Source organism: Delphinus delphis, chromosome 3, assembly GCF_949987515.2.
Source record: "Delphinus delphis chromosome 3, mDelDel1.2, whole genome shotgun sequence".
Classification (NCBI taxonomy): Eukaryota; Metazoa; Chordata; class Mammalia; order Artiodactyla; family Delphinidae; genus Delphinus; species Delphinus delphis.
The window spans coordinates 19,025,776-19,314,133 of NC_082685.1; the positions used below are offsets into that span (position 1 = coordinate 19,025,776).

Here is a 288,358-nt window from a genome sequence, read left to right on the forward strand (position 1 = left end):
TGACCATGTAGGAAACCTGATTACCCTGAGGCTGCCGTGCTGTGAGGCATCCTAAGCTAATCATACATACAGAACAACCATAGGTGCTCCAGTTGATAGTCTCCACTGAGCTCAACCTTATGGTTATCCCCCAGTGTGCTAGTCATACCAGTGAGTGTGAGATTACAGAAAATATATATTGGTCTCTGCCCCCAGTTCTTGGTACAGAGCTCCTGGTACCCTTATAATTTCCTAAGTGATTAAAACATTAGGAAACATCTCTTATTCCAATATTTGTTTTTGATCCCATCCCTGACACAGGACTCCTAAAACCCTTGTGAGTTTCTCTCTCTTTTTAAAAAAATATATTTACTTATTTATTTATTTTTGGCTGCGTTGGATCTTCGTTGCTGCACGTGGGCTTTCTCTAGTTGCAGCTAGCGGGGACTACTCTTTGTGACAGTGCGCGGGCTTCAGTAGTTGTGGCTTGCAGGCTCTAGAGTGCAGGCTCAGTAGTTGTAGCACACAGGCTTAGTTGCTCCGTGGCATGTGGGATCTTCTTAGATCAGGGCTCGAACCCATGTACCTGCATTGGCAGGCAGATTCTTAACCACCGCGCTACCAGGGAAGTCCCAACCCTTGTTAATTTCTAAGTGATAAAAGCACTATGATCATCTTTTGTTCTATTGAGGTAACTGTGAGTGAGCTCCTGGATGGGGCTTGTCACTAGCAAGACCAAGTTATGTTGAGAAGTTTGAAACTTTCAGCCCCAATTCCCCACCCCATTCTCCAGAGAAGGGAGAAGGGCTAGAAACAGCTTTAATAATTGATCATGCCTATGTGAGGAAGCCTTCATAAAATCCCAGGAGTAGGAGGTTTGGAGAGCTTCTAGGTTGGTGAATACATACACACTGGGAAGGTGATGCACCCCAACTCCATGGGGACAGAAACTCCTGCACTTTGGACCCTCTCAGACCTTGCCCTATGTATCTCTTCATCTGGCTGTTTATCTGTACAAAAGTCATACCCTTTAATAAACTGGTAAATGTAAGTAAGTGTTTACCTGAGTTCTGTGAGCTCTAGCAAATTAATTGAACCCAAGGAGGGGGTTGTTGGAACCTCTGATCTGTAACTGGTTGGTCAGAAGCAAAGGTGACAACCTGGTTTTATGACTGGCATCTGAAGTTGGGGGGACTGTCTTATGGGACTGGGCCCTTACCCTGTGGGACCTGACAGTAGCTATCTCCAGGTAGATAGTGTTAGAATTGAGTTAAATTTTAGAACACACAGCTGATGTCACAGAGAATTGCTTGTTGTGACCAGATGTGTCAGAAGTAAAATGCTCTGTGTGAGTTAATAAAGGAGACTCATAGGGAAGAAAGTCATAGTAAGGAAGAAAGGGGTTTTTCTCTACATAGGATGGGAAAATCTGGGTTTTTCCTTTACGGTGAGATTCTCTTGGACCAACCTATCTGTTAGTTAAATATCACCAAACAACCTCAGTTGATGTTACATGGAGCAGAAGAATCTGCAGCTAAACCCTCCTTAAATACATGACCAACAAAACTGTGAGATAAAATAAAATGATTGTGGAAGCCACTAAGTTTTGGGGTAATTTTTTATGCAGCAATAGCTAACTGGGACATATTTCAGTACTTGGCAGTGGGGTGCTATCTTAATAGAAACCTGAAACATGGGGCATTGGCATAGGGACTGGTTGGTGGGTGGGCACTTAAGGGGCCTTGAGGAGACTGTTGATGAACACCTGAAGGACAGTGAAGAGAATGCTATTTGGAGGCAGGAGAAAAGGAGACTGGGACCCTTGTTATGTAGTTTGGCAACACTGTCACCTGTGGTATTGCGGAAAATAGAAACTGTACTTACTGAACCTGTGAACTGGTTGGCGAGAATTCTGGGGAGATTTTAGAAAAGGCCAACTGCCCTTTTCTGACTGCCTGTAAGAAAATATGAGAAGAAATGAAGTAAAAAATTTGCAGTTCAACTTTGAAGCAGATCTTAGATAAAATAGTTAAAAGCCAGGACTACATAGGTTTGAAAAATAAAAATTTTCATCCCTAGTCTTTACCAGCAAAAGATTCTCAAAGTTAGGGCAAAGATCTGAAACACTAAGAAAGATTTAACAGTGTGCTCAGTAGGGTTCCTACAAATCCCTGCAAAACAAGTGGGCCTCTAAGAATTTTAAGGATGTATCTCCCAGACTCTTTCAACTAGATAAGCAGGCTTCCAAGAATCCTGAGGGCCTTGTCCCATAGCACCCTGATTCTCAGCCCAAGCTATGAAAAAGGCTTATTCCGGAAAGAAATGAAGATGTGGTTTTTATCCAATGGAGTGGCTTACAATTGGATACACAGTAAGTGTACAACATTTTAAAAGGAATTACAAGACAATAAAGATTCATTGAGGCCTTTTGGACCCCCAACTTTCTGTGAGTAGGAAGCAAGTGAAAACACAGGGTATTTTTTTTTTTTTTTAAAGAATGACTCAGAAGGCAAACCCAATGATTCTCATGGAGACTCATTCCCAGGGAGAAGAACCCAAGTCAGGGAATTGGCAACAAATTCCCAAGTGGAATTCAGAATTGTTATGGAGCAGGAACTGCTGTGCACCTTCCTTTTAAGAGAGTCTGTCTGGTCCAGTTTTGTTCACAATTTCTCTCCTTGGCCTGAGAGGAAAGACTCTCATTTAAAGTTCCACTGAAAGTGGATACAATGGGGCAGATTTCATATCCCAAAAGGAAGTGGGGTGCTGTTACCAAAAGAAGGATCAGGGATGCTAAGAGGTACCAAATTTCCATAATGATATAGAAATCTGTCCATGACATAAAGTTAAATGGAAAATAGCTAGTTTTAAAACAGCTTCTATGTTATGGTGCCATTTAATGTATGTGTGTGTCCCAAATGAAATGTCTGAAAATTGAAAAGAGCTAAATCTTCCATTGTTGGTAAAAATATGGGGAAGAATTTATTCTCATACATGGCTGGTTGAGAGAAATCTGGCAACATCAATTAAAATTTGAACGATACACTATTCAACCCAGCAATCTCACTCCTGGAAATTTATCTCACAGGAATAAAATCAGTGGTATGTAATTACTGTGTATAAGTATGGCTATTACAGCATTGATTTTTTGGGTGCAAAAAAATCCAAAAGCAAAATGAATACTCATCAATAAGAGAATGGCTGGAGAGGTAGAGTCAAGATGGCAGCCTGGGAAGATGCAGAGTTCGCATCTCCCACAACTAGGGTGCTTGTCAGATGCTGGTGTGTGACCTCAATCCCCAAGGAGATGGAAGGAACCCCCAAGTGAACTGCTGGGGGTTGGGCTGAAGTTCCTGCAGTGGGAGCTCTGAGTCCAAACCACTGGACTAACAGAGAACCTCAGACCCCAGTGAATATTCATAGGAGTGAGGTCTCCCGGAGGTCCTTATCTTGGCACCAAGACCCAGCTTTACCCAACAGCCTACAGGCTCCAGTTGGAAGCCTCAGGCCAAACAACCATTAAGACAGAAACACAATCCCAACCATCAAAAAAAAAGAAAAAGAAAATGAGATGGCCAAAAAATATGTCACAGATGAAGAAGCAAGGTAAAAATCTACAAAACCAAATAAATGAAGAGGAAATAGGCAATCTACCTGAAAAAGAATTCAGAGTAATGATAGTAAAGATGATCCAGAATCTTGGAAATAGAATGGAGGCATGGATTGAGAAAATACAAGAAATTTTTAACAAAGATCTAGAAGAACTAAAGAACAAACAAACAGAGATGAACAACACAATAACTGAAATGAAAAATACATTAGAAGGTGTCAAGCAGGATAACTGAGGCAGAAGGATGAATAAGTGAGCTGGAAGACAGAATGGTGGAAATAACTGCTGAGGAGCAGAATAAAGAAAAAAGAATGAAAAGAACTGAAGACAATCTCAGAGACCTCTGGGACAACACTAAATGCACCAGCATTTGAATTACAGGGTCCCAGAAGAAGAAGAGAAAAAGAAAGGGTCTGAGAAAATATTTGAAGGATTATAGTAGATAACTTCCCTAACATGGGAAAGGAAATAGTCACCAAGTCCAGGAAGTACAGAGAGTCCCATACAGAATAAACCCTAGGAGAAACACACCAAGACACATATTAATCAAATTAACAAAAATTAAATTCAAAGAAAAAAGGTTAAAATCAGCAAGGGAAAAACAAAAAATAACATATAAAGGAATCCCCATAAGGTTATCAGCTGATTTTTCAGCAGAAACTCTGCAGGCCAGAAGGGAGTGGCAGGATATACTTAAAGTGATGAAAGAGAAAAACCTACAACCAACATTATTCTACCCAGCAAGGATGTCATTCAGATTCAATGGAGAAATCAAAAGCTTTTCAGACAAGCAAAAGCTAAGAGAATTCAGCACCACCAAACCAACTCTACAACAAATGCTAAAGGTACTTCTCTAGGCAGGAAAAACAAGAAAAGAAAAAGACCCACAAAACAAACCCAGAACAATTAAGAAAATGGTAATAGGAACATACATACTGATAATCACTTTGAATGTAAATGGATTAAATGCTCCAACCAAAAGACACAGACTGGCTGAATAGATACAAAAACAAGACCTGTATATATGCTGTCTACAAGAGACCCACTTCAGACCTAATGACACATACAGACTGAAAGTGAAGGGATGGAAAAAGATATTCCATGCAAATAGAAATCAAAAGAAACCTGGAGTAGCAATACTTGTATCAGATAAAATAAACTTTAAAATAAAGAATGTTACAAGAGACAAGGAAGGACACTACATAATGATCAAAGGATCAATCCAAGAAGATAAAACAATTATAAATATCTATGCACCCAACATAGCAGCACCTCAGTACATAAGACAAATGTTAACAGCCATAAAAGAGGAAATCAACAATAACACAGTATTAGTAGGGGACTTTAACACCCCACTTACACCAATGGACAGATCAGCCAAACAGAAAATAAATAAGGAAACACAAGCTTTAAATTACACAATAGACCAAATAGATTTAATTGATATTTATAGAACATTCCACCCGAAAGTGGCACAATACACTTTCTTTTCAAGTGCACACAGAACAGTCTCCAGAATAGATCACATCTTGGGTCAAAAATCAAGGATTGGAAAATTTAAGAAGATTGAAATTGTATCAGGTATCTTTTCTGACCACAATGCTATGAGATTGGAAATCAATTACAGGAAAAAAACTGTAAAAAAACACAAATACATGGAGGCTAAACAGTGCACTAGTAAATAACCAAGAGATCACTGAAAAAATAAAAAAATATGCAGAAACAAACGCCAACAAAAACATGACAACCCAAAACCTTTGGGATGCAACAAAAGCACTTCTAAGAGGGAAGTTTATAGCAATTCAATCTCACCTCAAGAAACAAGAAAAATCTCAAATAAACAATCTAACCCTACACCTAAAGCAACTAGAGAAAGAAGAACAATGAAAACCCAAAGTCAGTAGAAGGAAAGAAGTCATAAAGAACATGGCAGAAATAAATGAAATAGTAATGAAGAAAACAACAGCAAAGATCAATGAAACTAAAAGCTGGTTCTTTGAGAAAATAAACAAAATTGATAAACCCTTAGCCAGACTCATCAAGAAAAAAGGGAGAGAACACAAACCAATAAAATTAGAAATGAAAAAGGAGAAATCACAACTGACACTGCAGAAATACAAAGGATCATAAGAGACTACTACAAACAACTCTATGCCAATAAAATGCACAACCATGAAGAAATGGACAAATTCTCGGAAAAGTACAATTTAAGACTGAACCAGGAAGAATTAGAAAATATAAACAGACCTCTCACAAGTAATGAAATTGAAACTGTAATTAAAAATCTTCCAACAAACAAAAGTCCAGGACCAGATGTCTTCACAGGTGAATTCTATCAAATATTTAGAGAAGAGCTAAAACTGATCTTTCTCAAACTCTTCCAAAATATTGCAGAGAGAGGAACACTCCCAAATTCATTCTACAAAGCCACCATCACCCTGATACCAAAACCAGAAAAAGATATCACACAGAAAGAAAATTATAGACCAATATCACTGATGAACATGGATGCAAAAATCCTCAACAAAATGCCAGCAAGCAGAATCCAACAACATATCAAAAGGATCATACACCATGATCAAGTGGGATTTATCCCAGGGTTGCAAGGAATCTTCAATATATGCAAATCACTCAATGTGATACACCATATTAACAAATTAAGAAATAAAAACCATATGAAAAAGCTTTTGACAAAATTCAACACCCATTTATGATAAAAAACTCTCCAGAAAATGGGCATAGAGGGAACCTACCTCCACGTAATAAAGGCCATATATGACAAATCCACAGCAAACATCATACTCAATGGTGAAAAACTGAAAGCATTTCCACTAAGATCAGGAACAAGACAAGGATGTCCACTCTCGCCAATCTTATTCAACATAGTTTTGGAAGTCCTAGCCAAGGCAATCAGAGAAGAAAAAGAAATAAAAGGAATGCAAATTGGAAAAGAAGAAGTAAAACTGTCACTCTTTGCAGATGACATGATACTGTACATAGAAAATCCTAAAAATGCCACCAAAAAACTACTAGAACTAATCAATGAATTTGGTAAGGTTGCAGGATACAAAGTTAATGCATAGAAATCTCTGGCATTCCTATACACTAACAATGAAAAATCAGAAAGAGAAATTAAGGAAACAATCCCATTTACCATTGCAACAAAAAGAATAAAATACCTATGAATAAATCTACCTAAGGAGGCAAAAGACCTGTATGCAGAAAACTATAAGACACTGATGAAAGAAATCAAAGATGACATAAACAGTTGGAGAAATATACCATGTTCTTGGATTGGAAGAATCAATACTGTGAAAATGACTATACTACCCAAAGCAATCTACAGATTCAGTGCAATCCCTATCAAACTACCAATGCCATTCTTCACAGAATTAAATTAAAAAAATTTAAAATTCTTATGGAAACACAAAAGACCTCGAAAAGCCAAAGCAATCTAGAGAGGGAAAAACTGAGCTGGAGGAATCAGGCTTCCTGACTTCAAACTATACTACAAAGCTACAGTAACCAAGACAGTATGGTACTGGCACAAAAACAGAAATATAGATCAATTGTACAGGATAGAAAGCCCAGAGGTAAACCGACGCATATATAGTCACCTAATTTATGACAAAGGAGGGAAGAACATACAATGGAGAAAAGACAACCTCTTCAATAAGTGGTGCTGGGAGAACTGGACAGCTACATGTTACAGAATGAAATTAGAACACTCCCTAAGACCATACACAAAAATAAACTCCAAATGGATTAAAGACATAAATGTAAGACCAGACACTATAAAACTCTTAGAAGAAAACATAGGAAAAACACTCTTTGACATAAACCACAGCAAGATCCACCTCCTAGAGTAACGAAAATAAAAAGAAAAATAAACAAATGGGACCAAATTAAGCTTCAAAGCTGTTGTACAGCAAAGGAAACCATAAACAAGACAAAAAGACAATGCTCAGAATGGGAGAAAATATTTTCAAATGAAACAACGGACAAAGGATTAATCTCCAAAATATACAAAGATCTCGTGGAGCTCAATATCATAAAAACAAACAACCCAATTAAAAAATGAGCAGAAGACCTAAATAGACATTTCACCAAAGAAGACATACAGATGGCCAAGAGACACATGAAAAGATGCTCAACAACACAAATCATTAGAGAAATGCAAATCAAAACTACATTGAGGTATCACCTCACACCAGTCCGAATGGCCATTATCAAAAAATCTAGAAACAATAAATGCTGGAAAGGGTGTGGTGAAAAGGGTACCCTCCTGCACTGTTGGTGGGAATGTAAACTGATACAATCACTATGGAGAACAGTATGGAAGTTCCTTTAAAAACTAAAAATAGAACTACCATATGACCCAGCAATCCCACTACTGGGCGTATACCCTGAGAAAACCATAATTCAAAAAGAGACGTACCACAATGTTCATTGCTGCATTATTTACAATAACCAGGACATGGAAGCAACCTAACTGTCCATTGACAGATGAATGGATAAAGAAGATGTGGCACATATATACAATGGAATATTACTCAGTCATAAAAAGAAATGAAATTGAATTATTTGTAGTGAGGTGGATGGACCTAGAGTCTGTCATACAGAGTGAAGTAAGTCAGAAAGAGAAAAACAAATACCGTATGCTAATGCATATATATGGAATCTAAAAAATAAAAATGGTACTGATGAACATAGTGGCAGGGAAGGAATAAAGACGTAGACATAGAGAATGGACTTGAGGTCACAGAGAGGGGAGGGGGAAGCTGGGGCAAAGTGAGAGTAACATCGACATATGTACACTACCAAATGTAAAATAGATAGCTAGTGGGAAGCAGCAGCATAGCACAGGGAGACCAGCTCGGTGCTTTGCAATGACCTAGAGGGTTGGGATAGGGAGGGTGGGAGGGAGGCTGAAGAGGGAGGGGATATGGAGATATATGTATGTATATGGCTGATTCACTTTGTTGTACAACAGAAAGTAACACAGCATTGTGAAGCAATTATACTCCAATAAAGATACATTAAAAAGAAAGAGAATGGCTGAATCAATAATGGTGCATCTATATAGAGGGATATTATAAAGCCGTTAAAAATAATGAATTAAAGCTTTTCTGTGGACTGGGAGGGATTTCCAGGAGTATTGGTGGTTGAGAAAAGCAAGATGCAGGAAAGCATCTGTAATAGAACCAATTTTAAAAATGACCCAAACCCCTTGTGATAAAAATTATATAAAATATGGAAGGGTGCATATTAGGCTACCTCTGGAGCATGGAGATTGGGTGGAGGGGGAAGGAGAAGGGGAAAGGCCAAGCAAAAAAGAAAGTTGAAAAATCACACTGGAAATGTAATCCTAATTACATGAATGCATACACATAAACCTATTTATGTGGAGGCAGATATGTAAAGACAAATTTTAACCATTTCTGGAAATATATTTATTAAAAGGTTAACAGTGGACTTCTGTTTATATTTACTTTTCCTTTATGTTTTTAAGTATTATTAAATTTAAATTAATAATAATAATATAGTAAGTTATTATTAATTTGATTAGGGAAAATTATTTGAATTTGGAGCATCTCAGGCCATGTGGGCTGCTGTAACAAAAATACCATAGACTGGGTAGCTTATAAATAACAAATTTATTTCTCACATTTCTTGGTCCTGGAAGTCCAAGATCAAGGTGCCAGCAGATTGAGTGTCTTGTGAGAGCCTGCTTCCTAGATATCTTTTTGCTGTAACCTCATACGGTGAAAGGGGCAAGAGAGCTTTCTTGAGCTACTTTTATAAGGGCAGTAATCCTATTCATGTGGGCTTCAACATGTGCACTTGGAGAGGCACAAACGTTCAATTTGTAGCATGGAGGAAAGAAAAGAAAAAAGGAAAGGAAGAAGGAAGGGAGGGAGGGAGGGAGGAAGGAAGGGAGGGAAGGAGGGATTCCCTCTGAGCCCAGGCTTCTCCTGGCAGAGAACACATCAGTGAGGGAGCACACAGCCCTGAGCCCAGTGGGTCTCACAGTGCAGGACCAACTTCTCCTTTACCTGCAGTGGTTACACAGATGCCCCAGGCTCTGGTTCCTGGAATCAAAGGAAACTGAGGGAGCAGATTTGCCTTCCTGTCCCCAGGAGCCAGGGTATGGGCATGCAGCCTCGTGGTGGCCCTCCTGGAGCCTGAGGTCAGCAGAGGCCCTTCATGGGACAGCAGTGCCGAGGAGTGCCCTGGGGCACGATGCCACTGTATGTCGCAGAGTTCAGAGGCATGGCTTTGAGGCCCCAGAGTGGATGGTTCCCCATCAATTCCTGTCTCAGCTCTCCTTGGCTCCTTGGTTCCTGCCCAAGCCTGCCTCTCCCACCTTCCTCTTGACCTTGTCAGCTGCCTGGTAGGCTTCCAATAAATCCCTTCTCTGCTGAGTCAAAAAGAGTTCGCTTCTGTTGTTTGCAGGCACCGCTGTTCATAATCAGCCCCGTGGAGAGATGGGGAGCTAGGCCTGTCAGTTCTGTGCATGGGGTCCCTGGGCCCACAGCCCCTCCCACTCTGCTTTCTCCCTTCTGAACTGTTACCCGGGCAAGGCTCACACAAATGTCACCTCCTTGGCAAAGCCTCCCCAACTCCTGCCCTGGCCAAGAGGTTTATGACATTTTCTTGCCAAAGGCCTCGAGTCAGCATCCCCAGGCAGGGCAGGCTGGGGTGTATTGGAGATGTGACCCCCAGCTGGGTCCTCAGGAGCTGACACTGAGGGAGTGAGCTTTGCTTTCCTGGTGATGGCAGGGGTACGGGGGTTGGGGGAGCCTGGGACTGTTAGTTTCAGGTCCCACACCAGCAAAGCTGTGGTAATTTTTTTCTCTGGGGCCCTAGAGTCAAATACACTCACCCAATGACCAAAAGCAAGGTCTGCAGACCACTGAAGCTGTTCCACACATTCTTCTTGCTCATGGAATTGGACCCCACTACTTGGGAGAGAGTCACTGTATTCCCTTCCTGGTGCTGTGATACAAATCACCACAAACTTGGTGGCTTAAAATCACACACTTCCATCCTCTCACAGTTCTAGAGGTCAGAAGTCCTAAATCAGTCTCACCGGGCTAAAGTGAAGGTGGCGAGAGGGCTGGTTCCTTCTGGAGGCTTCAGGGGAGAATCCATTTCCCAGACTTTTTCACTTTCTAGTGGTCACCTGTGTTCCTGGGCTTATGGCCCCTTCCTCCATCCTCAAAGCTCATCACTCCAATCTCTGCTTCCACCATCACATCACCTTCCTCTGCAGTCGAGTCTCCTTCTGTAAGTACACTTATAAGTATACTTGTGATTTCATTTAGGGCCCACTTGGATAATTCAGGATAATCTCCCATCTCAAGATCCTTAACTTAATCACATCTGCAGTCCCTTTTGCCATGCAAGGTAACAGTCACAGGTTCCCGGGATTAGGATTGGACATCTTTGGGAGCCATTATTCAGCCTCATGCAGTCACCCTGGCATGATTATGTTTACAGTGCATGTGCCTCCTTCTGGTCTTTTTCTCTTCAGAGGGGCCATTGTAAATACTTCCTCTTGAGTGTCTGCATGAGCAATGCTATGCTCTCACCACTTCTGCAAGCCCCAGTGAGCTTCCCAGTGGCCAGGGCAAAAGTTTCAATTCATTTTGTCATGCATGCCTGTCTTTCCATCTAGGGTTAGAGGCCACTGCTAAATGTCCTTGCCTGTCTCAGCACCTACACCATGCTTGGCATGGGATGGGCTTCCACAGCATCTGCTGGCCAGTCACAGAGGAAGAGGCTGTTCCCCTAGGCCCACACTGAGGCTACAGCCCACAACAAGTCCTCTGTCCTCTTGGAGGTCTGGATAGGAACCTCTGCCCTTCTCCCTGGTCCCTAACCAGAGTGCCCTCAATGCCTCCTTCACTGCTCAGCTGCTCCTCTGAGATTCGTAGGTGAGTTCCATTCTGGTGACAGAGGGGACATATGCCTTCCCTGGGAGCCAACCTGACTTATTCCCCCAGCTTGACCAATCCTGACTCCATCACTCAGAACCCACCTATGAGGAAGGGCCACCAGGCATACCTGACAGGTTCTGGAACCTTCTCTTTTGGGTGTAAAAAAGGAAAGAAAGAATAGTGTAATTTTCAAGTGAATGGGAAATTAAGCCCAGACCAGATGACAGAGGGCTGTGGATAGATTTCATTTGAATGGATGCCAGCCTCACAGCCTCCTCAGGGTCCTGAACACAACTGACTACAGCCCAGGCAAGCCACAGGAAGAGATGAGAAGGCCATTGGGATTGTACAGAATTGCTGTGGCCCAGAGCTGGCAGAGGTGCAGCAGCTTCTCAAGAGAAGCCTGAGACCCAGATTGGTATATACAATCTCCAGTTCTAAATGTTTGCTTCCAAGTAACTAAACTGCAGCCACCACGCAGGCCTGGCCCAAGGGGTCTGGACCAGAATGTGGGTCTCCAACTGTGCCTCTGCCTGATACCATGCTCTGTGGTGCCCAGGCCACTGTTTCCTCAACATGGGGATTGTGGACCACCTGTGTCAGCATCACCTGGGGACACAGGTTACCAGTGGGACTCCTGGGCCTGAGCCCCATGGGTAGTGCTTAGGACCCTGCATCTGCCACAGGTGCCACAGCAATAGTTCCTTTTAAACTTCTGGATTTGAGAACCCTGGCTAAAGTTCATCATGGAGCCCTGAGGAATCCAGACATCCAGAGCTGTTTAGCTCCAGTCAGTGTCATATTTGGGACTTATGTGACATAAGAGTTCCTTTAAAAAACAATCCCACCTGCTAAATAAAGTTTGCTATCAAGCTTTGCTGATGTGGGCAGTGGGAGCATGGAATCTAAGGCAGGCAGAGCAAGCTTGAGTTTTTGAAAACGAGTCCAGCCATGCCACTTGTCTGCTCACACCCTCCAGCGGCTCCCCATACATTCATAGTCCAGTCCTTGGCCAGCTCATGGCCTCAGGCCCTGGATGCCTCCACATCTCTGCTGTCATTCTCCACCATTGCGCTTGCCCCTTTGCTCAAATGTCACTTTCTCAGTAAGACTTCCTCTGATCTCCCTATATAATGTAGTCTTTCCCACCCCAAACTCTCTCCCTTCCAAACAATTTTTCTTCCTAGTCCACAGCTGCTTCCACATTCTAACATCACATTATAGGATGTTTTGTTCCCAGCTGTATCCTCAGAGAGCAGTGCCTAACACACAGTGGGTGCTAAATAACTATTTGTGGAACGAATGAATGAAGGACCACACCACAAGTTGTTTCCGCCTAAGGGCCTTGGCGTGGGCTGGTGCCTTTGTCGGGAAACTTCTTCCTCCTCAACACACAGTTGGCTCCTTCTTGTTACTCAGGTCCCATTAAGTGTCCTCACCTCAGAGAGGACTTCCCTGACTCTCTAATATCCTACCTCTCAGTCTTTATTTGTCATCCTGCTTTATTTAATTTTTCTTTAACTTGAGATATAATTAACATAATATAAAATTTCATGTAACATAAAACTCACCATTTAAAAGTATACAGTCAGTGCTTTTGAGTGTATTCGCAAGATTGTTCAACCACCATCAATGTCCAATTCCAATTCCAATAACACCCATTACTCCAAAAGGAAACCCTATGCTCATTAGCATTCTCTCCTCATCCCCCTCCCCCAACCCTGCAACCACTAATCTACTTTCTCTATGGATTTGCCTATTTTGGGCATTTCACATAAATGGAATCATACAATCTGTGGCCTTTCATGTTTGACTTTTTTCACTTAGGACATAATTTTCAAGGTTCACCCATGTTGTAGCATATATCAATACCTTAATCTTTTTTATGGCTGAATAATATTCCATTGCATAAAGTGACCACATTTTGTTCATCAGTTCATCAGTTGATGGACATTTGGGTTGTTTTCACTCTTTGGCTGTTATGAATAATGCTGCTATGAACATTCACGTACATGTTCTTGTGTGAATGTCTATTTTCATCTCTCTTGAAAATGAAAGTTCTTATCACTTTAGAGTTCTTATCACTTAGAGCTCTTATCACTTTCTGAAATTATTACTGGGCCTACTATTTATTGACTGTATCTACCAGGGCCAGGGTTAGGGTACAGTGAGTGAAGAAGCACTTATCTCAGGTACAAAATATAAGAAGCATGCCCCAAACCTCAGTCATCAGCATAAATACTATTTTTATGCAATATTTTAAAAAATCAAAGATAGGATCCGTCAAAGTGCTGGAGCCTGAGGCAAAAGGGAAAATCAAATCCTGTCTCCATTTAAAATGTTGATCTTTTGTTCCCCATGGATTTTTTGCCTTAGTTTTGATTTTTTAAAATATTGCATTAAAATATTATTAATCTTGATGGTTGAATTTTGGGGCACTATTTTACATTTTGCATGGAGGAAAGTGCCTCCTTTGCCTTAGTCCCCTCAGGGTGTGAGTACCATGGGTGCTCCATCTCTAACACACACAGAAGGCTCTCAGGAAGCTCATGTCTGGCTGAAGGAAAGGATTGTCTGTGAGCAGGGGGTATACAGTCAACTTTGAATTTAGGGCAAGCTCTCAAGCTGTGAGGCCACGGCTCCCCTGATGCGCTTCAGAACCCAAGGTGAGAGGGACTGAGGCCAGTCCCCAGGGAGGGCTGCTTGATGGAGAGGAGGGAATAGATCCCAGGGCATTGTGAAGAAGAAATGGACACAGATCTGTGAGCAACTGATGCGGGGAGGTTGGCAGAGGAATTTTACCATCCAGTTAGGCATCTGATATCTGGCATTGAAGGTGCAGGAGGCCCAGCATGGCTTTGGGGACAGGTTGGCTGGGACTGCCTGCTCTACAGATGCATGCCTGAGCCGGGTTGGGGGTGTCAGAAGAAGGGCGCCTCCCTGGTAGCCCCATGCAGCACTGGCACCAGCTTTGGTCTTTGTGAGACTCCAAGCAGACAACTCAACAGGGCTTCAACCCAGGTGCAGAATTTAACCAAAGGGGAGCCAAAAAACTCAGCAAACAAGATAAATATTTTAATGCAGTAGTAAAAAAATTAAATCAGGAAACTATTGTCTATATACTGGCCACCTGTTTTTGTTTTTTTAAATAAAGTTTTATTGGAAACTTGGCAAAAATTAGAGAATAAAAGCCCCTGGTGCTGGCCATAGCATCACAGAAGGGCACTCTCATGCCCTTCCTGGGGTGTCCTGGGTGTCCTGGGATGACAGTGGCTTTAGCAGGGCTCTCTTTGACCATTTCTTTCCCTCATGACTGAAAGGACTGGGTATTGACACAACCCTTTTGGAAAGTAATTGGTTGATACTTACTAAAATTTAAAACCCACTTCTCCTTTGGAGCTATCATTGCATTAAAAAAAAATCCATTTAAGGACTTCCCTAGTGGTGCAGTAGATAAGACTCCATGCTCCCAGTGTGGGGGGCCTGGGTTCAATCCCTGATCAGGCAACTAGATCTCACATGCATGCTGCAACTAAGAGTTCACATGCCACAACTAAGGAGCCTACTGCCACAACTAAGGATCCAGCGAGCTGCCACTAAGGAGCCCTTCAGCCGCAACTGAGGAGCCCGCCTGCCGCAACTAAGGAGCCCACGAGCCACAACTATGACCTGGCGCAACCAAGTAAGTAAATAAATATTTTTAAAAATCCATTTAAGTTTTTATATCAGGTCCCTGTATTAAGTACTCCCATTTAGCATGATTTTAATTTCTCTTGTCTGGAATCTGATTGATTTATCTTCTACATCCCTGAGCAATCATTTTAGGGAGAGAGGAGAATTATACCAAGGAGTGGGATCACTGGTTTATAGGAAATATGCACACAATTATTCAAAATACTGCTTAAGCATTTGCCAGCATGGCCAGCACACATAAACTCCCTCATCAGCAAATGAGAGGCCTCATCCCCTCACATTCTCATCAATATTTGATATTATCTACCTTCCTAACTTTTTATTTGGCTACGTTGGGTCTTCACTGTTGCTCACTGGCTTTCTCTAGTTGCGGCGAGTGGGGGCTACTCTTCGTTGAGGTGCATGGGCTTCTCATTGTGGTGGCTTCTCTTGTTGTGGAGCACGGGCTCTAGGCACGCGGGCTTCAGTAGTTGTGGCATGTGGACTCAGTAGCTGTGGCTCGTGCGTTTAGTTGCTCTGCAGCATGTGGGATCTTCCTGGACCAGGGCTCAAACTCGTGTCCCATGCATTGGCTGCTGGATTCTTAACCACTGTGCCACCGGGGAAGTCCCTACCTTCCTAAATTTTGAAGTTTGGGCATAAAAGTTGTATTTCATCTTGGTTTTAACTTGTTTTTTTCCTGATTCTTAGAGAGTTTTGTTTTTCTTTCTTTTTTGTATTTATTTTTCTTAATTGAAGTATAGTTGATTTACAATATTATATTAGTTTCAAGTGGAAAACATAGTGATATTTTTATAGATTATACTCCATTTAAAGTTATTATAAAAGAGTGGCTATATTCTTTGTGCTGTACATTACATCCTTGTATCTTATTTATTATATACATAGTAGTTTGTATCTCTTAGTCCCCTTCTCCTATCTTGATCCTCCCCTCACTCCTCTTCCCATTGGTAACCACTAGTTTGTTCTCTGTATCTGTGAGTCTGTTTCTGTTTTGTTATATTCATTCATTTTATTTTTTGATTCCATATAATAAGTGAAAACATACAGTACTTGTCTTCTCTGTCTGACTTATTTCACTAAGCATAATACCCTCCAGGTCCATCTATGTTGTTGCAAGTGGCAAATTTTCATTCCTTTTTATGGCTGAGTAGTATTCCTTGTATGTATATACCACATCTTCCTTGTATGTATATACCACATCTTCTTTATCTATTCATCTGTTGATGGACACTTAGGTTGCTTCCATACCTTGGCTACTGTGAATAATTCTGCAATATTGGAGTGCATTTATCTTTTTGAATTTGTGTTTTCATTTTCTTTGGATGTATACCCAAGAGTGGAATTGCTGGATCATATGGTAGCTCTATTTTTAGTTTTTTGAGGAACCTCCATACTGTCTTCCACAGTGGCTATACAAATTTACATTTCCACCAACTGTGTACTTGGGTTCCCTTTTCTCCACATCCTTGCCAACATTTATTATTTGTTGTCTTTTTGATGATAGCCATTCTGACAGGTATGAAGTAATATCTCATTGTGGTTTTGATTTGCATTTCTCTGATGATTAGCGATGTTGAGCATCTTTTCATGTGCCTGTTGGTCATGTGTATGTCTTCTTTGGAGAAATGTCTATTCAGATCTTCTGCCCATTTTGCAATCAGTTTGTTTGATATGATGTTGAGTTGTATGAACTCTTCATATATTTTGGATATTAACCCCTTATCAGACATACCATTTACAAATATTTTCTCCCATTCAGTAGGTTGTCTTTTTGTTTTGTTGATGGTTACCTATGCTGTACAAAAACTTTTAAGTTTAATTAGGTCCCCTTGTTGATTTTCCCAGAACCACTTATTGAAGAGATTCTTTTCCTTATTTTATATTTTTGTCTCCTTTGTCATAGATTAAATTTCTCTATTCTGTTCCATTGATCTATGTGTCTGCTTTGTGCCAGTAACATACTATTTTGATTACTGTAGCTTTGGAATATAGTCTGAAGTCAAGGAGCCTCATACCTCCAGCTTTATTCTTTTTTTCTCAAGATTGCTTTGGCTATTCTTTTTTTGTTTTTTCTTTTGTGGTTCCATACAAATTTTAGGCTTATTTGTTCTAGTTCTGTGAAAAAGGTCATGGGTATTTTCATAGGGATTGCATTAAATCTGTAGATTGCTTTGGGTAGTATGGACATTTTAACAATATTACTTCTTCCAATCCATGAACATGGGGTATCTTTCTGTTTATTTGAAACATCTTCAATTTCCTTCATCAATATATTATAGTTCTCAGAGTATAGATCTTTCACCTCCTTGGTTAAGTTTATTCCTAGGTATTTTATTCTTTTTGGTGTGGTTATAAATGGGATTGTTTTCTTGCTTTCTCTTTCTGATAGTTTGTTTTTAGTGTGTAGAAAAGCAATCGATTTCTGTATATAAATCTTGTATCTTGCAACGTTACTAAATTCATTTATTAGTTCTAATGGTTTTTTGGTGGAGACTTTAGAGTTTCCTGTATATAGTATCATGTCATCTGCAAATAGTGACAGTTTTACTACTTTCCTTCCAATTTGGATGCCTTTTATTTCTTTTACTTATTTGATTGCTGTGGCTAGGATTTCTAATATTATGTTAAATAGAAGTGGTGAAAGTGGGCATCATTTTTCTGTTCCTGAATTTAGAGGAAAAGCTTTCACTTTTCACTACTGAGTATGATGTTAGCTGTGGTTTTGTCATAAATAGCCTTTAATATGTTGAGATATGTTCCCTTTATACAAACTTTTTGAGAGTTTTTATCATAAATGGATATTGAATTTTGTCAAATGCTTTTTTTCTGCATCTATTGAGATGATCATGTGATTTTATCCTTTGTTTGTTAATGTGGTGTATCACATTGATTGACATGCAGATATTGAACCATCCTTGCATCCCTGGAATAAATCCCACTTGATCATGGTGTATGATCCTTTTTCTATATTGTTGAATTCAGTTTGCTGATATTTTGTTGAGGATCTTTGTATCTATATTCATCAGAGATATTGGCCTGTAATTTTATTTTATTTTTTTGTAGTGTCTGTCTGGTTTTGGTATCAGGGCAATGGTAGCCTTGTAGAATGAATTTGAGAGTGTTTCCTCCTCTTAAATTTTTTGGAATAGTTTGAGAAGGATTGGTATTAACTCTTCTTCATATGTTTGGGAGAATTCCCCTGTGAAGACATCTGGTCCTGGACTTTTGTTTGCTGGGAGTTTTTTGAATACTGATTTGATTTCTATACTAGTAATTGGTCTGTTCAGGTTATCTATTTCTTCCTGATTCAGTTTTGGAAATTTTGTATGTTTCTAGAAATTCTTCCATTTTTTCTAAGTTGCCAATTTGTTGGCATATAACTGTTCATAGTATACTTTTATGATTATATCTATGTATTATTGATTGTGATTTCTCCTCTTTTATTTCCTATTTTGTTTACTTGGCCCTCTGTCTTTTTTTCTTAATGAGCCAGGCTAAAGGCTTATCAATTTTATATTTTCCAAAAAATCAGCTTTTGGTTTCATTGATCTTTTCTACTGTTATTTTCTTGTTTCTATTTTATTTATTTCTGCTCTGATCTTTGTTATTTCCTTCCAGCTCTGGTCATCAGCATCCTACTCCCACACTGCCACCTCACAATCAGTCAGTCCCCAAGTTCTGTCAATCCACTTCCTTAGCACTGTCTGTTCCCATCACTTCTGCTCCATCCAATCATTCATCCACCCAGCAATGTTTCTCTCCTTCACTTCTTACCCTCTTTCTCAGTTCCTTGCTGACCTCCTTGTCCTCAGCTATACCTTTGTTTTCACCTAGCACACTGATCATAGGACCATATTTCTGGAAAAGAATGTGACCTTGTTAGGGACTGTGACCCTTGGATCTCAAGGACTTAAAGGGTAAAAGCCAAACACCTCTTTGTGCATTAGCCACCTACTTTGCTTTCCGTCCCCTACTCTTGTACCTGCCATTTAGTCACAAGACACTTCCCAGAGCTCAGCCTACTCTTTGAAAGATAGTCATGCTGGGTATAAGATTCTTGGTTGACACATATTTTTCTTTCAGCACTTTGAATGCATCATCTCACTGCCTACCTTTGATTCTGATGATGTTCTCTTGTACATGATGGGCTAGGGTTTTTTTGCTGCTTCAAAGATTTTCAAACGTTTTTCTCCTTCTCTTTCAGAATTTTTACTATGATATGTCTGTATGTGGATGTCTTTGAGTTTATCCTAGTTGGAGTTTGCTGAGCTTCTTAAATGTATAGATTAATAATTTTCATCAAATTTGACAAATTTTTAGCTATTATTTTTCAAACAATTTTTTCTGTTCCTTTCTCTCTTTCCTCTCCTTCTATTCTTCCCATTATGCATATGTTGGTGAGATTAATAGAATCTCACATTTCTTTGAAGCCCTGTTTACTTTGTTTTATTCTTTTTTTCTCTTTGATCTTCAAGTTGTATAATCTGAATCAATATATCTTCTAGTTTGCTATTTCTTTCTTCTGCCAGTTCAAATATACTCTTGAGCCCTTTTAGTAATTTTTTCACTTCAGTTACTATGCTTTCGACCCCAGATTTCCATTTTCTTCCTCTTTATAATTTTATATCTCTTTATTTGTATTCTCTGTTTGATGAGACATTGTCATCATATCAACCTTTATTTCTTTAAGCACAGTTTCCTTTAGTTCTTTGAACATATTTACAATGGCTGCTTTGAAGTTTTTGTCTGTTACATCTGACATCTTGGTCCTCTAATAGGTAGTTTGTGTTGTCTGCTTTATTTTTTCCTCATGCATGGGCAGATGTTCCTGTTTCTTTTCACATCTTGTAACTTTTTGTTGGAAACCGGAAATTTTAGAAAATATATGTTAACAAATTTGGATACTGGTCTTCATCCCCACCCCCCACCCCCAGCCTAGTTGTTGTTGTTTGCTTGTTTATTTGTTTGGTGACTTAGGTGGACTGTTCTAGTGAAGTAAATCTATTTTGCTGGCAGTGTGAAGCCTTTAATGTTGCTCTTCAGAGGGTGCAGCCTTGGGCATGTGCACAGTCACCCTGAGATGACAGTGCCTTTGGCAGGGTTCTTTTTGACTGTCTCTTTCCCTCATCTCTCTGTTATCTGTCTTTCTTTGTTGGTATCACACCCATCTGTTAAGCTCCACTAATTCTTGGATGATTTTTCTATTGCTTTTGACAATGTCCTGGGACATATACTGTTCCACAGTCTGGTCCAATTAAATGCAAGCCCCCTTTTCAGGGGTAGTTTTAAAGGTCAAATTTTGAGTTTTGTTCTGAACTCAGTTGGGTTCTTCATCACTGCCTTTTCCCATGGTTCTTTCTGGTAACCTAGCTGTTTTATGGTTTAGCTTATAGTTCTCATAAAGCTACTAGTCTCCTACTAATTGCTTAATTGCAATTAAGCTAATTGCTTATGGAAATTTCTATTGTTTTTGAGAGTGCCCTTAGGCTTGAAATTTGCTACATTATATTTCAAATAAAGTAATTTCCTCTGGGTAAAGCTTGGGAGTTCTCTGTTCTTATGGCCTCCCTCTCCCTGGGCAAAGTCTCTGAGCCACTGCTCCATCATGGGTAATGGGGACAGTGACCCACTTTCTCAGAGTGATATCTTTGCTTTATGGGCAGAGCACTGTGTGGGGGCTGTAGCATCTGGTCTCCTTGGCTTGCCTCTCCCAGCGTGGAAACTTCACCTTACAAGTGAGCTGGGGTGAGGGTAAACAGGGCTCCAATATTCTCTGACTAAAGCACCTGGGATAGAGTTTCCACTCTATGAATAGGAGCTGGTGGAGGAAGGGAGCCTCTGACCTCTCAGGTTTACTAACTCAGGGTTTAACCTTTACAACATGTAACTGGGGTGTGGGGATGAGAAATACTGGCAGTGTGTTCCTCTTGGGGAGATATGGTAGCCCTTGACTGGAATCTGGGGGGAGAAGGAGCCCTATGTTCTTGGCTGCACCTGCCTAGAGTGGAGCATCTATCATGCTGAGCTGAGAGTGAAGAGTGAGGAAGTGGGTTCAAACACCATAAACTTTCACTGTTCTTACTGAGTTTCAGTAGATTTTCTTAAATAAGTTTTTATTCATTTACTCTATGCTCTTTTAAGACAATTTATAGAAACTTAAAAAAAATCATTTTCACCACCTATGCTTGTTTTACTGGGGAGTGGGTCCCTGGAGCTCCTTACACGACCATTCTAGAAGTGGAACTCCTCCCACCTGCTCTTTGAGATTTCTGCTTCTGATGCTTGAAAGAGACTCTTCATCATCACTGCTCTGAGAAACTTTTCTGGCCCTGCCCTCCCCGTCCTCTGTCCCCAGGTGTTTCCTCTTCTGGTAGCCCCAAGTGTTTGGAATCATATTACTTTGGAAGGAGATAACCTTTTAGAGATAAACCTATCTTTTGCTGTCCCTGCACTTCCCCATTTCCCTGCTCATTATTCTGGGTACACAAGCCCTCTCAGGTTTGGGAGCCTCATTCTACCTCCCACAGTGATTTACTGTAATTTTTTGGGTATAATCCTTGAATGGAATTTTATAATTTGGCTTTAGAAATTATTATTTTTGCGGTACGCTGGCCTCTCACTGCTGTGGCCTCTCCCGTTGCGGAGCACAGGCTCTGGAAGCGCAGGCTCAGCGGCCATGGCTCACGGGCCCAGCTGCTCTGCGGCATGTGGGATCTTCCCGGACTGGGGCACGAACCCATGTCCCCTGCATCGGCAGGCAGACACTCAGCCACTGCGCCACCAGGGAAGCCCCTAGAAATTATTTTTAAAATTAATTTAAAAAATCAAAGTACTGCTTGAAAATAATCTATAGTGTTAAAGGGCTTATAACAAAGGTCAGCTATCCCTTTTCTCCCCTTCCCTTCCTTTTTCCATTCCCCAAGAGCACTCTGGGGTAATGGTTAGGATGGTCACACCTGCCAGCCATCCCTCAGAGCAGGCTTTTCCAGGAGTTCCTGCCCTACTTGCTCCAGTCTGCCCTATTTCCCCATGTCTTCCCTTGTTCTCTCCTTGCGTTGTAGCCTATGATTGCTGGTGCTCATCACCTTTCTTATTTCCTTATTTGGTGCACATATTTTGCAGCAGGAACATATCCTGATGTTATTAATTGTTGGCAAGGATTTGGGGGGCCCCCTGAATCTTGTTGGTGGGGATATAGACTGGCAAATATTCTGGAAAGCAATATTCTGTGAAATTAAGAATGTATAGATCCTGTCCAGTAATCCCACGTGCATAGAAATCTCCCACAGCTAGAAGCTGGAAGTCTTCACTCTTCAGATTCTCAAATACACGCTCTCTCTGTGTGTGAAATTTTAATCAATTTAATTCTTGGATAGGTAATACATCGCATAATTTAGAAGCAGAAAGTCTTTTTCTATCCACCCAGTCCACATTTCCCAAAGTTAACTATTATTAGATTTTTGTGTATTTTAAAACGTTTAAAAAATTTTAGAGACTTTGAATGTAATATAAGCAAATATAAATATATATTTCTTCCCATCCATTTTTACACAAATGCTAACATACTATACACGCTTTTTTATACCTGTATCATACAGTGGGTACCTTTTTATATCAGTAGGTAAAGAGCATCCTCATTACAGCTGCACAGTATTCTGTGGTAGGGCTGTGCAGTGATTGATTTAACAAGTTTCCTATTTATTGACACTTGGGCTGTTTCCAATCTTTTTCTGTCAAACAGTGCTGTGATGAATAGCTGTCTTCAGGCTTATTCATTTGGAGGTGTACAAGCATGATGGTAAGATAAATTGCAAGAGATGGAATAACTATGTCACAGCATACACATATTTGCAATTCTGGTGAAAACTGCCAAATTCACTTCCATAGGACTGTATCAATTACACTCCAAAGAGCAATGTGGGGGTGTCTGTTTCCCCATCTTTGCCCACACAATTTTGCAATTATTAGTCTGTCAATCTAAGAGGTGAAAACAGCATACCAATGTGGTCCTCTTTTGAGTGAGGTTGAACATTTCTGCCATCCCTGAGCATCTCTTCATACATTTGAGTCATTTGCATTTCTTCTTCTATGAAACTGTTTTTTATCTCCTGCCCATTTTTCTATTGGATAGTCAATCTTTCCATTTTCTTTTGAATCGTCTTCGGTCATACGTTTCCCCCACCCCAAATTTCCCCGGAACTCCTCCCTTTGAGGTTGCTGTTTACCTCTCTGCTGCCCAGTGTGAAGGTCAGCTCTTGGTTCTTGTCTTATTTGAATTTTCAGTAGCACGGGACACAGCTGACCATCCCTTCCTTCTTGAATCTCTCTTTATCAGCTTTTGTCTCTTCTTTGGTTTTCCTCTTAACTTCTAGAAACCCCTTCTCAATGTCCTTTGGTGGATCTGCTTTATTTCCCCAACCTCTAAACATTCGAATGCCCCAGGGCTCAGTTATCTTCTCTCTGTGCCCTGCTCTCTAGGTGTTTTATCTGTGCCCCTGGCTGTAAAGCAGCCTGCACAGGGAAGCCCCCAGATTTACATACCCAGGCCAGATCTGCCCTCAGAACCCGAGTCGTGTCATTCCAATTCATACCCGACACCTTCACTGGGTTGCCTAATGAACATCTCAAACTGAGCATGCTCCAAATCAAATTCCTGATTTTCCCCTTTCATCCTACTCCTCTCCCGGTTTCCCACAGCTCAGTAAATGGCAGTGCCATTCCTTTATTTGCTAAGGCCCCCAAACCTTGGAGTCAGTCTTGACCTTTCCCTTTCTCTCACATTCGACTCCATCAGCAAATACTCTGAAGGTTTTACCTTCAAAATATATCCCAAACCGGGTCACGTTTTGCTACCTCCACTGTTACACTCTGGCCCAGGTTACCTTCTTCTCTCGCCTGCGTCCTGTTAGCGCCTCCTAGCAGGTCTCCTTGCTAAGTGCCTGCGTGTGTGAGATCCAGTGATTAACTATAAAGACAGACCTAGACAGAGAGGTTGTATATATTAGTGTTAAGAGATCTTAATTTAAACCAAACTGTGCTCTACCCTGATGTATTTTATTTATGTTTTAATGCAAAAAGGCAAATAATTATTGAAGTAAATGAGATGTAACTGTCCACAAAAGCAGTAAGAGTAAGTAAATTGGCTGAAGAGATTTCTGCATTGCTATGCTGCACTAATATTATTGCTGACTTAGCTCCTCACTGTCAGCCCATCCAGTGTGCATGCAGAGGCCAGGAGAATGCACCAGTCTCCCACTTGGGCTCCAAGAAGGAGTTTAGGCATGCCTCTTCAGCAGGTGGGGGCTCTCTAGGTTCTGGGCTGGGCTGGGGAGCAAAATCCACCTGCTGTCACAGGAACAGGAATAATGTAACCATTAGTTACTTCCTTATTATGCAAATACTGTGCTAATCAAATTTTTTTCCTTAGGATAAATTACAAAAGTAGAATTATTGGGTTAAAAGGTATCAAAGAAATCTTTCTAAAATGGACCATGTTTTCTAAAAACTCTTATATTAGTCTGGGTTCTCCAGAGAAACCAATAGGAGAGATAGATAGATGGTAGGTAGATAGATAGATAGATAGATAGATAGATAGATAGATAGATATAGATGATGGGTAGATGATAGATAGATGATAAGGAATTGGCTCATGTAATTATGGAGGCTGAGAGTCCCAAGATCTGCCCTGTGCAATCTGGAGAGTCAGGACAGCCAATGGTGTAAATTCCAGGCCAAATGCAGAAGAACCGTGTCCCAGGTCAAAAATAGGCAGAGAGCGAGTGAATTCTCCGTTACTTCACCTTTTGTTCTTTTCAGGCCTCCAACTAATTTGGGTGAGGCCCCCTCACATTGGGGAGGACAATCTGATTTACTGAGTCCACTGATTCAAATGTTAATTTCATCCAGAAACACCCTCACAGACACGCCAGAATAATGTTTGACAAAATATCTGGGTACCCTGTGGCCCAGTCAGGTTGACACATAAAATTAACAATTACATCACCTCTTAAAACACTTTAGTGTCCCTCCTGCCGCAACCCAGAGCTCCAGGGTAAACTCCAAGCTCCTTGGTCTTCCCCAGGTGAGGGGGTTGTATTTCACCATATGGCCTCTGCAAGTCTTTCCTGCCATTGCTCTCTGCCCCCGACACACTGGATTCCTGTCTCCGCCGTCTCTCTGCTGATCTTTTCCCCAGCTTGCCCACTTGGTGGAGGTCTATTGGTGGGGGTTCTAGCTTATGCCTCAGGTTTGTTCATTCCCAGTTAATTTTCCTACTCTTCTGGTCTTGCCTGGAGGCCCAGCATTGGATATCTAAGGCAGTGTCAGGCTCTCTGCTCAGCCTGAGGGCAAGGGCCTGGTTGTGCTGAGAAGCATCTTGTGTGTGTATTTTAAGATCTCTCTGGATCTGTTCCCTGCCCCAGGGATCTAGGGCTCCCATCTGAGTCCTGAGAGTGAAAAATGGAGCCATTTTCACTGAAGACGCTGTGTACTGGGATGTGAACCTTACAGCGTGGATGCCGGTGGCAAAGGGTAGCATGATGGGGAGCGTGGGGTGAGGCCTGCTGTCTTCTGCTGCTGGGGAAGAGGCACAGCTGTTCCCAGCAGAGCCCACAGAGGGGTGTGTGCAATAGGGGAGTGGGGAGGTTGTCTTGAGCATAAATGAGACAGTAGATGCACCAGGGGGCACAAGGGGCTCAGCAACCCTCCAAAGAGGAAGGGGCAAGAGTGGAGGAAAGATGTGTGTCATTGTGTCTATGCTGGTAGGAAGACCCAGAGGCCATTTGGAGCTCCCCTTGGCTCCTCAGCACCCTGAGCAGCAGAGCCTTGCTGGACAATGGACCCTGGTAGGCCCAGGCTCTGTCCCTGCAAGCTGGGTGTCCTTGGGCAATGGCTTTGCCTGTCTGAGCCTCCGTTTTGTCACTTGGCAAGGGGGATGGTGATAGCACCTATCTCGTGGGATGTGTCAGGCTGTATATAAAGTGCCAGATCTGGGGCTTAGCACCCATGATGGAAGCATTTCAGTTTTGGGGTGAAATGGAGCTTCCAGCTGAGGCACACCCTGACTGTGGCTCCTGACTGAGTTATCTGGCTCCCTGCTCCCTTGACTCATGGATGGGGTGGTCAAGAGTTAGAGACTGTGGAGGGCACTGCTTGGGCGTGCTGTGGGTGGGGTGCCCCTTCCTTGAGAACCTCATATGAGCCCTGCAGCGTGGGGGATGAAGTGCCCTGAGGTCTGATACCTGCCTGCGGTATCTGAAGGACGAGGGGCCACACTGGTGGCTGTCTGTCTCTGAGTTGTTAGGGTCTGTGGTGTTCTGGGACAACTTTGGATACATGTTTGAGAATCATCCTGGGGTTGTCTGGGGTCCTGCCCTGGAGGGCTGTCAGGTGGATAGACAGGCCTCCACAGAAGCCTGGCTGAGTTCCCGGGATAAGTCACTGGTCACTGGCCACAATGGAGACACCCGCCCCAAGAAACTAGGGTGGGTAGGGAAGCAATGTAGGGGGCAGGGGCTTCAGAGGACCCACAGATTGCGCATATGAGATGAATTGATTCTGAACCCCAGCCAGCCCCAGGGGTCTCTGAGGCAAACCCCAGACAGGGACATCTTCCTGTCCTAACCCCCCTGTTCCTTCCCTGGAGGGCTCAGAGAAAAAGTGCTAGACAAAAAAAGAGAGACCATAGCCATGGCCCTTCCCTGGCCTCCTGTGCACAGTGGGGCTGGTGGTCGTCCCGGAGCCCTGAGGCCCAAGTGCCTGCTGTGCGGCTCAGCTGGGCGGCCTCAAACCTGCTGTGTGGCAGGGATCTGTGTCACCTGGCACCAAACTGGGCCTCACGGGCCTCACTCTTGGGCACCACCTGTGTGGCTGACACCTGCCCCCCAGGAATAGGCTCCAACTGCTGCATCCCCTGTGGGCCATCTGACCTGGCCATAGGGACTGAGGCCAGGACGGCAGGAGGACAAAAGGGCCTCTACAGGGAAGGGCCTGGAGTCCTGGATGTGACTAAGGAACCATCCAAATGGCTGTGAGCAGGGCACCATCCCTCTCTGCGCTCCGAGGCTGCACCTGGAGAAAGGGCACCAAGATCCCCACCTGCGGAGTTACTGAGAGAAGACCCTCCTCCTGGCCTGGGCACCTGGGGCTTGGTACCAAGTGGGTGCTCAGCGAGGCGGGGAGCAGGGCCCCTGGGATGAACCTAAGACACAAACACACTCAGCTTGAGTCCCCTTGGCCCTGTGATCTCTGTGGGGCTGGCCATGGGCTGCCTCCTTCCCTCCTTCCCTGGACCCTCTCCCAGCTGGGGATGAGCCCAGGCCTCACACCACCATCCTCACCTGACACCTATTCTGCACTGGGTCTCTGAGGGGCTTGCAGACTAGAGGGAGCAGATGTGGGTGAGGGGGCTGCATGTCAGGAACCTCTGCCCAGAAGGGGGGACTTACAGCTGAGGTTGCAGCTCCGACTAGATCAACATGCTCAGGAACAGCATGCCAGGCAGCGGGAAGAGCAATTGCAAGGCCACAGAACTAGGAAATAGGAAATAGCCTCAAGCCTGGGGGTGGGCCGCTATCAGCAGTGACATGCTTGACTTGCCTCCCACCTAACCTCCAGAGTTTCAGCTGCGGGCCCTGTACTGCTTCTCCAACATCCTTTCTTCATGCTCCCCACAGCCTGGAGGAGGCTGCCGCAATCTCCCAGTATGAGATGGAGAGGACTGCAAGGGGTATGGCTGAGCTGAGGAATTTGGAATCTGGCCTTGGAGAGAGAGCTGGGATCCTGGGCCTGGGTGAGGGATTGCATGAGGCAGGGGGGACAGTGGCCAGCTGCCCCCAGCCCCTTGACCTCACCTGCTGCTTCCTGAAGCTCAGCATTCTGGGGTTTCCTCATAGGTCCCTGAACTGAGTTGCTCAGGAGCAGGGAGCTGGAGCCAGGTGACCGGCAAGGTCAGGGCCCATGGGTAGACTGGGAGCCCCCTCCAGAGAGTCCTGACTCCCTGTGGCTGGGGAAGGATATAACCTCCTCCTTCCCGGGCAGGCATCCCAGAGCTCCATGGGCATCAGCCCTGGACCGGCCATCACATGTCTCCAAGGCCACTAACCCCTTCTGTGCCACTTGCCCCTGCTCCTGACAGGCAGCGCTCAGTGTGACCAGGATGCAGGGACAGTCCCTGCTGATGTTTGTAGGGGTTTTGTCTAATGTTGCCCCAGACACCAAGGGAGTGTGTTGGGTAGGGACGAGGGGATCAGGAGGTGCTTCTAGTCAGCTCCTGGAACCCCCCAGGACTCCTTGGGTTTGGCACCAGGGCCCCACCCACACCGCTGTGGGAGCTAGATATGGTGTGAGGCAGGGTGGGAGCCTGGGTTTGGCTGAAGCCCAGTTCCTGCTCTGCTACCCCCTCCACTACTCACCCTCTCTAGGGTCTCAGATGGAAAGGGGTGGGCTGCTCTGGTGCAGAGCAGATCCCATTCAACCCTAACGTGCAGCATTCCCATGCCTCTGTCAGGCTGCAGGGCCCTTCTGGGGCCTTGCTGAGGTCCTGGGTTCATCAGGCAGAATTCCTCGAGTTGGGGGAGGCACCTGGGGTGCTGGTTGCTCTGGCTTTGCCTGTCCCTCAGGTGGGACCCAAGGCCACACTGCCAGGACAGAGGTGTCAGGTCCTAGCTGAAGGGGGCCTAGACTCTGAGAGTCCTGACATGGTCAGGAGCTGGCCAGGATGCATCAGTGCACCTTCAACACATCACTCTGCCCTCGGGCCCTGACCAGGAATGGGGGTGTACATCACGCTCCCTGACTTCTTGGCTGGGTGACGTGGTCACTTGCCAGGTGGGGACTCAGCAGCTCCACAGCCCCTCCACTTCCTGGTCCAGAAACTTGGCTCAGTGTGTGAAGGGCTGGGTGAGAGCCCCAGGGGAGGAGCTTCATGGTGGGCTGAGGGTCCTCCCTGGATTCATCACTCCTTGCCCAAACAAGAGAGGTGTCTGGCCTCACACAAGGCTGTCAGTATCCATTCACCGGAGCTTACCTAGCATCTACTGCACACCAGCTCATTTTAGCAGGACATGGGGTTTATGGAGTGGAAATAGCCACCAAGTCCCCCTCCTGAGCTGTGGTCACAGCATTCCTGGGCCTGAGCTGGGAAACTGCCCTGCATCCTGGCAGAAGCCCACGGGTGAGAGACATGAAGTGGATGTGGATACGCAGGGTATACCAATGTGTTTATACCAACTCTAAAATTTACAATGTACTGTACACACTGTCAAGTCTGTGACTCAAATTTGTCCTGCTGACCAGCATTATAGTGGTCACCAGAAAGCTATCCCGATACCAGCAGGATGCAGAAAGGGGGTGCACGGGGCTGCAGAAACCAGCCCATCTCAAGGGGCAGGGTCAGGTCCATCAGTAGAATGGCAGAGGCCACTGGTGGGCTCTGGCCCTTCTCACGTCATGGTGATGTTTGCTGGAGATACAGAGGCTCCCAGGCCATCTGGAGATGGACCGGGTGTCTGTCTCCATGGCACGAGTCACCCACTGAGAGCAACACTGCAGTCACCCAACACCTTGGGTCATCGCCGAGGACAGACAGACTGACCAACAATGTGAGCATCACTGTCCTGAAGGTAGGGCCCCTGAGGCACGTGCCACCCCTGTGTTTGGAGGCTCTGGGCCCTTCCAGGGCTGAGGCTCCACAAAAGGTGGAGAAAGGTCTCCTGTGCTGTGTGGTCACTGTGATGGGCACCAGGCCACAGGGTCACGGTTTGCAAAGCAGCGAGGCACCAATGCCTCCTCCTCCCACTGGGCTGGCTGGGGCAGGGCGGCAGAAGGCTTCTGCTGGCTTCCTCTCCTCCTCCCCCCTCTCCTCCTCCTCCAGCTCAGTGCTTTTCACGTCTTCCCCAGAATAGAAGACCTGCAGATTTAAACACGCCGAGCGAGGGTGGTGAGAGCCTGCTGGCCCGGCCCGTGGCTATACTCCCGTCCAGCCCCCCACCCCACAGGGGCACGTGCAATCCTCTTGGCTCAGTCCTTGGAGCCCGCCACTGCGCATCATTTCCAACCTCCGCTCGGCTGTGTTAACAGGCCGAACAAGCAGGAGGTGGTGTGTGTCTCTCTGTCATAAGAGTATGGACTGGGGTTCCAGGCCCTGGGGCACACATCTCAACTGCCCACGGGGCAGCCTCCAGTCGTGGGGGATCGTGGTTCCAGCCTCTTCTCCCTACCCCAGCGCTTAAGTTCCTCCTCCACCTCTAAGACCCTGGTCTGACCTGCCCCCTCCCCACGGAGGGGCTCCCAGGAGGCTGACAACCGAGTGTAGATGAAGTCCCTCCACTCTGTCTTGGACCCAAGCGCCCCACCTGCTCCCTCCACCTGCCTCCCACACTTGTCTTGGCACAGAGACTCACCTTAGAGATTTCCACCTCTCTTTTTCTGTTTGGTTCTCTGGACTCTCGCTTTCATAAGAAGCCAAATAAAGACCTAGTCAGAAAATGAAGTGATATTATGCATTTATGAGCCATGACAATAACCTCTTCTACACCCAGAGTCTCACCTGCTTTTTGTTTTTAAATTAAATTGTTGTTGGGAGGTAACTGTAGATTCACAAGCAATTGTAAGAAATAATACAGGGAGATCCGTGTATCTTTTACCCAGTTTCCCCCAATGGTAACCACTTGCTAGACTATAGGACAGGATCATCACCAGGATTTTGGCGCCGACACAGTCAAGATATAGAACATTCCATCACCACAAGGATCCCTCATGCTACCCTTTTATAGCCACACACACTTCCCTCCCATCCCCACACCTCTCTTAACCCCTGGCCACTACTAATCTGTTCCCTGTGTCTATATTTTGTCATTTCAAGAATGTGATATAAATGGAATCACACAGTATGTAACCTTTTGGGATTGACTCTTTTCACACTGTAATTCTCTAGAGATTCATCCATGCTGTAGTGTGTATCAGTGTGGTTCATTCCATTTTGTTGCTGAATAGTATTCCATACAATACTTTGTTTAACCATTCACCCACTGAAGGACATCTGTATGGTTTCCAGTGTTTGGCTGTGACAAATTAAGCTTCTGTAAACATTGGTGTATGAGTTTTTGTGCAAACTTGTAAATTCATTTCTCTGGAATAAATATATGCCCAAGAGTGTAATTGCTGAGTCACATAGTAGTTGCATATTTAGTTTTATAAGAAACTCTTTGTCTGGTTCTACATCCTGAAGATTTTCTCTTGTTTTTTTTTTCTAAAAGTTTTATAGTTTTACATTTTACATTCAAGCCTGTGATCCATTTTGATTTAATTTTTGCATAAAGTGTGAGACTTAGGTTGAAGTTCATTTTTTGCCCTATGGATGTCCAAATGCACCTGCACCATTTGTTGCAAAGACTATCTTTCCTCCACTGAATTGCTTTTGCACCTTTGTCAAGAATCACTGTGGGTCTCTTTATGGGTCCTCTATTCTGTTACATTGATCTATGTGTCTGTCCTGCAAACACCACACTGTCTTGAATACTGTAGCTATTCAAGCTATATTGGCCTTAATATTGGGTAGAGTGATTCCTCCTGTTTCATTCTTCTTTTTCAAAATTGTTTCAGCTATTTTTGTCCCTTTGCATTTTCATATAAACTTTAGAATAATCTTGTCTGTATCTATAAAAAATCTTCCTGGAATTTTGATAAGAATTGCATTAAATCTGTCCTGAAATTTGGAAAGGAGAACTGATATCTTTGCTATGTTGGAGTCTTCCGATTTATGAATTCGTGTCTCTCCATTTATTTAGATCTTCTTTGATTTCTTTCATCAGCATTGTGTAGTTTTTAGCATACAAATTCTATACATGTTGTGTTAGATTTATACCTAAGCATTTCTTTTTTGATTGATTGTAAATGGTATTGTATATTTAATTTCAGTGAACTCATATTCATTGTGAGTACATGGAAATAAAATGATTTTTGCTTGTTTATTTTGTATTCTGTGATGCCTGCTGAACTCATTTTGTTCTAGGAGTTTTTATGGATCCCTTGGGATTTTTTACATCTTCTGCAAATAGGGGCAGTGTTAATTCCTTTCTGATATGTATGTCTTTTATTCCTTTTCTTGCCTTATTGCACTGACTAGGTCTTCCACCAATGTTGAATAGGAGTTGTGAGAGTAGACATCCTTGAGTTGTTACCAATCTTAGTGGGAAAGCATTCCATCTTTCACCATTAAATATGATGTTAGCTGAAGGGTTTTTGTAGATGCAATTTATCAAGTTGGTAAACTCCCTTCTATTCTTATTTTTCTGAGAGTTTTTACCATGCACGGGTGTTGAAATTTGTCAAATGCTTTTTCTCCACTGATTGACACAATCTAGTTTTTTTTTTGTTCTTTGACCTGTTAGTATGGTGGATTATATTGGCTGATTTTCAAATATTGAATAGCCTTGCATTTCTGGAATAAGGCCACTCGGTCATGATATATGATTATCTTTATATTTTGCTGAATTATACTTGCTAATATTTTCTTAGGGATTTTTTGCATCTATATTCATGAGGGATTAATCTGGGTAGAGTGTGTTATCTGTACTGTCTTTGTCCAGTTTTCATATCACGATAATACTAGCTTCATAAAATAAACTGGGACGTTCCCTCCTCTTCTTTTTTCTGAAGGAGATTGTGCAGAGTTGGTGTTACTTCATTAAGTATTTGGTAGAATTCTCTAGTGTAACTATCTGGGCTCAGACATTTCATTTTGGCATGTTTTTAAATGAAAATTTCAATTTCCCTATTAGCTATAGGGTTATTCAAATTATCTATTTTATGTTGAGTTGTGGCAGTTTGTGTTTTTTGAAGAATTGGTCCATTTCATCTAAATTGTTAAATTTACATGCATAGAGTTGTTCATAGTATTTTCTTACAAGTCTTTTGATGTTGGCAGAGTCTGTAGTGATACCCTATTTCATTCCCGATACTAGTAGTTTCTGTCTTCTCTCTCTTTTTCTTTGTCAAGAAGTTCTTTGCTAGAGGATGGAAATTTTATTGTGCTTTTCAAAGAACCAGCTCTTCAATTAACTTTTAAAAATTGTTCTGTTTTCTGTTTCATTGATTTCTGTTCTCTTGTGCTCTTATTTCCTTCCTTCTGCTGACTTTTGGTTTATTTTGCTCCTCTTTTTCTAGGTTCTGGGGGTGGGAACTTAGATGATTGATTTGAGGTGTTTCCTTTTTTTTCTAATGTATGCGTTACATGCTGTAAAATTCCCTCTCATCCCTGCTTTAGCTGCACCCTGCAAATTTTGATAGCATTTTCATTTAGTTCAATTTTAAAAAAAATTTCCTTGAGACTTCTTAACTCATGGATTATTTAGAATTGTGTTGTTTAGATTATAAGTGTTTGGACATTTTCCAGTTATCTTATGTTATTGATTTCTAGCTTGATTCCACTGTGATCACATGCTGTGAACACATGCTGTATGATTTCAATTACTTTAATTTTGTTGCACTTAGGATATGGTCTATCTTGGTATATGTTCGTGGGCAAATAAAAAAATGTGTATTCTGCTGTAGTTGTATGGAATGTTCTATAAATGTCTATTAGATCCTATTGTTTGATGGTATTGGTGAGTTCTGCTATGTCTTTGCTGATTTTCTGTCTAGTTGTTATATTAATTGTTAAGAGAGGGTGTTGAAATCTCCAAACTATAATTGTGGATCTATTTATTTCTCCTTTCAGTTCTATTGGGTTTTGCTTCATAAATATTGCAACTCTGTTGTTTGGTAGATACACATTTAGGATTGCTATATCTTCTTGGGAGACTGACAATTTTGTCATTACATAATGTCCCTCTCTGCCTCTGGAAATTTTCTTTCCTCTGAAGTATACTTTATCTGATATTATTATTGCCATTTCTGCTTTCTTTTGATTAATGTGTCCCCATCCTTTTACTTTTTAACCTGTCTACATCATTATATTTGAAATGAGTTTCATGTAGGCAGCATATAGTTGGGTCATATTTTTAATTTATTCTGCCAGCCTCTGTCTTTTACTTGTTGTATTTGGGCCACTTACATTCAATATAAGTATTGATATGTTAGAGCTTAAGTCTGCCTATTTATTTATTATTTTCTATTTGTTCTGTGTTTTGTTTTTCTTCTCTTTCTGTGGGTTACCTGAACAGTTTTTAGAATTCCATTTTGACTTATCTACAGTAAATTCCTAAAGGATATTTTCACTGGATATAGAATTATGGGTTGGCAGTTGTTTTCTTTCAGCACTTGAAAAATATGCCACTGCCTCTGGCTATGGTTTCTGATGGGGAACCTGATGTCATTTGAATTGTTTTTCTCCTATAGGTAAAGTATCATTTCTCTCTCAGTGCTTTCAAGATTTGTTTCTTTTTCTTTAGTTGCCAGAAGTTTGACTATGATGAGTCTTGGTATGGGTTTCTTTGGGTTTATCCTGTTTGGGATTCACTCAGTTCCTTGAATCTGTAGGTTTATGTCTTTTCCACATTTGGGAAATTTCCAGGCATTACTTCTTCAAGTACTCTTCAACCATACCCAATTTGTCCTCTCCTTCCCAGACTCTGATGACATGAATGTTAGATCTTTTGTTATAGTCCCACTGGTCCCTGGGGCTCTGGTACAGTCTATATTTTTCTCTGTTGTTCAGATTGTAAAATTTCTATTGTTTTGTCTTCCAGCTCACTGATTCTTTCCTCTGTCCTCTCCATTATGCTGTTGAACCCATCCGTTCAGTTTTTTATTTTAGTTATTGAACTTTTCAGTTCTAAAATTTCCATTTGGTTCTTCCTTATATCTCCTGTTTCTCTGCTGAGATTTTCTATATTTTCACTTGTTTCAGGGAGCCTGAGACTGACTGGATTGCCAGCATGCCCTGTCAGGGGAGGTCTGATGGAGCTGAGGGCAGGGCCAGGCTTTTGTCAGAGGCTTTTACCATCCCAGTTGGGGCCCAATACATCTTAAGTCCCTTCTCTTGAATTTCTCAGCTCTTTTGGGAGGTAGAGGGAAGGATAGGAAGAAGAGAAGATCAAAAGGGAAGGTGCTTCTCTCTAAGGGTATTCCAGAAGGGCCGGGATTTTATTTGCAAGTTCATAGCTGTCTGTCTGACTGGCACACAGCAGACTCTCTAGAAGTATTGTTGACTGAAGGAGTGAACGAAATGCCCCCACCCCACCTCTGCCCTTCCTGCCTCTAGACTCTCCCGACCTCTCTCCTAATGTGCCTTTGACACATTTTATTGCCCAAGTTCCACTGGGTAATGACAACAGTCATCATAATAACTAGTGTAGTAGGTTGAATAATGGGTCCCAGAGATATTTAGGTCCTAATCCCCTGAATATGCCCTTTTGGGACTTCGCAGATGTGATTTAATTAAGGATCTGGAGATGAGGAGATTATCTGGGTGGGCCCTAAATGCAATCACAGGTGTCCTTATAAGAGAGAAAGGGGGAGATGACTACAGAAGGCAATATGATGATGGAAGCAGAGGCTGGAGTAATGTACTTTGAAGATGGAAGAAGGGGCTACAAGCCAAGGAATTCAGGCAGCCATTAGAAGTCATAAAAGGCCAAGAAATGGATTCTCCCACCAGAGCCTCCAGAAATAACCAGCTCTGCCAACACCTCTATTTTAGCCCAGTGTAACTGATTTCAGACTTGCTAACTTCTGTAATCATAAGAGGCTAAATTTATGTTGTTCTGAGGCACTAAATTTGTGGTGATTTGCCACAGCACCAGTAGAAACTAATACAACTAGTATTGATTGAGTGCAGTCCTGTGGGCTTTGCTTGTGTCACGTCAATTAATTCTCACCATGGCCCTGGGAAGTAGTTTCTCTCATTACCTCATTACCTACCCTTTAGAGATGCAGTAGGTGAGGCTTAGAGAGGGTGAGAAAGCTGCCCAGGGTAACACAGCTTCTGGGGTGGGAGCAGCCAGGCTGGTTTATCCATCAGGCTGCTGAGCTTCTCATGTATGTGGAGTAGGGGAGACTCCAGATATGGATGAGACCCCCCAAAATTACTGGCTCCAAAATATAAAAAATAAAATGGCAAAATTGAAAGTATTAATGATTCAGAAGCAAGTCATTAAAAAGTCCTTCCTCCTAATTTTTTATTTTTGGCAGAAAATGTTTTCCTGGGCATGGGTGTGGGTCCCTGTGTAAAATGCCTGCCATGACAAGGAGCCAGGCCTCCTGTGTGCTGAGCAGGGTTCTCCCAGGGTGGTACCAGGGCATCCTGCATCCAGAGAGCAGCTAACCATGGGGCCACTCTGCTCCCCACAGGGTCCATCAACTCAGCCAGATGACTGTTTGCTTCTCCAGCACTTTCTCTTCTGGAGGAGGGAGCTCCAGGAGTATGCTCATTTAGCAAATTCATAAGCAAATCTGTTGTGTCTGACAAATGATCGGATGGAAATACTGACTATTTAAGGGGACAGACATCAACAGTGCTCTGGAGAAAGGATGCCTCGTTTCATGCTGGTGTGTATTACACATGAACACACACACATACACAGGTACACACTCACACACGCAAACATGCGCATGCACACACCAGGTGTGGAAAGACCCATGGTCAGCCTAGTACTTTGCCACCCCCACATGAGCCCTGGAAGGGCTATTTTTATCATCATGCCCACTTTCCTGATGAGGAAATTAGGGTCAGACATCGTTCAGATTTACAATGTCCAATGGCATCCAAACTGTGCCTGGGGGAAGCCTGGCCTTGGGGGCCCAACCTGCAGCTCCTCAGGCCCTGTCCTGTGCTCTGGGGGTAGCAACTATTCAGTTGGGGGATGCAGACTTCCCTGCTTCCTTGTAGACCTAGCACACATGGGCGTGGTACATCCCTGCTCAGAGCAGGGGCCCTGAATGGTGATGTGACCAAGAGACCACCCACGAGTTCTGTGGCTGGGGGTCAGGGAGGCCATGGGGCCACCTTACCATCCTCGCTGAAGATGGGAGCAGTGTGCAGGTAGTGGGTGATGCTGGGGTCTTGCTCGAAGGGACACTCCACTTGTTTCCATGTGATGAACTCTCCTACTTGCTTGGCCAGCTCCAGAAATTTCTGCCAGGGACACAGAGACACAAAACGATGCACCCTGCGTGCCTGGAGGTCACCTGTGACAGTGGGGCCGGCCCTGGCCCAGTGTCTCTCATCATCCCCAGTGACGCCTGCCTCTAGGGTGGGCAAGGTGGGACACGGGGCAGAAAAATGATGGAATCACCCATCAGGAAATCTGGACGTTTGTCACATTTCTTCATTCTCTCTGAAGAATTTGCTATGCCCAGCACCTAGGGTTCACCTGTCCCCCTTGTCATGGCGAGAGAGCAGCCTTGGGCTATGCCATCAGCAGGCAGTGCATTTAGCTAGAGGTGACTATTACTTTAGTTTCATTCTGTTTATCTTTGTGGTTATCTCAACTAATGGCAAGAGATATAGCCTTACTTACAGCAACTTTGTTTACATAGAGAATGAGGCGAATACATTTAAATAAATGTATTTAAGTAAAATTTAATTCATTTAAGTAGAATTTTAATTGAGTAAAATTTAAGTACATTTATTTAAGATTTTAAAAACTGCTAACTTAAAGCAGGATTTTAAATACAAAGCTGTGACTGGGTGAGAACCCCACTCTGTGGCATTCTTTGATCAGCCTTGGTGTCTGCCCCCAGTCCCCACTGCCCATGCCCCAGGATCTGGGGCCATATGAGTACCTGTCTTCTTGCCCCTCACTGCTCCCCCACCCATCATTCCGCCCAGGCCTTGATTCTGAGGACCAATTCAAGAAAGGCAAGAGACAGAGTGTGCGTTGGGACCAACTGGAGAGTGAGCTCCCAGGCCCCCTTGGCCCCTGCAGTCTCTCCCAAGCCCAGCCTCTTCCATGTCGCCTCCAGCCTGGACTGCCCCCTGGGATGCAGAGCCCAGGCATCCTGCTGGACTGGGCTTCCTCCAGCTATGCCGGACCCTACGGGTAACCAGACCTGTGGACAGCATGTGAAGGTCTGCTGGGGTGTCCATGTGAAGCCCCACAGCAGAGGCAGCTCCAGGCCAAAAGGCCCAGGCATTCATTGTGGGCCCTGTCAGCAGGAGACACGTGCAGAGCCTTTGGGGGGCCATGTGGCATGTCCACTCCTCCTAGCCACTCTGTGTGGTCATGGTGGCAGCCCTGTTTCACAGAAGGAGAGACTGAGACTTGGACAGAGCGAGGGGCTGGCCCAGGACTGGTGCCCCTTGGAGTTGGAGGCTGAGTGGGGCAAGCAGTAGGGTAGGGCTGGCCCTCTCACAGGAGAAAAGCCCCTTCTTTCCTGTGGATTGGGGGGTACCACTGCTCATGGCATGCTCTGTCAGACTCAGTGACCATCTGCTGTCACCATCCTGTGCCCTTGGGGCTCCTGGGTCCCATTCCTCCCCCTCCCCATGCCTAGCCCACCAGCCACTTCGAGATGTACATGCTGGGTAAGCTTGTATGTGGTGTCGAGACATGGAGTGGATCAGCCTGGTCTTGCTTCTAAAGAGCTTGGGGACTTGGGTGCTGTGACTGAGGGATAATAGCCCGCTATAGAAGGGGCCTCTCTCCTCCTGTGAGGTCAAGGGGAACTTCCTGGAAGAGGGAACATTTGAGCTGACAGTGATGAGTGTCTGCAGAGGGAGAGGAAGTCTTTCTCTCCTTCCCACTCTGCCTGACACTTCCTCCTGTTGCTAAGGGCTCCTACTTTGGAAGGCCTCTCCTGACCGTGAACTGTGCCCCTGTGCAGCTCCTGTCACAGCACCATGTCAATTGTCACTGTGGGTCTGCAGGGCTGTCTTTCTTGCCAGCCTGGGGCTCCTTAAGGACTGAAAATGATGCTACTTCACCTAGACATGAGGCCTGCGCAGAGTGGGGGTCAATGCCTTCATGAGCCTCAGTCTCTTCCTATGGAAGATGTGGGGAGACCCCAATAATCCCACTCTGATGTTGGCTGCAAACTGCTGCACTCTGCCTCGGAGTCCTCCTTTAATCCAACCATTCAGGGCCAGAAATCCTGCTCTGGGAGCTTTTATCAGCCTGCTTAACTAGGTGGCAGGCCCTCCAAGGCCCCTGGACCCTACCTCAAAGTTGATGTGTCCATTGGGGAGGCGGTTGGCACAGCCTTCGTTTAGGAAGTAGATGTCTTTGATGAGCAGGCTGAAGAAGGGGATGACGATCTGGAAGGGAGAGGGTGCAGGTCAGCCCTCAGTTGGCCTCCCCACAGTGGCTGCATAGGAGAGAGGCAGCCTTGCCAGCAGCCACCTGCCCCAGGGACCTCAGATACAACACCAGGATGCAGAATGTGGGAGAGACTTCCCACCTGGGCAAGGCTGGCCAGCCTCAGAGCTTCATGGGCCATAGGCTACGTAGTACGTACCATGGGGAGCAATGTGGAAACCACAAAGAAAGGAGGCACAAACTAGGGCCAGACCATTTCTTTCCAAGTCCCACCAGACCCCAGTGCAGTGCTGATTGAGCTCCTACTGTATACAATGCCATTCCCCTTCCTGTTGGGGCTGGGTGAAAGATGCATAGTTTCAGTGGCCTTTGAACATTTCTCCCATCGTCTGTTGGGAAAGGCCAATGGGAACTTCTCCCCACAGTCCAGGGGTCCACAGACTTAGGTCTCCTGACTCATGTGCCCCAGGAGGAATGGAGTGTGCCGAGCACACTTAAATATAAAATAAAAATTTTAGAAAAGAATAAATATACTGAAATAGAAAAATATTTTTTTTAAGTTTTGGTTTTATGAATCAAAAAATATGCTAATGGAATGTGAATTATCTGCTGTGAAATTCTGTGGCCTCTTTTAAAAATATACATTTAACAATTTGCCATTCTATGTCTTTCTTGATGCTAAAGATCTGATGCTGCTGCACTATGGTAAGGCTGAAAGCATCCCTACTCTGGTTCCTGAAGGGACAGGCTTATGTGCTCAGCCTGAGAAGGATGGGGTCTCTGTGTTTCACTGTCAGATGTCTTGTTTCTCCTCCTTGTTCCATACCTGCTAACCCCTAGAGAAAGGAGTCCAACTGGTGACAGCTCAGACTACTCTTGGGGAACCAGCTGGGTCTACCTTGTGTTGTGGGTTGAACTGTGTCCCTCAAAAAGTTACGTTCAAGGACTTCCCTGGTGGTGCAGTGGTTAAGAATCCGCCTGCCAATGCAGGGGACACAGGTTCGATCCCTGGTCCGGGAAGATCCCACATGACACGGAGCAACTAAGCCCTTGTGCCAAAACTACTGAGCCTATGCTCTAGAGTCTGCAAGCCACAACTGCTGAAGCCTACTGAAGCCAACTGCTACAACTACTGAAGCCCACGGGCCTAGAGCCCATGCTCCACCACAAGAGAAGCCCGCGCACCACAACGAAGAGTAGCCCCCACTTGCCACAACTAGAGGAAGCCCGTGCGCAGCAACGAAGACTCAATGCAGCCAAAAATAGAAAGAAAAAAAGTTATGTTCATGTCCTAAACCCCCCAGTGCCTATGAATGGGAACTTATTTGGAGATAGAGTCTTTGCTATGGATGGAATCAAATGGAGATGAGGTCACATGGATTAGGTGGGCTGGTATTTTTATAAAAAGAGGGAAATTTGGACACACACAGGGAAGGTAGTCATGTGACAACAGAGACATAGATGGGAATGATGCAGCCACTAGCCAAGGAGTGCCTATGGCCATCAGAAGCTGAAAGAGGCAAAGAAGAATCCTCCCCTAGAGCCTTTGGAGGGAGCATGGCCCTTCCAACCTTGATTTTGGCCTCTGGCCTCTAGAACTGTAAGAGAATACATTTCTGCTGTTCTAAGCTACCTAGTTTATGTGCTTTGTTATGTCAGCCCAGGAAACTAACACATCTGCTCTGCCCTTAGGCTCCAGAGCTGGGCACATGTGGCCAGGCCAGCTAGTGCCAGCTTCCAGCCCATCACCCTTAGGCCCAGGCACCAGGCCCTGACACTTCTGGCTCAGGGACTGCCTAGGTCATTCCCCAACCAAGCTGACAAGGGCTTTGATGTGAGGACCTGGGCACTGACCACTCGGCACAGCATAGAAGCATGGATGGCTCAGCTGGGCAGGGCAGATGGGGAAACCAAGGTCCATAGAGTGGTAGGGCCTGGCAAAAGGTCCAGCTAGTGATCACCAGGGCCAGGACCAGAGCCAGGTTTAGCAGGGTTTGTCCACAACTGAGGGGTTTCCTGGGATGCAGGACTTGTGATACTAAACCTGGGGCAGTCCTAGGCAAACTGGGATGAACTGGTCACCCTAGATTTATGTCACTTCCACAAACATTTGCTCATGTCTTCTCTATGCTAGGTGCCGGGACTTGGGGGACAGTGAGAGTGTGTCACACACATTCATTCCTGATCCCAGTATAGTGGGAGACAGTCAAGGGAACAACCTACAAAACAAGGAAGCCTCATCTTGGCTTCCCCCACGCTGGCTTTAGTCCCTTGCTGTGCTCTCAAAGAGTGTCTCCACTTACGCCCTTGTCACCGGGGCATTGGTGGTGGGCCTGAGTGCTTCACTGTGCTGAGGTATATACACATGAGATCATGTTTCATCCTCATCACTGTTCTGTGAAATAGGGCTTTTATGACCCCACGTCACAGATGAGGAAGCTGAGACTCTGACAGGTTAAGTAACTCATAGAAGCTCACACAACAGTAAGTAGTGGATGCAGGACTAGGACTCTGCTCCAGAGCCCCTGTCCTGTCTTCTTCCTCACTGTGCCAAGAGGGAGGGTGGTCTCTATCCATCTCCCACCACCCACACTGGTGCTGAGTCCCTGGTCCAGTTCTTGTGCATGATGGCTGAATTGAGTTGGAATGGGGAGACCCACTGAGACGGGCAAGGGTGGGGATTAAGGGCTGTGGGACTCTGGGGACAGAGACGGCTCCTCATGGGCCTGGTGCAGGTTTCCTGGTGGCAGGGCCATTGAAGTGGTCCTCTGGGTGGCAGCATTTCCCATGTGTGAGAATTTTTCACCACTTCTGTCTGTTCACATGACTGTAAACCTGGGCCATTGTTTTCTGGACCTGAGCATTTCCATCAGAACCCAGCTCAACCTGGAGGGCACCCAGAGAAGCCTGTGTGGAGGGTGCTTTGTCACAGAGACTAGGGGAGAGTGAGGGGCAGACAGGAGCCAGCCATAGGCAGGAAGAAAACACAAAGTGACCTCCTGGCCTCAAAGTTTCAGCTGGGGGCACTGGGAGACTGCGAGAGCATCTGCAAGCTTCTTTCCCTCCTTCCCTACTTCATTTCTTCCCTCTTTCCTTCCCTCTCACCCTCCCTCCCTTTTTTCTTCCTTCCAACCTCCAGCCTTCCATTCTTCTATCTTTCCTTCCTCCCTTCCTTGCACACTTCCATCCATCTATCTATCCTTCCTTCCATCCATTCTTCCATCCATCCATCCATCCGTCCATCCATCCTCCAACCTTCCATCCATTCATGAAGGAGCTTCTGTGGGTCTAGCCCATGGTCCATAACTCCCTGGAAGTTAGAGGAGAATGCAGTGAAACTAAGTGCACAGCTCTGTCAGTCTCCCACTTATAGCCCCAGACCTAAATGCACAGCGTCCCAGCACCCCAGAGCTAGAAGGGGTGCAGAGAGCGGGAGGACAAAGTCCCAGTCTGTTCACTCTGCTTTCAGGGTAGAAGGAAAAGAGTGTAGAGCACCAGTGCTGTGACTGACACCTCAGTCCAAAGGCTGCAGCCTCCTCTAGGCACCCCCACCCACAGTCCAACTCCTGGGCCAGAAACCAGTACCCCTGTGACTGCCACATGGTACCTGTGCCCCAAGGACGGAAGGTAGAAAAGACTGGGAGACTTGGAGTCTGATTCCTGGCTCTGTTGCCTACTTGCTGAGTGACTTGGCTAGTGAGGGCTCCTCTCTGAGAATCAGTCTTCTAATGCAGAAAGTGGCAATGCTGAAGTCTACCCCATGGAATAGTTGTCAGAATTAAACTGGGAGATGGTGGTCAAGTGGCCCTCATGCGGTGGGTGCTCAGTGAAGCGAGAGTACCCCTGCTGCCCTGGTTTTCCAGCTTCCTGGCTCCCGGGGGACAGGCTCACCTGCCCTGGGACTTGAGGACATGCCTTGCTGAGTGCTGCACCCCTGCACCAGGCTCCCCGGGACCCAGCATTGCTGAAGTGCTGACAGCCTGAACAGGAAGGGTCAGCTGGACAGGACACGGCCAACAGTGTGGCCTGGGTCTGCGCATAATCTGTGCTCTGCGGGGAGGAGGCTGGGAAGGCCTGGTGGGTTGCACGAGCATGCATATCTCAGCCTGCTCCCCAAACCCGACCACATATGCATCCAATACGATCACAGAGTCACTTCGAATTTCAAGAACAGCAACTGGTTCTATTATCCTGTGAGCTGGAAGCAACTTCCACAAACTATGGTGGGGCCCTGATTCCACCAATGTTCCTGCAAGAGACCAGACTGAAAAGGCACAGCAAGTCTTGCTGTTTTCTCCCCATGGAGATGAACGACTCTAATCATCAAGCTGGTGACAGGTTTTAAGCTGGCGGATCATGGCAATCCCAGGACCTGGGATGGTTTCTTGTATCAGAGGCCACTAGGAGAATTTGGAGGAGAAACAAAATTGATCAGGATGACCAAATGCCCTCCAAATGCAAATGTATAAGAACAAGATCTGTGAAAATGCAATTCTGTGGCAAGAAGCCACAGAATTTTGGTTTAGTCATTTCCAAAAACATAAATGTGATCTGAGGCCACATCAATGAAGGTATTGCCTTTAGGATAAGGAGGTGTAAGACCCTATGTACTTGGAACCACAATTTGATCTGAAACAGAGGGACCCTGACAAATGGAGCTGTTCAGAGAACAAAGGGACCCAAGAAGGGAGGGAACTGGAGACCACAGCATGGCAGGGCAGGCCTGGGGCTGCTGACTCAGGAGGAGAGAGGGAGGTGGGGCCTGGGGCTCAGAAGGACTGGTGGCTGGAAGAGGGAATGGCCTTACTCTGTGTGGTCCTCTGGAGAGGACAGCCCCAGGTGGCTGACACAACCCCACAAGGCAGCACTTGCTACCAGTTAGAGCTGCTGGGGGGTGGGTTGATCTGTTTGGGGAGGTGGTGAGTTCCCTATACTGGAAGCATGCGAGCAAGGTGACACGACTCTCTTATTATAGATGCTGCAGAAGGGCAGGGGATTGGACCAGATGACCTTCAAGTCACCACCCCACCTGGGCCTAGGTGGTCTGGAGCAGGGAGGGGCTCTGAGGGCTGGGCAAGCCTCTGACCTACCTTCTCTCGGCTGCTGTGGGCGGTCAGGGAGCGGTGGGCTGCCCCGCGCAGGGCTGTTCTATAGTTGCAGAAATTCCCTGTTGGGTCCATCTGGTGCTGGAAGGAGATAGGGAGGCATTTGGGCAACTGTGTCCTGGGGATGGCTGGTGGCACCCAGCAGCCCAGCAGCCTTGCTTACCTCGAGGATGAAAAACTTGGCTGTCTTCACTTTGGCCCAGGTCTTCTTCAGTCTTGAGACAGGGCTCATGTTCATGCCAGCTGAAAGAGGGAAGGCTGAGCTGGGGGCAGGGCCAGGCTGGGAGGACTGTTCTGAGCTGCACAGTCCCTCTGTGAGGCCCCCAGCTGGCCTAGCCCCTCAGGCTGCACCCTGACCAGGGCTGATGTTTGTGGAGCCTCAGCCTGCCAGATGGAGGGTGGGTGGGTGCTAATGGACACTGTGTACAGGTAGGCCTGGCTTCTGTATGTGCAGGGCCCCTGTCCCAGTCCCTGTCCCACACTGGCCCTATACTGTGACCAGGGGCCTGCTTTGGGCCCCTGCTTTCCCTGGTTCTGGGGACACACTGCCAAGCTCTCATCAAGCACCCTGAAAGCCCTGGGCTTGCCTCAAAAGGGGCACCTCCCCAGGACCTTTGAGGTGGGGTGGGGGGAACATGGGCCCAGCCTGCACCCACCCCCTGCTCAGGTGGCTTGCACCCCACCTGCCTGGGTGTGCCCACTCCACCCTCTCTGGGAGCACTTGCACTGGGGGCTCCAGGCCTGGCCGGCCCACTCACAGATGATGGCCATTAGGGAGTTGAAGTTGCCGATGTTGAAGCACTCACGGGCTACGTCGATGAAGAACTCAATCACCTGGGCCCTCTGTTTCTTCTTGGACGGCTGGGGACAGGGCATATGAGCCTCAGTGATGAGGTGTCCCCACCCTGCCCTGACCACACACCCTGCTTACCTGTCCTATCCCTCATTAATCTTCTTTAAGCCCATTTCACAGCTGAGATGCTTGATGCCAAAGCAATTTGTAGCCCAGGGACTGAGGCTCTCAGTGCACCCTGGGTGGAGCTAGCACAGAGCTCATTGCCATGGAGGGCCGGATGGGGGCTGGCGGGACTCCTGTTGCCACACAGGAGCCACCTGCAGCATGGGAGGTGCTGGGGGCCCCCACATGTCCTCCTGCCCTCTCAGGCCTAGCTCCAGCACCCCTACACCTAGAAGCAGAAAACATGACTCCCTCACCTCTCTTCCCAGCACCAAACTTCTCCACTTCACACGGGGTGCGGGGGCCCCACGGTGACCCCGAGGCTCTGTCCCCTAGCAGCCCCACCAATGCTTTCTGTCGACTGACTGTGATTTCAACCGCAGCTCGAGTCGAGTGCGTGAGACTTTGATCTCTCTGATGGGTCAGAACCAAACTGCGTCCTCTCCCAGGCTGAAGCGCTGCCTGACTCTGGGGTGGGCTCTGTCCAGGCTTCACTCAGGCAAACCCCCGTCTTAGCTGCCAGGCCAGTGATGCGGTGTCAGAAGCAGGCAAGGCCCAAGGAACCCTACAGTGTTCTTTCCACGTAGATTGCCCTCCTCCCATAATTGCAGAAGTGGTCCTTACTGCTGCCAAGAAGCTTGCTGTGGTGTCTGAGGAGCTGTGCATCCAAAACCCCTTCCGAGAGCTGCCCGCCTGAGGTCCTGCCCTTTCATGGGACAGCCCACACGGGGATGGTGATGGTGACCGAGCAAGGTGGGGGATCAGGGCCAACTACTAGGGTGGATGTGGGCACTCTGACAGGAAGCGCTGTCTCAGGCTGAGGTATCACAGATAAGCTTCTCCTTTCTCGGTCGCAGACCCCTCATAAACACCTTATGCCCCAAGCTCTGTCTCAGTGTCTGCTTCCAGAGAGCCCACCCTGGCACATATGCTGCCTCCAATCTTCCCCTGAGACGGGGGACCTTGGGCTTCACCTGACAGTGGGAGAATGGGCTTGGGAGAGGGTCCCACTGCCATAGGAAGGGAAGAGGGTGGGCAGGGTCTGGCTTGGCGGGGCTGAGACCTGGTGGCGAGCATGTCCAGCTCAGTGTTTCCTGGTCTTCCTGCTTTCCAGGAGAAGCCAGAGACCTGGACTTTAAAGTGCAATCTCCCACTTCTTAAAGGTTAGATTATTTCTACCTCTAAGTCCTGAGTGAGCCAAATGGAATTTGTCTGCAGGCCAGACCAGTCCGCCCCAGGAACAGGTGGAAGAAGCAGAGCCCGCCCCCCTCTCCCTCAGCAAGCATCTCTCTGACACCCTCTGTGACTGGCAGGTGGATCCACGCCAGGCAGGATCCACTGGCACGCCAGGATCCACCGCATCACTGACCTGGCAGCTAAGACGGGGGTTTGCCAGGCTCTACCCAGAGGGGAGATATCACTACAGGCAAGCTGGGTGACACCCGGTGTCCCAGAGCGTGCCCAGCCTGGCCCTGGGCTTGGAGACAGGCTCATGATGCTCTTCTGGTTCCCTCCCAAGAAGGCTCCTCTCAAGCCCTGGCCACCTTTGGCCATGCCAGGTCAGGCCCTGGCTTCCTACGCACCATGCAGATCTCAGTAGCCACAAGGTAGCACAATCTGTTGAACCATTTCACGTAAGCTTCCAGGTTGTTAGTCTTGTCACTGAAACAAGGCTAGGAAAGACACAAGGACCATGCTCAGGCTTTTTGTCAATAACTTTTTGAACACGAATAACTTTTTGAAGTCAGCCATGATCATTATAGACAATCTGGGAAATGTCGCAACCTCAAAACCATCCACAAATATCTCAAAACCATCCAAAAATACATGATTTGACATGTATCCTTCTAGTCTTTTTTTCTATACACTTAAAGACGTAACTTAATATGATATATATATATCATATACCCACACACATAATTAATCCTCATTATTCACAGATTTTGTGTTTGCGAATCTACTTCCTAAAATTTCATTTGTAACCCCCCCAAATAACACTCATGTCACTTCTTGGTCATTTGTGGACATGTGCAGAGTGGCAAAACATTTGAGTCACCCAATGCACCTGTGTGTTCCCAGCTGAGGTTGAGCTGATGCCCTGACTTCTGGTTTCAGCTCCCATACTGTAAACAAGTGTCCTTTTTGTAGTCTATTTAGTGTCTTTTTTTTTTGGCACTTTTGTGCTTTTTCTTGGTGATTTCACTGTTTAAAGTGGTCCCAAGCACAGCACTGCCATGCTGTCTTGTGTTCCTAAGCATATGAAGGTTGTGACGTGCCCTAAGGAAAAAAATATGTGTTAGATAAGCTTCATTCAGACGTGAGTCACAGTGCTGTTGGCCATGAGTTCAATGTTATTGAATCAACAACATATATTAAATAAGGTCTTATTAAACAGAAACACACATAAATCAAGGTTATATATTGACAGGTTGATGAAAATGTTGTGATGAAAGGCTTGCAAGGAACCTAACCCTATGTTTTCCCCGGGAGTAATGGCTCAGTATTTGCTAATTCAGTGTTCACAACGACTATAGGATATAAAGGTGAATAATGAGGACCAACCACATGTGTTTATGTATGTATGTGTGTATGTATGTTTCTATCTCTATCTCTATATTCTATATATATTCCCACATTTTTCTACATGAACCCTTTCATGTGCTATAAAATATTCTTTGGAAACATAATTTTAAAAATTGATGTAGACTATTCCACTGTATAAATGTACTACAATTCCAGAGAATCCAAAGGAAGTAAAGAAAGAAGGAAAAAAAGAAGCACAAGAGGTAAAGAAGACAAGGTACAACAGAAGACAGTAAAAACAAATCCATCTAGAGCAGTAATTACCCTGATATAGACCAGTCACTGTAATTTTAAAAATCCAGCCTTCTGCTATTTTCAAGAGGTACACCCCAAACCCAAGGATATAAGTAAAAAAATTGAAAAATACACGTGATAAATATTTATGTGATATTTATCATCACATAGCTATATTAGTATTAGACAAAATAGACTTTAAGGCAAAAAAGGACTCCAAGGCAAGAAGCATTAAGAGAGTTTAAAGGGTAACTGCATAAAGATAAAAGTTTTGATTTATTGAGAATATGTCATAAGTCTAAATTTGTCTGCACCTAATAGCATAGCTTCAAAATATGGAGGCAAAAATAATCCAGAAAGGTAAATTCCTTATAAGGAGGAAATTAAGAATACTTGTTCGTTAAAAGACACAATAATGAGAATGAAAAGCAAAGCAACCAACTAGGAGAAGAAAATTTGCAGTACATCTAACTGACAAGGGATAATTAACTAGTACACATTTTAAAAACTCACTCAAAACTCTTAAAAATCCTTAAGAAAAAGACAAATCACCAATAGAAAACCGAACAAAAATCAGGGACAGGCATTTCATAGATGAGAAAACAAGAATGTCCAAAACACATGAAAAGATGCTCCATTTAACAGTTTGACAAAAATTAAAAAGCCTGACAATTTCAAGCGTCAGTGAGGCTGTGGAGCAAGAATAACTCCCTGCTGGCAGTGTAAATGGATACAGCCTCACCTGGCATCATCTGGTAAGGTTAATCATATGCCCACCCTGTGACGGACACAGTGATTCCCTTCGTAGGTATATATTAGAGCAACATCTCAAAGTGTTGTTCATGGACTCCTGGGGGTCCCTGAGACCGTTTCAGGGGGTCCACAAGGGCAAACCTAATTTCATATTCATAGATTATTGCCTTTCACCATGTTGACATTTGTACCAATGCATAATAGAATGATGGGTAAAATTGCTGCCACCTTAGCCTGAATCGAGACAGAGTCACCAAATGACACCAGTGGCCATCGTGTTCTTCACTACCACACACTCACAGTAAAAGAAAAAAAGTGAGTGTGACTAAGAGTGTCCTTGAGGACAAAAAACTTTTCAGTTTTATTAAATCTCAACCCTTGAGTACATGTCTTTTTCATGTTCTATGTGACAAAATGGGAGTGCAGTTGTCCCTCGGTATCTTTGGGGTGGGAATGGTTCCACCTCCCCCCTCAGATACCAAAATCAGAGGATGCTCAAGTTCCATATGTAAAATGGTGTAGTATTTGCATAAACCTATGCACATCCTCCCGTGTACTTTAAATCATCTCTAGATTACTTATAATACCTAATACAATGTAAATACTATGTAAATAGTTGCTTGGGTGAGCAGTAAATTCAAGTATTGCTATTTAGAACTTTCTGGAGTTTTAATTTTTTCTAATATTTTTGATCTGAGGCTGGTGGAATCTGCAGCTGCAGAACCTACAGATACGAAGGGAGGACTGTAGACATAGGCACTTCTGCTGCACACAGAGTTTTGATGGTGGTCTTGCGGGAAAGCACTGGTGTGACTGACTTGTGAGCTGAACTTTACTCATGGAGCACTATTTTTACCTGAAAGAAGGACTGACCCATTGTGGTTACTCAGACTTCAGTATTTGGTTGATATTTCCTTGAAAATCAACAAAATGAGCCTGTAACTTCAAGGAAAACAACTGATAGTATTCGTTGCCAAGGATAAAATTCAAGTTTTCAAGAGAAAATTGGGAACTTATAAAACATGTATCTGCCTGTGGAGCGTGACAGCTTCCCAATACTTAAGAACTTTTTGGGTGATATCAGTAGTGAATATATATAATGAATATCATTTTAAAATATCATATAATGAAACATGCCAACATTCAGAAGGTCTGCTTGATTCAGTGAACCCATATTTTCCAAATGGACAATATATGTCACAAAATCCTGCATGGGCAAAAAGATCCATTCAAGATGCAAGATGGACCAATGAATTTTAAAGTGATAGAGTTTATTTTCAGATTCCAAATTGCAGCTGATGTTAAAAAATTACCCCTTGATGAGTTTTAGTGTACTATCAAAGAAGAATATTCACAATTATCTGAAAAGGCTGTAATATATGCCTCTCTTTTCCAACTACATATTTGTGTGAGGATGGATTTTCAACTCAAATAATGTTAGGTCAAGAGATTGAATGCAGAAGTAGATTAAGAGAATTCAACTGCCTTCTATTTTCAGTCATTAAAGAGATTTGTAAAAATACTGTAAAACAATATCACTCTTCTCATTAATTTTTTTTTATTTTGGAAAATAGAGTTATTGTTCATAAAACTTACATTAACATATAATGAGTTATGATTTTTGAATAAATAAATATTTTAAAAAGTTATTGGCTTTAATGGCTAATAGAATAAATACCGGTAGATATTATTAGTACATAATCAAAAGTTCTTTGGGGTCCTCCATAATTTTTAAGAGTGAAAAAGGCATCTTGAGACCAAAACATTTGAGAACTGGTGCCCTAGAAAAAATGTACCCACATACATTAGAAATGTGTAAGAATGTTCATAGAAGCAATATCTACAATAGCCAAGAGTCTGGAAGCAACACAAAAATGTTCATCTACAGTAGAGTGGGTAAAGAAATGTCACGTGCAATCTTGATGTATTTCACAATAAAAAATAATACTTGGAAAGGGCCAAACCCCCAAACAAAACAAAACAGAACAACAAACAACTCAATAAGAGTAGCAAAGTCTCCTTTCCACTCTTCTCCCAGCTCCATGCTGGGCTCCCCAGAGTAACCAGTATTCCTAGAGATTGTCCACACGCATGTGCAAGGGGATATGTATCATGCACCCTCCTATCTGTTGTTGTTACACAGATGGTCACATACTCTTTGCCACTGCTCTTCACTTTACTTTCTTTTCTCAACAATGGACCTTTGGTGATTATTCCATTCTTACAGTCACTCTTATTCTAATAGTTGCATAGCATTCTATGTATGGATGTATTATAATGTTTAATCAAGTCCCTGTGGATGGTAAGGTAGTTTGCTTCCAGCCTTTGGTCATAAAGCACAGAAAGATATCCCAAATATCTTTGTGCATACATCTTTGTGTACATGTGTGTGTATATCTGCAGGGTAAATTGTTAGGTGTGGAAAGTTGGGGTGCAGAGTGTATATTTCAAGTGTTGATGCTATTGCCATGCTGCTCTCCAAAGTGGCTGTGCCAATTTTACCCCTTACCAGCGTGTATGAGACGATCCCTTTCCCTGCACATACACACCCATGTTTAATCTTTGCTTATCCGAGAGGTGAAATGCAATTGCATATTCAGTTTTCTCTTCTTTTATTAGGTGCCAGGGCAGAAGACAGGATATTCCAGTTCTGGTTCGGATTTAACTCCTTGATAAGCACCAGGCTAACTGCTGGTTGGGCTCTGAGAGAGAGGGGCAGGCTCTGAAATTCCACCTTCAGAGGGAAGAGCATGCCCTTAACTTCCCTGGGCAGCTGGCACCAGCCCGCGTTACCCCGGGTGGCCGCTAGAGGGCATCAGCGCCCACCGCAAAGCACCGGGAGGGCACATGGGGTCTTGGAGCGGGCCCCGTGCGAACCTCTACCCTCTAACCCACCCAGGGCTCCTGCTCCTCGACCGCCACTCCGCCCTCGCTGGGTGGGTGACCCGGCCAGGCTCATCCCGCCCTCCCAGGCTTCCCCAGGACTCAGGGCTGCTGGGGTGTGATGGCCTTGGGCTAGGGGCATGGGTGGAGTGGGCACGACCGCTCCAAGCCCATCTGCCCTTGGTCCCTCCGAAGCTGGCTCAGCTGATGCTCCGGGGATCCCCCAGAGGGACCGGTGACTAGGGGTCACTGCTGGGACAGTCCGTCCAAGGGCCTTCTACCTTTGTGCTGGCCAGAGGGTCCTTGTTCACAAAAGCCTGGACAAATTCCTCAGGTCCAATGTGTTGTAGCCGTTCCTGCACCAGAGACAGAAAAGGAGTTGGGAAAATGGGAAATGTATGGGGAAGGGATGCTCCCTGGGGGCCTGGCATGGGCCCAGCTGCCCTTCTCACCGGGCCTCTACAGCCCTGTTCTGGGTTGTCACAGAGCTTAGCACCATCTTGAAGGGGGCAGCCCCTCCTTTCCCATGCTCAGGGGCTGCTGTATTTCATGGGGGCAGGGGTCAATGTCTCCATAGGGAGTGCTTGTAGGGTGTGATACCTAGGAAACCAGGCTCGGAATCGGGTAATTGAAATGACCTGCTCCCTCCAGGGTAGGCCTGATGGCTAAGAGCATGGGGTCTGGGTCAGAATTGAATCCTGGCTCTGTCCCTTCTGCTGTGTGACTTCTGGCAAGTCACTTAAACACTCTGGCTTTAGCTTCCTCAACTGTGAAAAGACAATAATAATAGCACCTATCTGGTAAGGTGGTGGGAAGATGAGATAGTGCACATAACTCTTGAATATAATGCCTGGAAACCAGTAAGGGTGCCATAAACGATGGAGGTTTAAAAGAAAAGAACCCTACTCCCCAGCTTCCCTTCTCTCTGGGGCAGGCCCCTTTGGCCTCTGCATCTACAAGGAGCCCAATATACTGGAGGTTAGGCCAGGGCATCCCTTTCACACACAGGAAGGCCTGTCTGCACTTCTCTGGAAAGCTGGGGTGGGTACAGTGTGACTGTGTGAGTCCTGGATGGGGAAAACCGAGGCCCGGGTGGGGAAGGCCTTGGATGTGGGAGGATCACACATCAGGTGGTGTCAGAGCCAGGATCTGAACCTAGTTCCTCTGTCCCAGGCCTGGACTCTCAGGCAGGCCAGAGGTCAAAGTTGGGCAGGGCTGGTACCTCCAGCCTTCCTGTTCCTCGCCCCAGGTGTGGTGAGAGACTGCTCCAGAGTCAGGGTCCTCTGGAGATGCCTGGGTGGCCCTGATGTGATGGGCTCAGGCCCTGGGTTAGGCTGAGACCAGGTGGGGTACAAGACGGGGAGTTGGGGGGTGGCCCACTATTTTCAGTGTTCCAGGCTCTGGGTCTGAGTGGAGGGCGGTGTGGGCCTGCTCACCAGCTCTATGTGGGTCAGCTGCTGAGCCAGTGTGTAGGGGTCACTGCAGATGCTGAGGAGCTCCCTGTGGATAGAGGCTGGAGGCTTGTTCCTGTAGGAGATGGGCTTGTCAGTGCCCAGCAGGCTTTCCGGCCCCTGGCCCAGAGCTGCCAGCTTCTGGTGCAGAGCCTGCAGGAGCTGATGCATCCTCTTTCGGTATGCCTGGAGGAGGGTAGAGAGAGGGTGCTCAGGCCTGGAAACCTGTCTCCGCATATCTAATAGCTGAGGCAGGCAGGCTCCCCAGCTGTCAGGGATGGGCTGCTCCTAGGTGTGCCTGCACCTCCCCGACCCTGAAATAGGACCCAATCCAGGGCAGGCTGGGTTTGGGGCCTACAGTCAAGGCTGGCTGGGGAGAAGGCTGCAGGATCACCAGCGGGAGCCAAGAAGAGCACACATTAGGGAGAGTGGCTGGGTGCAAGCCCCCCCAGCTGTCTGGGGAGAGGGGCAGCATGGGGTGGGGACTGCCAGGGGGTAGAGGGATAGAGGAGGGAGATGTGGAATGGACCCTGCTCTGGGTGCTAGTCTTTTGCTTGGCTTCAATGGGGGTCCCCTCCTGTCTCCCAGGCCTAGCTTAGAGAGGCTTTCCCTGACCAGCCTTGCTGTTCATCCTCTGCCCTTGGCACTCTGTCTCCAGCTCACCCTGTGTGACTTCCTTATGGGACCACTGCAAGAGACGATTGGGGTTGTTTACTCCCCTGCAGAATGACAGCTCGGCAGGGGCAGGGAAGTCTGCGTTAACCTCTCTGTGTCATAGCTCTGGGCATGCAGTGGACACTTGATAAGCATTTACTGTACCGACAGAGCCCCTCAACATGCAGCTCAGATGCTGGGCTTGGTGCAGGGACCACCCTCCCACCCCATGGGGAAACTGATTATTGCCCCTCAGAGACCCCTATTTCCAAGGAAGGTGCATCAGACTAGCTGGGTTTACTGAGCAAGTGCTCCACACATTCCCAAAGGTTTGGTCAGTAGCCCACAGAACAGGCTCCCGACTGGTCAGCAAATGGCTCCCCCAGAGGTGGATTCAACCCCCTTGAGCCAGGACCTGGCCTGGGAGTGGCAGTGGGCATCTGGGGCCTGGACTCCTGCCAACAACAAGGTGTCAGGAAGACAGGTTCCCAGCGGGGCCTGGTCCCAGAGGCCTCAGAAGAAGGTTGTGGCTAGTCAGTACTACCAGGTAATTTCAGATAGAAAAAGTGCACATTCTTCATGCACACAAACCCAGAGGCATTTTGCAGGTGGGGCGTAGGGTGTAGGGCTTGCCTGGGGGACCTCAGTGTTTCCTCAAGTCTCTGATGGGGCTCAAAGGAGCACTGAGGTCCAGCATTGTTGGTGCCCAGAGCTCTGGTGATGGAGGTGGCATCCCAGCCCCTTATGAAAGTGCTTCTCTGTGGAGTGGCCAGGGCAGCTGTGGTAGAGCCCTCAGGACACAGGAAACCCGAACCTAAGCCCAAACCCTAACACTAACCCTAACTCCCAGAGCCGTGGGGGGCAGACCCAGAAGGCACCCATGGGTTAGCTGGGCAGTGTGTGGGTAAACTGAGGTCCAAGTCTTCCCTTTGTTGCCAGTGGAAGGAACAATCCGTCTCAGCTTTGCTGTATCCAAAAGTGTGGTCAGCACCCATGCTGCCTCCCAGGTCTTCATTTGAGTGCCAGGAAGATGGTGAGTTAGGTCCAGTCAGAGCCAGCCCCGGTGACACAGTCACTGGTGATTCCCAACACCTCCACCAGCCCCCCACCTCTCTCTGCTACCCAGCCCAGAGGTGGCTACACTGGCTGTTGAGATCCCGCATTTCCCACTCAACCCTCCACCATCCCATCTGCCTCCTCTCCTGTCACCAGACTAACTCTCACTGGCACCAAGGACCTCCTGTCATGAAAGCCAGGGGCTGTTTCTCAGGCAGCATCTGCCTCAGCTCCCCAGTTTCTCCTGCATTGGGCTGTTTGTAGGCTTGTCTGTCTGCACTGTGATTGCATGCTGGGTTCCTCCTGCCTCTGTCTATTCCTCTCTTCACCATCCTCTGTACTTCATTCTTGGGTTTTCTGGTTCATGTGCAGAGTGTCGTTTAGTATTCGTGTGCAGACAACCTTCTCCTCTGATCTCCAGAGCCATGTGGGCAAGGGGCCACCTGGACCTGGTGCATGCAAGAAGTCATGCTCTCCTCCCCAGGCCTGCCTCTTCCACCTGCATCCCTGTCTGCTGAACGGAGCACTGGCATCAGGCACCTGGACGTGGAGCCATCCTCAAACCACCTTCTCCCTCAGGCCCTCCAGGCCATCACCAACCCTCTTGATTTTGTCTTCTTCCATTTCCATGCTTGTCATCCACCACAGTGTATGTGGTCCAGGCCATAGTCATTTCCCTGGTGGCTGCAGTGGCCTCCTCAGTGGGCCCCATGCATTCACGCCAGCCTCTCTCCATTCCACCCTGTAGCAAGAGTGTTCTGTTCAAAATGCACATTTGACCACTGCATGCTTCTTCCCTAAATTGCCTCCCTGCTTTTGCAAAGACAAAAAGCCTGACATGGCTTGGAGGCCCTGAGGTCAGCTCTGGGCATGCTCAATGGCCTCCATGTAGCCCTTGCTCCTCTTTTCTGTGCTCCAGACACAGACCACTCCCCAATCCCTTTGACCCCTTGTCCCTCCTGCCCCATGACCCAGGCAGGACCTGTACAGCCTTCTCCCTCCAAGCTCCATGCCCTTCCTTCAGAGCCCTTGTCCAAGCCTCTCACTGGAGTACCAGCTCCATGAAGGCAACACTGGGTCACTCTTTGCTGGTCCCCAGCATGAACAGGAGGGGCCCACACATATTTGCTGATTAGATAAAACTGGCCTTCACCTGCTTCTAGACAGTCAGCCTCTCCAAGGCAGACTTCAGAGCTCTACTGAAGTCAAGGATGCAGTGCATCTGTGGCTACAGTTTGATAGAACCAGGCACTGGCCCTATCTTTAAAAATATGCAGACAATTTAGCAGTACTTGTTTCTATTGAACCAATATTCACTCCAAACAATTGCCATTGCTTGCGTGCTAATTCATTTAAAAATTTTCCTTTAGTGTTAACCTCAAGCTTATGTGTTGATTTTTTCCTGAATCTTCTGTTCCCCCTCTGAATGTGGGGAAGGTATTTGACCTTCTCTTTGACCTCCTCTCATTCTCTCACTGATTTCTACACCTTGTGGACACCGTCTGGGAGATCTCAGTGAATCTGGGCAGGCCCAGGGACCTACCGCTGAGAATGCCAGTGTGTTCCTTGTCACTGTCAGGAGCCCACATTCGAGAGCCGGGGTGCACCCAGCATGGCTCAGCTCTCCCCCAGTGGCTCGCCTGTGAGCTGGGAGGATGGGGACTGGGCTGTTTTCTCTGTCATTCTCACAGAGCTGCCTGCTGCATGCACGGAGCCGAGTGTGAGTGTAGAGGTCGCCATCCAAGCGTGGCCTGGGTGGTGGCCATGGCTCTCCAGGTGCCTCCAAGTTCTCTTGGACTGAGCGTTTCGTGATTAGGATCCATTTCTATCCAGACGAGTACGGGCCCTTGTTTTCTGAAGTTCCTGAAAGCTCCCACCTGAGCCAGCCTGCGGCTGATGTCCAATGGGCTTAGCCCACCTGCACAGGCAGGAGTTCTGCACCCACTGCCAGCTCGTTCTCTGAGTCAGCTGTCCACCACCTTTGCCCTTGGCGGGAGGTAGTAGACAGCCATGTGAGTGGGAGAGCAAGGCCAGAGCGAGGAAGGCTGCCCGTACAGTCAGCCTCCTCTGGCCAGCCCAGTGGGTGTGGCCAAGGCACTGCTGTCCTCCTGTCCTGTCTCCCTCACCAGGGCTGTGACCCTCTATGCCTTCCTGTGATCCCCCAGTCTCTCTCAGCCTCGGCATTGGTCTTCCTGAGTTGTAACTGCTGAGCCCAACCTACCAGGATGGGAGCCGAGGGTGGACTGGAGCAGCACAGAACCCACAGTCATAGAGAATGGCCTTCCCAGAGACGCTCCAGCCCCTTGTTCCCGGTTACTGAGAGGTGGTGGGGAGCACAGTGAGGACATGAGGCTTCCAGGAAATGGCAGGGGGGCAGGAAGAAAGAGAAAGGTGTCACCTTTCACAGCCACTTTGATGGGGAAGCCCCACTCCTTCCTGGCCCTGTACCACCTCCTCCACGTTCCTGAGCAGCATTGTTCTCCTCACAGCCCTTTGAGGGAGGGCTTATCATCTTCCCTCTTACAGAAATTAATTTAAGGTCCAGAGAGGTTAAGTAACTTGCCCAAAGACACGCAGTTCTGAAAACACTGTGTTCATCTCATTGTATTATGCACAACACTTTATATCATCCTATCTTGATCCTATCTCTGTGTAAGAAATCTTTTACAAGATGATTCTGAAATGTTTTTGGAGCAAAAGATATAATGCCTATGATTTAAAAACATAATTTGGAGGGAGGGGAAGTGTGTGAGGGGATAGAAGAAACAAGTTTGGCAAAATGTTGATAATTGTTGAAGCTAGGCTATGAGCACACAGGAGTTCATGGTTACTATTATCTATGTTTGTATATGTTTGAAATGTTCCATAACAAAAGTTTCAAAAAAGTTAAAAATAATCCCCATGTGCCTGAACTTTGGAAAGAATTTGTTCCTCATCATAGCTCACATTTACCAAGTGCTGAAATACGAGCACACGTGACTTCAGGGCCTTTGCCGCAGACCTGTGTGGTGGGAGCAGTTATCGTCTCTGTTTGACTGATGAAGAAACTGAAGTTCAGAGAGGGGAAGCACCTTGCCCAAAGTCACATAGCTGTGGTTTCTGAGCTGGGATCTGAGCTCAGAAGGTCTGACCCTGACCTCATGTTCTGAGTCCTGTGGGCCCTGCCTCATCAGTTTGGTTCAGGGCTCACCAGCTCCTTTCCCAGCTGAGACTGTGCCTGTGCTGGGAGGGGAGCAGCCTGCAGTCCACCCACAGCATCCAGGGGAGGGAAACCAGCACCTACAGGACATCCCCTTGGAGCAGGTGCTTTCTGGGGAAGGGAAACTTAGGGATTACAAAGACACATGGGTCACCCCTGGCCTGAGCCTGGGTGGGTGGCATGGAGACTAGGGAATCCCAGGTCCAGTTCTCACCACTCAGCACACCTAATTGGATTCCGAGGGAAGGAATGAGAAATGCCCCGAATGAGTTATTTCTGCTTTGAAAATCCACACCTGGTGGATGACTGCTTTCTATAGCCCATTCATAGGTCTTGGCTGTATCTTATTTTCATCTACTGGGTAGTTAGAAAAGATTTCCCAGCACAGTCTTGACAGATTTTTTGAGGGCTCAGTGACGAGGCACTGCTTCTCAAGGAAACAAGCCCAGGACTTACACCCATCCCACACCACGGTGGCCAGAATGGCAGGGTCTGCCTCTGAAATTGCTCTGCCAATGGCAGAGGCAGGCCTGATAAGGGCAGATAATCCATCTTGTCAATGGCTTAGACCTCACCTGCTTGAAGGCCTACTGTGGCAGGGGAGAGAGATAAAGCAGAGGACTGGGCTCTCATCTCACTACATACCCTCTGCTCCATCCATCCATCCATCCATCCATCCATCCATCCATCCATCCATCCATCTACCGTCCCTGCAACCATCTATTTCCCACCCACCTCCCCTTTTATACATTCACCCACCCACAGATCCATCAATTCACTTATCTATCCTTCCTCCCTCCAGTCTAACATTTGCCCTCATCCATCCATTCATACATCCATCCACCATTCATCCATCCATCCATCACCATCAATCCACCATCCATCCATTCATACATACATCCACCGTCCATCCGCTCACCCACCCATCCATCCATCCACCATCCGTCCATCCATCCATCCATCCATCCATCCACCCACCCACCTTCCCATCCATGTTCTCACCCACCCACCCATACCCACACACACCCATCCACCTACCCATTCACTCACCCTCCCATCCATCTAGTCATCCATCTACCCACTCATCTAGCTATCATTTCTACCTTTCTCCTCCACTTCTTTCCATCAATCTCTCCACATCCACTTAGCCCATAAATCTCCCTGCCTACCCAACTTCCCAAACATCTTTCTTTCCCCCTCGACTCATCCATCAAAGTAGCCAACTATGTACCAAGCCGGTCAGTCAGCATCTCCCCTTCCTGCTTCATCCTCCTGATCCATCCAGTCATTGAGCCTTCCCTGAGTCTCCTTTCTGCTGCAACCTAAGCCAAGTGTTATAATCCCCAGATGGATCAGGGGATGCAAAGGAGGAGGAGGAGATGACCCTCATCTCACTGAGCTCTCATAACAACTAACTTGCTGGCTATGTGAAATGACCTCAGGGCAGGGCATCCCTTTCTGAGCCTCAGTTAGGCCTTGGACTTTACCGCTTCCTGGTGCCCAGCCTGCCTTGGCAGTTCTCCTTTGGCTCTGGCTGGCTCTGTGTTCAGACCCACTGTGGGGCATGTCACTAGCTGTCAGCTTGCCACATTCAGTCTCCTCCCAAGGCAAGCAACATGCACTCCCCCTCAGTGTTCTCACCCTAATCCTGGGAGGTAGGGAGTAGGGAGTTTTGTTCCTCTTTCACCTTTAAGTGCCTTCCCCAGAGTAATGCAGCTGGGAGAGCAGGGCAGGGTGTGGGGCGCAGAGGCACCAGATGCCCAATACACTGGCTGCCTCCCAAGCTACTGGGGAAGAGGGTTCTGCCAGGCCAGCCTAATGGGTCATTGACCTATGGCCCGACCACGCAGTCACAAGAGCCCTTCACTTGCCATCTGATGCCACTGATGAGAGCAGGACAGGAGAAAGGTCAAGAGACCAGGCCTGGAACCAGAGGCCTGCTCTCCCTGCCAGCTCTGCAGTGCCTGATTCTCTGATGGGGCAGAAAGGGGCTGATTTTAGAGGGGCTGCAGTGTGCTGGTGGGGAGATGAGGACCCTGAGGCCATCCCAGGAACAGGCTCAGATCTGGGGTGTGAGGGTGTAGACAAGGTGAAGAGAATCCCGCTTGGCTCGCCCACCTCGTCACAGGGGGCGATGCGGCCCACCACATCCTTCAGGTGACTGACGGTCGACTCCTCCTGGAAGTCCCGAGGGAACGTCTCTGTCCACTCGGCCAACAACTGGAGCAGTTTGGGGCCAAACTTCCGGACCTGGGCCTGCAAGGCAATCCGAGGGTCGTCTGCATTTGGTGAGGGTTGCTTGGGAGGTGGGGGTCACAGCAGCCTCTGTCTCAGCTACTCACTGCGCGTCTGGGCTGTCCGAGGGGCAGCAGCAATGGCCGAGGCGGGGTGGGCCTCGTGCCTACTTTGTGCCAGGAGACAGAGACGGGACATGGGGATGGGGGCTGACCACAGCAAAGCAGAGGGGGACAGACACACATTTGGAATGGGGGTCATCTCTTGTTTGTAACTGCCAGTCGTCCCATCTCCCTTTCTGTGGTGACAGCATCTGTTTTCCTGTGGGGTCTCCCTCTCCATCCTTCCCAGCTGATCCTGACCCAGGGCTCCAGGAGTGTGCCCAGATCAGTGCTGGCCAATCAGGGCATGGCACACCCCCATCATGCACTGTGATTGGCTCACAGAGGGGCATGTGGCCTAAGCTAAGCCAATGAGATCGGGACTTTTATTTATCAGGCTCCTCTTTCCACAGGATTGGGAAGGGTAGACCATGACCCTGGAGCCGCAGAGGCCATCAGACCATACAGAGAACCTGCCTGAGCCAGAGTGAGGCTGGCCAGAGGTAAACAAAGCAAGGGGTCTTAGGGAGAAAGACCACGTTTTAATGGTGCTTTAGTCCCTGGAGCCAGTGGTAGCTTGAGACTTTGCAGTTATATGAGCCAGTAAAGTCCCTTTGCCTTAGGCCCGTTGAAACTGGGTTTCTATCACTGGACAGCGGAACCCTACTGACACATGTATAAATAGACAGTTGTAGCCCATGGGATATGGCGAGGGACAGAGGAAAGGATATGGGGAACCGAGGGAAGGCTGAGCCAACAGTGGACCCGCAGAAGAAGAAAGGGTGGAACAGAGGGTGCCGGGGGCAGGGAGACCAACAGGCACGGCAGGGCCATCCCAGGCCACAGATGGGGATCTACTCATGGGGCTCTGGGGGCCCAGGTTTGGGCTGTGTGAGCTCAAGGCTCCCCTAGGGCATTGGAAAACAGCACTGGGGTTAAAGGTTCTGACTCTGTCCCTTCTGGCTCTGGGCTTCAGACAAGTCAGAAACCCCTGTGGGCTCCTTGTCAGGAGAACGGGAGCAATTGCTGCCTCTCCAAGAGGTTGATTCACAAGTGCATGTCAGGGGAGACCCAGTACACTCGGAGGCCCCCAGCCCTGCCCTGCCTCTCACCTTGTCCAGCACTGGCTTGTCCAGCTGCTGCTGCTCGATGCACAAGTGGCAGACCCGGGCCAGGAGCTCCTGGGGCTCGATGAAGAGGCGGGAGCTCAGCAGGAAGGTAAAGATGTAGGCTTTCTGGGGGGATACGGGAGAAAGGCAGCATGTGCTCACAAGGGCATGGAAGGACGTGCCTCCCAGCCTACTCCACCCCCAGGCCCAGCCAGCCCCAGCTCTGCTGTCTCCCCCATGCCTGGTGGAAGAGAGCCCAGTCTGCTACCCCTCCTCCCCACTGGGTGGATCACCCACCTCAGGGTAGTAGTCAGCTTTGGGCACCAGCTGCTCGATCAGCGTGTCCAGGGAGGCTGAGGATGGAGCTCCATCCAGGAGGGGCTGCCCGGCCTGCTCACCATCCGTGGGCTCAGGGTGGGGTGGGCCGAGGCTGCCTGGAGTGACCATGTCGGAGGTGCTCAGTGTCCGGGGCATGCCTACCTGCAATGGCAAGGGGCATTTGGACCTGCTGGTCCCCTGGGATCCTGGCTGGGCAGGCCCTGCCTCCCATAGGCTCTTCTGTGCCCACCTGAGCCCAGTGATCACCTCCTGGGAGGGCTGCCAGGGAGGGATCCCCCCACCCCATAGCCACTGCATCCCCAGGAATCATCTCTTTTCCATTATCATTCCTAGTCATTTAGGGACTGACTGTTTCCAGTATCCACTCCTACTCGCAGTGAAGGTTGTTTTTGACCAGGCTTAGACAATCAACGTATTTGCCCTGCTGCTGGCCACAAGAATGAGTCGGGGGTGGACCTGATCCAAACTAGAGGGCTCAGATGCAATCCTAGAACTTCTGTGGCACTTGAAAGCTCTTTCCCCTGGGTCCCTGAGCAGTGGAATGGCACGGTTGGAACCATCCTGTCCCTCAAGGAGCCAGGAAAGCGAGCACATTCCTGAGTTCCGTGGGTGAGGCCCTGGATCCTGCTGTGCCCGAAGCTGCTCTGTGGACTGCTCCATCACATGAGTCGGTTTGAGTTTCTCTCAGGTGCAGCCAAATGACGGTCCGGGCTCTTTGTGATTAGGACCCACTGACCTGTCCCGCTATTCCCCCCTTGCAGGAAGGCTCTCCCACCATCTTCAATCCTCCATCCCTCTGCACGTGGCTGAAGTGACTCCCCCTAGGTGGGACCTTCCCTGTTTCCCTGCAGCAACCCGTCAAGGCTGGGCCTGACTTCCGGTGGGCATCAGCAGATTCTCCCTGTTAGCACTGTGGAGTGCTTGGGGTGCTGCTGGTGCCTGGTATAGAGAAAGGTCTCCAGCCAGACCTCCTCCAGGTGGGGCCACAGCACACATATCTTCTGACCCAGCACTGAGTCAAGGTCCTGGCCTGCAGCAGGCACCCATCCACGAGTGTGCACTGGACAGTGCTTCCTCCCTCGGGCTCTGCACATATGCCTGTTGGCCAGTCTTCCTGAACGAAGCCTTTGGGGCACTTGTAGCAGCGAGTCCTGGCCAAGCCTGTGACTGTTTAACCATCTCCCATACGTTTAACCAGCTCCCATACGTAACCATCTCTCCATACATTCAAGCAGCCCCCGCAGCCTTAACTGTGGAGTCCTGCAGGCTCACCACAGGGACCTTACAGGGAGCAGCCTCCCCACTGCCCCTCTCACCTCACCCCTGCTGCCCCCATGGCAGACCCTGGCCCCAGCCTGTTTCTGACTTCTCCTGCCCGCTGGTGACCTGGCCCTGAAAGTAAAGACAGAGGGACTTGGAGAGTCCAAGCTGATGTTGGGGATCAGAAGCAGCCCTGCAGAGGGCTGTCCCTAGGGCGTGCAGCGACTGGGTTACGGTGCAGGGAGGGTGCGGGAACCAGTCTGAACAGCGGCCTGGACAGTCCCAGCCCTAGGGACAGCCACAGCTTTATTTCACCTTTCCAGCAAAGTTGTAAGTGTTCAATTTTCAGTTGATGAAACTAAAATTTCACAAAATTGTCTCCTGTCCATCCCAGTGGGAAAGCTGCTGCACATGAGGGCACACGGGGGCTGCCCTGCAGGGAATGGTGGTTAACTCTGGGGTGAGCGCTGCCTCTGCCGCACACCCAGAGCCCAGAACCAGAGCCCAGTTCCACTAGACAGAAAGCTCTTGAGGCCAGGAAGGTCCGCTCTCTCCTGCCAGACACCTGGCACCTCCTCCCTGTAGCCTGTCCCAGATCCCAGTTTTCTCAAAGATGAGCCAGTAGCGGAGGTGGAGGCGATTCTGGAAACCTCTCTGTAGCTCAGGGTGGTCCATCAGACAATGTGAGAGGGTCTGCAGAGGGGCCTTTCTGGGGAAGCCAGGATGCCACAACTTCAAGAGGTGAGCTGGGAAGCATCCAGAGCACCTCAGGTCTGGCCTGGTACTGGGGGCCGGGTGTGGGGGGCCGGACACACGAGGAAGCGGGGAGGGCTTGGACCCAGCTCTGTTCCGAAGCAGCAAGTTTCCACTGGAGGTCAGGGGTTGCGTGGAGCTGGGGGCCAGAACCATTATGACTCACAGGGATGCCCAGAGAGCAGATGGGTGGCTGATGTTGCCCTCCCACCTCCAAGCACCCATCCTGTTGCCAGCTGGGCTCTGGCCCGATTATCAGTGAATGGATGGGCTTGGCCCCCTGCTGCAGTCTCTGGTGTCTCCTGCAGTTGCTGATTCATGCGTGCATTCATGCGTGCATGCATGGAGTGGCTGCAGACGGACAGGACCTCTCAGAGCTGGCAAGGGGTTGGGGAGGCAGACATAAGCAAGCCAAGGCATGCAGAGAGACTGTACCACTGAGGCTCTGAAGGGTGTGCCCAGGCAAGGGGAGAGGGGATGATGACTTCCTGCATCTGGGTATTCCTTTGAGATAGGGTGGGTGCGGTCAGAGCCACAGTAGTGCCCTGACATTCCTCTCACCCCTCCCCGAAGGTGCGCTGGCACAGACGTCATCCTCCTCCCTTGAGCAGGGGCTCCAGCCTACTGGGAACACAGACGGGCTGCGGAAGTGGCCCCCATTCACCCTATCCCATAGTAACTGCTTTTATTAATTTCTTACCTATTTTTCTGTCCTTCTGTATACAAGGACAAGAAAATATAAATATATATATTCCCCCCTTTCTTTATTACACAAAAAGTAGTGTATTGCACACACTCTCCTGTGCTCTTTTCACTAACAGTACATTTTGAAAATCTTCCCATGGCAGGACAGAGCACGTTCATGCTTTTTATTTTTTAACTGTCCCACAGTAATCCATTGTTTGGATGTCCAACGGTAATTTTTTTTTAACATCTTTATTGGAGTATAATTGCTTTACAATGGTGTGTTAGTTTCTGCTTTATAACAAAGTGAATAAGCTATACATATCCATATATCCCCATATCTCCTTCCTCTTGCATCTCCCTCCCACCCTCCCTATCCCACCCCTCTAGGTGGTAACAAAGCATGGAGCTGATCTCCCTGTGCTATGCGGCTGCTTCCCACTAGCTATCGGGGTAATTTTTAAAAGCCAACTCAACTGTCCATCAACAGATGAATGGATAACAAAATGTGATGGATACACACGACGGGCTATTATTCAGCCTTAAAAAGGAAGGACATTCTGACATGTGCTACCACGTGGGTGAAACTTGAGGACTCTAATGCTGAGTGAAATAAGCCAGACACAAAAGGACCAATCTGTATGATTCCTCTTACATGCAGCTCCTGGAGTAGTCAAGTTCATAGAGACAGACAGTAGAAGGTGGCTCCCAGGGCAGGAGGTGCATGGGGAGTTACTTTTATTCACAGAGAGCTTCAGTGCTGCAAGATAAAAAGAATTCTGGAGATGGATGCTGGTGGTGGTTGCACAACAATGTGAATGTATTTAATGCAATTGAACTGCACACTTAAAAATGGTTAAGATCGTAAATTTCATGTTATGTGTATTTTACCACAATTTTAAAAGAAGCCAGTGATGCTGGGAAAATTGTTTATTGTCACAATTTCCCTTGAGAATCCTTGGAATCACCAGTAGTTCCCCAATGTGTGCTTCTAAGCACACAGCCTGCATGGTGTACATGAGCAGCAGCTGGGAGTACAGGGCCGGCACAGAGGTCCCGAGCGGGCTGGCGGGCTACTCCGTCTGTGCCCCATCTAAAGAGCTGTTTCAAGTTATCTCTCTTTGCTTTGCCTCGGGGCCTGGGACTCTCTCTCTCTCTCTCTCTCTCTCTCTCTCTCTCTCTCTGTGTGTGTGTGTGTGTGTGTGTGTGTGTGTGTAGACAAGTGCATGGTATGACTCCAGTAGGTGTCTGCTTTATACCCACTAAATGAACAAGACAACAAAACAACCAGTGCTGTCTGGCATGTTGGAACAGCCCTTTAAACACTGCTGGGCAGGGCTCTACACTGTCACAGCCCCTTTGAATTGGACAAGATTTGACTCGATGTGCAAAGAGCCTTATGTTTGAGAGTGTTCTTTCACCTTAATCAAATCCTTGGAAATTTATCCCAAGAAAATAATCTAAAGAGGAAAAGTTTTGGAAAGGAGTTTGGTTTGGTGTTAATTATAAGCAGTGAACAAAATGCAGAACGCCACAGATGATGAACAGAAGGAGAACATACCCATTAGTGGAGTTTCTGTTGCCGTTGAAATGACAGTTATGAGGACTCAGTGATAACATAGAAATGGTTATGATGTAACGAAGTGAAAATGGGAGGAGAGGAAACTGCACATATGACACGATACAAGCAATATTATTCCAATGAATAAAATTACAATGGAACACTGAAAAAATGCTTCATTGATGTGCATGCCCCCTTTGCCCCGATGTATGCTATTGTCTTGGTGCTATCCATTCAAGCTGAATGAAGGTCGAGCTCAGTCATCAAACATAGCTGAGAAGACGAAAGGCCCCCAGAACACCTGAACACATCCCAGGGCTATGGCGGGTGGTGGGATCGCGGGCATGCTCAGCCCGTGACCCCCTGAGGGGACGCAACCAACAGTGGCCCAGCCATGGTTTGAATGCAAAGTCCACTTTCTGATGTGTCCAGGTGAGGGCCCCTTTACCCCAGGACTAACCACACACCACACCTTCGAACACGCTGCACCTGCTTGCCTGGCATGCCTCCTGACCCCTGTGACCCCTGGGCCTCCCCAATCCCCCAGACTTCACACTGGCCTTGGTCTCCTGGCATTGTGTTCTCTCCAGGAGGAGGCTGGCTCGCCCACTGCTGCACTCTAGGGCCCGGCTCCCTGACACACACGCACAGTGGGTGCTCGGTCAAGATACGTGGCATTCAAGTGACTCAGTGGTGCAGGTGAGAGGCAGTGAAGCCTGAAATTGAACAGTGCAAAAAGGGATGATGAGGTGTGGCCAACACACCAGGCATTCAAGTATTGGAGTCTGTGGGAGGGAAGCTGGGGAGAAGCCTGCAGTCCTGACCTGGGAAGGCCAATCTTCCCTGCCTGACGCCCCATCTCATCCCTTAGGCCTCCCATCTTACCGATGAGGAAACTGAGGCTCAGAGTGGGAAAGGCAGGTACCCAGCTCTCATGCTGAGTACATGGAAGAGCTGGGACTTGAGCACAGGTGAGTCTGAACTCCAGGCCCTCTTCCTGACCATCAGCCCACCTGGGCACTGATGCTGGTATCCCCAGGCCACAGTGTCAGAGGGACTCGGTCAGACACTTGAGGTGTGACTAGCAGTGCCCAAAACACGAGGAGAGAAAAAGCCCATGCTGGTTGGCCCGGGGTCACAGTGGCCCCTACGGGGACAGGCCATCCCTTCCAGGTATTAACTTTGGCCTGTGGGCCCAGGTGCACAGAAGACCTCCTCTTCCAGGTGCCACATCTCCTTCCCAGCCCAGACCTGAGCTCCAAATCCACCCCTCTTGGCACCTCCATTGGCTGGGTCTGCTTTCTTGGCCTCCATCTCCTTTCCTTCTGGCTACAAACACAGGAGTTTTGCTTTGGGGAGTAACCACACCCTCTGATGAATACTGACAGTCCTGGTGGGACTACCAGGGAGGCCCACCCTCACTTGGCCAAGGGGCGGGAACCAGCCCAGCCTGGGCCAATCAGACGCACTGCCCTGGAAAATGCACTTGGTTGTTGTGGGGGGACCTGACCTAAGCAGGCCTGACCTGCTGCAGGCCAGGCCTGGGAGGGGCAGGGGTGGCTTCTGAGTCACAGTTTCCCCCCAACCTAGGCTTGTGCTCCTGCCTCAGTTTCTCTGCCCATGTCTCCTATTCCCCTGCTTAGTCCCTGCCCCTCAGGCGTATATATGGATCCCCGTGTTTAAGTCTCCAGGCCCCGCATGTGGAGGTGCTGGGACTCCCATGACAGTTATGAGGGGTAGGCAGCGAGCCTGCATTGCATGGATCTGATCTGCAGGAAGACTGGCAGATGCAGGGAGAGGACCCCCAGCAAGCCACCCTGCAGGTGAGGCTGGTAGAGAGTGGCCAGAGCTGTGGGCACGAGAAAACACAGCTCCGCTGGGCTCCCTGAGGGCTGACCACGTGCTCAGACCTTCCAGGTTTAAGAGAGCCCAGAATTCCTGACATTTTGTATTTTGATTTTAATTAAATTTGTTTTTTTAAAAAAGCCACAGCGGGGACCACACTGTATGACGAAAGCACATTTAGAAACGACATCTCTGGCTCCTGGGTGGCCAGTCTACAACCCTCATTCTGCTGGCCCAGCATAAAAAAGCTGCCAAAAATGGAAATCCAAAGACCCTATGGAAGGAATGTGTGTGGCTGGTCAGTGCAACATGTCTTGGGGACTGGAGAGGAGATGTTCTCTCCAGCCTTCTTTCCTGGGTGGGCACCGGGCCAGGCTTGACCGAGGGGACAGAGGGAAAGACACTCCTAGAAAACGGCCCTGAAAAGTGCCTTTGTGCACAGAGAACAGGGAAAAGAATCCCTCCTCTTTAGTTTATGAAGAGGAACCGGTAAGATTAAGTGCACAAAGCACTCAGCACAATACCTGCCATGGAGAGGAAAGGACCACCAAGGCCAGTCCTCCCCACGGGTGCTCACCACCTGCAAGGGCTTAGAACACAACATGAGCAGCAATTCCAACTGCTAATGGAGCTCTGTGCCAAAATTCTGAACAGCACTCCTGTGCTTCACCAGGGTTTCCAAGCTGGCTGTGGCCTGATGGCCCTCTACCCTGCTCCTCCAGGCTTGTAGCTGGAGCTTCTGAAACCAGCTATCAATAGCTGCTGGGGGTTATCCCTGCCAACTGACTCTTGAAGGATGTAGTTGGCCACAACTTCAAATCAGAGCCACTTCTGCCTTTGCCTCCCTATGTAGCATACGTTTACACATTTACATATTTGCATCCCATCATTTCTTCCCCCTCCCCCATTATATCTTTCTCAAAAATTGTTGTAATATCTGCTTAACATAAAATTTATCATATTAACCATTTTTAAGTGTACACTTCAGTGGCATTAACCATTTAGTTGCTCAATCATCACCACTATCCATCTCCAGAAATTTTCCATCTTCTCCAAATAAAACTCCATGCCCAGTAAGCAATAACTCCCCATTCTCCCCTCCCTTCAGCCCCTGGTCATCACCATTCTATTTTCTTCTTTAAGAATTTGACAATTCTAGGTACCTGTATAAGTGGAATCATATAGTATTTGTCCTTTTGGAAGGCAGCTATGTTCACCACTATACCACCAACATGCACAGCAGTATTTGTCCTTTTGGGACTGGCTTATTTCACTTAGTAGAAAGTCTTCAAGGTTCATTCCTGTTGTAGTATGTGTCAGAATTTCCTTTCTTTTCTTTTTTTTTTTTTTTTTTTTTTTTTGCGGTACGTGGGCCTCTCACTGTTGTGGCCTCTCCCGTTGTGGAGCACAGGCTCTGGACACGCAGGCCCAGCGGCCATGGCTCACGGGCCCAGCTGCTCCGCGGCATGTGGGATCTTCTCGGACTGGGGCACGAACCCGTGTCCCCTGCATCGTTAGGCGGACTCTCAACCACTGTGCCGCTAGGGAAGCCCCAGAATTTCCTTTCTTTTTAAGGCTGGATATTTATACTGTATTTCACTGTATATGTATACTACATTTTCTTTATCCATTCATCCATCAGTGGACATTTGGGTTGCTTCCACCTTTGTCACACTGCTTTCCACAGCAGTTGTCCATTTTACATTCCTACCAGCAATGTAAAAGGGTTCCAATTTCTCCACATCCATGCTAATACTGATTTTCTTTATTTTTTTTTTGCGGTACATGGGCCTCTCACTGTTGTGGCCTCTCCCGTGTGGAGCACAGGCTCCGGATGCGCAGGCTCAGCGGCCATGGCTCACGGGCCTAGCCGCGACCGGGGTATGAACCCATGTCCCCTGCATCGGCAGGCAGACTCCCAACCACTGTGCCACCAGGGAAGCCCCGATTTTCTTTATTTTTGATGGTAGCCACCATTAGGGTATGAAGTGGTATCTCATTGTGGTTTTGATTTGTATTTCCCTAATGATCAGTGATGTTGAGCATCTTTTCATGTGCTTATTGGCCATTCATATACATCTTCTTTGGAGAAATGTCTACTCAAGTCCTTGGCCCATTTTTGTATTGAGCTGTTTTTATTGTTGTTGAGTTTTAGGAGTTCTTTATGTATTTCAGATATTAATCCCTCTTAGCTTTGTGATTTGTAAATATTTTCTTCTATTATATGGGTTGCCTTTTTACTCTGATGATAGTGTCTTTTGATGCACCAAAGTTTTTCATTTGGGTAAAGTCCAATTTGTCTATTTTTTTCTTTTGTTGCCTGTGCCTTTGGTGTCATATGTAAGAAATCATTGACAAATGCAATGTCATAAAGTTTTTTTCCAATGTTTTCTTCTAAGAGTTTTATAGTTTCAGCCCTTATGTTTAGGGCTTTGATCCATTTTGCATTAATTTTTGTATATGGTGTTAGGAAAGGGTCCAACTTCATGATTTGACCTGTGGATATCCAGTTTTCCCAGCACCATTTGGGAAAGAATTTTTCTTTCCCCACTGAATGGTCTTGGCACGCTTGTCAAAAATAATTTGATTCTATACACTGGCATTTATTTGTGGGCTTTCTAGTCTATTCCATTGGTCTATATGTTTGTCTTTATGGCAATACCACACTGTTTTGATTACTGTAGCTCTGTATTAAATTTGAAATCAGCACGTGCAACGCAAATCCTACAACTTTGTTTTTCCATTTCAAGATTGTTTTGGCTATTCAGGGTCCCTTGAGATTCCATATAAAGTTTAGATGGAGTTTTCTACCTTGGCCAAAAACCCAATTGTAATTTTGATAGAGATTGCATTAAATCTGTAGATTGCTTTGGATAGTGTTAACATCTTAACAATATTAAGTCTTCCAATCCATGACACAGGTTGTCTCCACTTATTGGTGTCTTCTCTCATTTCTTTCAGTAATGTTTTGTAGTTTTCAGGGTATAAGTGTTTTGCCTCCTGGGTTAAATTGATTCCTAAGTGTAAGTTTCTAAGTTTATTCTTTTGATGCTATTATAAATGGAGTTGTTTTCTTAATTTCCATTTTGGATTGTTCATTGTTAGTATACAGATACACAACTAATTTTTTTTTTTTTTTTTTTTTTTTTTTTTTTTTTTTTTTTTTTGCAGTATGCGGGCCTCTTACTACTGCAGCCTCTCCTGCTTTGGAGCACGGGCTCCGGACGTGCAGGCTCAGCGGCCATGGCTCACGGGCCCAGCTGCTCTGCGGCATGCGGGATCCTCCCGGACTGGGGCATGAAACTGTGTCCCCTGCATTGGCAGGCAGACTCCCAACCACTGAGCCACCAGGGAAGCCCCACAACTAATTTTTTTGGTGTTGATTTTGTAGCCTGCTACTTTGCTGAATTTGTTAATTAGTACTAACAGTTTTGTTTTGTTTTTTGTATGTAATCTTTAGGGTTTTCTATATATTAGGTCATTTGTTTGCAAACAGCTAATTTTACTTCTTTTCTAATTTGGTTGCATTTTATTTCTTTTTCTTGCTCTGGCTAGAGCTTTTTTCACTATGTTGAATAGAAGTGGCAAAACAGGCATCCTTGTCTTGTCCCTGATTTTAGAGGGAAAGCTTTCAGTCTTTCACCAGTGAGTATAATATTAGCTGTGGGTTTTTCATGTACAGCTTTTATTATGTTGAGGTAGTTTCCTTCTAGCTCTAGTTTGTTGAGAGTTTTTATCATTAAAGGGTACTGAATTTTTTCAAATTCTTTTTCTGCATCAATTGAAATGATCAGACGATTTTTTCCTTCTTTTTTTAATGTGATGTGTTACATTAATTGATTTTCATAGGTTGAGTCATCTTTGAATTCTAAGAATAAATCCCACTTGGTCCTTCTAATATGCTGCTGAATTCAGTTTTCTAGTATTTTGTAGAGGAACTTTGCATCGATGTTCATGAGGAGTATTGGTCTATAGTTTTCTTTTCTTGCAGTGTCTTTGTCTGGCTTTCATATCAGGGCAATACTGGCCTCATAGAATGAGTTAGGAAGTGTTCTCTCTTTACTTTTTGAGAAAAGTTTGAGAAGGATTGGTGTTAATTCTTCTTTAAATGTTTGGTAGAAATTCACCAGTGAAGCCATCAGCTCCAGGGCTTTTCTTTGTCAGGAGGATTTTAATTACTGATTCAATCTCCTTACTAGTTATAGGTCTAGATTTTCTATTTCTTTGTGATTCAATCTTGGTAGGTTTTGTGTTTCTAGGAATTGTACATTTCATCGAGGTTATCTAATTTGTTCTCATACAATTGTTCATAGTATTTTCTTATAATCCTTCTGTAGAATTGGAAGTAATGTTCCCACTTTCATTTCTAACTTTAGTAATTGAGTAATTCTCTTTTTTATTGTCAATCTAGTTAAAAGTTTGTCGATTCTGTTAATCTTTTTGAAGAACTAACTTTAGGTTTCATTGATTTTCTGTAATTTTTTTCTATTCTATATCTTATTTACCTCTTCTCTAATCTTCATCAGTTCCTCCATTCTGCTAGATTTGGGTTTAGGTTGCTCTTCTTTTTCTAGTTCCTTGTTGATTTGAGATCTTTCTTCTTTTGTTTTTTAAAATAAATTATTTATTTATTTATTTATTTTTGCCTGTGTTGGGTCTTCATTGCTGCGTGCAGGCTTTCTCTAGTTGTGGCTGGCGGGGGGGCTACTCTTCATTGCAGTGCACAGGCTTCTCCTTGCAGTGGCTTCTCTTATTGCAGAGCATGGGATCCAGGCATGCGGGCTTCCGTAGTTGTGGCACATGGGCTCAGTAGTTGTGGCTCGTGGGCTCTAGAGTGCAGGCTCAGCAGTTGTGGCACATGGGCTTAGTTGCTCTGCAGCATGTGGGATCTTCCCAGACCAGGGTTCGAACCCATGTCCCCTTCATTGGCAGGCAGATTCTTAACCACTGTGCCACCAAGGAAGCCCTCTTTCTTCTTCTTTTTTTTTTTTTTTTTTTTTTTTGTGGTACGCGGGCCTCTCACTGTTGTGGCCTCTCCCGTCGCAGAGCACAGGCTCCAGACGCGCAGGCTCAGCGGCCATGGCTCACGGGCCCAGCCGCTCTGCGGCATGTGGGATCCTCCCGGACCGGGGCACGAACCCGTGTCCCCTGCATCGGCAGGCGGACTCTCAACCACTGCACCACCAGGGAAGCCCTCTTTCTTCTTTTTTAATGTCAGTGTTTATAGCTATAAACTTCTCTCTTAACATTGTTTTCACTGCAACCCATAAGTTTTAGTATGTTGTGTTTCCATTTTCATTTGTCTCTAAGGATTTTCTAATTTCCTTTATGATTTTTTTCTTTGAACCATTGGTTAAGAGTGCATTGTTTAGTTTCCACAGATTTGTGAATTTTCTAGTTTTCTTTTTATTGTTGACCTCTAACTCATCCTTATTGTGGTTGGAGAAGATACTTTGTAAGATAGATATCTTTTTTTAATATATTGAGACTTGATTGTGGCCCATTATATGGTCTATCTTGGAAAATGTCCCCTGTGCACTTGAGAAGAATGTGTAATCTATTGTTGTTGCATAGAGTGTTTTGTATATGTCTCGTAGATCTAGTTGGCTCATTGTGTTTTTCAAATCCTATATTTCTTTACTTATTTTTTGTCTGATTGTTTTATCCATTATTGAGAGTGGGGTATTAAAGTCTCCAACTGTTATTGTAGAACTATCTGTCTCTCTAATTCTTGTAATTTTTTTCTTCATATATTTTGATGGTCTGTTTTAAAGTTATGTAAATGTTTATAATTGCTATATCTTGCTGTAATGAACCTTTTATTAATATATGATGTCCTTCCTTATCTCTTGTAACCTTTTTAAATTTAAAGTTTATTTTCTGCTATTAGCATAGCCACCCCACTCTCTTTTGGTTAGTGGAATATCTTTTCCCATCCTTTCACTTTTAACATATTTATGTCTTTGAATCTAAAATGAGTCTCTTGTAGACAGCACGTAGTTCGATCATTTTTTAAAATCCATTCTGCCAATCTCTTTTTGACTGGAGAGTTTAATCCATTTAGATTTAAAATAATAACTGTTAAGGGGAATTTACTTCTGCTATTTTGCTATATTTTCTATATGCCTTATAGCTTTTTGTCCCTCATTTCCTGTATTACTGTCTTCTTTTGTATTTAGTTAATTTTTTATTGTGAAACATTTAAATTATTTTCCAATTTCCTTTTGTGTATATTCCATAGCTATTTTCTTTGTGGTTACCATGGGGATTACATTTATCATCCTAAAGTTATAACACTCTAGTTTGAATTTATGCTAGCTTAACTTTAATAGCATACAAAAACTCTGTCCCTATACCATTCTGTCCCTACACTGTTTCAGTTATTGAGGTCACAAAACCACGTCTTTATGCAGTTAGTGTCATAGGGTAATAATTATTTTTGTAAAAAAACCCATTAGTCTCTTAAATCATGTAGAAAACAAAAAGTGGAGTTACAAACCAAAGTTACAATAATACTAACTTTTATACTTGCCCATGTATATATCTTTACTAGAGATCTTTATTTCTTCATATGGCTTTGAGTTACTGATTAGTGTCTTTTTGTTTCAACTTGAAGGACTCCATTGAGTATTTCTTGTTCTGGTATAATGAAACCATTCAGCTTTTGTTTATCTTGGAATATCTTAATTTCTCCCTCATTTTTGAAGGATAGTTTTGCTGTATATTGAATTCTTGGTTGGCAATGTTTTTACTGTCAGAACTTTGACTATATCAACCCATTGCCTTCTGGCCTCAAAGGTTTCTGATGAGAAAAATGCCAATAATCTTATTGAGGTTCTCTTGTATGTGACAATTTGCTTCTCTCTTGCTGCTTTCCATATTCTTTTTGTCTTTTTCTTTCGATATTTGATTACAATGTGTTTCATCATGGTTCTCTTTGAGTTTATTTTACGTGGAATTTGTTGAGATTCTTGAATGTTTATATTCATGTTTTTCATCAAATTTGGGAAGTTTTCAACCATCATTTCTTCAAACAATCTCTCTGCTCCTTTCTCTCTCTCCTCTCCTTCTGGGAGTCTCACAACATGTATGTTTGTTTTCTTATTAGTGTCCCACAGGCTCCTTAGGCTCTGTTCACTTTTCCTCAGCATTTTTTCTTTATGTTCTTAAGACTCAATAATTTCAATCATCCTAGCTTTAAGTTCACTGATTCTTTCTTCTGTGTGCTCAAATCTGCTTTGGAATATATCTAGTGAATTTTCATTTCAGGTATTGTACTTTTCTGCTCCGAAATTCCTTTTTTGTTTTTTTATGTTTTCCATCTCTTTATTGATATTTTTATTTTGTTCATAGTTTTCTCAACTGGTCACCTCATCTTTGTCTAATAAGTCCATCATCTGGTCTTCCTCAGGGATGGTTTATGCTGATATTTTTCTCCTTTCAATGGTCCATACATTCCTGTTTCTTTGTATGCCTTATGATATTTTGTTGTTGTTGAACATTGGACGTTTGACTCTTATAAAGTAGTAACTAAAATCTGGAAATAAGATTTCCTCAGGATTAAAAAAAAAATTTCTTCAGGGTGCCTTTGTGCTGGGATCAGCCTAACATGTAAAATTAAGATCTTTTTGGGTCTTTTACGAGCCTGCACCTTTCCATAGGCATGTTCAGTAACTTTAGAAATTCTTCCCTATATGTGGTTTTTTTTTTTTTTTTTTGCGGTACGCGGGCCTCTCACTGTTGTGGCCTCTCCCATTGCGGAGCACAGGCTCCAGACGCGCAGGCTCAGCGGCCATGGCTCACGGGCCCAGCCGCTCCGCGGCATGTGGGATCTTCCCAGACCAAGGCTCGAAGCCACATCCCCTGCATCAGCAGGCGGATTCTCAACCACTGCGCCACCAGGGGAGCCCTATATGGTTATTTTTGAAAGTCCTAATCCTTAAATGTTTGGCTCTCAAGAGGGGAAAAAGAGAAAAAAGAAGGGAGGGGGAACCAGGCTCTGGCCCTTTAAATCCCCTAAAGCCTATTCAGCCAGCAGGAATTGCAACTATGGTGGCCTGCTTCTGTATCTGTGCCTCCATAATCAGAAGCAATAGGTATAAGAACCCAGATCCCTGATATTTAGAGAACAAGGGCATTATTGCCCACCTTGGCTGCCATAAACTGTGTGCAAGCTGCTCCAGGAATATGTGCATGGCTGCCTGCCCTGAGGCTGAAGGGTGGAGGATGCTGCTACCATGCTCAGATCTGAAACTGACCAAAATTAACTGAGATTTACTGCTTAAGCCTTCCTCTGGGAGCTGCAGGCCTTTAAATAGACTCTAGAGTGCTGAAATAATTACATTAGACAGATTCTGCCAGTTCAACTGTCATCTAGGTGGAGATGGAATCCTGGTACTTCCTATGCCACTATCTTCCCTGATGTCCCCCCATTATATCTTTAACTGGGTATTGCTATTGGGTTTTTGTTTGTTTAGTTTCTTGTTTTATAAATTTATTTATTTTATTTATTTATTATTTTTGGCTGTGTTGGGTCTTTGTTGATGCACACAGGCTTTCTCTAGTTGTGGCGAGTGGGGGATACTCTTTGTTGTGGTGCTACTCTTCTCATTGTGGTGGCTTCTCTTGTTGTGGAGCACGGGCTCTAGGCATGAGAGCTTCAGTAGTAGTGGCACGCGGGCTCAGTATTTGTGGCTCGCAGGCTCTAGAGCACAGGCTCAGTAGTTGTGGTGCACGGGCTTAGTTGCTCTGCGACATGTGGAATCTTCCTGGGCCAGGGCTCAAACTCGTGTGCCCTGCATTGGCAGGTGGATACTTAACCACTGTGCCACCAGGTAAGTCCCTGCTATGGGGTTTTGTATATGGATTTTTTCATCTCATTAGTTCTAATAGTCTTGGGTTTTCCAGAAACCAATCATGTCTACAATTAATAGTAATTTCATTTTTCCCTTTCTTGTGGTTAAACCTCACTCCCTTTTCTTGTCATAGTGTATTGGACAAAACTCCTGCAAAAACAATACTAGTGGGAATAAACATCTTAAATTGTTCCATCTCTCGATCAGGGACAGGTATGCTCTGGGACAGAGATGAGAGCCCTTCAACGATGATGCTCCTAGTCCCCTTGCAGCTTTTTGGGAGGGTTTGGGGCCACACACAGTTCCTGAATCTGTGTGTGCCCTGGAAGCCCCAGGCATCCTCCTTCCCCTGCCATGAGAAAGAGCTCCCTGTCTAGATGGCCTCTTCAGAGACCATGTTTCAGTTTTACTTCTATCTGCGCAGGGCTGCCTGTCTAGATGGCCTCTTCAGAGACCATGTTTCAGTTTTACGTCTATCTGTGCAGGGCTGCCTGTCTAGATGGCCTCTTCAGAGACCATGTTTCAGTTTTACTTCTATCTGTGCAGGGCCACCAGAAGCTCTGAGAAGAGGCCTAAATTCCAAGCTTTTCTCACAGGGTCCAGGCAAGACCTGCTCCCCAGGTAGGGCATCTGGAGCCTCAGCTGGCCCAAGGCATGATTGAGAGAGTTGAATGGGCATCTTTGGTTGGGACTGCTTCTGCAGGAATAGGGACAGTCTCTGTGCCCTTAGGGGAAGAGGAGCTAAACTTGGGGCTGTTTCCAAGGGTCCTGGATGAAGTACTTGCCCCATCTGACCCAGACAGGCTCTGACCCCCAGGGGTTTCATTTCAAGAAGAAAGAGATTCTGTGTCATGTTTCATGTGTCTTTTGTTCTCACATGTCACTTAATCCTTAAAACGACCATATGGGAATGATTGCCCACTTCATAGATGAGCAAACCTGGGTCCTACATGGTAAAGTGGAGTGGATAAGGTTACTAGCTGGTGACTTTTACCCAGATCCCAGACTCCAGACCCAGCTCCTATCCTTGGCCCTGGGAAGGAAACTGGTAAATGCTGAACGGAAGACAGACATGGCCCAGAGATTCAGCAGGGGATCTGGGCTCAGGGGCTGAGAGCTTGAGGAGGGCAGCCTGATTACTGGGAATCCCAACATGGCCCAGCCTCCAGGAGGCAGGAAGCCCCCTGATCAGCCCCTAATGGACTCAGCTGAAGAAGAGGTTTCAGCCCATGGCCAAGCCCTTCCCCCACCCTCACTGGAGCCTCAGAGGAGGAAAGGGTCCAAGGGTAGGGGCATGAACCATGCCATCTCATGCTTGGCTGCTCTGAGCAGTGGCAGCATTTGTTCAGAGCCCCAAAAACCTCTGTGGTCCTCCTCCCCTCCCTCCCTAACAAAGCCTGGAGCTGAGACACTCATCTCATTACAGTTTGGGTCCAATGAAGGGCTCCTCCTTGTTTCCTACTGTCTGAAGGGATACTGTGGGGGTGCTAGGGTCTCCCTCAGACCTGAGCGCAGAGGTGGCACATGCGCAGCCTGGCCTTGCCTTTGGGAGGCCATCCAACAGACTTGGCTGTGAAGGGAGGACTGGCATGTGTTATTTTTGTGCTCCATATGGCCCTCAGCTCCTGCTGACAGAGCCTGCTGCTTCCAAATCTTGGGAAGCTCGGGTTTCTGAGATCCTAGGGCCCAGCTTGCAGGCAATCTGTTGAGTGCAGGTTGACAGCACCAAGACCCACCACAGGTCAGTAAGTAATACAGAGCTCTTCAAAGGGAAAATTGGTCTCTCTCTCGCTCCATAATCCATCCAGTCAGTCCCTTACTCTTGGTCCACATCCTTGATTGTTTCCTGAGGACACACTTTTAGAAGGAGCAAGACTGGGCTGAAAGACACCAGTCCTTACAAGCGAATCAAACTATACTGCCCAGTTGCTCCCCCAAACCACAGTGAAGGGGTTTTGTTTTACCCTTCCAACTGCCATGCTTCCTTACTTCCAGGAACCACTTCTCCCCACTGGCTGGAATCCTGCTTAGGTGGGCTTGGGGCGGGTGGTAAACTGGGTCCTGGCAAATGAAAATGAAGCAGCCTCTCCTCTCACCCCTGAGTGAGGGACCCAGGTTATCCAATCAGAGTAAATATGGGGCCTTGCTTGGCGACCACCACAGAGAGACGTTCCCTTGATACTTTTTCCTCTCTTCACTTAAAAGAAAACTAAACACAAAAGATTCTATGAACACACCTATAATTTAAATAAGAATTATTTTTATTATTATTAAAACAATATGAATGAACATATGTGAACTGCTACCCAGGCTAAGAAAAAGAGAATTACCAGTACCTTAAAATCCCTTACGTACTTTCCCTGATGAATCCACTCCTTACTCCCTAACCTCTAGGCAATAACCATTCTGACTTTTGTGCTAATTGTTCCCTTGCTTTTCTTTATAGGTCTACCTGTGTATCTATCCCAAGAAACATACTTCTTAGTCTTAAAATTGAAGGGCAAGCACACACCAGCCATGCAAGGAGCGGGCAGCACTGTCCCTGCTGGGCAGAGGCTCCAGGAGGAGGTGAGTGGAGCAGTCTTTGTCTGACTTCCGCTTCTCTGGGAGGTGACAAGGCCCTTTCTGGGGAACTCATGAGCAAGGTCACGAGTGAGTCTTGGGAAACACTGGGCTCTCCACAGTTGGGTGCCTGGCAAGACTGGGGTGTAGACCAGGCACTGGACATGCAGCAGAAGTCTGGTCAGTGAAAGTGGGCTGCTCTGTCCTTTCTATATTTGAGCCCACTGTGGTCTACCTCCCACTCTCAGGGGAAAGCTGGAAACTTCTGTGAGTGATATGCATGTCTTCAGCAGAGCTTGAGGGGAGAGACCCTCATTAGCACATGGTCAAGACAAGCCAAGTACTGATGAGAAGCTGGCCCAAGTTGTCCTGGGTGTTCTGTCCTTGGGTTAAGAAGACGGCCTGATGGAAGGGGGTCTTAATGATGACAGTTTGTTTCTTGGGTTGCCCTGATGCAGTGTGGCTCAGTTGCCCTCCACATGTGGTGCAGAGCTGCTATCCTGGAATCATTTTCACCATCCTCCAAAGGATGATTCCCTTGTCATTTCTTTTGTGTGGGGTCTCCTTCTTTCTGCAGCTCATGTCTTCTTCTTTTCTGGTTTATTCTTTCATTTCAATGGAGCTCATCCTCCAGTATCTTCTTGAGAAGAGTGCTTAGGGAACAAATTTGAATTGTAGGACACCCAACTGGTGCTGGGGGTGTCGTGAGTGTGAGAGTAAAGGAGAAACACACACCAGATCTCAGATCACATCATGCAGACCTCCTTTGGAGGCCCCTAGACATTGCATCACCAGGGCTATTTTCTCATAGTCTTTGATACCTACTGAAATTCTCATGTCTGTTTGTTTGCTTATTTCTCCTCTGTTTCCCCACAAGATCAGGAGCCCTGGAACATGGTCTCTCACGTCCACTGAAGCATCCCCAGTGCCTGGACTGTGCTTAGGCACATGGTAGTTACCCCAAAACATATTTAAACGAAGAAATGAGTGAGCAGATAGATGGCTATTAGAGTCTGGTCCTATCTGGCCACTGACCTGTTGTATAGCCTGGGACAGAACGCTTCCCTTCTCTGGGCCTCATTTCCTCACTGAACTAAGGGGACTGGGGTGGGAAGGTACCTGACCTTGTCTAGCTCTGGTCTGCACAGGGGCAAGAGCACTGTCCAAAGTCAACAGCTTCCTGCTCACAGGTCCTGCCTTCTTTCTGAAAATCAGGATGATTTTTGCATGCCTCTAGACACCGGATCACTCCATCTTTCAGGGCCACAGAGGTCCCACACAGAGGCTGGAAATTCATCCCTGAGTCTTAAAGTGCCGGGCAAGAATCCAGCTGGACCAGGAGATGGAGAAACTGAGGACTGGAGAGGGGACACTCGCACTACAGGTCAAAGCTCTGGCTGCCAGCCTGGAGGATTCCCAGTCCTGGGTGGTGGATGGAGGGACCACAGTCCACATGCCACCATGCAGAGCAGACCCCGGTGGGTGTCTCAGATTCTCAGAGCCGAAAACAGAACTGTCCTCTGGACTTAGATCTCCTCTGTGTCACCCTGAGCAACTCAAAGCCAAACAGCATTTCATTAGTGACATTTGATGATCAGCTCCCCTTATCTCATTAAGGAACTTTTTACAGGCATGCACTGTCATAAATAGATTTATGATTTTACTAATATTTTGGTGTGTTAAACTATTCTGGTTCCTTTGCCTTTCCATATACATTTTAGAATGACCTTGTCTGTATCTACAAAAACCCCTGCTGGGATTTTGACTGGAACTGTAGCAAATCTGTAGATTAATTTGGGGAGAACTGGTAACTTTACTATGTTGATTGTTCCAGTCCATGAGCACAGTATGTATTTTTTGTGTGTGTGTGTGGTACGCAGGCCTCTCACTGTTGTGGCCTCTCCTGTTGCAGAGCACAGGCTCCGGACACGCAGGCTCAGCGGCCATGGTTCGTGGGCCCAGCCGCTCCATGGCACGTGGGATCTTCCGGGACCGGGGCACGAACCCGTGTCCCCTGCATTGGCAGGCAGACTCTCAACCACTGCACCACCAGGGAAGCCCCACAGTATGTTTTTAATGTCATTGATTTCTACATTTATCTTTATTATTTCCTTCCTTCTTCTGTCTGCTTTGAGTCTATCTTGCTCTTCTTTTTCTGGTGTCTTAAGGTGAAAGTTTTAATTATTATTTAAGACTTTTTTCCCTTCTAATGTGAGAATTTAATGCTATCAATTTCTTTTTACAGTACTGTTTGAGGCATATCCCACAAATTTTGATATGCTGTATTTTCATTCTCATTCAGTTAAAAATATTTTCTAATTTCCCTTGAGACTGCCCCTCTTACCTACGAATTATTTAGAAATGTGTTGTTTTATTTCTAAGTGTTTGGAGATTATTCTGTTCTTCTATATTTAATTTCCAATCTAATTCCTTTATGGTCAGAAGACATATTTTGTATTTTTTTTTATTTTTATTTTTAAAAATTTTTTTTCATATTTTGTATTAATGCAATGTTTTTATATTTGTTAAGGTGTGTTTTATAATCTGACATAGTCTATCTTGGTGAATACTCCATGTGCATTTGAAAAAAATGTGTATTCTGCTGTTGTTGGGTCAAGTGTTGTATAAATGTCAATTAGATCCAGTTGGTTGATGGCGTTGTTTGGTTCTGTATCCTTGCTGATTTCTGTCTACTAGTTCTCATGATTAGTGAGAGAGAAGTGTTGAAGTCCCTAACTATATTTGTGGATTTGTCTATTTTGCCTTTCAGTTCTGTCAGTTTTGCTTCATGTATTTTGATGCTCTGCTTTTAGAAGCATGCACATTTAGGACTGTTATGTACACTTTGCAAATGACCCTCATCATCATGTAACATCCCTCTTTGGTGATTTTCTGGAGTTCATTCTGTTATTAATATTGCTACTCTAGGTTTCTTTTGATTAGTATTTTCATGGTATATCCTTTCCCATTCTTTTTCTTTGAACCTATCTATGTCATTATACAGTTGACCCTGGAACAATGCAGGGGTTAGCAGTGCTGACCCTCCATGCACTCAAAAATCCACATTTAACTTTACAGTCAGCACTCTGTATCTGCAGTTCTGCGTCTGCAGTTCTGTAGTAGATTTTGCATAATTCTTAAGGGCTCAAGGATTTGAGGGGTGGTAAATGAGCACTGGCTTTATTGTAAAGTTAGCGTTAGCCCCTAATGAGAGATTTCTCCTACTCTTTGAAGCTTTGAAGCTAGGCACTGACTTGTCCTCTCCAGCTATTAAAGTCCTAGATGGCACCTTCTTCCAATATAAAGCTATATTAAAAATCTGTTGCTTAGTGTAGCCACCTTTATTCATTATCTTAGCTAGATCTCCTGGATAGCTTGCTGGAGCTTCTTCTTCAGCACTTGCTGCTTTACCTTGCACTTTTATGTTAAGGAGATGGTGTCTTTCCTTAAACCTCATAAACCAACCTCTGCTAGCTTCAAACTTTTCTTCTGCAGCTTCCTCACCTCTCTCAGCCTTCACATAATTGAAGAGAGTTAGGGCCTTTCTCTGGATTAGGCTTTGGCTTAAGGGAATGTTGTGGCTGGTTTGATCTTCTCTCCAGAACACAAAAACTTTCTCCATATTAGCAATAATGCTGTTTCACTTTTGTATCATTCGTGTGTTCACTGGAGTAGCACTTTTCATTTCCTTCAGGAACCTTCCCTTTGCATTCACTACTTGCCTGTTTGGCACAAGAGATCTAGCTTTCGGCCTATCTTGGCTTTTGACATACCTTTCTCACTAAGCGTAATCATTTCTAGCTTTTGATTTAAAGTGAGAGGCATGTGATTCTTCCTTTTATTGAACACTTAGAGGACCTTGTAAGGTTGTAATTGGCCTAATTTCAATACTGTTGTGTTTCAGGGAATAGGGAGGCTGGAGGAGAGGGAGAGAGACAGGGGAATGGCCTGTTGGTGGAGCAGTCGGAACACACATGTATTGATTAAATTTGTTGTCTTTATGGGTGCTGTTCGTGGTGCCTCAAAACAATTACGGTAGTAACGTCAAAGATCATTGATCACAGACCACCCTAACAATTATAGTAATAATGAAATAGTTTGGAATATTGTGAGAATTAACAAAATATACTGCAGAGACACAAAGTGAGCAAATGCTGTTGGAAAAATTGCTTGACACAGAGTTGCCACAAGCCTTCAATTCATAAAAAATGCAGTAACTACAAAGTGCAATAAAATGAGGTATGCTTGTAGGTACTTTTCATAGTCTATTTAGAATCAATATTTTTTACCACTTCAAGTGAAATATAGAAAACTTAGCCACAACTAGGGTGCTTTACCCTCTCTCCTCTATATTGTAAGCATCTTATATGTTACATCTACATACACTGAAAACAACATCTGACAATGTTATCATCTTTGTTTTCAACCACCAAACATATTTTAAAAATTCAAAGGGAGACTAGTCTGTTGTATTTATACAGGTATTTATCATTTCTGTTACTATTCCTTCATTCCTGATGTTATAAGTGCCCTTCTGGTATCATTTCCCTTCTACCAGAGCAACTTCCTTTAGCAATGCAAAAGAGCAGGTCTGTTGGCAATAAATTCTTAGTTTCCTTTCAGCTGAGTGTTTCTTATAACATCTTCATTCCTGAAGGATCTTTTCAATGGATCTAGAATTGTGGGTTGACAGTCCTTTTCTTTCAGCACGTTAAAAAATGTTGTTCCAATTATTTGACCTCTATGGTTTCTAATGAGAAGTCCACAGTCATTTGACTCACTCTTCCCTTCTAAGTAAAGCATCATTTCTCTTGGCTGCTTTTAAGATTTTTTTCTTTGTGTTTAGTTTTCAGTGGTTTGATTATGATGTGTCTGGGCATGAATTTCTTTGTGTTTTATTTTGTTTGGGATTCACCTTGTTTTGGGTTTCTTGAATATGTGGATTTATATCTTTGATTAAATTGAGACGTTTTCAGCCATTATTTCTTCAAATACTTTTTCTGCATTACACTTTTTCTCCCGCCCTTTTGGGACTCCAGTGACATAATTGTTAGACGTTTTGCTATTATTCCATAGATGCCTGAAGCTCTGTTAATTTTTCTTTCAATTTCTCTCTGTTGTTCAGACTGGATAATTTCTATTGAACTACCTTCAGTATCACTGATCATTCTCTCTCATTTCCATTCTGTTACTGAGCGCTTCCAGTGAGTTTCTAGATTTGGGTTATTGCATTTTTCAGTTCTAAGATTTCCATTTGGTTCTTTACATCTCTTATTTCTTTGCTGACATTTTCTATCTTTCCATTTGTTTCAAGAGTGTTTGCCCTTACTTGTTGGAGCATTTTTATAATAGCTGCTTTAAAGTCTTTGTCAGATAATTTGAATTTGCTAAGATTCATCTTAGCATTGGCATCTATTCATTGTCTTTTCCCATGTGAGTTGAGATTTTCCTAGTTCTTCACATCTCAAGTAATTTTGGATGGTGTTCTAGACATTTTGAATACTATGTTTACAAATTCTTGTTCTTTAAAAAATCCCATGGAGAATATTTATGTTTCTGTTTTAGCAGGCAATTGATCCAGTTGGGCTTGTTCCAAAAGTTGGGCTTGTTCTGATGGGGTTGTGATTTTAATGTTAGTTTTATTTTCAAAGCCATTGAGTTGATGTTCAAATCTGTATGTCATGCAGTGGCTAATCTGAGATGTGGGCAATAGTCTTATTTTGTACTTTAGTTATCAAAGCCTATGATGTGCTCTTTAGGGTCAGATCCCCACATGGGCGGCTTGGGTATGAGCCCAGGAGTTCATAAACAACTTTATGAGGTTGCTTTTCTGACCTCCTCCCTTTCTACAATCTATGGTATTTTCCAGTCTCCTGGGGCTCCCTTTTTTTGGTCTTCAAGGCAGAAAGCTAGGGCTTTACTTACCCCCGTTCTGCTATGCACTTCCTATGACTATGCCTGCATCCATGGCTAAGTGGTAGGAGGACAGAGAGAGATAGAAAAGTGGCAAGTTCACCCTGTCTTCAGTGGGGCAACAGCTCCTCTGCTCAGAGAGAAAGGTTTCCCTTCCTCAGAGTTTTAGGTTCTTGCGGGGTCCAAGAAATGGTCTTGTGGGATTGCTTGTGAGCTAGAGTATAAAAGAGCACAGGAAAGATTTTTTAAATGGATTTTCCTGCTCTCTCAGAAATAAGAGGCCTCTCACTTGCTCCTTGAGCCAGAACCAGTGGGTGTCTCCTGAAGCTCTCTGTGCCAGTGTTGATGTCCCTTTTAGGTTTCAGGCTGCCCTGAGTTCAGGCTAGCGAACACCAGTGGAGGAAAAATAGTAAACTCACTTCCAGTTAGGTGGTACTTCAAATTCTGATTTTCTTCCCCAATCTTCCTGCTATTATTCAGTTTTCAAAGTCCTCTAGCTGCTCCATGTGTACTGTTAGATTTTAAGCTTCAGTGGGAGAGATAGGATGGAGTATGCTTATACTATCCTAGAACCCGAAAGCTGGTGCTTATATTACATTTTGTAGTTTCATTCTTTTTAAAAATCAATAATGTTTGTTTTCATTACATTAATTTTATGGTCACTTTCAATTGATACTGGTGATTTAGATAGGAATGTAAAATTTCACTACAGAATACTTTCATTTTAATAAATGAGTTGATTTTATAAAAAATAGTAAGCAAGACTACACCAGTATCTGCCTGCCTGCTGTGCCCCAAACATGCATCCATACTCCCACCACTGAGTCAGGTTTTCAACTGTTTCCTCCATTTTAGAGGACCCGTCTTCTGTTCCTCTTGAAGGTCCAGCTGCAGTGTTCCCTCCTGGAAGAAGCCTTCAAAAATGCAGTAGAGGGCTTCCCTGGTGGCGCAGTGGTTGAGAGTCCGCCTGCCAATGCAGGAGACACAGGTTCATGCCCCGGTCCGGGAAGATCCCACATGCCGTGGAGCGGCTAGGCCCGTGAGCCATGGCCGCTGAGCCTGTGTGTCCGGAGCCTGTGCTCCGCAACAGGAGAGGTCACAACAGTGAGAGGCCTGCGTACCACAAAAAAAAAAAAAAAAAAAAAATGCAGTAGATAGGGGGCTGGGGCCAAATGCATTTGGAGGCGGCCACTAGAGGAACAGAGTAAAGAAAGGGTCCTCTGAGCAGCTGGCGTTATAGAGACAGACTTGGGAAGGGCTGGTAGGCTGCGACAGGGGGAGCGGGTGGCAGGTGGGCATAAGCTGCAAGGGTGTGTGTGGACTCCTCCCTGAGCCTGAGTTTCCCCCCATGAACAATGGGGATGGTAAGCCCACATAAGCATGGAAAGGTTGTGAGCAACTGCGCCCAGGACAGCACTGGAACTTGGTCAGAACCATCCCCGGCTACATCCCATGACATGGCTGGGCCCTCCTCTAAAGTCCTTCTCATGGCCCATGAGGTCCCCCCGACTGGGCTCCAAGCCCACCACTCCAACCTCGTCCTAAATTCTCTCCTTGCACACACTGCACTCATTCTTGCCTCGGGGCTCTGTGCTTGCTGTTCCCCACTGGGAACACCCTTCCTCCCGGATGCCTCCCTCTCATCCCCCATCAGAGCCTTCCCTGACTGCAGGTCCACATGGCATTCACTGCCCAGTCATTCTCCACCCTGGACATCATTTCATATTCCTGTGGCATGAAGCTATCGTGTGTCTTATTTGTCTCCTGTTCTCCCCATGGGACCGTGAGCTCCTTGGGGGCACAGCTTTGTTAGTCCTATTCATGGCTGCACCCCCAACATCTGGACCAGGGCTCAGCCAGCACTTGCTGAATGAATGAATGAATGAATGAACAAACGAACAACCGTCACTAGGCGGTGACTGGATGCAACACCAGACAGAGGAGGGCAGAGAAAGTGCTTAGTGGTGCCTGGCCAGGGGCTGAGGCTGACAGTGGTGACCATGCTGCTTCATGGAGCTGGCCAGCCAGGCGACAGCTGCCAGGGAGGAGTGTGGCTTGTTTTGTGAGGGGAAAACAAGTGTCTTATTTATCACAGACAATGAATATCAGACTGTGTGAAAAACACATTTGTCACTGAGATGTGTGAATCAAGGACCCAGGAATGAAAGCGCTAACTGTTCCTCAGCTGAGATTCTTTTAGATACTGCTACCCACCAGCGGAGAGGCACAGCCCTGCCTGCCCTGCCCAGGCCCAGCCACCTCGTCCCCTTGGAGGCCACCACTCCAGTCAGGCTCACCACCCTCCTGTGACTGACCAGAGTCAGCTGTCCCCAGGTTTCTCTCCTGTCGAACCTCCTGATGGCTCCTGTGGCCCCAGCCCTCAGCTGAGCCCCTCTCTGTGCTGCAGCCAAAGGGGCTGCACCGGCAGCTAGGTCATGTCCCTCTCTTGCTCCCCACATCATCAGAGCTGAGTCCTGAACATGGTGGTAGCTGTGGGAGCTGCCCCGAGGCTGGGCCCCCTGCTCTTGGCTCCCTGCCTCACCTCAGGCTATGATGTGTGTGTCTCCCTCCAGTGGGTGGGGTCAGGATCACCCCTCTGTGGCCCCTGTCCAGCGAGAGGCTGGACATAAGCACTGGCTCTCATAAGCACTGTAGAGCCACTCCAAATTGGGGCCCTTGAGTCCCAGAGAGTTGGCGACAGCCCGGGTCAGAAGGCCATGGTCCTGGTTCCAGGTGCAGGGGCCACACCTTGAGACACAGGCCATGGCCCCCATCCTAGGCATCCTGGGACCCTCCTCCAGCCCAGGAGTGGGATCCTCACCTCTTTAACCTCCTTGGGGAGGGAGTACCCAGTGGGCTACAGGGAAGGAAAACCATTCTCAGCTCAGGTTTTGTGGCTTCTGAGTTGCAAGAGCCTGGGACTTTCAGCTTCCACAGCTGAGCTCCGAAGGCGGCCTCAGGTGAATATAGAAGGTGTGAGCCATCTAGGAGGTCATGGGCCCTGGGGCCTGCTCACCTGGAGGTGGCAGGGCAGGGGGAGCCTCATGTTCAGACACTGAAGACTGGAAGAAAGGGGACATCAACAAGGACCACGGTCCCCACCCTGCATGGCCCTGGAACCCAACATAACCCTGGAGATGACAACACCCCAGCAAACCCAGAGCCAGCATTCTGGGCTGAGGGATTTGTCTTTGTTAACGCTGAAAACATTTGGAATGTCTAGTCCACTGTGCTCGGCACCCACTGCCTTGACTCCCCGCTGTGGGTCAGCCCCGGCTGCCTGCGCACCTGCAGGGACGCTGCCCATATCTCCTTGGAGTTTGAGGCAAAAATAGCTAATTGCATCTCCAAGTGTCTGCATGAGTCACCCGCACCTCCTGACAAACACCTCTCAGGTGTTTTCAAGGATGGGAAATGGTTGGCAAAAATAAAACCTTTGTTTTTTATCCCTGTGGCTTCTGGGATTCGTTTCAGAGTGTCTGGGGAGGTAAGCCTGGGAGGCCTGGGGACGTGCCCTGTGGGCTACGCGCTGGTGGGGGGGGTCTTCCTCACCGTCTGGCACTGGGACAGTCCCTTCCCCTGTATGAGCCTCAGTTTCCACATCTATAAAGTGCGCTGATAATAGCCACCCTGAGGTGGGTCTACTGGGGTCAGGAGCAGAGTCAGTGCTCTATCGGTGTGGTCCTGCCCACTCTCTGACAAGGGGCACTCAGGATCCTATCATTCTCAGATGGCCGGGAGGCCATCCCAGCCTGCTCCCCTGCCTCCTTCAGGTGGGAACTGCCCCTGGCCCAGGCTGCCCGGCCTTCCACTGCCACTTGTGTTATCCTGGCCTCTCTCAGACCTCAGGATCTGGCCAAGTGCACCTTATGCCATCCTGGTCAGGCCCCAGGAAACACGAGGTGGCTAAGGAAGTGGGGGCATGGAGGTGCAGGGATCCCCAGCAGTCAGGACGGTCTGGGGTGTGCACAACTCCCAGATGCTGCTGCCCAATGGCTCCTCTCAGACCCTCCCGTCAAGCCCAGCCAGGGCCTTCCTGCCCCAGCCTGAAAAGAACTGGGCCCACCTCCTCCTTTCTCTAGAATCCCTGCTAGGCCCCACTGTGGAGCTGGAGCCCACCTGGATCTCCTCCCCACAAGTGTGCCCTCTCACCCTATAGCCCTCCCACCTGCCCACCAACATTCCATTCCCACCTCTCTGGCCCCTTCCTGCCTCCAGGCCTTTGCACTTGCTATACCCTCTTCTTGGATGGCAGAGGCTGAAGTTCAACCCGCTGTCCTTTCCTCCAGGGAACCTGACTCAATCCCCTCTGCTGGTGGCCAGAGCTCCCTTTCTGGGCTCCCATGCCCTTCGCACAGTCCTCTGGGCACATATGTCCCTGGGCAGGGCTTGCGTTCCCTGTCTGGCTCTCTCACCTACTTGTTCATGGCCAGGGAGGGTGCAGTTCACCTCTCTGTCCCCGGTACTGGTCTTGGCGGGCACCGGCCAAGTGCAAGCTCAATGGTCACTCCAGGTAAGTCACCTGAGGTTGACAAGCAGAGGCCCAGGTGTCCTGCCCTTTTAAACGGTGAATTTGCTGATCTTATTTACACAAGGGCTTTCATAAGAATCAGCATTTCTGCCTTCGCTCAAGAGCTCAGAAGAGCCAGCCACATCAGGCCTGTGTTCCCGCCTGGCACCTGTCCCTCTACCCGGGGATGCCACCACCTCACTGTCCCCATCAGCCGCCTGTCCCTGCTCTGCCTGGCCTGATTAAATCCTCTGTGGTCGCCTGGGATTTGGGCACCTCAGGGGATCCTGGGGCAGGGGTCCTGCTGTCCTGGGGCACACTGGAGACCAGACCCTCACACTGACTCTACTTGTGGAAGCCACATGGACATCACTCCCTGGGGCTGTTTCCCTCTAGTTAGAGATGTCTGTTAAGGGTCTGGAAAATCTTAATGAACAGAGAAATCATTTCATTTCTCCCTGAATTTGGAAATCTTCAGGAAGGAGTTAAAACCTGTGGGATGGGGCTTCCCTGGTGGCGCAGTGGTTGAGAGTCCGCCTGCCGATGCAGGGGACACGGGTTCGTGCTCCAGTCCAGGAAGATCCCACATGCCACGGAGTGGCTGGGCCCGTGAGCCATGGCCGCTAAGCCTGCGCGTCCGGAGCCTGTGCTCCACAATGGGAGAGGCCACAACAGTGAGAGGCCCGCTTACCACAAAAAAAAAAAAAAAAAAAAAAAAAAAACCTGTGGGATGGTCCCAGAGAGTTGGGCAGCTGAATGACTAGGAGGGCGCTGCGGACTTCCCACCTCTTCTCCTCCCCCCACAGATGGTAGGAACTGGAGAAGTAGGGCCTGAGTGACACCCAGCAGGGCCACTTATCTGAAAATAACTCCGAGAAGCAAGAAGCTGCTTTTAAATACTTCTCATTCTTGCTATAAGAAGAGGCTCTCACAGCTGAACTTTAACAAATTCGTCATTGTCTTTTCTGGGAAGACAAGGGAAGATGAAGTCATTAGTGTTATAATAAAACAAAGAAACATACTGTTTTTCTCTGGCTTCTCTCAGGAATGTCGAGTAGACAGAGAAAAGGCCCTTGTCAGAGAGGCTGGGAGGATGTATGTGTGTGTCTGAACCCCGTAGCTGGTGGCTCCATTTGGCATTCTGAGTCACTCCCTATCCTGGGCTGTAGCCTCTGGACCACTGGGGCCCTTGTCCACGGCCAACAGCATGCAGCATGTGCACAAACACAATTGTGAATCTGGTTCCCTCCAGGCTTGCTGAAAAGCAGTTTGACTGTCACCTGCAGGGGACACAGAAGGGGTTCTGTGGTTGTCACAGAAGGGGAAACTGAGGCTCAGAGAAAGGGCCTGACCTGTGCTAGGTCACCCAGCTGGATTGAGGGGGGACCAAGATGGCCCCCACCCCTTCCAGGGATTCAAATTGATATTGGGCTTTTATTGACTTCTGAAATGGGTCTGGGGTAGCCCACAGCCGGGACTGATTCTGACTTGGGAGGGTCTCCACACAGAGACCCCAGGCAGCTCATGTGGGGAAAGGCCCAGGCTGGATGGTGGGCTACTCGGATCACAGGCACTAGAGGCTGCCCCAGTGCACATGGTCAACCCCAGGGGCCCAGGCAGATCAGTGCCTCCCCAGCCACTGTCCTAAAAGACAGTAAAGGAGGTAATGGTGTTAGAACTTGAGTCCTGTGTAAGAGGCCACTTGTCCATGGCCACCTTTGCAGAAGGCAGTGAGCCTCTGCCTCTGAGGCTGAGACCTCCCACACTGGGGGTAGGGCCATCTTGGTCAGATGTGGGCACTGGACATCTGTCCCTGCCCTCAGCATCTGGGGGAGGCTGGAAGTCACTGGAGTTGCTCCTGGAAAATGCAGATGCCTGGGCCTCGCCCCAGCTTGTGGACATCCTGGGTGGTTCCAATGCTCAACCAGCCAGATCCTTCACCTAGAGGAGTCCCAGATGTGGGGACCCACAGACCACCACCCATCTGGGAGCCCTCAGGCAAGTCCCATCCCCCTAAGAGCTTCCTAATAAAGTGGATACAGTGCACCGCCTCACTTGTGGACAGGAGGATACAGGTGTGAACCAGCCGCCATGCGCCAAACTCACAGCCCAAAGACGGTTAACACACACATCCTTGAAAATAAACACATGAGTATTAAGAAAGCCCAACAATGCCCTGGCAGAAAGGGGACAGCCAGTTTTCCCTCCGACAGATTCACCAGTCCTTCTACTAGTAGCAGTAGTGATGGTGGAAGCAGTAAGAGGGATCACAGCGACAGCAGGAGCCCAGACTCACTGCTCAGCCACTGGGTGGATTCCTCATCGTCTCTGTCCCCCACCACGCCGTTGCTCTCATCCTCCCTGTTTCACATGAGGTGACCCTGGTTGAGTGACTTGCCGCTGCAGTGTGGGGAGCTGGGGGAGCCAGGCCATGGCACGGCATGTGACCAAGAACACAGCTCACCCCACTTCCTCCATTCTGGGCCCTGGGCCACATGTGTCAGTGCATGGAATCCCCAAGAGGGAGTGCTGGAGAAGTGAGGACACCCACCAGAAGGAGAAGTTTTCACAGGGCTAGGGACACCGATATGCCAGGTACCAGCAGGGTGATAAGGGTGGGGCCCCCCTATGCACACCTGCCCTGTGCAGCCCCCTGGGTCCCTCCAAGAGCCTGGCTCGGGCTCAGGACCTTCAGAACATGAAACCGCTCATTTCAGCGTTCGTTGAATGACAGGATCGATTTCATGATATTTCCGGGTCTGACTACTCTCTGCACAGCTATTCACTTAATCATGTTCTTTATCAATTCACATTTTAAAATTAGCATCATTCTTACCAATAATATCTATGAACTCACAGGTCTAATGTGCTGGCTGTGTGCTTTTTAAAATGCATTAAAATAAACATGTCAACACATAACAGTGACTGAATAGTGAACAAGTGTTGTAGTCAATCCTCAGCCCAGCCTGAAGAGGCAGCATTGCTGGTCCCTGAGGACAATGGCTGTCGGGTGAGGTGGATTTTAGGACCTCTAAAATCTTGGGGTCTCTTAGGTGAACGAAGCTGCCTCCTTGACATGCCTGAGACCCACAGGGACCCATGTCTTTGGGCCTCAGCTGGCTACACCCTCCAGCAGCAGGTGGCCCTTGAGGCAGAGGTCACGCAGGCCACACCCTCCCCTCAGCACACTTTCACTGTGGTCTCCAGTCCATGGAGGGCCTGGGAGGGCAGTGAATGGTCCAGCCATGCTGAGTGCTGCTTTAATCTTGCAAAGACCTGTCCTAAGTGGCTGCCAATCCTGTCATCAGGACAATGACTTCCAGGTTCTGTACAGGCCGCCAGGCCAGCCCAGGCACCACCTATCATACCTCCAGGACTTGCCAGGATGTGGCAGGGAGGAATCACTGCTTGTGCAGATGGGCCATGCTGCTCCGGGGACAGGGGGCCCTGGCTTTCTGGGACTAATACTTTTCTTCAAAAAAAGACACAGACACTATGAAAACATCACTGTTCTGGTGATGGCAGCTGTCAGGGCCTGGCAGAGGCCAGTCCCACATGAGTATCCTCCTGGCCCCAATCTGCTCCTGGAGGAGGGGGCTACAGAGAAGAGGGGCTTCCAGGGATGGTGACTTTGCCAGCATGTGGGGGATCGAGATGTGTGGGGTGAGACCCTCAGTGAGAGAAGGAGTGGCCAGGTAAGGGGCAGTGAGGGTGATGCTAGTCTAAGGGCCATAGAGCAACTGGAGTTACTTCCAGAAATATCCCTCCTAGGAAAGGATGTCTTTGGGGGCTGTCTGCACATAATATCCCTGGCTCAGCAGCCCTGATCCCTTCCCTCTCCAGGCCCACCTCCTACTCGGTGCAGGGGCTGGCCTGCCTTAGTAACTTATTTCAAGGTGAACTCACTGAGTGCTTATGCTCTGCTCACCTAGCAGTTTCCCTAAGGAAGCAGCCTGTTAATTGGCTCCATTTTAACCTCTTCTCAGTTCCAGCAGCCCCAGCAAAGGCCCTCAGATGAGTGTCTGCACTATCCCTCTGGCCAGGCTGCAGCAGTACATGGACCAAGTGAGGCTAGGGCGCAGTAAGCAAGAGAAAGACCCCAGCTTGCCTCCTGGTCCACACCAAGACTTGGCCCTGCTGTAGCTGCCCAAGGTCACGGGCCTCTGTGGCTTCTGCCTACCCAGCATCTATTCCTCCCTCTGGCAACAGAACCCATTCTGTCCTCTCTCTCTTGCCTGTGGTATTAAAGGCACATGACCCTAGTGGCTACTTGGGGTAGGAACTAGCTTGGCCTACAGTGCTTTGGGATGGGCATGCGATTCAGGCCCGGCCACTCGGTGCATTCTACCTCCAGACTTTGGGATAGATTCATGGGTAGGCATGTCACTTGGGTGGGCCACCAGACAGATAAATGTCTTGGGAGCAGAGACTCTGTCTTCTGCTTAGGGAAAGTAAAGGACAGGAGGTAAGTGCAAGGTTGCTGAGACCCGTCTTATAAAAGAAGCCCATGTGGAGAAAGAAAAGCCAACAGGCAGAGAGCCTGAGACCATGTCCTAGATCTAGCCATGCCTGAAGTCTACCCCTGGGCTTTTTATTTACAGATGCAAATACATTCTCTTTTTGTGCTTATGTCTGCTTGAGCTGAGTTTCTGCACATGCAATAGAAAGAACCTTAATGACCCAGGCGCTCAAGACAGGCATGTTTTTGGAGTACACCACCACCGTGGACTGTGGGAAGTGCATTGGCTTTACACATAGGCTGACCAGGGCAGATGTGGGTTTGGTCCTTAGCTGTGAGTTCCTGGGGAGGTCACCTTCCCTCTCATATTCTCTTCTGTAAAATGGATCTAATGACCCCAGCTCACAGGCTGATGTGCCAAGGTGACATCTGGCCTGGAACTCAATGGCAGGAAGGACCAGATATGGGAAGGACATCCTGGGAGTTGGGGAAGGGCTGTGTAGGGGGCAGCAAGTGCCAAGGCCCAGAGGAGGGAGCAAGCCAAGAAGAGCGAGGCTGCTGTGGCTAGAGCGGGTGACGAGAATCCTCACCATGGGGCACGGGATGGGGAAGAGGTAGGTTTGGTCAAGTGTTGTGGGATGGCCCTGGTGGGTCTCTACTGGGTGAAGAATGGGCATGATTGTGGGATGAGCTGGAATCAGGGGGTGGAGAGAAGTGGCTGCATTCTGGACAGATCAAGAAATTGACACCCACAGGCCATGCAGATGTTTGGATGGCAAGGGGGTGGCTGATGGAAAAGGACACTCAGCTACTCAGGTTGGCACCTGGCCACCTGGGTGACTTGACTGAGATGAGGGAGACTGTAGGAAGAAGAGGTGGGAGGGGTGGGGGGAAGCCCAGAGTGGAACAGTGGAGGAAGGAAGGGCTGATCAGTGGGCCAACCATACAGAGAGCAGAGGACAGCATGAGGCGATGCCCCAAGGTTTTGAGGACCTGCTCCAGAGCAACTGATGGGTGGCATGAAGGCAGAAGCTAGCATGGATCTTCACCTTCGACCTTAACCATTACTCTGAGACCCTATCCAGGGAGAGTGCAACGATCAATAGCACCTGCCAAGGGCAAGGAGGCTCACCACACTGCTAAGAATGTGCAGCACCCGGCAACAGGCACTGGTTAAGCAAAGGGTGGTCCCTTTCTTCAACAGAATACCATGCAGCAGTCAGAGGAGCACAAGAGATGCTGAGAATGTCTGCCAGCTAAGGAGTGAGAAAAGCCAGTTATAATTCAGGCTATGTTTAGAATGAACGAAGCTTTGCAAAAGAAAAATATACCTCCATGCACCCAGAGAAAAAGTCCAGCACAGTCAATGATGAGAGGGATTATCTTGTCCTTAATAGGCTAGTGAGTGGTTTTGGTTTCTCCTTTACCACTTTCTGCATTTCTGACATTTTCCCCTTCAATGGCTTGTATTACTCTTACAAAGAAGCATCAGAGAGTTTTCATTTTGGGGAAAAAAGAAAGGAAATACAAGGAAAGAGCAGACAGGTGATGGAGGAGGAGTGTGGCTCCAGGTCCTCCAGCAGACGCCAGGGGGAGGCAGCTTGCTGGGGCCTGCAGCTTTGGGGAAGGCAGCCAATTCCTCTCTCTCCAGCCACTTGTTAGTCTGAGGAGGTAGTAACACACAGAAGCATGCAGGGCACATTTGAGTTTAACAAAAAGCAGGGATGATTGACTCCAAGTCATTTCTCAAAGCAGAAGCCAGCATATGGGATGGCCCGGCTGCTGCCTTCAGACACCAAACAGCTGCAAGGCCGACTCTTTTCTAAAACCAGTGCTGCCACCACTGCTCTTTGAGATGAGCTCCAAGATCCAAATACTCAGAATACAAACTGCCATTTGGGGGTTCACACTGGCATGTGCACAGCGCTTTACAGTTGGCAGAGTCCTTTCACAGATGTCATTCCCTTTGAGTCCTAGGTCCCTGCATATACACTCAGGGAGCTAAGCCCCCGCCCCAGCCTGGCCACTAGCAAGCAGCCCAGGACCCAGCTCCTGCCCAAAGGACTGCCAAGTTTACTCCCACAAGCAGAGCCCCTGGGGCCCTTAGCTTCTTTTTCAGCCTTAGTTATTGTTACTTGTTTGTGTTTTAACTTTTTAATGAAGTATAGCATACATCCTGAAATGTACACACATTTGAAGTGTGCAGGTAGGTGAGTTCTCCCAAAGTGAACACACCTGTGCAACCAGCACCCAGGTGGAGAAACAGCACATTTCCAGCTCCCTGAAGTCCAGCCTGGGCCCCTTTCCTCTCATTAACCCTTAATTTCAGCTGGAAAGAAAAATGAAGAGGGATCACCATGTAGGAAACCATCACTGTTAAGACAATGCCTGAGACGTGCAGTACCCAGAGGGCTATTCCTAAATGCAGAGAAAGGAGATGAGGAGGGGCCCCATGTGCCCTGCATGTGTGGCCGTGGTGGGCTGCACACCCAGCTTGGGGCCACTCTGCCCCTCTCGTCACTGGTGGTCAGGAGGCCGCTGCCTGGGGATACACCAAGCCTGCTCAGCCTCAGTCCCACCCCAGATCTACATAAAAGAAGCAAAAACAAGGGAAATATATGGGTAGATATAAAGACATTTTTTCTTTTCCTTTAAATATCTTTAAAATGTAATTGACTGTTCAAAGCAAAAATAACGTAGTGTGGGGTTTATAAATATGTAGAAATACAATGTATGACAACAGCACTGTTATGAGTTTCACTGTTTCCCCCAAAAAAAGATATGTTGAATTTCTAACCCCTAGTATCTCCGAATGTAACATTATTTGGAAATAGGGTCACTATAGATTTAATTAGTTAAGATGAGGTCATTCTAGAGTCAGATGGGCCCCTAATTTGACTCATATCCTTAAAAGAAGATGGCCATTTGAAGACACAGGCACACTGAGAGGAAATCATGTGACAATGAAGGTGGAGATTGGAGCTTCAAGCCAAGTAATGTCAAAGATTTCTGGCAAACCACCAGAAGCTAGGAAGAGGCAAGGAAGGATTTTCCTATTGGTTTCAGAGAAAGCATGGCCCTGTTGATGCCTTGATTTTGGACTTCTACCCTATGAGAGAATAGATTTCTGTTGTTTTAAGCCAACCCAGTTTGTAGTACTTTGTTACACAACTCTAAGAAACAAATACCAGCACAAAGGCTGAGAGAGAATGGAAGTACACTGGCATCAGGTCCTCATACCATATGTGAAGTAGTATAGTATCACTTGAAGGTAGACTATGCTAAGTTAAAGATGTGGTGGGAAGAATTCTAAGATGGCCCCTCAGATTCCCAAGCCCCTGGTGTACACGCCTTGTGTAATCCCTTCTCCTTGAGTGTGGGTGAGACCCATGAATGTCATGGATGGTACTCCTATGATTAGGTTATGTTACACAGCAAAGGTGAAGGGAATTTTACAAATTTAATTAAGGACCTTAATCAGTTGGCTTACAGCTAATCTAGATTAGGTCAGGCTCCTGGGTGAGCCTGACCTAATCAGGTGAGCTCTTAAAAAAAAAAAGTCTAGAAGTCGGAGACTCGCATCAGAAGCTCTCCTGATGTCCTTGAGAAACTAAGCCATTATGAGTTCAACAGCTGCAAGGAAATGAATTCTGCCACCATCTACATGAGCTTGAAAGGGGATCCTAAGGTTCAGATAAGATTCCAACCCCAGGCTTCTGAGACTCTGAGGAAAGGACCCAGCTAACCTGTCCCTGGAAACTGACTCATGGAAACTCTAAAATAATAAATGTGTGTTGTTTTATGTTACCAAGATTGTTTTAATGCTTTAGGTAACAACAAAAAAGTAATACAATGTATATTATTACACCTAAATCCAGCCCTAAAATAACATAAAACAGGAATACAGCTAATACATCAACAAAGAGGATAAAATGGGATCACTAAAAAACAGCCAATCGCCTAAATCCAGCCCTAAAATAACATAAAACAGGAATACAGCTAATACCTCAACAAAGGGGATAAAACGGGATCACTAAAAAACAGCCAATTAATCCAAAATAAGTCAGAAAAAGAACAAAAAAGGATAAAGAACATCTGAAATAAATAAAAAGTAAATAACAAGGTGGTAGATATAAATCCAAAAATATCAATAATCACATTAAGTGTAAATGGTCTAAACAACCGAATGAAAAGGCAGAGATTTTCAGATTAGATAGAAACCTAGAACCACACAGAGCCCTCTATTTAAATATAAAGACACAAATAGTGGCAAAGTAAAAAGATGAAAAACAGGAAAGAAAGATGGTGTGTCTACATTATTCTCAGACAGAGTAGATAAAGAGGGGCATTTCATAATGACAAAGGGGTCCATTTATTAAGAGGACATAAACATCCTAAATGTGTACTCACCTAATAACAGAGTTTCAAAATATATGAAGCAAGAACAGATAGAACATAGCAGAATGACTGAGGCAGAAGAATGAATAAGTGACCTGGAAGATAAAATAGTGGAAATAACTACCACAGAGCAGAATAAAGAAAAAGAATGAAAAGAATTGAGGACAGTTTCAGAGATCTCTGGGACAACACTAAATGCACCAACATTCAAATTATAGGGGTCCCAGAAGAAGAAGAGAAAAAGAAAGGGGTGGAGAAAATATTTGAAGGATTACAGTTGAGAACTTCCCTAACATAGGAAATATTCAATCAAGTCCAGGAAGTGCAGAGAGTCCCATACAGGATAAATCCAAGGAGAAACACACCAAGACACATATTAATCAAACTATCAAAAATTAAATACAAAGAAAAAATGTTAAAAGCAGCAAGGGAAAAAACAACAAATAATATACAAGGGAATCCCCATAAGGTTAACAGCTGATCTTTCAGCAGAAACTCTGCAAGCCAAAAGGGAGTGGCAGGACATATTTAAAGTGATGAAAGGGAAAAACCTACAACCAAGATTATTCTACCCAGCAAGGATCTCATTCAGATATGACAGAGAAATTAAAACATTTACAGACAAGCAAAATCTAAGAGAATTCAGCACCACCAAACCAGCTTTACAACAAATGCTAAAGGAACTTCTCTAGGCAGGAAACACAAGAAAAGGAAAAGACCTACAAAAACAAACCCAAAACAATTAAGAAAATGGTAATAGGAACATACATATCGATAATTACCTTAAATGTAAATGGATTAAATGCTCCAACCAAAAGACACAGACTGGCTGAATGGATACAAAAACAAGACCCGTATATACGCTGTCTACAAGAGACCCACTTCAGACCTAGGGACACATACAGACTGAAAGTGAGGGGATGGAAAAAGATATTCCATGAAAATGCAATTCAAAAGAAAGCTGGAGTAGCAATACTCATATCAGATAAAATAGACTTTAAAATGAAGCATGTTATAAGAGACAAGGAAGGACACTACATAATGATCAAGTCAATCCAAGAAGAAGATATAACAATTGTAAATATCTATGCACCCAATATAGGAGCACCCCAATACATAAGGCAAATATTAACAGCCATAAAAGGGGAAATCAACAGTAACACAATCATAGTAGGGGGTTTAACACCCCACTTTCACCATTGGAGAGATCATCCAAAATGAAAATAAATAAGGAAACACAAGCTTTAAATGATACATTAAACAAGATGGACTTAATTGATATTTATAGGACATTCCATCCCAAAACAACAGAATACACTTTCTTCTCAAGTGCTCATGGAACATTCTCCAGGATAGATCATATCTTGGGTCACAAATCAACCCTTGGTAAATTTAAGAAAACTGAAATCATATCAAGTATCTTTTCTGACCACAACGCTATGAGACTAGATATCAATTACAGGAAAAAAAATCTGTAAAAAAATACAAACACATGGAGGCTAAACAATACACTACTTAACAACCAAGAGGTCACTGAAGAAATCAAAGAGGAAATCAAAAAATACCTAGAAACAAATGACAATGAAAACACGATGACCCAAAACCTATGGGATGCAGCAAAAGCAGTTCTAAGAGGGAAGTTCATAGCAGTGCAATCCTACCTCAAGAAACAAGAAAAATCTCAAATAAACAACCTAACCTTACACCTAAAGCAATTAGAGAAAGAAGAACAAAAAACATCCAAGGTTAGCAGAAGGAAAGAAATCATAAAGGTCAGATCAGAAATAAATGAAAAAGAAATGAAGGAAACAGTAGCAAACATCAATAAAAGTAAAAGCTGGTTCTTTGAGAAGACAAACAAAATTGATAAACCATTAGACAGACTCATCAAGAAAAAAAGGAAGAAGACTTAAATCAATAGAATTAGAAATAAAAAAGGATAAGTAACAACTGACACTGCAGAAATACAAAGGATCATGAGAGATTACTACAAGCAACTATATGCCAATAAAATGGACAACCTGGAAGAAATGGACAAATTCCTAAAAATGCACAACCTTCCTTCCGAGACTGAACCAGGAAGAAATAGAAAATATGAACAGACCAATCGCAAGCACTGAAATTGAAACTGTGATTAAAAATCTTCCGACAAACAAAAGCCCAGGACCAGATGGCTTCACAGGCGAATTCTATCAAACATTTAGAGAAGAGCTACCACCTATCCTTCTCAAACTCTTTCAAAATATAGCAGAGGGAAGAACACTCCCAAACTCATTCTATGAGGCCACCATCACCCTGACACCAAAACCAGACATACATGTCACAAAAAAGAAAACTACAGACCAGTATCACTGATGAACATAGATGCAAAAATCCTCAACAAAATACTAGCAAACAGAATCCAACAACACATTAAAAGGATCACACACCATGATAAGTGGGGTTTAGCCCAGGAATGCAGAGATTCTTCAATATATGCAAATCAATCAATGTGATAGACCATATTAACAAATTGAAGGAGAAAAACCATATGATCACCTCAATAGATGCAGAAAAGGCTTTCAACAAAATTCAACACCCAATTATGATTAAAAACTCTCCAGAAAGTAGGCATAGAGGGAACTTTCCTCAACATAATAAACGCCATATATGACACACCCACAGCCAACATCGTCCTCAGTGGTGAAAAACTGAAACCATTTCCACTAAGATCAGGAACAAGACAAGGTTGCCCACTCTCACTACTATTATTCAACAAAGTTTTGGAAGCTTTAGTCACAGCAATCAGAGAAGAAAAAGAAATAAGAATCCAAATCGGAAAACAAGAAGTAAAGCTGTCACTGTTTGCAGATGAAATGATACTATACATAGAAACTCCTAAAGATGCTACCAGAAAATTACTAGAGCTAATCAATGAATTTGGTAAAGTAGCAGGATACAAAATTAATGCACAGAAATCTCTTGCATTCCTATACACTAATGAGGAAATATCTGAAAGTGAAATTAAGAAAACACTCCCATTTACCATTGCAACAAAACGAATAAAATACCTAGGAATAAACCTACCTAAGGAGAAAAAAGACCTGTATGCAGAAAAGTATAAGACACTGATGAAAGAAATTAAAGATGATACAAGTAGATGGAGAGATATACCATGTTCTTGGATTGGAAGAATCAACATTGTGAAAATGACTGTACTACCCAAAGCAATCTACAGATTCAATGCAATCCCTATCAAAATACCACTGGCATTTATCACAGAACTAGAACAAAAAAATTCACAATTTGTGTGGAAACATAAAAGACCCCAAATAGCCAAAGCAATCTTAAGAAAGAAAAACGGAGCTGGAGGAATCAGGCTCCCTGACTTCAGACTATACTACAAAGCTACAGTAATCAAGACAGTATGGTACTGGCACAAAAACAGAAATATAGATCAATGGAACAGGATAGAAAGACAAGTGATAAACCCACGCACATATGGTCACCTTATGTTTGATAAAGGAGGCAGGAATATACAGTGGAGAAAAGACAGCCTCTTCAATAAGTGATGCTGGGAAAACTGGACAGCTACATGTAAAAGAATGAAATTAGAACACTCCCTAACACCATACACAAAAGTAAACTCAAAATGGATTAAAGACCTAAATGTACAGCCAGACACTATCAAACTCTTAGAGGAAAACATAGGCAGAATACTCTATGACATAAATCACAGCAAGATCCTTTTTGACCCACCTCCTAGAGAAATGGAAATAAAAACAAAAATAAACAAATGGAACCCAATGAAACTTAAAAGCTTTTGCACAGCAAAAGAAACCATAAACAAGACCGAAAGACAACCCTCAGAATGGGAGAAAATATTTGCAAATGAAGCAACTGACAAAGGATTAATCTCCAAAATTTACAAGCAGCTTATGCAGCTCAATAACAAAAAAACAAACAACCCAATCCAAAAATGGGCAGAAAACCTAAATAGACATTTCTCTAAAGAAGATATACAGATTGACAACAAACACATGAAAGAATGCTCAACATCATTAATCATCAGAGAAATGCAAATCAAAACTACAATGAGATATCATCTCACACCGGTTAGAATGGCCATCATCAAAATATCTAGAAACAATAAATGCTGGAGAGGGTGTGTAGAAAAGGGAACCCTTTTGCACTGTTGGTGGGAATGTAAATTGATACAGCCGTTATGGAGAACAGTATGGAGGTTCCTGAAAAAACTAAAAATAGAACTACCATACGACCCAGGAATCCCACTACTGGGCATATACCCTGAGAAAAACATAATTCAAAAAGAGTCATGTACCACAATGCTCATTGCAGCTCTATTTACAATAGCCAGGACATGGAAGCAACCTAAGTGTCCATCAACAGATGAATGGCTATAGAAGATGTGGCACATATATACAATGGAATATTACTCAGCCATAAAAAGAAACGAAATTTAGTTATTTGTAGTGAGGTGGATGGACCTAAAATCTGTCATACAGAGTGAAGTAAGTCAGAAAGAGAGAAACAAATACCGTATGCTAACACATATATATGGAATCTAAAAAAAAATGATTCTGATGAACCTAGGGGCAGGACAGGAATAAAGATGCAGATGTAGAGAATGGATTTGATGATATGGTGAGGGGAGGGGAAGGGTAAGCTGGCACAAAGAGAGAGAGTAGCAGCGACATAAATACACTGTGAAATGTAAAATAGATAGCTAGTGGGAAGCAGCTACATAGCACAGGGAGATCAGCTTGGTGCTTTGTAACAACCTAGAGGGGTGGGATAGGGAGGGTGGAGGGAGACGCAAGAGGGAGTGGATATGGGGATATATGTATACATATGGCTGATTCACTTTGTTATACAGCAGAAACTAACACAACATTGTAAAGCAATTATACTCCAATAAAGATGTTAAAAAAAAAAGAACAGATAGAACTGTGAGAAGAAAATCGATAACTGCAGCTGAGATTTTAATGCCCCCTACTCAATAATAGACAGAATAAGTAGACAGAAAATCAGGAAGAATATTGAACACTTGAACAACATTACCAAGCAACTTAAACTGATTGCTGTTTACAGAAGAACATACAAGAACAGCAGAATGCACATTCATTTCAAATGCACACTCAAGAACAGCAGAATACACATTCATTTCAAATGCACATTCAAGATAGACTATATTCTAAGCTATAACACAAGTCTTAGTAAATTTAAAAGGACTCAAGTCACAGAAAGTATATTCTTTGACCAAAAAGGAATTGAATTAAATATAATTAACAAAGGTATCTGGAAAATCCCCAATTATTTGGAAGCTAAATAATACACTTCTAAATAACTTATGGGTGAAAGAAAAAATAATCAAGGAATTAAAACATATTCTAATTTGAACATAATGAAAACACAACATATCAAAATATGTGGGATGCAGCCTAAGTGGTACTTAGAAGAAATTTTATAGCAGTAAATGTCTATATTAGAAAAAAAGTAGATCTCAAATCATATACTCACATTGATGACCTCAGCTTCTACCTTAAGAAACAAGAACAGCAAATGAAACCCAAAGTAAGCAGAAGAAAGGAAATGATACTATTCAGAGCAGAAAATAAATGAGGTATACAACAGAAAAACAATACAGCAAAACAGTGAACCAAAAATCTTGTTCTCTGAGAAGATAAAAAAATTTAATAAACTTCTAGACAGACTAATCAGGAAAAAAGAGAGAATATGCAAATTACCAATATCAAAAATGAGAGAGGTGACATTAATACAAGTTCTAAAGATATCAAAAGGATAATAAGGAAATACCATGGACAACTTTATGCCAATCAATTGACAATTGACAATAGATAACATGGAAAATTTTCTTAATATATACAAACTACCAAATCTCATGAAAGTAGAAACAGATAACCCGAATAGCCCAATATCTATCAAAGAAATTGAAACTGTTGTTAAAAGCCTTCCCATCAGGCGTAAGACAAGGATGTCTGCTTTCACCATTGCTATTTAATATTGTACTGGAAATGCTAGACACTGCAATGAGGCAAGGGAAAGAAATAAAAGGCATTAAATTAAAAGGAAACAGTAGAACCATCTTTATTCAGAGATGACATGACCCCCTATATACAAAATCCTAAAGAATCCACAAATAAACTACTAGAGCTATTAAACAAATTTTCAGTAAAGGTGCAAAAATACAAGCTCAAGACACAAAAATCAGTTGTTTTTCTATATGTTAGCAATTAACACTCTGAAAAAGAAATTAAGAAAATACAATTTATTTTTTACATTTATTCTTTTATTTTTATTTATTTATTTTGGCTGCATCAGGTCTTAGTTGCAGCATGCGGGATCTTCGTTGAGGTATGTGGGATCTTTCGTTGCAGTGCGCGGGCTCTTCGTTGCAGTATGTGGGCTTCTCTCTAGCTGTGGCGTGTGGGTTTTCCCTTCTCTAGTTGTGGCATGCAGGCTCCAGGGCATGTGGGCTCTGTAGTTGTGGTGCGTGGGTTCCAGAATGCGTGGGCTCTGTAGTTTGCGGCATGTGGGCTCTCACATTGAGGCATGTGAGCTCAGCAGTTGTGGTATGCAGGCTTAGCTGACCTGCAGCATGTGGGAACCTAGTTCCCCGACCAGGGATCGAACCTGCATCCCCTGCATTGGAAGGTGGATTCTTTACCACTGGACCACCAGGGACGTCCCTATTTATTTTTTAAATTAAAAAAAATTTTCTTGGAGTATAGTAGATTTACAACATTGTGTTTGTTTCAGGTGTACAGCAAAGTGATTCAGTTATACATGTACATATATGTTTTAGATTCTTTTCTCATATAGGTTATCACAGAATATTGAGCAGAGTTCCCTGTGCTATACAGTAGGCCCTTGTTGGTTATCTATGTTATATATAGAAGTGTGTGTATGTTCACCCCAACTCCTGATTTATCCCTCCCCCCACCATGTTTCCCCTTTAGTATACATAAGTTTGTTTTCGGTATCTGTAACTCTATTTCTGTTTTGTAAATAAACTCATTTGTATCATTTTTAAAAATTAGATTCCAAATATGAGTGGTATCCTATGATATTTGTCTTTCTTTGTCTGACTTACTTTACTCAGTATGATAATCTCTAGGTCCATCCATGTTGCTACAAATGGCATTATTTCATACTTTTTTATGGCTGAGTAATATTCCATTGTATATATGTACCACATCTTCTTTATCCATTCCTGTCAATGGACAGAGGTTGCTTCCATGTCCTGGCTATTGTATAGTGCTGCAATGAACATTGGGGTTCATGTATCTTTTCGAATTATGGTTTTCTCTGATATAGGTCCAGGAGTGGGATTGCTGGATCATATGGTAGCTCTATTTTTAGTTTTTTAAGGAATCTCCCTACTGTTCTTCATAGTGGTTGTACCAATTTACATTCCCACCGACAGTGTAGGAGGGTTCCCTTTTCTCCACACCCTCTGCAGCATTTATTGTTTGCAGATTTTTTTGATGATGGTCATTCTGACCGGTGTGTGGTGATACCTTATTGCAGTTTTGATTTGCATTTCTCTAATAATAGTGATGTTGAGCATCTTTCCATGTGCTTTTTGGCCATCTGTATGTCTTCTTTGGAGAAATGTCTGTTTAGATCTTCTGCCCATTTTTTGATTGGGTGGTTTGTTTTTTTGACATAGAGCTGCATGAGCTGTTTGTATATTTTGGAGATTAATCCTTTGTCGGTTGCTTCATTTGAAAATATTTTATCGCATTCTGTGGGTTGTCTTTTCATTTCACTTATGGTTTCCTTTGCTGTGCAAAAGCTTTTAAGTTTAACTAGGTCCCATTTATTTATTTTTGTTTTTATTTTCATTACTCTAGGAGGTGGCTCCAAAAAGATCTTGCTGTGATTTATGTCAAAGAGTGTTTTGCCTAAGTTTTCCTCTAACAGTTTTATAGTATCAGGTCTTATATTTAGGTCTTTATTCCATTTTGATTTTATTTTTGTGGATCGTGTTAGAGAATGTTCTAATTTCATTCTTTTACATGTAGCTGTCTAGTGTTCCCAGCACCACTTATTGAAGAGACTGTCTTTTCTCCATTGTATATTCTTGCCTCCTTTGTTGTAGATTAATTGACCACAGGTGCGTGGGTTTATCTCTGAACTTTCTATTCTGTTCCATTGACCTATATTTCTGTTTTTGTGCCAGTACCATACTCTTTGATTACTGTAGCTTTGTAGTATAGTCTGAAATCAGGGAATCTGATTCCTCCAGCTCCGTTTTTCTTTCTCAGTATTGCTTTGGCTATTTGAGGTCTTTTGTGTTTCCATATAGATTTAAAATCTTTTTGTTCTAGTTTTGTGAAAAATGTCACTGGTAATTTGATAGGGATTGCATTGAATCTGTAGATTGCCTTGGGTATTATAGTCATTTTGACCATATTGATTCTTCCAATCCAAGAACATGGTGTATCTTTCCATTTGTTTGTGTCGTCTTCTATTTCTTTCATCAATGTCTTATAGTTTTCAGAGTACTGGTGTTTGTCTCCTTAGGTAGGTTTATTCCTAGGTATTTTATTCTTTTTGATGTGATGGTAAGGGAATACAATTTATAATAGCCTCCAAAAGAAGAAAATATCTGAGAATAAATTTAACCAAGAAGGTAAAAGACTTGTACACTGCAAACTATAAAATATTGTTGAAAAGAAATGAAAGAAAACCTAAATAAAATGAATGATATTTTATGTTCATAGATTAAAAGATTTAATATCATAAAAGTGGCAATACTACTCAAAGTGATCTATATATTTAATGTGATCCTAACCAAAATTCCAATGGCCGTTTTTGCAGATATCAAAAACCCATCTTAAAATTCATATGGAATTGTGAAAACAAAGCTGGAGAACTCACACTTCCTGATTTCAAAACTTACTATAAGCTACAGTAATCAAAACAGTGCAGTATTGGCATAAGGACAGACGTACAGATCAATGAAACAGAATCAAGGGTCCAGAAATAAACCCATAGATGTATGGCCAGTTGATTTTTGAAAAGGGTGCTGAGATCATTCAATGGGCAAAAACAGTCTCTTCAGCAAATGGTGCTGGAATAACTGGATATCCAAATGCAAAAGAAGTTGGACCCCTTACCTTGCACCATATGCAAAAATTAACTCAAAATGGATCAGAGACCTGTATATAAAAGCTAAAAGTAAGAAACTCTTAGGAGAAAACATAAGGGGAAAGCTTCATGACATTAGATTTGGCAGTGGATTTGTAAATATGACACCAAAAGTGTGAGCAACAAAAGAACAAATGGATAAAACTGGAGTTCACCAAAATTAAAAACTTGTGTGCAGCAAATGGCGTTATAAAGAATATGAGGGCTTCCCTGGTGGTACAGTGGTTAAGAATCCACTTGCCAGTGCAGGGGACACGGGTTTGATGCCTGGTCTGGGAAGATCCCACATGCCGCGGAGCAACTAAGCCTGTGTGCCACAACTACTGAGCCTGTGCTCTAGAGCCCACGAGCCACAACTACTGAAGCCTGTGTGCCTAGAGCCTGTGCTCCACAACAAAAGAAGCCACTGTGATGAGAAGCCCACACACTGCAACGAAGAGTAGCCCCTGCTTGCTGCAACCAGAGAAAGTCCGCACACAGCAACAAAGAACCAATGCAGCCAAAAAAATAATAATAATAAAATAAAGAATACTAAAAAGACAAATTACAGAATGGTAGAAAATATTTGCAAATCATGTGTCTGATATAGGTCTAGTATCCTGAATATATAAAGAACTCCTACAATTCAACAACAAAAAGACAAACAACCCAATTTAAAAACTAAACAGGCAAATTACTTGAACAGACATTTCCCCAAGGAAGATCTGCAAATGGCCAACAAGCACATGAAAAGGTGGTTAACATCATTAGTCATTAGGGAAATACAAATCAAAACCACAATGAGATACCACTTCACATCCACAAGGATGGCCATAATCAACAAACGGAAAGTAATGAGTGTTGGTGAGGATGTGAAGAAACTGGAACCCTTGTTCATTGCTAGTGGGGATGTAAAATGGTCAGCTGCTATGGAAAACAGTTTGGTGCTTCCTCAGTAAGTTAGTCATAGACCCAGCAGTTCTACTCCTAGTTATATACCTAAAAGAAGTGAAAACAGGTACTCAAACAAATACCTGTACATGAATGATCACAGCAGAACTATTCACAATAGCCAAAAGGTGGAAACATCCTAAAAGTCCATCAACAGATGAATGGATAAATAATTGTGGTATATACATACAATGGAATATTATTCACCCATAAAAAGCAATGAAGTACTGATATATGCTACAACATGGATGAACCTCAAAAACGTTAAGTGAAAGAAGCCAGACACAAAAGGTCACATACTATATGATTCCATTTATATGAAATATCCAGGATAGGTACATCTGTAGAGCTAGAAACAGATTAGTGGCTGCTAGGGGCTGGGGGAGGGCAGAGTTGGGAGCAACTGCTTAAGGGGTATGGGGTTTTATTTTGTGGTAATAAAAATGTTTTGGAACTAGATAGAGGTTGTGGTTACACAACCTTTGTAATTTACCATATTAACAGACTAAAAAAGAAAAACCATATGATCATCTCAAGGATGCCAAGAAGTATTGGACAAAGTTCAAAATCCATTCCTGATTAAAAACGCTCAGCCATCTAGGAATAGAAAGGAAGTTTCCCAACTTGATAAAGTGCATCTGTGAGAAACCTACAGCTCATATCATACCAAATAGTGAAAAACTGAATGTGTTCCCCCTAAGATCAGGAAAAGGCAAGGATGTCCACTCTTATTACTTCTATTCAACACTGTACTGGAGGTTTCACTAGTGCAATGAGGTAAGAAAAAGAAATAAAAGGCACCCAGATTGAAAAGGAAGAAATAAAACTATTTTTATTTGTAAATGATGTGATCATCTATGTTGAAATTCCTTTAAAAGCACTGTAACTAATAAATGAGTTTGGCAAGGATGCTGTGTACAAGATCGATATACAAATATCAACTGCATTTCTATTTACCAGCAACAAGACATTGAAAATGGAAATTTAAAAATATGATTTACAATAGATAAAAAAGTACTGAAGGCTAAAGTTGAGAAAAGATGTGCAAGAGTACCTGGAAAAGTATAAAACATTTCTGAGAGAAATTAAGGATCTAAATAAATGGCTGTTAATACATCAGAAAATTCAATATTCTTGTCAATTCTCCCAAATTGATCTATAGATGGTAGAAATTGGCAAGCTGATTCTCAAATTTATTTCAAAATGCAAGGGAATGAGAACATCTAAAACTACTTTGGAAAAGTAGAACAAAGTTGGAGTACTTACACTTCCTGTCTTCAAGACTTATTTTAAAGCTATAGTAATCAAGAGAGTGGGGTGCTGAAATCAAGATAGACCAAGCGATCACTGGAATACAATAGAGAGGCCAGAAACAGAGCCACAAGTTTATGGTCAATTGATTTTTTAAGAAAATGTAAATGCAATTCAGTTAAGAAAGATGGTCATTTCAATAAATGGTGTTGAACAATTGGTTATCTGATGCAAAAAAACTGATATTGATACCTTCTTCCCATTGTAAGCAAAAATTAACTCAAAATGGATCACAGATTAAGACCTATAAAGTTTCTAGAAGAAAATATGGGAGAAAAATCTTTGTAACCTTGGGTTAGGTAAAAATTCCTTAAGCACCAAAACATAATTGAAAAGAAAAAATTGATAAAGTGGACTTCATCAAAATTAAACACTCTGTTCTTCAAAAGACACTGTGAAAAGAATAAATGACAGTCACATAATAAGGGGAAAATTTATAAATCACTTACTGATAAAGAACTTGTATCCAGGGCTTCCCTGGTGGCGCAGTGGTTAAGAATCCTCCTACCAATGCAAGGAACACGGGTTCGAGCCCTGGTCCAGGAAGATCTCACATGCTACAGAGCAACTAAGCCCGCGCTCCACAACTACTGAAGCCCGCGGGCCTAGAGCCCATGCTCTGCAACGAAGAGTATCCCTCACTCGCTGCAACTAGAGAAAGCCTGCACGCAGCAATGAAGACCCAACACAGCCAAAAATAAAAATAAATAATAAGATTTATAAAGAACTTGTATCCAGAATATGTAAGGAACTCTCAAAAAGTAATAAGAAACAAACCTAATTTTTAAATATGCAAAATATCTGAACAGACATTTCATCAAAGAAGATACACAGACGGCAAATAGACATAAGAAAAGATGTCCAAATAATTAGCCATTAGGGGAATGAAAATTGAAACCACAATGAGATCCCTCTCCACGACTATTAGAACAGATAAAATGAAAAAGACTGACAATACCAAGTGTAGCAAGGATGTCGAGCAAGTGGAACTTCCATACATTGCTATGGGGTTCAACCATTTTGGAAAAGAATTTGGCAGTTTCTTTAAAAGTTAAACATGAACTTGCCATATTACCTAGCCATTCCACTCCCACGTATTTATCTAAGAAAAATGAAAGCAGGTATCCATACAGAGATTTGCATGTAAGTGTTCATAGCAGCTTTATTTATAATAGTCCCAAAGCATAAAGAACCTATATGTCCATCAGCAGATGCAATGGACACATGTATTTGATTTTTATTACTTTGTAACAAATACCATAAACTTAGAATACAATTACCGAAAACTTAAACAAATTAATTATCTCTCAGTTTCTTTGGGTCATGATCCTGGAACATTTTGGTTGGGTACTCCGCTCAAGGACTCACCAGGTTGAAATCAGGGTGCCAGCAGGGCTGCCATCTCATCTAGGCCTTAGGTTCCTCTTCCTACTTCACTGCTGGCTGGCAGAATTCAGTCCCTTGCAGTTGCAGGACTGAGGCCCTCAGCTCTAAGAGGCCACCCACCTTCTGTACAACATGGCAGTTTGCACCTTCATGGTCAAAAGGAGAGGCTTTAAACCTGTCTGACTTCCAGAAGAACCCAATTAGGTCAGGTCCACACAGAATAATCTCCCTTTTCATTAACTCACAGTCAACTAGCCAGTGACCTTAATTACATCTGCAAAATCCCTTCTGGCATATAATGTAACCTAATAGCCTAAAATCTCATATTCACAAGTCCCTCTCACTCGAGGGGAGGGGATTATCCAGCACATGTACCCCAAGGAGTGGGAATCCTGGGGGTCATCTTAGAATGCTGTCTACCACATAAACAAGTTGTGGCACATCCAACCAACAGGAATCCTGCTCAGCAATGAAAGGGAAGAAACTGTTGATACACACAACAACATAGATATACTTTAAAATCATTTTGATGAGTGAAAGTAGTTAGATGGATATTTTGATTGTGGTGATGGATTCATGAGTGTTTACATGTTTACATGTGTCATGAGTGTCTATTGTATGTCAGTTATACACATGTTTAAAAAAGAAGTTTATAAAATGTGATATTCAATAGTTATTAGAAAACATTTAAGTATGTTTTTCAACTTTTCAACTAATTTTTATGAAATTGAAATACAGATTAGTTATTTATGATGACACAATATTCAAACTGAGGTGTGCTATAAGCACAAATGCATATCTGATTTTAAAGACCATATGAAAAAGGAATGTAAAATATATCATTGGTAACTTTTATATTGATTACATGTTGGAATGATAATACTTTGGATATGTTTGGTTAAATAAACATAGTTGTTAGTTGTGTTACTAATCTTAATTTCACCTTTTTTAATGTGGCTACAAGAAAATTTCAAATTACCCATAGGGCTCCATGATATTTCTACTGGACAGTGCTGCTCTAGATCAAACTGCTTGGTTAGGGAAGTACGGGGGATAGCAAACAAGTTCACTGACATCAGAAGGAGACCAAATTCAGAACATGGGACACTCTACAGGACAAATGTCCCCTTTTCTCTAAGAAATCAATGGAATGAAGACCAAAAAACCCCTAAAAAAACCCAAAAGGTGGGGGGGGGAGGACTATTTATAGAATAAAAGAGACTTAAGAGTTATAAAAATCAAGTGCAATGTGTGAAACTTGCTAGGATCCTGATTTGAACAAACCAACTATAAAAAATATTTCTGAATTAATTGGGGCATCTGATTATAGACTGGCTATTAGATAATAATCAGAAATTATTATTAACTTCATTAGGTGTGTCAATGGCATGATGCTAATAAATAAAATCCCTATCAGTTCCTTGATGCATATCATAGTTATGACAGGGGAAATGATAGGGTGTCTTGGATTTGCTTTAAACACCTAACAGGACAGAGTACAAGTAAAGAAAGATGGGCTGTGAGCTAACAGTGTGGGATCCGGGAGATGAATGCATGGGGTTCATGTTTATCCTATTCTTTACATGTTTAAGTTTTTGAGAATTTCCATAAAAAAAAAAGTTTTACTACAAACCTACAGTAATCAAAACAGTATGGTACTGGCACAAAAACAGAAATATAGGTCAATGGAACAGAATAGAAAGTCCAGAGATAAACCCACACACCTATGGTCACCTAATCTATGACAAAGGAGCAAGAATACACAATGGAGAAAAGACAGTCTCTTCAATAAGTGGTGCTGGGAACACTAGACAGCTACATGTAAAAGAATGAAATTAGAACACTCCCTAACACCATACACTATAATAAACTCCAAATGGATTAAACATCTAAATATAAGGCTGGATACTATAAAACTCTTAGAATAAAACATAGGCAGAACACTCTTTGACATAAATCGCAGCAAGATCTTTTTGGAGCCACCTCCTACAGTAATGCAAATAAAAACAAAAATAAATAAATAGGACCTAGTTAAACTTAAAAGCTTTTGCACAGCAAAGGAAACCATAAACAAAATGAAAAGACAACCCACAGAATGGGATAAAATATTTTCAAATGAAGCAACCGACAAAGGATTAATCTCCAAAATATACAAACAGCTCATGCAGCTCTATGTCAAAAAAACAAACAACCCAATCAAAAAATGGGCAGAAGATCTAAACAGACATTTCTCCAAAGAAGACATACAGATAGCCAAGAAAGCACAAGAAAAGATGCTCAACATCACTAATTATTAGAGAAATGCAAATCAAAACTACAATGAGGTCACCTCACACCGGTCAGAATGACCATCACCATAAAAATCTGCAAACAACAAATGCTGGAGAGGGTGTGGAGAAAAGGAACCCTCCTACACTGTTGGTGGAAATTTAAATTGGTGTAGCCACTATGGAGAATAGTACGGAGGTTCCTTAAAAAACTAAAAATAGAGCTACCATATGATCCAGCAATCCAAATCCTGGGCAAATATCCAGAGAAAAGCATAATTTGAAAAGATACATGAACCCCAATGTTCATTGCAGCACTATACAATAGCCAGGACATGGAAGCAACCCAGATATCCATCGACAGAGCAATGGATAAAGAAGATGTGGTACATATATACAATGGAATATTACTCAGCCATAAAAAGAATGAAATAATGCCATTTGTAGCAACATGGATGGACCTAGAGATTATCATACTGACTGAAGGAGGTCAGACAGAGAAAGACAAATATCATATGATATCGCTTATATGTGGAATCTAAAAAAAGGGTACAAATGAACTTATTTACAAAACAGAAATAGAGTTACAGATGTAGAAAACAGACTTATGGTTACTAGAGGGTAAGCGGGGGGGAGGGATAAGTTGGGAGACTGGAATTGACATATACTCAATACTATGTATAAAATAGATAACTGACCTACTGTATAGCACAGGGAACTCTACTCAATACTCTAATGGCCTACATGGGAAAATAATGGACACATGTATATGTATAACTGATTCACTTTGCTGAATACCTGAAAGTAACACAACATTGTAAACCAACTATACTCCAATAAAAATTAAAAAAAAAAAAAAGTCTGTGACTTTCTCCCTGAAAGTCGCAGGGGGTCTGGGTGCCATGTGACCTTGGGCTGCCCTCCCTGTCTGAGCCAGGGGTGAAAATGGCCACAGGAAGGAATGAGGGCATTCCTCATTAAGGTGAGTAGCCACTGATCATATTTATTATACGCAATGTGCTGTTAATGACTCTGCTCATGAAATTGGTTATATATGGTGCAATAACCTAACTTGTTCCTTCTTCTTACACACTATTTGCAAAATATAAGTACATTTTCCCTGGCAAACATTTCAGAATTGCAACATGCAGACACCTAAAGTCCTTTTCTTCATCCAAAGTGCTAAAAGAATTTAGCTGCATTTATGCAGAAACATCTGTTCTCAAAGCATAGGCCACTGGGGGCCTGCAATTGACATCAGGGGAGCAGCTGTCACACACACTGTCGTCTCAGCCTCCTTAACCCTTTCGACAATCCCCCTTGCACACGTTCACACAAACCACCAAGTGTGCAATGTTTTATTCTTAAGGGGTTTGTCAGAGCAGCCGGTTGTCAGAACTCCTGAGCTGGGGAGCCTTCCCACATGACTGATGGATACTGCCATTAAACGTGAAGGAAGCGGAGAGTTCAACCATCCTCATGGAAATATGTCACAAGTGGATTGCACCTCCCGATCAGGGCTCCAGATCATGGATAACTCTGAGGATCAGAGCCAGGCACATATCCAAATCCGCCTGCCCAGGTGGTGTCTAGGTGTGTGAGTGTGCAGGGTGACCTGCCCTGCCCCTCGGAGCCTGGGGTCCTCCCTCTTGGCTCCTGTGCCTTGCTCTCTAGTGTTTTTGTTCTGCTGAAGATTGGCAGGGAAACTGGGCAGTGGCTGGTTCAGAAGGCCCAGAGAGCCCTCCTGAGCTGTGCTCCCAGCCTTGTACAGGATGGCAGTGACAGAGTGGCCCAGTGCCTGTCCTCAAGCTGCTCACAGCCAAGATGCAGAGAGCAGGCACTGAGCTGCCAGGGTCTCTCGTGCCAAGGGCCTGGACCCTTGCTCCTTCTTCCTTGCTTACCTGACCACCACATTTTGCCTAACTGCTGTTTGAGCTTCCATAGCAGCTGAGGTATAGCCTCCTCCTGGAAGGCTCTCTTGAGTTGACCCTGACTATGGCCCTCTCTCACCCACACATGAGGTAGGGGACACTGCCGCCCTGCACCTGCACCAGGGCCTGCTACAGAGCAGTACTCCAGTGATCTGGTGGTTTGATTAACTTAGTGGTCTCCAAAGTAGGAAGTGTGTCCCCAGAGTAAAGACCAACATGAGGAACTTGGGAAGAAAATGTGAGAACTCCTTTTAACATTTTAGCATTCACTTAAAGAGATTTTGTTATGAAATGTTTGTTACATAAAAAGATTATCTGTAACATATAAGTTATGAAGCATGATAACAAAGTTAGATGCCTGGAGGCCCTCCACACAATCGGGCGGTGGAATGTTGTCAACCCCTCCTGTGCTATCCTCCCAACCCACCCTACTTTCATCATTCCCACTATCTGGAATTTTTTTTTATCAACTCATATAACTTAACAGCAAAAAACAATTTTTTTTTAAACAATTTGATTTAAAAATGGGCAGAATAGATATTCTTCTAAAGAAGACATACAGATGGTCAATAGTTATATGAAAAGATGTTCAACATAGCTAATCATCAGGGAAATGCAAATCAAATTCACAATGAGATATCACCTCACAAGTGTTAGGGTGGCTACTATAAAAAAGACAAGAAATAACAAGTGTTGGTGAGGAGGTGGAGAAAAGGGAACCCTTGTGCACTATTGGTGGGAATTTAAATTGGTGCAGCCACTTTAAAAAACAGCATGGACGTTCCTAAAAAATTAAAAATAGAACTACCATATGATCCAGAAATTCCACCCGAAGGAAACAAAAACACTGACTTAAAAAGATATCTGCCCCCTCCCGTTCATTGCAGAATTATTCACAATAGCCAAGACATGGAAACAACCTAAGTGTCCATCAATGGGTTAATGGATAAAGAAAATGTGGTATATTTATATATATGCAATGGAATATTATGCAGACATAAAAAAAGAATAAAATCCTACCATTTGTGACAACATGGATGGACCTTGAGGGCATTATGTTAAGTGAAATAAATCAGACAGAGAAAGACAAATACTGTATGATCTCACTTATATGTGGAATCTAAAACAAAACAGAACAAAAAAGTTGAGCTCATAGATACAGAGAACAGATTGGTGGTTGTCAAGGTGGGGGTGGGGGTGAGTGAAATGGGTGAAGGGGGTCAAAGGGACAAACTTCCAGTTATAAAATAAATAAGTCCTGGGCATGTAATGTACAGCATGCCGACTATAGTTAACAAAACTGTATTGTATATTTGCAAGTTGCTAAGAGTATATATCTTACAAGAAAAAAATTTATCCCAGAAATACGTATCCCTAAACAATATACTGTATGGTTTAATTGCTTTTAAGTTTTATAAAAAACTGGTGTGTGGACTTCCCTGGTGGCGCAGTGGTTGAGAATCCGCCTGCCAATGCAGGGGGACACGGGTTCGAGCCCTGGTCTGGGAAGATCCCACATGCCACAGAGCAACTAAGCCTGTGCGCCACAACTACTGAGCCTGTGCTCTAGAGTCACGAGCCACTACTGAAGCCCGTGCGCCTAGAGCCCATGCTCCGCAACAAGAGAAGCCACCACATTGAGAAGCCCGTGCACCGCAACAAATAGTAGCCCCTGCTCGCTGCAACTAGAGAAAGCCTGTGGGCAGCAAAAAAGACCCAACACAGCCAACAAAAAATAAAAAAAAATTTTTAAAAACGGCGTCGTTCTGTACACAGTACTAGTGACTTGATTTTTTGCACTTACCATGATGGATGAAGATTACATCCATACAATGCTTCTAAGAGTCTGCTCTCTGACTGTTCATATGTGAGTGTTCCATAATTTCTTTTTCCATTTTCCTGCCAATGGAACATAGGTTGGTTCCAGTTATTGCTGCTTAGAGCAGGGGTCTAGGAGTACATGCACACACAATTCTCTTGGGGACACATCAGCAGTGGAACTGCTCCTTTGCAGGATATGCTACAAGTATATATATTCAAGCTCACTGGATAATTCTCAGCTGTTCTGCAAACTGGTCATACCAATTTACACTCCCACACATAGATCAGAAGGGTTTCTACTGATCCACGATGTCTCCAGCATTTATTACCCCACATATTAAATTTGCTTATTGAATGAGTGTGCAATAGTGTTTCTTTCTTAAATATTTGATAGAATTCACTGGGAAAGCCACGTGACATTTTCTTTCTGGGAAAGTTTTTAATTATAAATTCAATTTCTTTAACAGAAATAGAATTGTTCAGATTTTCTACTTCTTCTTGTGTCAATTTTGGTTTTGTCTTTCAAGGCATTTGTTCCTTTTATCAAATGTATTGATATAAAGTACTTCATAAAAATCCCTTGTTATCCTTTTAATGTCTGTAGAATATTGATAAATTGTATTTTCGCCTAGTTAGTCTTAGAATTTATCAATTTTATTAACCTTTTCAAAAGGTTTTTTTCTCTACTGTTAGTTTTCTATTTCACTTATTTCCATTCTAATGAGAATGTTTATAAACAACCTGACACACCTTGCCTGATAGATAGTAAGCAGTCAGAGAGGCACTCCTGGTTGAGCCCAGCTCAGCCATGAAACTGGGCAGCTGCTTAGCATGTGGGTGGTCAAATGAATGGACAGACAGGTGGCTGAGCAGAGAGTAGAGGCCTCATAAAGACAGAAAAGAGGGCAGGCCACACTACTTAAGAATAGCCCAGGCTGTAAACATCTCAGACCATAAATAGCATAGACCAAGTGCCAAGGCCCACACTGGCTAGATTACCCTGCAAAGTCCACTTACATCCCTGAGCCTCTGTTTCCTCAGAGGAAAGGAAAGTAGACGGAAGTTGCTGTGAGGCCACAGGTACACAGCTGCTGGCACTGTGCAGGTGCTTCAACCATCAAAGACAGAAGTGGCCATTTAATTACTATTTTTTAGCCAGACTCATGTACTTTTGAATGTTGCCTGGATTTAAAAACAAAAAATGAACAATTTACTGACCAAATTAACCAAGTACATAATGACTCTGCAGGGGCAATATTTAGCTGATTCCAAGAGGCTGCATTCCTTCCAGTCCTTGGCGAGATCCCTTGTTTATAAGGCAGGAATTCACCAATTAGGATGATCCCTGGTGCCAGGACTGAAAGGCCTTTAACTGACAACACTGGAGCCTGTGTTAGCTTTACTCAAAAATAATAAAATGAAGGTGACACCCCCCACCCCAAGTTCATGGACCTTTCACAGGTTAGTCCATAAGACTCTTCCTGGCTAAGTTTATGTGGTTTGGCAGTTTGGGGTATACCTGGTGGTGCCTGGGGTAGTATGACCCTAAGGAAATCACGGAGATGACGTGACACACACGAGAGGGCTCCTTTCTACAGGCCCCGGCCCCAGGGAGCTCTGCAGGGCAAAGGAGGGTCAGGCCACTTTTCGTCATCATTACCAAAAGTGAGGGATGCATGCTGGGTCACCAGGAACGGAAGGGAATAAGCACAGAGTGGATGCCTCTTTTGCACCAGGCACCGGCATTATGGGCCCCATTTGGTGTTTGAAATCCAAAGTGATCCTCGGAGTGTAAGAGCAGTCACCCAGTGAGGAAGCAGTGGGTTCAAACCCCAGTCTCTGTGACCTGGGTGCCTTGTGCTATCTCTGGTTCCCTCGGGAATCTTTGGGGGCCCTGCATGAAAGGGGCATGGTGGGGCACCTTTGCAGAAAAAGAGAACCCTCTGAGGTAGAGCCAGGCCCACAGGGCCAGGCCCAAAGGCCAAGGGTGTATTGACAGTAACAGGAAGGAGACTGGGAATGATGCCTGAAGGATGGGAAGGGAAATGGAGGCCAGAGCCTAAAATTTCCAGAGGATGCCTGACGAAAGCCTTCAGCCCCAGGTTCCTCAGCCTCTCCCCGCAAAACCCCTCCCCTCATGCTCCTGGCAGATGCCCTGGCCTCCAGGAGGGCACAGGACACACAGTCCGAAGGTGACATGCATCACAGTTGGTAATTTTAAAGCAATTTCAACCCAAAACAGTTAACCTGAATCAAGTTTTGAGAAAGGAGTCCAATAAACCCAGGTTATCAGAGAAAATTCATGTAGATCCTTCAAAACAACACAGGAAATATCAACCAAAAAATATGAAGAAACCATTGTGGATTAAACAGACTCTAACAGACACGACAAACAAGGGCAATACCTGATCACTGATTGGATCTTGGATATAAAAATAAGACCCATAAAACATCACTGGGGCAACTGTTGAAAGCTGACTATGGACTGTTTATGAGAAACGTGTTAATGTTAAGTTTCTTGAGTGTGATACCTGAATAGAGGTTTTGTAGGAGAACATCCTTGTTCTAAGGGGATGCTGATGTCTTTAGGCAAAGGGCATGATTCCAGTAACTAACTCTTCAATGGTTCAGCAAAAGTAATGAGCAATGAGATAAAGCACATGCTCCAAGATATTAACAAGTGAGGTATTTAGGTGAAGAGTACATCATTCTTTATGAAGCTTTCCAAGTAAAAAGTTTGGGGACATCTCTGGGCCCCCATAGTTAACAGCAATCAGCTAAATCCAAACCTCTCCATAAAGATGAACCAAAAGAGCAAATAAAAGCACCCACACCCAGGCCTGGAACATGATCAGGAGGCAGGCTGCTGCCTACCTGAAATTGGTATGAAAGAGACCCAACTTGCAGAGCCTGCTCCAGAGCCCGCTGGTATTGAGGGTCAGGCAGAGACCACGTGGGAAAGAGGAGCAGGGAGCTAGGTCCAAGACCTTAGAAAAAATAACACCAGAAGGAGAAAGTCCCACCTGCATGGGGAAATTCTGAGAGCAGGTCTGAGACCAGGGGGGATCAAGGCACTGAATACTAGGGAATTGAAAGGGGACAAAGTGTGTGGGACCAGAGGCGGCTGTCTTGGAACTGTCCTGCTTCTAGGAGATGTGGCTCTGAAGTAGAGGCCCTTGGAGGTTTGGTGATAGTAGATAGGAAGAAGTAGCATGGAAATTCAAGGACCTACAGAAGCAAAAGTAAACACAGAAGACACATAACCATCCCAAAGCCTTAAAGACACCAAGTAGGGATACTGCGCTTCTCTAAACCAACAGAAGAGGGAATTCTTGAACTAAGAAACCTGATGTTATCCATATGACCAACTCCTGCCTACATTCATTTTATTATTACCAGTCCCAGGTAACCTAAAGACATTTCTAAGTTAACAGAAGGTAACAGACAATACCCATACAAACCAATTTAAGGTTGACAACCATTTAAGAATGACAATCATTCTCCCCACAAATCAATTCACAGGGGAACAATTTAATAATGCCCCAACTTGAACTGCCTTAAGAAAAGATTCATATATGAAAAATAACATCTGAAGTATAAATTTGATACGGACCAAAAAATAGGTAAACGTGAAACTAGAGTTTCCCAAACTCAGGAAAGAAAATGAAAGACAAAATCAACTCAGAACTGAACACTAAATTAGAAGCTCTCTTAGGGAGAATAGATTTGACTGAAAATTTTTTAAATGCTCATTGAGGAAATGAATGAAAACAACCACAAAACAGCAGTGAAGAGAACCATAAAGAAAGTGATAGATATAGAAGACAGGCAAAAAAAAAAAAAAAAGATCTAGCATACAGACATATTACTGGAAGAAAAAAATTTTAACATTTAAAATTATTATCCAAGAAAACTTTCTGGAAATGAAAGAAGACTTGACTCTGCATAGTCAAAGCCCCCACTTATACTTGAGAAAACATCTCAAATGCTCAACTCCAAGACTTTTCCTAGTAAAATGATTAGACGTTAAAGGTAAAGAAAAAAATAATCCTTTGGAGCTCTAAGAAAAATGATCAAGTCACTCACAAAGGGAAGGAAGGCATGTTTATTTCAGACTTCTTGTCAACAACATGTAAGAAATACCATCCAGAGCAGCATTTTAACAAACTCAAGGAAAGAAAGTGTAGGTCAGGATCCTATAACCAGCCAAGCTATCATTCAAGTATCAGGGTTACAGAAAACATATTGAACATGAAAGAAATCAGGGACTATTGAACTCATGAGCCCTTCCTGGAAAACCCATTGGAAGCTAAGCTTTATCAAACCAAGAGATGACTGGGGAAACTTTAGCAAAAAGAAATATTAGCAAACAGAATCCAACACCATTGTGGTGGACAGACTCTAGGGTGACCATGATTCCTATATCTCCTGGTATTCATGCCTTGGGTGCGGATGGAACCTTTGACATTCCTCTAGCCAACAGAATATAGAAAAAGTGATGGGATATCACCTCCTGATTCCCCTGCACAGGACTCTGTCTAGCAAATTTACTCTAGAGGCTCTCTTTGCTGGCCTGATAAAGAGGCCATGCTGGGGAAGCCCATGTGGCAAGAACCACAGGTGGTCCCCAGGAACTGTGGGTGGCCTCCAGAAGCTGAGAGCAGACTCCAACCACCAGCAAACACTTAAGCTGTCAGTCCTGCAACCACAAAGAACTGAAGTTGGCTAACAACCATATGAGTGGAAAAGCTAATCCATTCCTAGTTAAGCCTCTGGATGAAAACCCAGTCCTGGCTAACACCAGCAGGAACCCAGCTAAGCCACGCCTGGACTTCAAATCTACAGAAACTATGAGATGATATATGTGTGTTATTTTAAGCCACTACATTTATGGTAATGCATTACACAGCCATAGAGCAATAGATAGCTAATCCAACCATATCAAAATATATCATGCCTAGTGGTTTCTATTCCATGAATGCAAAGATGGCTTAATATTGATATTAATAAATTTTGTGTCTTATTGTTTGCCTCACTCTCATCCCAGACCTGATATTAGGAAATCCATTAATATCATTCATCTTATTAATTATGCTAAGGAGAAATATCATAATTGTCTCCACAGATGTCTTCAACAAAAATCTATACCCATTCCTTACTTTAAGAAACCACCCAATAAAATAGAAATTAATGGATACTCCATATATATATATATATACATATATATATATTCGTACCCTAAAGTCAGCATCCTTCTTAGTGGAATAAGTATTAGAGGTCTTTTTACTAAGGTCAAGAGCAAGGTAAGAGTCCCTATTATATCCAATATTTAATACTGAATTAGAGGTTTTTAGCTAATTTAATTAGATAAGAGAAAGCAATTAGATGCATAAAAATCAGTAAAGAAGTAAAACTATTTCAATTTTCACATGACAGAATATATGAACTATCTAACAGAGTCTAACAACAAAATAAATTTAATGAGGTAGATAGATATAAAATAATATACACGTAGACAATAAGAAGTTACAAGATATAATGGAAAAAAACCTTTTATAATAGCAACAAACAAGGTAAAATACTCATGAATAAACCTGACAAAGAATGTGAAGAAAACTTCTAAATGCTCCTGAAAGTGGTCTTGAACAAGTAAAAGGTTAAATAGTCTTGAACACAAAGGAAGACATTCCTTGTTTTTGGATAAGATGACTCAACTTCATAAAAACATCAATTATCCTGAAGTTATACATAAATTTAATACGATCCTAACAAGAGATACCAGCAACATGTTGGAATAGCTAGGAAATTCCTGAAATTAAAAGCAGTGGAAGGAGGATTAGCCCTACCAGATATCAAAACACAATAATGGGTATTGAGTTCAATCTCTTTCCTCTGTTGCAATAGTTGTAGATAGTCTTCCTTGCTGTTCATACACACACACACACACACACACACACACACTGTAATTCCTACGTGTGAGACCAGCATATGATGGGACAGAGGTGTGAGACAGACTAGAAAGCCCAGAAATAGGTCCAACTGCATTTGGATGTTTAGTATATGATACAGGTGTATTTCAGATCACTTGGAGAAAAGATGGCCTTTTAAATAAATCGTGTTGGGATAGAGGGATAGACATTTGGAAAAAGATTACATTGGATCTGTAAACTAAGTACAAAACCAAACGAGTATTGGAAAACATAGGTGAATTCCATTACAACTGAGTGTGAGAAAAGCCTTTCTAACTAGGATTCAAAATCTAGATGCAATAAATGAAGGATGATTAAATCAACTATCTAAAAATAGAAAGCTTTTAATGGCAAAACCCACCATAAACAAGTTAAAAAAACCCTGGGAGAAATAGTTGCAATATAACAAAGATAAAGCACTAAATAAATATCTCTAATATGTATTTTGAACAAATTTTTAAATCCAAGTTAAAGAATCTCCCCAAATGCAAAAGGAAATGGACAAAATATATGGACAGGCAATTCGCAGAAAAAGGTACTCAGATGACTCGTAAACAAATGAAAAGCTGTCTAATTTCACTCATAATAATAGGAATGTAAATTAAGATGCACTGAAATACTATTTACTGGCTCTTAGATCCACGAGGGTGTGGGAGAAATAGACACTGTGATACCTTGCTGGTAGGAGTGCAAAATTTGGGAAGAGGGGAATCGAGAATAGTTAACAAAATAAATATTTATTTACTCTTCCTTCTTGGAATTAATAATATGCTTCCACAAACACAAGCAACCTATAGGCAAGGTTATCCATTACCCCACTATTTTTAATAGCAAAGGCCTGAAAAAAACCAAATGCCCATCCATAAGACAGTTGAATAAGTAGGGAACAGCCTCAGAATGGAGTACTATGTGGCTCTACAAAAGAATGAGGGAAGTCTCTGTGAACTGGTAAAAAGATATTTTTAACTGAAAAAACCAAGGCACAAAAAAGATGTACATGCTAACTTTTGTAATAATGCATGAGTGGCTTATTTTGCAAAAGAGACCCAGCAAGAATAAACCAGAAATGATTTCAAATGATTACCCATGGTATGGGAACAAGAAGGAAGAAACAGGGATGGGATTGAGACTTCTAAGTACAGCTTTTCTTCTTTTCTTTTTCTTTTTTTTAGTTTTGACCTTTGGACCATGTAAAACAAATGTTTTACATATTCAAAAAATAAAAGTATATCATAAAGACTAAAGGGAAAAAAACCCACCAAACTGTGTGCAAACACAAACAGATGAAACTAATGGTATATCAAATTGAGAACATACTCACATAGTGATGACTTTAACAGCCAAAGAAATCCTGAACTTGACCTGGTAGATTTTGATTGGTAGTGGTTTGGATGTAGTGATTCTGAAACTATTCTGGGTGTATTCTAGGATTAAGCAAATTATTACATATATTTATATTCTGTGGGAACCAGGTTCTTACTGTGGGAGAACGGACATGGAAACATTAACTTTTAGTTTTAAAGAAAGAGCTCTTGGCTCAGTCCACTGAGAAGGCCTAGAGCCAATGACGCCAAGGTAGCAATGAGCACATCTAATGCCCAGATACTGGTTTCTAACCCCACTCCCAAGCCCCACTGAAAGACACCAAGGCTTCTTGAGAAATGGCTGACTCTAGGTCTGAGTCAAAGTACAAGTGAGAGCTGGAATAATATTCAAAAACTTATGGGAACATGTCAAAGGATGCAGAGACCAACCTGAACACCCAGCCCAAACAGCCAGCATCTCTTCTCTACAAATTCGGGGCAGGCAGGTACTCCTTCCCCTGCCGGGTGCAGGGAGATCTGAGATTGGCGCCCAGAAGGATGCAGGAAGTGGGGCAGTGCTTGAGACCAAACCAGGCTCTCTTGTCCACCGCAGCTAACAACTCCACCACCTGCCGAAGACCCTGCCCTTCTCATGCCCCTGGCCTTGCCAGGATGGCAGACTCCACATCCAGCAGCCAGTTGTCTCATCCTTGAAAACCCCTGCTCCCTCTCCTGCCCCCTGCAGTCCTCTCCACCCACCTCAGGGAAGTCCTTTCAATACTCACAACTTTAAACCCTCCAGGGTCTGCCCACTGCACCCAGAGGAAAATTCAAACTCCACAGCTCACATAACTGGCTCTGTTCCAGCTCCTCCAACCCACCACCTGTGCCTGCTTCAGGGGCCTTGCACCCTCAGATCTTTTTGTGGGAGTTCACATCACAGCCAGTGGTCACTGCTCAGAGACACAGTCCCTGACCAGGATAAGGCTCCCCACCCCCCTCCCCCAGTCCCTACCCTAATTACCCGGTTTTATTTTCTTCCTACCACTTACCTTCTGCCATGACCTTGGTTTTTCCCTTGATTACTTGTTCAGCTTCCTTCTCCCACACCTGCTTGTAAGCACTCACTGGGGCCAGGAGCAGATACCATACAGTAGGAGCTCCACGGATGCTCTAGGCGAGTGAGTCAACAACCCCAGCCACTCCCCTGACTCAGTGGCTGGAGTATGGCTTTTGGAACCAGTCCTACCACCGTTGAAACCCCCGCTTTGCCACTTCATGGTCCTGAGACCTTGAATAAGTCCTGTCACCTCTCTAAGCCTCGGTTACTTCAACTCTAAGATGGGGACACAGCACCTGCCCTGCAGGAAAATCTTCCCAGGACACTTCTCTGACTCCTAAGGCTCAGCAGAACACCTGCCTCAGGGGCCCAGGAGGCAGGGGCGGGGGAGCAGGGGTGAGCCTCTCCACCACCCCAAGCTGGCTTGTCTGTCTTTTCAACATTTCTCCCCACGCTGAGCCTGGGGCAGGGTCGGGAGCCTCCCCTTGCCTCTTCCCCTCCCCGCCTCCCTTTCCCCACCTGAACACAGAGAGGAGTGGACTACGGGTTCCCTGGCCCTGCCTGCCGTCACTGAGTGAGGGACACACCCAGAACCCGGAGCTGACCCCACTGTCCCTGCAAGCTCTCTGGCGGCAGCATTGATCCTTTCCTCAATCCGATCCCAGCTTCAGAGACAACACCACCCTCTTCTCCCACAGACAAGGCCCTTTCCCTTCTTCGCAACCACTCGGCAGGTCAGCCTTACTGTTCCTATTTCGCAGCTCGGGAAACTGAGGTCTAGTGTTGGGGAGGCCTTGGGTCCAGGCTGGCTTTTCTTTCCTGACACCCGAACAACTGAGGAAGCTTGCTGCTCGCGCCGAGTCAAGTGGAGGGGCGCGCGCGGCACAGCCGGGTCTCTAGCCACGGCGGCTGGGGGTGTGCCCTCCGCCGGTCCCCTCCCGGTCGCCACCCCTGCCCACGCACCCGCGCCCCTCGGGGCACACTCCCCGCGCGCCTCGCAGCCCCTCCCATCTTCCACCACCACTGCCGCGAGGGCTGCACACTCCCGCGCGCCGTGGCTTCACGGCCGGCCGGCCGGCCGGCCACGCGCACTGTCACCCGCGCGTCCACTTGTGCCCCAGGTCAACCCTGCGCGTCCCCGCGCAGCGGCCCGGACACCCGCCGTCCCGTCAGGCTCGCAGCCCCGCACCTCCGCGTCGCGACCTACCAGGCACTCGCGCCCCGCCGCCGCCGCAGCCCCTCCCAGAGCCCCTGCCCGCAGCGCCCGTGTCCCGCCCGGCCGTGCCCAACTCACCGGCTCCCGGTGCGCCCAACCCCGGAGCCCGACCCATGGGCAGCGCCCGCCGCGCCCGCTGCCAGCCGCGGCGCTGCGGACCCGGGCCGCTGCCCGCTGCCTGCCGCCCGCGCGGCTCCTGGGCGCAGCCCGCCTTGCGCTGGCGGCCGGCCCTGTAGCAGCGCGGCGCGGCGGCCCCTCGCGGCAGCAAGGGGAAGCGCAGGGCGGGCAGGGCGAGGGGAGGGGCTGCGGGAGCCCCTGCCGGGAGGTCCCATTCCCATTCCCTCCTGAGGCCTCCCATACCCGAGGTGTCCCTGCTCACCAGGCCTCTCCTCTGCTGCAGGCCTCAGGGTCAAGGCAACACGTCCAGACTTGCATTCAGAACCCTCAGCTGTGACTCGCCTCCCACCCCCGTGGAGGGGGACCCACTACAAGCATCAGATGCCAACCCCCTCTGCCACAGCATGGCTCCTGCTGGACTCTGCACCTGAACTGCCCCCCCACCGACTCCCTCACCTGGAAAACCCCTGACACCCTAAAATCTGGTTCATCTCTTTTCCTCAAGGCTAGGCTCTGGCCACCCCTCTGGACTCTGCTCCTGAGGTGGCTACTGAACTGTGGTTTGTCTGTGCCCCTGTGTCTGGTGGGCACAGGGTGGGCATCAAAGGGTGGGGAAGAGTGCTCCTCAACCCCCAAGCGGCTTCTGTAGGGGAGGTGGTCCCGGGAACTGGCCCACTGGGAGGGTGGGTCACCACTGTGAAGACACTGGGCTACTAAGAGGATAACTAAGAGGATAACCGGTGTGCTATTTCACTTTTAGAATGGAGGAGGGCGCCTGAACAAGATCCAGTGACCTTTCTCAGCTGGCTCCACCTGGACATTAAATGTGTCCTGGTTTGCCCCAGTGTAGAGGTCAGGATAGCTGTCTTCTGCTTTAGTCAGGACCTGCCTGAGGAGATGTGGCAGGTCACCCAACCCAACTAGCTTTAGCAAAAATAATTTATTGGCTCATGAAGCATTAAAAGTCCAGGTATTCTGCTTTCAGGAATAGTTAGATGCAGACGCTTAAACATTATGAATAGGAATCCACCTCTCCCATCTCCCAGAGCTTCTATGGCAGAATGGCCCCTAGCAGCCCTGGGTTGACACCCTCAGAAAGAGCACACGTGCCTGATATTCCCAAGAGAGCCCAGAGCTGCCACACGGGCTCTGAGGAGGCCAGTTCTGGCTATTTCCAAAGACCTGAAGAATGAGGGTTACAGGCCTGGGTGTTGCTTCCCTGGAGCTGAGGGTGAAGTAGCCCTTGTGCTAAGCCTGATGATGGAGCAGGGCTCTGCTCTAGCATGCCCCAAGGGCTGTTTCCAGGAGACTGGACAAATGAAAACAACAGAGTCCAGCCAGTATCTTGCACAGTTGGCAAAACTGAGGCCTGGAGACAGCAGGCATCTGCCTGGGGCTCATAGATGTATTAGGGCAGGTGGGTTGGTTGGGCTGGGCAGGGAAGCAGCAGGGCCTTGTGACAAGGCTAGGGCCAGAGGCTGGTCCCAGTGAGGGTCATGCCTGAAACCAGTGCTGATGACCAGGCTGTGGTGCAGGGGAAGAAGAAACAGAGGCAGGTTGGGGGAGGTTCCCAGCACAAAGATTCACCTCAGGGCTTAGGCGCTAAGGCCAGTCCTGAGGCCAGTGGGTCTTCTCTGATTCTCACCCCATGCCCCAAACCCTCAGGTCAGGCCTCAGAGACATGCTGGGGTTCTAGGGAGAGAGGGCTGCATGAGAGGACTCAGAAGAGCTGGCCCACTCACCCGTGACACACTGAGGCCCGAGCAGCACTTCAGGGCCCCCTCACAGACTGTAGCTCAGAGGAGGAGGGCCAGTCTCTCCCTATCCCACCCCACCCCTCTCTGTGAGCAAAGGCTTGGGGACCACTGAGGCACTGCTGTCATGCTGGGTGCAGGGTTGGGGCTGCTTGGAGTTGGGGCAGTGCTTGGTGTGGTGGAGGAACTGAAACCTGTGAACTTGCTTGTGGCCACAGCACATGTTCCAACTGCCTGAGTGAGGCAGGGCTATGCCTGGGACAGGGAAGAAGGCCATGTCTCCTGAGGTCTCCTGCATCCTGTCTCGCTGCTCCGGAGGTCAGGTATGTGTTGAGAGTACAGCATGTGCTGCAGTCACCACCTCCCAGCAGCTCCTTCAGCCGAGCCTCAAGGCCAGCAGGGAGTTCTGCTCTGAGCTGTCCCCAGCTTGGCGGACACTGGCTGCAGGTGCCGTGGCTAGACCCTGGGAGAGGTCTGGCCCCATGCAGGCATCACATTTTCCCGGGCCCCTCCCCAGCCTACCTGCATCCATCAAGTCCCTTTGGCCTGTGCTGCCCCAGCCTACCTTCCCACTCCAGAATATGCCCAGGGACTAGTCCCCGGAGTGTCCGGTGTTGGGACAGAGGGTGAGCAATCCCGAGAGCTATCATCTCAGTCTACTCTGCCCCAGCCCCGCCTGGGACACACCTCTGGTGGATATTTCCTGAGGGCCTATGTGTGCTCTGCACCATGCCGGACACTAGGATACCACAGCGAGCAGGACATGGGGTTCTTGCCACTTCAGAGCCCACAGTTTAGGGAGAGGAGACTGAAAACTAACCACACAAACAAAAGAATAATAAAAATGATAATTTCAGAGAATCCTAAGTGCCATGAAGTCACCAATACAGGGTGAGGTCTTTGAGTGTGTCCGGGGCTACTTTACATGGAAGGGCTCAGGTAAGGTCCCTCTTGACACATGGGGTTTGGGCTGAGACCCTAAGGAGGAGTCAGCCCTACAAGGTCTGTGGGAACATTGTTCTTAGCAGAGAGGATAGCAGGAGCAAAGACCCTGTGGCCAGCTTACACTCCTCTTTTGTGAGAAAGACAGGAGGCAGTTGTGCCTGGAGAGTAGGAGAGGGTGCGGGAGAGTACAGAAGCCCAGGCGGAAGGGGCCAGGGTCAGGTCGGGGCCTCCTGGGGGTAAGGAGCTGGGACTCTGTTCTTTGCGTGTGGCCCAGGGGCGGGCTCCACCTCAAATCTGTCAGCAGCCCCTCTAGCCGGAGGTGTACTGGTCGTGACGCCCATGAGACCTTTCCCAGCAGCCCCAGTCACTGCCTTGGTTGCCCATGGTCCAGATGGCACCTCCCACCCACATACGGCTCTGGGACCACCTGAATTTGTCCCACCAGCCCAACACTGGGATGGCGGGGCTGGGGTCCTTGTCCACTGAGGAGGCCACTGCTGGAGCTGCTGCACTGAAGTACACATGAGGGAGGGAGGCAGGCAGGGGACATCTGAGAAGCACAGACCCGGGGCAGGGGCAGGGGGCTGGGGGACTGGGTGATGGGAAGATGAGGAGAAAGTATGAGAAATCAGAGGCAGCTGGGGTCTGGCCAGGGTGGATGGGGGATTTGCTGAGACTACGGGGCCAGGGAGCTATTAGGGGACATCTGGAGGCAGCTGGATCTGTGGGTGCAGTCTGAGGTAGGCCCTCATAGGTGAAGGAAGGAGATCCTGTGGTCCCAGCTGCTGTAGACACTCAGGCAGTAGCCAGAGCCTGTGAGGGCCTCTGCAACATGTCGGCCCCAACTCTTGGCCCAGCTGGAGCAGGTGACTCAGGAACGAGCCTGACACCAAGCGGGCTGCCAAGCACCGGCACCAATAATCAGAGAACAGTGAGGACAATTTTGGCCTCTGGGCAGTGCATTTTATTAGTGAAACCCACAACTCATCCATTCTTGGATCTGGTGAAAACTCATCCTCTCTCGCTGCCCCGGAGGTCAGATCTGTGTTGAGGGTACAGCATGTGCTGCAGTCATCACCTCCCAGCAGCTCCTTGAGCCGAGCTGGCTCTGGTGAAAACTCTGCAAACTTACTATGAGGGCAAATCTCCAGGGGAAAGTCATCACATGGCCAGCCACTGGTGGGGGGTAACCGTTATGGACTGAACGTGTCCCACTCAAATTCATATGTTGATTGTGAATCTCTATATTGTACACCTGCAACTTATATAATATTGTACATCAACTATACTTCAATTAAAAAATCTACTATGGGGCTTCCCTGGTGGCGCAGTGGTTGAGAGTCCGCCTGCCGATGCAGGGGACACGGGTTCGTGCCCTGGTTCGGGAAGATCCCACATGCCGCGGAGCGGCTGGGCCCGTGAGCCATGGCCGCTGAGCCTGCGCGTCCGGAGCCTGTGCTCCACAACGGGATAGGCCACAACAGTGAGAGGCCCACGTACCGCAAAAAAAAAAAAAAAAAAAAATCTACTATGTATCATATAAATGAACTGCAAGGATATATCGTACAGTACAGGGAATATAACCAATACTTTATAATAACTTTAAATGAAGTATAATCTATAAAAATTTGGAATCACTATGTTGTACACCTGAAACTAATATAATATTGTAAATCAACTATACCTCAATTAAAACACAGTTCATATGTTGAAATCCTAAGCCCCAAGGTATTTGGCGGTGGGGCCTTTGGGAGGTGAACAGGTCATGAAGGTAGAGCCCTCATGAATGGGATTATCACCCTTATAAAAGGGACCCCACAGAGCTCCCTTGCTCCCTCTGCCATGTGAGAACACAGTGAGAAGGTGGCCATCTGCAACCTGAAAGAGGGCTCTCACCAGAACCTGACCATGCTGGTACCCTGATCTCAGACTTCCAGCCTGCAGAACTGTCAGAGAGAAATTTCTGTTATTTATAAGCCTTCTGGTCTGTGGTACTTTGTACAGCAGCCTGAGTGGACTAAGACAGTCACATTTAATGACTGTGTATAGACCAGGGCCCTGACCATCCACTGAGTCTGGGCAGGGATCAGGGAGGAGAGAGAGAGTGTGTATGCATGTATGCGTGTGCTTGTAATATGTGAGTGTGTGGCATGTGTGGTGCATGTGTGTGGGAGGTGAGTGTAGGTCTGGTCCCCATCACAAAGCTCCAGGCTTGGCTGGCTGAGGACAAAGGCTGGCATTACAGATGGGGGGGGGGTCCCTGGAAGCGGGGCGGGAGATGAGGTGCAGGTGGTTCATGTAGGAGAGGATCCCAGGGAGCTGGGGAAAAGAGGGAGGGTGAGATAGGGAAGGGTGGACAGCCCATAAAGGGTGCATTGTTCAGATGGTTACTGTCATGGCTGATAAAGGCCTAGACCCTTTAAGGAACTGTACAGGAAGTGTCTCAGCATTCTCCTGCTGGGCAGAGAATTTATCCATGTCCCCTCTACTTCCAGGTTGCTCCTGCATGAAGGCTGAGTGTACAAGCAAAATTCCTGAGGCAGAAAAGCATGAGCTTGAGGCTGGCCACCCCAGCACACGCACAGTGCCATCCACCCACCTGTGCTGAATGCAAGCAGGTGAGATTGAGTCTCGGAGTACAAAACTTGCCTGCTACAGGTCCCCGTGGGACACTCAGATTCCCTCAGGTCACCCCCTTTCCCACCCCTCCCAGAGTCCCCTTGCCTGCAGGCAGCACTTCTGCCAGCTAGGTGGCATAGCTGGGGGTGGCCACCCCTGCTGACTCCTTTCACTGCCTACTGGTTCAGTGGCATGAGGAGCCCAAAGTGGCCCAAAGGAGAGACTGAGGTTCGGAGGAGGCATTATTGGGTCCTGGGGGCAGTGTCCAGCAGAGCCTAAATCTGCAGGCCTGGAAAACACCTCCTGAGGGTCCTCAGCTCCCAAGCTTAGGGGAAAGTATGTGACATGATGGGCCCACCAGGTTCTTGTCAGGGGACTGATGGCATAAACCTCCCCTTCCGTCCTAAGTGCCCTTGGCACCTGCCACAACTTGAGATCTCATTTATCCAAGATGTCAAATGTCACTGTGCTTAGGAATCACCTGGAGCACATGAGGAGAGGCAGCGCCCCAAGACCCCCATCAAGACTCAGGTTTAGGGGTCTAGGTGGCCCCACAGTCTGTGCTTGTAACAAGAGCCCCAGGTGATGCTGATGCAGGCAGAAGATGGGTCACACTTCAAGAAATGCTTATTAAAAAGGGTACAGGGTGGGGGCTTCCCTGGTGGCGCAGTGGTTGAGAGTCCGCCGGCCGGTGCAGGGGATGTGGGTTCGTGCCCCGGTCTGGGAAGATCCCACACGCCGTGGAGCGGCTGGGCCCGTGAGCCATGGCCGCTGAGCCTGCGTGTCCGGAGCCTATGCTCTGCAATGGGAGAGGCCACAACAGTGAGAGGCCCGCGTACCGCAAAAATAAACCAAAGGGTAGGGCTTCCCTGGTGGCGCAGTGGTTGGGGGTCCGCCTGCCGATGCAGGGGACGCGGGTTCGTGCCCCGGTCCGGGAGGATCCCACGTGCCGCGGAGTGGCTGGGCCCGTGGGCCATGGCCGCTGGGCCTGCGCGTCCGGAGCCTGTGCTCCGCGGCGGGAGAGGCCACAACAGTGAGAGGCCCGCGTACCGCAAAAAAAAAAAACAACAACAACAACAACAAAAAAAAACCAAAGGGTACAGGATGATCCCTCCCATTTTTGGTGGGCAGAATAATGGCCCCCACAGATGCCCAAGTCCTAATCCCCAGAACCAGTGAATGTGTGACCTTACACGGTAAAAGGAACTTTGCAGGTGTGACTTAGTTAGGACTTTGAGATGGGGACGTTATCTTGGATTATCAGGGTGAGCCCCATATAATCAATGGGTGCTTAAAGGCAGAAGAGGGAGACAGAAGAAGAGTCAGAGAAAGATGTGAGTATGGAAGCAGGGTCAGATGCTACTCTGCTGGTTTTGAAGATGGAGCAAGGGGCCAAGAGCCAAGGAATGTGGGTGGCCTCTAGAGGCTGGAAAAGGCAAGGAAACGAATTCTCCCCTAGAACCTGTAGGAGGAACCAGCCTTTCTGACACCTGCTTTAAGCTCAGTGAGACCCATGTGAGACTTCTGATCTACAGAACCGTAAGAAAATAGACTTGCACTGTTTTGAGCCACTATTTGTGGTAATTTGCAATAGTGGTAAGGGGAAACTCGGACACCATTCCGCAAGAGAGGCATGGAGAAGGCAGGCAACTTATGCAGGTGGCACAACAGGGCGGGGGCCCAAACCCTGCATGCTTCCCATTAACTGCCCTGGGGGCGGGGTGGGAGGCAGGCAGGTCAGGATCAAGCTGCTGCCCGCCGAAGGGCCCACAACTGGGCAGAGTGGATGTGTTATGGACCCTCCCTGGGAGCTCATTTACAACACAGATGCCCAAGACCTTGGACTCAGAGGATCTGTGTGGGGCCCAGGAATCTGCATCACAGCATCAAAATGGTTTACCGACCTTCAATTGTTTAGAATTTATCAGCAGAAAAAGCACAGAAGGTGGTTTTAGGACATCCAAATATCCCAAATGTGACGCTGGCAACCTTGATCATGTAAAAGTGTGTGTGAGCAATGTGGCAGTGGAGCCCAGGTTTAACACCCATCTGGTCAAGTGGGACCCACAGAGGCTGCCACAGAGGCAGTGACGTGTGGTTACAGCTGCATTGTAGCAGGCTCACTCCAGTGTGGGGTAAAGGCCGGGCTGTGGCTGGACAAGAGTGGAAGCCAGAAGCCCCTCTAGGCCATCACAGCCACTGCTGAGCTATCTGTTGGAGATGGAGCCAAAAGGATTGGAGCCTCCTTTACCCAGGCAACTTCTTGTCCTTAGTTGTCAGCTCAGCTGGATTAAGTATTTGTGTCTTATTAATGGGACACGGGAGCCTCTCAGCAGGCGTTTGCTGAAAATGAAGGAGTTGCATGAGGGGAAGAGGGGACAGGAGGGGTCCTGGAAGTGGGGACCCCTGGGAAGCATCCTGGCCCAGCTGAGGAGTTCCGACATAGTCCTGTAGAAGGATGCATTTTGATTTTGTGCAGAGGCGGCAGTGTGTCCATGGGGAGTGGGGCTTTCTGCCTCCAGCTAGGCTGCTGGGCTGTTTCTAGACCAGTGGGTTTGGGAAGAGCCTCGGCCAGGCTGTCTGCCTATGCTCAGCAGGGCTCAGCCTCGTTCCACAGGCCCACAGCACACACAAGCCCCAAGTCCTCTCACTGCCACCACCACACTGCCTTAGTCTTTCCTGGTCTGATGGGTCCAAGGTGGCCCCTCACGGCTGTCACACCCTGCACTTCTCTGCTAGCTCACCCTCATGCGTTTGAAATTTGCTGCCTCCTGCTCTTCCCAGAATAAGCCCTGCCACTACCCAAAGGAAGCTCTTTTCTATTTAGTTTTCTGAGAGTCTAAAACCAAAACAAAAATATGTTATTTATTGAAACAGTTTCAATAAACACCCTTGCATTCGTGAATAAACAATACAATCTTGGATTCAGTTAGCATCTATGAAAAGGGCATAATCTTGATCTGTCTTTATTCAATTTTGGAATCAAGATTAATCCAGCCTCCTAAACTGAGTTGGGTGGCTTTTAAAATCTTGGATAAGTTAGTTTGTTTCTTGAAAATGAGTAAAAATTGATCTGTAAGATTAATTTTTTCTGGAGAGTATTTGGGGGTGGGAGGGTACCCTTTGATTACCATTTCACTTTCTCTGACAGCCACTGATCCACTCAAGTTTTCTGGAGGCCACCCAGAGCACACCCGCTCCTCTGGCCTCAGACCCCGTTTTTGCATGCTCTCTGGCTGTGGGAGCTTATGTTTTCTTCCTGCCTCCATTTCCCTGACTTTAAGATGGAGATGATACTGACCTCATGGAACTGTTGAGAAGATTAAATAAGCTCGTATGTGTGATGTGCATAGTACCATCATTCCTTGAGACAATTTCAGTGCTTTATATATCTATAGAAATTTGTCTACTTCTTGTAGATGATCACATTTATTAGAATACTGTATATTTTCTGTCTATAATAACTTCCCTTTTCCACTTTGTCACTTGCATATTATTTCTTGATCATATTTCTAGAAGTTTATCTAGCTTATTAATCTTTCAGATTTGCTGATTTTTTTCTCTCATTTTTATTTTCTAGTTTCTTGTCCCTGTCCTTATCTTTATTATTACTCCTTTTCCGTCTTTAGGCTTGCTCTGTTGCTCTTTTGTCAATCTCCTGACTTGAACATTGAACTCATTAAAAAAAAACTGTCCTGTTTTTCATAAATGTATTTAAGCCTTAGCTGGGTCAAATTTGGCATGCAGTGTTTTTCTGAGGTCATGCACTTTTAGGAATTTCATAATTTTTCTTATGATTTCCTCTTTCACCTAGATTGCTTTTAGAGTATTGTTTAGTTCCCAGATATGTGAGATCTTTTCAAATTTATTTTGAAATTTATTGCACTATCACAGAAAAAGTTGTGTATTTTTAACTTTGGAATTTATTGAGGCGTCCTCTGTGGCCTGGTGTATAGTCAATTTCCTTTAAATTCTATGTGTGATCAAAAGGAATTTGCCTATTGGGTATAATATTCCCTATGAGTCCAAGTTTAATAACTGTGGCATTCCAGTCTTCTAGATCTCTGCTAATTTTTCACTTACTTGACCTGTCAATTTCTGAGAGGAGTGCATTCAAATTTCCACTACATTTTATAAGTTATTTCTCCCCAGGGTACTGTCAATCATTACACACACACACACACACACACACACACACACACACACACACACACACAGATTCTTTAGTAGGTTTCTCTGATGTCATGTGGACACATTTATCCACACGAATGCTGCCTATTATAAACACTACTAACATATCCACATTTAATAAAGTATTTATGTATATGTCTATGTATACTTCTTTGTCTTTAAAGTACATGCATATACCTCATTATACACGAGTTTACAGACACTAAAAAAGTCTAGGGGACTTCCCTCGTGGCGCAGTGGTTAAGAATCTGCCTGCCAATGCAGGGCACACAGGTTTGAGCCCTGGTCTGGGAAGATCCCACATGCTGTGAAGCCACTAAGCCCATGCGCCACAACTACTGAGCATGTGCTCTAGAGCCACGAGCCACAACTACTGAGCCCATGCGCCTAGAGCCCGTGCTCTGCAACAAGAGAAGCCACCGCAGTGAGAAGACTGCACTGCAATGAAGAGTAGCCTCTACTCACCGCAACTAGGGAAAGGCCACGCACAGCAACAAAGACCCAATGCAGCCATAAATAAATAAATTTGTTAAAAAAAAAATCTGGTTGCATGTAAAAACAATCAATGGGGGGATATTAGTGACTATATGCCAGCATAAATGTGTGTATACAGGAACATATGCATCTATATAAGCAAATGTGCATGCATGCATGTATAGCTGTATGTATGCAGAGAAGGTTCAAGCACATGTGGTAAGATGTTAACCTTTGGGGAACTGGGGTGAGGAAAGGTATACAAGAACCCTTTGGACTATTTTTGCAACTTTTCTGTCAGTCTGAAATTATTTCAAAATAAAAAGTTAAAAACTTAATGAAGTCAGTAGAAAGGACTGGAAGGAATCAGCTTTAAGGAACTTCCCTGGCCACAGTTACAGCAATTTAAGTCTCCAAAAGAATGACTGGAAATACTCAAAGAAAGAGAAAGTCAGAAATATAAACCTTCTTGTGATACCATTTGAGGTAGGGATTGAACCCACACCTTACTCTGAGCATGGTTGCTGAAGGTAAGGAACAACACGTGGAGCCTGCCTTTCAGCCAGAGCTGATCTGGGAAGCTCTCCCTGAGAGCAGAGTGACAGCGAATGATGTCAGTGGGATGGCTGAACTAAGCCCTTGTAAAATTCCTGCTCATGGCAAGGATTATCATCTGGGGTTAACTGCACGAGATATATGGTGGATGAGGCCCCTGCCAAAGTAAGCCCACGTGGATGACTTTCTAGTCATGAGAAAAACACGACTGTGTGACAGAGGATTGGACTGGCATCATCCGAACCAGAGGTCAATTTTAGCATCGGTGACAGCGGGTCAAAAAGATATGAAATGTCTTCTGGTGTGAGTTCATATAAAGAACACACTATCACTTAAATGTATTATAACCAAAAGATGTGGGTGTATCTATCAAACCTTTGGATATGCATTCCAGATCCAAGAAATACTGGAGATGGACAGCATGGTCAATGCAACCCCGTGGAAGCAGCCACACAGAGCTAGAGAGTACACATCCTGCAGGCCAACCTGCCTGACAATCCTGGTGTCACGGAGGATTAAAAGATTCTTAAGAACATGACAACCAGAAACCAGATACCAGGAATGCAAGAGCTTCAACTAGATCCTGGCAGGACACACTAGTAAAAGGACTTTGGGGACACTAGGGAAATCCCAAGGCCCTGGGTATTAAACCAGATGAAAACTTACCGACATGGACAGCTGGAGACCATTAACTGAAAAATGTAGGTTATAAAATGCATGTACAGTGTGACCTCATTTGGGCAAAAAGCAAAACAAAAAATCATCTAGATATGTATGTGTCCATAGAAAACTATCTGACAGATATACAATAAAGTATCAAGTGGTCATCTCTGGATGGGGGAATATGTTGTGTTTAGTTTCTCATTCTTGATTGTGTTTTCACACATATCTTTTTTTATTTAAAAAAGGGAGCAGATGGGATGAGAGGAGGTGGAGAGAATGAGTATAGACTGCTCTTCATTTCTGTTGTGAAGGGGAGCAACTCAAGTTAAGCAGCTTTTTCTTTTTAACACAGGTGACATAAAGGTAGGAAGTGATGGAGCAGAGGTGGGGAGAGTGACGACACAGGACAGAGATGATTGTAGGAGTGAAGTTCCTGAAAGGGGCTGGGGGTCAGCTCCTGTGGGAGCAGGGAGGGTGGGTGAGGGGAGGAAGAGGCAGGCCTTCACTTGCTGCATTCTATTCCTTTGTCAAGTACCGTTAGGGAGCCATCTTTGAGAATATCTGAGAACAAACACGTACAGCTGAGTGTTCTGGTCAAGTAGTTATTTTTTTAAATAGCATCTTTAGTATGATAATTTGCTGCTTAAAAACACCCAAGAAATCAACTTTAATGTGGAGAGGTGGACAAACTTAACTATTAGTGAAATTCTGTATGCAACTCTAGCCCAGATTAAAATCAAAAATAAAAACAAAGTAGCCTGACTGCTATTAGCTGAAAAAAGGCAAGGTATGTTCAAGGTGATAAACTGTGCTGGATGGACACAATTCTGTAATCAACAGGCTACTGGAGGGCAGCTTGGCCCCTTGTGGAATCACAGTTGCGTGCACTTCAAAACATCACTTCTTTATTCACGTGGAAAGAAAATAAGGCCAACACTTGTTTCTACCCTGCTCCCCTGCCCACTCACTCACTTGTGGACACTGAGACAGCAACTGGTCGCATTTCTAAGTGGCCACAAGATCTCAAAGGTGTAGACATGAAGGGGAAGATGGAGCTCACCACCTTCTCCTCCCAAGAGAAAATAAAAGAATGAACTCTGAGAACCAGTGCCCGGTGCCAAACTCATTTCTTTTCTTGAAGTAAGTACATCAGAGACACCTGCTGAAGTGTCTTCATGATTTCTTTGAGGTGTCCATTAAGATTCTTCTTCCTGACCTCATGGCAAGGTAACACTCCACATGAGCTGAATGACAAGCCATTGGGCTGAGAACCCTACAGAGGAGGCTGGCAAAGCGCTGGCCACATGGCTCCTGTCACTGTGACTGCTGGGTCTGCCTAAAGGCTCCATCCTGCCGCTCAAGGTTATTAGTCACCTTGTGGATAAATTTTCAGAAGGCCTGTTCATGCTCATAAAACTGACGGATGTCACAAGCTGGCAGACAGAATGCTTATGAAGAATGACAGAATCAGGATTAACTGCATCATCACAAAATCCAGTAATTTTGCTGGATTACAGGCTGTGAGTGTGATGTGGCTGTTAAAGCTAAGGCCACCTGAGACAGTGTTCATTAGTGGGGCCTTGTTTGGAGGGCGTGTGCTCAGGCTGTATCTGAAATACTACGTTCACTTCTGGGCCCATGTTCTTAGGGTGCACTGAGGTGGTGATGCTCTGGGGGCTTTTTCATATGAAAGAGGGTTGGGAGAACTTTGAGTTTAAGCTAGAGAAGGGAAGTCTTGGAGCTCACTTTTCCAACTAATGTATTAAAGCCTGTCTCATAAAGGTGGATCAGACTCACTCTATTTCACCAGAAGGAAAGACGTGGGACCAATGGGTGGAAGTTGTGGGAACCAGGTTTTGGTTCAGTTAAAGAAAGAACTTTCTAACAGTCAAAACTACAAAAAATTCAGTGGGAGGAGCATTCTCTTCACTAAAACCATCTGAGCAGAGGCTGGATAACCTCTTCAGGTTGATTCCTACCCTGAATGGCAGTATGAACTAGAGAACCTCTTCATCCATTCCCACTCTCTATGAAATCTAAGTGTGTAGACAAAATAAAGCCAAGAATTTATTTCAAAGCTCAGCACAGAACTACTTCTTTAAAATGAAGAGATTCATTTAATCACATCTGTGTTTCTATGAAGTCTGTATTATAAGCCTATAGTTCCTACCCTGCACCTAAGTTCCATGTGGAAGGAATACTGTAAATGATCCATTTCACTGAACTGAGACTCTATATGCTCTTTTTGACACAGAACAAGAACACTGACTTGTGCTGGGGCTCAGAGTAAAAATGTCCCTATTTATACCCAAGATCTGTATGTAAAAGTGTCAGAACCACTAAGAGCAGAAAAGGCCAGCAGAACTCTCCTTCAGGCTCTGCTTCCCTCTAAGACCACAAAGCATCTAGAAGCTGCTTCTAGAAAGGGGCTCTTAACATGGTATCCACCAGGGTTCAGGATTCCTCAGAAAGTTTGGCAAAATTTTGTGCTCATGGCCTTTTTCTAAGGAGAGGATCACAGTTTTCATCAGACTCTCAAAGGTGTTCACGACTATAAGAGTAAGATCTGCACGAGTGTGACAGCACTCTGAGGGCAATTCTGCTGCTCCCTTCCTGATGTGGGTCAGGGGCTGCAGCTTCCTCACTGTTGTGCAGGGGGTTAGAGAACTGATTCTGGATTTCCCTTCCAACACTAAAACCCCACAGCACAGAAATAGCACAGCAAACACCCTTGTTCACAAGGACCCCTGAGCCCTGAGGACACAGCAAATGAAAGGTTCCCAATGGCCATGACAGGCACATCCCTCTTAAATCATGGTCACATTTGGCTTCAAAGAGATGTCACTGGCCAATCTGTCACTGTTATTATGGATTTTATTACCACCTTTCCTGATTAAAGACCAAAAATATCAAATAACCACCTTATTGTCAAAGGTAAGCTTACACTTAAATTCACACAAGTAGCTACAGAATCTTCAGGAAAGTATATCCTAAGTTATTCTGAAATACTACCCCTTCTCCCACCAAAAAAAAATCCCACCCACCTACATGTACCATTTAAGTCAATAAATTAAAAGTATTTTAGTACTATCTACTCTGAAAGTAGGAAGGGGGTAAGATAGAGAAATGGAACCTAGATCATTTTCAAGAGAAATGTTTTCCTTTTCTAGAAACCTTTAAAATTAAGATTGATACTCATCCATCTGGAATGATTCTAGTCCTTAAAGCAGTGAAGAGAGTGAGCCATTGTGGGCCCTTCTATTCCTATGGTTTTAAGTAGTAAACATCCTAAAGTGCCTCAAAACCAGAAGCAAAATGAAAGAGGCTCATCCATGCACAAAACCACAAGCACAATGCTGGAGAAGGTGTGGAGAAAAGGGAACACTCTTGCACTGCTGGTGGGAATGTGAATTGGTACAGCCACTATGGAGAACAGTATGAAGGTTCCTTAAAAAAAACTATAAATAGAACTACCATATGACCCAGCAATCCCACTACTGGGCATATACCCCGAGAAAACCATAATTCAAAAAGAGTCATGTACCAAAATGTTCACTGCAGCTCTATTTACAATAGCCCGGAGATGGAAACAACGTAAGTGTCCATCATTGGATGAATGGATAAAGAAGATGTGGCACATATATACAATGGAATATTACTCAGCCATAAAAAGAAACGAAATTGAGCTATTTGTAATGAGGTGGATGGACCTAGAGTCTGTCATACAGAGTGAAGTAAGTCAGAAGGAGAAAGACAAATACCGTATGCTAACACATATATATGGAATTTAAGAAAAAAAATTGTCATGAAGAACCTAGGGGTAAGATGGGAATAAAGACACAGACCTACTAGAGAATGGACTTGAGGATATGGGGAGGGGTAAGGGTAAGCTGTGACAAAGCAAGAGAGTGGCATGGACATATATACACTACCAAACGTAAAATAGATAGCTAGTGGGAAGCATAAGCATGGCACAGGGAGATCAGCTTGGTGCTTTGTGACCACCTAGAGGGATGGGATAGGGTGGGAGGGAGGGAGATGCAAGAGGGAAGAGATATGGGAACATATGTATATGTATAACTGATTCGCTTTGTTATAAAGCAGAAACTAACACACCACTGTAAAGCAATTATTCTCCAATAAAGATGTAAAAAAAAACAAAACCCACAAGCACACAAGCACCATTAACGATTTGAAGTAATACAAGGAAAGACTGACGGATTGGTGGATTCTTCTGGCCACAGCTTGTGAGAAAACAATTACTCCGAATACTCGATTTTGCACTGCATGTTTTTGAAAACTCAGATTCAGGAATCTGCAGAATATTTTCAGTAAGAGATCTAACAGAAATGTTTTGCTTTTCAATTTAAAAACATTTGCTAATATTGATTGAAATGATGACACTCCAATATCTACCTGTGTTCATGTTAAATCTGTAATCAGAGATGGCGATGTAGAAATACACAGTCAACTGTCACTTAAAAACACACCACAAAAATTGGACATGCTATACACTTCTCTTTTAAAATGTATTTGTATTATTTTCACCAATCAAAACACACATAATATATTTTATTATAAAACATTAGGCAATGTTACTTTTGAGATATGCAATCTGAAAGGTCACACCTGTGTTTACTACCAGTGTGAAACACCAGAGGAGTTACATTAGAAATCAACCAGACAAATTCATCATACATCATTACCATGACTTACACAGCATCAAATCTGGATTAAACCAGTATCCCATTCAGTGTTTCAACTATGGACTCTGGGTGTCAGTAAGGAGCCCTGCCAAGGGTTTTCTCCTTTCAGCACTGCGGCTCTGAGTTTCAGGGTGCAGAGATAAACACAGAGCCCTGTTTCCATCTCCTGTTTCCACAGCTGATCAACACTGAGCAGGATGTGTTTTGAGAATGCTCTCCTACTCTGACAGACTCTGTCTGCTCTCTGGAACCTGTACTTGAAATCAAGACCTGACATAGGGGAGGCAGTCACTTCCTTTTTAACAAAAAACTAAGTCAACAAACAAAACGAACCTAGTCCAAATTCCAGGCTAATAATAAATTACCTGGTTTATAAAAATATGTGTCCAAAATAGTTACTTCAGGGTTGTGTACAATATAAATTACAAAAATAAAATAGAAAAGATGAAAAATTGAGCATAATTTTTCAGTTCTTTATCCAACATCAGCATTTATCTATGGAGAGCAGTTTGAAACCATCTGCACTGCACCAGGGCCCTGGCACATCTCGGCTCAGGAGGGAGGACCCTGAAGTGGGGTGAGGTATTTCTATGGAGCTCGGCTGTCTGCAGCCCTGTGGCCTGTCCTAGGTGCACTCACTGATCTCTGATGGAAGGTGGTCTTGGCAGGAAACCCGTCCACACCATCACGGACTCCATCCGTGAACACACAGAGGAATGAGTGAGCAGAAAGCCAATCTGTGCGGCACCTAGCTCCACTTACAAATGACGCCTGGCTGAATGTACAATCACCCAGCGAAACCTTGATGCGCCCTCAGCATCCCTGTGCTGCATATACATAAGCCTAGGACAGATAATGTATTTTTAAAACTCTCACCTTTGTTTTTCTCTTTAAAGATAGATTTAGTAAAGCCTTTTTAAAGAATGTGTATTAGAGAGGAGGCCATTTTAAGATGTTTATATATGTATAGTGATAACTTGCTTCACAATACCATCAGGCCTCCAAAACCAAAATAATCCTAAGCCATGTAATAGGTGTTTCTGCCTCAATTCAAGTTAGTATTTCCATCTTATAGTTGAATGTGTCTAAACCTCACAATATAAAACTATTTATTACTTCAATATTAATTTTGTTCATCAAGGGTTCCAGTTTCCAGTGATAAGACCAATAAGATACAACTGGTGTAGAGATAATCATATATTTTAGATAATATTTATAATAAACTTTCTTATCAAAGTTCCTCCTCAGAACACATTCTAAAGAATGTGAACAATGTTGATTCAATAGCTTCCAAAATAATTAAACACAAGATATGAATTTGTAACAGAATAAGCTCAAGGGAAAAGCATTATGAGCACAGGTAGCCGTATGTGACCATCGTAACTCCATTTCTGCAATGACACTTCAATACCCAGTATTTTACTGAACTTTGAATGATTTCCATATGAGTCTGAAAGTATCAATTTCAGGTGAGCAGTTTAAAAATCAGAAAATGTTCAATAGTTAATTATTACCCTTTAGGGTATTTCCTCCATATCCCTCAGAAGTTTTTCCAGAACATTCATGGATTTCCCTTAGGAAAAGGAAATGCCTCCACAAAGTGGAAAACAAACCATAAACAGGCATTCTGAATCAGTCTGCTTCCTAAAACAGACCAAAGGGGGATTTATGTGGTTTCTTTCAGAGAAGAAAGTCAAGTAAGAATGCTGTGTTGGAAGAGGGAAACTCTGCCTTGTGAAATCACGTATCTCACCTTGAGTGACAGAAGGTAAGAAAGGACCCAGTCCAGGCTCAAGCAAAGCAAGCACTTAGTAAGTGACTGCAATCATCTTCAGTGATCACTTCATAAAATTCTACTCTAACAGCAGGTGATGGGTTCAAGAATCTATTTGCCATCATATTATTGACATAGGTATTAGGTGGCTAATAAAGAAGGTGAAGTTCTAGGTAGCATTTTAAATTAATAAGTCCAGAAGACCAAGAAAAAAGAGATAGGGAAGATAGAATTTTAAAGGTATATATGTTTTAAGCAGCACAAAACAAAACTTAAAATTTTATCATGCAGTAAAGCTGAATGTACAGTCACCTAGACTAAGACAATTTAGAGAAAACAAAGTGTCCTGGTCTTAGCAGTGGTAATTCTCAGCCCCAAACATGACAAATTTAAGAAAAGTTACATTTTAAATTTATAGATTTAATTATATTCCTTCTGAAATACGAAAGAAAATAACTCATACCCTAAAAGAAGGTAATATATGATAATATGATGGTGGCCAATTAATACACATAAATCTATTTTTCTGGACAGACACCAAATTACTTAAGAGGATTAAGAGACAATTCTAGAAGCAGCACTACCTTGAAGATTATTTGGCTTTATAAATACTGATTTCCAAAGTGCTAGAGGGCAAGTCTGAGCAAGCATTTGTGGTCACATGCATATAAGTCCCAACGGTTACTGAGGATGAGAAACTGTCACTATTACTGTACAACTTAAGAAAAAATTCATCTATTCTAATTGCTCACCTGAAATGACCTTGAACAAAATCTCTAAAAGTGTGGTTTGCACTTTTTTTCTTTAGACATAATCTGCTTCATTTTATAATCTAAGCAAGGCAAGCCTAGTACGACTGAGTAGGGGCAAGGCATCGTGTTTCTTACATGCAGAACATGGAGTTTTTCTATTTGGTTCCATCAACTCCCAAGTATTTCAGGCCCATGGAAGCGAGAGTTCCTTCACTGATGACAAGCTTGCTATTTCTAACTTATCATCGACAACCTTCAAGGGGTCCTGTTGAGGCATCCAGACTGCTGTCTGTGTCTGAGGCCAGCGTCTGCTCAGTGGACATGGATGAAATGTCATTGATAGACGACGACTGAGAAGGAGTGGCGTTGCTACTTACTGCTGCATCTGTGCTAAGAAAACCAAATATAATAAAATCTGAGGCACGACATTGCTGCAAATCCAGGCAACGAGACTTCAGGTCATTTCTCAGCTCTGTCCTTTTGTAGTTTCCTATACTATTAGTATAAGCAAGAAGTTACTTGACTATATATTTTGAACTTTTCCTGGAGTCTTTCTTTAGGCTCAAAATCCCAATTATTCCTCCGTCTTTCCCTGCAATATTCTCTTTCTTCCCAGTGGCTAAACATCATACATGTACTCATGTATAATCATGTTATTAACTTCTTTAAAAATACCTGCTGGTTTTAAAAAGATATTAAAAGAAAATTGCTGAATTTATCCTAAAACTATCAGTATCACAAAAGGCTTAAGCCCAAGTAGGATTCAAGTGTCATCAGACATTTCAATTATAATCATAAACACTTAGTCCAAGGAAAAAAGCATCAACCTTTGAAAAATTCTTTTGCAATAAAAATACCTTCTAAAAGAAGGATTACATGCAAATTAAAAAAGGAAAAAAAATTAGTGGACTCTTGTTCATTTTATTTTTGCTTTCTAAATCCCCAAAGCTGACATGTTAAGGCAAATGAAACTATCCTATTTCCTACTATCTATATTTTAGTCTGGTTTGAACAAAAACAAAACATCCAGGTTCCCAGAGGTAAGTCTTAAATTTGTGCTGAGTTAACAACGAGCACCTAAATTCGTATTGAAGTTATATAATCTCTAGACACTTGACACATTTATCATGCTGAATATAAAATTCAAGAATAAGAAGCAGTCCAACATGTACTTACGTGTGTGTGTGTGCATGCACTTTCCAGTGGGAGTGGAGTGAGAAAATAAATATAACTAAAGAGTTTTGTTTAAGTAGAACCCTACAGGACACCATATATACTATGTCTTTAATACTCATACAATTACCTAATTGTCAGACTTCTACCACTAAGTAAAACATGTAGAAAGATGAGAGAATTATATGAACAATTTTCTCAAAAGAAAACCCAATTCCATTTTATCTAGATTCACATTAATTTTCGTTTTTAACTGGTTAGGGGCAGTACAACGAGGGTCATGCACATTGAAAAGGCTTTAAATTCAATTTCCTTATCTATTAACAAAACTGACAGCAGCTGTTACAAGGATGAAACAAGAATGTTTATAATATAGTTGGTTCGCTGCCTGGCACAACAGTAAAATGTTAGCTGCCACCACCAGGACAAACCGAAAAGGAGAAGACTATTTCACATAAGGAGTTTTCAAATCCAATGCTGGTCAAGCTGGCACTTAACACACTGTTGCCACTTATAAAAAATGAATAGGGAAAGAAAAATATTATGCAGTCAAACTATTAAAGCAATCACTAACCTGAAGGTTGATCTTTCACAACACCATTCTTGCTTCTTTCTTCCCAATCCATTACTTCTTTGTAAATTAGCTCTTCAAATAGAAATGCAAGTTAAAATGCTTCATCAGTTTCTTTGCATCTCAAAATACTGCTTCCAAATCAATTGGAACCACTCCAAGGGCACTGTGATGTGCTATTTTTAATTGTGATAGACAATTAAGTAATATAGTTTACCTAGACCAAAATATAATTTGATCCATTATATCTCTTCAACCCAGCTATTAAGACAGCCAGGGACTTCCCTGGTGGCGCAATGGTTAACAATCTGCCTGCCAATGCAGGGGACATGGGTTCGATCCCTGGTCCGGGATCCCACATGCTGCAGAGCAGCTAAGCCCATGTGCCACAACTACTGAGCCTGTGCTCTAGACCCCGCAAGCCATAACTACTGAGCCCGCGTGCCACAACTACGGAAGCTTGGACTTCTAGAGCCCGTGCTCCACAAGAGAAGCCACCGCCTGTGCGCTGCAACAAAGAGTAGCCCCCACTCGCCGCAACTAGAGAAAGCCCGCACGCAATCAAGACCCAACACAGCCAAAAAAAAAAAGACAGCCAAAAATGTATGGCAGCTCTGGATCCATGATGGGGGTTTTACAAAGTGGGGGTGAGGGAGAGAGAATGAGAGAGACACACAGAGGGAGAGAGGTGGGGAGAGAGGGAGGGAAAGTACTAGCAAAGTGGCTCTAACAGAACAGTTTAAGTACTGGATACTCTCACATCTTTTTGCACATGTTTTCCTCCATCTTTACTGTGGTTCTCCAAATATAATAACCCCTCCAGACTGGTCAGAAATTAATCTAATTACCTAAGTTTTTTCTTGGCTTCAATCTCAGTTTTCCTCAATTTTGATTTGTAAGAAAAACTAATTACCTATTAACTAAGCAGCTTCCTAAAATTTTGCTATTCATGAAATAAAATTAGCATATTGCAAGCAGTTAGTGAGGCCTATGGGTGTGTGCACATGCAGGTTGTTGGTATCCCTATATCCCGGGGAGGGGCTCTTGGGAAGGACACATCACCATGTTTGACTTGCGCTGACCATAGTTCTCAATTACTACTGATTCTTCTTTTTAATGAAAAATTTTTAGTTCAGCCTCTTTTTTACTGGTTTAGTTTGCTGTGGGTTGTTTGGTTAATCTTAGAGTGGTAATAATAACTATCTGCATATTTTTGATCTGCAATTTTCCCCAAACTCTTATTTTAAAACACATACATAACTACATGGCTTACAAATACAGCAGAAGTTCACATGACCCCAGTGGGGTCTCCCATGTCTGCTTTACAGAGACCTGTGAATTGGGGTTACTCAACAATTTGCAACATGTTGTCAAGGTAAGTGTGATACAATCACTGAGTTTAGTTTACAAACCAAGATTTGATAATGTAAGATTGTGTGAAAAAGCCTTTATTTTTCTCTTTTGAAGCAAATAATATGCAATTCATACACGTTCCTCTCTAATTCTGTTATCTTCAAGTTCTTTTTCTACTGGGAAATAGGAAGAGAGAGGATAAATGGGCTTCAGGGTTTCTCAACCCTCTCTTAGAAAGGCTATTGTCAAAAAGTGCAGGCATGAAGCAGAGGCAAGTGTTTTTTCTTGATGCCACATCGAAGTGAAATTAGAACAGACTAAGCCACACAATGATTTCATATTTGCACAGTATAGAACACTTCACAGATACCTCTGCTTTGCCTACCTGTATACAATGTTGGCAACATACACTTTTTTAAAAATCTTGCCCCATTGCAAGAAATGTCATAAGTAACAATCAAAATAAGTTCCGTCTTTACCTTTCCATTCTTCAATTGCATGTTCTCTTTCTTCCAACTGGGCATCATAAATTTGAGGTGGTGGCTAAAAGTTAAATTACAGCTAAAGTCAATAGTTAAAAAAATAATGAGGCATGAAGAAAAAGAATCACTTTGTAAGACTTCTAAAATATTTATAATATGGATGTAGTTTCATTAAATACTTGGCTTATTAAAGATTTCTTTATAAGTATGATTTCCATCAGTTTCAGAATCAAAATAATTGAGGAAAAGTTAACCAAAAAAATAGAGCATTATAGTCCTCTTAATAATCACACTCTAAAGACATCTGCCCAAATGTAATTATAAAATTAGTAATCACAGGCTGCTTCTTAGAGATCCACCCTGGACAAGGTACTGTGCTATGAAATACAGAAGCTGCAAAACACATTTCAGGTTTATATTTCTTCCTGTTAGAACTCCCAAACTCAACCCCCAATTCATAAATGGACTGCTTCAAAAATTTGCTTAAAATCATGTGTTTATAAATCAAATTCTTTTCATATAAAACAATGTTTAAAATGGTGGTTAAATGCATAGGCCAAGACATAATAATGAGCATGCCACTATGTGGTTATTTCACTTCCAACTAAAGACCATCCATACCAATGCTGCTACAGAAAAATGCACATGAGCACCAAACTCAGAAGTGGAACCCCCCTAGCAGGTACCTCTGGGGAAGGATGAACAAACTTGTGATTTTCAGGAAGTTTCTTAGCCTGACTGGGTGCCTAAACAAGATGATGTAAAGCAAAGCCCAAGGCACAGTGCCAGGTACACAAATGGATGCCTAAAAAAGGTGATATTATGATCACACATCAGCATCTGCATAAATGAAGATAATTATATCACCACAGCATAAGCATGTTCACTCCTGAGGTACTCTGAGTAGAGCCCCACTAACAAGAGTCCCAAAAGGGGTTGTGAGCCATGTTACATGGCCTCGTTGTAATCAGGAGTCCTTTTAAATCTAGGACTTTATGTACCCATTCCAGACTAACAGACAGAAGGTCCAAGGAAATGTATGCCCTGCCTTTACACATAAGTCTTTTCAAAATAGATGCTTACCGCTTCTGCTTCAGCAGGGTCATACCAAACAGTGATATAAGGGTGACGCAAAGCTTCATCTACAGAGATTCGCTTGTCGGGATCTATCACTAACATTTTTGATAGTAAGTCTCTGGCTTGACTTGCTAGGGTAAAAACAAATATTAGATTAATAAAGTAATAGCGTTAACCTGAAAATCACACAATAAAGAACTAAATGTGATAGCAGAGACAGAACAAAAATATATTAACTTTGAGAAATTGTTGATAGCTTCAAGATTATTAGAGTCTTTTTCTTTAACAGTAAGTCAAGCAGCCACTTCCACTACAAACCAGGCTTTCAAATGTGCTTTCAGCTTCTGAATTTGGAAGGGAGAAGGACAGGGCACAAGGCTGAGAAGCCACATCCAGGGAGGGTGCAGGAGCTAAGCTAAGGGTGTCACTGCCAAGAATGCAGGCATGAAGCAGAGGCAAGTGTTTTTTCTTGATGCCACATCGAAGTGAAATTAGAACAGACTAAGCCACACAATGATTTCATATTTGCACAGTATAGAACACTTCACAGATACCTCTGCTTTGCCTACCTCTATACAATGTTGGCAACATACACTTTTTTTAAAATCTAGAGATTAGTAGTTAGAAAAAAATCCAACAACTTCGATAACTTGGTTAAATATAAGGCTCACCTAGGTTTTAGCAATTAAAATTCACTAGTATAGGCAAAGAAGAGATGGGGCTTTTCTGAATGAGGCACAGTTTATCTTGATGTAGAGAGAAACAAATCTATTCTTTCCCTTAAAACACTTAGTGATAAGCACAGGAGAAGGGGAGAAGGAGCCTTTTAAAATTTCTGACTGTTCAACTGGGCTAGAATCTGTATTCAAGTATTCTTTATACCTGAAAACTGTTTGAATTCCATTTGCTGTAATTAACATAAGAGTCTTTCAGACTGATGTAAATATTTTGACCACAGGCTTCAGTTACGTCACTTTATTGAGGACAAAACTTCTAGGTCTTTAAGCTTTCTTTCTGAAATGCCTTCATCTTACCTGTAAATGACTTTGAGGGTTTCAACTATTTTGTCTCTCAATGTTCACAGGTTTTAGAATGCAAACATAAAGTGAAAGCTTCACCCAGTATAAGAAAAAATGATATCTTACTTTTAATTTTGTCTCGTTCAGATTCTGATGGGAATATCCAATCTGGAAAGAGTTCTTCAAATTTGATTCCAGGATACTTTGGTCTGTTTTCTACGTAATTCCTCACAGTTGGCTGAAGTTTCTTCATGAAATCTGCAGATGGTGTTCCTAGCTGCTCAATAACTTTATTCCACTGATCAATATCTAAGGAGTCTCTTGAGGAAAATACAACTGAAATGCCTTATATTCATATTACATAAAGTAGCATCATTCAAAGAAAAACTTAAATTATATTTATACTTATCAACAAGTAATTAACCAGGCCACCTCACTGGGTCAGCAGAAGCATTCTGAAATAATATTCGAAAAAGGTTTGGGCTCCAAGTTAAGACTATTTAAAAAAAACTCTGCATCTTTATAAACTCTGATCACAGTTTATTAAATCAACACGATGAAGTCTATATGCCTTCCCATTCTAGATCAAAATAAAGTTATCTTGTAACTGAAGAATACCTATGACTGAAAGGCTTAAACATGAAATTAGGTAGTAATTATATAGGCAAATTGAAATCAGTTCTCATAATAAAACTATGTTAGATCTAAAGCTCCCTAAAGTAGAGAGACCTATCTGATTGCTCAATTTACAGCTGGGAGCCACCCCTGCGAGGCAGGCCTGGAGGGATGGGGTGCATGAGGGGGTGGGCAGGAGCCAAGGCTCTGGACTTTCTGAGCTCTCACCATGTCCTTTCCCACTGTAGCTGTGCTTACATTGAGCAGTGACAGCTTTGAGAGGTCATTCTGTTTTACTTGGCACTGACCCGGACCATCACTGCAATACAAAGGAGTGTGTTTCATTTCCTTTCAAAGTATATGACCTGGGTTTCAGACTCCATTGTGTATTAGACACTCACTAGGTGTCAGGCAGTCAATCTCCCTTGGGTCTCACCTTCCTATTTGTAAAATGCAGACAATACCAGCTTTGCCTCTTTCACTTGGGGCTTGAGATAACTGGCAAGATGAATGTGGAAAGGGATTCTATTGATAAAACCATAAAAATTATACAAGAGAACGCAAGCCAGAGGAATCAAATAAACAGCATCTTTAAAAAGTGACTAATTGAGGTATGTCTTAGAAAAATAAAATGACATCACTGTGAAAGAACCTAGGGAACAGACACATGTTCTTTAAAGAACAAAGGAGGAGGCCCTCTCGCTTCCTGTAATGTCTTTCTTCTTGCTGGTACACCATCCACTGGAGGATTCCATCACCAATCAAACAATTTTTTTTCTCCCTTCTTAAAGCAACAGCCACTCTCCTTTGGCTGAACATCGTAGCTTAGCTACCATTCCCATTTGCAGCAAAACAGAGTTGTCTATACTTGTATCTCTAACTCCCAGTCTCTCATATTCTCTCTTAAACATCCTCTCATCAGGCTTTTCCCCCATCACTTCATGAAAACTGCGCCCATCAAAGTTGCAGGTGACCATCCCTCAATTCTCAGTCCTCACCTTTTTGACAGTGTCAGTGAGCCTCCCTCAGTAACCTGCTTCCTGGCCTCCAGGGTCCCTTGCTCTCTGGGAGGTGCCTGCCTAAAGCTTTCTCTTTCTCTTAGGCCATGTTGGGACAGGAGTTCCTTTTCTACCTCAGGTTACGAATCTAAAACAAATCTCTGAGAACTGCAATCTGGTTTCTGGAATCTTTTTCTATCTAATGTTGGAAAAAGTTAGCAAAATTGTCTTTGGAAAATGATGTAATCTCTGTGTATGTTCTGAGAATGACAGTAGGTGACGTTATACATAAAATTATTATTACTGACATTGCAAGATGTTAATATGTAAATAAAGAATTTTAAATTACTTAATAGTGTACCAAAGAGTTCCTACACTTTTCATTTCTGTACTTTCTGAAGAAAACCTTTAATTAATTAAAGAAAGGAAAGTCACAAAATGAATTAAAAATTGAGACAAACTGAATGTTAAGTAGATACTTCTAATTATGTCTCTTTAGGGCATTCCCTGGCAGTCTGGTGGTTAGGACTCTGCGCTTTCACTGCTGTGGGTCCAGGTTCAATCCCTGGTGGGGGAACTAAGATCCCACAAGACTTGTGGCATGGCTATCAATCAATCAATCAATCAATCAATCAACCAATCTTTAGAATACATCAACTTTTCCCTTTTTAAATGAATTTATTTGCAAATTAAAGATCTCCTTTTTTACATATTGAAACAACTGAATCTAAGGTAAGGCTATGGAAAATTGCTAGAAAATTTATTAGAACAAAATAAAATGCTGTATTTAACTTCACATAAAATCTGTGATGTGAAAAATGTCAAGGAAGGTAAATAAAATGATAGGAATAAAATCTTTTCATTCCAGGTCTGTGTTGTGAAGAATTTATATTACAAATAAACCAACCTCATAAAACTATAAAAAACTAAAATTACTTTAATAAAATACATATAAAACATGACTATATAACTTAATTTCTTTTAAAGATAACCATCAATCTGCCAGCAGAGACCACTTTCATAACAAAAAACAAAATCAAAAGACTAATGAAAATTTTAGGTGGTTAGAACACAAATGAAAAAGGGTATACGTGAAAAACCATGTTAGAGCAAAAAATATTGAAGATGGAAGAATATGAGGAATATGAGAAAAGAAAGCTATTGAAACTATCATATATCTATTCTCCTTTATGCTATATATCATTAATATGATTTGCTGACCACAGTATAAGTTAACCTTTTGCATTTTATATTTATTTAAATGTCTGTTAAACTTCCCCAGTGTGTCACAAAATAACCTAAGTGGATCTTCTAAAATTTTCTACAAAATGTCAGAAGAGTAACAAAACAAAAAAATGTAGCAAATATTGTTTCTCACAAACTTTTTACTTTAATCTTTTTCATTTAGGTCTTTATGTAGTGTGCTTCAGTTCTTACTTTGGAGGAAAATATTTTAATTCATCTTGGTAACTAATGAAATAGTATATTAAACAAATTAAACAAATTACAAATTATTGGCCTATTAAATTTAGACAACAACTTTCTAGATAGCTAAATTAACTGAATTAACTAAACAGAATTTTCATTTAAATATCAGAATACATTTGTCAAAGAGTAAATACATTTCTTATAAGCTATTTTTAATAAAATTAAGAACTAATATAAATTGGTTTAACTTAATTCTATGCCTCAATAAAATTGTTACAGGTAGTCAAGCAAAAAAGAAACATAAAATTGAACCATTTGGTGTGTGACACTAATTTAACAAACATAATCAAGACCCCCTTAGAATACAGTCTAGAATTATGACATTTTCCTTTTGACCTCCTGCTGCCCTTGGTATTTATGGAAAACATGGCCGGGAAGGTCCCCCGGGAAGGATACGATCAGTGCCTTGGAATATCACACAACCTTTCACCAGCTCTCCCATGATGCAACCCACTGACCAGATATCAACTGAAAATAAAGTGAAATGACAAAATTATGAAGTGCCATGAACAAAACAAAGGTGAGGAAAAGGATTCTAACAGTGTACTAAACACACAAACAAGGAAAATAAATTGCTAGTAACGGGTGAACTTTTTTACACAGTATGAAATATTGCTGACCTCTATTTTGGCCTTCGGTTTGCAGCAATCTGGGCTTTTAGTGCCAAAGAGTGCAATACTTTACAGCTTCAGAAACAAACAAAGTCCCAGAAACAAGAAGTGCCTGTCCCCACAAAGCTGTTTCCAGGCACATGCCCACCCGTGCCCCCAGCCTTCGTGGTTAGTGCTGGGTCTCTCCCTGTGAAGGATACAGTCTCTTCCTGGGAACAGGACTTTATGGAGGACCATTTCTGCCATGATGCACCCGACAGACCAGATGTCCACTACCAAATACCAGGTGATTAAAACCAGCCAGAGACCCTCCAACACATGTCCTTTCTCAAACCCCCTCCCAAACAAAGACAAACCCAGCTTGTCAGCAGGACTTTTGTAAAATATGAACACCACGCCTCCAGAATGATCCTTTTTAAACTGTCAAGTCAGCAGGGCCTCACAGGGACAGGCTTGTCTGGGCTCCAGGTGAGGGCCAGAGGTGCCCCAGCTTCTGGCTGTTCACCATCTTCTGTGGGGGCCCAGCTGAATTACAGGCCTCAGGTGACCAGGCAGAGGGCTATTTATTGCCCCTGCTGCTGGGGGTGGGGTGAGAGAACTAACAGGGGACCTAATTTTCTCTCATGTCCACAGAGGACTGGAAGCCCACAGAGCTGTGTCTCTCAGAATGGGAGCACAGGTTATAAAACATCTGAATAAACTTGAAGCACAACTCATTTCAGATGACTTAGGCAAACTTTCAGATTCTTTTTTTAACACGTGAATGTGATTTAGTTCTTTTTGACAAATTTTTCAAAAGTTAAGCTTCAAAGAGCTCTGATATTGCTTGAATAAGTTTTGCTGTGAAAAAAATACCAATTTTACACACAAAAAGCACATGTTGTATTATTCCATTTATATCAAGTTCAAAAATAAGCAAAATCAATCTCTGCTGCTGGAAATCAGGATAATGGCTTCCTTTGGGGATTGAGACCCAGAGCGGGGCTGGGGAGGCCTTGGGTGCTGCTCGTTATGTGGGTGTGCTCCCATTGAGCTGCACACTCGGGATTTGCATACGTTTCTGTAAGTATGTTATACTTTGATAAACATTCAAAAATATTAACTTTAAAAGTGAATTTTTAAAGTGGATAATTTTAGCCAATGGAAATATAAAATTAATTATTTCTCATCTGTGAACTATGATAACCTATGTATAACACAGCCTCCACATTATACTTCATACAGTTCACAGGAAAGAGAAAAAAACTAGTGATGACGAACAGCACTATTTTTACACATCTCGGCCTCTTCCAGTTCTGTCTGTACTCACCGTTCTCTTTGTAGCCCATGCCCAGGATGACTTCAGGTGCCCGATAATACCGCGTTACCACGTAGGGGGTCATCATAAAGTTGGTGCATGCTGTGCGAGCCAGGCCAAAGTCAAGGATCTTAAGGGTACAGTCTGACTTTACTACAATGTTGCTAGGTTTCAAATCCTAGGGCAGAAATGATTTAAATTAATAAAAGGAACCAAAGCATGCTAAGTAAACAATCTCACATTGGTAAGGATTTGTGAGGTATGTGAGAGTGCTGGGAGAAGGAGGAAAGTTAGAATTGAACCCTGGGATTTTGGAACCATTTTGGAAAATCCTACTCTCATATTGAAACTAATACAAATCAGCCTAGAGAGGCCATATGGTTGCCCTTACCCCTGTGTGGAAACCTTCATGACACTCCTTTGCTTAAAACCTTCTGAGAACTTCCACAACGCCCTCTCCTCCCTCACTCCACGTCTGGTCATCCTTCAGTTCCCAACACTCTGGCTCTTCCCTGCTGTCCAATACAAATATAACTCAACCCACATGTGTAATTTACATTTTCTAACAGCCACCTTAAAAAAAGTGACTAGAAAAGGTAAAATTAATTTTAATAATATTTTCCTTTACTCCAATACAGTATATTTCCAGAATATTCATTTTAAAATGTAACCAACATATAAAAATTATTAATGAGATATTTTACATTCTTTTTGTTTGGTACTGTCTTTGAAATCCAGTGTTTATTTATAATTATAGCCACATTCTGAGTACTTAATAGCCTCAGGTGGCTAGTGGCTATAATACTGGACAGCACATGGCTAGAATTCTCTGACCCTGGAATCTTCCAAAGGCTTCTTCTTTCCTTGGAAGAAGAATCCCATGATTACCAACCCCAACTTCCCACCCTTCCCTGGGACCTACCACTCCCCACCACACATACTACCCTCAAAGTCCCTCCTCTGCCCCTCCCAGCATGGGCTCTGTAAGAGGAGGCCTCAAGGGTCTCTCTGTGCTTTCAGCTCTTAGCCCGGAGTTTGGCACAGCAAACTCTCAGAAAATGTTTGCTGAGTGAATGTACACATCATACTCCACCACACTCTCAACACAACCTATCACTTCTGCAGTTTTTTCCGTCATAACTCTAGGGACTTTCTCCACGGTCATCCCCCACATCCCAGACCCCTCCTCAGGCCACAGGAATTTGACTCTTGCCTTGGACTCCAGCCTGCAAACTCACCCTAGAAACTATGACTTCTAAACAATCCACATCTATTCTTTTCACAAGTGCTTTCCAATGTGTAGCTACAACGTCAAACTGCCAAGTCACACCACACAGTAAGACCGTCACTTTTAGTGACGTTTCAGGCCCAGCACCTGGCTGAAACTTTCCAATCGATGTGTCACCAACGGGCATAGGTGTGTCTTGAGTGATGGCTGCCAGGTGTTATTGGGATAAGCAGAAAAACACTTAAAAATTACATCAGCTAAAATTATGTTTCATTACTGCTAAGCACTCTCTTTCTAAACATCCGGAATTCAGTAAAATATAACTTATAAATATATATCGCTTAAAAACATAATTAAAATTCCCACCAAGCCCATGCAGATGCACTGGTCCCTGGCTGGCCCCAGAGCACTTCCGCTGTGCATGTCCCGATGTGGAGATGTGCTGTGGGGAGCACTGCCAACTCACCCACAGCTGCTATTCTGCACAAAGGAAAGCAAGCGAAGAATCAGCCCCACGCTCAAACCAGTGACCCCTTCCTGTGAGAAAGCAGTAATACAGCTAACGTAAAACAAACCAATCTGTTTCTAGATTCCTTTTTTAAAACCAAAGAGTATGGCAAGAACAGGCATTTCATAATACAAATTACTAACACATAAAATAATGCTCAACTTCATGAAAATTAAAAACCCAAATGACAAGGAACAATTTTTAGCCTCTCTTCTGGCAATGAGGAAAAGAATGGCAATATCCAGTGCTGGAGGAAGAAGCAGAAACAGACCCTTCCTTACACTGTTGGTGGGGACGTCAATAGGTGCTTTCTTTTTAGGAGACTGATGTTTTTAAAAATTTGAGACGTCTATACTTTACCACCAGCAGCCCCTGAAATCCAACCTGGCCCTGAACTAACACAGCGCCACATGAACAAGGATGATTAGAGTAGTGCCACCGGCCAGTCTGATGAACTGCTGTGTGATTAGTAGACATGCCCATTCCAGCCACCTCCACCTGTCAGAAAATTGTCCTCTTGCACTGATTTTGTTGGAACAATGCACTTTACTGCCATCTGCTGGAAAACTGTGATAATAAAATGCAAACCAAGCTGTCAAAGGTGTGGCTTGTTGTCCTGGCAGGACTGGGAGAGGCAGCCCCGCCTCCCAACGCTTGCGGATGGGAAGGTGCTTAAAGAGGTCTCAGGGCGCCTGAGGGCTCCCCACATGCACAGCCGCTCTCCCACCAGTCTCCACACACAACCAGAAGAAGCTTTCCACAAACGAACTGGACTTGTAGTTTGAAGATGGCAGAGTAAAGACAGTTCTGCCCCTTCAAATCTTGAAAACCACTCCAAACAAGAAACACATTAAAATAAAAATGACACCTAAATTTGGGGGCTTGACCCAGAGTGCGGGGATGGCATCACTGGGGCAGCCAATAAGGGTGCACAAAATATCTGCAACCAAAAAAGGGCAAGAGCAGAGGAGTGGAAGGTTGAGGCCGTTGCTATTCCTGGTCAGTTCTCGGTATAGAACCCACTGACTGAAGAGGTGTCCCTGCACATTGTAACAAGCGTCCACTGCCTTGATTTCCCCACAGGTACCTATGACCCCTTACTCAGGTGACTGTACCTGGGAACAGCAGTCATTTGGAGAAGTGTTAGACACAAGTTCTAAGTGGATACTGAAAGTCAAAGACCCAAAGCAACATCATGCCTCCTCTAGCTGGTGGTGGGGGGTGAGTTGTGGAGGCCAGGTAATAAATGGAGACTGGTCCAGATCTCTTCCAGCTATATTATGACACAGGCCTAGGGCAAAACTGTGAAAGAATATTGCTGTTCACCTCACATGAGTGTGAATGGTTTCTGATCGTCTTTTCTAATCAGTATGGAAGAATGCATCTGCCCAGTCAAAGGCTACATGCCACACCTGAGGCCTTATTAATCTGCTCTAGCAACGACACCGTGTCCAGCACAAGCAGCTGCAATCAGGACTACTGATCAGCTAAGGCTCGATGGTCTACATTCTCTAGCATCCATCTAGTTTCTTCAAGGGCTGGACTAGTGAATTAAACTGAGCTATGAGGGACCACCACCCTCGCATTCTTTGGGTTTTAATGGCAGCATTAATCTCCTCCATTCTCCCCCACCTCCCAGAGTTCAATAATGTTTTTGATGTACTATCTTGAGGGGGGCAGTTTCAGGTTTCCACTTGGCCTTCCCCATCATAACTCTTACCTCACAGACCAGAGAACCAATGTAGGGGTCACTCTGCTAAGAGTACCAACTGCCAACTGTATCAGTTCCAATCACACACTTGAGGACTGGGGAGATGACTGTTGGGTGGGTCCATGGACCCTGTGGCCCATTGTGAGCCACCAGACTTAGACCCCTCAGGAATGAAGGTCTGGGTCACACTCAGGTAAGGCACAGAGACCTGCCAAGGTGATGGCTGAGGGTATGAATAATGGAGAATGGAGAGAATGAGTACCTGTTGTGGCTCCAAGGTCAACTGTAGTGAAAGGGGCTATAGTTGGTCCCTTCCCCTCAGGAAGGGAGGCCCACAGGGAGCCTGAGGGGGCTGGTCCTGACCTGTGTGGAGAAGCAGAGCTGAGGGGGGCAAGGGTGGATGGTGGTAGCCATGAAAATGCGTACCTGGCTCTCTGCTGTGGGACTGCAACTGACAGACACCCCACTGAGGTACCCTGACCCTCCCCTTTGCTTATGACAAGGCCACACACCCCACAGTGGCTCTTGGCTAATGACTGCATGGGGAAGGAGGTCCATTCTTATGAGATACCAGATTCCTCGGACGGGCAGCTCCCAACCCTCCTTCGTGCCCTCTCTACTCCAAGGGGTCAGACTGGGCTGACCCCTGTCAGCTTCCCCACCTCCACTGACTCACTCCCTCTGTTCTTCCTCACAGGCCTTCTCCCCATGCATCTCTTGCATGTCTAATGCCATCGTGCTACACTAATGCCTTCAATGAAAAACCCCACATGCTCTATGGGGAGGGAAGGCAGCAGAAAGGAATAAATGACTTGGCTGAGTAGAGTAAATTCCAACCTCAGTGAGTGGCCCACAGTGAAATAATGTGGACCACAACACCTGGGAAGGGCTTAGGAATTGAACGACAAGTACTGTGGAAGGCAGGATGGGGCAGGGAGCAGGACACTGAGGGATCTGGGGTGGGGGAAGGTTCACAGAAAGGTAAAGGTAGACCTCCCAGATCCACACAGAGGTGTTGGTTCCTCCTTTACTCCTACTGGCCTATTATCTAGAAAAACTGAAACCAAGTTTCCAGACTCAGGCCTCAAGCACAATACCAACAGATCTGCTGGTATGAGGCACAGGAAGGGCATGGGTGAGGGGCCCAGCCTGAAGACAGGGTGCTGTAGCGAAGGTCTGCATTTTGCCACATGAGAACTTCAGCCCCACCCCACACAGCCTTTCATACCAGCAGCCAGACTGCTCTCCCTCAGTCAAGAGACCGGAGCCTTTTCTAGAGAAACTAAATGATGTCCAGAGAAAAGACCTGCAAACAGAGACACCTGTGGCTATGTGTTGCTCTAAAGAAAAACCCCTCATTCAACAATCCCAACCCATGCACTTCCACTTGGCCTTCTAATCCTTCAGTCTTAAATACGACCAGTGACAAAAGGTCACCAGACGTTTGAGGAAAACCTCACACGTGACAGCGAGAGACCAAATGCACTAAAACAAACAAACAAAACAAAACAAAACAAAACCTCAGGGGAAAGGAAAACACTGCAGGCAGCAATAAGAAAACTTCAAAGGGACTTCCCTGGCAGACCAGTGGTTAAGAATCCCAATGCAGGGTGCATGGGTTCGATCCCTGGTCGGGGAACTAAGATTCCGCATGCCACACAGTGTGCCTAAAAACAAACAAGAAAAACCCAGAAAACAAACTTCAAAGAAATTCTAGCCTTGTAGAGATGATAGTGTCTCCATGCAAGAAGAATAAAATGCTATTTACCACAGCCAAGACATGGAAGCAACTTAAGCGCTTATCAACAGACGACTGAATAAGAAGATGTGGTATGTGTGTGTGTATATGGAATTACTCAGCCATAAAAAAAGGAATGAAATACTGCCATTTGCAGCAACATAAATGGACCTAGAGAATATTATACTTAGTGAAATAAGTCAGAGAAAGACAAATACTATATGATATCACTTGGAAGCTAAAAACTGATACAAATTAATATATATACAAAACAGAAACAGACTCACAGATATAGAAAACAAATTTGTGGTTAACAAAAGGGAGAGGGGGGGCTTCCCTGGTGGCGCAGTGGTTGAGAATCCGCTGGCCGATGCAGGGGACACGGGTTCGTGCCGTGGTCCAGGAAGATCCCACATGCCGCGGAGCAGCTGGGCCCATGAGCCATGGCTGCTGAGCCTGCGCGTCCGGAGCCTGTGCTCCGCAATGGGAGAGGCCACAACAGTGAGAGGCCTGCGTACCGCAAAAAAAAAAAAACAAAAACAAAAACAAAAGGGAGAGGGAAGAGGGGTATGGGATTAACAGATACAAATTAACAGATACAAATTAGGGGTATGGGATTAATAGATACAAACTACCATATATAAAGTAGGTAAGCAACAGGGAAATACTGTATAGCACAGGGAATTACACCCATTATCTGGTAATATGGAATGTAATCTGAAAAAATACTGAATCACTATGCTGTACACCTGAAACTAACACAATATTGTAAATTAGCCATACTCCAATAAAAAAAAGAACAAAATGCTATAAAAAGGAACTTTTAAAAATAAAAAAGAGCTCCAACTAACTCGTACTTCAGAGAAAGACAGAATAAAGAACACAGTAAAGAAGGCATTCTGAAAGAAATAATAAAAAATTTTCCAGAACTCTATGGCATGTTCTTCCAGACTGAAGTGCCCACCACAATTAACGAAAAAAATTTCCATATCAAGGCATATCATCCTAACATTTCAGAATACAAGAAATAAAGAAACTTTAAAAAATGTTTCCAGAGATAAAACAAAACCCAAAACAGGGCACTTGCAAAGGATCAGTAATAAGAATGGCATTAGAAAGTTCAAAAGCCATACAACACTACACAACAGGGTACTGTATTTACACCTTAGAGGGGAACTGATTTGTAACTAAGAATTTTCTATCCAACTGAATTATTAATCATGTGAGAGGGCAGAATAAAGAGTTTCAGCTATCTGAGGCCTCAAAAATTTTACTTCCCATGCATCACTTCTGGGGAAGCTATTGGAGGATGTGTCCCACCAAAACAAAGGAGAGATAGGGATCAGGAAGTGGGCTCCAACTCCAGAGAGAGGTGAAGGAAATCCCCAGGAAAACGCTGGAGCGAGGTCCAGGATAAGGTCTCTGCATCAGGTATGGGGGCAGCCAGTCCAGATGTGAGCAGGGCTGAGGCGCCAGGAGACAATCAAGGTGATGGAACAGCTAAGACATTTGGATACAGTGAGAGAAGACTTAGATACCTGGCAGAAACCTTAGGGTTTAATTAGCAATAAGGATGTGGAAAACTGCTCCCTCCTTAAAACAAACAACAAAGACCAAAACTCTAACAAATAAAAGACAAGTGTTGTTAACTCTAGGGACAAAAAGTTGAAAGGAAAAGAAATATAATCATGGTGTAAATATAGGCTTAGCTGTGAAAAGCGTTTATAGGGTCATGATGACGTAAAACACACTATGGACACTGATCCAAACCAATTACATTGTAACTATACTGGGAGGACAGGGGGACAGGAAAGGTGGCAGGTGAGGGGCACGATTGGTGAAAAAGAGCTAAGTCAGTACCTTATGTCCCAAACTGAAGAAAGATCAACAAATAGAGATCTCATCATATTATTTCAAGATATGGAGATAAACACCAAAATAACAGCTAAAAGAACTGAAAGAATTTGTTCTGGGGAGAGAGAAATAACAGGGAGGAGGTGGGGGCTCTTTTTTAGTAAGTATTTGTAAAACTATTTGATCCTTGATAAAAATACAAAATTCAGCAAGTTGCAGAACAATATATGTACAAGATGATCCTGTTTTTGAAAAATATAAGTTAAAAAGGACGTTAGCATAGACAGATATGTTGGTATTAGCATCAGTAAGAAAATGTGTCAGTGTAAAGTTAAGAAGGAAACACACCCAACTGCCATCACTGGCCTCCTCCAGGTGACAGTGGTGGGCTGGGGACTTCCATTCAATTTTTTGAATTATACAAGGTAAAAATTGGTGGGATTACAGGTGTTTTATTTTTCAAGTAATTAAATTTTATGTTTAGAACGAAACCACCTTAGTAAGCAAAACCGAATGTGTGTATTTATGCCTATCGTATAGTATACAGAAAAAAGGACAGGAAAAGTTCACAGAAAACCGTTAACAGGCTTAAAGGGATAACTGTGGTTCATCACCTCTTGGGACCTGGAGGGGTGGTGGGTGTGCAAACAGGTGCCTTCTCTACCTTTCCCACAATGACCACGTGGTACTTTCACAGCAGACACAAAGTCTGGCAGACCCACAAATGTGTGAACAGGAGGGCATAAGACAAGGGGAGGGAGACCCAGTGGGGAGGTAAATGGGATGGAGAGGTGGTTGGCAGAATCATGCTGGGCAAACCAAAACTTTCTTGGACCTTCTGGTCCACAGGTATGGGCCTAAACCGCAGGGACGGAACATCACCTAACACAGGCACGTGCATGCTGCAGCTCTTACAAGACCCCCTAAAATGGGAGGATATTGCTGCCCCATGTATATCTGGGCCCAAGAGGGGAGATACAAGCAAGACAAACTGTTTCCTTTTACAAAATTAATAAGGCCTAACATAATGAAGCCTAATAATCTGGGAACTTATTCTCAGTTAAGACTTTAATACAAAATGTATTTAAGAGAAATTAGGAGTGCCTTAATTTATATAAAGGTCTGTAAATATTTTTGAAGAGAAATAGAATGTTATGCTGGGAAATCTTTATTTTTAATTAAAAAGACCAATGTTACTATTTTTAAAGCAAGTTTGTCAACAGTATTTATATAATTTAAACTGAACACTTGGCGGCAGCAAAGGCTGTATTTTAAATGACTGAAGACTGGTCAGGACTCTTTGTGCCAGGCGCCCAACAGGCACTGGGAGGGCCAGGACTGGCCTCAGGCTACAGACCTCACTCAGGCCTCAGGCCTCATGCTCACAAGGGGCAAGAGTTTGGCCCTCTCTGGATTGGTGGGCTCTGCTACTGTGTTACGTCTCTGATCAGTGGCTGTGATGGAAACAGTCTTTCCTGGCACCCAACAGATCCAAAAGAATTACTACTACTACACCATCAAAAATCTCTCTATTCTTTTTTGTATGAAAAGGCTTCATTGTTTTTGTCTCACTATCTTCTTCCCCCCACAGATTTCAGTTCAGAGAAAATACAACTTCTTGCTGTTGAAACATAATATTGAAAGACAGTCTGTCAACAAAATTAGTATAGTAATAATTTAAGGAATGCTAAGAATGTTTTCAATAAAACTATCTCTGCCTCTAGTCTCACTCAACATTATAGTTGCTAAACAAACAAACAAACAAAAAACCAAACAAAAAAAACACAACTCTATCATAATCTGCCCACACAGCAGTACAAGTGAAGAAAATAACAAAAACTCATAAAACCAGCTTAGAGAATATCTCTCTGGTTTTTAAATATGTACCCCCTGACAGGCAACACCATCATTCAAATTCCAGCCTTGGCCTATTCAAAAGATCTGCCTGGAACCTTTCCGAAAGCTCCCACCAGTATGGCTGGGATGCTGGAGTGGTAGAATTTTACGATGTAAGCAATGAACACTTGGGCCATAATTCACATAAGACTTCTCAAGCAACTGTATCATATACTACTTGGCCTCTAACTTTCCCCCACCCCAAATCCAAATTCCTTGCTCACTAAAAATGGGATTTCAAATATGGAAAAACTATTAACACCAGGTAAATCTGGGTAAAGAGTAAAGTTCTTTGTCCTATTCTTGCAATTTTTCTCTAAGTTTTAAGTTACTTTCAAATAAAAACTTAAAAAAAAAAGAAGTATTTTTCTGCAGTACTAGTCTGAACAGCTGGCTCATGCCTGCATCCAGGGTGGCTCACATGGGCCCAGGCAAACCAGGCATTCCACAAATGTCTTCTAATCTCAACTATATTTGGAAGAGTAACATGATCCCATACTTTATTTGGATTTTCGACATTGACAAATTTTTAAAAAATATTATGTTCTTTTGTAACTGGAGATTATGACAACGAAATGATTGTGATTAAAAAACAAAACTAAACAATATGGTATCACTACTTACTCTATGAATTATACCAGCTGAATGTAGATGTTTAATACCACAGAGCATCTGGTAAAGAAGGTAGGACATTCTTTCATGGTCCAACTCCATATGAATAACCTGACATAAGTTAGCATCCATTAATTCCATAACCAAATACCTGGGGAAATAAATGATCAGCCATGTACACATGAAAATTATCCAAAATTCCTTTATGGTTATTAAACTAGAATTTTTATGAAATAGTAATAACTTACCACCTAGTCACTGCACTGGCTAAAGTAAAAAGATAACTTGTTTTCCCTAAACATTTATAAGGTATCTTGAAAAGAAGCAAATGTATGATGAAAGTTTGTAAAAGTTTTCAAAAAATGAAAACAACTAACAACAAAATGCCTTTCAAGTTAAATACAAAACAATTTTTATATCATAGTAAATAGAATCTCAAACATTCAAATTCTCCTATATTTAAACATTTTTGCTATTGGATCATTCTTACCAATATAGAAACCATGCTGTTATTGCTCTCATCTTAAGAAAACTTTGACCTTACTTCCCCCACCAGCTACCATCCTATATTTTTGCTCCCTATGCAAACAAAACTCCCCAAAGAGGTGTCTATACTTATCATCTCCAATTTTTTCTCCCATTTTTCCTTAATCCCACTTTAATCAGGCTTTTGCCCCCACCACTTTGCTGAAACTGTCCTCAAGGCTCCATGTCGGCCTTCCGTGTTGCTAAATCCAGTGGCCAGTCCTACAATCCTGGCTGACTGTGCCCTTTTCCTATCCCCAGCTTCTTACTGTTGAAGTGCCAGCACTCGGTCCTTGGTCTTCTTTTCTCTAACTGTACTTACAATCTTGGTGATCTCTGGTCTCTGGTCTCAAGACTTTAAATACCATCTATAGACTGACAACTACCAAATTAATACCTTCAACCCAGACCCCCTTGCTGAACTCCAGGCTCATTTATCTAACTGCCTATTTCACAGTTCCACTTGGGTGTCCAACAGACATCTTGAACTAAAACTGAGTTCCTTCTACCCTGCCTCGCAATCTGTTCTGACTGTAGCCTTCCACATCTCAGTTGAGAGCACTTTTATCCTTCTGGTGCTCAGGCCAAAACTCCAAGTGTTGCTCTCAGCTCCTCTTTCTCTCATACCACACATCCTCTCTAGGAGCAAACACTGGGGTTCTACCTTCAAAACAGTGTCAGCATCCTATCTCTTGCCTTTACCATCACTATCACCCCTCTGGTCTAAATGCAGCCATCATAATCTCACCTGAATTGCTGCAATAGCCTCCTGACTGGTCTTCTGTGTCCTACTTCTAACAGTGGGTTCTCGACCCAGAAACCAAAGTTATTCTTTTAAAACATAAGTCAGATAAGCTTACTCTTCCTGCTGAAAGTCTTACTGACTTGTAAAGGAAAATTCTTACAGTGGCCTAGAGGCCCAGCAGTGTCTGGCCCTGTCACTTCTTTGAACCCACCTCTTCAACTTTCCTCTGCTTCTTCTGATCCAGCCACACTGGCTCTTGCTGTTCTTATAACACACCAGGCACACTCCCTCTTCTGCTCCTTTACACTGCCTGTTCCTTCTATCTTGATACTACCTTCCCCCAAATATCTGTAGGACTAACCTCCTCACTTCCTTGAAGGCTTTCTTCACATGTCACCAATCCAGTGAGGTCCTTCCCTAACTACTCTACTTAAAGTTGCAACCTGACTCCTAACGCCCAGCACTTCTGAACCCCCTTACCCAGCTCCATTTCTTCTACAACATTTGCCACACATCCTAATGAATGACATCATTTCCTTATTTGTTATGTTGACTGTCTATCTTCCCTGGCTTTCCTGCAAGCTCTAGGAAGAAATATGACCACCTGCGATTCTTAAAAAATGAAAGGGATTTTTGCTGTTTTGGTCACTAAAGTATGCCAAGTTCAAGAGACTGTCTAGCACACAGTTGGCAATCAAATATTTGTTTGGTTTTTTTTTTGGCCTCACCGTGTGGCTTGCGGGCTGAAAGCATGGCGTCCTAACCACCACACTGCCAGGGAATTCCTGGCAATCAAATATTTGTTGAATGAATGAATGAATACATGAATAAATTTAGGATAAAGTTGTGTATTATATCTCAATAATAAATTAATATCTCATTTCATCATTACTAAGATAATTCTATTTCACATTTTGGAAGTTTAATGACTTACCCATTTCAAATAATAATTATAAACACCTAAACCCTACAATCTTGGGGACTAGAGAAAAACATGTTATATTTTATATTTCAGTAAAGGAAATCAGCAGCATTAATGGCACTGTCTGCTCTGAAGAATTATTTTCAGTCATCCTTTATCTGTTGTAGAAATGATAACCATCTAGGCACAAATAGTTGAATACTATTATTCATTTTCCTTAATATTTCTCTTCTACAGAGAAAAGTGGCTAGGATATCATTTAAAAATGTGTTCTCACCTATATTTCCTAAGTAAAAAAAGGAGTTACTTTCTTTTCTAAATTTTCACTCTTTGATGAGCAGTGTATTACTGAATAAAAATTATACTTACACATCTTGAAATTCTTCTAGAGTTTTCTGTGGTGTAAACACATTTAACAAACTAATTATCTGAAAAGAGAAAATTATATCTCAGCATGTCAAATGACTCTACTTGATTATAAAAATTAAGTTTAACATTAAAGTGTGTTAAAACTAGAAAAAAAATCGCAGCAGAGCTTTGTATTTATTATTATTGTTATTGCTTTTACCAAAACATTCTATTACACAGCATTTGAAAAAAGCTAAATGATTAGGATTCTCAACTTGGAAATAATATGCACTTTTAATCAAATCACTTTTATGTGTCCCCAGTAACTTATTACTATAGAATTTTAACACATAATGTCTTTCTAGCTCTGAACATAAAAAAGTAGCAATTACAAGTAGAAAAACACTAAATAAAGCAATATGTTAACTCTGAAAACTTAAATACAATATCCAAATTTCTAAAAAGTTTTGAAATGTAAAGGCTAAGCTTATATTTTTGGTATGATAAAGATGAAATGCCTCATAGCATTACCTATTAACATTACCTTTATGTAAGGAGGATTCAAGAACGGACCCCACCACAGGCCTTGGTCCTGGCACCCCAATGGTTAAACAATGAATTCTGCTGCTTGAGCATCAAACACACGTCCTCAATCATTTCAAATGACTGAGGGAAAGATGAATTATTCAGTATATAGGATTGGAGTGGCTGGCTAGCCAAGGGGGAAAAAACTAGATTCATACTTCAATCTTTACACCAAGATAAACTCAAAATGGAACAAAAATTTAAATCTAAAACATGAAACCATGAAACATTAAAATATGAATAAACATTTATACAATTCTGGTGTAGAAAAGCCTTTTCTAAGCATGACAGGAAACCTAGGAGATTTGATTATGTTAAACACAACAACAAAAATCAGTATGACAAAAACAACCTAAATTAGGTCAGATGGAAAAGTGAGGGTTGACAGCTTTAATATACAAAGATCTTCTATAAATGCATAAGAAAGAAACCAACAGTCCTAGAGAAAAATGGACAAAGGCCATGAAAAACAAACTCTCAAGAAATAAAAATAAATGGCTAATAGAGATATGGAAAGAAAATCAACCTCACAAATAAAAATAAGGTATCATTTGTCATCTATCAGTTTGGTAAGGTAAAACAAATCAACAGTATGTAGCTCTGGGGTATTTTGAAATAAAAGACATACTCAGATACTCAATAAAAGTGTAAAATTGACAGTCTTCCTTGAGGTTAATTTGTCAGTATATATTATTAAAACCAAAAGTGTGCATAGTCTTTGACCCAGCTATCTTGGCCAAGGAATTCACCTGGACAAGTGTGCAAAGATGCAACGTATAAGGATGTTCACTGCAGCACTGCTTATAATAGCAAAAAACTGGAAACAATCTAAATATCTGATAATAGGTGATTGGTTAAATGAATAACTGTGCATCTGTACTATGTAGCCATTTAAAAAATGGTTTATATCTATGTTCATTAATGTATATGAGATCTAGCAACATTCCACTAGGGAAAAAGCAGGATGTGTAATAACATAACTGAGCTTATTTATGTATGTGTGTATATATATGCATAAGAATGCTCACCAAAATGTTAATGATAGTGGGTGGTGGGATTCAAGGATTTTTCTTTCTTGTTTATACTGTTTGAATTAAAAATAATAATAAACATTTTTTTGTAACCTGAAAAAAAAACTTTTTTACTTTTTGTTTTAAACCTGTAAAATAAAGCATGCATTGGAGAATTTAAAAACAAACTCAAACCACAGACTCAAAAGATTGAACCTATCTTAGTTTTGTGTTTAATGTCCCTACACCAGAAAAATCCAGCATAAATGTTACAACAAAAGGAGCCATATAGAGTTGAGTGTACTTTTAAATACTTATCCCCCCCACCCCGTAACAAAAAGAGGTCACATGGGAGGGGATCTCCAAAGCCCCTGCCAGACTTAACATTTTATAATTTTATAACATGGCAAGGTTATCAAAATCATGTTCAAAATAATGCTCAGGCATCAGTAGTAGAACATAAAATGGGCCTGAGTACCTCATTTTCTAGAGATATACTGTTTTTCCTTAAAATTTACAATGCTTTGATTTCTGTAGAGATGCCAAGTACAACTATCTTGAATATAACATCATCTAATAACATTTATTTAAATAAATGTGAATATGTAAAAGCTACTTATAGAACAACGTTTTTCTAAAAAGTATTTGGATATTTCTCAATTTGCCAGGTCAATACTGTTGCCATTTTATACACAGGGAAACAGTGAAAACCAAATGGTTACAAGGTTAATTGACATTCCCATCTGTGTTGAGTGACCTAAATTCCTATGGACAATGATGCCTCTTGCTGACTTCAATATCTCCAATGTTGATTGAAAATTCTGTCAATAAAATATAACCATTTAAATAGTATTTTTATCACTAGTTTACCCTAGGTCTAAACTCATTGTATCTCCAAAGACCCAGATGATTATGGCAGCATTGACAACATTAAAGTATTAGAGGAAATATAGACATAACTTACATTTTTATGATTGACACATTTTAAGAGGACAAGTTCACGATAAGCTCTCTTTGCATGAGTCTGATTCTGAAAAGGACGGCTTAGTTTCTTGACTGCAACATTTATCCCAAGAACTGTATCAAAAGCAGCACTATAATTAAGAAATATAATAGGCAACCCATTAGGATGATTTTGGAATATACAGCAATGCAGAATGTACATTCAATGTATTATCTTTTTAAATGAATAACAAATAAGGAAAAATCTGCTTGCTTCCACTCTGGTACTTCTGCACATTAAGAGCAAGGTGAGTTGGCTAAGCGTGCAGGACGAACGGACTCCTCTGCAGAGGCGCCACCATGGCAGCTGAAGCTAGGATGGGATTCAGCAATCTTTGCACATGGACGTCTCATTATATTAGTTGAGATTATTATGTTCAGAACCAAGTAATTTAATACAGAGCATGTAAGACTGCCCAGAAAACAAAATCTTCAGTTTAAATATGCCAATAAGTTGAAAAAAAGTCACTGGTATCACAGAATGAAATATAAGTATATTTTGGAGTATCACAGTGGAGAAAATGGTTTGAACTCATGAGACGGATATAATAAATCTAGATTTTGATTGATTGTGTTTTTCCCAGATGTAAGAATCTAAAAGGAAAACAGAAGCCAAAATCTCAGTTCATGGTAAATCCCCAAGATACAAAATCCCTAACATAAGCAATTGCTATACATAAAATTCTGCTAGAAATACCTCCTCATACTACTATGGTTAAGAAATAAAATCTTCTAGGATCTTTGTTTCCAGAATCTCAAGTTCCCAGCTGAAATTTATGATTAATTTTCCTCCAGAAAATAGACAGGAAAAATTGAGTACCTTCTGTACTAGTTTCAAGCTAGCACTAACAGTATGATTGCTGTCACTGTTACCTTTTGGCTCCTCATCAGGGGTTAAAAGCTGCTAAAGATCATCTGAGAACCTAAGCACCATTTAAAATACTGTTTCTATTTATTTATTCTATTCAGTTTATAACACTGTTTACACTTATTCACTTCTATTAATTTTTTTTTGCCAAAAAACCCAAACTTAATTCAATTTTAACTTTTTAAAATTAAAGGCTGTCTGCTGTAGCATTTGGTTAAGAATTATTAGAAGCTTCCTGTTACTTTGGAATTACTTTTTCTTTAATTCACATTATGTGTTCATGTATACACAGATGTAAAATCACATGCCCAGGGACTTCCCTGGTGGTCCAGTGGTAAAGAATCCGCCTTCCAATTCAGGGGACTTGGGTTCAATCCCTGGTTGGGGAACTAAGATCCCACATGCTGTGGGGCAACTAAGCCCGTGTGCCACAACTACTGAGCTCACATGCCGCAAACTGCAGAGTCCATGTGCTCTGGAGCCTATGGGCCACAAGTAGAGAGAAGCCCGCATGCCACAAGGAAAGATCCCACACGCCTCAATGAAGACCCTGCGTGCCACAACTAGGGCCTGACGCAGCCAAAAAAAATAATAAAGAAAATTAATTAATTAATTAAAATCACATGCCCATATGCAAATGTAATATTCATATGGATTATAAAATGTCAAAAATAAATCTATTTGTGAAACAAATCATTAATTAATACATGCACATGTGATTTGTACATATATATATAGATATATATATATATCTATATATATATATATCTATATCTCTGTCTTGAGAATTTAAAAACAGACACACCTTTTTTGGTCTCAAAAGTTTTTGTCCAATGAGCCAAATGGACCAATTCTGAATATCTGAGCAGACTCATGCTTCCCCATTCCTAGTTCCAACTCCAGGAGGAGCTACCTTCAGTTATTCCTGGCTTTACTTCTTTTAGTAATATCTCAACTCCAAAGAACATACTTTTATCACTATTTCCTCATTTATCAACTTCAGAAATTAGCTATTTACTCCCCATTACGAACACTGAGGATTTAGTCACTTCATTGAAACCCCCAACTCCTCCTAGTTTTTTGTTCTCATGTTATTATTATTATTATTATTATTTGTTGTTGTTGTTGGTACGCGGGCCTATCACTGTTGTGGCCTCTCCCGTTGCGGAGCACAGGCTCCGGACGCGCACGCTCAGCGGCCATGGCTCACGGGCCCAGCCGCTCCGCGGCATGTGGGATCTTCCCAGACCAGGGCATGAACCCGTGTCCCCTGCATTGGCAGGCGGACTCTCAACCACTGCGCCACTAGGGAAGACCTCTCATGTTATTTTTAACTTTTCCCTTGGTCACCCTTGTAACTTTAAATAACATGCCTAAACTTGCTGCATCAACTTTCAAAGGAACCTCTTGCTCCCCACTATGTAAAATGAGAATATTACACTTCATCTCCTTTTTCCTCCAGCTCTCTAATCTCTTTTCCTCCAATTTCTGTCTTAAATGGTCAAGTTTAATAACACATCTTTCAATCCCTATAATTAAATCTTCTGTGTTTCTTCCTTAGGATGTGTCTAAAAGTTGAAAATCGACTTACAGAGTGTATGTATGTATGTGCACACATGTAAACATTACTAATTTCAGAGCGAGGATTACATTTCATTTCTAAAGATCACATGACCCTTGCCACTCATAAGAGAATGTGATTGTTTCCAGCATTAAGGTTAAATGGATTCTCTTCTAACATTCCGTAAGTTCTCAAACATCATGCTGCTTTAAATTTGTTTTATTCTTAGATCGTGACTTTTTCTAACTTTTCTACCACAAGTTTCTAATAAACTTTTTTTTTCTTATTAAGAGAAGACAAATATACCTCTTTAGAGCTGTCACTAGTACTTCTTACCTCCTTACTCACATTATCTATTGTTTGGAATCTATTCCATTTTTCAGAAAGACATTTTTCTTGGGGTTTCAAGGCCTGATGTGTACCTATCGCCCTGGGATTTCTTTTCTCTGGCTTCCACTGTTTCTGGTGTTACACGTTCTTGTATTCTTTCTTGTTGGAGTACACTCTCAAGGAATTTCCTCAGAAAAAAAGGGCATGGAAGATAAATTATCTTACTCTTCCTTTATCCTTGATTGATAGTTTGTCTTCTAAGCTCGAAATCAATTTTCTCTCAGAGCTCCAATGATTTCCAAAGTTGAGTGCTGTTGGTGAGAAGGCGTATGCCTGTCTGGTATTCATTCTTTTGCTTCCTTTTTTGTTCCTCGTCTTAATGATTTATTACAAAGAACCATGTTTTGTCAACAACCCCAAAGTGCTCCCCCCCACTAATCACTATCCTTCCTGCCCCCCAAAGACAATAACTACTTCTGACTTTATTTTTATACTATAATTAAATATATTTATTTGGCTGTGCTGGGTCTTAGCTGCTGCACGCAGGATCTTCAATCTTCATTGCGGCATGCAGGATCTTTTAGTTGTGGCATGTGGGATCTAGCTCCCTGACCAGGGATGGAACCTGAGCCCCCTCCATTGGGAGCATGGAGTCTTAGCCACTGGACTACCAGGGAAGTCCCCTACTTCTGACTTTTATCATAATCACTTCCTTGCTTTTACCAGCTAAACATGTATCTTCAAGCCCCTGCATCATTTATTTTTGCCTGGTTTTTGAAACTGTCTATGTCTGACTTCTTTCACTCAACATTATATTTGTGAGGTACATCCGTTGTTGTGTGAAGCTATAACTCATTCTGTGTCATCGCTATAATACTCCTTTGTTATGATTATATGACATAATGTTGATAGATACATTGGTTGTTTTCAGTTTACAAGCAAAAAACATGGTCATAAACATTCTTGTACATGGTTCTGGGCATGCATTTCTGATGAGTAGATAGCTAAAAGTGGTATTACATATAGTTTATTTTAGTAGATAATGCCAAACTGTTTTCTGAAGTGGTTTGTTCTATCAATTTCGAGGCATTTGATTTTTTTGTCGTATATTGACCCTGTGTCCTGCAAGAGGGCCAAGTTTAACAAAAGGGAGATGACAAGGGAAGGGGTGGGGGGGCACTAATCCAATCACGAGAACCCTTTAGAAGCAGAGTTTGTTTTGGTTGGTGGGAAGAGGGGAAAGTCAGAGAGATCTGAATCCTGAGAAGGACTAGACATGTTGTTGCCTTTAAGATGGAAGGGGGGTCACGTGAGAAGGAATGTGGGAGCCTCTAGGAGCAGAGTGGCCCCTGGCTGATAGAGAGCAAGGGAATGGAATGGAGACCTCTGACCTACAGCTGCAAGGAACTGGGTTCTGCGAAGAATCTGAACGCACTTGAAAGCAAATTCTTCCCCAGAGCCTCCAGATAAGAGCCCAGTCCAGTGACACCTTGATTTCAGCCTTGTGAAATGCCAAGCAGAGAACCCAGGGAAGCCCACCCAGATTTCTGGCCTACAGAACTATGAAATTATAAATGGTTGTTGTTCTGCTTTAAACCACTAAGTTTATGGTAATTTGTTACGCAGCAATAGAAAACAAATACATCCTCTCTTCCATATTTTTCTACCCTTTTGTCTCCCCAGGCTTCATTCTGGATACTTTTTTCCTCACCTATCTTTCAGATCACAATTCTCTCTTCAGTTATATCTAATATGCTTTTAAACCCACCCATTAACTTCATAATTCAATTACTATGTCTTATAGTTCTATAATTTCTATTTAGTTGTTTTAAGTTTTCATTTTCCACCAAAACTTTTTCATACTGTCTTTTATCATCCTGAACATAACATCATAACTCTTTGGAAGTCTGGATCCAATAATGCCAATAACCCCTGTGGATCTGTTTCTTTTCTCTGTTGTTTGTGCTGGATTTTGTGAATGTTGTCCAATCTCCTTGTGTGACTAGTTATTTCTGATTACGTCTTGCACCTTGAACTTGCAAAACTGTTTGCTATCTAGAAATAATTTGATATCCAGTATGATCTATCTTCCTCCAGGTAGAATTTACATTTATTTCTGCAGGGTACCTGGGGGCACTAGCAATTTGGGCTCACCTCACTTTGGGTTCAGCAAATGAGATGATGTGAAGTTAAGTGGCAGTTCCTGCAAGGGCCAGTTTCTTTTTGGTTCATCCTTACTTCTAGGATGCAGCCCTTTATCGGACCTAGTTAAAGCAAAGGAAGTTCACTAAGCCCCTTTAGAGGGCCCTGGACGCCAAACCCTGTCTCCTATAGCCCCACAAGGCAGTCCAAAGGACTCTAAGTCTCTCAGCTGCCCACTCCAGAATTTTCAAATGCCCTCAAGGGAAAGAACACCCCAAATCCTGGGCTCCTCTTACTAGGCTTCTCCTTCTCCAGATACTGGCCTAATAAATTCTTCATTTACTTACTCGCTCTCTAGGGGCAAATGCTGAGCATGGGGGTAGGGGTGGGAATGTTGGGAGCCAACTAGCAAAACTGTTTCATAGACACACTTTTAATTAACATCCCTACTTCTAGCCACCCGTTTCATCTTCGTTTTTTGTATCTGGCATCTGTATACTCACAACCTCTTTGGAGTTCTACTATAGATAGGTTCTCTTCTTTGTGGCAAATGTCTTACCTACTTATTCTCACTTCCTCTGCAGAAACTTGTTAAATGCTCTCATATCCACTGATTACTGCTCTCCTGTCTCTTTGTTTAGGTGTCTGATCTTAAATTAGAAGTTCCAAACTATACATTTTAGAGGTGTAACTATAAAGACACAATGATTTGCCCAAGGTCACTAAGAACTACTGCTATGAGGATCTGAGCTGGACTTAGAACTCAGTTCTCCTGAATCATAGCCTTCCTATGTCTTATAGCATATATCTTCTTTATCACAAAAATTTTGTTGTGGACATTATGTTTATTTATATATACTAACAGAAAACAAAACAGTATAAGAACAGGCCAACATTCATGCTTGTACAGAACTAGAGGAAGCAAAAAGGGATAAGAGCTATACAACCATTTCATGTTAAGGTTGTAACTGTCACTTCTAAGCATTGTCAGATCTAATATTACACTTTTTTTTTAAACATTTCATAAAAGATGCTCAACATTGTTGATTATTAGAGAAATGCAAATCAAAGCTACAATGAGGTACCACCTCATAGCAGTCAGAATGGCCACCATTAAAAAGTCTACAAGGGACTTCCCTGGTGGCACAGTGGTTAGGAATCTGCCTGCCAATGCAGGGGACACGAGTTCGAGCCCTGGTCTGGGAAGATCCCACATGCCGCGGAGCAACTAAGCCCGTGCGCCACAACTACTAAGCCTGCGCTCTAGAGCCCGCAAACCCCAACTACTGAGCCCACCCGCCTACAGCCCATGCTCCACAACAACAGAAGCCACCACAATGAGAAGCCCACACACCACAATGAAGAGCAGCCCCTGCTCGCTGCAACTAGAGAAAGCCCGCACGCAGCAATGAAGACCCAATGCAGCCATAAATAAATAAATAAATTTATATATATATAAAAAGTCTACAAATAACAAATGCTGGAGAGGGTGTGGAGAAAGGGAACCCTCCTACACTGTTGGTGGGAATGTAAGCTGGTACAGCCACTATGGAGAACAGTATGGAGGTTCCTCAAAAAACTAAAAATAGAGCTACCATATGATCCAGCAATCCCACTCCTGGGTATATATAAAGACAAAACTATAATTCAAAAAGATACATGCACCCCTATATTCATAGCAGCACTATTCACAATAGCCAATACATGGAAACAAAGTAAATGTCCATCTACAGATGAAAGGATAAAGAAGATGTGGGACATATATACAATGGAATACTACTCAGCCATAAAAAAGAACGAAATAATGTCATTTGCAGCAACATGGATGGAACGAGATTATCATACTAAGTGAAGTAAGTCAAAAAGAGAAAGACAAATACCATATGATATCACTTATATGTGGAATCTAAAATATGACACAAATGAACCTTTATGAAACAGAAACAGACTCACAGACATAGAGAACAGACTTGCGGTTGCCAAGGGGGAGAGAGGTGGGAGAGGGATGGATTGGGAATTTGGGGTTAGCAGATGCAAACTATTATATGTTAGAATGGATAAATGACAAGATCCTACTGTATAGCACAGGGAACTATATTCAATATTCTACGATAAACCATAATGGAAAATAATATTTTAAAAAAAGAATGCATATATACATATAACTGAACCATTTTGCTGTACAGCAAAAATTAACAACATTGTAAATCAACTATATTTCAATTAAAAATTTTTTTAATAAAAGCAGAAAAAAAAAGTTAAGCACTTCGTAGAACTGTTTCATAAAACAAATAGTCCTTACTACTTTGGTTAAACAGCTTGACATTTTAGAAGGAGAGAGAAAAAGTGAATATATATATATATATGAAAGAAATGTACACATATTTTCCCCGTAGAGCTTTAAAACCTTGAATTACTTAATTCTACTAATAACTTAATTTTATAAATACTTCAAATGATAAACATTTTAAAACTTACTTCCTAATTATTTTACTAACAGTTTTAATGAACAACAAAAACATAGAAACAAATAAATCAGATAACTGTAAAAACAATTCAAAATTAGGAGTCAGAATATTTTATTTGGACCCCAGCTCCTCCTTTTAATCCTGTATCAATACCTGCACTTTGGTTTACCTGCACACCTGTCCCTATATCTTTATCAAGCTCTAGTTTAAATAGATGATTAACAAGTTTTGTAAACCATTCATTATTGCTACTATGATATTTTACTTCTCAAAAATGTAAAAACACATGTATATTAGTTTCCTATTGTTGCTATAACAAATAAGCACAGATTTACTGATTTAAGACACAAATTTATTATCTTACAGTTCTGGAGTGTGTGTGTGTGTGTGCACACATGTGCACATGTGCATCAATCAAACCAATCACATACTCCTTGGTTCGATCAGAGAGAAGGCTCTATTCCAAGCATGAGGTAAGATTATCTGACGTTCCACAGGTAAGTCTCAAAAGATCAGGGATAGTGTCAGGACAGGGACAGAAGAGCAGGGTTTCAGAGGAGACTCCAACCAGGAGATGCAGTGGGGACAAAAGTGATGGGCGTGGGAAAGAACCTGTCATATTTGCAGAGAAGGGACCATTGGAGATAAGAAGTTATCTAAAAGTTAGGGCTTGATGGTGGGTATACTCAAGCCCTTCCATCACTGATGAGGAAGAAAGGAGTCTAACTGGCACCATTCATAGTTTCTTGCTCTATCTACACAGCAGAACAAGGTAAAAGATCCTCTCCTTGAACCGTGTATAAAAAGAACACTTTTCTTTTAAGGACCTTAAAGCATAATGCCAATATCCAAGACTCTGTGCAAAACAGAGCCAGGAAAAAATCCTCTGAAGACATGTGGGGGAAGTATCACAGGAAACGTTTCTCTCTTGTCAGTCTGGGACTACCATTGCCTGCACCACCACTGCTGCAGTTCAATGGTACCACAAAGCCTCAAGCCTAGAAGGAAGGTGAGGAGTAGTCACCCACCTTCCCGGCTGAGAGGAAGCCAGCACAGGCTCTGGTAGAAAGTAGCAGTAAAGTAATAATGGAAACCAGGTCTCCAACCATCTAGGCCCAGCTCTCGTGACGGCACCTCCTCTAAAAGCCAAAAGAAAACATCCCAGAAGTCTAAGAATAATTTTCATAATTGCACAAACATTTCTAAAAGAAAGTATCAATAATTTGAATCAAGTTAACTAACCTCTTTTCCATGCATCAGTAAAGTTAACCCAACTAAAAGGTTTTGATCTGGTAATGAATAACTGGCTTGGGTTACAAAGTTAAGTGACTAATTACATCAAAGATCACAAAATAAACTCTAGCTGTGCAAAAGGCTCATTAAGAGCTATTTTAATCAGTTCAAAGACTTCTTTCTTGAGCAGAAAAGCGTGAAACCCAGTTTTTGATCCTTCCTTAAAATCAAAATTCAGGCTATGGAAGTGGGAATTTGCAAGACGTGAAATTTAGGATGGTGTTAAAATTTTAGCCTCTACATGTATGTGAGGTGAAAGTTGCTCATACAAATGTTAATAAAATTGTCATAACATTATTTAAATGAAAATACTAAGAGTTAAGTGAAAGTACAGTTAAGGCTATATCAATATGTAACGTAAGTTACAAGAAAATGACAACATATTTTAATGCATAATATAACATGAAAATATTACATATAATACTATAGTATCAGGGGTTAAATATCCATTAAAAATGACAAATATCCTTAAGTTAAGGCACCTTTCAGTTTACATTTTTTTTCAAAAAAAATTTTTTTAAGGGGGGATTCACATAAACATAAAATGAACCATTTTAAAGTGAACAATTCAGTAGCATTTAGCACATTCACAGTGTTGTGCAATCACCACCTTTAAGTAACCCCAAAAGATTTTCATCACCCCAAAAGGAAACTCCATACCCATTATGAAGTTGCTCCCCATTCCTCTCTCCCCCTTGCCCTTGTTACCACCAATCTGCATCTTTCTCTATGGATTTACCTACTTTGGATATTTCACATAAATGGACTCATATAATAATACTACCTTTTATGTTTGGCTTCTTTCACTTAGCATGTTTCTGAGGATCATCTATGTTGTAGCATATATCAGTGCTTCATTTTTTTTATGAATAATATTCCATGTATGTATATAACACAGCTTGTGTATCCATTCATTTATTGATGGACATTTGGGCTGTTTCCACCTTTTGGCTATTGAGAATAGTGCTGCTATGAACATTTGTATACAAGTCTTTTTTGAACATCTGTTTTTAATTCTTTTGGGAATATATCTAGGGATATTTACTGGGTCATGTAATAATTCTATGTTTAACTTGTTGAGGAACCGTCAAACTGTTTTCCACAAGTGGCTGCACCATTTTACATTCTCGCTGGCAGTGTATGAGGGTTGTAATTTCTTCACATCCCCGCCAATCTTTGTTATTTTCCATTTTGTTGATTATGACCACCTAGTGGGTATGAAGTAGTACCTCACTGTGGTTTTGATTTGCATTTCCCAAATGGCTAACAATGCGCATCTTTTCATGTGTTTATTGGCCATAAATCTTCTTTGGGGAAATGTCTATTCAAGTCCTTTGCCTGTTTTTTTTTTTTTTTTTTTAATTGGGTTGTTTGATGAGAACCTACTGTATAGCACAGGGAACTCTACTCAGTGCTCTGTGGTGACCTAAATGAGAAGGAAATCCAAAAAGGAGGGGATATATGTATACGTATAGCTGATTCACTTTGTTATACAGCAGAAACTAACACAACATTGTAAAGCAACTATACTCCAATTAAAAAAAAAAAAGGATGCTTTTACCTAAAAATAAATAAATTGGGTTGTTTGTCTGTTTGCTGTTGAGTTGTAGGAGTTCTGTATATTCTGAATATTAGACTCTTACCAGATACACGATTTGCAAATATTTTCCCATTTGTGGGTTGTTTTTTCACTCTCTTGACAGTGTTCTTTGATACACAAAAATTTTTAATTTTGATAAAGTCCAATTTCTTCTTTTGTTGCTCATGCTTTTGGTGTCATTTCTAAGAATTCAAAGTCATGACGCTTCCCCCTTTGTTTTCTTCTAAGAGTTTTATGGTTTTAACTCTTACATTTAGGTCATCGATCAATTTTGAGTTAACCTTTTACATGATGTGAAGTAGGAGTCCAACTTCATTCTTTTGTATGTGGGTATCCAGTTGTCCCAGCACCATTTGTTGAAGAGACTGTTCTTTCCCCACTGAATAATCTTGGCATCCTTTTTGAAAATCAACTGGCCACAGATGTATGGGTTTATTTCTGGACTCTTAGTCTTTAAAATTCTTTAAAAATTCAGAACTTCCCATCTTATAATTCTACCACTGCTTTTACCAGAGGAGGTTTAGCTTATAACTGTTTATTTGGGAACTTTCATTTCAAAACTAGAATTTTTTTAATGAAAAATATACACCCATAATGAGTAAATTCATTATTAAACATTTCTTTAAAAAACAAAGATAGGAAGTAGGATATGAAAACTGGAAATCAAAACTAATCTCTGAAAAACAGTATTTTTTAAAGTAGCATGTAATTTTATTGTCATTTACCATGCTGTAATGAAGTCATTAATTTTAACTGCAAAACCCTTGTAAAGCTCTCCATTATACAATTAATTATGAATTTCTAGTCAAGCTCTTAATGTGGTTATTACATTAAATGTCCTTGATATCAGTCTTGCTTAATTCCCTATGTCAAATTACCATCCAGTTCCAAATAAGAGATGGGTTATAAATCAAAAGAATATTTTACTGTCTAGAACTTTTTATTAACATCAAAGTATCCTAATATGAACCATCCATTCACTTTAAAACTTTCCTGGCACACTGGATTTAAGTACCAATATAGCATGTTATCAATTGGAAGTTAAGATCACCACTATTTTAGATGCAAGCCAGGCATTCCTTCCAAACAGCCCCTTCCCCCTCATTAGTTTTTCTGGGAATCTCTGAACTACCACCTCCTCTCAGCTTCCAGGGCCTCTAACTACCTAAGCCAAAGAAAACAACTAACTTCCCTGATCACATATCTCTACAACAGAGGATCAGTTACTAACCACTGATGCAGATTCTCTAAACTCAACATCTCTAATAAAAATATAAACTCTCCTACCAGACCATCCAAGAGTTCTCTTTTATCTTGAATCCCCTTTACCTACAAGCTGTAATCATTGGGTGTTTAGCTTTACCACAGTTCCTTTTAGATGCAAAGACAATCTTGTTTTTACTAACCAAAAAAAGAAGAAAAGATTTGCCAAAAAACTAAGGGATAAAAAGCTTGGGAAGTGCTGATAACTGTAGTCTAGAAAACATGTGAAAAACTTTACCTTTAGCTGGCCAGTGATGTCGCGGCAGCTGACTGTCTTACCAAGCAAGAGACTAAGGTTCAGGGTCAGACCAACGGTTCTGACGTTCTGGGCTGGACACATAGTTGAAGTGAGACACCAAGGAAGAGACGGCCAGCCCAACCCCTCATACGGCATCCCTTCCTGGTTAATCCATGGGGTGATAATGACACTGACTGGCCTCATCCTGCCAATGAAGGGCAAGGCACTGCAATGACGGCGCCTAGAAATGAATAGGAGTGATTGGGAATAAAAGGGGGAGGGGGGAAAGGTGGCCAGGATGAAGAAATGAATAAAACTCCAAATTTCTGTTACAACTCACTGTCATACCTATTACTCTAATATCATAATGACAGGGGGAATGGAAAAGAAAAAAAAGAGAAAAGAAACAAAGAAAAAAGAAAAATTGCTACCTATTTAAATTTACGCAGCATTCTAAGAATTTGAGTTTGTATCCTACAATCTGACTATATGTAACTAAAGCAAGAGGTTGATTCAATTTAGCTTATAAACCTATAGCAAAGAAAAGGGTATTTTTATCATCAGTTTTTCTAAATTCTGACGACTTAGATCTATTAAGTTTTTATTACAACAAAAACTCAATCTACACTACTGAAACAGACCATACTTACCAGACAATTCCTTGGGCTCCAGAACCAATTGGTTTCAACTGCTGGTAACGTTTTAGGACAGTGAAAGTTGAATCTGCCACTTGTACACTGTAAAACTGACTATCACATTTACTGTCACTCATGATGTAGTGTCATATAATATTCCGAAGAGCTGGTACAGTCGTCAGATTCCTTGAAAGAGAAACAGAATGAACATGGATTCTTACTGAAATTATACATGCACAGCTCACTTAATAGTGTTTCAAATTCATTGGTATATAAGACAATGTGGCTGTAAGTTGGTAAACTGAGTTAGACCAAGTTCTGAACTTAAGCAACATGCAAAAAATGCAAAGACATTTTAATGGTACAAGATTATCATGAAAGGAAGGAATTCTGAGACCCTGCATGACCACATCTTAAGGGATTGGATTAGGAAATAACCACCTTTGGAGAAAAGAATTTGTACATTTTTATTAGCCATGACAAGACTACATCACTATGTGATTCCCATCAGCTTGCTTCCTGTGGGACCAGATTACACCGTGCTGTCTCAACCAGATATGGAGGCACTCTGGAGATGCTGCAAAATGAACGTCTACAATTCATTCATGCAGAAAAACAAATGGACCAGTCTTCTGCTGTGTCCACAAATTCAGGTTAAAGTGACGAACTAGAAAGCAAGTCCGATGCCAAAGTGATTGTAAAAGTGGTAAGTTAAAGAACAACGGGGTGTTGGAGGCCTGGTGACACCTGTGTGTGCCGTGGATGCTCGTGAGTGCGCTCCTACCTTGTGAGGTGGTCCCGGAGCCGGCCTACATTCCCTAAACCCTACATCACTAGTGGGCTTCAATACAGACAGCCATAGACGGAGAACTCTGTCATAAGCTACAGTCAATAACATGGACACTATGTTATCCACGAGGCATGAATATAAACTGGAAGCCCCAGAGCAGCCTTTCTGTGGTTTAGATAGTAGGCTGAGATTCCTACGCTGCAGGAGCCTGTATGATTTTATACAGAAAACAAAGCAAACAGAAATCGGCAGGCAGCTACCTTTACTCCGTTCCCTGGCTCTTGTCTGATAATGTTTATTCAAAAGTTAGCAAGCTATTTATATTGGTCATTTCTTAAAAATTAAAAAGCCAACAATAAAATCATTTAGGTAAATATTCTACACTGCTTACAAACACAGAATTTAAATTTTATTCTACAGCTTCCCCAAATTCCTGCTTCTTTGTTCTAACACCTAATATTTAATATCTACCCACTGAGTTTTTGGAGTTATGATATGTGTTTCAACACAATGATGTCTAGGACTTCCATTAAACATGGAAATTGATTAACAACAAGACTGAACAAAGAATTTAAATCAAATGAATAGTTTCTCCAACTGACTGTTGCTTCATGTTTTACCATTCTCAGGGCAGTGGCTGAGGCACAGCTGGTAGGCACAGCAGCCATTTTGACCAAGAGCCATTGCACACTGGCTGGGGATTGCGTCTGGGAGGCCAGCGTTGCACTAGATAAACTAACACACTGCTCACAAAAACCGACAGAAATTATCAGCCCTGTGTTACACTGGAGTGACCCAAGGCTTAGTGAGCTGGCCAAGCCATGCTGCTGTGAGAAGGGGGCCCTAAGCTCTAGGAGGGGAGGCATAGGTCTGTCTTGTTCATGGTGGCACCCTGTACTCCCAGGACAGGAGGACAGGGAGGGCCTGGACCCTGGGACAGAGTGACCATTCAATATACCTCTGCTGATCAGACCCATAACACTGCAGCTAATGATTCCCTCACGATGCTGCTCTATTTTACTGACATCTGAAGGAGCATCTTTTTCTTAATTTATTTATAGTTTTTAAGAGGCCGAGACAATTCATCTCAACATTTACGGGGTACCTTTGTACAAGAAAGTGATAAATAATATAGAAGACATATATCAAGATCAAACAGGTATTGGTCTTGAAGCAGCCCCTACTTCACTATTTGGGGGAGAAGTGTGAAGAATGAGTCTATTATCTACATTGTAATATAAGTTATAAAGAGGTAAGGGCCATAATCAAAATAGAAACAAAGCTGAAAGGCAAAAGAGGTCCTACCCACAAGCAGGGGTGCAGAAAACAAGAAGAGCTTCATGGAGGAGGTGGCATTTGCCCTGGATAGTTTTGCCAGAGACAGAGTAGAAGCACAGAACTCAAACTGACTGTGCTCAGACATGGTGAATTGCTCAGCTTGACTAGTGGAGTAAAAATGCAAAGGATCAGAGACAGACTCAGCGAGAAGGCAGGAGCCACTACAACCTGCTATTTCTTGGCCATGTTGTAATGCACCAGCAATACTGGTCATTCATAAAGCATTTCTTGAGCACCACTGTGGACCAGGTCCTTTGCCAGAACCTGCCTTCTGCGTTTCAAGCTTACAGAGAGCGTACACTGCGGGTATACTCAGAAGAGATCGGATGCAAGGAGAGCCCTAAACCCAGAAGAATGGAGGTTTAGGGTGAAGGGATAGGAAGTAGCATGTGCAGAGAGCTGGAGGTGCCTTCTAAGCATTACAAATCATTTGAGATTTGATTCTGCTGGGTCATGGGGGGAAAAAACTGGAGAGAAAACAAGGCCAGATCACCCCAGGCCCTGGAAGCCGCTCAGAGCCATCTGGGCCTGGGCCTGAGGGCTGTAGAGCCATCAAAGCACGAGAGGCATGGGTTCACACTTGCTTTTCAGAGAGGTCATTCGGGAAGCTGAGAAAGGGTTGGATTCGAATGGGTAGGACTCAAAACAGGCAGACCTGACAAAAATGGCAGGATTGTGGCAGGTGGGGAAAAGAAGGAAATGCACGGCTTGGAGGAAGAATGTACGTGACTTGTTGCCCTGCAGGAGATGGGGAGAAACAAAGGTGAAACAGCTGGAGGTAAGCAAGAGATAGCTGAGTTGGAAAGTACGGCTTGTTAAGTTAAGTCTGAAGTGGCCAAGGGACAGTATGACAGGCCTAGGCTGCTGACCTACTCCAGGATCCACTCCTCCCTTCATTTTAGTAACAGAAGCCACCCTGTTCCAGCTGGACAAATGGCTACCCAACTAGAGATGACATCTGGTCACTTTCCTGGCAGCCAGCTGTGGCCAGATGACTAACCTTTAGCTAATGAGATGTGAGCAGAAGTGATGTATGCTACTCCCAGATCATTTTTTTAAACAGAAAGCTGCTTGCCTTTCAATCTATCTTTCTCCCTTGCTGTTGGCTGAGGGATCAGCAGTCATAGATCCAGAGATGGAAGTCACATGCTGAAGATGCTAGAGTCACCCACCAGCCTGAGTCTGGAATGACCTTGTGGCACTGAGGTGGGCCCCATTCTGGTCCACCTGCCCACATTGAGATTGGCACAAATTAATCTCAACCTTGTTGAGCAACTCTGGAACTCTCTCTGCTACAGCTGTTGTAACCTGTACTCAGACTGGTGCAGTATTAGGTTAGCTTTTGTGAATTTGGGGAGTACATTACATTATTAGGTCAATAATTAACATAATTTCATCTCAAGATTTTAAATAATTTTAAAATTAAAATAAGTTTCCCTTATTAGGCAGAAAAAAAAAAATCACCTAAGACAGAATCTGTCAAAGCCACCTCCTCTGTCAATCTTGGGCTTCATGGGCTTCATGAGAGCAAGAGAAAGAACCCCAAACCAAACTAAGAAAGCATGTAATTTAGCTATTAATGAAATCAACTCTCTCTTGAGATTGTATTTCAACAAAATGGACCTCAACCTGGTTTCAGAAGACAATTTACAAATTGAGAGGTGTTAAGAATTCTTCATGCAACCACATTACCAACACATTAAGAATTCTTCATGCAACCACATTACCAACACACTGAAGGTGCAGTCCCTGCCTTAACTTCCCTCACCAGAAGATGCTGGTTCCTCACCTCGGTTCCCAGCAGTGGGACCCAGTGCCTACCGTGTTCACTGTCACTCGGCTTCTGCAGGTCTGCCTCTGCCTCCCTCTGCCAAGTCAGAAGCTCCTCAAAAGCAGGGAGGGCCTGTCTTCCCTCTCATAAGACATTGTTCAATGCCCACCATTTTTCCACTGAAAAAGCTCCTAGAAGAACACACTCTGCTCCTACAGACCTAACTGTGGTGAGTGGGTGCCTTGAGGTTAGGAATTGGCAAAGCCTTTGCTAAAGGCATCTGGCTCATGTCCACACTCTCCCCACTTACCATACTGCTTTGATGAATGCTTGTTTAATGAAATGCTCTAATCGAAAATCTCTATTTCTCCAAGACTGGAGACCTGTAAAATCTACCCACTCTATAAATAAACATTGGGCAGGAGAAACCTTCCTACCTGTTTAGAGCCTAGAATAAGAAATGCTTTAAAAAATTTTTTCTCTACCTCTAGTATTCTAAATATAAGCAATTCAGGTACTATAAATATTAAATCTGATTAACTTTTCTAAATAGAAAAATTAGCTCTAACTACAGCTTTACATAGTTATAAAATTTTAAAGTGGGAAAGAACAGTGGAGAGCATACAGTCTGAGTCTTGTGGGGATGACAGCTACCATTTACTGAGTTCTCCTAACAAACTCCTGACCGCCTCCTGTGTGCCAAGCATGAGGTACCAGCTGTCAATGGAGTACTAATTGGACAGTCCCTTCCCTCAAACCACCAACTGCATATTTATCACACCACGTAGGAGGTGTCCTAGGGGAATGCACAGGCTGCATGGCAGAAGCCCAGCAGAGTAGTGTCCAGAGGGCAGAGTGAGAGAACAAGTGGAATGTGTGAGTGAGAGACGGATGTAAAGGAAGGCTTCCTGGAGGAGGCAAGACCTGCGTGCAAGTTAAGTATCAACCTAGGTGTGATGAAACAGGTACTTTCACACATGATGGTGAGAACTATAAATTAGTAAAACATTTTTTGGAAGCAAAATAGGTAATACCTAAGGAAAAATTTAAATGCACAAGACTCCTAACCTGGCAACTACAATTCTATAAATGTATCTGACAAATACATGTGTACAAATATTCAAAGATATTTGTGCAAGGATGTTTGTTGCACTGCTTGTAACAGGCAAAAAACTAGAAATAACCTAAAAAGTACCCTTGGAATGACTGAATAAATTACGGCACAAAAGTATAATAAAGCCATTAAAAACAATGCAGGGACTTTATGCATTGATATGGAAAGATGTCTAAGATATATAAGGAAATAAAGCAAGTTAAAGAAGACTGCATACAGTAAATTCCAATGTATGGAAAAATACACAAACACATGCACACACACACACACACACAATATGCTAGCAAGTGCAGAGAAAGAGTGGGAAATGAGACTTTCATTCTTGCCATTATAACTTCCTGTTCTTTTTTTTCAAACTATGCACATATTTCACATTTTAAAAACTAAACAAACATTTTTAAATGAAAAGTTGCAAAATGGTCACTCTGACACCTTTACAGAGAATGGATTTGAGGCAGATGAGACTGGAGGCAGGAAGGCAAGTGGGCCAGGCTCTGAGTACACAGTTATACACCTTCTCCTAACAGCCTGTGAGGCGCGTGGTACTGTCCTCACTCTGCAAATGAGGAAACAAAACTGAGACAGTAAGGAACTTGCCCAAATTCTCAGCTGGAAAGTGGCACGGCCTGGATTTGAATTGAGGTGTATTTGACTACTATATCCATGTTTTTCCCAATATACTACTGTAATATCTCTAATTTTACTTAGAAAGTAAAGTGACTGTCCAAGGCCTGGTCAAGACCAGGCCAGAATAACGCAGATCTTCACATCTCATCTTGTTGTCTTCACCCCACTAAGACACTTTCTTCTGATGATGAAGATAATTCAGTGATCCATAGACTCAAACCTTTAATCACACTAATGTTTCAGAATACCCAGGACATTCAATATTTAAATTAACTGACTGCTGTGATTAAAAGCAGATTTTCACAATCACCCTCTTTGTTTCAATGCTTGCTGCTGAAAGTTTTAATCAAATTGTTTTTTCCTACTTTAATTCATATTAAAAATAGCATAGCACAACAACTTAATCTTTCTTGGATAACCAAAATCTTCACAGCACCGCAGGGCCATTCTTCTGAACATCAGTTCTTAAGTTACAGTACATACTATGATACAGAATTGGTTATTATGTCACTCACAGGGACGTGAGTGACTCCAGCAAGGATTCTTCCTGCCAGCTCCTTGTAGTCGTCAGTCTCCCCATCTCCAGGCCCAATGCCCGATACCCAGTGTTGTGAGTAAAGGCCTCATTGCTCCCCAGACATACCAATAGCCAAAGTGCTCTCCCAGCCTCCATTCCTGATACCTCCAAACCACTGTATATATACCACATTGGAAAGAAAGATCTGTCCACTTGAAAACCTTTACATGAATGCTTATAGCAGCTATATTTGTAATAGTTCAAAACTGGAAACAATCCAGATGTCCTTCAGTGGGTGGGTGGTTAAACAAATTGCTGTATGTCAATACCATGGACCATCACCCAGCAATAAAAATGATCGAACTACTGATATACATTACAACTTGGGTGGGTCATAAGGGTATTATGAAATTTTAGTGACAATTTTTAGTGATAAAAGCCAATTTCACAAGGTCCATAGGACATAATTCCATTTATACAACATTCTTGCAATGAAAATTACCTATATTATAGAGATATAGAACAGGTTAGTGGTCACCAGGGGTTATGGATGGTGGGGGGCAAGGCGGGTGGTGTGGTTATAAACGGGTAGTACAAGGGAGATCTTTGGGATGATGAAATAGTTCTGTATCTTGATGGCAAAGGTGGTGATTATATGAACCTCCACATGTGATAAAATGACATGGAACTGTACAAGCATTGTACCAATGCTAACTGCCTGATGCTGGTATCATACTATAGTTACATAAATATACAACCATTGGTAGAAACTGGGTGAAGAGTGTACAGGACCTCTCTGCTATTTTTGCAACCTCTTGTGAATCTATAATTATTTCAAAATAAGGAATTAAAAGAGATTTGTTGAAAATATGCAGTCATCATACTGCTCTCCTGTTTAAATTCCTTCAGTAGTGACCGACTGCCTTGACAGTAAAATTCTAATTCTTATAACAGCAGAGGAGTTCTGCAGGGCCTCTGGCCCACTCTTCGGCACTATCAAACCACCTGGGAGCAGCAGACCCCAGCTACTGCATACCTCAGGTCTCTGCCTGAGCTGTCCCATCTGCCTGAGATGACTTCCCTCCCCCTTTTGCTCTCCTGGCCAAACTTCATCCTCCAAAGCCTAGTGCAAGCACCTGCTTCTCCTGCAAGTTCTCCTCTATAGGCTTTCCTTTCAAACTGTGCAGGGCATGTCCCTTTTTTGGCACCACATCATGTATTCATTTGCATTGCAAGTCTATCTCTACTTCTACCTGTGAGCTCCTCAAGGGCAGAAAATGTGTCCGATCTACTTCTCAATCCTTTACTAAGTACACAGTGGGTGCCCAGGAAATATATGTTAAGGCAAAACTAAGCAGGAGAGTAAATGTGGTAAGGCAGCTTCGTGCAATGGCTAAGATTAGGACTCTGGAGTCAGAGAGCAGTGGGTCTGCCATTTATCTGGGTGAGTGAACTTGGGCAAGCAATTACACTCATGCGTAGAACGGGAATAACTGCAGAATCAACCTCAGAGGAAAACTAGCACAGTGTCTAGCACAGGGCAAGGTCTCAACGTCAGCTGACCTTAAGACACCCATTCTACTTATCCCAACAAATGTCTGCATTCTGCAAATGTGAATTAAAATCTGGTAAGTGCAAAAGCTGATGACGTGGTTAATACTGGTGAGCACCTCAGTGAAAGACACAATAGACAGGAGGCAATGCACAGAATTTACTTTTCATTCTAGCGTGTGGTAGGCAGATGATGTTTCAGGAAATTTTTGAATTTTTTTTTTTATACAGCAGGTTCTTATTAGTTATCTATTTTATATATATTAGTGTATATATGTCAATCACAATCTTCCAGTTCATCCCACAACCATCACTCCCCCTCCCTGCTTTCCCCCCTTGGTGTCCATATATTTGTTCTCTACATCTGTGTCTCTATTTCTGTCTTGCAAACGGGTTCATCTGTACCATTTTTCTAGATTCCACATATATGTGTTAATATACGATATTTGTTTTCCTCTTTCTCACTTACTTCACTCTGTACGACAGTCTCTATGTCCATCCATGTCTCTACAAATGACCCAATTTCGTTCCTTCCATTGTATATATGTACCACATCTTCTTTATCCATTCGTCTGTCAATGGGCATTTAGGTTGCTTCAATGACCTGGCTATTGTAAATAGTGCTGGAATAAACATTGAGGTGCATGTGTCTTTTTGAATTGTTTTTCTCTGGGTATATGCCCAGTAGTGGGACTGCTGGGTCATATGGCAATTCTATTTTTAGTTTGTTAAGGAACCTCCATACTGTTCTCCATAGTGGCTGTATCAATTGACATTCCCACCAACAGTGCAAGAGGGTTCCCTTTTCTACACACCCTCTCCAGCATTTGTTGCTTGTAAATTTTCTGATGATGCCCATTCTAACTGGTGTGAGGTGATACCTTATCATAGTACTGATTTGCATTTCTCTAATAATGAGTGATGTTGAGCACCCTTTCATGTGTTTGTTGGCAATTTGTTTATCTTCTTTGGAGAAATGTCTACTTAGGTCCTCTGCCTATTTTTTTATTGTGCTGTTTGTTTTTTTAATATTGAGCTGCATGAGCTATTTATATATTTTGGAGAATAATCCTTTGTTGATTCATCTGCAAATATTTTCTCCCATTCTGAGGGTTGTCTTTTCGTCTTGTTTATAGTTTCCTTTGCTGTGCAAAAGCTTTTAAATTTCATTTGGTCCCATTTGTTTATTTTTGGTTTTATTTCCATTAATCTGGGAGGTTGGTCAGAAAAGATCTTGCTGTGATTTAAGTCAAAGAGTATTCTGCCTATGTTTTCCTCTAAGAGTTTCATAGTGTCCGGTCTTACATTTAGGTCTTTAATCCATTTTGAGCTTATTTTTGTGTACGGTGTTAGGGGGTGTTCTAATTTCATTCTTTTACATGTAGCTGTCCAGTTTGCCCAGAACCACTTATTGAACAGGCTGTCTTTTCTCCATTGTATATTCTTGCCTCCTTTATCAAAGATAAGGTGACCATATGTGCGTGGGTTTATCTCTGGGCTTTCTATCCTGTTCCATTGATCTATATTTCTGTTTTTGTGCCAGTACCATACTGTCTTGATTACTGTAGCTTTGTAGTATAGTCTGAAGTCAGGGAGCCTGATTCCTCCAGCTCCGTTTTTCCTTCTCAAGAGTGCTTTGGCTATTCGGGGTCTTTTGTGTTTCCATACAAATTGTGAAATTTTTTGTTCTACTTTTGTGAAAAATGCCAGTGGTAGTTTGATTAGGATTGCATTGAATCTGTAGATAGCTTTGGGTAGCATAGTCATTTTCACAATATTGATTCTTCCCATCCAAGAACATGGTATATCTCTCCATTTGTTTGTGTCATCTTTGATTTCTTTCATCAGTGTTTTACAGTTTTCTGAGTACAGGTCTTTTACCTCCTTAGGTAGGTTTATTCCTAGGTATTTTACTTTTTTTGTTGCAATGGTGAATGGGGCTATTTCCTTAATTTCTTTCTTATCTTTCATTGTTAGTGTATAGAAATGCAAGAGATTTCTGTGCATTAATTTTGTATCCTGCAACTTTACCAAATTCATTGGTTAGCTCTAGTAGAGTTCTGGCGGCATCTTTAGGATTCTCTACATATAGTATCATGTCATCTGCAAACAATGACAGTTTTACTTCTTTTCCAACTTGTATTCCTTTTATTTCTTTTTCCTCTCTGATTGCTGTGGCTAGGACTTCCAAAACTATGTTGAATAAAAGTGGTGAGAGTGGATATCCTTGTCTTGTTCCTGATCTTAGAGGAAATGCTTTCAGTTTTTCACCATTGAGAATGATGTTTGCTGTGAGTTTGTCTCATATGGCGTTTATTATGTTGAGGTAGGTTCCCTCTATGCCCACTTTCTGGAGAGGTTTTTTTATCATAAATTGGTGTTGAATTTTGTCGAAAGTTTCTCTGCATCTATTGAGATGATCATGTGGTTTTTATTCTTTAATTTGTTAATATAGTGTATCACATTGATTGACTTGCATATATTGAAGAATCCTTGCATCCCTGGGATAAATCCCACTTGATCATGGTGTATGATCCTTTTAACTGCTGTTGGATTCTGTTTGCTAGTATTTTGGTGAGGATTTTTGCATCTATATTCATCAGTGATATTGGTCTGTAATTTTCTTTTTTTGTAGTACCTTAGTCTAGTTTTGGTATCAGGATGATGGTGGCCTCATAGAATGAATTTGGGATTGTTCCTTCCTCTGCAATTTTTGGAAGAGTTTGAGAAGGATGGGTGTTAGCTCTTCTCTAAATGTTTGATAGAATTCACGTGTGAAGCCATCTGGTCCTCGACTTTTGTCTGTTGGAAGTTTTTTTTTTTTTTTTTTTTGCAGTACACGGGCCTCTCACTGCCGTGGCCTCTGCCGTTGCGGAGCAACAGGCTCCGGACACGCAGCCTCAGTGGCCATGGCTCACGGGCGCAGCCGCTCCGCGGCATGTGGGATCTTCCCGGACCGGGGCACGAACCCATGTCCCCTGCATCGGCAGGTGGACTCTCAACCACTGTGCCACCAGGGAAGCCCTGTTGGAAGATTTTTAATCACATTTTCAATTTCATTACTTGTGATTGGTCTGTTCATATTTTCTATTTCTTCCTGGTTCAGTCTTGGAAGGTTATACCTTTCTAAGAATTTGTCCACTTCTTCCAGGTTGTCCATTTTATTGGCGTAGAGTTGCTTGTAGTAGTCTCTTATGATGCTTTGACTTTCTGCGATGCCTGTTGTAACTTCTCCTTTTTCATTTCTAATTTTATTGCTTTCAGTCCTCTCCCTCTTTTTCTTGATGACTCTGGCTAAAGGTTTATCAATTTTGTTTATCTTCTCAAAGAACCAGCTTTTAGTTTCATTGATTTTTTGCAATTGTTTTCTTCATTTCTATTTCATTTATTTCTACTTTGATTTTTATGATTTCTTTCCTTCTTCTACTAACTTTGGGTTCTGTTTGTTCTTCTTTAATTGCTTTAGGTGTAAGGTTAGGTTGTTTATTTGAGATGTTTCTTGTTTCTTTAGGTAGGATTGTATTGCTATAAACTTCCCCCTTAGAACTGCTTTTGCTGCATCCCATAGGTTTTGGATCGTTGTATTTTCATTGTCATTTGTTTCTAGGTATTTTTTGATTTCCTCTTTGATTTCTTCAGTTATCTCTTGGTTATTTAGTAACGTATTGTTTAGCCTCCATGTGTTTGTGTTTTTTACATTTTTTTCCCTGTAATTTATTTCTAATCTCATACTGTTGTGGTCAGAAAAGATGCTTGATATTATTTCAGTTTTTTTAATTTACCAAGGCTTGATTTGTGAACCAATATATGATCTATCCTGGAGAATGCTGTGTGTGCACTTGAGAAGAAGTGTAATCTGCTGTTTTAGATGCAATGTCTTATAAATATCAATTAAATCTATCTGGTCTATTGTGTCATTTAAAGCTTGTGTTTCCGTATTCATTTTCTGTCTGGATGATCTGCCCATTGGTGTAAGTGAGGTGCTAAAGGCCCCCACTATTATTGTCTTCCTGTTGATTTCCTCTTTCATAGCTGTTAGCATTTGCCTTATGTATTGAGGTGCTCCAATGCTGGGTGAATATGTAATTGTTATATCTTCTTCTTGGATTGATCCCTTGATCATTATGTAGTGTCCTTCCTTGTCTCTTATAACATGCTTCATTTTAAAGTCTATTTTATCTGATATGAGTATTGCTACTCCAGCTTTCTTTTGATTTCCATCTGCATGGAACATCTTTTTCCATCCCCTCACTTTCAGTCTGTATGTGTCCCTAGGTCTGAAGTGGTTCTCTTGTAGACAGCATATATATGGGTCTTGTTTTTGTATCCATTCAGCGAGACTGTGTCTTTTGGTTGGGGCATTTAATCCATTCACATTTAAGGTAATTATCGATATGTATGCTCCTATTACCATTTTCTTAACCGTTTTGGGTTTGTTTTTGTAGGTCCTTTTCTTATCTTGTGTTTCCCAGTTAGAGGAGTTACTTTAGCATCTGTTACAAAGCTGGTCTGGTGGTGCTGAATTCTCTTAGCTTTTGCTTGTCTGTAAAGTTTTTGATTTCTCCATCAAATCTGAATGAGATCCTTGCTGGGTAGAGTAATCTTGGTTGTAGGTTCTTCCGTTTCATCACTTTAAATATATTGTGCCATTCCCTTCTGGCTTGTAGAGTTTCTGCTGAGAAATCAGCTGTTAACCTTAGGGGAGTTCCCTTATATGTTATTTGTCGTTTTTTCCTTGTTGCTTTTAATAATTTTTCTTTGTCTTTAATTTTTGTCAGTTTGATTACTATGTGTCTCAGCGTGTTTCTCCTTGGGTTTACCCTGCCTGGGACTCTCTGCACTTCCTGGACTTGGATGGCTATTTCCTTTCCCATGTTCGGGAAGTTTTTGACTATAATCTCTTCAAATATTTTCTCAGGTCCTTTCCCTCTTTCTTCCCCTTCTGGGACCCCTATAATGCGAATGTTGGTGCGTTTAATGTTGTCCCAGAGGTCTCTTGGGCTGTCTTCATTTATTTTCATTCTCTTTTCTTCATTGTGTTCTGCGGCAGTGAATTCCATCATTCTATCTTTCAGGTCACCGATCCATTCTACTGCCTTAGTTTTCTGCTATTGATTCCTTCTAGTGCATTTTTCATTTCAGTTACTGTATTGTTCATCTCTGTTTGTTTGTTCTTTAATTCTTCAAGGTGTTTGCTCTTTAATTCTTCTAGGTCTTTGTTACACATTTCTTGCATCTTCTCGATCTTTGCCTCCATTCTTTTTCAGCGCTCCTGGATCATCTTCACTATCGTTATTCTGATTTCTTTTTCTGGAAGGTTGCCTATCTCCACTTCACTTAGTTGTTTTTCTGGGGTTTTACCTTGTTCCTTCACCTGGTACACAGTCCTCTGCCTTTTCATTTTGTCTGTCTTTCTGTGAATGTGGTTTATGTTCCACAGGCTGCAGGACTGTAGTTCTTCTTGCTTCTGCTGTCTGCCCTCTGGTGGATGAGGTTATCTAAGAGGCTTGTGCAAGCTTCCTGATGGGAGGGACTGGTGGTGGGTAGAGCTGGGTGTTGCTCTGGTGGGCAGAGCTCAATAAAACTTTAATCTGCTTGATGGGTGGGGCTGAGTTCCCTCCCTGTTGGTTGTTTGGCCTGAAGCAACGCAGCACTGGAACCTACAGGCTTGAACTTCTGCTGCCAGTGTCCTTGTCCCTGTGGTGAGCCAAAGCTGCTCACTGCCTCTGCAGGAGACCCTCCAACACTAGCAGGTAGGTCTCGTTCAGTCTGCTATAGGGTCATTGCTTCTTCCCCCTGGGTCTTGATGCACACACTACTTTGTGTGTGTCCTCCAAGAGTGGAGTCTGTTTCCCCCAGTCCTGTTGAAGTACTGCAATCAAATCCCGGTAGCCTTCAAAGTCTGATTCTCTGGGAATTCCTCCTCCTGTTGCCGGACCACCAGGTTAGAAAGCTTGATGTTGGGCTCAGAACCTTCACTCCCGCGGGTGGACTTCTGTGGTATAATTGTTCTCCAGTTTGTGAGTCACCCACCCAGCAGTTATGGGATTTGATTTTATTGTGATTGCACCCCTCCTACCATCTCACTGTGGCTTCTCCTTTGTCTTCAGATGTGGGTATCTTTTTTGGTGAGTTCCACTGTCTTCCTGTCAATGACTGTTCAGCAGTTAGTTGTGATCCCAGTGCTCTTGCTAGAGGGAGTGAGCACATGTCCTTCTACTCTGCCATCTTCTCAGGAAATTTTTAGAAGACACCCACTTTCCAATATATAATAGTAGTTATGTTTCTGAGAGTTAAGAATTGGAAAAATGGATTTTCTTTTTTTCGGTACGCGGGCCTCTCACTGTTGTGGCCTCTCCCGTTGTGGAGCACAGGCTCTGGATGCGCAGGCTCAGCAGCCATGGCTCACGGGCCCAGCCGCTCCGCGGCATGTGGGATTTTCCCAGATCGGGGCACGAACCTGTGTCCCCTGCATCGGCAGGTGGACTCTCAACCACTGCATCACCGGGGAAGCCCGGAAAAATGGATTTGATTCTAGAATCAGAGCTGGAGGATTTACTACCTGGGTTGCACCCTCATGCTTAGATATGCTGAAATCAAACTAGTAGCAGCATCAGTTTAGATATACAATATTTAAATAGTCAAACAAATTAAATCATTTACAGTTCTGTAGAAATACATGTGTGTGTATGTTTATGTGTGTGTATATATATATTTTTTTCTTTTTTAAGGAAAAGGAGTTTTTTAAAAGCAATCATTCTCAATTATTCTTTCTCTTAAAATCATTGTAGGGGAGTGGAGATATGTTTTTTAAACAAATTGTTCTAAAAAAACCATATGTTTTTAAAACGAATCCCCAAGTTTTTCCTACACTGGCCTATGGAAGGACAAAGTAACAGGTGGTTTTCACACTGTTCATTCTCCTAATAGCTAAATAATTCAGCTATAGAAATATTCAAATAACAACTTCACAATGGGCAAGAACCCGTTTAACATAATGAGAGTTAATATTAATGTCTCTCTTTTTTTTTTTTTTTTTTTGCGGTACGCGGGCCTCTCACTGCCGTGGCCTCTCCCGTTGCGGAGCACAGGCTCCGGACGCACAGGCTCAGCGGCCACGGCTCACAGGCCCAGCCGCTCCGCGGCATGTGGGATCCTCCCAGACCGGGGCACGAACCCGCGTCCCCTGCATTGGCAGGCGGACTCTCAACCACTGCGCCACCAGGGAAGCCCCGCTCATTATTTTTATATCTATTAATTTACACCCCAACATTTTCCAAAGAGGATTTGAGGCACCTTTTAACAATACTTTAACTGGCAATCCAAAGGCCAATAAAAAATGTGAAAAGATCTACAGTCCTTTCTAAAAAATGAGTTCTTGCCGGGCAAAAGATATACAAACTTGTCCCCGAAATAATATGCCCTCTTAATGAATCAATGGGTCCAGGCACTGAGCATCAACAGCGGCTAACATCATAGTGTGAGCCAACCAGGACTACTTGCCTCTAGAGGAAGCGTGCACCCCCTTAGGAAGGCACCCTGGATCCAACCAAACCTCGCCTAGATCCAATTACAACTTTTCAAGAAATACAGAGGAACAAGAAATTACATTGGAGAGGTACAATCAGTAAAATCCCAATAATGGAAAAGCTATTGCTTCAACAAATAAACTACAAGGAAAAGAAAAAAAGAAATAAAGGGGGATCTACAGATTAAAAGAAATTTAAAAGACATATGAACTTATCACAATGTATGGACCTTATCTGGATCCTGATTCCAATGAAGAAACTATTAAAGAAACTATAAAATTTATGAGACAACTAGAAATTTGCATGCTGACTGGCTATTTGATGACATTAAGGAATTATTGCTTTTCAAAGTTTAAAAGACTCCTTATCTTTTAGAACATAAACTGAAAAATTCATGGATGAAATGACATCATAGTTAGGATTTGCTTGAAAATAATAGGTGGGGTGAGGTGTATGGATGGGATTAGGGACAAACAAGATTGGCCATGAGTTGGTAATTGTTAAAGCCAGATATTACTCTGTCTACTTCCGTATATGTTTGAAATTCCTCATAATAAACAGTTAAAGACTGATGTTGAAACTAGTTCATACAATCACAGAAGGCCAAATACAAATTTAATTTTCCTTAATTCTTAGGGAAAATTATGTAAAAATGTCACCTTCTTAACCAAGTATAACTACATATTTAGATTGGAAATAGCTGCCCTACTGCCAAATCAATAGTCTTAAGAAAAAAATGTGGTTTTGTTTTACCTTAGGCATCATGAAATAAATTGGCTTACTCACTGTTAATTGCTTCATCTGGCACTTTTCTCTATCCAGAAAATTAAGAAATTTGATTTTAAATAGACAAATTGAGGTGTATCCTCTAACATTTATTTAGGGAGGCCAAATAAACATATTTTAATCTGTCAACAAATTATTTAAAGTGGTATCCTGAAAATTAAATCCTCAGGAGTGGATTCTCCTCAGGAGACTCAGGAGAATCAAAACTTTTCAGAGAAGACTATGCCAAAATAGTATTATTTTTAACTCTGCAGAATCCTTTTGAAGGGGAAAAAAAAGGGTTAAATGAAGGGAAACATTATCTAAATTGGATGTTGTTCTTCCAGAACAAATGAAGATCCAAAAGAGAATACTCAGAGCTGAGGGACCCAGGAAAGAATGCTGATCTGGGGGATACCTGGGTTCAAATTTCACTTTCCAGCTGCTTGCTATGAAACAAGACTGCTGAAACTCTGGGAGCCTCTGTTTCCTCCTCTGCAGAAATGGGCTTCATAGCTGCTATCACAGAGCTCCAGTGACAATTAAATGAGAGTACCTGGACAAATAGGGCCTAGCTCCTCTGGCCTTGGGCTACCTTTCCAGCTCATTGCAACTCTTCCCTCCTATACAACCTGCACTGGAGGTCGACAATCCTGCAACAAAGCTGAATGAGGTCTGTATTTTGCTTGTTTCACAGCATTTAAAACATTTTAAAATTAGCTACTGCCAACATTTCAAAATCAAGAGAGTGTAGATACAAACGTCGAGTTCTGACTTCCTTCTAAAAATTGCTGGGTGAGCTGGGTCTGGTTCTCCAGGGTCCCCACTACTCCAAGCTCTCTTACACCTGGCCCAACAGGCTGATTTTGACCCCACATTGGTCTAAAGTTCTTCCTTCACCCTGCCCTTTCCCACTTCTTGCCTCCCCCACCTGACAAGTTTCTCATCACCATTCAAGGCTCAACTCCAGCACCAGCCATCACCTCCTCCAAGTTTCCATGGCACAGCCCCCCCTCTACAGCCAGCTGTCCTAATACTCTCTACATGTCTGCCTTCCCTACTGGGCTCTTGGGCTCTCTGGAGGAAGGGACCCTGTTGCTATTGCCTTTGTGTCCCCAGGGCCGAGCAGAAAGCCTGACCTAGATAATGTAGAATTCAGTAAATGTCTCCTGAATGTGTGGAAGGAAGTTACAGCTAAAACATTACAAAAATGTAAGATTTTATATCACAGCTTGTTCTGACAGTTACCAAATAAAGGGGTCAAGGACATTAAAATGTTTCACAAAATGAAAGCAAGTTTCCATCTGCATACTAGTTTCACAAGTTAGTCAGAAGTCACTAAACAAACATAAAGGAAAAGCAACAGGTGGGCAGGGTCATTCATTCATTCACTGGACTGATATTACTGAGTACTTACTGTGTGCTTTCTAAGCACTGGGGATAAAGCAGTGGACAAATCAGACAACTACCTGTTTTCATAAAGCTACATCCTAGTGGGAGAGACAGAAAATAAACAGGCAAATCAATAGAATAGTTTCAAACCAGATACTAGGAAGAAAATTAAACAACATAATGAGAAAGAATTACTAAGGGAAGAAAAAGGGTGGTCAAGGAAGGCATTGTGTAAAGTGAGACATCTGACCAGAAGAAGAACCAGAAGGAGCCAGCTGTGCAAAGATCCGGGAGACAACGCCAATCACTGGACACAGCAAGTGCAAAGGTCCTGAGGTAAACAGAACGTTCAAGGCAAGTAAGGTGGGTGGGACAGGAGAACGGTGCTCTGGGTTGGGGGAGTGGTGGGGGGTTGGAGGGGTGGGTTGGTGGGGTGGGGTGGGCAGGGCCCGCTCTGGCGTTGCTGGGCACTGAGTGTGCAATGACAAGGCATTGGAGCAGCGTTAGTATGGGGGACTATGGGCGAATGGGGAGGGGGTTCCTGCCACACTCAAACCAGCAAGGAGCAGTATGCCGCCCAATTTTTCACAAATGTGCACTGGGCTCCTGCCCAGGCGCTTTCACACACATTCATATAGCCTGACAACAACACTGTCCCAAAGGGCAGACATTTCTCCCACTTTGCTGAGGGGAAAACCGAGAAACATCAAGTGTCAGTGCCTTTGCTAAGGTCGCAGGAACCAAATCCCAGGCTTCTGAGCATCCCGGAGCAGGTGTGCTGCTGTGTGCCAAACAATCGGGGGGGGGGGGGTGGCGCCCACAGACCCTACGGTAGGTCTGCCAAGGCCAGACTAGGGAGCGGGCCCTCAGCTTTGGGGTGCTGACAGCCGGTAGGGAGGGGTGACTGCGGCAGCCCGGGGGACGAGGGGCTGCGGCCGGGGTCACCAGCACCCCGCAGACCCCGGTCGGCCCCACAGAACCCGGTCCTCCAGCCCCGCGCTCCCCCTTCCCCGCAGATCCCGGCCGCGCGGCCCTCCCGCCGTCCCTCCCCAGCGAGGCTCGGCCCGAGAGTCCCCGCTGGGCCTAACCCGCCCGCCGGGCTCACCTCGCCTCCCCGCCGCCGCGCCAAGAGGAGAGGGCAGGCGGGCGGACTGGCGGCGCTGCGCGCTGGCGGCTCGCGGCTCCGCTGCCCGGGGCTCGGCCGGTCGCCCCGCCCCGCTCTGCTCCGCTCCGCCCCGCCGCCGTCGCCGCTGCCGCCGCCGCCGCCGCCGCCGCAGTGGGTGTGAGGGGCGCCGGAGCGCTTAGATCCCTTCCGGTCTGGCTCTCTTCTCCTCCGCCGCCGCCGCCGCAGCGGCGCTCGGCCTGACCGACCCGCGCGCCGACCAATCGGCGCGCGGTAAGTCGGACTGGTGCAGCCAATCGCGCGCGGGGTGGTGGGGACGAACTACTGCCGGGCGGCTCGGGCGGGGCGGCCGGCGGAGCCAGGGCCCTCAGTGACTGGTGAGCGGCGCTCGAAGGTAGCGCAGCAGATCGGATCCGCGCCTTATTGACGCAGGCACTGTTCGGCGAGCTAGCTGAGCTCGTTGCCCCCACAGGGGCCCACGGCGCGGCGGCCGAACACGGAGCCGGGAGACGGTGGAGAGGGCGGGCTGGCGGGACCGAAAGCCGGGCCACAGGGCTGCAGGTGCAGACTGGCAGCGGCGAGTCGGCCTGGAGGGAGACGGAGCCGGTCCATTTGGGGGAAACCCGGGGTGAGGGTGAGGGCGAGGGCCAGCCAGGGCGAGGGAAGCTGGGGCCTTGGCGTCCAGGACCGGGAGGCGGAGGCGGCGAGGGAGTGGGGACGAGAGGAGAGGACCTTGGATTCCTCTGCTCACCGTGAACGAGTTTGTAGGGGTGCTCCCAGAAGTCGGGGACGGAGATGCGAGGAGGTGGCCATGTGCAGACAAGTATCCTCGGCAGGTCAGCGACAGGGCAGGAGAGGACAGGCTGGTGCTCCTGGGGCAGAGTTCAAGCTTCTGTCTCAGAGGAGAATGGCAGAGTCGTAAATGGAGGGAAGGGAATGCAGTGCTGAGGGCCCCTAGGACCTGGGGTTTGTTGACACTGACCTTTTTTTTTTCCCCCTTATCCTGATCACTTCATTTATTTATTTTTTAAACATCTTTATTGGAGTATAATTGCTTTACAATGTTGTGTTAGTTTCTGCTGTATAACAAAGTGAATGGAATCTTTAAAAAAATGGTTCTGATGAACCTAGGGGCAGGACAGGATTAAACACGCAGACGTAGAGAATGGACTTGAGGACACGGGGAGGAGGAAGGGTAAGCTGGGACGAAGAGAGAGAGTAGCATTGACATATAGACACTGACCTTCTTTTGAGGCATCTCCCACAGCCCTCTAGCCTCTGGATCTGGTTCCAGCATGTCTGAAGTCATGTGAAATGATGGGAGAGGTGGTGTCGGATCTGTGTTTGGATGAGCAAGGCTGGAAGTGAGGCAAGGAGGCTGGACACAGTGGGGAAAAGCTCAGAGGTCCGTGGATGGGGTGAGGGGAATTGGACTTTGCGGATGGGGAGACTGGTGGACTGTGAAGGAGGAACAGCCCTCACAGGGTGGCCAGGACCACAGGGTGGCCAGGGCAGGGGCCAAACTTGGGGGAAGGAGCAGGACTCTGCAGAGGGGGCAGGTTAAGGGGCTGAGGGGCATGGAGCAGGGTGGCAGAACTGGGGGAAGCTGGCAAGCCTGTGACCCATGGCCAGGCTGGGGGCACCAGGACCTCAGAAGAGAGGTAGGGTAGAGGAAGGGATCCAGGTGCAGTGTCCCCCTTAGGCCACCCCTACCTTGGCTACCAGAACAAGTTTTCTAAAACTGAGTATGGCCCATCCCTGCTTGAAATTGTAACTCCTGAGTGTTGCCTGATTGAGGAGGGCCCACCTGATAGGCTCCTGCCCACACTCAACCTTACTGCCACCTGCCCCAGGTGCACAACAGAAAACAGGGAGCAAAAATTACCACCATCAAGGATTATGGGAAACCGTCGGAGCTGTGGTTTTACGATGGAGCACTCATGGGTGCTTCTTCTCAGATTAGGAAGGAGCACCCATTCTCACACACAATCCAGCCCTGACTTTGCAGCACTCATCCCATGGAAAGTGAGTACCAAAAATCATTGTACACACATACAAACCTATATACATTTCCTGCTGAGTTTTCTGAAAGGATTCTGCTTTTTTCTGGCTTATGAAGTACAGGGAACATTTATGGACATAGAGCTGAGGTTACAGGGTGGGGGCCAGGGAGCTGGTCTGTGCTTGGAAGAGTGCACAGGATTCCGGTTGAGGCCAACAAGAGAGAAGATCCTGTCACAAGTGTGGTGAGAACTGCAGGGGTGGGGGAAGGGGGAACACATGAGCACTGACAGCTGATCTAGCCTGCCAGGTGGAGAGGAGCAGTTGAAGAAGGCCTCCTGGACAGGAGGAAGCCCCAGCTGAGGCTGGAAAGCCAGCAGGAGTGTTCTGGGCCAGTGCTTTAGGCAGAAAGCGCACTCAGACCCAGAGATTCAGAAGTGAGGACATGCATGCTATATTCAGGAAACCACATATCACCTAGTCTTGCTGGAGATGGAGAAGGGCGACTGGAGAGTTTTGAGGGCTTTGAGGTGCGTGGACTGGCACAGCTGACCGGAGGCCCATTGGCTGGCTTCAGCTCACTGATATGCTTTGTTTAACCCTGAGAGTTGTTTGTTTCTTTGTTTTTTAAGTTTTTTAGTTGCCAACATTTAAAAATTGGGCGCTTTCACCTTGGAAACACTCAATTGTTGGTTTCTCTTGAATAGTTAAAGCTCTGGCAACATGGGGCCCAGATTCGCATAGTAGTCAGCTGGAACTGAGTGGCAGCTGCCCCTTTAGGTGAGACCCCTAGTTCACCACAGTCTCCACAACTCCCTATTATCCACATCTGCCTGCAACTTCACTCACCCCTTACCTAATAGGCCTTGGGGCATCGCAGGGTGGAGACCTGGCTGTGGAGGTAAAGGGCAGCTGTTGTGGAGTATTAAGAAAGGAAGTGAGCAGAGTGATTAGATGTTTATTTTGGAAAGATCACTAGGGCACATGAAGTTTCAGGGATGAGGGGCTTAAGACCACAAGACCAATTAGGGAGCTATTGCAAAGGTCCCTGTAAGAGAAGATGAGGTCTGGTCTGGGGCCAAGGCAGCAGGTGTCAAAAGGAAGGATCTGATTTTAAAACTGTTTCAAGACTTTAGGCAAATTCAAATTAAATTACAACCCACTATCACTACACACCCCACTAGGATGGCTGTATGAAAAAAGACAATAGCAAGTGTTGATGGTGATGTGGAGCAAATGGAACTCCCAGACACTGCTGGTGGAAAAGCAAAATGGTTTATCCACTTTGGAAACAGTTTGATAGTTTCAGATAACATTAAACACATAGCTGTCATACCACCCAGCAATCCCATTCCTCGATATATACCCTAGAGAAATAAAAGCATGTTCACACAAAGAGCTTACGTGAATGTTCATACCAGCCTTACTCAAAACAGTTAAAAACTAGAAACAACCCATGTGTCCATAATTCAGTGAATGGAAAGACAAACTGTGGTACATCCATGCAGTAGGATATTACCTGACACAGAAAGGACTGGCCTGGTGGCGAGTGCACAGCACAGCATGGATAAGTATTAAAAACATGGTAAGTGAAAGAAGCCAAACATAAAACTATACATGATTCCATTTATATGACCTTCTGGAAAAAGCAGAGTCACATCAGTGGTTGTCAAAGCTCAAGTGTGGGGAGGGGAATGACTCCCAGGGGCCATGAGTGAATTTTTGGGGATGATGGGCATACTCTGTTGTATTTTAATTATGGTGGTCCTCATATGACTATATATGTGTCAAAACTCAGAATTGTGCACCTAAGAAAGGATGACTTTTAATGTGTGTAAATTATACAAAACAAACTTGATGTAAAGGAAAAAAAAAAACTGTTCAAGAGGTGGAATTGTCAGGTCTTACAGGTAGGATGTAGGGGTGAGAGAGGAGGAGTAGTCAGAGAGAAAAACCTGGCTTGGTTCTTGGCTGGGGACTTCTGCCCTTGGCCTGCTCATGCTTCTGCCAAGCCTCATTAGAGCATTTCTGGCTGCCCTTCCCTGCCCTTGATGCTGCTGCTGGCAGACACTGCCCACCTCCCCATCCCATGTGGGCCTCTTCACCTGGGTTCCAGTCAGGCTCTCCACTTAGTTGTGCTCCTCTGGGCAAGGGATTAGGCTCAGAGAGCCTCAGTTCAATGGGGAATGGGCATCGGTGGTGAACCCAACCTGATGCGAGGACTCAAGGAGCAAAGTACCAAACGCGGGGTGCCGACCTTACACACAGGGTATGTGAGTGTTCTCATTCTGGCTGCTTTTGGCCCCCTCCCTCGACTTTGCCTGCTCTCCCCGCAGTCCATTAACCCCTCCTCTCTCTTCTCCCCAGCCCTTACCAGGACCAGAGATGTGCCAAAGGATTCAAGTTAGGACTGTTTTAGTTGTGTGTTATAGAAAGCCACATTGCACTTAAACCAATGGGGACAATTTGGGGGAGTTTCCTGCACTGTTGCACCTGAGGGAGAGCGGGGGTAGAGCTGGCTTCAGTACTGCAGGCTTGAGAGCCAGGCTGAGGCCTTGAAAGCCAGAGGCAAGCTCTCTACCCATCCCATTCCTCTGTGTCAGCTTCCTTCTCTCCATGTCACCTTCTGCTCTTCCACCACCCAAGGGGAGTGACCCTCTGTCTCAAGTCAAGTTTGAAAACCCCCATGGGAGGACTCTGATGGCTCCCCCTTGCAGGGCTCCCACCCTTTGCTGGTCAGTCAGGCTCATGTGAGGACGTGGCAGGCAAAAGGGCAGAAAACAGCTGGGAAAGACAGAAGTCTGGGTTTTATTCTCTGGTAATAAGAAACAGGGTGTCTTATATACACTACCAAATGTAAAATAGATAGCTAGTGGGAAGCAGCCACATAGCACAGGGAGATCAGCTCGTGCTTTGTGACCACCTAGAGGGGTGGGATAGGGAAGGTGGGAGGGAGACACAAGAGGGAGGGGATATGGGGATATATGTATACATACAGCTGATTCACTTTGTTATACAGCAGCAACTAACACAACAATGTAAAGCAATTATACTCCAATAAAGGTGTTAAAGAAAAAAAAGCATGTCTGAGCTGGGGGCACAGCTGAAGGCATGGGAGCTGTATGAAAATGGGGTTGATCCATGACTGTATGACTGAATGCAGTGACCCTCAGCCCTCCTCTTCCAGGTTTCTCCCAGAGCACCAGCCATTGGACCCTTGCTCAAAGGCAAGGGACTGGAAAGCTCTTCTCTGGGAGTCTGACCAGCCCTGAAGCCTAAAGCAAAGGCTTGACCTCCATCCCCCCACAAGCCCCCTTCCAGATTGACCGGCAGTGAATCTTGGCATCAAAATAAGCCCCACTGTGTGCTCAGGACTTTCCACCTACCTTGAATCTGACTGGACAGCCCAAGGTCACATGGCAAAGAAAATTAAGACAATCAAACAGAAAACTGCATCTTGAAAGAAACAGAGACTATGTAGAGAAGAAAATTCCAAAGGAAAAAAAAAATCATTGCAGGCTTCAAAGAGTATGAAAAAATATTGCATCCTAGTAACAAGAACCACCATTAAAAAAATTCAGCACACAAGTTATGTCTTGCTCTCTCAGCTGAGATGGCCTAGAAGCAATGACATCCCAGGAGTGAAAACACAGCCAGAGCCCAGGTCTTGTTTTCTAATGCCATTCACAAATAAAGGAAACCAGGGGTCCTTGGAGCAATGGCTGATTCTAGGGCAGGGGCAGGGAATATACAAGATGAGCCTAGCACAAGTTGTAGTGCAAGAAAGGGAAGTGCTTACAAAGTACACACACAAACGAGGGGTCATGTCACAAGAGCCAACTGAAAGAGCTCCCAATAGCCATAGCTGGAACAATTCAAACAACAAAATAAGTAACATAGCACTGGGTTATGACTCAAAGTGTAAAATAAATATCCATGAGTTTCATAGTAACAGAAATAAATGATTTAACAAAAAGATGGAGAACAGACAAATCTGTACTGAGTTCCAAATAATTTATGTGGATACTCCCCTCACGGAGGTGAAGCATAACTCCCTACTCTTTAAGTGTGGGATAGGCATGATGGCTTCCTTCCAAAAAATTCAGTATGGAAAGGGGGGAAAAATAGAGTACCCGACAAACACTACCTCAGTCAAGGGTCACCTGACATAACAGTGATAAAACATGTTGATAGTATGTACCCTTGATATGAAGTGATGAGAATGGCATTTTACTTCTGGGGTCTTCCTCCCCAAAACACAGAGCGCCAGTCTAACCACAAGAATAGCACCAGGCAAATCCAAATGTAGGACATTCTATCAATACAAAATACCCAGCAACAGTCCTCAAAACTGTCAAGGTGGGCTTCCCTGGTGGCGCAGTGGTTGAGAGTCCGCCTGCCGATGCAGGGGACACGGGTTCGTGCCCCAGTTCGGGAAGATCCCACATGCCGCGGAGCGGCTGGGCCCGTGAGCCATGGCCGCTGAGCCTGCGCATCCGGAGCCTGTGCTCCGCAACGGGAGAGGCCACAACAGTGAGAGGCCCACGTACCGCAAAAAAAAAAAAAAAAAAAAAAAAAAAAACTGTCAAGGTAATCAAAAACAAGGAAAGTCTGAGAAACTGGCACAGCCAAAAGGAGCCCAAGGAGACATGTGATGTCCTTGAATAGGAAAGGGGAATTAGATACAAATTAAGAAGATATGAATAAATTATGGGCTTTAGTTAATTTAAAATATTATATATATATATATATATATATATATATATATATATATATATATATTCAGAGCCAAAAAAAGAGTTCTTGGAAATTAAATCATTTGGCAGAAATGGAAAATTTTGGTAGTAGACAGGTTGGGAGAGAAAATTGAAGAACTCTCCCAATGAGTAGAGAAAAAAGATAAGATGGACAATAGAAAGGATAAGAAATTACAGGCCATTCCAGCAGCTTCACCTCTGCAGTCCAATGCTCTACCCCTGAGCTATAACCCTCAGCAGCTTCACCTCTGAATAACGGAGAGGCTAGAGAAACAAAAAGAAATCCATAAAAAAGTAACTCAAGAAAACATCCCAGACTTGAAGATCATGAGTAACCAGACTGAAATCAACACTAAATGAAAAGAGAACCAAGGCACCCTTGTTGTGATATTTCAGAACACAGGGAACAAAAAGAAGGAAATAAAGAGGTCACTGACAAAGGCACACCAGAGTGACTTTGGACCCCTCAACTGCAATACTGGGAACAAGGTAAGGGAGCATTACCTTTATGATTCTGAAAGAAACATTTTTATCTGACCTAGAATTCTATAATTAGCCAAACCCTCAATCAAGTGTGAGGCATAAAGTCATTTCCAGACATGCAAGGTCTCAAAACATTTATCTCCCAGCATCTTTACTCAAGAAGTATGTGCTCCACCAAAACAAAAAAGGACTCAGAAGAAGGAAGACACAGAGACAGGAAGCAAGAGACATGAGAGATGAGGAGAGAATCCCCTGGAGGATGGTGAAAGGTGATCCCAAGGTGACAGCTCTGCAGCAGCTGTGGAGGGCAACTGAGCCACACTGCAGCAGTGTGACCTGGCACATAGACTGTCATCACCAAGACCCCCCTTCCATCAGTCCATCTTCTTAACCTGAGGACAGAAAGCCCAGGAGAACTTGGCCCAGATTCTCATCAGTACTTGGCTTGTCTTGACCATGTGCTGATGAGGGTCTCTCCCCTCAGGCTCTGATGAGGACACGCATATAACTCACAGAAGTTTCCAGCTTTTCCCTGAGAGCGGGAGGTAGACCACGATGGGCTCAGATATAGAAAGGACAGAGCAGCCCACTCTCACTGACCGGACTTCTGCTGCATGTCCAGCTCCTGGTCTACACTTCAGTCTTGCCAGGCACCTGACTGTGGAGAGCCCAGTGTTTTCCAAGACTCACTTGTGACCTTGCTCGTGAGTTCCCCAGAAAGGGCCTTGTCACCTCCCAGAGAAGCGGAGGTCAGACCATGACTGAAGACTGCTCCACTCACCTCCTCCTGGAGCCTCTGCCCAGCGGGGACAGTGCTGCCCACTCCTTGCATGAATGGTGTGTGCTTGCCCTCCGATTTCAAGACTAGGCAGTATTATTGTTTGAGTATTATTGTATGGGGTAGATACACAGGTAGAACTATAAAGAAAAGCAAGGGAACAATGAGCACAGAAGTCAGGATGGTCATCACCTCTCAGGTGTTAAGGATGAAATACATTTTTCTGGTCCTTGTTCAGATAAAAATGTTCTGGCTAGTTTGTAGTCTCCTAACCTGAAGTTGTATTGGTCATTGTTTGGTCAGGAAGACAGAAACCAGAGCAGGCATTTCCAACAAGACTTACACACTTGTTAATTTGTGAGAAGGGCAGGAGGAAGGTCAGAGAATGCCATCACAGCCCCTTGGGTTCCTGCCAACTCTCCAGAATTAGGATTTTGGAGGAGCCACAGGAAAGCTCTGCTGGTGGCCACCACAGCCTGGAGCACTGAGTGATGGGTGAGTTGTAGGGAGCCCCACCATAGAGGATATTTTGGGGCCAAGGGCCACAACAGGACCTCCTGTCTGCCTCTGCCAGCACAGAAATAAGTTATATGAATGAGTGATATGAATTTCTCATTGAATAATATAATTTCTAAACTGTCTTTCAAATCTCCCAGAAGTGTCTCTCACTGGTGGAATTTAACCTGGAAATGTAGTTCCCAGGTTTCCAACCCCTGTGATACAGAGTAGAGCATAGAATAGGATGAAAAAGGTCACTGAATAGCCCACAGGTAATCCAGAACAAAGATCTGATGGGATTCTAGAGCTACACATACCAATTAGTTGCCATGAAGACACCACTCGAGCTGTCTGGGATAGCACTTTCATAGGGAGCCAAACTCCAACTCTACAAGAATTCTGTCTCTGGCTTTCTATCTTCCTGCCTGATTCTATTAATAAAATTGGTGACTTTATAGGCTTACTGGGGGAAAAAAGTACAAAATTGAGTTTCACCTCTGTATGCTTCATTCAGGCTCTGGGCAACCCCCTCCAACAGCTATTCAGTGGATTCTCATTCCAAAGTCCCAAATCTCCTGCATTTTGTTCCATTCTGTTAAAATAGTGCTCATTTTCATCCTAGAAGCACATAGGTCACGGGTGTGGCTACCAACAAACAGGGCTGCCCCCACGAGACACTGCTGAGTTTGTTTTGAGGAGCCCTCAAAAGCATGCGAAAAGAATGAGAATAACAAAAATCCACACGCACAAGACAAAAAAATTGTACTGTATTTATTGTCTTAAAATTGCATAGTACTTTGATTGTGCATGCTTTTAAATAGAGGGCAAGTTAGCCCTCTTGAAACTACTCTCTTGCATGGGATTTTTCAGGCTGTTTTACTATGGGCAGGAGCAGGGACCAAAATACTGCCTGATCTTAAAAAGAACCATGATCAGAGAGAAGTTGTCGGAGAGATTTAGATGAGAAGACACTGATGAAGGGAGTTGAGATTTGACAGGACTTATAAGAGGCATAGGAAGATGGTGGGAGGGGGCTTCCCTGAAGTCAGGGGACAGGACTCAGGAGCAGCCAAGAGAGGATGGGAAAGGAGAAAGGAGTCCAGAGGGGCAATGCCTGGTGCTCAAATCTGAGATGAATGCTCCCTGCCAGGACACTGGGTGCACTGGGTAGCCTGAGGGTATGGTCTGGGCGTTACCTTGGCTACAGAAAGCCACATACTAGAAAAATAACTTAAAAGCTATACAATTGTCATTATAAATATTTTGTCTTTAAAACTAACTAGTGTTGGTTAAAAAAGGTTCACAGTTACTCTGAAGAGAGCTGTATCTCTATTGCACGGTATTGGAAAAGTCCACTCAGATCCCATGTGTAAACAATGATTCCCTTCTCCTCTGGCAACTTCAGGACACAGAGAAACACTATCTGCTGTAAGCAAAGCACTTGGGTACAAGGCACGTCAAAGCTGTCAAGTTCTACTGGAATCTACTCAGAACACGCAGAATGCCAGCTTTTCTTCCCACTTGATGTCACTGGGAAAGGTCTTAAATCAGATTAAAGGTGGTGATGGTCTTCTCACACTCTTGTTCTCATTCCACGGTTACAGACTTGGCCAGATTTCTGGGGAAGTCAACCTAAAATGACAGAAAGTAGCTGCTCAGGACCCCACAAGTCTCAGCAACACACTGTGTTTATAAAGCCTACTCTCAGAGTACTTGACGACAAGGAGACAGGTGTTCCTGGGCACCTCCAACCATGAGCTCCTTGAGACCTGCATCTTGGAAGCAGTTCCTTATTCCAGAAACTTCACTGAACTGTACAATGTTTAGTTTATGCAATAAATATTTATGGGGCACCTGTGTCACGCAGTGTTAACACTATTAAAAGGATATGATTCATGCTATTAAAAACAGCTAGCTCAATTTGTACTGTTAAAAATTCACTTTTCTTGGAAGTAGATGCACTAAATTATTGGTTAAGGGTGGGGACTGGGAAGGAAATGTGACTGAAGATGGTTGATAAAGTAGCCTTCAACTTTATCTACAGGGTCTTATTTCATTTACAATAACATTAAAAAAGAGAAGAAACAAAAATGACAAAATGTTGGCAAATGTCAATGCTGGATGGTATATATACCATCGGATGTTTGTTATATTGTTTTTGGTATTGATATATATTTTTTAAAGCTTCTCAAAATTGTAGTAAAACTATTTCTTTGCACACATACTTTCTGGTGAGATCATAAACTGGTTCTTTTCTGGAACAGAAATCGACAATATAGGAGTTCCAAAATGTTGAATGATTTGCTAGACTGAGGATAAATCTTCTAATGTGGGAGGAAGATGTATATACAAAGATAATTCACTGCAATTGTTATTTATGCAGATATTCCAAAAAATTAGAAACAGTTTAAATAATAGAAGACCGGTTAAGTAATTGTTAAAATCTGTGTTGTAAGACTGCAGTGGAATATTGTGCAATGATCAAGTGTTGCTTACAAGTTCAAGATGTGAGAAAATATTTGTAATATGTTAAAAAGGAAGTTATAAAAGTTCATCCTTGATATTATCTCAAAAAAATCTTTAAAAATGCACAGGCACAAGGAAAAGACTGGAATAAAATATTAAATTTGCTAATTAACATTGCCTCTGGGTGAGAAGCTTATGGTTTAATATGGCCTTCATACATCTTGCAGTTCCCATCTTGTTTTCAGGGGGTATAAGTTACTTTAAAAACAGTTATTTTAAATGTAAATATTTCTCTTATGAATTTTTATGCCAAATAAGTATTTAAGAACCAAATGGAACTCTGGGTTATGTCTCTCCCCTTTGCTGGGTGATGTGCAATTTTTAGACATACGTCATATCCTCGGAGTACAGCCAGGTGGAAGGAGAGGAGCTGTAGTGGAATCACACTCAGGATGCCCTGGAGGCAGTCCACGGTGTGGGGCAGCTCGATTGTTTTATATGCAAACTTGGAACTTTCAGTGTCGTCCTTGGAGCACAGTATGATTGGGCGACCCTAAGACAGAGAAATGTGATCACAAGATGCAGATCATCTCTGAAAGAAGCAATCCCTCACACACAGCAGAGTTTCTGAGATAAACATATTGCAATCATAACAGTGATCTTTTGCTTTTGCTGGAGTTATGGATGAGGTGATGTATCCGATTTGTGTAAAGGACAAAGAGTTTGGAGGCTTTTTTGGTGAGGTTCGTATTCTTCCCTGGTAGGGGGTCACCTCCTGCTGCGTTCATGCAGCACCCATTTGTGAGTGGCTCCAATGTGCTTTGCAAAGAGCAGGAGCTCTTACCCCTTACTCCAGGGGCTCATAGTCAAGTGGTAAGAAAACAAATATGTAAATAAGCAAACCGATAAATAACAATGAATTTCAGATAAAAGCCACCTGGGAGGTAAAACCCCGTAACATGCTTGGGAGACAGTGGTGAGGTCTGAGGAGCTCTCTAAAAAGGAGACATTTGTATTGAGACCTGAATGATGAGAGGCCAACTCCCCGAAGAAGTGTGGGAAGAATGTTCGGGGCAGAGAGAGCAGCCTGTGTTCTACAAGTTCTAGCGAATTATTGAAACTGAGGGGGTGGTGGGAACTCCTGAATTTGGATCCAGTTGGTCAGAAGTGTGGGTGGCCTAGGAAACCCAAAGATTGTAGCTAGTGGCTGAAGTGAGGGCGGTCTTGTGGAGGACAGTGCCCTTCACCTGTGAAATCTGACTAACTCTGGGTGGCCAATATCAGAACTATCCCCAGGGCTCTCCACCAGACCTCCTCTGGTCTCCATGCCTGGGATCCAGGACCCCTCTGGGCAATCTGGATCACTGGGCCTCACCTAAGAGCTTCTGTGGGCATGGCCGCAGGCTGGCCAGTCCCTTTCTGAATGTGCACCACACATGAGGGGCCCCAGGAGAGAGTGTGTGCTCATGCCTACTCCCCAGCAGGAACACCCATAGCTGATGCCGGCAGACGGTGGGTGAGGCGGGCATGTGTGGAAGAGAACAGGAGGCATGTGTGGCAGAGAGCCCTCACCTGGCGGGCTGTGACCTGTTGCAGGGCATTCTGGCATTTGGCAAAGCAAGGATCCTTCATGATGACCATGATGACGGGCATCTGCTTGTCAATCAGCGCCAGGGGTCCGTGCTTCAGCTCCCCAGCTAGGATGCCTTCTGAGTGCATGTAGGTTATCTCTTTAATTTTCTGGGGAAACACGAGGTGGGATCATTGTCACACTGGGAAGACAGGGAGCAGATCAGCCAGAGGGGAGAAAGGGGAGGCGGGAAGGAATGATTCCAGGAAGCAGGGAGCTGAGGGCCAAGAGGCAGATGGACACATGGAGCGGTCAACAGCACTGAGGGCAGCCGAAAAGGCCAGGGCCAGGGGAGAGGGCTGGCTGCTGTCCAGAGCATGCACAAAGCCCAGCACACAGCCTGTGAACCCAGACCAGCTCTGGGACACAGTCACCCGCCTTGGATGGACAAGTCAGTGTCAATCTAGCTTTCCCCCTTCCCCTCTGTAGCCAGCCACATGGCCTCCCTAACAGTTATAATTTGTAATGATGGCATTTTATTCTACACCTTCATTCAATTATCTGATTAATCACTCCCCCAATTCTAGATCATTAATAACTTCCAAAGGGTTGCTCCAACTTAACTATCAAGAAAAATCACACACACACTGGGGTGTTAATGGAGTTTTCCCCCTATGTTTAGAGAGACACATTTTTTTTCAGTTACCATTAAACCCATGTCATTGAACTGGTGAGAGTGTTGAAGAAAACATTTCTCAACTCCCTAGAACTATTTATTTGGGTCAGGGAAACATTGTCAGGAGTGTGGCTCCATCCTGGATGCCGCAGACGGCTGAAGTGCTGGTACCCAAGTCACCACAGAGGGGCCACTGACTTGTGCCAGCAGCAGCGTAAAAGCTTCTTTCTTTCCCCCAAGACTAACTTGGAGACACAGCTGAATACTCATCTTTCACCAGCACACTCAGGAGCTGCAGCTGAGCACCCCACACCAGATGGCAGAGGCACGGGGCTGGGGCGCCAAAAGTGTGCCCCACCGAGGCATTGCCTCTATTACCCCTGAGAAGCAGTGTGCCTGGCCTCTCACTTCCTTTGACAGGGGTCAGAATATCCACTGGAAGGATGTGGGAGTTGAACCTCACTGCAGTCAGGCAATTCATGGCTTGTACCCCACACCCACTCCCCACTTCCTGTAATACTGTGAATGTTTCCCACAACTGGCATCGTTCTTCCAAATGGGGGTGGTGGTGGGGAGCAGCCACTTGTTCCCACGGGGAGAGAAGGGCAGCCAAGCTGAGTTATAGATGATACCCATGTGTGGGTACCAAATGCTGCCTCCCCCTCCCCTCCCCTAGCACAATGCCCTGCCCTCCTTCCTGCTGGTTTCTCGGGGTGTCTCCTGTGACAGTCTCCCATTTACCTTGCTTGTTGATCCATAAACAGCAGGTGGATAGTGACTAAAGGGCAAGCACTAGGCTCGGGTCCCTGGACATCACTTCCCGCCCTCTCAGTAGCCCTGTGGTCCTGGCATCTTACCCCTACTCCAACGGCTTTCTCTCAAGCCGGTATGGATCTTTATAGCTGCAGTGGGCAAAACAGCCAATCACTGATATAAAAAATACAGGAATTTCAATGCTCATTCCTGAAGGATCCCAGCTCCCCTTGGAAGTTTGAGGAGTAAGAGGGACACTCTACAGAGACCCAACCCTGCAACTCTGGTCTGCCCAAATCCTCCCATGCAGACTGCTTGTGGCAGTGGAAAAAAGCAAAGTCCAAATGGACCTGATTTCAAATCTTAGGCTGATCACTTCCACTATGTAATTTTGAGCAAGATGAATTTTTTGGAGGCTCAGTTTGCTCCTGGGTAAAATGTAAACAATAACTGCCAGCCTCTCAGAAGATACTCATGAGGTAAGAATGAGCTATTCCAGATGGAGCCTGGTGCAGGTTGACACCTCAGGGGCTCTCATAAGGTTGCCCTGCCCCCTTTGTCTTCAGGAGATCAGGAGCCCTCATCTCCGTGTGGCCAGAGCTAGAATACCTGGTCAGTGAGCGAAACCCTCCCCTCCCCTAGCACAATGCCCTGCCCTCCTTCCTGCTGGTTTCTTGGGGTGTCTCCCATGCCTGCCATCATGCAGGGGCCAGTGGAGGTGGGGGTTGGTCAGAGGGGGCTCACCAAGGCTCCTTCCAGGCACGTGGCATAGTTATAGCCCCGCCCCATGACCAGGAGCGACCTCTGTGTGTAGAGCTCCAGGGCCAGGTCGTGGATCTTCTCATCCAGTGACAACACTTCCTTGATCAGCTCTAAGTGAAGCACATAGCAGAGGGGGAGAGCCAGTCACACCAATTATAAAACAAGATTCACAAAGAAAAGTCATGGTGTATAAGACAAGGTTTTAGAACTCACATCACTTACACACTTGCCTTCCTTGTATTAGTTTCAAAGGACTTTAAATGTAGATTATGGGAAATAGCTTGTGTTATCGGCCAGGATTTTATTGTGATGGTGATTCGTATTTGTGTTTATACTTTCCTGAGCACATAAGTAAGTAGGGAAGTGTTATTTCTAGCTCCATTTTACAGGCAAGGCAACAGAGGTTCAGAGAGGCTAAATCCCCAGCTGACCAGCCACACAGCTGACACTCCATACTAATGCCCCTCATCTGGGCCACATGCCATGTCTGGAAACAAAGCCAGTGTAGGTTGGACCAGCACTTCTCAAATTTTTTGGTCTCAGGACTCCCTTACGCTCTTAACATTTACTGTGAATTTCTAAAAACCTTTATTTTTGTGGGTTATAGCTATCAATATTTACCAGAATAGAAGCTGAGAAAATTAAAGATACTTATTCATTCATTTAAAAATAATAATAAACCCATGAAATGAAAAAAATCAGTGAGAAGAGTGGCACTATTTTACATTTTTGCAAATCTTTAATGCCTGATTTTTTCATAAAAGACAGATTCTCCTATCTGCTTCCCCATTCAATCTGTTGTGATATGTTTTTTGGTTGAAGTACAGGAAGAAAATCTGGCCTCACAGAGATTTGTAGTTGGAGAAAGAAGGCATATTTAAACAACTTTTTCAAATAATTGTGAATGTTCTTTGATAGTACACCAAACTTAAGAAGTGACAATTTCTTAAAAGGGTAGGTGCAAATGTGGAATCTGAGATCATATCAACAAACTTTTCCTACCTTGTTACATTAAAATGTATTTGTCTATCTTGCACTTACCTAAATGGGTCTTTTACATGTGCATAATTTTATAACACTGCATTGGCCATTTGCAAAATATTGGTTCACTGAGTTACCCAAATCTTCTAAAAATGGACACATTTCATTATAAAATATTTTTTAAAAAAGTCATATTTGTTAAAATCACTGTGATCTCATCAGAGATGTTTCTGAGTATTGGGAGGAGGTCAAACTCGAGCTGACAGCTACAAGTATTCCAGATCATGTTTCGGTTGAAAGCTCGAAGGTTATCATTAGCAACAAAAACTGTTATCAGGGGCTTCCCTGGTGGCGCAGTGGTTGAGAGTCCGCCTGCCGATGCAGGGGACACAGGTTTGTGCCCCGGTCTGGGAAGATCCCACATGCCGCGGAGCAGCTGGGCCTGTGAACCATGGCCGCTGAGCCTGCGCGTCCGGAGCCTGTGCTCCGCAACGAAAAAAAAAACAAAAAAAAAAACCCCAAAAAAATGTTATCAGTTGTTTTTCTCAAAGTGTCAGGATAACTTGGTTCACTTTTGAGAAAATGTCTGCCAAGTACCAACTCAGCTTGTTAATCAATCATAGGGCGTTTTTCTCTGGAACAACCTCAGGGTGCTGCATACCTTCCATTTGTCACATAGAATATTAAAAAGTGTTGCAGTTTAATAAGACTAATGCATTTTACCATATCATCAAAGACATTCCTAAGTGAAGCTATGTGCATTTCTGTCATGGGAATAGTGTGATGCCTCTGCCTTGAAATGTGCTAAAGTGCCAGCGGCGGCCATCATTGCCTTTGCAGATGTTCACACAGAGAGAAAGGCAAAAGCATCTTATTCACTATAAATAACATATTACTAAGAAAATAGTTTTGACTGAAAGGGACCCCAGGACCTTTGGGTTTACATCTTGGTAACTGCCTAGCAGAACAGAGTCCTGTTTTTGCAGGATTATTATCTGGCTTAAAGTTAAGAAAGTTTTTCTTGTCAATAAATTTTCAGCATGTTGTCTTGGTCAGATTCAGACCCCTAGAGCTTGTATGGTTACATGGTGGCTTTCCCTCACTGCCTTCTCTGAGGTTTGCCCTTGGTTCCAGAATAAAGTCTGGTGAGACTGTGAAGGAGCAGTTTGGGCCAGGAAGAGGTGTGAGGCCATTCACTCCTTCTTATGTATTTCCTGAGCAACTACTGAATGTCTGCCCTGGCTGGACACCTGGCATCCAGCAGTGACTCTGACAGACACGGTTGTGTGCTCACTGAGCAGACACGGTTGGGGAAGACAAGCCAATTCACAGGAGGACAGGTAATTTCAGATCATGGTATGTGCTATAAAGAAAAGAAATGGGCTAATGTTTTTTAGAGAGATGGGCAGGGGATTAGTGCCCCTATTAGGGTGGCCAGGGAGGGTCCCGGAGGTGACATTTGAGCTGAGACTTGGGTAATGGGAGGCGTCAGTCATATGAAGAGCTGGAGGAAGAGGGTTTTGGTAGAGGAAAGAGCCAGTGCAAAAGCCCTGTGGTGGAAAGAGCTTGGCATTGCTGAGGATCAGAAGGTCAGTGAGGCAGCTCAGGGAGGGGGAGGGAGCTCGATGAGGTCAGAGGCACAGGGGCCCAGAGTGCAGGGCTCCGTGGCCTGGTGACAAGTGCGGACTTTAATCTTGGCCCAGTGGGGGCTGCTTCAGGGATTCAGTGGTAAGTAAAAGTTTTGAGGAGAAGGGAATGATTAACAGCATTGTTTATGGGAGAGAGTCAAGTAAGAGAGCAGCCAGGAACAGTCCACAGGATTTGATAATGAGCAGTTTAGCTCTGGAACATACCAGGTAAAGATCTCAGGCCATGGATGATCTCTCGCCTTCTGTTTTGTAGTGAAATGCGGTCTTCGGACATCATCAAACCAAACATCACCAGGGAGATGAACTGACTGGTGTAAGCCTGAGGACAAAACAGTGGTGCTAGCAGAGCCGGGGTGATGTACATGTGGTGACCACTCAAGACGAGACAGATTCCTGGGCTCCCCTCTTGGCCCCCTGTCCACCCACCCAGCAGAGGCCCTCCTGCGGGTGCCCACATGGCTCCTTCTACCTTGGTGCTGGCCACGCCGATCTCCGGTCCTGCATTGATGTGGACTCCGCAGTCAGTCTCTCGGGAGATGGAGCTGCCCACAGTGTTGGTGACACCCACGGTCAGGGCCCGGCGGTCCTTACAGTAGCGCAGTGCCAGGAGGGTGTCTGCGGTCTCACCTGCCACACAGGTCCTTCTTTTCAGCTCACAGGTATGTGGGCTCTGCCAGCCTTAACCCCCAGCCCCCAACTCATTTACTTCTGGCCCTTAGGCAGAAATTGATGTCCAGACACAGTTGGTGTGTGCTCAGAAAGGAAAATGCATGCTCAACAATTTTTCTGGTTGATTCTTTTTTTTTTTTTTAATGTAAGATGCTCTTTATTCAAGGGCTATGAACACCAAAAACACAGTTAGCACTTAGATCTTGAAAAAGGAGAGTTCTTTAGGTTTAAAAGTAAATAGGAAAATAAAACATTCATAGGGATTTGAATTTGAAGGTTGAAATTAATTTATCACTTCTCATTTTACCACTCAGCGTGAAGTGCATGTTCTAGGGGATGTTAAGACCTTTCTCATGAAAGTTGGTAAACTGTTCAACTGGATGGGGCCTCCATGTGGGGACCCTGACAGCACAGACATATGGGAGTCACTCGATCACTTGGGTGTTTAGTAATGCAATTAATGTGGTTCATTGTGATCATTTATGTAACTAGAAGATGAAAGCTGATTAGTAAGTGGAACTAATTTGGAAGGAATTTATTAAAAGTTTGTTCATGATTAAGTGTTGAATAGAACATTTAAGTTCTACAATTGATGTTTTCATGAAAAATATGTGAGATTATTTTTTCTAAAAATGGTTCAAGATTCTCTTGTCCCAGCTCTTCTCTAATCTAATTTCTCTTGAATATTAAGACAGAGTGGTTTATAAATACTTCTCCACTTTCTCACTTCCCATTTCCTATTCAACACACTACAGCCTGGCCTTGTGCCCTGGTTGATTCTCAGATTCACGATTTTGCTACTATTTATGTGGCGAGTGCTTGCTCATCCACTGTCTCACTGAACTCTCATGACAACTCTGTAGGGGGCATCATCCCCATTTTCCCTTGAGGATGAGGTACTCAGAGATGGAGCAAATCAATGCCTCACTCACTCAAGGCCAAGTAGCTGTGGGTGATAGTGTGGGCCTGGCTCCCAGTGCCCTTTCTCGGACTCTAAACTGCCTTATTCAGAATGGGCTGAGATTTAAGTTAAAAAGCAAGAATGCCCCTAAATGGTGTTTCTCAAACAGATCTTGTTTTAAAGGAAAACATTTCTTGTCCTAGTGTGTACTCAAATTATTTTTATAAAAAAGCTTAAATAGGTTCATGCACAAACCAGCACAAACTTCCTATGTTTGTAAGTCCTAAAGAACTCAAGCTAAATTAAATATGATCCAGAACATAAAACCAAACATTCAATGTTCACAGAGCCACCACTCTTGGCTGTGCTGTCCTAACTTCTCTGCAGTGCAGGCTGGTGCTACTATGGCCCAATTCTCCTCTCCTGTTTCTGCTCAGACTTGCGTCTAGTGAACTGGGGTGCTACAAGGCCTTCCCTTAGCGCCTATGGGAGCAAGGGAGCTCTATCTTCATGGGGTGCTCTATCTTCATCGGCAACATCCCCATTTTTGATACAGTTAAAAAAATTTAATGTAAAGGGGTGAACAAAGTGAAACTTTAAACCCCTTCTATGAAGTCACTCAGGAGGTGCCACTGCATTATTTTCACATTAAAACCACTTCTGTTCTTTGGTTAGTGGCTTCCACCAATTCATGAAACATTTTTAGGCTCTGATGGGATTGTAAACCCAAAGGTAACAGTGGCAACTGAAGTCAGAGGGCAGCACCTGGGTACGAGGTGGTCAGCTAGATGGTGGCTGTGTCTGTGTTAGTTTTTCTTAGCTTGTTACTGAAATGGAAATGGTATTGAAACTTCATAATGAAAGCAGTATAAAAAGATATTAGGGTATTGCTGTTAATGCTTCAATTGCGATAATGACATTGGTGTTATATTTTTTCTTTTATCATTTAGAGATACGTTCTGCAATATTTATGGATGAAATAACATGATGTCTGAGACTGACTTTAAAATAACACAGTGAAGGGGAGGGGTTAAAGTAGATATGATGACACAAGATGGGTGAGTTATTCCATAACATAACTGCTGAGCCTAGGTGCTTCTTTATGCAAGTCTCTCTTTTATAAAAGTTTGGGATTTTCCATAATTCAGTATATAAAAATCCTCCTAGAGCTCATGGGGACTCCAAGCATATGGCCATGGATCATCTCCCTGACCCTCCGTCCTGCCTTGAGCTGGAGCAAACACCCAAGCCTAGTGTTAGAATGCCACCCAGGCAGAGTTTCCTGAGCTGAGGGCAGCCTGGGCTCTCTACACCTGAGTAGTGTCTCTCCATGCCTCGCACTGTTGGGTTGCGTGAGCACTGTATGGTGCCCACACAGTTCTTGAGGTGGCTCTCAACTAGCAGAATTAAACTTTCCTCTAATTTAAACCCAGCACACATTTCTGAGTATCTCGGTGAGTGGTCCCTTAAGTCCTGGACTTGGAACAGCAGGAGGAGGGAGAACCTGGCTGCATGGCCCTCCCCATAAAATGGGACAGTAGCTGATGGCTCTGAGGGTTGAATGACCCTGGGCATGAGAGAGTGTGGCACATGGTCTATGTGCAGAGAACTTCATGGGATGAAGGAGGGAGGGAGCTGCATGGTGTGTCACTGAGAGGACAGAGCCCTGAGATGAACTAGTGAAAACCTGTAACCCTTACCTGACTGGCTTATGAAAAAGCAAACGTCATCCCTGAACACAGGTGTGTTCCTGTCCAGAAAATCACTAGCAAGTTCAACCATCACCGGGAGCTCGGTCAGTTCCTCCAAAACTTGCCGCGTCTGAAGCCAACAAGAATGGGGACTAAAGTCAGTCATGAACAGTACAGGGACAAAGGTGGCTGGGCTTCTAAGACAGTTGATGAAATGGAACCTCTGCGTCCAGGTGAGCAGGGAACTTCAGGCATTCACAGGCCAAACTGCTGGAGAAATGGCTCCATGCCAGTTCTCGTACTGGCTCATGGCACCAAATTTGGAAGGCCAAATGCATGACAGCATTTAAGACTCATCTTGTCCTAGCCAACACTGCCTCCCAGGCACTATCAAGGGCCCAGCATGTTGCACTTACGGCCACAGCAGCATGGTAGCTAGTTCCACAGCCAATCACAATGAGCCGGCGACATCGTCTGATCTCCTTCAAGTGGTCCTTCAAGCCGCCCAGAAGCACTGCAGGACACATGCAGTGTGTTAATGCTGACATGACACAGGGATTGTGCATTGGCCCAGGGCTCGGACGAGGGATTACCTGTGTTGGTCTCAAAATTCACCCGACCTCTCATGGTATTGAAAACTGATTCTGGCTGTTCAAATATCTCCTTCTGCATAAATGCACTGAAGTTACCTGGTCAAACAAACATCAACAGGATGTCAATTTTAATGTTGTTACACTTTCACTGCTTAGCTTTTAATCAAGAAGAACAGTTGTTATGCAGTTAGTCACAGTGACACATGTAAAGGCTACTGCAGATTACAAAAGGTGTCTCCAGGTATTGTCCCACCTGATACTCATGGTGACAAGCCAGATAAGGTATGATTATTATCTTCAATGTGCGTATCAGACCCTGCAACTTGAGGGAGGGAGGGATGTAAGTAACAAATGCATGGCTGGCCTTCCTGGGCCACGCTCCTCTTAACAAGGCCAGAGGAAAGTAAAATGTTTTACTTCCTAACACCCACCTACTTAGGGAAGTACAAATTAAGCGAGCCTAAGGAAATAGGCAATTTTTTTTAAACCAAATTCCCTCCTATACACTGTATTAAAACAAAAAACCAAAAATCTTTTTAGCCACATATTTCTAGGGCTCTGATGTGAATGAAACCGGATGACATCTAAGACCCCCGACGGGTGCTGTGCCTGATGCCTGTCGACAGGTGTCCACAGACAAGGCGGGAGTGTCCTCTGGGATACACACACACATGATGCCAAGCATCACAGTGTCCCTGTCTGCTGCCCTCGGCAGAGAACTTGTAGAAAGAGTGCCACGAAGCAAACAGAGCAAGTGAGGAGGGGTCGGGCCATTGCAGATATGGATCAGGGAAGGCCTCTCTGAGGGGGTGACGTTTCAGGAGAGATGATCAAAAGGAGCTGGTCCTGTGCGAAGCTGAGTGAGTGCGATGACCCCCAGGGGAGTAAGCACTCCGCCTGTCTGAGTAACAGTGAGGCAGCCAGGGCGGGCAGGGAGGGGCACAGTGGAGAAGGGTTGTGCAAGGTGGGTCCAGGCTGTGTGTGGATGGCTGTGGGCTGTGGCAGGGAGTGTGGGTTTTATGCTGAGAACAGTGGGAAGCCATTGGAGGGCTTTACACAGCATGATAAGAGGGTATGATTCACGTTCTTAAACGTTTACCCAGGCTGCCCTGTGGAGAGGAGGGTGTAGGGAGACAAGTGTGGGTGCAGGAAGATAGACTCCCCTCACAAGGAGAAAGTAGTCCACAGTCCCCCGTTACTGCAGGCCTCTCATCCAGAGAAGAAATGATGCCTGGGGTGTAGGAATGTGTCCCAGAGAATCTGTAAAGGGAGGTAGTTGATGGACTGGGGTCAGTTCAAGCAGGGAGACCTGGTGCCGGGGCATGGTCAGAAGCCCCTTTGGAGTAGCCAGGCCAGGTGCCCCACATCCCCTGAGATGTATGAACCACAGACCACCTGCAGCCCCACTCCGGTGCTCACAGCAGGCAGGAAGGCTGTAGTGCCCACCCATGACAGGGCAGAGAGTCTCAGGAGCTCCCCCACAGAGCACCTGCCCCATGAGGCTGCTGCACAGGGACCCTCAGAGGACACCTGCCTTTCATGATTTGCTGCAATTCCATCTGCAAGGTCTGTATGGCTCGAGATGGGTCATCACTAGCCGAACGCTTGACCCGGTGAATAGAGAGTTTCCCATCAGCCACTGCAGCAATGTCATCATCCTCAAGGAAGATGACCCGGTTGGTGTGTTCTATGATAGCGCTGGAGCAAGGAAAATATGGGTGTCAGAGATGGGGCCTGTCCTTGACAGTTACAAGATGTGGGTCCATATCAGTAACACTGAATAGCATTTTAGGATATGGCATATAAACATTGATTCATACCTCCCGCCCCTCCCCTCCACCCAGAATTATTTTGAAGCCAGTCCAGACATCAAATCATGTGTAAACATTTTAGCTTATAGCTCTAAAAGACAAGGATTATTTTCACCCTACTACAATACCATTATCACATCTAAGAGCAATAGTTTTTCCTTCATATCATCAAGTATCCAGTATGTTCAATTTTCCCCAGTAATCTCATAGATGTCCTTTTATAATTGCTTTCCTCGAATCAGGATCCAAACAATGTCACCTTTGGAGAATGCTCAGGAACCAACACATTCTGAATAATAAAGGGAAAGAATGAAACATTTATCTTGCCTTTCCAAATGACCTTTCAGAATAACCACAGTTTATGAAGGCAAGTTTCTCTTTATAGGAGAAATATAGCTAATAAAGAAGGAATGATAGAATTATAATAATCAACTTACGAATTCCTAATCATTAATAGCCCTAATCAAGGTCCATCAGTGGCTACTGAAATGAAGAAATGAAAAGCTAAGAGCAGCTTTATAATGGATGGATAAGGCTTCTGATCTTTGAACCCCCTGATCAATTTTAACAGTACTACAAAAAGACAATGAGACATAGTGCCTCCTGATGGAAGGACACACTACCTATTAAATAGTCTTGCCAAAAAAAAAAAAAAAGCAAACCTGAAGATCAAGCTTCTAGACACCTATAAACTTCTGTTTGCAGGAAATACGGTGAACAGAAGAACATGGAGGAGGCACTCAACAAAATCCATATAGTGGGAAACTCATTAGGACAGATGACTCCTTTTCTTACACACACACACACACACACACACACACACACACAAAGCAAGAAAAAGCGGGGGAACTTAAAAGCAAACTATAAGATCTATCCACTAATGAAATGTGCAGTCATTGTGTTTATTTTTATAGTAACTTTCTCTGTGTGGAAAAAAGAATTTTTCCCTTGAGATGGAAACAGAAAGTTTCTTTTAAAAATAAAATTGTTAGAAAAGTTGGTAAATGAAAAAGAAAGTTAGGTAATCAATAGTACAGGTGGTACATAGATATGGTAAAAACCATGAAGGTGGTACCTGAAGGACCATGGGAGAAAAAAACCCTCATTCTACCAAGTGCTACACCAACATGTGCCCTGTGCAGAAAAAGGAGCATTTAAAACTCCTGATGCAGAGTTAAAAAGAGAAATAATCAAGTTCTATGGTTCTAAGAGAGGTGTCTCCAGATCCTAGGGAAGAAAGACAAAGAAGGATGGAAAGCCACTGCACTGGAAAAAATATTTTAAACAATATACATTCTTTGAATAAAAAGCAGAAAACACAGGCAACAAGAGGAAGAAGTAAAAACAGCCCAATTCAATCTCCAGTAGATAAATGCTACTTACAAGTATTGTCCTTCAGACAGTGCTTAATACGTGTGTTTGTATTCACCTGTGTGTGTACATCTGCATGTTTAAATATAATTACTGTTTTAATTTACAGAATGGATGGCAGTCATCAAAATTACTGGCCCAGGAATTAGACCTGAGGTGGAATCCTCATCCCTGTCTCTTACCAGCCTGTGCCCTCGGGCAACACAGACATGACCCCTCTGAGCCCATCTCGGGTTCCTCTGCTTTAAACTGGGAGATGACCCCTGTGCCTTCACCAGAGGTTTGTTGTGATTATTAAATGGGATAGTCTTGGTGAAGCCCTCAGCACAGTGCCCAGCCATAAGTGCACAGCAATGCTGGCCACTGTTGTCACGAGAGCTCTATGTGCCTTCGTACCTGAAACGGTCACCTTGGTCACTCTTATTTTTCAATATATGCTTTTTCATCTACACACAATACATTATAGAATCACTTTATTAAGTTCCAAAAACCTAAACAAACAAAATAATGTCAAGGATTTTAATTATAGCATCGAATTTACAGATTAAGAAGTCAATATCTTTAAAAATAATTTTTAATTATTAAATTAACTTTAAACCAATTAACGTTTTCAGAATAATATTAAGGCTTCCTACCAAGGAATGTGGAATCTCTCCCTTTATTCAAATCTCTTCTTATTTCTCATGGTAAATTTCTGTAGTCTTCCCCAAACAGGTTCTTGGACTATTTTTATTTAAATTTATTTTAAGGGATTAAAACTTTTTTTTCAGCTCTGGTAGATAGATTACTTTTTTAGTTCAACAAAAGTTTGCTGAGAGCCTACTGTGCCAGTCACTTGTGGAGACATGAGGGGGAACAGGGTAGATATGGTCCCCTACCACCCACCTCACTGAGCTGACAGCAAAGTGACAACTGCTGGAATGTCGAATTTCTATACCTTTATACTCTGACCAGCCACAAGTATAACTTCTAACAGCCTTTCAAGTGGATTTTTTTTTTTTTTTTTTTTTGCGGTACGCGGGCCTCTCACTGTTGTGGCCTCTCCCGTTGCGGAGCACAGGCTCCAGACGCGCAGGCTCAGCGGCCATGGCTCATGGGCCCAGCCGCTCCGAGCATGTGGGGTCTTCCCGGACCGGGGCACGAACCCGTGCCCCCTGCATCGGCAGGCGGACTCTCAACCGAAGAATGCTTAGCTTATTTTTTTTTTTTTTTTTTTTGCAGTACGCGGGCCTCTCACTGCTGCGGTCTCTCCCATTGCGGAGCACAGGCTCCAGACGCGCAGGCTCAGCATCCATGGCCCATGGGCCTAGCCGCTCCACGGCATGTGGGATCTTCCCGGACCGGGGCACGAACCTGTGTCCTCTGCATCTGCAGGCGGACTCTCAACCACAGCGCCACCAGGGAAGCCCTGGATTTTCAAAGTATATAATTGTATTGCCTACAAATAATTCTTTAATCTCCTTTCAAGCATTTGTCTTTTTTTTTTTTTTGAGAAACATCTACCATACTTCATTGAATATAAGGTAACATTGATTTTTTTTTTTTACATAACAATTTTTCAATTTAATCAAATCTCATTTTTATAAGTAACTACTTCACAACAAGTTAACATGCTAAGGCAACATCAATAGATGAAAAAAGGACATTCCCTGGCCCCAAGGAATGTTGCCCAGGAGAAGACAGAGATATGTAAAAAATACAATACAGTGTAGCGAGTGCAACAATCAGGCATGCAGAAGTGCAAGGGTAGCAAAAAGAAGCATGTGATCACAACACTAAAAAGAAGTCTGCACAAAAGACATAATATGTAAACTGAGTTTTGAAAAATGAAGTGGCTTTCCCAGATGCCCCATAGGGAGAAAGGAATTCTTGGAGGAGGGAAAAGCATAATTCAATTCATATAATCCTAGAAGTGAAGTAGTCTATGGCAGGAGAAATGATTGGACACAGGCGTCATGAATACTTGTATGTCTGCATTTTACCAAGTCCATTCTAAAGGAAACTTTGAGGATCAACTCGGGGGTGGGGGGCCACGGGGGGACAGAACTAGTCATTCTTGTAAGAAACACTGGAACCAGTTTCTACCAGCCCACCAAAAAAACTACTTCAAAGGCAACATGGTATCACAGAAAGGGCTTGTTTTTAGTTCATTAGGCCTCACTTAAAATTCTGATTCCACAATGCACTTGCTTTGGGATCTTGAACAACACTCATAACCTCTGCAAATTTCAGTATAGTAAGTTTATGTGGTTACCTTCATCTGTAATATCCCTGCATTGCAATCTTAATGGAAACTCAAGTTCAGGTCAAAGACAAGTTTCTCTGTGACTTCTCCTCTAAATTTTTTTTTTAACGTCTTTATTGGAGTATAATTGCTTTATAATGGTGTGTTAGTTTCTGCTTTATAACAAAGTGTATCAGTTATACATCTACATATGTCCCCATACCTCTTCCCTCTTGCACCTCCCTCCCTCCCACCCTCCCTATCACACCCCTCTAGGTGGTCACAAACCACTGAGCTGATCTCCCTGTGCTATGCGGCTGCTTCCCACTAGCTATCTATTTTACGTTTGGTAGTCCATGCCACTCTCTCACTTTGTCACAGCTCACCCTTCCCCCTCCCCATATCCTCAAGTCCATTCTCTAGTAGGTCTGTGTCTTTATTCCCATCTTACCCCTAGGTTCTTCATGACCTTTTTTTTTTCTTAGATTCCATATATATGTGTTAGCATATGGTATTTGTTTTTCTCTTTCTGACTTACTTCACTCTGTATCACAGACTCTAGGTCCATCCACCTCACTACAAATAACTCAGTTTCGTTTCTTTTTATGGCTGAGTAATATTCCATTGTATATATGTGCCACATCTTCTTTATCCATTCATCTGTTGATGGACACTTAGGTTGCTTCCATGTCCTGGCTATTGTAAATAGAGCTGCAATGAACATTTTGGTACATGACTCTTTTTGAATTATGGTTTTCTCAGGGTATATGCCCAGTAGTGGGATTGCTGGGTCATATGGTAATTCTATTTTTAGTTTTTTAAGGAACCTCCATACTGTTCTCCATAGTGGCTGTATCAATTTACATTCCCACCAACAGTGCAAGAGTGTTCCCTTTTCGTCACACCCTCTCCAGCATTTATTGCTTCTAGATTTTTTGATGATGGCCATTCTGACTGGTGTGAGATGATATCTCATTGTAGTTTTGATTTGCATTTCTCTAATGATTAATGATGTTGAGCATTCTTTCATGTGTTTGTTGGCAATCTGTATATCTTCTTTGGAGAAATGTCTGTTTAGGTCTTCTGCCCATTTTTGGATTGGGTTGTTTGTTTTTTTGTTATTGAGCTGCATGAGCTGCTTGTAAATTTTGGCGATTAATCCTTTGTCAGTTGCTTTATTAGCAAATATTTTCTCCCATTCTGAGGGTTGTCTTTTGGTCTTGTTTATGGTTTCCTTTGCTGTGAAAAAGCTTTTAAGTTTCATTAGGTCCCATTTGTTTATTTTTGTTTTTATTTCCATTTCTCTAGGAGGTGGGTCAAAAAGGATCTTGCTGTGATTTATGTCATAGAGTGGTAACATTGATCTTAAGATCATGATTATTTTATATACTTCTAAGAAGTATATAAAAACTGTAGCAAATTATAATTCCCAGATGCCACTTACAGATGCTAAAATCTATAGAATAATTGCATGTCCTAGAATCATTGAAATAATATTAGCTTCTCATTGAAATGGTGCCCTAAGGAACACAGTTTGGGAAATGCTGACCTTTCGTATCAGCATTAAGTACAATGCTGGCTGTGGGCTGAAACAGGCCTTGCAGCCTGGGCTGTAGGTTCCTGTTACTTCACGTGTCCCAGGAGACCTCACCTGGTGTCCTCCCTGCTTCACAGCAAGGCCTTACCAGAGGCTGGTGGGAAAGAGGCATAATAAAGGTTTGGATAAAGGAGGTAGTAATGGTGGTGTTTATGGTGGTTTTCTATTTCAACTAGCAGGAAAGTGTTTTGGTCTTTTCTAAGTGTATGTGTGTGTATACATCTTTTGTACTAAAATGGGCATGAAGCCTACTTTCTCAAATTTCAGAATTACTGTTTGGTGTATTGATGAGAACATGGACTTTGGACCAAAACCCTCAATCTTGGCTCTGTCTTTTATGAATGGTCAGACTCTGGCAAAGGCAGGCAATGTTCAGGAAGGACCAAAGGTCTGGAGACACTTGCCCCATCTAAAGGGAGCAGACTTTGAATGGCCCCAAAGAGGTTTGGGGGAGCAGTCTGGTGTGCTCAGATCTGCTGGTTTTTTAGAAAAGCTAGAAATTCAGATTTTTATGGGAAATTTCCCAGTTTTAAAATGTTGGCAACGAATTCCTTTATTCTGTACAGGCCCAAAACATTGTGTAGATCAGTAGACCTTGCCTTTGGCCACCAGGGCTGCTGATGACAGCCATGTAAAAAGTGCTCAGTGGGCAAGGATTCCCTCAGGAGGGCCACCGAGAGCTGAAATCTACCATCACCGCTTCGCCTTGCTGACCCTTGAGAAAACAGCTCAAACGGGGGAGTAAGTAAGAAATGGGGGTGTTTAGCCAGTCATTATTGATTACATCATCCTAGGAAAGACAGGAAACAAGGTGTAGCTACCTTGCATCAGAAGCAAAGAAGAATTCCACTGCTTTATCGCCTACAGCATGAAGGCAGGTCGAGCTGTCCAGCCTCTTCATCCTTGTTTTACAGATATTCTTCACATTCTCAATATTGCCTAGCAAATGAAGGAAAGGATCACAAATCCCATTAGACTATTTTCTTGGAACAACACGAAGAAGCCAATTTCCCCTTTGAATATGTGTGGGAGAAATGGGCAATTTTTAGCTTTGGCTGCATCAGCCAAATTGTGTAAAAGATCCCCAAATAGTAAGAGCACTGAATCGGCTATGAACAAAACAAACCAAATCAACACTCCAATCAGGGCACAGGTGCCTTTATATAACAGAACCATAGCAGCAGCTCCCTCAACTTGGGTATGTGCTTGAAAATATCCACAAGAAAAAGCTTTTGAAAAAATGGAGCCAAGTTCCAGTTGCAGGAAAACCTTTTGGACCTGGCCCTAGCAGAGTGAAGGAAGGCATCCTGCCTCTGAGGGGAGCTGCTGGCACCAGAACAGTGCTGCGCTGTTCAAGTCCTTCTCAAGAAACTTACGTGTCCTGTATAAGATGGGGATCTGTTCTGTGGAGAGTTTATATTTACTCCTCACTCCAATGAGCAGGGGGCTGCCTCTCCTGTAGGGACAAGAGGGAATCGAGTTACCCATTGCCTTGACACCCTGGGCCTGGCTGGATGTCCTCTGAGCACTGAAGAGAGGGTCCCCTCATCTAGCCCTCTCCCCAGTGCAAAGTGCTCCCAAGACATGCCAAAGTTTGTCCCAGAATTTATAGAGCCACTAATTATAGACATTTTAGAAAAGTAAAGCTTTACTGCTTCTTCACACTATCTTCTTCTGCAAACTAGTAATAACATGGTAATAGATTTTAAAAGGAGTTTCAAAATTTGATAGGGACCAACTGGCATTTTATAATTCTCTGATTTGAAAGACTTAAATTCCAAATGGTAAATTAGTTCCTGTCCCAGAAAAAAATAAAATCATAATATATTCACATAATTTCCTGCCTAGATACTATGACAGTCTGGTCCACAGGTGCATTCTCAATGGCTCCCCAGTGTCTTCACAATAAAGCCTGCAACCACAGGGCAACCTAGATCCTGCAGAGCTGGGCCTCTGCCCACCTCCCCACTCCCCACCAGCTCTCGAGTTTCATAGGGCAGTGTCCCTACAATCTTGTTTGCTCTTGTCACCCATGCCTGGTACACAAAAGGTGTCAGTAAGCACACACTGAGACTAGAAGAGCCTCAAGTCCCACCAGTGCCCCTCCCCATCACCATCCTGGCCTAACTGCAGATCCCTAAAGCGCCACAATCACTCTGGGCTCCTTGTCTTTGCTCACGCTGGTTTCTCTGCCTGCCTTCCCCAGGCTGACACCTGCTTCCCCTTAGGCCCCCCGTGCACTGCCTCCCAACCCCCATCACAGAGCATCACCATCTTCTGCCCTGCTCTGTCCTCCTGCACAACTGTCCAGTCCTTAAGTCAGGGGTCCCCAACCCCTGGGCCACAGTATCGATCCGTGGCCTATTAGGAACCAGGCCACAGAGCAGGAGGTGAGTGGTGGGTGGGCAAGTGAGTGAAGCTTCATCTATATTTACAGCCGCTCCCCATTGCTTGCATTACTGCCTGAGCTCTGCCTCCTGTCAGATCAGCAGTGGCATTAGATTCTCATAGGAGCACAAACCCTACTATGAACTGCACATGCGAGGGATCTAGGTTGCCCGCTCCTTATGAGAATCTAATGCCTGATGATCTGAGGTGGAGCTGAGGCAGTGATGCTAGCACTGGGGAGTGGCTGCAAATACAGATCATCATTAGCAGAGAGGTTTGACTGCACAGAGACTGTAATAAACCAACTGCTAGAGACTCATATCAAAATCCTATTGGTCACACAGAAACGAAGACCCAACACAGCCATAAATAAACAAATAAATTTAAAAAAACAAAACAAAACAAAAAAACCCTATTGGTGACTGGCAAGCGAAAACAAGCTCAGGGCTCCCACTGATTCTGCATTATGGTGAGTTGTATAATTATTTCATTATATATTACAATGTAATAATAATAGAAATAAAATGCACAATAAATGTAATGTGCTTGAGTCATCCCGAAACCATCCCCCCTGCCACTGGTCCGTGGAAAAACTGTCTTCCATGAAACTGGTCCCTGGTGCCAAAAATGTTGGGGACTGCTACCTTAAGGGTAGGACCAGGTTGGGTGTCACTAGGTCCCCAGGGCTCAGCACACAGTAAATACTCAACAAATATTAGTTGGATGGATGGATAGATAGATGGGTAGATAGATGGTCAGATTGATTGATGGATGGATAGACAGATGGATAGATAGATGGACAGATAAATGGGTAGATAGACAAATGAGTGGATGGACAGACGGACAGATGGGTGGATAATCCACCCATCTGAATATAAAATTATAGGATGGCACTCACATGCCCACTTATGTGAATCCACACATTGCTGGGGGCCACAGGGCTCTAACAGAAGGACATGTGGGCTGACCCAGGCCCTCTCAGCTGATTCCTGGATCACACCTGGCATGAAGGTGATGAAGCTTGAGCTCTTGGCCTTCAAGGCCTCTTCTTTACTGGATTCAAATCAACATTCATTTTTGTTCCTAATTTCATGTTCATAATTTTGCATGCTTTTTCTAAAGGGAATCTCTGAAGTTGACCTGAAACCTGGACCTGCCCTTGCTATACAACTTTATTTTTAGTTTGAATTTGTTGTCAATTTCTAAAAAAAGTCTAGAGATTTCAAATAAAAATCCAACTTTCTAGTTTCTCTTTAAAAAAATCAGAAGCTCCAGCCACAGAGCTGGTGGGGTACATTCTCTGTGGCTAAGCCACAGTTGTCCCTTAGATAGAGTGAGCACCTTCTGTTTTGCCAGAGGCCCTTGTGCCTCAAGCTAAGTGATTTTATTTTATTTGTTACTGGAAATGTCAATGAGTTCTGCCTCACCTTGTGGCCACGGCTTCTCCGGGGTAGTGGATGCTCTTGAAAACCAATGCAAATGCGCCTTCCTGAAAAGACGGGAAAGGAGAGTGAGGAACAACTTACTCTGGCTAAGCTAGGTTGCTGCAGCTCAGCCCACTACCCCAGACAGCTCTCCCTGGGAGCCTCTTCACTGCGGGCAGTCCTGGGGTCACTCACTCAGGGTGCTGAATGTAGGACAGCTTGCGCAGGGTGATGTCAGGAGGGGAAAGTGAAACAGGCGGTACCACAGTCAAGTATCAAAGACCAGAACTTGTGGATTTCATTGTAAGCAATATAAACCTCCCTGTCCAGGCCCACAAGGAACAGTTCCCAGCTCTGTGATGACCTGGGTGGACTGCTGCAGTTAGAACCTCAGGAAATGAGAACCATAGTCAGGGGTCCTGCCCTGGGCCTCAGGGATGGTGCCTACTCAGGGAGCAATTGTGAGGATTAAAGGGGCTAATCCACGACCTAAGTTTAGCTCAACACACGTTAGTGTCCGGGTTCAAATCATGGCTCCACCCCTTAACTGGGCAATCACTGCAGCCTTCTTTGTGTCTCATGGTGAATGGAAATGAGAATAGTCCTACCTTGTATGGCTTCTGTGAGCTAATGCATTTTAAATGCTTAGAACAGTGCCTGACATATAGAGACACATCAGAAGTATGAGTTGTTACAATTATTCCTATGGCAACGACTGCCATTTGTGCTCTGTGCCTCAGCTTGTTGGTTTGTGCAAACCAGAGTTACAATATAGTTCTCCTAACTCAAGACTCCAAACGCTCTTCCTATTTAAAAGTTCAATGCAAAATTCTCTCCTACATTCTGACCATCCTGTACTAATCATGACCCTACTTGACTTTATGTACAGCCAGCTATAAATCTGGATTTACAAGGTTTGGAAAACTTGGCAGACCTCATGGCCTCATGCTATGGCCAGTTTGCCAACTCAGTAACACAACCAGAGAGACCCCAGGGCCAGCATCTCCAGGTCCCTAAGGGCCTTTCAAACTGCCCAAAATGAAGGGGCTTTAGACAGAACCTGAGGAGCCTGACATTCACCCTGCTGGTTTTGTCAGCAATGAAGTAGGACTAAATAGAAAAACTCTTCCCGTTCTCTGCCAAAAAGAGCCCTGTGTTGCTTCAGATAAATCACTGAAGTTTAAAAGTGCCATCACTGAGAGACATTCCCAAAATTTAAAATTACAAATGGAAAAGAGAAAGTACTATGCTGCAAAACTACATTGGTTTACTGTATATTAGTTATGGGACAGGCTTTTATTTATAAATATGTCCTCTAAATTAAGGTCCCCCAAAATGGGAGTCATAGGGCAAAGGGTTTGACTTACTTTTAAAAAAAGACTGAAAACACCAAAGGGTCATATATTTTAAACCACAGTGTTGTACCCAAAGCAGCCTCTGACCCCAGATGTTCTAGATTCTCGGCCCTGAACAGTCTCCAAGCTGTCTCCATCTCAGGGGAGCTATTGGACAGCTTTGATGCTCAGAAGGATGGATTCTAGTAAGTCTGGAGCCCTCTCCTCCTCCCTCCACCATCCCATGGCGGGCCTGGGTCTGCTCTACCTCCTCCTCCAACGAGGTGTCTCTCTTGGACAATCCCTCCACAATATGCCTCTTTGCAGGGACCTTGTTCCATGGATCCAGCCCTCCGGGACATCACCAATCTCTTTCTCCCACCTGGATCATTCATTTCAGCACACAGACATGATCTGATATCTCCTACCACAAAAATACAATCCTGCCTCAGAACTGCAACCCTCTCCCTTCACTGGGCCATTTCTTTGCACCCTTCTTCTTCAACCAAACTTCTCAAAAGTCCACACCTGCTGTCTTTATTGCCTCTTCCTTCCTTCTAACTCCACTCAGTAAGGACTTGTGGGCATTTCTCCCACATGACGAATAACTGCTTTACTGAAACAGGAGGAAAGACTACAATTCTAAGTCTCCAACATCAGTTAAATTCATCTTGGGTATGTATGCACACAAGTCAACAATGCACACAAGTCAACTGATAAGATGACAACATGAACTGCCACAATCAAGGTCCCTTGTGCAACACACCATTGGTAGAAGCCACAGATCAGAAGGCCTATCACCATTTCAGAGATGTTAAAACAAAGCAAAGCAGTTTCTATTTGATGTTTACTACCAAAACCTCAGAACTTCTCCCAATTCTACAAGGATGTAACATTTTAAGGCCAGGCACTGTAGATGAGCCATCTTTAATCCTCAGGTACTTGGTGCAAGTTTGCCTAATAAATGTTTATAAAAACTGAAGGAATGAAGGGATGATTTAGATAAGTGAGACTTGTAACTCACCAACTGCTGAATGACTCTCTCAACCAGTGTTGAAAATGTAATGTCCTCAGTTTCTCTGTTGTCGAACACATATTTAATCAGCTTGGCGATGGTCTCTGTATCTGTTTCTGACTCAAACTCATAGCCTTTGCTTTCCTGGAATATTTGGTTGGACAGAGTGTCAGATAATGGTTGTTGTGCAATGTTGGCCTGGCCAGCTCCCTCTCCTCCCTTATGATTTGTCCTTGGAGTGACTTAAGGCAAGAACAAGGAAAACGGGGAAGGGATGAGAAATGTTTGCCTGAATCCCACAGCCTAACACAGCTGAGTCATTGTAGTCTTCCCTGAGATCATCCCGCCTCAGAAGCTTGTCCTTGCCATTAATCTGGACATTGCAAAATAACAGCAATCAGAATGATCAAATACATTGAGTCAAATCCACCCACCTCCCAACCAATACCACAACCTCTTCATACCTGAAACTTTCGCCGCCTGCATTCCCACCCCACATTCCATTTGGTGTATGAGTTGGTATGTTATTCAGTGCAGATACTTTAATAAAAAGAAGTTCATGTTCTTTTGATTCTGCTCTGACTCTGCAACGGTCTTTGAGGTAAATGAGAATGCCCTGCTCTCTCCTCCAGCAAGATCTGGGGAGGAGCCTGAGCTGGGGATGAGTTTTGGGTCTAATGTAGTGACGTGGCCAAGAGTGGACCTCAATCAGCTTCTGCCTTTTTTTCTGGAGGGAAATGAGCTGGTTGGAAAGTTTCTGGGAAAGACCAATACCACTTGACTTAGATGTTACCCAGGGGAAGTATCTTACCAGAAATTTCCTCAGGTCTTTGTAATTTGTAATGATCCCATTATGGATGACCACGAATTCTGGAAGAAAAGTTTAGTCAAGAGAGAAATGCTATGAAGAAATGAAGTTCAAGTCAGATGTGAAGAAAGACAATTTGACAGCTTGAAACCTACAAACTCTGCTCATACAGACACTTGTGTTAAGCAAACTGCATTTACAGGGATTAGAGCTGACATCTGCCATGACTGCAATTTAAACCCAAGGAAATAACACATTTCTCTTTTGATAAAAAGCATCCACCAACCTGGCCACGCACTGAGCTCTGACTTGTGGCCTACAGTAGCATGAAATAGGCTTTGGTATTTATGTCAAAAGGGATGATTAACCCTTCATTATCTATTAACTGTCTTCACAACCATCCGTTCTCCATTGTTTTCGTATCTATTGTGACTTTATTTCTTCACATTATTTTCTTAACCCTGTCACATTTTCTTTCATCTCAGCCTATTGTCTTAACTTCTCATCATTAATTTGTTTCCTAGAATCTGTGTTTTCTTTGTGAAAACTTCTTTGTGTAATTTTCATATGCAGTGTAGTTGCTGGGTATAAGTCTTCCTTAAAAGTATGCTCTGGGCTTCCCTGGTGGCACAGTGGTTGAGAGTCCGCCTGCCGATGCAGGGGATGCGGGTTCGTGCCCTGGTCCGGGAAGATCCCACATGCCGCGGAGCAGCTGGGCCTGTGGGCCATGGCTGCTGGGCCTGCGGGTCCGGAGCCTGTGCTCCACAGCGGGAGGGGCTACAACGGTGAGAGGCCCGCGTGCCGCAAAAAAAAAAAGTATGCTCTTCAGATATCACTGATAAGTCGTTGGAGAAATTTTACAAATCTTTTCTTATTTCCCATGTTTTATTTTCAATTACTCATCCTGAGTCACGGCAGGCATTTCCAAATTTGGGTGTGGGGGCAATCTCCTTGGAGCCTAGCTGCTTTGGGGACACAGAATCATTGTCTGCAGTGAAGCGGGGGTTCACCCTATCATCTCAGTGGGCAGGAGGCTGAGGTTGAGGTGGCGACATTTCAGGGCACATGGTCTCGGTACAGTGTGTTACCTCAGCCAACACTGTTGCTCCAGGGACCAGCCTCTGCATCTGGCTTGGGGTTTGGCTGGATGTATATCGTAGGTCCTCAGCACCGTGGGGTCTATTGTCCCCCTCCTGAGTGCAGGGTGCCTGATCCTGTAGTGGGGCGTCTCATGGCTCAGGGCATGGACCAGATGCAAGGAATGGTCCCCAGCAAAGAAACCTCACTACCCAAGTCTCTGACCATGTAGGTGTATGTATAGCCTGGTCCCTGTGCTATCTCTGGCTGCTCTGATGAGAGAGGTGCATGGGGCCCTCCTGTTCTCTCCGGGAGGCTTTCCTTTCCAAATCGGGCAGGGTGAGCTGCCTCCAGGCACTGCAGTGTCCACAGGGACAAAGGACACTGACCAGGGAGGTGCTGCTCTCTCCTGTGGCCTGACTTCCAAGACAATTAATGGCAGTGAGGCGTGTCAAGTGTTTAGCTAATAGTAAATACCCTACAGCTACTCTTACTCTAATATGAGGCTTGGCAAGAACCTGCATTATGCCATATTCTGGAGTCGGCTTGGGGTGAAGGATCCCAGCTGACTCCAGAAATCACTCTCTCCACCGGACACCCTCTCGCATCATGCCCAGGTGTGGGTCATGGGTGCTTCTGACCTGACCAGGCCCAACCCAGAGTGGAGACCCACTAGAAGGCCCAGTCTCCATCTCATATGCCCATGTGTCCTACTGCCAGAGGCCTGACACCCCTGGGTGCTGACCACAGAGTCCCTGAGAGCTACCAGTGGGAGCTCCAGACCTACCAGTCCTTCCCCCATGAGAGGAGACTGGGACATCATTTAAGAGAACCACCACATAAAGAATTGTCCTGGGGGCTCAGGCAAGTGATGTGGACCCATGAGCTGGGGCTGACATGGTGAGGGAGGGAATTGGGAGAACTGGGTGGCCGTCGTTACAGGGGCCAGGATTGGAGCAGGCACCTCAGATGTTAAACAAGATCAGCACTGCCACCTGCCCTGGCTCAGGACCACTCTCTTCAGGGGCAGGGATGGGTATAGCTGGACGAGGAAGGAACCCCAATATTTCCTCAAGTGCCCAGCCCTCTGGAACACTCTGGTCCCTAACTGAGGAGCAGTGCCCAGGCCTTCAACCCTTTACACCACCAAGTCCCACTCAGGCTGGGTCCCCAGAGCCAAAGGCATTCATGGGAAGTGCCACTGTTTTCCTGTGGATGCCTGCAGGGTCAGCACTACCAGGGTCCAGGTTGAATTTGCCTCCTTTCTAGGGCCCAGTGCCAACAGTTTGGATACTCGGGGAAGACAGGGATGCTGAGAAGCCAGTTGGTGGTGGGTGTGGATCAACCCTGGCACAGGTCAGGGCCAGGCACAACCACTAGGACAGGGGAGCAAGGCTATACTACATACCGTTGCCTTTGTCTGAGCGCTGTGGGTGGCTGTTGACAGCATTGGGAACCCCGTGGGTGGCCCAGCGTGTGTGGGCAATGCCAAAGTGGGTCTCAAACTCCACTTTTAAGTCCATGCTGTCCTGTTCTAGATGAAGGAAAAATAAGTTTGCCGCACTTTAAGCATTGACATGGTACTGTTACATGAGGTGACTTCATTACATGAAGACACATCAGCTACACCAAAAGTACATCCCACCATCAACCACAAAGGCCCCATTCTGGAGAATTCTGCCAGACCCTTGCTTTAGTTAGTACTTATCAGTAATCTAACTCACTTAACTGAAATAAACTTACTTTAAAAAGAAAATTACAGGTCCCTACCATAAATGGAAAAGCAGTATCATTTGCCAGAAACATTAAAATACATAAGTACTAAATATTGGAAAAAAAACCTCTCAGCGCACCATCACCTGAAATAAACCATCCCACATTCTGGGAAACAGTTTTGCAACATGGACTTAACCCTCCTATTTTTCCATGCTTGGGTAGGTTAATATTTTTAGTCTCCAATGCTGTTGGAATTAAAGATTTTAAAGTGATCCAGGCTGCGATTATTACTCTGACTTGGAATGTCTTTCACATACTGTAAAGTTCTTCATCAAGAGCCTTGACATTTCCTCTTTTCTTGACTAGCTGGATATGTCTTTCTTTGACTTCGTTATTATTTCCATCGATTGCCACACCTGTAACATAAACATGATTTTTTGTACTGGAATTTAAGTTTTGTCTCCCATGCTTCATTACAGGGAATGACCCTGGGTGAGGGCTATACAGAACTGTGGATTTATTAGTTCTTATTCCCCAGGCTTGCTACCCAGAAGAGAACTAGACAGTGTTAGGATATTGACTTGGAAAGAGGAGGCTGTGACTGTGACAGTGCTAACCAGCAATCAGGGAACATGTGCCTAGAACCCAGGCTGTGGCTGCCTCACCCCGGCTTCTAACCAGGGTAATTCTCGGAGTTTGCCTGCAGGAGAGGTGCCACCACGTCTGCCATCAAAGGCAGTGGGCTCATTTAAGGACATTTGTGCACTTTGCATTCTGCTACTTTAGCTGGTGTTTCCATTGCACTAGTGTTCCTGCAATCTTTCATCTGACTTGCTTTCTATTAAGAATTTATAGGAATATATAATTATCTGGCTCTCCTTTTTCTCCTAAGGCTGCTTAATTAAAAATGGGAAACAGACTAAATATCCACCTGTTATGTGGATGAAGGAGTAAACTCTGAGATAGGCATCCAGTGGAGGACTGTGCAGCCACTTAGAAAGATTATGTTAGGAAGTGTTTAGGATAATGGAAAAAAACAATGTAAGTGCAAGAAGAAGAACACAAAATTACAGAATTGCATAATTATAATTAGATAAAACAATAAATATCTACATGACACCTCTACCATCCCCAGACCCCAGACAACCACAGGAGGGACACAGATATTGATGGGGGGTGCTTGTGATGGATATTTTTTTACCTTTGTTTTTTCTTTCTACTTTTCTATAGAAATTTTCAAATTTGTTTAATGAACAAGTATTATGTTTATATGGCAGCAGCCTGCAAAGCCTACCTGCTGAGTCATAGCCTCTATACTCAAGCCGCTGCAGTCCCTTGATGAGGGTTTCAAAAATCTCCTTCCTTGTCCGGGGGACTCTGTAGTTCATGTAGGCGAAGATTCCTGTTAAAAGAGGGAAAACCATATGTTTATAAAACACTTGGTTCGTGTTTAGAAGAAAACACTTCTGGGGAAACAGATACCAGTGGAGGCGCATCGCTGAAGGGCTTCCAGGCTGCCTGCAGAGGAAGGTGTGGCCTTCCCCAGACATAATGGAAGAAGAGCAGAACTCCCTTCCTGCTTCTAGAAGGACATTGTATGCAGCCCTCCTGCAGTGACAAAAAGGACTCACAAAGCATGTGAAGAACACACTCACACACCATGGCCTTGCCATTCCACTGTGGAGAATTTCTCCTATGGACATACTCGAAGAAGACGCCTTTCATTGTGGCAACATTTATAACAGAAAAGATCAGCAAAACAAAGCAACCACCTAGGGCCATCTGGAAGTCCCCGCTATGTGTACTCCTTGGTTTGCACAGAACACACCTGAGAAGAGTCAAAAGGAGGTCACCCCAGCCTCCTGTGACAGGTAGGAACAGGGGCTGGGGCCTTTGCTCCACTTTCCACTTGGCCCTACTGCTTGGAGTATTACCATCAATAAGCACTACTTTTACGACAGCAAGCATAAAATCATCTCTTGGCCTCGTAGAGAATCCTTATCTTCAAGGGAGGCCCACCAGCCTAGAAGATTTTGTTTGGCTTTATTTTCTGCATTCATATATTAAAATAATATTTTCCCAAATAGGAAGAAACAGTCATCATGTTGGTTCTTTCCAAACTCCTCCACTTCCCTGCTTGAGACTACAGACCCTTGGTCTGTCTCTATCCTGCTCTGTGAGTGTCCCATCCCATTACCCCTCTGTCCTTTTGCCCTACACAGGAAAACCTCCCTTCTCAAAGTTCAGCTCCAACCCCACCTCCCAGGGCAGGCTTGTCCAGGCCCTGGCCAGAAGTGTTCACCTGCTCTTACATCCTGAGACATCTACATCCCCTAACAAGGTCACAGGCGTCTTGGCACATGGTCCTTGTTCAATAAATGTATGTGGATAGAATGACCTTGAATCTGTATTAAGCAGGGAAGCAACAATATGGATTGTGAAAAGGAACTCATCTTATTGAGAACTCACTATATGCCAGGCACTGGGCTAAGCACTGCTACACAGGTATCAATCAAAGCTTGAAGCAGTCTTAGAGGTTGGACCTGCCATTACCCTCCCCTTACCTTCTGGAACTGGGCCAGGGTCAGGAGTGGAACCAAAGAGACCTGATTTTAGGACTTAAATGATACTAACCTCTGGGCAGCACTGCCTCGGGGATGAATAGGGTTAAAAGAAGGTTTATTTTCTCAATTTTAATTTTTAAATTTTCTCAACATTTTTCTGGTATGACAGAAAGGTCAGCAAAATTTTAAAATTTCCAGATACCTGTACCTGCACTCCCATGTTCATTGCAGCATTATTTACAATAGCCAAGACATGGAAACAACTTAAGTGTCCACTGATGGATGAATGGATAAAGTAGCCATGGAATATATATGTAGTATTATTTTTATTAATTAATTAATTTTATTTATTTATTTTTGGCTGCATTGGGTCTTTGTTGATGTGCGTGGGCTTTCTCTAGTTGTAGCGAGTGCGGGCTACTCTTGGTTGCAGGCTTCTCATTGCAGTGGCTTCTCTTGTTGTGGAGCACGGGCTCTAGGCGCACGGGCTTCAGTAGTTGTAGCACGTGGGCTCTGGAGCGCAGGCTCAGTAGTTGTGGCACAGGGGCTTAGTTGCTCCACGGCATGTGGGATCTTCCTGGACCAGGGCTCAAACCCATGTACCCTGCATTGGCAGGCAGATTCTTAACCACTGAGCCACCAGGGAAGCCCTATATATGTAATATTAATGGAATATCATCCAGCCATAAAAAAGGAGGAAATCCTGATGTTTGTGACAACATGGACGAATCTTGAGGGCAATACGCTAAGTGAAATAAGTCAGACAGAGAAAGACAAATACTGTATGATCTCACTTTTATATAGAATCTAACCAAAAAACTAACTCATAGATAAAGAAATCAGATTGGTGGTTGCCAGAGATGGGGGATGAGAGGTGAGCGAATTAGGTGAAGGTGGTCAAAAGGTACAAACTTCCAGTTATAAGATAAATTCTGGTGATGTAATGTACAGCATGGTGGCTATAGTTAATATTCTATTGTATATTTGAAAGTTGCTAAGAGAGTAGATCTTAAAAGTTCTCATCACAGTGAAAAACTTTTAACTACGTGAGGTGATGAATGTTAACTAATCTTATTGGGGTAATCATTTTGCAATATGTATATACATATACACATACATATGTAACATATACCAATACATATATACATATACAAATCATTATGTTGTATATCTTAAATTTATACAATGTTATACATCAATTATATCTCAATAAAACTGGGAAAAATATTTGCCAGATATAAACCTTGGAGAGGGCAACCTGCCTGCAGATAACTAAGGGATGATCGTGATTATACAGCAAACCACATGTCATATCTCTGTAACATCTGTAATGACTCTAGGTTATATTCAAGTCAATATAGTATTTTTGAATGAATGATTAATCTAAATGATTTAAATTAAATGATTAAAGCAAATATTATACTCCTAAGCAGTAAGTAGGGTCACATCATAGAAATTTAACTTGCTAAAATTAATCTAGACACAGTCAAAAAATAGGCGATGAGATTATACAGTGCTAAAAATTATATTTTGCATTCTTAGGTACTGTATGCTACTGTACACAGGATATATTTGCACACAAGTATTAAGGGTCAGGGTTTATATTTAAAAACACACACACTGTGGTTTCTGAGCAGTTACAGATGTTTTCTTTTAAAAATGGCCAAGGATAATTTTGGCAGTCAGCTATTTTTGTCTTCTAGGTCAGGTGAGAAGCGCTTCCCCAGCTTAGCATCTGTGCTTCAAGAGCTCACAATTTACCCTACGCTTCAAACCTAAACACTTCTGGTCAGAGGATGTATTTTTGTCACCTTACATATATATAAAAAAAAAGACAGCTACTTTTTAATGTAAATTTTTTAACAGCTTCATTGGGATACAAGTCACATACCATAATATTATCCCATTTAAAGTGTACAATGCAATGGTTTTTGAGTATATTCACAGAGTTGTGTAGCCATCACCATAATCTATGCTTAGGTAAAACTTTCTATAACATTAATTTTTCTGCAAAAAAATCAGGAAGTTCCCTGGAGGGATATGGTCAAATTCCAGTCAATGTAAAGAGCACATAGCTATGGGAGGTGGCTATATGAAGGATGGAGCAACTCACAAACCATTTTTGTAGTCTTTTAAACTGCAAAACTCTCCTGGCACCTTGGGAATTATTCTAGAATTATACCTGCACCCTCACAAAGGGGAGCTAACAGGCATTGCAGATGACACAAAGGCCCATACACCAACTCTTGTTTTTCTTTTGGTGGGGGGGGGGGGCTGGGTGGAGACAATGTGTATTTCCAAAAGTCAAATTATTGTCTATTTTTCTCCCATAAGCATGGAATAAAAGATATATATTTTTTTATTCTATTTTGTTCAGTGGCCTTGTCTTCTTTGTTGGCTTTATGCCTTAAAAAAATAATACACAGTTTTATATACAATCTACTGTGTTCTTCAACTTCTTTTTATTTATTTGTTTGGCAAGAATTCATCCTCTTATTCATTCTTTTGAAAATATCTAGAGCCTTTTTCCTACATGGCATTCACTCTGTTATGTCTTACAAATATCAAGGAAAATAAAACATACATGATCCTTATAGTCAGAATGAGAGGTGGTCATCAAACAAATATATGCATAAATTATTTTAAATGTTTTGAATGGAAAAACACCAACTCTTTCAAATCCGAAATTCTTTTACAAGAGCGCTGTATGTTTGCCGATTCTCCCCTGCAATTCCCCGTTCTCTGGGCCAAACTTCACTTCTATGTTTATTTTTTTATTTTTTATTTATTTATTTTTTACATCTTTATTGGAGTATAATTGCTTTACAATGGTGTGTTAGTTTCTGCTTTATAACAAAGTGAATCAGTTATACATATACATATGTTCCCATATCTCTTCCCTCTTGTGTCTCCCTCCCACCCACCCTCCCTATCCCACCCCTCCAGGCGGTCACAAAGCACCGAGCTGATCTCCCTGTGCTATGCAGCTGCTTCCCACTAGCTATCTACATTACGTTTGGTAGTGTATATATGTCCATGCCACTCTCTCGCTTTGTCACAGCTTACCCTTCCCGCTCCCCATATCCTCAAGTCCGTTCTCCAGTAGGTCTGTGTCTTTATTCCTGTCTTACCCCTAGGTTCTTCATGACATTTTTTTTCTTAAATTCCATATATATGTGTTAGCATACGGTATTTGTCTTTCTCCTTCTGACTTACTTCACTCTGTATGACAGACTCTAGGTCTACCCACCTCATTACAAATAGCTCAATTTTGTTTGTTTTTATGGCTGAGTAATATTCCATTGTATATATGTGCCACATCTTTTTTATCCATTCATCCGATGATGGGCACTTAGGTTGTTTCCATCTCCAGGCTATTGTAAATAGAGCTACAATGAACATTTTGGTACATGACTCTTTTTGAATTATGGTTTTCTCAGGGTATATGCCCAGTAGTGGGATTGCTGGGTCATATGGTAGTTCTATTTGTAGTTTTTTAAGGAACCTCCATACTGTTCTCCATAGTGGCTGTACCTATTCACATTCCCACCAGCAGTGCAAGAGTGTTCCCTTTTCTCCATACCCTCTCCAGCATTTATTGTTTGTAGATTTTTTGATGATGGCCATTCTGACTGGTGTGAGATGATATCTCATTGTAGTTTTGATTTGCATTTCTCTGATGATTAATGATGTTGAGCATTCTTTCATGTGTTTGTTGGCAGTCTGTATATCTTCTTTGGAGAAATGTCTATTTAGGTCTTCTGCCCATTTTTGGATTGGGTTGTTTGTTTTTTTGTTATTGAGCTGCATGAGCTGCTTATAAATTTTGGCGATTAATCCTTTGTCAGTTGCTTCATTTGCAAATATTTTCTCCCATTCTGAGGGTTGTCTTTTGGTCTTGTTTATGGTTTTCTTTGCTGTGCAAAAGCTTTGAAGTTTCATTAGGTACCATTTGTTTATTTTTGTTTTATTTCCATTTCTCTAGGAAGTGGGTCAAAAAGGATTTTGCTGTGATTTATGTCATAGAGTGTTCTGCCTATGTTCTCCTCTAAGAGTTTGATAGTTGGAAACACAAAAGACCCTGAATAGCCAAAGCAACCTTGAGAACGAAAAATGGAGCTGGAGGAATCAGGCTCCCTGACTTCAGACTATACTACAAAGCTACAGTAATCAAGATAGTATGGTACTGGCACAAAAACAGAAATATAGATCAATGGAACAGGATAGAAAGCCCAGAGATAAACCCACGCACATATGGTCACCTTATCTTTGATAAAGGAGGCAGGAATGTACAGTGGAGAAAGGACAGCCTCTTCAATAAGTGGTGCTGGGAAAATTGTACTGGTACATGTAAAAGTATGAGATTAGAACACTCCCTAACACCATAGACAAACTTCACTTCTGAACTCACGTCAGGCACTTATGCATCTCTGGCTCTGAGACCCAGAACAGCCCTCTTGGTGGGAGGTGCTGCTGCCAGAGCCCCTGGTGGGCTGGAACTGGCTGGAACGGCTAAAGGGTCCTTGCCATCAGGACCACCAGCTGTGTCCACACCCAGCTGGGAGGCTTGGCAGCCACTCAAGCACCGTTTGGTTGATTACTGTGGTGAGAGGGGCTGCCAAGAAGTGGTTTTCAAGGTCTTTGTGCAAGAAGGCATAAATCTAATTTTTAACATGAAATCTCTTGCATACCAACCTCTTTTCAGTAAATTCTTTTAAGCACTGTCTCTCTCCTCTCTCTTGGCTGAATTCTCCCTGCACACCACCACATGAAAGTGAATAAAGCAGCACCTATACTGTGCTCTTATTATTTAAAAAAATAATGGAATAGAATAAAGCTGCTTTCCCAAGAATTTTGTTTGCTATTCATATCAGAATTCCCTTCTGGAATCCCATTCATCTGCAATAAAAGCTGCAGTGAGAATCCATTTTTTACCTATGAAATCAGTAAAGATCCACCAGTTTGACAACAAGTGAGAGTTTAAATTTGTACACTCTCTTTGGAAGGCAATTTGGCAATCTCTCAAATTAAAATGTACACATCTGTTGCACAAAGCTTCTGCACTTCTAGGAATGTCTCCAACAGATATCTGTGCAGAGATTCAACTGTGCATGCATTAGGATAGTTGCTCAGCGCTGTCTGTGATAGCTGAAGACTGAGGACAGCCTGATGCCTGGCAGGGCCCAGGTAAGTGGTGGCACGGCCACACGTGGCCACTGTAGGGCCACATGCAGGCAGCCCTATACAGAGAACAAGGTGAAGCTGTGTGTTCTCTTGGAAAACAGGCTACATCTCCAAGATGTGTCAAGGGAAAAAAGTGGCCTGCAGAACATCTGTAAATTACCCAAGGTGGGGCAGGGAGACACATAGCGTGTTCCTGGAAGACCCAAGGAGCAGTGGTTGCCACTGACGAGCGTGCTGAACAGAAGGCAGAAACTCCTCTCCCACTGCATGTGTCCCTTTCGTACAGTCAGGATATTTTGCCATGTGCCTGTATGTAGTATGTTACCATGTACCGCTCTATGAATTTGGGTACAGGATTGTCAGCTAGCCCAATCAACTTCACCGTGGCTCCCCAGCTCTGCTCACCTGGAGGGACAACAGCCATGAGAAGGCAGAAAGCAGTCTGAGCACACGGTCCAGTGCGTAAAAAGACAGGGTCAGGGGCACCCCGCCTGGGTTCCTCCTCCCTCGCCTGCTCACTAGTCTGTAACAGCAAGAAGCACAGAGGGTGGCAGCTATGGCCTACCACCTTCGCCAAATATCCATTTCAAATCCCAGCCCACTCCTTGCTTCTGCGTGGCCTGGAGCAAGTCACTGAACTCCCAGTGGAGCGTGGTGATGGCAGCACCTACTTCCTAGGGTTGTTGTGAGAATTCATGGGAGTCTTTGTAAAGCAAGAGGAACAGTGCCTGCTGCATAGTAAGTGTCTGTATCTGTGAAAATGGAGCAGGCAAAGAGCTTCCTCCTCCTGGGGAGCATGCAGCACAAATGCAGGTATGTATACAGCACAGAGGAAGCCCTTGAGAAATTATCATTAAATAAAACCACAAGGAAAATAGTACCAGTTTACTGGTATTTATTTTTGGCTTTCTACTTGGGGAAATGATGATTAAACCAAATGTGTGATCTGGTTACAGAATGATTAAGATGTAAATCATCCCATAAACATTTCTCTGGCCCACAGGGGCTTCATCACTGTGTTGCGTGCTGCGAAGTGCCAAGATAGACCAGTCAGGGGGCCTTGCAAGGCGAGTCATGAGAGAACATGATGCACAGGGACCACCCGACCCCTCAGGAGACTTGCAGGCAGAGAGGCTGAGAGCTGAGAGGTGGGAAAGGGGCAGAAGGCTCCTGGACCGGCTCTCTGCAAAGGTGGCCGACAGCTCACCCACAGGCCTTCTCCTCTCCCGATTTTTAAAAAGTTACATGGCCCTGTTTATTTCCTATATAGCACTTCCCTTCTTGTCTGTTGTCTGACTCCCCACTGGATTGTAACCTTCATGAGGATGGAGACCACACGTGTCTTGTTTATCTGTCTTATTCCTTGCTATATTCCCAGAACCCAGCACAGAGCCTGGTACATTTTAGGTGCTCAGTAACTACTTTTTGAATGAATGAATACATGAATAAATGAATGGATTTGGTGGGGGGCGTTGATCAGAGAAGGTGACCTTTGAGCTGGGCTGGAGACAGCCACCCTCAACCACGGACAAGCAGAGAGAACCCCCAAGTGTAAGCACGAGGGACAGAAAGGCAAGAGAGGTGGGTAGTGCTGAGTCTGGTGTCCCTGAGTGTTAGCTCCTTTCACCAGGGCAGTGAGGCACTGCTCTAAAGGTAACCCTAAGACACTCAAGCACAAAGGCGTATATGCCCCAGCATTACCCACCCCCAACCATCATGCACTGTGAGGACCCTAGGAATAGAGTGGAGAGCCTTCTAGATAAATGAACCAGGTCCTGGGGAAGGATCCCGGAACTCCACTGGGTGGGATTGCAAAGTAAATCACAACCACCACTATCACCACTCATGAAGTCTTTCCATGTGCCAATACTTTCATAACCTCATCTTGTCTAATCCTCACAATGCCTATATCCAGGCTGTGGTTCCCATGGACAGACAGGGCATCTCTGGCTCCAGGTCCAAAGAGTTGAGTAAATCACAACCAGGTCCACCTGATTGCAGGGGGCTCATCACTGCTGCCCCCCAAATTAGCATAAGACCTGTCTTAGAATCCTACTCCAAGGGATGAGAAATAGCTTGCAGAGGGGGCCTGGCCCGTGGGGAGATGCCCATCTGGCCTCTGATGGACACACTCAGAGCTCCCCTGGTGAGGTCCAGGCCATGTTGATACACCCTTCCCTGACCCCTGGGAGGTCACTCCTTCCCCGGGACATTCCTGCTTCTAACTCCACCTTTCTCTTCCCATCTAGGCCCCTCCTCACAGGGCAGAGGCAACCACAGCAAGGCTGGCTCCCACTACACACCTCCCTTGACCAAGAGGGATGGCGAAATACCTCCAAGCTCGTTGGAGAGATGCCCAGCCCTGGGGCAGAGGCTGCCTTGGCCCAACCACTGCAGCTCAGTGTATACCCCTTGCCTACACTGCCATCCTAGCATCCAGAGCTTCGAAACAGCTTTTCAGGGTCCCACTCTTAAAACTGATGGGAAAAGTGAGTGAGAAAAGGTTCCAAAGGTAGAAAAATCCAGATAAATTCAGAGGGACTCCAGAAGAGACTGTAGATGTGATGCAGGATGGACACGAGCCCTTTAAGAAGGGACTGTGGCTCCTTAACCCAGCCCACCTTGGGGGGGTCTGGGAATTCTAATGTTCCCTCCAAATATGGCTTGAGAGATCATGTAGGAACTCAGGACCAAATGCACCACAGAGGTCCATCCATGCAGGTAGGGGAGCTTCAACCTTCAAGTGACAGATAATGACAATGACAAGATGGAGGGGCAATGTTTCTGGATTCCCAGCCAGAACTAGGATCACTGAACTCCTGGAACCTTCTCTACAACCCCTGGGGTGCTCGGGGTATTGGATGGGGGAAGGGATTGTTTGGGGCCTAGAGGATGAGGGAAGAAGGTCTAAGTTTACAGTGGGTGGGCTAGGGTCCACATTATGATTCTGTGGCTATCGTTTTGGAAAACTTCTCCATCTTTCCAAGAATCAGCTTCCCAATGAAAGACATTGTCCTCACTGTGACTGAGGGTGAACAGTCCCAGGCAGAGATACCACCTGTACCTCATACAGAGTAAGGCTCACTCCACTGGAGCTATGTCACCACCCAGCCAGGATGGGACCCTCTCCAGACCAAGGTCACTCTTTCCACCACCATCCAATGCTTCTCAGAATTGAAGAGGTTGACCTCCTTAGTCCGTGAGTCTACTAGAGATTAGGTAATATTCTAAGTCCCAAATTGGAAGACATGGCCAGTTGGATTTATGCCTCATAAAATTCCTGAGTGTGTGTGTGGCATGTCAGGGGAGGCGGGCAGTATACCCTTCCAGGTGAGGCCCCGAGGAAAGGGAGGCCACTGGGCCAGGAGCAAGGGCTGCAAAAGGAGGCTGTGGCCTCTCTGGATGTCCAGGCCTCCCTTGTGCAGACTGGGGAAGGCCACTTTATTCATGAAGTGGGAAGGACAATTTCTGTTGCTTCCTCACAGAAGTAAGAGTAAAGGTGGAGATCGCTCAGCTGGGTCCTCTCACAAAGGCAGAGGAGTCCCCAGGCCTGGCTCAGGGTCAGGAGGGGGTTGGCTCTTCTGGGGACAGCCTTACCCTGTTTCAGGCCTCCTTGGGACTCCAAGGGTTCAAGTTACCACAACACTCTAATCCCTGAGATAACAGGGGACTCTGCTTCCTGCAGTAAATGTGGGCAAGGCATTTTTCTTTTTAATAGAAAATTCCTGGTGTCCCTGTCCCGTTAGGGCTTCACCAAAACAAAGGGGAAGCAACATACAAATACTCTTAATTGTACTTAAAAAAAACTTTCAAGAAAAAAAAAAAGAAGTTCAAACTGCCAAATTCAGCTATGAAAAAGCCAGACTTTTTTTTTCCAGTGAAAATATTTCCTTTGAAAATTAAAAAGAGGCAGATGACTAGATTAAATTACTTGGCTTTGCACCTAATGAATCTTCAGAACTTTCTCCCAAGAGTGTTTGTAACCTCAAGTTACTACTCCTTTATAAGCAAATTTTGCTAAATATAAAAATAACTCCTCAATTTAAAAGCACTATTTACTAATCTTATATCACAAAATGTCCAGAAGGTTTCTCAGAACTCGGGAAACCCCTGATGAATAAGACTGATGGGGAAATGGCATGATGATGCGGCGGGGGGAGAAGGAGGATGTGGAGGAGGGTGGAGGCCATGCTGAGCCCCTGCCTGGCTGGCTGCCCAGCTGGCCTCTCTGCAGCCCTCCAGAGAGTGCCATAAAAGTCCCATAAGTAGGGGCAGGGGTGTTAAAGAGCTGCTAAGACTGGCTCCGAAGAGCCAACTGTGTGCATCTCTTCCCAACTCCATGCTCAAGGACCTCATGCTGGTGACCTGAAATTAGCCACGGTGAGAGCATTCACACCATAGAAACTGGCAAACCAAAGAGCCGGTTGTTAAACATTTATCTGCACACTACTGTGTAGGGGGCTCTGTTTCTCAAGGCTCCTATGGCTTGGAGAGGCAACAAGCTAGGCGTCCTGACCCCAGAGTCTGTGCCCCATCAACTCCAGTCCAGTCTCTTCTGAGGCATCCATCCATGAACTGAACTGTTATAAGGAGGAAGGGAGTGTCAAATATGACAGGGTTCTGAGAGCCAAAAGAAGTTTGGGACAAAAGGATGAGCTTTCCCGAGCCAAGTAATCTCCCTGGATTGCTGTTTCCTCACCTAAGACGAGAGGCAAGCGAGTCCCCGTAAGCATTTGACAAGTTCTCCTGAAAGACTGCTGTGCAGTAGACACACTGTGTGTGGGTGCGGGTGTGTGTCCTGGCCCCTCTTGATTCTGGGGAATAAAACCATGCCTGTTTCTTGCAGAGAAGAGATGAGTGGGAAGGGTATCACGTACACACATGGAAAGCAAGATGCAAGATATTTATATGACATGGGAACTGACTTTTAGAGAAAGTATGAACACTATTTGGTCCATCTGGGTGTGTGGCATGATGCCAGTGAAGGAAGGGGTATTTAACTGATGCCTACATTCACCTTCTGACTGGGACCAGAGGAGTTGGGTGTGTGTGGTGCAGATGCTGGTAGCCCTCTGGTCAACATTCTTGTAGCCATCTGGGATTGGCAACACTGGACTATTCTTGCAGAAGGCATCTGAAAGCAAGAACCCAACTGTAGCAGGATGAATAATCGTCCTCAAAAATATTAGGTCTTAACTCCTAGAATCTATCTGTAAATGGAAAAGCGTCTTTATAGATGTGATTAAGTTAAGGATCTTGATATGGGAGATTATTCTAAATTATACAGATGGGCCCTAAATGAAATCACAAGTGTCCTTATAAAAGGGAAGCAGAAGGAGATTTAATATGGAAGAGGAGAAAGTGATGTTACCATGGAAGAGGAGACTGGAATGAGTAGCCACAAGCCAAAGAATGCCAGCAACCACCAGAAGCTGGAAGAGTCAAGGAACAGATTCTCCCCTAGAGCTTCTGGAGGAAGTGGGGCCCTGTTGGCACCTCCATTTTGGCCCAGTAAAACTGATTGTTGGACAACTAGTCTTCAGAACTGTGAGAAAATAGATTTATGTTGTTTTAAATCAGCAAGTTCGTGGCAATTTGTTACAGCAGTCAGAGGAGCTAATACAAAAGATGATGAATTCAAGGCAAGGGCTTTACCTTCAACAAAAACTAAGAATTTTTTCTTCTTCAAGTCTTTTTTTCCCACCTCATAGATGACTAAGTGTAGTAATGAAGGACAGGGAAGATTTAAGAATTCATAGACGGGACATGCAATCCTTTTTGTCACATCCCCAAGCACGCATGCCGCCATGCCCTTCCATATGCTGTGCCCTCAGCCTGGCACACCTATCACCCTCTTCTCTCTGTAGAGCTCATACTTGAAATCAGGCCTGTGACACTGTCCCAGGTCCCTCTCTCTCTTCTGGGGAAAGTCAGTGTCTCTGCTTCCACTGTGCTGGGGTCCCAACCTCAGACTGCATGGGGGCCATCAGGTACCATCAGTGAGTGGGGCAGCTGGGTCAGGGTGGGAGAAATGGGGAGCTTGCACCTGTCATCCCAGGGATCACTGTAAACTATTCAGAAACATAGACTCAGAGTTGCTCATCTTCGATTTTTTCAAGAGAAGTCAAAATCCTACCTATTTAATGTGAAATCTCCCAATTGTGTTATTTGGTAACTACAATAATTTAAAAAAAAAAAAAAAGTTTAAATTCTGTGCACCAAACAGAAAGGTGTCTGGCTGCCGGTTTGATATGGGGCTGCCAGGCTGCAGCTCGTGCCCTAGGTCTTCCCTCTATGGCAACATTTACCTCATGAGTTACTCTATCCCTGGTCAGCCTCTGGACTGCCCCTCCAACTACCTGCCCCTTCTCTGAGGGGAGGACCATGCCCACAGAGCCCCAGGGCCTGGAAAACAGGGCCTCTCCAGGAGCAGTTATTCTCTAGAGTGGGGAAAGTAGGGAGGGAGAGGGAATATAGTAACATTTTCATCAGCAGAAAGTCAGCAAAATGCCAGCAATTCCCAGATGTCAACAAAACCACCCATGAGTACCTATGTGTTGCTTCAGATAAACTCTCAGTTCATTAAAACTTTGAGGGTGATCTGCTTAGTGTGTGGAGGATCAACTAGAACTGGGTCCAGCTTCCTGTGGGAGAAGCAGCAAAGACAAGGGAGAGCAGGAGGCACTGTGAGCCCGGTCATCAGGAACTGATAAGGAAAGGCCTTTAGCTCAACCCCTGCTGACCACTGCGGAACCAGCCCCAGAGACCTGAGCTCTGAGGTGGCTTCAAGCCCAGCAGGGCTACAGCCAGTCCAGAGAAAAGACCTAAAACAACTGCTCAGACAAAGGTATGCACAGACCTCTCTGGGCCTCAATTTCCCCAAATGTAAAGTGAAGAGGTAAGTGGTTTATTCCAGGAGCACCTTCACAATTTTTGTACTATCCTTGTACCAAAAGCACAATCATTTCTTTAATATTTTTCTATAAAACTGACCAAAGTTTTTAAAACTTAAATAAATTCATTACAAAAGAAAACAAACATAAAGGAAAACTAGTATCACTTGCCATATATACACAGATCATAATCCAAAAAAAAAAAAAACCCCACAAACAAACTACACCAATGGGTTCAATTTTAGCCATCTGCTGCTCTGAGCTCTGAGCCCAGGACAGCTTCCTCCATGCAAGGGGTGCTCCAGCAAGTGTCAGAAAGATGTTAAAGGCACATTAGCACCCAGCTGAGACTTTCTCTTGGCTACTTGAAAAGGAAATAACTTTCCCATGCAGGAATTCCACAAGACTCCCAGACTTCACTGAGGACTGGAAGGTGGGGTGTGCCAGCAGGGAGCCCTGTTGGGAGGACACAGGTAGTTACAAACCAAAGCTCATCCTTTCCCTAGGGGCCAAAAACACAGCAGCCCTTTAAGAAAGCGGAACAAACTCAGAATTGAGAGTCTGAGCGCCCCCAGGCTCAGAAGGACAACAAAGAAAGGTGGGTATACATAGGAAGCAGGATGGCTAGGGTGGTGGTAGGGGCGGAGGGCATCTGAGAGGAGGAAGGAGGGAAGCTGCTCATGCTGGAGGGGCAGACCCAGTGGGAGGGTCTTGGTGCACCAGTCTGGCTCTAAGACCACCAGGTGGCCAAGGGCCTTGAATGCCACACTAAGGAGTTTGGAACCCAAAGCTTCTTGGCAAAATTGCCACCTTTGCCTTATCTCTCTCCCCAGGAATGCCTACCGGCAGCCCTATATGTACATTACCAATGACACTCAGGAGTACTGACATTTTTGCTGAGGGTTCAGGAATTTAAATTGATGTCTGCTTGGCCTGGGGAAGGCTGCACCCCAAAAGTCAGCTGCCTGCTCCTTGGTCAGTCTGTCCTTTTTCACTTTTTCAGGAGCGCCTGGCCTCAGAAACAAGGCCTGTACAGACCTTGGCCCACGGCTCACTGCTGGCACACCCGACCCCAGCAGCCCTGAGCACGGTCAGACAGAGGCCTTTCATGGCTTCAAAAGTTCCACCAGGTCCTCCAGCCACAGGAGGCTGGAATGGGAAACTGAATCCCACTCAAGGAAAAAAAAAAAAAAAAATGCACAGTGACCTTTTGTCCCAGCAGAAGTTCTCGGCCCTCTCCCCAGCCAGCGGAGGCGGTCCAGCAAGGAGAGTAAGGAATTGCAGATGTGCGCGCAGGGCCGGGCCGCCCTCCCCACCGTCCCGCAGCCTTGAGGGACCGCGCCCAGTCACCGCGGTATTCGAGACGCCGGGGCCCGACCCCGCTCCCAGTCCAGGGCTCCCTCTCCCAGATTCCGCCCGAAGCTCGGCGGTAGGTGCTGCTTCTTCCCCGCGCCTCGCCGAGAGCTCTTTCCAGCGAAGAGGCGGCAATCCGGAATCAACCCTTCTAGGGACAAGAAGTTCATTTTGGGACGCGAAGAGGACGCACAGGCCCTTCCCGAGCGCAAGAGGGGCTGCTCTCGACACCACGGGGACGGTGCAGGTGTGGTCGCCTCTCATCGGTGTTCACGATGGGCTAAGAGCCGCGTTGGGCACCCCGCGCCCGGGATGCGCGCTAGCTTGCGCCTGGCCGCCTTGTGGGCGACTTGGGGGCGCTTTCCTCACTGGACATGGGGTGCGGACACACCTCTGTGTTTCGAGGGTCCAGGCCTAGGACAGGACCAACTCCCTCCCCTCTGTGCGTTCGAGAACGGGGTTGAGCACCCTCCCCTTCACCCCTCCTTGGGACACCCACTCGGCGGCAGGGGCAAGGGGAAGCAGGCCCAGCCCGTGAAAGCCCCTCTGTCGGGGACCAGGGCAAATCGACGCCCCCATCTCGCGCCGTCTCCAGTCCCCAGGGCCCGGCTCTTGGGCCCAGGCTCTGAGAGGCCAGGGCGCCGGAACCCGCGGCCGCCACGGAGGGGGCCGCAGGTGGGCGCTGCACTCACCACACATCTTGGCCGCTCCTCACACCCTTCCCAGCTCTGGGCCTCTACTCTCAGCTGACACTGCACAGCCCCGTGCGCACCTCGCGCTCCTGGACTCTAGCTCCCGCCGCTCGGCCTCTGGCCCTTATAGCTCATAGCCCTCCTCCAGGGGCGGGGTCGAGGCGTGGCCTCCTCCCGCCTGCCCGCTTCCCATTGGCCCCCGGTTGTCGTGACAACGGCGGGCACTTGGCCCCAGGAGTCTGGGCAGCGGGCTAGGGGCGGCTCCCAGGCGCAAGTCCCGGCTGTAGCACGTGGGCGTCCGGCGTTAGATTCTGGAAACGGGCCGGTGGGGGCAGCACGCTCCCTGAGTTCAGACCCAGACTCAACCAGTGAGTAGACGTGGGACCTTGGGCAGGGGACTGAATCGCTCTGCGCTTCAGCCTTCCTGTCTGTAGAATAGGGATAACAATGGAACCTACCTCCCGGGTCGTAATGTTGTTTAAGGCAGTCTGTGTAAGTCACAGAGTACAATGTCGGGCATAATAACACGTGTTCCGGGTGTGCACCCCTCTGTGTGCCAGACTCCTCTCAGGGCACCAGAGACGCAGCACAAGGTAGGCCCAGAGATGGAAAGGGACTTTGCCAAAATTGGGCAGTCGAGGCGGTGTCAGAACTCGAACCTGGGATTTATTGCAGAGCCGGAAGTCGGAGGCCGGGATTCCCCAAGTTTTGAGCAAAGCTGGGGGAACCCAGGAAGCCGCCTCCTCCCAGAGGGGCGCTGGTTGACTTCTCCGCGCAGCTGGCCTGCGCTCCGCCGGCCTAATCTCAGGAGCCCTAATCTGGCCCCGCCGTGAGTCACAGAGGCCTGCGTTCCCCCGCCTGGTTACCGGCTGCCCCCTCCCCTTCCCCCTGTACTTTGGGCTGGGTCTCACGAGGAAGGTCACGAGAACTGGCCCAACATTTGCGTACTTCGAAGCCATCTGGTGTTTTTTATTTTACTTAAAAAAAAAAGTCCTGAAATTCTAAACAGATACTCTTCAGTTGTGTTAGAGAAAAAACGAAGCTTTTTACGTCTTCTCTAGAGCATTTTTCCTAATGTAATCCGTCTCTAGCTTCACAAGGCTCTGCAGGCCCTGGCAGGAGTAGGCGTTTATTGCACACATTGGACCTTTGAGGAAACTGAGGCTCAGCGACAGTAAGGAGCGGGTTGGTTGAGTAATCCTGCTAGGAAACAGCAGAGCTGGTTCAGGAGCTGCCGCATTTGCTTCTCAACCTCCACAGTGCACTGTCAACTTTCACTCACTCGTTCCCTCTTTCCTAAGCAGCCGGCTTCATGCCTGTCCTGGTACTAGGGACCTAATGGTGAGTGAAAATAGATCCAGCTTGGGCCCTCGTGGCACTTAAAAAGTGGTGGGCAGCAGACACTTAGTCTAGTGTCACAGAGAGCCGGATGGTTCCAAGTGGGATATAGGGAGGAGGGACAGACCTGGCTGATGGGGAGGGTTCCAGGCTGCCTGGAACTTGGCTGGGCCTGAGGGTGGGGCTGGTGCAGGTCAGTATAGAGTCAGGGCAGTTGCCAGAGGAAGTTAACAGACTTGAAAAGGGAGGTACTGGTATGTGCAAAGGTCCCATGGCTGAGGGCTAGAGCTTGAGTTGGGAGATCAGGCTGTTCTGCCCCAGGGCCTCTACCCTCTGTAACTGCGGTGGGGATAGGATGATATTCTTAGGCCCTCTTCTAGCACCAAGACAGCAGGAACCCTGAGGTCCTAGCAGGGTCCACATCTGCCCCCTATCCTCCTCGGGGATTCACTGCTCTCTGGTGCAGAGGAGCATGAATGCTAGGACCCCTGTGGAGGTATCTGCAACTGCTGCCCTGCTTTGGGGACCAGCCCCTGAGAGACCTTTGGGAGGACAGTGGCCTGGGCCTGGCTACATAACCACTAGATACCCCTGGCCCTGGCATTGGTTCAGGGATTAGTGTGTGGCCCATGCTGGGCCCTTGTCAATCTGCTTATGGACATGGGAAAATCAGCAGAAAAGATGAGCTTGTCCCTTGCCCAGTGGCACAGCTGGCTAGAGGGTAGAGTGGTGATGCCGGGGACCTTCTTGTCACCTTTGGGGTTGGGTGGGGAGAGGCTGTCTGAGAGTGAAGAATCCAGAGCAAAGCAAATCCCTAAAATGGAGAAAGATAAACATTTTTGGAGCCCTGGGTTCACCCGGGCCTGAAGCCAGGATCTATCGCTAGGCTTCTCAGTATCAGAGCTCAATAAATTACCATCTTCACTTGAGGCACTCTGAAGTGACTTCTATCATTTGCAACCAAGTAGAGTCCTGATTCCTTCAACCTGTCGGAACTGGGATCTGAGGCCCAGGGGAGCAATTAGGCAGCTGGTGGCCCCAGCCCATAAGGTCTTGCTGGCTGGAGCCCCTTCCTGCTCTCGCCTTGTGTCTGGGACCTGTCTGGTTGCAGCCCAGGAGTCCCCTGAGGTTTGATGAAATTAAGCAATCTGACCAAAGTCACAAAGCCAGGAAGTGGGGGGCTGGTCTGGATCTGGAGACCAAGGCTTGGTCCCTCTCAGAGGAGGGAGGATGTGGGACCATGCATAGACACCTTCCCCAGCCTGGCCCCATACCTGTGCTTCCAGAAGGGTGAGCCTGAGGAGCTGGAGCCAGAAGCCCACAGGGCGTGGTGGAGCAGGGCTCTGAGCTTACTCCCAGTGGGTGCTAGGTGTCTAGTGCCCAGACTGATCACCCTGGCTAGCTCTGACCCCACTTGTTAGGAGTGACCTTGACCCCTCTGGCCAGCAGGGTGGGACCTCACACTGGGATTGCAAACTGCAGCCACAGACATGGCTTCTTCACCTGCACATTTTTTCCAACCTCAAGCCAACTTTTATAGTCAGAAGATTTGCTCATTGATCTAGTTTCTCCCAAACAACCCAAAGATCTCTCCTGTACCCCATACACAGTACAGCTGAGTCCCATGGCTGTTCTGGAAGACAAAGAAGGTGCCTGCTATCTCCTGAAGGCTGATATAAGCCCTGTTCAGCTGTTTTCTCTTTGACATTTCTGCTGGGGCATAGGGAGTGTTACAGGGTCGTGGTATGGTGAAGGCCACTCTCTAACTCCTGCAGGAGTTCTGGCTGGGCTGTTACTAGCTCCCAAGGACTCCCATCAGGGGCCTTGCCCCCCGTTTCCAACTGCCCCAGCTGGGCTGTGGCCACTGGGCAACCTGGGATGATGACCTGTTCTTCCTTATCTCTTTGTACCCCTCTGGGAGCAGAAATGCCAGGCAGACCTCGATATTGACTCCTTTTGTCCAGAGACCCAGCCCTGCCCAGAGCTGTGGAATACAGTGCTTCCCAAGCCTCGGGAGGGTCCAGGGAGCTGGGGATGCAGGGTACTGGTGCTTGCATCTGGGAGCCCTGTATTGGATCACTGCATCTGGGGGCAGGCACAAGATTCTAAGGGCACCTTGAGTGGTCCCCACAGCAGATGAGGTTCAGGGAGCCTGGGCCCGACCTTAGATGTCATACCTAGATGGAGTACCCTGACTCAGGACAGCTGGGCCTCGGCTCAGACTTGAGATGGGGAGAACAAGGAGCAGCAAAGCATGAGACCAGACCTGGTTGTGGGGCAGGAAGCCACCCTCCAGCCCTCCACCCCCTCCCTCCTGGGAGCTGGGGTAGGTGGATGGGGGATGAGTGGGGTACAAAAAGCCCATGGCTAGGGAGAGTCTGAGAGACTGGCCAAGGGCCAGGGTTCAAGGACAGCCAAAAATGGTGAGCTGGGTGGGAAAGTGAGGCAGAAATCCTTCCACAGAGGGAGGGCCTGGGGGAGGAAGGCCTCAAGCTTGGCTAGGGCATGGGAAAGAGGGAGGGTTGTGCAGCTCAAGTTTTGGCTGCCAGATGGTTCCACTCCACCCCCACCTCACCCCAGGTCTGAGGCAAGAGAAGACCACCCTTTCAGCACAGGCTGGGGCTGCACAGAGGTGACCTTCCTGAGGAGTTCCTTGGAGAACTTTTTTCACCTTCTCTCTCCTGCAGGTACTGAGGAGGGGGTCTGCCACAAGGCTGAACTTGTGTATTCTTTTATAATTGTAAGTTAATTTCTTAAAAAATAGGGCTAATTATAAATCTTTATAATTTCATTCTTTGGAAGAAATACATATCCATTTTAGGAAATACAGAATAAAAAAATTTTTAAGGGTTGATCACTGTCAACGTTTTATGCCACCTCCCCCTGCCCCCACTACAAACGCTCTTTTTTTTTGCATATATAGTCATTATTTAAACAACAACATGGCCCTATGTTGGGAAAACTAGTAAAGTAGTCTTGTTCAGGCTTCAGAGGCAGAAGTAGGCCTCTGACCAACCTGTGACCCTGCCCCCACTACAAACGCTCTTTTTTTTTGCATATATAGTCATTATTTAAACAACAACATGGCCCTATGTTGGGAAAACTAGTAAAGTAGTCTTGTTCAGGCTTCAGAGGCAGAAGTAGGCCTCTGACCAACCTGTGACCCTGCCTGGACTGCGTGCCTGCTCACACACAATTGTTATAAACAAGTCAAGCAGCACTTACGATAAGAAAGGGAGTGGGTCTTAGAACTTCTTGAGCCCTGGGGACCTGGCCAGTCCCCCCAGGTCTAGAAAATCTTGTGACTCACACGTTGAAACCAACAGCATTGTTATGATTGAATCAAAGCTGCGTTTTTGCGCGCAAACTGATGATAACAGTTTGCGACCTGGGATTATAAACGGAAGTCCCGAGAACTGCAATTTGAAGTCTCACCTGTGGGGTGGACGCACCGCCCAGGATCCCTCCCAGTTGGGACTCCAGATTGCTGTTACGCGGGACTTCCCAGCTGCTGTTTGAATCTGGATGTAGGTGTCAGCCCAATCTGGTGATTTATACTCTGTTATGTCTCTCATACGTTTTCCCCTTCTAATGACTGTATATTGAAGTTATATAAATTAATAATCTTCTATTAAAAAATTAATTAAATCTGTTCAGTTGTGTGAAACGAGTGGTTATTTTGCCAGCAGATCCAACAAACATTGAAACCAAAGCGGGCTTTTGGCAAAACACCTTACTGCAAAAATTGTTTCATAGCTGATGCTTGAATTCTGATTAGAAAGAATTTCAGATTGTCCTGTGAAGACTGGATTTGACCAGGGATGCCAGCCTTGTACCCGATGTACCTCTGGTGCCATTGCACCCAGAGAAAGCTGGGTCTCTGCTCTGCTTGGCCAGGAGAGGGTGTGGGTCTGTGCGGGATGAGCAAAAATCTGAGGTTGCATCAAGCATTGGCTGTGGGATGGCAGTGAGGGGTGAGCAGCAGGTCCACCCCACAGAGTGCAGGCCTTGGAGGCTCTCTGGCCAAGACACAGGAGCTGGCGATGGTAACGCCTGCATGGCACTACCAGAGCTCAACCCACGCCAAGCAGTATATCATTTCAGGCAAGCATCTCAGAGACAAAAAGGCACCAGATTCACTCTTCATCCCTCCCCCTGCTCTGTGCCCTGGGAAGCTGGCCTTCATCTGGGTCCCAAGCCCTCTGACTTCTGGTTGGCTCTAGCCAGGGGGAGAAACTGAGCAGGAGGCCTGGGGTGGGGGGTACGGTCAGGATAGCCATCCTCTCCCCAAGGCCTCAGGTTCTGTCTGGTGGCCTCTCCCATAGCTGCCCTCTCTGGCTCCTGACAGAGTGGTTATGCTTGGGCTGAGTACCCCCTGAAGCTGACCCAGCCCTACTGGTCTCCTTAACCCTGCACATTCCCTTCAGGAAATGCTCTGAATCCCTCTGTCCAAGGGCACAACCCAGGGTGACCTGGGCTGTTTGAGTTTGCCTGGGACTGTTGTGGTTTTAGCACTGACGTTGCCACATTCTGGGAACCCCTCAATTCTGGGTAAACTGTGACAGTTGGTCACTCTAGCTGCCACCGATCCCTGCAGAGACTCTGATATGCATTCTTGTCTCCTTGCTTTCCCCTCTACTAAACCGAGATTAAAAAGGGCCCAGGCTGTGCCCTGGATTTCCAGTTTCTTGTGACCAATTAGAAGAGCTGGCCATCCGGGCCCCACGCTGAGGATCAGTTGCCCATCACTGAGTGTGGCAGTGTCCTGAGAAGAGGTTGACCCCCACATTCTCCCTGTCTCTCCTCCTAGGCTGGTGCTGCCTGTCCTACCTGCTTGGGTTTCCTGCCTGGCCCCGAAGGCAGGCGGGCCAGATACTCCTTCACACTGCTGATATCCTACAGCTTCCCAGGTGGGGGTGGGGGAGTGAAGAAGGGGGCTCTCCAAGGGTTAGTGTCCCTCCAAGTCGTTCAGTCTAGCAGCGGCATTTGGCTGTGATTCTTAGAGCCCCGAGAAAGGACGGAAGGTGGAGGTGCGGGGTCCAGGGCTTCCCAGGTGCGGGGTCCAGGACTCTCCATGGAAAGTTTCATTGATGGTTTCCCTCTCCATCAGTGGAGAGGGGGTGCTTCTGGGTGGGCCACCCTGCAGGGCGATGGAGGGCATCCTACATAAGGGTCAGTCCAATCCCACCAGGCAGGGGACCGGACCCCAGGGCATTACTGGAGCTACTCCTGACCCATGTGTGTCCTCATTTACATGTTTGTTGAGGCAGTGGGATGTGAGACCTTCCCAGACCCTGCTGGCGCAGGAAGGAGGCTTCAGGGAGGGACTGTCTGGGTGTTCACTAGGTAGGCAGACAAAGGTGCCTTCTGGAGTAACCGATGGGCAGAGGAGACATCTGGGCCTGTTTCCCTCCCCTTTGGGGACAACACCCTGGATTCCTCTGTGGAATTACCCCTTCTCTACTCTCAGCCTTTTGGATCACAAGGGCTGGCTTGCTGCCTGGCTCCCGGGGTGAGCACATGACCCAGGTCTGGATAATGAGGACACCATATTCTGAACACAGGGGTGGGTCTGGGCTGGACAAGGGGCCTAAATCAGGTCTATGAGAACCAGTGAGTGTCATACTGGAGGAGTTTTGCTGGACCCATCAGAAAAGAGGGACTTTGTTTCCGGTGAATTTACTAAGGTATTAGAATGTAAGGCTGGAATGTCATTTGTAACCAGATTGACCCCGGTGGGGAAAATCCAGGATTGGAAATAAAATAGAGGAAAACAGATCTGTGCACGTGGACCCAGTTCTGCCTGAAGTTGTGCATGCCTGGACTTCTTAGGCACGTTGTCCTTGCTTGGGTAGGGGTCCTGCCTTAGCTGGTGAGGTTGACCCTTGCCCACAAGGACTACTGCCCTGTGTGCCCTCTCCTTGGCCCCTGCTTGGAGGGTTCCAGGCAGCCTGCTCATTCACTGAATAGGCATTCACTACCTTCCCGTGCAGTACACTGTGGGGGCAGGTCCTTTTGTCCTCCAAGTACTGATCTTTGTGAAATGCACTGAGGGTTCTCACAGGATGCAGGTAGCACCACCACCTATTTATATAACCTGTGAGCCAACTGTTACCGAAACTTCGACTTTCTGTGCAATATGGGGAGCTGGGGGTCTAACACCTTACGGTGCTCCAGGAAACCAGCTGCCAGAGAATGCAGGAGCCCTGGCTGGGTGTCTGTTCTCCACCTTTGCATTAGTGAAGTGGCTCTGTTGCTAGGGACAGAGATTTACTCTATGCAGCCTGAGCTGACACAAAGAAAGAACTTGATGCCTCTACTGGTGAAAACACCTCCTTCAGAGACAAGACAAACGGGACAATAAAGCAGGGCTCCCCATTTTGCTGGCATGGCAATGTCTTACATATGTTTTGAAATAACCCATCTCAAAAAATGCTCTTCCTTTTCCTGCAAATGGAAACCAGATTGTGCAGTTTTTAACTTCCTTTCCTTAACAATACTTTATTTAGAAAATCTTTTTGATCTTAGCAGATATGAACACATATTATACACATATTTTCATTATGAAAAATTTCAAAAATAGTCTAATGAATCCCCAAGTACTTATCACTCAGAGTCAAGAATTACCAACATGTAGCTGACCTTGTCTCACCTATCCCTTCAGCTTTTGTTCTGCTGGAACAAGTACTGATATGATTTGATTTGTTTATAATTCGTTATGTGTATTTACAAATAAAAACTCTATGACTTCAGTTCCATTATTACACCAAGCAAAATTAACAGCAATACCTTAATATTATCAGATACTTACTTATTTTCAACATTGATGTTTGTTGGAATGCAGTCAATATTCCTTGATTGTCTCAAAAATGTTTTTTTATAACTTGTTGATTCAAATCAGTATACTAACAATGTCTACACAGTGCCTTTGTGTTATACATCTCTAAGACTTTTAAATTTGTAATCCATAAAACATACAAAATCTCCCCCACACCTTTGCCTCCACCACTTGGGATGGTCTGAAAACAGCAAGTGTTTTTACACCCTGCCGGGCCCTGCGTAACTGCTCCTTTGGATGTCTGTCTCCCGCCTGGCTCAGAGCAGACAGAGTAGGCTGTGTGGGGACCACATGCTACTGGAAAAGCAGCACCCCAGGGTCTGGAGCAGGCAGGAGATGTGGAGACCAGGAGGGAATGGAGATGCCAGTGCAAGCCAGAGGCAGCTGTGACAGCAGAGAAGACACTGGCCCCAGAGTTGGGCTGGCTAGCTATAAGCCCTAGCTTTCTGCAGCCTCATGGTGTGGTATTGAGTAAGGCAATCTCTTCTTCCATAAGATGAAGACAGCAGGCACTCTCACACACTGCCTGAGAAAGTGTCAATGAATACAACTTTCTAGAGAAAAATTTGGCAATATATATAGACAGGGGACTGGTTACATGAAGAGTGGAAAGTATCCACTATGAAACGGCAGCACAGGTATGTACAGGCTAGGTGGTTCAGTAGAAAAGAGGGCTACAAAGATGCTATGTAGTGTGTAATCCTTATTGTGTTTTGCTTCATATTGAAGCAAAGTTTTATTGAGATATAATTTTATTGATATAATTCACACACCACGCAACTCACTAGTGTAAAGCATACAATTCAATGATTTTAAACTTATGCACAGAGTTGTGCAACCATCACCACAATCAATTTGAGAACATTTTCATCATTCCCTTCAAAAATAAAATCAAGAGCCTCCAAGGCTGGCAGGAAAGGCTCCTTGTCCTTAAGGCTTAGGTGTTCCTGGGGAGCAGAGAGGCTGGCCCCTCGCCTGGGAGTAGCAGTGTGGGTCTTCTGTCCTGGCTGGAAAGTGGCCGATGGCAGGTCTGTGACTCAGGCCTAGCTGGTGCTGTGAGTCTGAGGGTTGTGGGGCACATGCAGGTCCCTGAATTCTGGGGCCCTCAGAGGCTCATTGGGGAGGAACAGTGCCCACGGGGTATGATGGGGCCAGCATCACCTATACCACCAGCTCTTCTTGGTGGTCCCTGGTACTTCCCTCACCTGCGTGCTTGCTGAGCTGAGGTCTTGGCCTTCTTGGCACAGCCTGCCTGGCCGGCCAGCGCCTCAGCAGAGAAGCTGGGGCAAGGAGAACAAGAGCCTCTGTGTCCTACAGGGGTGCAAATCATCCCATGTCCTGAAGCTGACTGGGCTCAGTCTGTGGAGTGAAATATTTTGGAAATGCTCGTGGGTCTGCAGACACAGGTGAGCAAAAATAACTGAAAACAGGTTGACATCAGAATCCCTTGCCTCCAGCCGGGCATGTCCACGTGCATACGTGGAATCGTGGTCGAGACACTGATAACAGTTAACCACAGAAGCCTTTCCTAGAAGGGACATTCTAACCCTGTCTTAGCTCTCTAATCACACAGGCAGGTTGTGGTGACTGCCCCTGCCAGGGGTCCTGGCTATCATGTGACTTTGTGCCAGGTGCCTTTCATACCTGGCTGACTGAAGATGATTGGGACGTGACGCTGTGTTCTCTCATTTATCAACAAGGAAATCCCTATAATCCTCTGACTGGGCACCTTGACATCTCATTGTGATGGGACCTCTGAGGTCTCTGCTAAGCACAGGGCTCTTGCCTGAGCCTGCCTCCTGCCTTCTGTCACCAACCCTGGAGTCCCACACAGCGCAGGCCTCAGGCCTCTGCTCAGTTCATGGAGCAGGAAAGTACCTCAAACTGGACGTTTGACGGAATTGTGTCCCCCCAAATTCACATGTTGAAGCCCTGACCTTCAGTGATGGTGTTTGGAGGTGGGGCCCTTACGAAGTGACTAGGTTTAGCAAGGGTCACTGAGGGTGGGATCCTCCTGAGGGATAAATGCCCTCACAAGAAGAGGAAGAGAGAACGTTCTTTCCCTCCATGCACATGCACCAAAGAAAAGGCCGTGTGAGGGCACTGAGAAGCAGTTGTCTTCATGCCAGGAATAGGGTTTTCACCAGGAACCAGAAGAATCAAATCTGCCAGCAGCTTGATCTTGACTTCTAGCTTCCAGAACTCTGAAAAATAAATGTCTGCTGTTTAAACCACCTGGTCTACAGTGATTTTGTTATAGCAGCCTGATCTGACTACAACATCAGCTTAAGCAATAAAGAAAGGAAGTTTCCTGTTCCTGAAAGTAGATCCAGGGGCTCGAACAGTGTCTTCATGATGCTGTCTTCCACTCAGCCTGCCTTTGGGCGGTCTCAGGGCTCAGACAGGTGCCCTCTCCTGGTGGCTGGGGTCTATAAAATGAGCGACCCTGGTGAGGGGTGAGAAGTGAGTTCACTTCCCCAGTCATGGACCTGAACTGGGAGCTGGGGACTAGGGTTCAACCCAGAGCCACCTGGAATGAGAGGTAAAAGAGAAGGTCCCCAGATGGGAAAGGGGGAAGATGCTGGGTGGTCCACATCCATCCATCACACTTGCTGAGTGTCTGAGGGAGTGAGGGTAGGGGTGGACATACCAAAGTAAAATCTGAGGTGCTGTTACCAGACTACGGGCATGGCTAATGGGGTAGCCTTTTGTCTCTCACAAACTGGTAGGACAGGTGAGGCAGAAGAGAGGTATGTTGGAAGCCCACCCAAGTGGAACCAGATCTCAGGTTGGGCTAGTAGGTGGAGCACAGGGGCCTGGGGTTTCCTCTGTTGTTGTTGTTGTTGTTTTGGGGGGGACAAGAAGAAAAGTTTATTTTACTGTCCAATTATTTTCTTAAAAAATTTAATTTTTTATAAAATACAACTTTTAGTACCATAGAAATGTTTCAACATCTACAATGACATATTATTACTATGTACAACTTCAAAAACAAATGCTTCCAACTTCAAGTGAAGTGATGTTGAACACCCTGACTATACTTAAGCTGTAGGATGGGCCATTTCCTAGATGGCCGATGTTTTCCTCAGCTTGGAAAAAAAGTATACAATTGAAAAATATAAATAAGATCTTCAATCAGCTGAGAATCATAAAAATGCTTTCTGAAGTTCAGTCAGAAGTTCAGAACTTCACAGAGGCTCAGTGGAAATCCTTAAGCAGAAGTGATGCAGTGGGCTTTGCACTTTAGAAAGATCTCTGCAGCAGTAGGAGGCTGGGTGGGTAGGTTCAGTGCAGGCCTGGGGTGACAGGAGAGGTGAGCGGGAGACCTGGGAGGTTGCCCAGGCAGAATTACAAGAAGAGGATAGTGGGGAGAAAGAGAGCCTTGGTATGGCCCACAGTATTCAGCTCTAGAGGCAACGGGAGAATAATTTGCTGGTCTTTGGAATACAAGATGATAACAGGGTGAGTGGGGTGAGGACAACTGTTTGGGCCCTGTTGAATCTGAGGTGACTGAGGACACCTGCACCCAGCAGAGGGGTCTATAAGTTGTGGGACATGAGTCTGGAGCTCAGAGAGGGGACTATGCTGGAGACAGAGTTTGGAGTTGGGGACTTGGATTTGAAGAGGTGGAGGGTGTAAGGGGAAAGGGAGAGAATGCCAAGGAATCCAAATCCAGAGGTTTGATCAGACTTCTGGTGCTCCCTCTTGCTGGCCTATGACCCTGTAAGCCCCTTCATCTTCCTGAGCCTCGGTTTTCTCATCTGTAAAAAGGGGCTAGAAATAATAGCTCCTGTGCAGTTATGAGGACAGATGAGGATGGGCTCTGCAAACCATGAAGCATAGGGTAGGTGCTCAGAGGACAGTGGGGAAGCCCAGAGAGGGTCTGAGAGCTATAGCCCAGGCAGAGGCTAGGCCATCCATGGAAAGGGGTCTACTGTTGCTGCTGCCCCATGATCTGAACTAAAGTGGCCCCAGCAGGGACCAATGGGTGGGGCTCCAGCCAGGGCAAGGGAGCATAATCACTGGGGGCTCTCTGTGGGGTCAGTGCCAAGGACAGTTGCAGAGCCACCCTATTGGCAGCTTTTGGAGTCTTATTTATCTTCTCCTAAAAACACAGCTGGGAAATGGAAGATCACTGGCATGGGGATGGGTGTTGGCCAGATGGCCTTTCTGTCACCCCTCCCAGATCAACAGGATTTTTGGATTTTCATCTTGTCATTAACAGATGAAGAAAATAAGCTGTGTGTTGCTTGTGTACAGAGTTTGGGTGAGTCAGGCTATGGCTGGCTTTGGGAACTCCGAGGCCTCCTGGGCCAATCCACCCATTGGACATATGGAGAGAGGAGCCAGAGAAGCTCAGGGCACTGTGCAGAGTCATTTGTCAGTTGGGGGGCCCTCAAGTGACCACAGGCTGGTGCTGACACTGGCCCTTCAGGTGGGGTGGCACTCCCAGGTTTGACACATGCTCCATCACGCCTCAAAACTATCCATGGGGTTTTCCCTGGTGGCACAGTGGCTAAGAATCTGCCTGCCAATGCAGAGGACACGGGTCCAAGCCCTGGTCTGGGAAGATCCCACATCCCGCATAGCAACTAAGGCTGTGTGCCACAACTACTAAAGCCTGTGCGCCTAGAACCCATGCTCCACAACCAGAGAAGCCACTGCAATGAGAAGCCTGCACACCACAACGAAGAGTAGCCCCAGCTCGCTGCAACTAGAGAAAGCCCACACACAACAAAAGACTCAAAGCAGCCAAAAAAACACAAAAAACAAAAAAAAACTATTCATGGCCCACATTAGTTCAGAATGTTATCAGAGGGGTCCAGCATGTTCTGGGGAGTGTGTGTGTGTGTGTGCGTGTGTGTGTGTGCACGCACACATGCATGTGTGAACTTGTGTATGTATTTGAGTGTGTGCACGTGTATATATATGTATGTGTGCATGAGTGTGTGTATGTGTATGTGTGAACAAAGAGCAAATTGGAGGCCAGGAGATGGTATGAAAGACCTCAAGGGCTGTACTCAGATGTGTGAGCTTGATTCTCTAGTGACAAGGAGTGGACATCACAAGAAGTCACTTTTTCCATCTTCAAGGTCCTGGTCCTTGCTCTTCCCTCAGCCTGGAAGTTCCCTTGCCATAATTACCACACAGGACTGGCTCATGTCACCCCTCAGAGAAACCTCCGCTGCCTGCCCCTATTAAAAGGGGCCACCTAATGGTCCTGGCTACTTGCCTGACACCCAGTGCTGGGCCACTGCTCACCCTGCTGCCTCTGGGAGTACAGGACTGAGTGAGCAAGGCTGGAGGTAGCCTCCCTGCCAGTGCCTTGCTTCCTCTGCTGTACTGGAGGGAGGTCCAAGTGGGGCCTGGACTGCCACTGGGATCCAAGGGGGTGGCTTCTCAGGCCTGAGAGGGTGACCACACATCTCTGACTGGACAACCTTGTTCCTCTGCTGTCACGCATTGAGAAGAAGCAAAGCTCAAGCCAGTGCTGAGAAGCAGCTTCCCAGAAGACTCTTCCTGCTGAAAGCTCCCAAGGGACTCTTCTCATGAGAGGGAAGCAGCTTCCAACCTGCTGGGTTAGAGTTGAATCCCTGCTCTGTCCCTAAGACCCTTAACTGCTGGCCCTTTCTGGACCTCCATTTTCTCATGTGAAATGGGAATGATACTTTAGCTTGATGAGTTTTTGTGATAATTAAATAAGAGAAGGTGACAGGAATGTTGATGAAATTTTATGATAAATTTAAAGATTTTTCAAAAAGCAGAAGCCAAGAAAAATACTTTTCTGAGTACAATAAAAAGATAGTAAAAAAAAGAAAAAACTACTTGAAAATTAAAAACCAAAATCCTTCTAAATAACCCTAGAAGAGGAATTAGAAATTGTGTAAGAATGTACATGTTAAAACCTGGGGGATGCATCCAAAGTGATATTCAGAAGAAAGTTCATAGCCTTACAAATATCTTTTCAAAAATCAGAAAGACGAAAAACCCTTGCAAGCAGGGCTTTCCCCACCCCACCACCGTTTTGTTCACTGATAAATCCCAAGAGGCTAGAACAGTGGGCAGAAGAAGCTGAGAGAATGGCAGAACAGGGAAGGCTCTGTGGTCAGGAGAGAGTAGGATGCTACTGGAAACTGAAAGGATTGAAAGCTCAGTGCCAGACTAGGTAAGGGGGCTGATGTCAGCTGGGTAGTCTGGACAAAGAATGAGACTGTCCCCTAGACTAGCCCAGCACCTTCTATGTAGGTCAACACATCATTTACTGTCTAGACTGAGTACCTGCCAACAAATGGCCAGCTGGTCCCTTGGGGAGTGGTGCCATGCCAAGGTGTTGGCACTGGCTCCTGTTGTTGGTAGGTAGGTACTCAGCAGTGGCAGTGGCCAGATCAGCCTTGGCGCAGCAAAGTCCATGCTGTTGAGTCCATGCATGTCTCCATCCCGCTCACCAAGGCCACATTATACATGGCCTCCACAGAGAGGATTTCCCTTCACCATGTTCTTTCTGGGTCAACTGGGGGAGGGGGTTGTAGGCGAGCTGCCATTCACTTTGTTCTGATGCTGGCTTGCTATAGAACCTATGCATGAGACAGGGCCTTTAACTCCCTGTTAACTGGTCATGGAGCAGCTCCCTGAAACACCCCGAAGAGGCAGGGAAGCACAGTGTGCCTTCCAGACCTGCTTGCACTTACCGGAAGGCTGTTTCATACATACAATTTTGTGATTTGTTGGGTCAGATAGCACTCAGTTCCTGATGGGTACTTCGGCTCATGTGGAACACTTGCTATCCCAAAGTCAAATGTACATGCTCTACCAGGGCCCAGCAGTAGGTCAGAAAGTTGTTTTCAAGTGGAGAATCATGTTGGCAGAAGAGGACATGGCTTTACTCCAGGACCCTGGCCTCTGTGCTGGGGAGGGCTCTTTCCTGTTCCAGGTCTCACTCACAACCACAGGTTACCCAGGAAGTGGTTGGAACAGTTATTCAAAGGTGGCATACGTTGCCTCCAAAATCCAAAGATTTTTACCTCTCTTTTTTCTGGTGGGTGAAGCAATGTATAGCAACTTACCTCTCACTTTAGAGGCATTGTCCACGATCATCAGACACTTAGAAACTTTGCTTTTGTGGAGGTCCCTGAAGTTTCCCACAGTTTACCTCATACACTCTGGCAGGAATGTATCTTACTAGGGCTTCTAGGATGCTTGCTGCTCCCTGCCCTTCAGACCCTTGTAGCATAATGTGATCAGTGCAATGGACCAGCATTTTGTTTTGTGCGATTTCAAGAAGAAAGTGACATGGCTCCAAGGCATGTGAGGACAAAGTGCTTTGGGTTTTCTTTCTTGACAAGAATAGGAAAAACAAATGTATTAGCTGGATAATAGGCACCAGGAGCTGAGTTTATTTGCTCTGGTAAAGATACCACATATGGAACTGCATTCTCCACCGCCCCCAGCGTTTGCACTGAACACACAGATGAGTTAAGTGAGCATGTTGTGGGAGTCCCCACCCTGCATTTTTCAAGTCTTTGAGGGTGGGCCAATGCCTGCACACCCCAGTGATTCAGCATTGCTTTCAGTTTACTATCCTGGTGGGTTATGGGAGTATGCCAAGGCTCCATACTTAACATAATGGCCTTGAGTCAGAGAACCAATGTGGGGATTCGTCTAGGTATGAAACATGTTACTCTCACTCTATGCATGCTGGGACTTATGAAATAATGATTGGACCCACTATGAGATGGACCTAGCCAAGACTCCACCTATCACCTCACTTCCGTAAGCCCCACTCTAACCAGCAAACCATTTCAGGTCTCCAAGGGTTAACATCAGTTCATAGCCAGTATCAAATTCCTAGAAGGTCTAGGTACTTTCGCCCGGTGCATAGTTGCTCTGGAAAATGACAGTGAGTCCCACCGGGGAAGGCATAAGGGAAGATTTAAAGTATAATGCTGATATTTCAGAGTTCCTCCTCAAAGAACATGGTCTCTCCTTCTGTCCCGGCACTCTTGGTCTAGGAACTTGGTAAAAGGCCACGAATCCCCTCTGTACTCACTGGAGTTACATTTTGCCTATTAATTTCATCTCAAGGGCTCTGTGGTTGTTTACCCCCACCGCAGGTTCCCATGGTCAGATCACCCTGCTACCACTCTGTGCCTGTAGTAACTGTACCACCTGGATATTGTTATAGCTGATTACATGCTGCCACTTGGCTTCTGCCTCTCCAGGGTACCATTATGCCCACTGAGGGTGGGAAACCCAGTCCCACTGCAGGGTCCCCCTCTGTGCTGCCAGCCTGCCTAGACAGCCACCACCGAGCTTTCCAAGGCTGTGGGTGGCCCCTCACCAAAGCCTTACTTCGTGCCTTTATGAAAGGCTTGACTCCAGGCCTTTCCAGGGGTGGTGGCTGGAGAGCGGTAGAGCAAGTTACACCTATTATGTGACTCCAAATGCCCATCTTCCTAGGCCTCCAAATTCTATGCTTAGTGTGCCAGGGGTTTCCAACTTTTCAACCATATTCCTTCAAGACTTCCATTGGCTAGCCAACAGCATCACTCTCTTAACCCAAGCAAGCACATTACTATAAGGTACATCCATGAATGAACAGGGACCAGTTGATTCTTATATATATTCTTACACTTAATGAATGCATTAGAATCTGTGCCACAGATTCTGTGCCTCCATATTCCTTGGGCTCCTGGCCATATGGATTGATTGGCAAGGCCATGTAACTTTTTGGGGGTTTAGGATCCCCCTTCTGAGATTAGGCCCTGGACTTCTCTATCTGGATGTAGTGAACTGTGACTCACTCTGGGTCCAGTGGTCCTGAGGGGTACAGGTATGCCCAGACACAGCCATTGAGAGGCCTTTGTGCAGAGGTGGTTACTTCCTGGAGCAGGAGGGTGCCTCTGTTGTCGAGGGAGGCTTGGGGGGCACCTGGGGATTTCAGAGTTCAGTCTCATTTGCGCCTGTCTGACTGTCCCTGTACCATAGCTCAGGGTCCCCCTCTCCCCCACACCCTTACCATGTGTAACTAGTACCAGCAGTGTTGAGCATTTAATTGTCATCACAGTTAGGGCCCCAGGTGTGGGTTTCCCTCACATCTGCCTTGCTTCTCAGGAGATGACAACATCTTCAAGGCTGCTATGGAGCCTCCTGACCCTGCACCTGCATTCTCAGTTCTGAACTTCTCCTTGCCCCAGGTTCCCTCTGTAGCACAGTGCTTCTCAAACTGTCTGTGGGGAAGGGTCATTTAAAAAAATTTCCAATCCATTGCAGACCAGTACTTATGTAAAACATAGTAAAAATGATTTACAAAAAAAAGAAATTAAAAAACAAGACATAGGGCTTCCCTGGTGGTGCAGTGGTTGAGAATCTGCCTGCTAATGCAGGGGACACGGGTTCGAGCCCTGGTCTGGGAGGATCCCACATGCCGTGGAGCAACTAGGCCCGTGAGCCACAACTACTGAGCCTGCGCGTCTGGAGCCTGTGCTCCGCAACAAGAAAGACCGCGATAGTGAGAGGCCCGCCCACCGCGATGAAGAGTGGCCCCCGCTTGCCACAACTAGAGAAAGCCCTCGCACAGAAACGAAGACCCAACACAGCAAAAATAAATTAATTAATTAATTTTAAAAAAGGAATGATATTTAAAAAAAAAAGAAGACATAGAAAATATTAGATTTAGCATACATAAATTACTTTCAGTCAATATAGTTAGAACCAATATTGCCTAAGAAAAAATTATTAAAATCACAAAAATGAACCTTTCACTGAAAGTGTACTTACAGATGATTAATATAAAGAATCGCAACTACATTAATAACTCTGTCATTCTGCAACTGTAAATAAACACAAAAGAGTCCAATAATGATTCTTAATTTTGAAGCTTTTAAATGGACTTGCTTGTTAATGTATCTAATAGATTGAGTTGACACAGAGCTACACGTAGGGAATAATATACATCTAAGCTTTTTCTATTCTTTGCTTTAGTAATTTTAATAGTAGAGAAACCAAGGCAGCCTTACACAGAGGTATGTTGACTGAAATGAATGCAGAGATTTTAAAGTGAGCAAGCTCAGGATGTCCATTTTAAACTTTTCTCTAAAATGGAGCAAGTCATGTCATATTTTAAAAATTCATCTGTAATTCTTCATTAATCAAAATCACAACAATTAATTCTACAAGTTATAGTTAACTTAAATTATCTTTCAAAGAAAGAAATGGATTCCATATTTTAAATACTTTCGGATTATAGAAAAGACTAATTCTAAAAACCCACACATGGTAACAAGGTTCTGCTCACACATTAAGGACACTCCTGCACCACATGTGACTCACCATGAGTCTCTGACAATTCCCCATTAGGTCTATGCCCTGTGCAATAAGAACATTGGTCATACCCTTGTATGCACTTGAATGTTGCAGCTAGATCAAAATGCTACAAAGATTTCCAAACGTGCTCAATTTCTGAATTTATCTAATTTCTGACCAGCAACAATCAATCGGTGGATGGCACCAGTCTGTGGACAGAAGCCACATTTCGACAAATGATGCTCTAAGGTTGTTACTGTTCCCTGGATCATAGTTGCTAAGCAACTGAGTATCACAGCCACTTGATGCTCCAATGCCTTGCCCTCCACATACACTTATCTCATGCCACCACCAGCCATCCTTTGGGGACTCGTGATGCCACTGCATGCCGGATATCCCACATCCCCCTTCTCCCTGGCAAGGAGGTGTGGTCTGTGTTCCTCGAATACGTAAACAGCTGGGTCCCAGGGACCACTCTGAGGATGTGTTTCCTGAGGTACATTCCAATAGGGTAAATTAAGGAGAGTTTAATAAAGGACTCCATCAAGGTGTGGGGAGAATGTAGGAAAGCCATGAGGGAGAGTGCAGAGCCCCAGGCTTTGTAATGGCAAGGTTTACCACCACCCTCTGCCTGCAGGAACAGGAGCAGTGCGCAGCATCAGAAAGTCAGAAGGAGGGGGCTATGTGGAGGGGCTGCCAGCCAGGAACTATGACCTCTGGCAAAGGAAGACAGACAGCCCTGGGGAAGAAATACCTCGACCTGCACTCCCCACTGAGGAAGGCATGTGGGTTTATGATTTACACAGAGGTCAGGCTCTTGGAGCACAAAGCAGGGTGCAGAGTCATTCTGCAGAGCAAACCAAAGTCACTGACACTCATTTCCTATACTTCTGAGCTCACAGCCGGAGATTTGGGTCTCCTACAACTTGTTTCTGAACCTGGCAAGTGTTTACATCATGCCTGTGGTGTCATTCCTTTGTGTGCTCCCTGTGTCTTGAAAAACTCAAGGCAGAGTTCTGTGTGCACATGATTTAAAAACCATGTGGAGCAAAACAAATCTGTAACTCAATATTGTTGCACTTTGTTCACCAATACCTCAACATTTAGAAATACCAATAAAACTGGGCTCATCCCCAGACTGTCCATCGTCCAAGGGAGAAGCTCACATCAAGTTAACCATTCATTTCCAGGGAATGAACCTTCCTGCAACCTCCCTAGGGTGCAGGTCCCTGCCCCCATTATGGAAACCCTTCCCTCCACCCACTGGGTCTGACACAGAGACCAACACCACCCAAACTGCTGCTGGTGGGGGCTTGGGGACTTGAGAAGTGAAGGCTGTGCTGGCCCACATGTGGGTGGGCCGTGCAAAGCAGAGCCATGCAGACTGCAGGGGTGCAGGGACAAGGAGGGGCGCTGCTGGAGAGCTCTCTCTGAGGCTAAAGGCCTTTGCCGCTTCTCTGACACTAGAGGTATTTTATGTTTTTAGACACAAAGAGGTGGCTACAGACTCAGTAGATGGTGGAGCATGTCATTAGGATGTGGTAACAGTTTGGCTTTCCTTGAATTTATTTTCATGGTTACCTTCTATTTATGGACAATGGATCTAGTTTTATATTTAACTTAGTGATCTAATATGGCATTTTGAAATAAGTTTATTTAAATTAAAACAAGGAGAGACATAAAAAAAAAAAAAACCAGGTGGTGGGTAAACATGGCAAACTCTGGATATGGGCAGGCCTGATGGACTTGGGAGTCATTTGGGTGGCTGGGTCTTGGAATGACGGCCACATTGGTCTCCCCACTTTCACCCCGGCCCGTTGCAGTGGTGCATTCATTTTCTGTGGCTGCCGTAACAAAATCGGTGACTTAAAACAACCCACAGTTAGTCACACACGGTTTTGGAGGCTAGAAGTCCAAAATCAGTTTCACTAGCCAGAAATCAAGGAGTCAGCTGGGTCACACTCTCTGAAGGCTCTAAGGGAGGACCCTTTCTTTCCTCTCCCATCTTCTGGTGGCTCCAGGCATTCCTTGGCTTGTACCTGCATCACTCTCAACTTTGCCTTCATCTTCACATTGGCTTTTCCTCTGTGTCTGTGTCTCTACTTTGTGTTCCTTATAAGGACACTTATCACTGAATTTAGGGCCCACCTGGATAATCCAGGATGAACTCATCTTGAGATCCTCAATTAATTACATCTGCAAAAAACTCTTTTTCCAAATAAGGTCACATTCACAGGCTCTGAGACAGGGACATATCTCTTTTTTGGGGAATCCCACTACAAGTGGGTCCCTCCTCTGCTTAGAACCACCATCTCAGCCCCTCCCTCCACTTCCTGCCGCTCTCCCACCCATCATTTCATCCAGTCACACAGAATGGCCAGACCCCTGGATGTTTCTGGAACATGTCAGCTTGTTTCCTCACACATTGTTCCCTGTGCCTGGTGCTCTCCTCACCCAGAATCCTGTGGGAGCCTCTCTCACTTCTCCAGGTCTTTGATCCCCTGTCACTTTCTCAATGAAACTTTTCCCTGAACATGGTGCTCAATAATGAAGCACCCACACACACACACCCCCCACATCCCAGCATCTCCCCCCCTCACTCCTGGCTCTCTTTATCTTCAGAACAGAGCTTCTGTCAGCTGGCCACCCACTGGGTTTGTGTCCCTTGCCCATCTCCCTCATGAGAAGGTACTCCAGAAGGGGAGGGATTTTTGTCTGTTTTGTCCACTGCTGTAGCCCTAGTTCTAGAACAGTGTCTGATGCGTAGACACTGTTTATGTTGGTTGAAGAGTGCATGGGGATGAGATGGAGGGTGGAGTGAGGTTGAGGGGCCCTTAGGTCCATCCAAGCTGGATGAATGGGGGTGGAGACCCAGGACCTGCAGGGTCTGGTTGGCTGCCACGTCTAATCGCTCCTGTCTCCATGGTGGTCTGCAACAGGCTCTCTGTCCACCTTTTTCTCAAGAGTCATGCCTTGCTTCTTTTATTTTTCTTAGAATAGAAAGAAGAGGAAGAATCTGTCTGCTTATGCATTAAGATACTTCTTAATGGTTGCCCTGTGCTTCATTTTAGGCAAAGCTCTAAATAACCCGACCAGGGAACTTATATATATATATATATATTTTTAAATTAATTAATTAATTTATGGCTGCGTTGGGTCTTCATTGCAGCGAGCTGGCTTTCTCTAGTTGTGGTGAGTGGGGGCTATTCTTCATTGCAGTGTGTGGGCTTCTCATTGCAGTGGCTTCTCTTGTTGTGAGCGCGGGCTCTAGGTACGTGGGCTCAGAAGTTGTGGCTCGTGGGCTCTAGAACGCAGGCTCAGTAGTTGTGGCGCACAGGCTTAGTCGCTCTGCGGCATGTGGGATCTTCCCTGACCAGGGCTCGAACCTGTGTCCCCTGCATTGGCAGGCAGATTCTTAACCACTGCGCCACCGGGGAAGTCTGAGAGAACTTACCGTTTAAAATAACTTTTTCGTTTTCATTTATTTTTTATGAAAGCATGATTCATGGCAATAAATTAAAGCAAAACAAATAACAATAAAGAATAAATTCACTGAGTACTCTAAAAGGTCTTTTCAGAGAGAACTCCAGTGAGCTTTTATGCTTCCTTCGTCTCTGTCCTTGGGGCGATATCTGTGAGCCAGGGAAGCAGCTCAGAGAACCCTGGAGCCATCTTGTTAACACATGTGAGGCCTCCTGGTCTGGAAACCCAAAGCCATTCCTTGCCATGAACACAGAGACTGGTTTGAAACTTGGAACTCTGAGTCCCTGAAATAGAGAAGGTCCTGTGTCTGAGAATGCTGTGTTCTTTTTCCAGTTGAGCCGAAGGCTGGGCCAAACCCCTTCCCTCACTGGTAGGAGCCTGAGGTCTGGCCTTCACTTTTCTTGTGGAGGAAGAAAAGAAACTTTGTTCAGCCAAGTTTGCACACCTGGTCCTTTCAACTGTAAGTCTGCATCCCATGCCCGTGAACTTGAACAGGAAGTCACTGGGAAAGGTCTGCCTCTTTGGGGGCAGGAACAAGGCGCTGCCAAGAATGTGCTGGAGAAATAGGTCAGCACCCTGCGGGAGCAGGGAAGTAGGCAGGAGTGGGGCTTCCTATCCTGGAGTAAAGGCTTCTACTCTGCAGCCCAGCAGGCTGGCCTCCCCACCCGCTCCTGGGTTCTCAGAGGAGGCTCTGCAGGAAAACACCTGCACCACTGCTTCCTCCCCATCTTTCCCAGGGCTGGCAAGCCCTAGGCCAAGGGCCCTTGCAGCAGGAGTCCCCGATTTGTGACCTTGCAGAGGTGGCCTCATTTCTGAGTCACAGCCTCCCATCTGTACAGTGGGCTAATAGTACCCCAGGTGTGGTGACAGTTCAGTAAGCCCTGGGTAAAAGGCACTTGCTTCAGGCTAGCCCTCCAGCCAGGCCAGAGTCTTGCTCTTGCTCTATCCCCGTGTAGTCTCTTAAACATGAACTCAGTTTGGCAACCAGAACATTTGGATTTCTTGTGCAACAAGGAAGTCCAAGCAGTGCTGGTTTTCAGGGCAGTAAGAGGGTCTGAGATGTGCGCCTGCTTCCAGCACCCCCAGGCCAGGCCTCAGTGCTCCTCCCCAGGTGCCTTCTCAGCTTGGCCCCCTGGGTTCCACTCCTGCAGCCACCTCTCTACTCCATCTTCTTGGTGGGTCACCTACCCCAATGACTCAGTATCCCAAGGGCCAGAGGAGGTCTCAGGAAGACCAGCAGAGCTCTGCTCCATCCCTACCCATGTCCACCTGGGGGTGCACCTTAACCTCCCTGAGCCCTGTGTCCTCTGTAAGGGGAGGATGGCTGTGTCCACTGCAAAGAACAGTGACCATGCAACCTGTAGGCACCCTCAAGATTTCTGCCCCCATCACTAGCCCCTGCAGGGACTGGCTCAGACCCCTTTCTTCTTTGCAAAAATATCCACATACCCCAAATCTGCACATCCTCCTATATTCCACTCCTGTTCCTTCTAGGCCTGGGACTGGGGACACTGTCATGCCCCCAACCTCCAGCTCTGTGTGCTTTTCTGGCTGGGTGCAGAAAGCAGGGGGGCGCCCACTGTTCACTAATGACTACCAGAGGCAGCCTGGTGCACAGTTGAGCAGCCAGACCAGGCAGGCGGTGGGAGCCAGGGTTGGCAAGGGAAGGGGTGGGGTGAGGAGAGACAGGTCACTTGAGAGAGGGGAGAAGCTATAGAAGGGTCATGTGGTTGGGATTTAGCATCCAAGAAGAAAGATCCAGATGTGTCTGCTGAAGCTGATGTTATGCTCCAAGGCCTCCTCTGTGCACCCCTCCTCTGCGACACTGTCTGTTGTTCCATGTGGTCCTCAGATGGACCCTAACCTGTCCATCCAGCAGCTGCATCTCAGCCACTTGTCCCTGCATACCGCTTTTCAGGCCATGCTCTCTGTGGGAAACATTCTACCCCATCCCTCTTTCGAGACTTACTCTGGGAAGCTCTCTGTGCCCATGGCTATTGGGCTCACAGGTCCTGCCCCTCACAGAACGTTCTGAGGCCCCCTCTCCTGGCCCACACTGTCTGCGGGCCAGTTTGCCCCAGGCTATAGCCTTCAGGGGGTTCTGGTGGAGTGGAACCCTCACCCCTCCAGCCTCCACCTGTGCTGTGGGCCCCGTGTCCCCAAGGCCTTCCCATCTCTTATGCCTTCAGACTCCTGGCCCCAATGAGGCCAGGGAATAGGAATGAGCACCTGGGGTCTAGAGTAAGGAGGGGGCAGTGGCTGAGTACCCTCGGTGCCCCAGATGGCTTGCTTATCTCTATTGGTAAAGTCAGCCCCTTTTGAACCACAAGAGGGAAGGTTGTTCCCCAAATGAAAGCCAGGAAAACTTTCACTCTAAGGAAGGTGCTTGTTAAGACTATCTCACTGAGTCACCAGGGCCAATGCAACATAAGCTGTTTGCTGAGAATTCTTGGAATGCAACCCTTCCTCTCTTTATTGTGGGAACTTTAGAAGACACCTCTGTGGGGAAAGGATATGAGTATAAAACAGTCACAGCTGTTTTGTTAACATGAGAGAAGAAGCTGGAGGAAATGGGATCACCAGGAGGTTACCATCACCATGGAAGGAAGAGTAGAGAGAACAGAGTTGGGTTCTTGGTGATATAGTCTGAATAACTAGAACAAGTCTCACCTGAAATCCATTCCTGGACTGTTCAGGTACATGATCTGATACATTCTTTTGCTATTTAGGTCAGTTTGATGCCACTTTCATCCCTAACTTAGACAATCTTGCCCTCTCAAACCAGGAGACAAACATGGGTCAAAGTGGGAAATGGGGTGTGCAAGAAGCTGGATGAAGCAGAAGCTCTTACTGAGAAGTGGAAAGCAGGGCCAACGTTGCTGGGAGCACTAGGCAGGGGAGAAGATACCTTCTTGGTGTCTGTGGTACCCACAGAAAGGGGGCAGTGTTTGTGAGTGTGCAGACTTGGACAAACTCCCAGGCAACAGTATTATGGGGTATATGGGGTTGGGAAAGGCTATAGAAGCCCCCTGACCCATAGGCTTTGGGAGAAAAGGTCTGCCCAGTGGTTCTGAACACTGAACACAACATATGGGAAACTTGAAGAGCTCACATAAGGCAGCCCCTGTTCTGACATATGCCCAACTTCCTGGACCCAACAGCTCTAGCTGCAAATGGCTATGCATGTTGCCCTGGCGCCTCAGGGCAGGGCCCCCAACCATGGGTAACTATTCCCCTAGTAGAAAGATCAACCTCTATGAAATGAGGCTAGGTTTTGGGGGAGGGAAGTGGCCACTTCAGAGCCTAAGGCACTGGTTTTGGCTGAGGGGCTAGCCAGCAGGGATGTGAACACAGGGAAGTAGAGTCTTGATGGCTTTGAAGACATCTGTGGTCTTTAGGTTTCAAGAAGGCTAGGTTTTAGGCATCTGGGTCAAGCCCCTAAAGATAACCAGGTGTCTTAGCCAGCCTGGGGGCTCCCAGGACATCATGGCCGATGCCTCATGCATTCTCATGTTGGCTGCATGGCTGGAAAGCACAGAACTGGGACTCCCTTGTGGCCCCCTCTCCTGCTTTCCTCAGGATTGACCTGCAGCAGGCAGGAAAGGCTGGGGCGGTGGCTTGTTGTACACAAAGCTCCACAGAGCCACTCTATCCTTACAGTGGGGTAGCTGGCTCCTTTGATACTTCTTTCAGCTGGAAACTGTATTCAGGAAATGACAGTGATTTAAACAAGACAAGTACATTTCTGTCCCACGTAAATGCAGCCTGGGCCTAGGTAGGCTACAGTTGAGGTGGTGGCTCCATGACGTCACCAGGACCCAGGTTTCTTCTACCTTCCTGTTCTACCATTCTCAGCATGTAGCATTCATCCTCAAGGTCAAAAGATGGCTACTGGGCCTCCAGCTATCATACCCAGTGTCTAAATAGAAAGAAGGGGGAAGAAACATAAGGAACAGAAATATGAAAAGTCAGCCTTTCTCAAAAGGCCCACCTACAACTCTTTAGCCACCTCCATCTATAAGTGAGGCTGGGAAATGTAGCTTCTCACCTGGGCACATGAAGTGGTAGAGTAGGTATTTAAACTCAGTGAGGCTGGCTCCTGAGTCTGTGCTCTAACCACTACACTGTATAGCCTTCCAAAGGCAATGGTATATAACTAGAACTTAATATTTTTCATTTTGTTTTTACTTTGTTTTATGATTACATTTGTTTTATGACAGGGTGATAGAAAATTGAAACCAGTTACATACATATAACATAAATACATATATTATATATATACATGATACATATACACATATAGATACCCACATGACTTTTCACCTTTGTGTAAATGTTCTCTGATCTTGAATAACTTCATTTTTGGAATAAACCGTATTTGTCATTGCATATGTATTATACACATATAAAATTTATATTATATATTATATATATTACATATTATTTTATATAATATATTACATATAAAATATAATACAATATATATTTTGCACTATATATATACATTGACCAAACAGGGCTTATTCCAAAAATGAAAATTTATTCAACATCAGAAAATATTTACATAAAGGAGATAAAGCATGTGGCTATATCAAGACATGTAACAAGGCATTTAATACAATTTAGCAATCATTCCTAATAAAAATTTCAAATAAAATAAAGATAGAAGGAAAAAAATGTTAAACATATTAATCAGACATATTAATCAAAACCAAATATCATGCTATTTACTGATAGTTTGAAATCATTTTCATTAAAATTACCAAAAAAGTATATTTCTGCCATCACCATTAAATTCAAGCCTATTTTTTTTTTTTTTTTCGGCACGCGGGCCTCTCACTGTTGTGGCCTCACCCGTTGCGGAGCACAAGCTCCAGACGCGCAGGCTCAGCGGCCATGGCTCACGGGCCCAGCCGCTCCACGGCATATGGGATCTTCCCGGACCAGGGAACGAACCCGTGTCCCCTGCATTGCCAGGCGGACTCTCAACCACTGCACCACCAGGGAAGCCCAATTCAAGCCTATTTTGGAGGTGCTAAAGAAATAATGCAAGACAAGAAAATAATTAATTGGTTATATTTGAAAAAAAGGACAAAATTATCTTTATTTGCAAACAAAATTATTGTACTTCCAGAAAAGCCAAGACATTTTGGGAACAGACTACTAAGATTGATAAGAGAATTTAAGATGGCTGAAAATATGATATATTAAAAAAATCTGTTTTTTCTAAGACAGCTAGAAAAGAAAGCAAAAATGCATTCACGATAGCTTTTAAATCTTAGAAATAATTTTTAAAAGAAAGATACAGAACGTATATGAGAAAAACTATGAAACAGAATAGAAAGACCCAAAATTTAACAGATAGAGAACACTTAAATTCTTGGATGCGAAAAATGTAATACCTTAAAGATGTCATTTTCCTCAAATCAAAATAGAAGTTTAATGTATTTTGGCTTTTGGGGGCTGGGGGAAAGAGATGGGAGGGAGATAGGGAGTTAGACAAATGCTTTAAAAGCTTATAGCAAAGAGTAAGTTTACAAGGAAATTATTAAAATAAAAAGGTTAGGAGGAATTGACCTACCAGATGTTAAATCTTACTTTAACGTCACTTTAACTAAAACAGCATGTTGGGAATGGCTCGTATTTATAGTCTGGCACAACAAGATGAGTGAGCTTCCTGTGGCCACTGGATATCTGAAAGGTGGCTGGCCTTGAGTTGCCAAGACCCAAGAAGGTGTCTGCAGGATGAATTTCCAGATCAGGGGCAGAGGGAGCCAAACAAGGAAGCATTGCCAGTGTAAGGAAACGGTAGCCAGATGTTGTTGAGAGAATCCCAGAGGCACTTGGCCAAGGAAATAATCGGCATTTGGATATCTGCCACACCCAGAGGGCACCAACACAAAGTAAAAATGGTACTTCTCCTCCCTCCTCTCCCACCCCTCCAACCCTGGGGGAGTCAGAAAAACATGACACAGAACAGTGAAGGAACTGGCCAGGCCCCCCAGTTTCTACCACAGGAATCCCAGCATGAGGCTGGCCCCATTGAAGTTCAGGGGCAATTTCCAAATCATGGAGAAAACAGTGTGGTGTGAAAGAGGGAGGTGCTTCTGCTTGCACCCTCTGGAGTGCATCTCTTTCCCTCCATCAGGTGCGATAGCTGTAATCATCCGTCAGTTCAGGCGTCTATTATGTATCAGTATCAGTCTGTGTATGTCTTAGTTTCGTACGGCTGTCATAACAAATTACCACAATCTGGATGACTTAGAACAACATAAATCTACTTTCTCACAGTTCTGGAGGCCAGAAGTCTGAAATCAAGGTGTCAGCAGGGCTGGTTCGTTCTGGAGTCTATGACGGAGAATCCATCCCATGCCTCTTCCAGCTTCTGGTGCCTGTGGGTAATCCTTGCTGTTCCTTGCCTTGTAGAAGCATCATTCCAATCTCTGCATCTGTCTTCACATGACTTTCTCCCCTCTGTACACTCTCTGTGTATCTTCTCCTTTCTGTCTTTTATACCTGTCATTGGATTTAGGGCCCATCTTAATCCAATGTGTTCTCATATCAAGAGCTTTACCTTAATTCCATATGCAAAGGTTTTTATTCAAATTTAGGTCACATTCTGAGGTTCTAGGTGGACATATCTTTGGGCAGGGGGGGACACCATTCAACTCTGTAGAAATGTAGCATGTGTGTCAGTCACAGTGGCTGCCACACAGTCTCTCCTTCCTGTGAAAAAATATTGTGCCTGAAGTCTCCTGCTCAGGTTAGTCATCAGACTCAAGGGCAGTCATCTGCTTAGGGAGACTGTGGTGATGAATAGGCCAATCAGACTGGCTCCTTTCAAAATTTAGATTGATAATATGTACACGATGGTTGAGAGAAAGACAAGAACAGAGAGAGTTACCATTAGAAAGAGGCCAAAGTGGTACAAAAAATACGAAATATGATAATATCAAAAATTTTAGTGATAAATGTTCAAGATTTATACACTTAAAAATACAAGACATTACTGAAGGAAATTAATAAAGTTCTAAATAATAGAGAGGTATACATATTCATGGATTGTAAGACTCATTCTCGTTAAGATGTTAGTTCTCCTTAAATTGATCTATAAGTTCATTGCTATTCATATGAAAATTCCAGTAAACTCAATATGCTAATTCTAAATTTTATATGAATACAATGAGCATGCATTACTTTTTACATCAGAAAAAGATGAAAGAACATTATTTCATAAAAAATAAATAAAATAAAATAATATTTATATGGAAATATAAAGAGCCAAGACAAACTCGAAGAAGGACAAAGCTGGAGGATTTACACTATGTGACATCAAGATTACTACAAAACTATGGTAATCAAGACATTGTAGTGTTGGTGTAAGGACAGACACACAGACCAATGGAAAGAATACAGACTCCTGAAATAGATTAACACATATGTTTTCAACACAGGCTCCAGTGTAATTCAATGGGGAAAGGAAGATCTTTTAAATAAACGAAGCTGGGTCAACTGGAAATTTATATACAATGAACACTGATCCCTTACCTTACACCATCGAGAAAAAATTACTTTGAAATAAATCATAGACATAAATGTGAAAGATAAAACAGTAAAGCATCTAGAAGAAAACAGGAAAATATTTTCATGATCTCAGAGTAGACAAAGATTTTTAAACTGGATGTAAACACCACTAATCATAAGAGAAAAAAATGAAAAATTTGACTTCAGTAAAATAGAAAACTTCTGTTCACCCACAAATACTATTAAGGAAGTGAGAAGGCAAGCCACAGACTGGGAGAAAACATTTGTAGTATGTATATCTTACAAAGGACTAGAATATATAGAACATCTAGAATTTATAAAGAGCTCCTACCCATCAAAAAAGAAAATAATAAAACCCAATAAAAAATGAAAAGAAAATTTTGAATAGGCACTTTACAAAAGAGGATATGCAAATGATCAAATAAGTGTATGAAAATGTGCTTAGTTTCATTAATCATCAGGAAAATGCAAATTCAACGAAATACCACTACCCACCCCTTCGCATGCTTAAATTTCCAGGACTGACAGTACCAAGGGTTGATGAAGATATGAAACAAGTGAAACTCACATGCATTGCTGGTGGGAGTGGTAAAATGGTCCAACTGCTTTAGAAAACTGCTTGGTGGTTTCTGATGAAGTTAAACATACTGATAATTTATGACCTAGCAGTCTCACTCTAGGCATTTACCCAAGAAAAATGAAACCATAACTTAACACAGACTTGTACAAGAATGTTTATGCAGTATGACTCAATGTATATGAAGTTCAAGAACAGTTTAAATGATTATAGAATTCAGAACAGTGGTTGCCTCTGGGGGTGGGACAAGTATGGATTGACTACGGATGGGGCGTGAGGGAACTTTCTGGGGTGACGGAAATGTTTTTATATTGATCTGGGTGGAGGCTACGTGGGTATAGGCATAGATAAAAACTCACTACCTTTGTACTTAAGATTTGTACATTTTACTGTATGTAAACTATATTTCAATAAGGCAATAATAAGAAAGCAAGAACCAGAGAATAGCTAGACCCCCATACTATCTTTACAATAAATTCCTTATTTTTCAGCACAGCCTGACCTAGCCTCTGACCCTTAAAGACAAAAGAACTTGCTCTCAAGCTGTGAGGATCTGGATCTGACAGGCTTCTTGCCAGGGACCACAAAGTAACCGTCGGGCCAAATGGGCAGAGAGAGAGAGAGAGAGAGAGAGAAAGAGAGAGAGAGAGAGAGAGTGTGTGTGTGTGTGTGTGTGTGCATGTGCGTGTGTGTGTTCCTATGTATTTATGCACATTTCTGTTTTGACCAGCAAAGTGTGTTTTAAGCTTTTTGAATGTCATTGCCTTTAGGTAGGACAGGCACACTCTTGTCTGTGAAGTCTGTCTCTCCATTGTCTGGCCCCTCAGGGCATTTTGCCTCAGGGCCAGCACTTGGGGGATGAAGCTCCAGGCCTGCTTGCTTCACCTCCTCTCTGGTGACCCCTGCTAGCCCCTTGACCCCACCTGATCCATGCGGGCTCATAGCGCTCCCTGGTATTCCTCACTTGGGACTCTTGGCCCTGCAGGCACTTCACTGGGAGGTTCATGGGCAGGAAGGCATCCCCCTCTCTGTCCCTGTGATCATTCCTCCTGGCTGGACTCCCAGCTCTGTCTGCCCCAAGCTCCCCACAGACATGCTGAGCTGCAGCTGGGGCACCTCACAGCCTTCACCATGCCAAGCCCAAGAAAACAGTTCCTGGGAGGGTCTCTCGTCACGAAGCCAAAGTGCAGACAAACAGCTCAGACCCCATCATCCCTGCTGAAATGGGCTGCAAGGGTGACAATGTGTGATGCCAGAGAGTAAGTCAGAGGCTGGCTGAGCTGGGAAAGCGCTGTAGAAGCTCAGCAGGGAGGAAATGACGAGTGCTGTGTCAGAGCCTCGTAAACAAGCATGACTTCATGCTTGTCCCGCACACACCCCTCTGAGGTCATGCAGACCCCGCCCGTCCCCTGGGCCTGCTGCACACAGGCCCTGACGTCACGGGGCTGCGCACTTTTTGGGGTGGGCCTGTGGCTTGTGCAAGGATCGTAGGAATGTGGGCCGCTC

The 288,358-nt window shown here is 44.6% G+C and overlaps 3 protein-coding genes across 9 annotated transcripts; all 3 read right to left on the reverse strand.

The window, feature by feature from the left end:
* Positions 1 to 29,353: 29,353 nt before the first annotated feature.
* On the reverse strand, positions 29,354 to 127,454 carry RASGEF1C (RasGEF domain family member 1C). Of its 4 annotated transcripts, none has more exons than XM_060006751.1 (15): positions 127,336 to 127,431; positions 117,692 to 117,786; positions 62,044 to 62,226; positions 61,750 to 61,872; positions 60,420 to 60,557; positions 53,378 to 53,578; positions 52,223 to 52,297; positions 47,072 to 47,161; positions 45,289 to 45,391; positions 44,694 to 44,773; positions 44,516 to 44,611; positions 39,329 to 39,424; positions 37,180 to 37,303; positions 30,630 to 30,702; positions 29,354 to 30,136 (listed from the first exon to the last, which is right to left on the reverse strand). In XM_060006751.1, the coding sequence occupies exons 2-15, from the start codon at positions 117,692 to 117,694 to the stop codon at positions 30,112 to 30,114; spliced, it is 1,410 nt and encodes a 469-aa protein (XP_059862734.1). In that variant the 5' UTR covers positions 117,695 to 117,786; positions 127,336 to 127,431; the 3' UTR covers positions 29,354 to 30,111. The 4 variants fall into 4 exon arrangements, with proteins under 4 accessions (XP_059862734.1, XP_059862733.1, XP_059862735.1 ...); XM_060006750.1 differs by lacking the exon at positions 127,336 to 127,431 and adding an exon at positions 124,999 to 125,022; XM_060006752.1 differs by lacking the exon at positions 117,692 to 117,786 and having other exon boundaries at positions 127,336 to 127,454.
* Positions 127,455 to 143,980: 16,526 nt separating this feature from the next.
* Positions 143,981 to 202,254, reverse strand: MAPK9 (mitogen-activated protein kinase 9). 3 transcript variants are annotated; one of them, XM_060008251.1, is made up of 12 exons: positions 202,073 to 202,250; positions 183,589 to 183,759; positions 171,138 to 171,267; positions 168,600 to 168,658; positions 166,051 to 166,189; positions 156,504 to 156,669; positions 154,980 to 155,051; positions 151,609 to 151,791; positions 150,470 to 150,594; positions 149,384 to 149,447; positions 147,555 to 147,626; positions 143,981 to 146,192 (listed from the first exon to the last, which is right to left on the reverse strand). In XM_060008251.1, exons 2-12 carry the CDS (start codon positions 183,708 to 183,710, stop codon positions 146,050 to 146,052), a joined length of 1,275 nt encoding a protein of 424 aa, XP_059864234.1. In that variant the 5' UTR covers positions 183,711 to 183,759; positions 202,073 to 202,250; the 3' UTR covers positions 143,981 to 146,049. The 3 variants fall into 3 exon arrangements, with proteins under 3 accessions (XP_059864234.1, XP_059864235.1, XP_059864236.1); XM_060008252.1 differs by having other exon boundaries at positions 146,055 to 146,197; positions 202,073 to 202,251; XM_060008253.1 differs by lacking the exons at positions 143,981 to 146,192; positions 147,555 to 147,626; positions 149,384 to 149,447; positions 150,470 to 150,594; positions 151,609 to 151,791 and adding an exon at positions 153,607 to 153,899 and having other exon boundaries at positions 202,073 to 202,254.
* Positions 202,255 to 211,375: 9,121 nt separating this feature from the next.
* On the reverse strand, positions 211,376 to 256,869 carry GFPT2 (glutamine-fructose-6-phosphate transaminase 2). Of its 2 annotated transcripts, XM_060006754.1 has the most exons (19): positions 256,770 to 256,869; positions 241,378 to 241,485; positions 240,401 to 240,499; positions 239,776 to 239,901; positions 237,294 to 237,352; positions 236,492 to 236,626; positions 234,137 to 234,198; positions 231,698 to 231,777; positions 231,143 to 231,260; positions 224,853 to 225,016; positions 223,319 to 223,414; positions 223,142 to 223,239; positions 222,735 to 222,855; positions 219,934 to 220,091; positions 219,669 to 219,783; positions 216,817 to 216,944; positions 214,646 to 214,813; positions 213,465 to 213,626; positions 211,376 to 212,239 (listed from the first exon to the last, which is right to left on the reverse strand). In XM_060006754.1, the coding sequence occupies exons 1-19, from the start codon at positions 256,774 to 256,776 to the stop codon at positions 212,195 to 212,197; spliced, it is 2,049 nt and encodes a 682-aa protein (XP_059862737.1). In that variant the 5' UTR covers positions 256,777 to 256,869; the 3' UTR covers positions 211,376 to 212,194. The 2 variants fall into 2 exon arrangements, with proteins under 2 accessions (XP_059862737.1, XP_059862738.1); XM_060006755.1 differs by lacking the exons at positions 241,378 to 241,485; positions 256,770 to 256,869 and having other exon boundaries at positions 239,776 to 239,896; positions 240,401 to 240,494.
* Positions 256,870 to 288,358: the final 31,489 nt, after the last annotated feature.

Excerpts from the sequence above, each read along its gene's own strand:
- MAPK9 (XM_060008251.1), bottom strand. The coding sequence starts at position 183,710 with ATGAGTGACAGTAAATGTGATAGTCAGTTTTACAGTGTACAAGTGGCA. Across the intron at positions 156,670-166,050 it reads CAGCTGGTATAATTCATAGA|GATTTGAAACCTAGCAACAT; the intron begins GTAAGTAGTGAT and ends TTTCTGCCCTAG. Across the intron at positions 150,595-151,608 it reads TGAACGAGACAAAATTAAAA|CAAGTCAAGCCAGAGACTTA; the intron begins GTAAGATATCAT and ends TTTTTACCCTAG.
- RASGEF1C (XM_060006751.1), bottom strand. Across the intron at positions 53,579-60,419 it reads GCATCGCCCCCTGTGACGAG|GCATACCGAAAGAGGATGCA; the intron begins GTGGGCGAGCCA and ends ACCCTCCTCCAG. Across the intron at positions 30,137-30,629 it reads GAGAGGTGGAAATCTCTAAG|GTCTTCTATTCTGGGGAAGA; the intron begins GTGAGTCTCTGT and ends TTAAATCTGCAG.
- GFPT2 (XM_060006754.1), bottom strand. Across the intron at positions 240,500-241,377 it reads TAGAGGCTATGACTCAGCAG|GTGTGGCAATCGATGGAAAT; the intron begins GTAGGCTTTGCA and ends TTTATGTTACAG. Across the intron at positions 219,784-219,933 it reads TCGGCGTGGCCAGCACCAAG|GCTTACACCAGTCAGTTCAT; the intron begins GTAGAAGGAGCC and ends TTTTGTCCTCAG.